Genomic DNA, 210,966 nt, shown 5'->3' on the forward strand with positions numbered 1-210,966 from the left:
ACTTTGAAAACAAACTTATGGTTACCAAAAGGGAAACGTGGAGGGGAGGGATAAATTAGGAATTTGGGATTAACATACACGCACTACTATATATAAAATAGATAACCAACAAGGACCTACTGTATAGCACAGGGAACTCTACTCAGTATTCTATAATAACCTATATGGGTAAAGAATCTGAAAAAGAATAAATATATGTATAACTGAATCACTTTGCTATACACCTGAAACTAACACAACATTGTAAGTCAACTCTACTCCAATAAAATAAATAAAAAAAAAAAATCAAAGGCCATTAGAACTCTCTTACAATATTCACATTTGGGCCAAGTTAAAAATCTGCCTCAGCCATAAAAAGGAACGAGATTGGGTCATTTGTACAGACGTGGATGGACCTAGAGACTGTCATACTGAGTGAAGTAAGTCAGAAAGAGAAAAACAAATATCATATATTAACGCATATTTGTGGAATCTAGAAAAATGGTACAGACGAACCAGTTTGCAAAGCAGAAATAGAGACAAAGATGTAGAGAACAAACGTATGGACACCAAGGGGGGAAAGGGTGGGTGGGATGAATCGGGAGGTTAGGATTAACATATAAACACTACCATGTATAAAACAGGTAACTAATGAGAACCTGCTGTGTAGCCCAGGGAACTCTACTTCACTTTGCTGTACAGTAGAAACTAACACAACATTGTAAAACCACCATACCCCAATTAAAAAAAAAAAATCTGCCTCCTAGGCTAAACGCATCAAGATCTGTCTTGTGTTTCTCAGGACTTGATCTGCACAGACATCTGCGTAATATGCCAATTTATGTAGATTCTACTGCATGTGAATGTAGGAAACTCCAGACCCACATAATTCAATACAGTAGTCAGCAGCCATATGTGGTTACTGAGCACTTGAAATGTGGCTGGTCTCAAACTGAAATACACTAGATTTTGAAGACTTAGTACAAAAAAAAAAGTAAAATATCTCGCTAATATTGAAATGTTAATATTCTAGATATATTGGATTAAATTTTATATATATTTTACTAATATATGTGTGTGTATATATACATACATACATATATATAAATATATATATATCATATATATATATTTTTTTGGCCACGCCACACAGCTTGCAGGACCTTAGTTCCCTGACCAGGGATTGAACCTGGGCCCCGGCAGTGAAAGCGGCCAGTTCTAACCACTGGACCTCCAGGGAATTCCCCAAATAAAATATATTATTAAGATGAATTTCACCCATCTCTTTTTACTTCTTTTAATGTGGCTATTAGGAACTTTACATATGTGACTTGCATTCTATTTTTATTGGACACTACTGCTCTAGATTATGTAACCCAAAAGCCATGTTCTAATAAAGGATTTAAAGAAATAGACACCTACTTTTCATAATAAACTCCCGTGTTATAAATCAATTAAAAAATAGACTAATTATTTAATTGCTGATCTTGGATACAAATGTAGAGCCATCACAGTCTGCTCCCTGAAGTTCCAAATTAAAACTATAAAGCAGCATCACACTATACCTGCTCAATCATGGATTAACAATGTAGTCATGCATGAATATTTGCATTTTCAAACTCATATACCATTAAAAAATTACAAGTTTTTGAAAATTTGCCAATTCGCTTCTAGTCCATTACTCAAGAGGGTTTCTGTTGTTTGGGTTTTAGTTAGTTTTAGTAAGTAGTATAATAATCGGGCTATTTCTTAAACCAGAAACCAGCTAACAGTATTTTCCATAAAATTAAGGGACCAAAAATGACTGATGTTATGTTCTACTTCTCAGTCTAATCACTGTAGGTAATACTTAATAGCTATTCTATATTAAAAAAAGAATCATTCTAAATTAAAGCCAAAGGGCAGGTAGTATTTTCAAGGAGAACATGGGCAAACAGTCAGTGATTTCCTTACCAGCTGCTTAGCTACAAACCATATTTAACTAACAGGAACCACAGGGCAATCAGACCAATTGCTCTTCATAAGAACTCTAGATCCTCAAGAGATCAAAAGCCAAATTGTCTAGGAAAACCATTGCCCACTGGCTTTGTGGTAATTGTCTTACTGGAAGAAAACTTTTTTTAACAATCTCAATTCCGGTTTTTCAAATTACAAGTTAATCTGAAGGACTCTGCTAAATTCTAACTGAAGTATTTCTTACCTATGGAATAATTCTAAGCCTGACCTAATAACCACTTTCACTGAACTCCAGAACACAGAGAGCGATTTGCACAACAACGTGAGTGCCCAGCACCATTCTGGGTGCAGAGGAGACAAGTCAATTCATTCCATACAGTGGCTGGCTTAGGGCAATACATTCTCTTAATTCTCTCCAGGCGTTTACTCAGTTTAAGGGTCACAGATAGTAAAGGAAAGGTGAGTGTGATCCTGTTTTCTACAACCGAAAAGAAAAGAACAATAAAAATGAAACAGCAAGTCACCAAAGACTTTCTGGACTTTTCAAAACAGGAATTTCTCAACCTCTTGGGGATAACTTACTAAAAAGAAGTCATAAGGCAAATGACTACTGTCTAACGGGGAACTTACTACACAAAAAAGGTCTGTCCAAGTCACAGTTCTCATTTATACACTTCAATCTAAAGAAACGAAGGGATGTGTTGAGAACCACAAGTCAAGACGACTTACAAAAGGCTTCATTACATCATTCCATAAAACATCTTTTTAAATTAACACCTGCTCTTCGCATGCAGGCACCAGTGGATTTACGACAGGGGTGAGTGAGTCAGGGGTGAAAGTGAGAGGGACGAAAAGCAGGTGTATACAATAATCCAGAACAGAAAGCAATCTAAAGATAATTTCTGTTCATCCTTGCAATGAGTCCCAAGATTTTTCTTCGGGTGTTAGCCATACTCTATATTGGAAATACCTGCATTTAAAATAGAACATATTTATTCACACTTGTATATTATCTGTTGCCTACACTAAGCTCCTCTTTGCTGTCAGGAAAGGTCCAGTGACTAAGGCAACCAAAGTATAAAATAACACAGAAATGGTACTAATTTCTACTGAAACCACTCCTCTTAAGAAGACGTTTTTGGGACCTCCCTGGTGGTGCAGTGGTTAAGAATCCGCCTACCAATGCATGGGACACGGGTTTGAGCCCTGGTCCAAGAAGATCCCACATGCTGTGGAGCAACTAAGCCCGTGCACCACAACTACTGAGCCCGTGTGCCACAACTACTGAAGCCTGCGTGCCTAGAGCCCGTGCGCTGTAAAAGAGAAGCCACCACGATGAGAAGCCTGCACACTGCAACAAAGAGTAGTCCCCACTTGCTGCAACTAGAGAAAGCCCGCAAGCTGCAACGAAGAAACAATGTAGCCAAAAATAAAGTAAAATAAAACTAATTAATTAAAAAAAAAAATCTGCGCTTCCACTGCAGGGGGCACGGGTTTGATCCCTGGTCGGGGAACTAAGATCCCACATGCCTCATAGTGTGGCCTAAGGAAAAAAAAAACAGTAATAATGTTCACTGTGGAAGATTTGGAGAAATACAAAAACAAAAGATAAAATCACCCATATTGTATCATCACACTATCTAGAACTACAATTGACATGTTGGACATGTTGATATAATTCCTCTTAATCTATCTCAGGGTACGTATATATTTTTTTTATTTCCTTCTGGAAGTTAGGATCATAGGATTTTTTACAGCTTTCTATTCTCTTTTAACTCTTATTTTATAGTAAACATGTTCTATACAACGGGATTTCTGTTTAAAGCCCAGAGAACAACTGTTTGGTTTCTATTAGTGTTTTCAATATAATCCTGAAAATTCCATTAAGGGTCACAGAATTTATTTATAATTATAAGCTCCAATTTTTTTGTTCTCGCCATACCACATGCCAAAAATAATATGAGGTAGCTGCAAACTCCTTAAAGTAAATTAGGGAGGAGAAAAAAATGAGGAAACACTAAGAGGCAATTAATACTAGACAAAGACACTCAACCTTCATAACATTTTCACTGTTGGATTAAAGGTGTAACGAATGACAGGGAGTCCACATTTAAATATTATAGCTTAACTATTTCACCACTGATAATTACCCTAGACATTAAGACTTTGGAATTTCAAATTTAAAAAGATAATTCGAAATAAGTACACTTGTATACTAAATATGTAATTTCCTTGCTTACAAATCCAAATAGTTCCTTTGTAAAGTTTAAGACTAGATGTTTGCCTTCAATAAAAAGTCTTTGCAGAGATCTAGTTTTGATTTCCTAAAAAGACAAAATATTAACACTTGAGTGCCCAATCTGAACTAACCTCATTGTAATATTCAAATATATTCAATTACAAATAATAGGATTTGCTTTAAAGTCAGAAACAAACACTTCTTTGCAAAAAATGGACATTGAGATATAAGAGAACTTGAATTATAGTTCCCTACTAAGGTGGCAAAATTGAAAAAAGAAAGAAGTACTGGGCTTCCCTGGTGGCACAGTGGTTGAGAATCTGCTAATGCAGGGGACACGGGTTCAAGCCCTGGTCTGGGAAGATCCCACACGCCGCGGAGCAACTAGGCCCGTGAGCCACAACTACTGAGCCTGCGCCGCGTCTGAAGCCTGTGCTCCGCAACAAGAGAGGCCGCGATAGTGAGAGGCCCGCGCACCGCGATGAAGAGTGGCTCCCGCTTGCCACAACTAGAGAAAGCCCTCGCACAGAAACGAAGACCCAACACAGCCAAAAGTAAATAAATAAATAAATAAATAAAATTAAAAAGTGACTGTACCATTTTAAAAAAAAAAGAAAGAAGTACTAAATTACTGGGGAACAGAGCTCGGAGAAGCGAAAGAACAGTTTTAATGATACTCTGGAGCACATTCAACCCCCCAAATTCTACTATCCCTCATTCTTCTTATCTCACTTTAATTCTTGGAAAAGTTCAAGAATCTTGTGCTGAGCACATGATTTTTTCCATTCCAAATCCTGACCTGTGTAAAGTCTTATCACTAGCACTACTTTTGTATAGTTATCTAATTTAAATCCAGAAACACAGAGAATAAAATGTATCAGGTTTACAGTTAAGTGTAAGAGGTGGAGACTACCAGGAATGCTAACAACAAAAAGGAAGGAAAACCTACTGCCTTGATCCATGAAGGATAATCAGGATGTTAAAAACAAAACCAAAAGCACCACCCAAAATATAGTGCTCACTCAGCTACCTCTGAGAAAAAGATTCTGAAAACAATGAATTGTCAAGGCCTCTTATTTCAAATCTAATAGTGTTATGGAATTAACAAACAAAAACAAAAATGGACATATTCTCCAAACTTCATTTGGGATAGGCAGCATATTTGATCACAAATATTTCAGATTAAAAGAACAAGAGCATAACAAACATAATTCCCTCTAAACTGAAAGTAACACAACTAGATGCGCTTTGTGAATTACTGAGTGTGAAGTTCATGGTTAAAGTTGCCTGAGAACAGGTCTGAGCTCCAGATAAAGACCACAAAACAAACCAAATTTGAGCATCACGTGGCCCCCCACTTGTCACACGTCCCCTCTGCCAACCAGACACGCTCCTCTGAAGCGGTGTGGTTTAAAGCCAAGTACCAAGAGACTTGACCTTGGATGGGCCTGGGTGCAAGCCCTCCCTACCATTTATCAGCTGTTTGTTTGGGAGATATTATTTGACTACATAACAGGCTTCTCCTTTAGTAAAATGGGGAAGTAACCCTCTTTTGAAGGATTGTTATATCGGTTTAAAAAAAATAACAATGTACAGCATCCTTCCTATATGTGCTGGGTACACCTCATTGCCGTATTGTTCCTTCCCCTCACGGCATCCCTTTCATCAGCATTTCTTATACTAAATCCATTTTCTCAATGCCCTGGGAAACATAGATTAATTAATTGGATTAGTCCTGTTAAATGATAAAGTCAGCTTTCCCTGCTTACATGCATTTTAATGGGTCTTTGTAACATCCTGAGGGAGGAGTTAGTAATGCTGTGATCTGGTGTGAGTGAAGGGGAGAGAGGGTTGGGTTGGTGCCCTGATCAAGTATCTCCACCCATAGTTCACCTAAGGATAGCTCCAGGTCCTAAAAAGACTAAAGGTGAAAACACCAAGTGATATGCAAATGAATGAAAAAGATGAAAAACAAGAATCTTGGTTTAAGAACAGTCCAAAGAACTAATGGTTATTGCTAATATTTATATAGCACTTACTATGTGCGAGGCACTTTTAAGTACTTGACATATTTATTTATTCATTTCATCTTCACGACAACCCTATGAGATAGACACTATTTTTATACCCATTTTACAGAGGAGGAAAATGAGGCACAGAATTTTAAGTGATTCACCCAAGATCAGACAGGTAGTAAAGGCATGAAGCTGGAATCCTAACCCAAATAAGTCCGTTTTCAGAATTCCTGAACTTAATGCTACAGTGGAAGTTTTCATTGATTTTAAGTAACGCATGAGTAAACCATAATACCAAGCCAGTGTGATCTAACGATATTTTAACAGACATATATAGCATTTGAATGAAAGGATCTATCAGTCCAGCTGTAACTGGCCCACACCTAGTGATATTCTAATTGTATCACAATTTAAATGGTGCATTAAAAAACAAACACATTCAGGGAGGGGCAATCAGGGTGTGAGGAGTCCAAGAACTTGAACGTTTTGCCCAGGAAGAAGACTCGGGGAGCAGGAAGTGAGGTTAGGAGAGAAAACTATAAATTACGGAAGAGTGGCTTTTCAAATACTTGGAGATCTGAAAGGGTAAATCACTCCAGATTCAGGATCTGTTTTCCCACAACATCTACTCCTGGATTCTGCCCTCTGTATGCAGAGGTTCCCCATCCTGGCTGCAGATCAGAATTACAAGGGCAGATTTTTTTTTTTTTTTTTTTTTTGCAGTACGCGGGCCTCTCACTGTTGTGGCCTCTCCCGTTGCGGAGCACAGGCTCCGGACGCACAGGCTCAGCGGCCATGGCTCACGGGCCCAGCCGCTCCGCGGCATGTGGGATCTTCCCGGACTGGGGCACGAACCCGTGTCCCCTGCATCGGCAGGCGGACTCTCAATCACTGCGCCACCAGGGAAGCCCAAGGGCAGATATTTTTTAAAAAGTAAAATAGAGATGCCCGGGAACCAAACCAGATGCCAAATGGGAATATTGCTGAGGGTGGGAACCAGGTTTCAATACTTAAAAGCTCCTCAGACAATGCTAAGGTGTGGCCAGACTGAGAACCTTGGAACAAGAGCAGAATCAGGTCTCACCCAGGATGCACATCACAATCACCTGAGGGGCTCTGAGATGCTGGAGGCTGGTCCTTACTCTACATGTACTGAATAATCATCCCCAAGGATGGGGTCCAGGCAGTTGTAATGAAGCAGAGCCCTGTGGAGACTGCATCAGGGAACTATGGCATGAGATGAGGCTGGAGAAGGCTCTGGTGTAAGCCATAAAAAGAAACAGGAACTCTCGCCCAACGGTAATGGGGAGATCTGTAGAGTTTTAAGCAGACAAGTGACAAGTCTGTAAGCAGATAGCTTAGGGGGTCCCTGCAGAAAGGAAACCAGGAATGGCTTTCGCAACATAAGAGAAGCCATTTTGGCCTAAGCCATTTTGTGATCTACGCCTGGCTGCAATGCTTGCCCTTGAACAGGTCTCAGTAATTAATGATCTTAAGAGAACACAGGAGTGCACAACAAAGAAAAGGTAGTCAAAGAACAGCGAAGTAATAAAGAAGAGTCCTAGTTCCTCCTCAAGAGATATACATGACAATATATCTTTGAGTTCTGCAGGAACTAAGGCCCCCATCCAGGTGAAGGATAGAACAATGATGTTGACCCTCCTGACTTCAATCAACTAAAGCTTGGACTCTGTAGACCTTTGCCCTAATTCTATGCTGAATTCCCCTCTGCCCAAGCCCCTTCATGAATATGCATGTCCCTTAGCTTAAAACTTCCCTGATTTTGCTGTTCCGGGAGACACTGCTTTGGCAAAGATCCTGATGTTCTCCTTACTTGGACCTGAGCACTGTGACTCCGTAACTTGCACTTGTAACCTCTATGCCAGACTGCCTGCCAGCCTGAGGACAGGAAGAGCCTGGGTTTTTGATCACCAGTGTGTCTTCCCTTCACTCCCGCAGCATCCAGCAGGATGCCCAGCTCATAACAGATACTCAAAAAAAATATGGAATGAATAAACCACTGGTATGAATTACAGCTACATTAACCGCACCAGATTCTCCCAGGCAAGGACCCTGTGTCCAGTAAGAAGTATTCTGAGAAGCAGACCAACTCTTTCAGTTTTGCTGTTTGAAAAATTCAAGGATGACCCTTCAGTGACCTTTCAATAAGAGTAAAACCACAGCAACTCTCCCAGTTCAAAAACATACACCAGAGCTTCCCTGGTGGCACAGTAGTTAGGAGTCTGCCTGCCAATGCAGGGGACACAGGTTCGAGCCCTGGTCCAGGAAGATCCCACATGCCATGGAGTAACTAAGCCACAGGCCATGGAGCAACTAAGCCCGTGTGCCACAGCTGCTGAGCCTGTGCTCTACAGCCCGCGAGCCACAGCTACTGAAGCCCACATGCCTAGAGCCCATGCTCCACAAGAGAAGCCACTGCGATAAGAAGCCCGCACACCGCAACAAAGGGTGGCCCCCACTCACTGCAACTAGAGAAAGCCCACGCATAGCAACAAAGACCCAACACAACCAAAAATAAATAAATAAAATAAATTTTTAAAAAATATAAATAAAAATTAAACAAACAAACAAACATACACCAGCTTCACACTGTCCCACCCAAAATCTTTACCCCCGGCTAAGGCTCCCCAACTCCTCAGCCAACTTTGGCCCCTCCAGCTCCTCTCTCCAGCCTCAAGATGACTTTCAAAATGTCAAGTCAACTCATCTCCCCCTCGCCCTCGCCTCCACCCCCACAGACTTTGCTCCTTTCTCAAAGATGCTCTTGCCTAAAATGTTTTTCCCCTTGGTGGCACTATATGTCCCTTTTTTTTTTTTACATCTTTATTAGAGTATAATTGCTTTACAATGGTATGTTACTTTCTGCTTTATAACAAAGTGAATCAGTATATGTCCCTTTCTTGTCTCTGCTGGAGAGGCATTCCCTAACCCTACCCATAGTCCAACCACTGCTTCAACTCAGAATGCCCACAGTACTTAGGTAAGTGGCTCAGGCTTTTTTTTTGTTTTGATTCCATCTCCTCCATCTGACCCTCACATATATCATTCTGATACCAAATTTAAGACACCAAATGAGTATTTCCTTTATAGCTTCCTTTACTCACACATATAAACACCACCTCCACTGCCAAAGTTCCTACTGAACACTCGCCGATGGCTACAATACTGAAAAGTACGGCACCAATACGCAACCGCATCTAGGAAAACAAGATTAGCTCTACCCTGTATGATTGGTTACCTAGAATTTGGAGGTTTTTCTAGAGAGAAGCAAAGCATCCTTCCAACGAGCTTTGAATGCTGAGCAACTCACTCTCACAGGAATCAGAGGCAAGCTACCAACTTTTACAAACAAGAGTTTAGCCTTTGAGAAACAACTGTTAAGTTGAGCCAGCAAACCATCATGTCAAAATTTCCAGGCTTGAAGGCAACAAAGGGAGGAGGAGGGCAAGTTGCTGGGGAAAAAAGCATGTAGGTACTGTTATCTTTGGTCAAAGCCCAAATAAAAGAGTCAAAAAGCATCCATTGATCTAGAATGCTATGTAAGTTAGAAATAAATTCTTTTAAGACAGACAAATAAAGCAGAGAAAGGAAACTTAAATTTCCAAATCTCAGTGTCACAGACCCACAATATAGTTCAACACTTATTGAAGAGAAGGAAGAAATTTTCTTGAATTTATTCAGGTCACTTTCCCTGGAAGAGATATTAAGGTAATCCTGGTCACTTAGCATGGAGCACCGTATAACTGGGGCTGAGAATCCACATCCACGGATCCTGTGTTAGATCCCCTTCCTTCAAAGTAACTATGGTTTGGGGGCAGAACCTCAAATTCAAAGGGCATTTTTGGTGGTTGCCACACACATTAGAATGCCTCCAATTCTCCCATACTACTCCTGTTGGGAGAAGGGGTCTTTGTTCCCTGTCCTTGAATCTAGCTAAACCCACGACTGCTCCAACCAGCAGAAGTACTGATATGCAACTATAAAGGCCTGATTCTCTCAGAAAGCTCATTTTCCAGAACCCAACCAACATCCTCTGAGAAACCCAAGGCCAGAGAGGTCACACAGAGGCAGCTGGTGTACAGTCCCAGCTGAGATCAGCCTTTGATTCATCCCGGGCCAGGCATCAGATATGTGAGTGAAGCAGCCTCCGGATGATAACTGCCCCCAGACGTTCAAGTCTTCCCAGCTGAGGCCTCAGACATTGTGGAGCAAAGGCAAGCCATCCCTGCCGTGCTACCCAAATCCCTGCCCACAGAATCTGTCAGCACAATAAAATGGTTGCTGCTTTACGCTACTAAATTTCAGTTGCTTTATGACACTTGGTGACCAGAACATTTTTACTAACATAGTGATGGAATACCATCTTGATAGAGTCCAACTTCCGTGAGAAAGGAATTTGGAGTTTTAAAGGGAAAGGCTTTGCTGTTAAAACTATTTCACTAGTTAATCTCTTCTTTCCTTTATGTACTCATTGTCTAAATGATTCATCCAGTCTCACTCCTTCAAAATAACATCTGACAATCCCCAAATTTACATCCCCAGCCCTAGCCTTTCCCATGAACTCGAGTCCTCTATCTCACTGCCTACTCAATATCTCCACTTGGGTGTCTAACAAGCATCCCAAATTTAATGTACCCCAAACTAACCCTTTCATTAAAAACCTCTCCCTGGACTTCCCTGGTGGTGCAGTGGTTAAGAATCCACCTGCCAATGCAGGAGACACGGGTTCGATCCCTGGTCCAGGAAGATCCCACATGCCAAGGAGTAACTAAGGCTGTGAGCCACAACTACTGAGCCTGTGCTCTGGAGCCTGCGAGCCACAACTACTGAGCCCGTGAGCCACAACTACTGAATCCTAGAGCCCGTGCTCCACAACAAGAAAAGCCACCACCATGAGAAGCCTGCGCACCACAACAAACAGTAGCCCCCGCTCACCGCAACTAGAGAAAGCCCGCGTGCAGCAAAGAAAACCCAACACAGCCAAAAATAAATAAATAAATTAAAAAAAAAAAAAACCCTCTCCCAGCCAACTTCCCCTCCAATCTTCCCCATTTTAGCAAATGACACCTCCACTCTTGCATGTGCTCACACTAAAAACCTTTAATATAAGCCGACTCCTCTTCCTCCTTCTCTCTGTTTCTCTCCCCCCAACATCCAATCCATTAACAAATCCTGTGGACTCTACCTTCAAAACATATCTAGAGGGCTTCCCTGGTGGCGCAGTGGTTGAGAATCTGCCTGCCAATGCAGGGGACATGGGTTCGAGCCCTGGGCTGGGAAGATCCCACATGCCACGGAGCAACTAGGCCCGTGTGCCACAACTTTTGAGCCTGCGCGTCTGGAGCCTGTGCTCCGCAACAAGAGAGGCTGTGATAGTGAGAGGCCCGCACACCGCGATGAAGAGTGGTCCCCGCTTGCCGCAACTAGAGAAAGCCCTCACACAGAAACAAAGACCCAACACAGCCAAAAAATAAATAAATTAATTAATTAAAAAAACATATCTAGAACGTGAGCAATTCTCACTACCTCCACTGCGGCCATCTTAATCCAAGCCGCCATCAGCTCTTACCTAAACTACTGTACTTAAACTCCTAACTGATCCTTGATGCTCTCACTCCTGTCCCTCTACAGTCTATTCTCCACATTATAGATCTTCTCAAAATATAAGCCAGATCATTTCATTCCTCTGCTCAAAACCCACTCAGAAGAAGATCCAAACTCCCACCATGGTCCACCAGAGAGTCAGTCCATTCTGCCCTGGATGCCTCTCTGACCTCTCCACTGCTCACTCCTTTGCTCACACCTCTCTCTTTTCTGCTTCTGGAACACACCACACCCATTTCTGCCCTAGGCCTTTTGTACCTTCTTCTCTCTCCTGGAAAGCTCTTCCCCTGGACAGCTACCTGGCTCGCTCCCTCACTTTATTCAGGTCTCTGTGCAAATGTCCCTTGACACCACTATCTAAAACAGCACATCTACCCCTGCGGAATTTTTTTCATATACTCATCACCATCTAATATGCCACAGATTTCTTTTTTGTTTCTCTCCTCCACCACCACCTGCTAGGGATGTGAGCTCCATGAGAACAGACTTTCTTCTGTTCACTGCTACTTCCCTAGTACCTAGAGAATGCTCAAATAATTGTTGAATAAATGAATGAAAATTAATAAGTTAAAAAAATCTGTAACATACTTTTAGCACAAAGACTGAAATACCTTAAGCAGCTAACTAACTTCACATAATGGCATAAGCTAGTCTTCCTTAAGCATGATCTAATAGGTACAATAATTCATAAAAATTTTCTATAAGTGACAAAGCAAATATGTAGTTTTCCAACAGAAGAATTTATATGAAAATGTAAGCATCAAAAAAAAAAAAGAAAATGTAAGCATCACAATTTTTTTTTTATTATAAGGCTTTTCCTATCAAGCTAAACTGTTACACAGTAGAGTTGTTACTCCTTAAATCGCAATAATGAGACTTTAGCTCCCTGCCGCCATCTAAAAGGGAACATTACATGACATGAGCCTGTTGGTAGTACTGGAGAACCGAAGAAATTATATAACTAAATACTGACATATAGCCACTGAAATGAGGTATCTCATAAAACATAAAACCACTCGGATGAGTAAGTTTATTTTGAGATATTCCCAAAGTGAAAGGTCTACAACCCAACCTAGAATCAACAGTAAATCTCTTTACACAGGAAATCTATTGCCTGCTTTTCAATGTTGTACCCTCAAGACACTTGGGCTCCAACTCAACAACAAAAAGCATATAGTTGTTGTTATTGTTGTTGTTGTTTAAGAGCTCTTAAAATATATAAAATCCAACCTCTTCACTTCACAGGCATGGAAATAGACCACTGACATGACCATTGGGAACAACATCCAATAATCAGTCTCCTGACTTAGTCTAGTGTTCTTTCCACCACAAAACAGGACAAGGAGTAGGTCAAGCCTTCAATTTTACAACTAGAAAAATACAGCTAGAATGGTAGGGAAAAGTCTGATTACAAAGAGAAAATCTTCTATCCAGGCAGAAAGAAAGGGTCACAGTTGCTATTCTTCTGAAGAATATGTTGGGGTCTGAACAAAAAAGTTTATCACATACTGTGACCTCGGTAGACAAAAATGCACAGAAACAAAATATATCATTTTCTCAGAGGTCTTCTTTTATTTTATTTTCTTCCTCAGTTTTATTGAGCTACAATCGACATATAACGTTGTATTAGTTTTAGGTATACAACACAGTGATTTGAAATATGTGTATATTGTGAAATGCTTACCACAGTAAGTTTAGTTAACATCCATCACTTCACAAAGTTAGTTTTTTTTCTTGTGATGAGAACTTTTAAGATCTACTCTTTCACAACTTTCAAACATACAAGGGAGTTCCCTGGTGCCTAGTGGTTAGGATTCTGGGCTTTCACTGCCGTGGTCCGGGTTCAATCCTTGGTCGGGGAACTGAGATCTCGCATAGCTGTTCAGTGCAGCCAAAATTAAAAACAAATCAAACAAAAATTGAACAAACTAACAAAAACCATACAATACAGTGTGGTTAAGTATGGTCATCATGCTATACACTACATCTCCATCTCAGAGGCTTTCTAGCCAACTTGTGACATTTAGAAGGCCACATGTAGAGGTGTCACTGGTTTACTGAACATTTGAGTGCCTCTTTCCCAGGTGCTTTGCTAAGCCCCAAGGAACACAGAATTGGAGAATTCATAGTCTCTCTGCCAGAATGAGAGGAATGCACAAGTTCAGGGTGTACTCCTGGAACATAACTCCAAAATAACAAGGTGAATGGTGTTCCTGGGACTTGTCCAAACTGGTCCCTCCTGTCAAGGAAGATACAGTTTTGAAAGAAAGGCAGACAAATAACAAGGTAATTACATGGAAATGGAGTGGTGCTATACTTTACAAGGTACACTGGCTTTCCAAGGTACAGTAGTTCTGCAGGAGAGCTGGTAATGCTAGAGAGGAAGGGGTAGCCAGTCCAAGCAGAGGGACCAGCGCATGTGCAAACACAGGGGTGCTCAAGAGGACAAGACACAGATCTTCTGGTTAAACATGACCCACAGGCCTTCTAAAGTGACAGTAAAGCAGGGGCAATGGGTACAAGCCCACAAGGACAAAGAATGGGAAATGAGATGACAGTGGACAAAAGATGTCAGTAAAATTCTGGAATCCAGAAAGCAGAGTGATGGTAACTGTCTAGCACAGCTGAGAAAACTGAACAGTAAGTGTATGCTGTATAACCCTGAAAAAGCTCAAAGCTGGAGGTGGTAGATATGGTTGAAGGGAGGGATAAGAAGTTTGGCTAAAAATAGGAGAATTGGTTGAAAAATCTGTATAAGAAGCATTTAGATCCTCCAGATAACTACCTTTCTCCGAAACCAGCAGAAGACAGAAAGAATACTTTTGAAGAAAACCTCCAACATGAGAGAGAGAGATGAACAAAAGAAAAGAGGAATTCAGGAATCAGAAAATACTAGGCGTATACAAAAATTTCACAAAACTATAAATAGTATCCTCAAAGAGACAAATTATATATGTCTCAGGAATAGGATAAAAATGAAGATGAAAATGGCAACTGAGAAAGGACTCGAAATTGAGAATGACACCCAGAATTTAAAACTAAATAGATGGGTTTAAAGAGCCAAGGAAACCTCCTGGAATATAATCCACAACAAAAAAGATGGAAAATAGAAGCAGAGGGGAAACAAAACACAACTCAGATGATCTGTCCAAAAGATCTAATATCTGACCAAGAGGATTCACAGAAAAAGAGAAGGGGAAAATGGTAAAGTGGGAATTATCAAAGAAATAATAAGAATTTCCCTTTCCAGATTGAAAGGGACCCATCTAGAACCCAATCCAAAGAATGAAAATAAACCCGCATGAAGGCACATTCTGTGAAATTTCAGAACAGTGGGAATGAAGAAGTCATACAAACTTCCAGAGAAAAGAACCAGGTCTCTTGGAGAGGATCAGAAATCAGAACAGCATCAAACTTTCAACACAGGGACTTCCCTGGTGGCGCAGTGGTTAAGAATCCGCCTGCCAATGCAGGGAACTCAGGTTTGAGCCCTGGTCCCGGAAGATTCCACATGCCGTGGAGCAGCCAAGCCCGTGCACCACAACTACTGAGCCTGCATTCTAGAGCCCGCGAGCCACAACTACTGAGCCCATGTGCCACAACTGAAGCCCGTGCGCCTAGAGCCCGTGCTCCATAAGAGAAGCCACTGCAGTGAGAAGCCCGCGCACCACAACAGAGTAGCCCCCACTCGCCGCAACTAGAGAAAGCCCACGCGCAGCAACGAAGACCCAACACAGACAAAAAAAAAAACTTTCAACACAGACACTGAAAGATTCAAAGCCAACTGAGCCAACAATGCCTTCGAAATGATGAACAAATGATTCAGTGCCCACCCAACCGATCATTCAAGTGTGAAGAAAGAATAAAGAGATTTCAGATGCTCAAAAGAAAATTTATTTCCCAGGCACCTTTTCCTGATAGCGTGTTACTAGAATTTGTGGTTCAGCAAATGAAGCAATCAAGCCAGAAAGAGGAAGACACGAGATCTAGGAAAAAGGGAATCTGACATAGGAGAGTAATAAAAAGAGACCCAGGGCTTCCCTGGTGGCGCAGTGGTTGAGAGTCCGCCTGCCGATGCAGGGGACACGGGTTCGTGCCCTGGTCCGGGAAGATCCCACATGCCACAGAGCGGCTGCGCCCATGAGCCATGGCCACTGAGCCTGCGCGTCCAGAGCCTGTTGCTCTGCAACGGGAGAGGCCACAACAGTGAGAGGCCCGCGTACTGCAAAAAAAAAAAAAAAAAAAAAAAAGGAGACCCAGATTGCAGCAGGATGATGGGGTGAGAGGGATGCCAAGAAAATGATGAATAGATTGTCAATGTGCTTAAATATCTGAAGTAAACTGCCAGGCATTTGAGAGAACTGCTGGAACATTTGGGGAAAGTTAGCAATAGGTATTATAAGAAAACTAAATCAATTTTTAAGATAAAAACATTAACTCCAGAAAAAAACAAATATTTGCATGAGAAAGGAAATGTAATCATAGTACACTACTTGGCTTATCAGTGAACAATACTTATTTAGTCAAAATAAAATGCATGATTTAGTGGTTTAACTAAAGTGGTTTAAAGATTATGATGATAAAAAAATTTTAAAAATAAAAATTATGATTTCGTTGTGAGGTATGGGAAGGAAGAGCGGTGGTGAAAGAAAACCTTCACCAATGGTAATAGGAAGTTAAAAGGTGTCTAAGACTTGATATTTCAAAAGTAGTAGCGTATCAGGAGATGGGGAGATAAACTGGGAGACTGGGACTGACATATACACACTACTATATACAAAATAAATAACTAAAAAAAACCTGCTTAGAGTACAGGGAACTCTACTCAACACTCTGTAATGGCCTACATGGGAAAAGAATCTAAAAAAAAGTGGATATATGTACATGTACAACTGAGTCACTTTGCTGTACATCTGAAACACAACATTGTAAATCAACTATACTCCAATAAAATTTTTTTTAAAATAGCAGCATAAGCTTATTATCTAGAAGCATAGAAGTAAATACGCCCCCAAAAAAGCTAAATGCTTTCAAAGCAGCTGTCTCTGGGAAGTAATACTTGGAAATGAGAATGGATGGGACAGAAGACTATTGTTTTCAACATGAGTCTTTCAGTACTCTTCAATTTCTAAATTATTTGTATGCATTACTCTGGATAAAAATTTAAACTGTTTTAAAGTGAAATGCTTAGTACCAAAATAAAATAAAATTGATGCAACATCATTTTATCTTCTCTCAGAAGGAGCCTACTTACTCGAATCACTGACCCATTCATTTGTTCATTCATTAAAAAAAAAAAATACAAAAATCCTTCAGTAGTATAGAGTGGTGAACAGGACAGACAGGTTTCTTCCCTCCTTGAGATGGAGGAAGACAGACAAGTAAATGAGGACGATAATTACCAGTTGTGATAAGAGCAGTAAAGATGTAGGATAGTTAGTTACTGGGGTCATACTTCAGATATGGCATCTGGAAGGATGTAAGCTATTTGTTCTGACTCCTAAAGGAAGAGGGACCTTATTATGTTAAGAATCTCAGATTGGAGTTTCCAGGACCAAAGAGTGTAAATTCAAATCTTAAAATGGACAGGCCTATGCTTAGGAATTCTTTCAGACTTGGCCGACTCCTTACCAAGAGCAAGACCCTGTCTGCTGCCTAGAGGGGCTGTTAAACTAAAAATCTTTAGTAATGGGGATAGGGAAATGCCCCCCACACCCACACCCATCATAGGCGGACTTCTCCCTTCTTTTAGTGCGATTCCGTTTGATCTTTGCCTCTGAAGATTTCCCTAATTTCCTGGAGAGCTCAGTGTATCCAACATTTCTTGGTGTTTTGTAGGGGAGGTTTTCAGGGTATCTAGTCTACCATAGAGCAGGACCAGAAGTCAGGACGAGACAAGTAAAGGAATTTAAGAAAACTTTGGAGGTAGAACCAGCAGCAGGACTTGCTGATGATTTGAAGAGAAGCAGAGGTATGAGAGAAAGGGGGAATTAAGGCTATTCCTAGGTTTTTGGTTTGTACCATGGGCTAGGTGGTGATGCCATTTACTTAGATGGGGAAAGCTGAGTGGGGAGAAGGGCACAAGCTTGTGGTCAGAAAGCTTAAGAGTTATGTTTCTTGGGGGGAGGTTTAAATTAGGAGTATGGGATTAACAGATATACACCACTATATATAAAATAAACAACAAGGATTTACTTTATAGCACAGGGAACCATATTCAATATCTTGTAATAACCTATAATAGTAAAGAATCTGAAAAAATTTATACATATATTTAACTGAATCACTTTGCTGTACACCTGAAACTAACACAATACTGTAAATCAACTACTTCAATTTTTTAATTAATTTATTTTTTTGGCTGCACCACGCGGCATGTGGGATCTTAGTTCCCCAACCAGAGAGCAAACCTGTGCCCCCTGCATTGGAAGCATGAAGTCTGAACCACTGGACCGCTAGGGAAGTCCCCAACTACTTCAATTTTTTAAAAAAGAGTTATGTTTTGGACAAGATAAATAGGAGATAACTACAACTGCCCAAGGGGAAATGTCAATTAAGCATCAGGACACAGGAATTGGGAGCCTGGAGACACCTGGGCTGGAGATACGCCCTTGGTAGTCAGTCAGTCATCAGGATGGAGATGATAAAGTCAAAGTAATGGATAAGATAACCCAAGGAGAGAATATAGAAAAAGAGGAGAAAAGAGAGCCCCAGGCAGAGACCTGAGGCACTTCAACATTAGTGTTCAGGTAGATGAACCAGGAAAGGCAAGCAGGAAAGACCAGCAAGACTGAAGAAAAACCAGGGAAAATGTCACAGAAGCCAAGAGAAGAGAATGTTTTAAGGAAAAAAAAAAAAAGATGCTCAGCTGTGTCCAATACCACTAAAAGGGTGAGCAGGATGGTGACAGAGCAGTATCCCTTCAACTTGGTGACCCTCCAACCCACCATTCTTACTCCTTCCTTCAGTTAGGATCTAGCAATATTGCTCCTTGATATTTACCCAAATGAGCCGAAAACTTATGTCTATACAAAAACCTGCACATGAGTACTTAGAGCAACTTCATTCTTAATTGCCAAAACTTGGAAACAATCAAGATGTCCTTCGATAGGTGAATGGATAAACAAACTGTGGTACATACAGACAATGGAATATTATTCAGCAATAAAAAGAAATGCACTATCAAGCCTTGAAAAGACATGGGGAATCTGAATGAATGTTGCCAAGTGAAAGAAGGCAGTCTGAAATGGCTACATAGTGTATGATTCCAACTGTATGACATTCTGGAAAAGATAAAACTATGCAGATATTAAAAAAGATCAGTGGTTGCCAGGGGTTTGGGGGAGGGATGTATATAGGTGGAGTACGGGGGATCTGTAGGGCAGTGAAACTATTTTGTATGATATTGTAATGGTGGATATATGTCATTATACATTTGTCAAAATTCCTAGAATGCAAACAGAGTGAACTCTAATGTTAATAATAATGTGTCGGGCTTCCTTGGTGGCACAGTGGTTAAGAATCCGCCTGCCAATGCGGACACGAGTTCAAGTCCTGGTCTGGGAAGATCCCACATGCCACGGAGCAACTAAGCCCGTGCACCACAACTACTGAGCCTGTATGCCACAACTACTGAGCCCACGAGCCACAACTACTGAGCCCACGTGCCTAGAGCCCATGCTCTGCAACGAGAAGCCACCACAATGAAAAGCCAGTGCGCTGCAACGAAGAGTAGCCCCCACTCGCTGCAACTAGAGAAAGCCTAAGTGCAGCAACAAAGACACAACACAGCCAAAAATAAAACAAATAAAATAAATATATTTTTTTAAAAAGTTAATGTCTTTGGGCTTCCCTGGTGGCGCAGTTGTTGAGAGTCCGCCTGCCGATGCAGGGGACACAGGTTCGTGCCCTGGTCCAGGAAGATTCCACATGCCGCGGAGCGGCTGGGCCTGTGAGCCATGGCCGCTGAGCCTGCGCATCCGGAGCCTGTGCTCTGCAACGGGAGAGGCCACCACAGTGAGAGGCCCACGTACCGCCAAAAAAAAAAAAGATAAATCTGACCCCATAAAGTTTCAATTATATTTAAGAAGGAAGATAAGCTATCTCCCCAATTAGACAAGCTTTTCTATGAAAGTCTTATCAAAATGAATAATATACTTGGAAAAATAAGTGACCTCATTGTACATTATAATTTTGCATGATGTGAGCGCTCTTCAGAGAACAGCTGATCTTATCCATTAGCATCTACACAAGCAAAGGTTAAGAAAAAGCCTCAATTACTCATGAAATTATAATCTGACAATGTAAGTGAGGTAGTGGACATGGCTTAGAAAGAAAAAGAATAAATACTTATAAAGATAATAATTTAGAATTTAGAAATACTATTCCAGTTTAGGTTGGGGTTTTTAAGTCTTATTTCTGCTGTGTGATCTCTGACAAATAAATTTCTCTTTGAATTAGTAATACAAGCAACTACAAGAAGAAAGGAAAATGAGAGCTTTACTTACATTACATGTACTAAAGTAAAAGACATGTCTGAAATAGAACACTTCTTATAGAATTTAAAGACAATTCTTTACCAGAATTGTCTTTAGAAGTTAATCCAATCCTTCAGAAACTGTCTTAATATGTTCATGGATAATCTATCAATAAAACCAAACTGAACATTAATCTGGTAAAGTGATGCTTTTGATAGTCATAATCTATTTGATTAATATTCAGTTCCATAAATACTAAGAAGAACAAACAGAATAAAAAGAAATCTCCAAAGCATTTTTACTTAGTAGACCACATATCTACCATTTACCTTCATCCTCAAAACAACAATGATTTCTAAACCCTGTGGATATGACTTCACTAATCTGAAGACTTTTATAGCTTATGATTCATTAGGGCAGCATTTCTCAAACCAAGGACCACCTGTATCAGGGCTGCCTGTTAAAAATGACACTAGATCTACTAAACCAGGCTCTAGAACAGAACCATAGAATCTTGTTTTTCAAACAAGTATCCCAGGGGTTCTTATGCTAAAACCTTTAGACCAAGTCTCAAACTTTTTGTTCTCAGGACCCCTTTATATCCTTAAAAATTGGGGAGCCCTAAGAGTTCTTCTCTATGGAGGTATACCAATGTTTACTGTATTACAAATTAAAACTGAGAAATTTTAAATATATTTATTAATTTATTAAAAAAGCAATAAACCTATTACATAAATAACATCTCTACGAAAAATAACCTATTTTCCAAAACAACAACAGCAACAAAATGGAAACTGGCATTGTTAAAGTTCTGGAAATTTCTTTAATGATTTCTCTAATGCTTGGCTTAACAGAAGACAGCTGGATTCTCACAACTCTGTTTTTCTTTCAGTCTGTTGCAGTATGTTGTTCTGGTTGAAGTGTAGAAGAAATTTTGGCTTCATACTAATTGGAAAAGGAGGAGAGTATCTTAATTATCTTTGCAGATAAGTCTGGATATTCTTTAATATTACACCAAAACTTGACAAGTAGTAGTTTCTTTTTTTTTTTTTTTTTTACAGTATGCGGGCCTCTCACTATTGCGACCTCTCCCATTGCGGAGCACAGGCTCCGGACGCACAGGCTCAGCGGCCATGGCTCACGGGCCCAGCCGCTCCGCAACATGCGGGATTCTCCCGGACCGGGGCACGAACCCGTGTCCCCTGCATCGGCAGGCGGACTCTCAACCACTGCGCCACCAGGGAAGCCCGACAAGTAGTAGTTTCTTAAAGGTTAGATGCAATGCAGATTCTGAAACCACAGCAATGAACTCTTCACACTCAGTTACATTAAGATCCATTAGTCTATCTTGCATTCTGAGTAGAATGTTTTCCCATGCATGATTTTGTAATGCCATGCATTAATCATTTGGAAAACACTACTGCAGAGACATGCAGACCTTCCAAATGTCAACACATTTCATTATAAACTATCACAAAATCACATTTGTTATTGTCAAAAAATTAGATTAATTAATACTGGGAAGCCGTCAAAGTCACAGTAGTGGATACAAGTTTTCTCACACTCTAATTTATCATCGAAAGCTTAAACTTTATCATCAGTAACAAATACTGTCAATTGTTTTCCTTGAAGAGAAAGCTTCCCTTCATTCATTTTTGGGAAAATACCTACCAATATCCCCATCAGTCTGTCAATCATTCTTTCAAGTAAAAATGGTGTTTCATGAAAAAAGCAGCTAGTATGAGATCACAACTCAAACAATACCACAGTGCTTTTCTACTGTACTTCTCTATGCAGCAGAAGTGGTTTAGGCATCCCTTCCATTTCATTACAGAATATCACAAAGACATCCTCAAGAGTTGAGAGATAATGAAATTAATATTGTTCACTGTTTGATCACAGACATTCTTAAGGGAAATCAGATTTTTTTTTTCCTGAGAGTGCACTGAGTACAATGGCTACTAGTATAAGTGCAAATGCCAACTACATAAAAAACACAAATAATGCTATGAAAATAGTTTTGATCTCAAAGACCCACCAAGAAAGGCTCTGAGACCCACCGGGGTCTGCGGACCACACTCTGAGAACTGCTCCTACGGACAACTCAAACAGAAGCATCAATGAGCAAACTATCCATGGGAACAATACAAAAACCCCACCACCACTGGCCAAAGGAGCAGCAGGAGCTTACACAAAACAGTGTGTGGTGATTTAAGGATGGAGCCGTTGACATTAATAGAAGCTGGACCTTGGTATCATAGGTATATGAACAGCAAGCTTTAAAAAATATTGGGGGGGGTGGGTAGGGTGTGCAACAATTCCTACCTGCCCAAGTAACAGACACTCACTGGGGTTTCATATTTAATGAGGTAGCTAGGGACTTCCCTGGTGGTCCAGCAGGTAAGACTCCATGCTCGCAGTGCAGGAGGCCTGGGTTCGATCCCTGGGCAGGGAACTAGATCCCGCATGCTGCAACCAAAGACACCTCATGCTGCAACTAAAGATCCCGCACACGGCAACAAAGATCCTGCCTGCCGCAACTAAGAGCCGGCGCAGCCAAATAAATAAATATTAAAAAAAAAATGAGGTAGCTAGACTTCTCCCCAGAATTAAATATACGTTTAAGGAGGGAAATGTGCACTCTGTTCATTGAAAAGCTACATTTCTAAGCAGTATGCATATGATGATTAAAACATTAAAAGTATACAGGTACAGATTTATTCATACGTGCCTCAAGACAAACATGATGATACTTACAACACTGCTTTCTGTCTTTAGATTCTGCAGTCTATGCCTATCATTAGGATATTAAATAAATTATGACATCCATAGCCTAGAAGACTACTATGAAGAATTTTTTTTAAAGCAACAATAAACTGAAATTTCCCCTCCAAGTTCTCCTGAGATCACAATACTGAATATTTCATCCCACCCTAAATCCACACCATGCAGATCTTAAAAACATGAGGCGGATATAAACATATTCACATGGAATATTTTCTAAGATAAACAAAGTGACAAAAAGTAAGATACAAAGTTACGCGTATAATTTGCTACTATCTCTGGAAGGAAAAAGAGAGAGAGAATAACACATTTGCTTGTATAACACTCACAATCACTCTAGAAAGATAAGAAATAGGTAACTAGCTGTCCCTGGGAGAGAGAGTTCAGAGGATAACGTGAAGGGGAGACTTTCCACTTACTGTACTAATTAAAACCCCACCCCCCCAAATAAGAAAACTGAAATCTGGAACTGAAAAACAAAACTGATACATCCTTGCTGCAAATCTGTGGTTAAGACTAGCATTCTTAACCTATCTTTCCTAAGGAAAGAGGAAGCAGGTTCATCTCATTCTCCATTACTTGAGAGATACTCACTGGGTTAAAGCATGGAACTCTCATTGCCAAGCTTAGGGTACCCTGAGGTAGAAGGAAGTCATTGGAATCACACAGCTGTACACCGGGCACTTCTGACCCAGGACACCTCAGATATTTCTGCAGGATTTTTTTTAAATTAATAAGCTTGACTTTTTAGAGCAATTTTAGGTTCAAAGCAAAATTGAGTGGGAAGTACAGAGTTCACCTAACCTCCCTCACCCCCACCCCTACTGACATCCCCTACCACAGCAGTACATTTGAGAAACAGGAATCTTAAATGGCTCCATGAACCTAGGATTCTTCAACGTAGTAATTAGGACCCTCAAGTGTCCCAGCTGCTTCTACTTACAGGCCACTCTTATTTATGTACTCGAATGAAAAGGGACAATAACACGTGGAATTAAGAATAAATACTGAGGGGCTTCCCTGGTGGCTCAGTGGTTGAGAGTCTGCCTGCCGATGTAGGAGACACGGGTTCGTACCCCGGTCCGGGAAGATCCCACATGCTGCGGAGCGGCTAGGCCCGTGAGCCATGGCCGCTGAGCCTGTGCGTCCGGAGCCTGTGCTCCACAACAAGAGAGGCCACAACAGTGAGAGGCCCACGTACCGCAAAAAAAAAAAAAAATCCCCAGAAGAATAAATATTGAGATTTGGCTTCAGAATGCTTTGATTATTCCACCTGACCCTGTGCACAAGAGAGTGACCATCCTAACTACGTTCTATTTTGGTTAATGTTTCAATAAACTTGCTTTCCCTAAACCTACTGATAAAAAGAGGCCCAAAGGCAAAGTCGGTCTGAGATTAAATATTTATTGTGTCTAAACCACAAGTAGAAAGAAATTCGAAGGCCGACGATTTTAATGCTAACTCAATGGATGATTGCACTTTGCTTGGTTTAGAGGAGAGGTAATTACACAGCTAACATCTGGGGTTTGAGGTTTTGAGGACTACATTTGGGTGAACTGGGGGGTGGGGGTGAGGAGAGAACAAAAGGAAAGTCTCCTGATTTTAGACTCTGTCAGGAAAAGCGTTTGCTCAAAAGTAAAAACAAAATTAACATTAGAAAAGAAGCGAAAAACATGCATTTTAAGAAGCTTTCACCTAAGCAGGTGCTCAAGGTCACACTCAAATCCTCCAATTCTCATAACAAGAATGCGAGGTCAGGCTGCCACAAACTAATAAAATCAATCAACAAAGCGGGAAAACAGTCAGTTCACAGCAGACCAGGCAGGGTTTTCCTAAATCGGGCTCACCTTCAATAATCTCAATCAGTCTTCAGAAACGGCTTCTACAAAAACTACCCAAACATCCCCCTAATAATTTGCACTCCTCCTCCACAATAGGGAAGCCATTTATTTACCAGAAGGTTTACTTTCTCTTTCAAACTCTGCTGGCTTCCTCCTGCCCCACATTCGGCCAAGAAACAGCCGGGAGGCCTTTTCTCTCCAGCCTTCTCTGACCCCAAACTGGAGAGCTGGTGCAAGAGAACCCGTTTCATGAAGGTGCTGAATGGCTCTTCGTAAACCACAAGGCTGTTTTGAGTATTTGTTTGCAAAGGAAAGTTACAAGACAGGAAAGCAAAGCTAGACTCCTCCAATGAAAACACACGCGCGCGCGCACACACGCACACACACACACAGAAGTGAAGGACAAATCACTTCCCAGCCTCCTACAGATCATTCACTCTACTTAGGATGCTGCCTCACCCCCCCCAAGCTGCATGCTGTCCCACCGTCCTTGCCTGACTCCCATACCCCTGAAACCTTTCATATTATCTGCACTTTTTGTATCAAGAACTCCAAGGGACTGTTCAAATCCTAAGTGGTCATTAAAATTTAATGTGTTGAATATTACTTCAAATAAATGGGCCACAATCAGAAGACGCAAAGAGACATATGTATGACAAGGGCATCTGTGTAAACAGGAATTTATGGTTTGCCTTGTCTATTCCTTTTACGTGATAGACTTCATTTCCTCCACCACAGTGTAAATCCCCTCATCCCTATTCATTTAGTTTTTTTCCTATTAGGTTAGAATCTCCTGATTACTCCTTCTTTCCTCTGGGTCATTAAAGGTTACTGTGAATCATAACTGGCCTGACTTTATAGTTAGATAGATATTGCAGGTTTTAATAATAGTAATTATTAAGCACTCCAATTTTAGCTATCTCCCAAGCACTGTGCAAAGTACTTCATATACGTTGCTTCAAATCTTGCTCAATCCTCACAAATCCCTTACAACTGGACCTGGCATTTGCATTTTATGGACTGAGAAACTGAAACCTGGAGAAGTTAAAGCAACTGACCCAAGATCTAAGAGGTGCTGGATCTGGGATTAAAGCCCAGGAAGTCTGATCTCATCACCATTCTTTTAACTCTTATTGCAACTGTGGACCATGAAACCCTCAAACTCACTGCCCAAGCATTTCGACACTACAGTAACAGTTACCTTAGGAAAGCTCAAAACATAAGTTCCTTGTTTGATGTAGTTAAAAAGTCAGGGAAAAGTTCAGTGATTAGGGAAGTCATTTATTCATATGGATGGGGGGGGCGTAGCAGAAAGGAAAGCCAGACAATCTAAACCTTATTTTATTTGGGGGGCAGATCTGCCTTCCTTATTATTCTTTTATTAGGCTGTTAAAAAGGAATTTGTGGGGTTTCCCTGGTGGCGCAGTTGTTAAGAATCCACCTGCCAATGCAGGGCACACAGGTTCAAGCCCTGGTCCGGGAAGATCCCACATGCCACGGAGCAACTAAGCCCGCGCGCCACAACTACTGAGCCTGCGCTCTAGAGCCCGTGCTCTGCAACAAGAGAAGGCACTGCAGTGAGCAGCCTGTGCACCACAGAGAACACTAGCCCCTGCTCGCCGCAACTAGAGAAAGTCCACGCACAGCAACAAAGACCCAACGCAGCCAAAAATAAATAAATAAATTTATAAAAAATAAAAGGAATTTGCAATAATATTGTCGAAGATAAATTGGTAAGTAGAAAAAGCTGCAAAAAAGCTGGAGAAACATACACCAAATTAATAAGACATATATATAAAATATACATAGTTTATATTTCTACAAATATAAATTTATTTACAGTAGCATGCATTACTTTCATAAACAGGACAAAACAACTTAATGACATTTGAACCCAATTATTAGCAGAAGAGAAGGGCTAAGAGCCGTAGCTTCCTTTCCCCTCAGTTCTCCTAAATTAAGAACTTCTACCTATAGCTCCCTGAACACACTATGCTGTTTTAAGCCTCTGCACACTCACGTTCCCTCAGCCTTGAATGCAACTATTCACCACTCAGCTTTGTTGGGAGAATTCCTACCGATCCTACAAATCCTACAAAACCATTTTCAGGTGTTCCCATGTGAATACCCCTCTAAGATAAAGCCTTTCTCTCACCCCTAAAAAGAGTTAATCTCCTGGTAATGTGTACCAGGCATTATGCTAAGTATTTTACCTGCATTATCTCCTGGAGTCTTCAACAGCCCTAGGAGATAAGTACTGTTATCCTATCCTTTTACAGATAAGAAAACTGAGGTTCAGATTCTGACTAGGAAGTGGCAGATCCAAGATCCAATCCCAGATGTGTCTGACTCCAGAGCCTGACCTCTGAACCACTGTGCTATCATCTTGCCAACCCTAAGTCCATACTGACGCAGCACATACCCCGGCCTCCCCCGACAACACCACTTCCAGTTCTGTGAAAACAGGGACCATAGTGCATTATCCTTGGCTCCTGCCTAGCACAATAGTTAGCTCTCAATATATAATATGCTTGCTGATCTGAACCGAGTTGTGATAATACTGATATAGGAGAACTGACCATAACAGAAATTTTCTTGCATATGCTATTCCTTTTAAAAACTGGAGACATTTCAAACAACTTACCACCAAAGTACCATCTAGCATTCCTGACAAAAGTGCCCCATAGTAAGCCAAGGTTCCTTGTAACTAATGTGTAACCACAATATAACTTTTTTTCACGATAACCAACAAAGACTGAAGTGTGAAGTAGCCCAGGGGTGTCATCCTGCTGGACCTCACCAAGGCTGCTCCAGGACACCAGGAGTTCTCCAGGATCTGGGGATGTCCTTCAAGTGCTCTTTGGCTGGTTGTTATACATGACCCAAAAGTTATGATAAATTTTTTTAAATATGGAAGACAGAAAATGTGAGTGGACATTTGTAGCCAATTAAAAATCCTCAAAAAGCACTTCTGCACTTGACAACACAAATCCAATAAGTCAGGACCCCTCTTTTTGAGTGCTGGCCCAGTGTATAAGGTCAGCTTCAGTGACAACTCCCCTAGGGCAGAGGCCATATGTACTGACTTACTTTGTACAAGTTAACCAAGGTCAGGCATGGGGTAGGCACTCCATAATTAAACACCAGTATTCAGCCTCAAAAATCTTTAAATTCATTGGTCTTGCATTCAAGACCTCTTATATGCAGGCACTCCTTCTCCCCTACTTACCTTCCTAATCTACCAGGATTTTGTTTGTGTTATATCACCATACCTCCTCACCCCAAATTCTATCTATCTGTCAAATGCCAACCATTATTTGGGCCCCAGATCAAAGCTCTCAGTTAGCAAGAAGACTTCTAGACAACTGCAAGCCTCATAACCAAACCTTCTACTGAAGACCTGTAGCGCTTAGTGAAGCACTGTCCAACAGAACTTTCTACGATAATGGAAATGTTCTATATCTGTGCTATATGTTTTTTAATATATAATAGCTACCTTGTTGGACAGCACAGGCTTAATGTCTCACCACCTCTTTTAGGAAAACGTGTTGCACTACATGGATAAAGCATTTATGAAGCTGCCTCAGTAGACCTCAAGTTCTGTAAACGAGGTGTCTTGTTCCTCATAGCAACTTCCACAAAGTTGTAAAAAGTAAATATTTGTTGATTTGTACATCACCTCTGAGAAAGCCATAAGATTAAAAGGTGCCAGACTCAGCATCTGTAATGATGGCCACCACCTCTGCCCCATCTCACCATCTGAAAGTCAAGATGTGCAGAGGCAGGGAGGAGAAAGCAACTTTCTAGAGACACAAATGACCACTGATCAAGCCACAAGGCACTTTGGTTTATATGACATTTAGGTCATGACTGTCCTTCACCTACAAACTTGCCTAAATAAATATCTCTTTCCATTAGCAAACAGCTAAATTCTGATGGTAAATTATGCACACTATAACGTTAGCTACTTGTGGGGAGGGACAGATTGGGAGTTTGGGATTGACAGGTACACACTGCTATATTTACAACAGATAACCAACAAGGACCTACTGTATAGCACAGGGAATGCTGCTCACTATTCTGTAATAACCTAAATGGGAAAAGAATTTGAAAAACAATAGATACACGTATATGTATAACTGAATCACTTTGCTGTACACCTGAAACTAACACAACACTGTTAATCAACTATGCTCCAATATAAAATATTAAAAAAAAAAGTTACTTCCCAAGTTAGCCATAGCAGTTAGATAGGAAACAAAACAAAACAAAACCTAAAAACCTAAGGAAACCCCATTTGTACATCATTTTTCACCTGTTTATTAAATATCTCCCTTGGAGTCTTACAGACTACTGGTGGTATTTCATTGTCTAGGTATAGGTCAGAATTTCACTGACATCTTTCCCAGCAGGGCCTACAGTCACACTAAATCAAGATCTAATACTTAAGCATAGATAGTCAAAAGCAAACAAAATATACAGAAGGTACAAATTCCACCACTATGACACTCTGCTGCCCCAGGCAAGTGTTTTGTTCCTTTGATCTCAATTTCCTTATCTACAAAACAGAGTTAAGGTTATATGAACTATCTACCCTTTATGGGTCAAGTCATAACTGTGGATATTTCTACATGGCTATTCTTCCCAAAAGAACTACATATAAAAGATTTATGAATTTTCTAGTGGTTCTTTGTGGTGGATATGCTAGCAGATATAGAGATTAATAAGATCAAGTCTCTAACATCTACACTTTTTGTCTTGTTTTGTTTTGAAGATTTCTTTCCTCCATCCCACTGTGCAAATGTCACTGCAAAAATTCTACTAGTACCCCAGTCTGGCACATGTAATAAGGAAATAAATGTGTTGACTCAGGGAATAGATATATTTAATATAAAACAGAAAATTGGTTGAATCAAGTCATAACACAGTCTAAATCCACATATAAAAGATTGAGATAATTTACTGTTCTGATTTATTCAAACCAATGCTGTATCAGCCCAGCCAGCCAAAAAATTACAACCCACACACAGAATAAATATACCCTTTAGATGCACACACAATAAAAACCAGCAGGGACACCTTACATACATTTTTAATACGAGTAAGTGTGTCAGTACCATACATCCACCTGATATAACACAGAGGGATGTGGACTAAACACGGGAAAAACAACTTGGGTGATGGTTTGAATTTTGCTAACTTAAGTGCAACCACACCCCCAAACACAGGTAAAGTTTGCACACATGACTTTGCCAAGGCCAGCCTGTCTTCGTTTCCCTCTCCTCTGCATTTACCCAAGATGTTGGCTCTGAGACAGAAAACTCCCACTCTGGATTGGTTCATTCTGTCCTATGCAATTAAGCAACACCACAATCCAGTAAACGCAAGGGCTCAATTATTCATCTTCTGGCCAAGTTTACCAGGTGTTTATAAAAGAACAATGTCAAGGAGGAAATAGGTTTATTTCCCTCTAGAGCTGGCTTGATGGGGGTTTTATTCTGTTTTTTTAGAAGGGGGAGGAGGGAATCACGACTTTAACCTAGAAAAAGACGGGAGGGAATTTAGAAAGAGTACAAGACTGTCAATTTCCCTACAGGAAACTTGATTCTTATGCAATAATCCTACCCACAACCAACCAGTCCATGAGGCTGTAGGGGGAAGACACCTATTCCTACCTCCTCCAGGGGGGCACAGCTGGCTCCTAAAGGAGCGGGAACAGGGCAAGGCGGAGGAAGTGGCTCAGCCGGGAGCCGCCGGGCCCCGCCGGGGGGCGGGGAGGAGGCGCTTGCCAACCCGCCCCACCAACCTCTGTGGAGATCTCCGCCGGCGTGACAGTCGCTCCTGTGGCCGGAACGTCCCCAGAGCCCCAGGGAGCAGGAAGTTGGGGGGCTGTCCCTCACTCCTGCCCCCCCACCCTAGAGTGCCCTCGCCCCACAGTCCTCCCCCTCCAGCCCATTCTCTCTTTCTCGGCGTCTCCCCTTTCTCCAAAGAACGAAACTTCCTTCCAGCGCACCCTGTCCCTTCAGAGGCCGGCTCCTGTCATCCCGGGGAGCTGTCCCTTCAGAGCTACCCTCCGTTTCTCCTCGTATCCCCTCGACCCACTGAAGTTTCCATCCACTACTCCCCCAAACACCCCAGAGGCTCCCAGCGCTCGCCCCCCGCCCCCGCCCGGGGATGCCCAGGCCTGGAGGCCGTCGGGGGGCAGCCCCACCCTTAATCCCCTTCACCTGCTGCTCGGGCTGAGGCCCGACTGGCCGGGGCTGCGCTTGCGCCGGGGTGCGGGCCGCGGGGTCCCTCAGGCCGCGGAGTCTCGCCTAGCAGATGTGGGGTAAGCGCCGAGCTGGGGTTCTTGTCAAGGATCCGGTTCGGGCTCGCTCCCTCCGCGGCGACGTCAGAACCCCAGCCTCCCCCTACCAGTCTACGCTGCCCCAGCTCCGGAAACCGCTGAATTACAGTCTCTCCAGCCAATCCCCGCCCAACCCCGCCGGGCCGTGACACGCCGCTCATGCATAATTCATGAGACAACCAGTTTTCTCGGCCACCCAGAGGCCCTGGTGAGTGTACTGTACAACCGATACCCCACCCACTGGCCAATAAGAAGAGCCTCTTGGAGAAAGGGCGGAGCCAATAGAAGGCTGGGAACGCCCCTGTTCTGGCTGTTCCGAGGGCTTAATGCTCCTCCCTCCGTAACAGCAGGAGAAGAACCAAGGCCTTGGGCAGAGAGGCCCGGGGGGAGGGAGGGAAGATGACCGGAATGTCCTGCTGAAAACTCAGCTGAGTTCCTGGCAGTGCGTGACGTCAAGACACTTTAAATGGCCCTGATGCGGCTCTCTTCTGCCCGCTCTCCCTCTTCCCGGCCCTTGACACCACGTGGGGGCGAGGTCGGGAGCCACTTACCACGTGGGAATCAGCCAGTTAGACAGTCCCCAGGTATCGCCAGATCCTCTAGGGGCCCAACGCCTGAATTGGGTTTCTGGGGACAGCAAAAAGAACATGGGTGACTCCCGCCTGCTTTGAACTTCAGTTTCTGCGTGAGTCGGGACACACACACCCGGAAACATGACGTGGAAATAGAGTAATTACTAGAGTGCGTGGGGAGAGGGTAGTGGATTTAACCCAGTCCTGCGTTCCGTCTTCGCTTCGAGCATCAAAGGCCAACGGCTCGCACACTGGCCGGTTCAAGGGAATGAGGAGACAGTACAGATGAAGAATGACACATATACACATTGTTTTTATGCGTCTGAGTTGAAATACTTGAAATGGTGTGCCTTTTTCTTTTTCGCCTTATCTACTTCGAATGCAAGTTTTACTGCATTAAAACTAGTAGTTTATAGGAAATGTAGACATTTTACCTTACATAATAGAGGATGTACTTTGCATAATAGTGTGATTTTGTGTGTGTGTGTGTTAAGACTATCAGGGTTTTTAAAAAATAACAGCTATTAGTGTTTGTTTGTGTTTGTTGTGTTTGTTTAGTACAAAGAGGTAGTAAGATGAAATCTAAAAAGGGCCTGTTATCTCACCACCCAAATAAACCCTGATGACAGTTTTTTCAATGAAACTCACACGTTTGTGGTTAGAAAATTCAGACAGTTAAGAAAAGTCAAAAATTAAAACTGAAAATCTCCCCCCTTCCCCCACCAATCCTTCTCCCCAAGGATAGCTATTCTTATTAATTTCTGGTGAGAAAACCAATGACTCCTAACCGTTGGGGGATCATAGATACTTCTGAGAGTTTGCTGGTGACTATGGAGTCTAGTCCCAGAAATATTCACTGCCCTCCACTCAATTCACATGGAACATCTAGCCCTGAATCTATCTGTTCCACCTACAAAAGCTCCCTCCAGCCCAGCCACTGGCCTTTCTCCGTACCGCCAAGGCTGCCCTTGGCATAAAGTCAGCAGTTTCTCTCACTTGAGCCAATGCTTTGATCTGAACTCCCTTTTCCAGTCTCATCCCCTCCATCCCACACACCCGAAGTTCCTACACTGAATTTATCCCCTTCCTCCAAACATGTCGACACCTTCTGTAACTTCATGCCTTTGCAAATCTCCTTGCTTCCACCCGGAATATCTTCTCTTTCCTCATTCCCTACCTGAGAACTCTTACTCATTCTTCAAAGCCGGGTTCCCACATCACCGCCTCCAGGCTTTCTGAGATTCTTCCTAGCAAAATTGATCTCTTCTGCTGGTCTCCTTTAGCAGGTTGTTTCCCCATCCAGTTTGGCATTCTCCACATTGGACTCTAATGAATCCACTTGTTAGCCTACTTCCTGATAAATAAAATTAATGATTAACATTCATAAAACAATCACCACTTTCCAGGAACTGTGCTAAGCTTTTTACATAGATTATCTTGTTTGATCCTCACCAAAACCCTGTGAGGTAGGTACTGTTATAATTCTCATTTTCCACTAGGAAACTATGGCCGAGAAAGTTGAAAGACTGGTCCAGGGTCCCACAGATAGAGACTACAGGCAAACTCAGAATGAGAATCAGGTCTGGCAGCCTCCAAAGCCTGGACTCTTTGCCCACATATGCTTGAAAACATTTCCCCTAAGCTTCTGGTTCCTGGAAGCCGAAACCCTTTCATGCTTGCTTTCGTAATCCCAGCATCCAGCCCAGAACTCACCTAAGCCTGAGTCAATGAAATATTAATAAACTTGTTGAATAATCATATTAGCAACAGCTAACACATGGAGTGTTTACTGTGCACACGTCCCTGCTTCTGAGCATGTATTATGTAACTCATCTATTAACTCATTTAATCCTTAAAATAACTCCATGAAGAGGATACTCTGATTTTACAGATGAAGAAAATGAGGCTTATCCAAGGTTAAGTGACTTACCCAAGAACACAGAGCTGGTAAATGACAGTCAGGGTTCAAATCCAAGAGTGTTTTTTTTTGTTTTGCTTTGTTTTCGCGGTACGCGGGCCTCTCACTGTTGTGGCCTCTCCCGTTGCGGAGCACAGGCTCCAGACGCGCAGGCTCAGCAGCCATGGCTCACGGGCCCAGCCGCTCCGCGGCATGTGGGATCCTCCCGGACCGGGGCACGAACCCGTGTCCCCTGCATTGGCAGGCAGACTCTCAACCACTGCGCCACCAGGGAAGCAGGTTTTTTTTTTTTTTTCCAACTCATTTTTGGCTGTGTTGTGTCTTCGTTGCTGCGTTCGGGCTTCCTCTAGTTGCAGCGAGCGGGGGCTACTCTTCGTTGCGGTGCGCGGGCTTCTCATTGCAGTGGCTTCTCTTGTTGCTGAGCATGGGCTCTAGGCGCACAGGCTTCAGTAATTGTGGCGTACAGGCTTAGTTGCTCCGCGGCACGTGGGATCTTCCCGGACCAGGGCTCAAACCCATGTCACCTGCATTGGCAGGTGGATTCTTAACCACTGCACCACCAGGGAAGTCCCCAAGTGTGTTTCATTGGAGAGCCTGAATAGCTGCTCTTCCTTGACTTCATCTCCAGGCTCAAACTTCCTTTTGGATCCCCAAGGAAGGAAAGGTCTAAAGGAGGGGAAAAGATGATGCCCCCACCCTCTACCCATCAAGTGAATAAAGGCAGAGTGCAGAAGCCCAGCCCATTCAAGCCCATGGTGGTTTATAAACATGTCTGCAAATCATTTGACACTTCTCCCATCTAAAGGTAGACTCTCATTCCACATCAGGAGTGACTCCCTTCTAATAAATAGAATACAATGGATTTGATACTACATGACTTCTGAGGTTAGGTCATAAAAGGCGATACAGTGTCCACCTGACTCTTTCTCTTGGAACACTCACCCTTGGAACTTAGCCACCATGTTGTAAGGAAGCCCAAGCTATATGTAGCGACCTTGTGAAGGTGTTCTGGCCAATAGTCCAGCTAAGGCCTAGCTGACAGCAAGCATCCATTGTGAGTCAGCCAGACTCCAGATGATACCAGCCCCCAGTTTTCAAGCCACCCCGATGGAGGCCAAACAGAGCAGAAATGAGCCATTTTTGCTGAGCCTTACCCAAATTACAAATTCATAAGCAAAATAAATGTTGTCATTGTTTTAAGCCACTAAGTTGTTTGTTTGGTTTTTTCTTTAATTGAGGTAACACTGGTTTATAACAATATATAAGTTTCACGTGTACATTATATTTCTACTTCTATATACCCTATAGCCTACTTACCACAAAAAATTTAGTTTCCATCCATCATCATACAGTTGATCCCCTTTACCCATTTTGCCCTTCCGCTCTGGTAATCACTACTCTGTTCTCTGTATCTGCCTGTTTGTTCTCATTTGGTTTGTTCATTTATTCTGTTTCTTTCTTTGTTTATTGTATTCCACATATGAGGGAAATCATTTAGTATTTGTCTTTCTCTGTCTGACTTATTTCACTTAGCATAATACTCTCCAGGTCCACCCGTGTTGTTGCAAATGGCAAGAATTCATCTTTTTATGGCTGAGTAATATTCCATAGAGTGTGTGTGTGAGTGTATGTGTGTGCATGTGTGTGTGTATACCACATCTTCTTTATCCATTCATCCTTTGATGGGCACTTAGGTTGTTTCCACATCCTGGCTATTGTACATAATGCCACAATTAACATAGTGGTGCATATACCTTTTCAAATTAGTCTTTTTGTATTCTTTGGATAAATACCCAGAAGTGGGATTGCTGGATTATATGTTAGTTCTGTTCTTAATTTTTTGCGGAACCTCCGTACTTTTTCCCATAGTGGCTGCACCAATTTACATTCCCACCAACAGTGTATGAGGGTTCCCTTTTCTCCACATCCTTGCCAACACTTGTTATTTTTTGCCTGTTTGATAATAGCCATGCTAACAGGCATGAGGTGATATTTCATTGTGGTTTTGATTTGCATTTCCCTAATAATTAGTGATGTTGAACATCTTTTCATGTGCCTATTGGCCATCAACAGGTATGTCTTCTTTGGAAAAATGTCTATTCATCTTCTCTGCCCATTTTTATTTTTTTATATGTATATATATATATATAATTTTATTGAGGTGTAGTTGATTTACAGTGTTCTGTGATTCCATAATTCTTTTTTTTATACACCTTTATTGGAGTATAATTGCTTCACAATGCTGTCCTAATTTCTGTTGTACAACAAGGATGTTTTGAATATTAATCCCTTGGATATATCATTTGCAAATATCTTCTCCCATTCTGTAGGTTGTCTTTTCATTTTGTTGATGGTTTCCTTTGCTGTGCAGAAGTTTTTAGTTTGATGTAATCTCATTTGTTTTTCTTTTCTTTTCTTTTTCTTTTTTTGTCCATGCCATGCAGCTTGTGGGATCTTAGTTTGCCAACCAGGGATCGAACCCAGCCTGGCAGTGCAAGTGCCAAGCCCTAACCACTGCACCGCCAGGGAATTCCCTCATTTGCTAATTTTTGCTTTTGTTTCCCTTGCCTGAGGAGTTATATCTAGAAAGATATTGCCAAGACCAATGTCAAAGAGCATACTGCCTATGTGTTCTTCTAGGAGTTTTACAGTTTCAGGTCTTACATTCAAGTCTTTAATCCATTTTGAGTTGATTTTTGTGTATGGTGTGAGACAGTGGTTTAGTTTCATTCTTTTGCATATGGCTGTGCAGTTTTCCCAACATCATCTATTGAAGAGACTGTCCTTTCTCCATTGTATGTCCTTACTCCTTTGTTGAATATTATTTGTCCGTATATGTGTAGATTTATTTCTGGGCTCTCAATTCTATTCCACTGATCTATGTATCTGTTTTACTGCCAGTACCATGCTATTTTTTAAATTAATTATTTATTTAGTTACTATTTATTTATTTGGCTACGCCAGGTTTTAGTTGCAGCACACAGGATCTTCATTTTGGCGTGTAGGATCTTTTAGTTGTGGCATGTGTGATCTTTAGTTGTGGCATGCAAACACTTAGTTGTGGTAGGCGGGATCTAATTCCCTGACCAGGGATCAAACCTGGGCTCCCTGCATTGGGAGCACGGAGTCTTAACCACTGGCCCACCAGGGAAGTCCCCAGTACCATGCTATTTTGATTACTATGGCTTTGTAATATAGTTTGAAATCAGGAAGTGTGATACCTCCAGCTTTGTTATTTTTTTCCTCAGGATTGTTAAGCCACTAAGTTTTAGGATGGTTTATTACACAGCAATAGGTAACTGATAAGTGTCCATTTATCACTTCAGAGAGATTTAGGAACTATAATCTAGATTAGGAACTGAGACTGATGAATTAGCAGTAAAACTCTAATTCAAGAAGGTGGCCTGGGGCTTCCCTGGTGGCGCAGTGGTTAAAAATCCACCTGCCAGGGCTTCCCTGGTGGCGCAGTGGTTGAGAGTCCGCCTGCCGATGCAGGGGACACGGGTTTGTGCCCAGGTCCAGGAAGATCCCACATGCCGCGGAGTGGCTGGGCCCGTGAGCCATGGCCGCTGAGCCTGCGCGTCCGGAGCCTGTGATCCGCAACGGGAAAGGCCACAACAGTGACAGGTCCGCGTACGGCAAAAAAAAAAAAAAAAAAAAAATCCACCTGCCAATGCAGGGGACACAGGTTCGAGCCCTGGTCTGGGAAGATCCCACATGCCATCGAGCAACTAAGCCCGTGCGCCACAACTACTAAGCCTGCACTCTAGAGCCTGCAAGCCACAGCTACTGAGCTCGCATGCCACAACTACTGAAGCCCACGTGCCTAGAGCCTGTGCTCCGCAACAAGAGAAGCCACCACAATGAGAAGATCGCTCACCGCAACGAAGAGTAGCCCCCACTTGCTGCAACTAGAGAAAGCCTGTGCACAGCAACAAAGACCCAATGTAGCCAAAAATACATAAATTAAATTAAATTAAAACAAAAAAGAAGAAGAAGGCCCGGCAAGGAAGAGAAGGTTTAGAGGAGACTCTCAGGGGTGGCAAAGGGGGCAATGGGCAACTTGTGTGGGTGATGAGACCCCCATGGGACTCAGCAACAGAAAGGCTCACACAGGGCTGCCCGACTCACCCTCACTAAAATCACAGGGAAGAGCAGGTCTGTGCAACATGAATTCCTTGGACTCCTACTTTCTGTCTGCAAAAACGCTTCTCAGGCATCATCATGCAAGCAGGTCTCTTCTCTCTTGTCTAAAGAACAGTCTTCCCTACTCACTATTTTTCAAGGCTAAGCGCTTTTCCTATGCTGCTTAAAACATCATTCTTACCATGTCATTTCCATGGGGCTTACGAAAAAGGAGTTCTCCTTTCTCATCCCTTTCAAGGCCCCGCCTATCCCAACAAACTCCCTCCTGCTTACTAAATTCCAGCCAGTCCATTTCCACCTCAGGGCCTTTGCACATGCCCTTCTTGTTCCTTCTCTAGCTCTGGCATGGCTAGTTCCTTCTCACCCTTCTGGTCTCACCTGCTCAGAGAGACCTTGTCTAACTACCTCCACCTAAGGTTACTCCTAGGAACTTCAGTCTCTGTCTCTATGTGCTGTTTCTTGTGGAACTCTTATCAAAATTCTCATTTTATTTATCTGTTTACAGTTTCATTTTTTAAAATTATTTATTTGGTTCCATTGGGTCTTAGTTGTGGCAGGCAGGCTCCTTGGTTGTGGCTCACTGGCTCCTTAGCTGCAGCTCATGAACTCTTAGTTGCAGCATGCATGTGGGATCTAGTTCCTGGACTAGGGATTGAACCTGGGCTGCCTGCATTGAGAGCATGGAATCTTAACCACTGCACCACCAGGGAAGTCCCTGTTAACAGTTTCTTATCTGTCTTCCTCATTATACTGTCAGTTCCAGGAAGATGGATCTTGACTGTTTACTGCTCCCTTATCTCTCCAGTGCAGGGCACATAGTAGGTACTCAATAAACACATGGACTAAATGGAAGTCCTCTTGGTCCCACCCCTCCCCCTCTGAGCTTTATCCGTTCTCCTCTCCCTCCGGACCTTTTCCACTTATTCCCTCTCTCTGTCTCAGAAGATGCTCCTTCTTTCCCATTATGGCCCCCATGTCCTCACCCCCACTTGCTGCACCAAGGTGGCTTCTGCCCTCTCCTCTCCATAGGACAGGGCTCTTAAAGGTCACTAGGGACCTCCTCCTCACCAAAGCTGATGTCTTCTTCTCGGTCATTCATTTTATCTAACTTTGCTGTAGAATCTGGTACTGCCGATCATCCCCCTTCCTCCCTCCTAGACATTCTTTCCTCCCTCAACCATCACAATGGTTAACAGAAGCAATTGCATTAACTGGAAAGCTGATGGAAGCTGAAGTGAGACACACAGAGTTTGAATCCTGGCTCTGACACAGAATAAATAGTGCAACCCTGGGCAATCAGTACCCTCATCTTCAAATCGAGAACCTAATTCTGACCTTGGTAAGTGTGCATTAAAGCGTTCTTGATTGGATGATACTCTCAAATTAAGTGTGCAACATGACAAATAAGAGCCAGGTCATGGCAGCATCCACTGCTCGGCAGCCCACCTACACAGCAGTGTGACCCTGGGCCAGTTGCTTAACCTCTCTGAGCCTCAGTTTCCTCATCAACAGAACAGAGACTATGAGAGCACCTACCTCATAGGTTGTCGTGAAGATTAAAGGAGGTAACCTGCAAAGCGTTCAATACAGTGTTAGCTATGATTATCTTATGCAAAAAAAAAAACAACACTAAAAAAACAAGGGCAGTGTGGGAGAAACTTATTGGAAGAATCTGAGATCTCTCTCAAATTCCAATAAAGACTTGAACAACCACACCTTATAAAGGACAATTCCAGGAACCTCACCAGAAGGAGTTAGTGGAAGTCCCACTAAACTCTGCCCTTCCCTTGTCCTGACTTGGCTTGAGGCTCCTACTGAAATGTTCAGTCTCTAACTATGGCAACAAATGCCTTTGAAGGGTAAGCAAAGGTTCCAAATGTTTTTAATCACTTGTGTTTTTATGCTACCACTTCAAGCATTCTTTTTCATTTGATTCATCTGACTGAGATTAAAAATCCAATTTCCTGGTAAATGTAGGCTCAAAATTCTAAACTGCTGGCAGAGAAGATTGCATTGGCCCAGACAGGCATCCTTTACAAAGCAGCTATGGACAGGGGCAGGGGACCTGGTCACCCAGCAGAGACGAAGCCCTGGAGGGAGGGGGCAGGGGTTTTCCAAGCAGAGGGACATCCAATACACATCTGAATTACGTGAGATCATGTTTATGAAAGTGCCCTGCACCCAGTAAGATGTCCTTCTCCCTCTCCAACCATCCCACAGTCTACTTTGCTGTTCCCCCAGCCCCCTCCATCCTCTAAAGGTGGGCGCTCCTGCTTTAATTCTAAAATCCATACTCAAAAATATTTTAAAAACAAAGATAAATAAATAAAGTAAAATCCATCCTCTTCTCTCCCTAACTCCCTCTCTCCCTTGGCAAACTCATTTATTCCTAGCACTTCAAAGACCACCCCTCTTCTGATAACTCTTTTATGCTGAGTCTTATAAGGTACAGATAAACTACTTTCTCAGGTCCACAGCAACTTCCTCTGTAAAACAACTCCTACTTTTTCTTATCTATAAAACAAGACCTTTGGGGAATTCCCTGGCTGTCCAATGGTTAGGGCTCCATGATTTCACTGCTGAGTGCCTGGGTTCGATCCCTGGTCAGGGAGTTAAGATCCCGCAAGCCACACAGCCAAAAAATAAATTAAAAATAAAACAAAACCTTTTTGGTCTAACATTCCATAATTCTCTTAACCGTTCCTCAATCATGCCTTCAGCATTCCTGCCTCTTTGCCTTTCCACACACTGTTCCCTTTGCTTGGAGGACTTTCCCTGTCCCACATCACTACTTATATTTAATTAACATGTATTGAGTATCTGCTATGTCAATAGATACTTCTTGGGTCCTGCCTGGCTCACAATAAGTCCTCCTTTCCTGGGAATTGCCCCCTTCACTCCCCAATCATATGCTGGAATGGGTCCCTTCAGCCATGTCTGTATTCCATGGTCCTGTCCTCCTGGCCATAGATTATTAAATCTGGGGTGAACACATGTTTACTGGTTTAATCAGATTCTCTATGCCAGGAATTTGGAATTTGAAACTGAGAGACACAGAGCCTGGGAGCCCTTAGAGCTGAGTTGCATTAATGTCAGCACTTTCAAGAGGGCCATCCATCAACTCCCTCTCAGAAGTCCCTGGAGATCCCCTGATTCCTACTCTTCCCAGCCTTGGAGTCCATGGGATAACTTGGCAGCCTTCCCATATAAGGTCCTTTTTGCTCTTTTGGCCAATGTTCTTTTCTTATGCTTTCAACCAAATAACATTAACCAGTGCAATCGTATACGAGACACTGTTAGGCTCTGGTGACACAAAAATCAAGTAAAATACGGTCTCTGCCCTTCAGCAACAAGTATTTGAAATCCTACCCTGTGTTAAGGACTGTAACTCAAAAGCCCCCTTTCTCCTTAAGTTTCCCCATATGCCCCAAGCGGATGAATCTGTCTTCGATGTATTGATGCTGCATTTGTTTTACCTCTCTTACAGTCATCACTTGGAGTTATTTTGAATACCTGCCTCTCCCACTAATTGCAAACTGTTTCAGATCAAGAGCTAGGTATGTCGTCTTTGTAGTCTCTCAGCTCCTAGCACAACATCACAAACAGATCATCGGGAAAGAACACCTGTCGCTTTGTTGGCCCCTTGGCCTCTCTCCTTCCTCTGACAGCAACCCAATTTTCCTTTGGGAAATGAGCCTTCCTCCACTCTCAGTTCCACCTTGCAAGTGGGTTCTAGAAATGGTACATGACCTAGATTTGGTCAGGAGGCACAGTGATTTGAATATGTGACCTATCAGGGCCATATCTGAGATTCTGGAAAGATTTGGAAAGAAACCCTCTTAACTGAGGTTGTTGAGCTGTTAAGCCATAAGCCTGCAGCTATGGATGGTCATCTTTGCCAACACATGTGGAAAATCTGACTGTTGATGAAACAAACACAGCAGAGAAGAGGAGGCAGGAAGAGAGAGAAATTCCTAAAGACATTACATCAGAACTTGCAACCAGACACCCCTGGACCTATCACTGGGAACTTTTTCAATTACATTAATTCCCTCTATGTTTGTTTTCCACTTTGGTTTGTTTGTGTGTTTGTTTGTTTTGTTTTAACATCTTTATTGGAGTATAACTGCTTTACAATGATGCGTTAGTTTCTGCTTCATAACAAAGTGAATCACCTATACATATACATGTATTCCCATATCCCCTCCCTCTTGCGTCTCCCTCCCACCCTCCCTATCCCACCCCTCTAGGTGGTCACAAAGCACAGAGCTGATCTCCCTGTGCTATGCAGCTGCTTCCCACTAGCTATCTATTTTACATTTGGTAGTGTATATATGTCCATGCCACTCTCTCACTTCGTTCCAGCTTACCCTTCCCCGTCCCCGTGTCCTCAAGCCCATTCTCTACATCTGCGTCTTTATTCCTTTCCTGCCCCTAGGTTCTTCAGAACCATTTTTTCTTTTTAGATTCCATATATATGTGTTAGCATATGGTATTTGTTTTTCTCTTTCCGACTTCCTTCACTCTGTACGACAGACTCTAGGTCCACCCACCTCACTACAAATAACTCAATTTCATTTCTTTTTATGGCTGAGTAATATTCCATTGTATATATGTGCCACGTATTCTTTATCTATTCATCTGTCGATGGACACTTAGGTTGCTTCCATGTCCTGGCTATTGTAAATAGAGCTGCAATGAGCATTGTGGTACATAACTCTTTTTGAATTATGGTTTTCTCAGGGTATATGCCCAGTAGTGGGATTGCTGGGTCATATGCTAGTTCTATTTTTAGTTTTTTGAACCTCCATACTGTTCTCCATAGTGGCTGTATCAATTTACATTCCCACCAACAGTGCAAGAGGGTTCTCTTTTCTCCACACCCTCTCCAGTATTGTTTGTAAATTTTTTGATGATGGCCATTCTGACTGGTGTGGGGTGATACCTCATTGTAGTTTTGATTTGCATTTCTCTAATGATTAGTGATGTTGAGCGTCCTTTCATGTGTTTGTTGGCAATGTGTATATCTTCTTTGGAGAAATGTCTATTTAGGTCTTCTGCCCATTTTGGGATTGGGTTTGTTTTTTTGATATTGAGCTGTATGTAAATTTTGGAGATTAATCCTTTGTCAGTTGCTTCATTTGCAAATATTTTCTCCCATTCTGAGGGTTGTATTTATGTCTTGTTTATGTTTTCCTTTGCTGTGCAAAAGCTTTTAAGTTTCATTAGGTCCCATTTGTTTATTTTTGTTTTTATTTCCATTTCTCTAAGAGGTGGGTCAAAAAGGATCTTGCTGTGATTTATGTCATAGAGTGTTCTGTTTATGTTTTCCTCTAAGAGTTTTATAGTGTCTGGCCTTACACTTAGGTCTTTAATCCATTTTGAGTTTATTTTTGTGTATGGTGTTAGGGAGTGTTCTAATTTCATTCTCTTACATGTAGCTGTCCAATTTTCCCAGCACCACTTATTGAAGAGGCTATCTTTTCTCCACTGTATATTCTTGCCTCCTTTATCAAAAATAAGGTGACCAGGGCTTCCCTGGTGGCGCAGTGGTTGAGAGTCCGCCTGCCGATGCAGGGGACACGAGCTCGTGCCCCGGTCCGGGAAGCTCCCACATGCCATGGAGCGGCTGGGCCCGTGAGCCATGGCCGCTGAACCTGCGCGTCCGGAGCCTGTGCTCTGCAACGGGAGAAGCCGCAACAGTGAGAGGCCCGCGTACTGCAAAAAAATAAAAAAAATAAAAAAATAAGGTGACCATATGTACTGTTTGTTTTGTTTCATTTTGTTTTTTCTGCTGAAGCCAGTTTGAGGTGAGTTTATGACACTTGCAATAAAGTCTTATAATTCATTCAACAAATGTTTATTGACATAGAGTTCTATGGAAGCCCTGAGAAGGGAACGGTGGAGCTTGGTGGAGTTTGGCTTGGGTTGGAGTTTGGCTTGGGTGGAGCTGGGAAAGAGGTTGGTTTACGCAGGGACGTGGAAAGAGGGAGGCCATTCCAGAGAGCGGTAACAACCTGAGCCAAGGCCCACAGGCCTCAAAGCGTGTGGTCCATTTCCTTCTTTTCTTTTTCTTTTTTTTTGCCCGTGCCACGCGGCTTATGGGATCTTAGCTCCCCAACCAGGGATTGAACCCAGGCCCTCGGCAGTGAAAGTGTGGAGTCCTAACCACTGGAGGGCCAGGGAAGTAAGTCCCTGTGGTCCGTTTCTGACCAGCAGACTCCTAAAGAGTATATTGAAGAACAAACAGTAAGGCAGGGACCAAACTCTCAAGGGATCCTGTGAGCCATGCCAAGGAGTTTAACCCTTTGGTCAAAGGAAGACATTTAAACCGTAAAGTATGTTTTCATTTAAAAAAATCTATATAAATATCTATGTCTATATTTATATCTGTATCTATCTCTATCTCTAACTAGCAGTAATGTGGGGAATGGATTGGAAAGAGCATCTAAAGTCATTTCAAATACTCCAGGTGAGAGCAAATGAGGTCTGGACCAGTCCAAGATTGGCTGCAGCTGTCTTCTCCTGACCCCAATGGAAAGTTACCTCTTAGGGATAAGGACTTTGGAGGCACCATGTAGAGACCTGATAACTCAATCTGAGGCTGCAGAGGAACGTCCTTAGATCCCAGGTGTGACCTAAGAACGCTGCCTGCCATTATCAGTAAACAAAGGATGTTGCAGCCATCAAGCCACCATATTACAACTGCTCCAACAGTGAGCCCTGAGGGAACTCAGGATAGAAACAAAGAATGCCCGCCGTCCTGCAGTCAACTGCTGCAGTCACCCCCAGTGGTGCACCCTGAGGAGACTCAGGATGAGAAAACTCAGGATACTGGCCCCAATAGCTGAGGTGCATATCAAAGGAATGATTTTAATGAGCCCAGATTTTGCATCTTCCCATAGGCAAAACAGCTCTAATTTCATTAACTTGAGATGCCTGGATTTCTTTAATTAACAATAATCTTTTGATGTTCCAACTACCTGGCCTTTTTGCAAAACTCCTATATATCTTGGCTCTCCCTCTCGCCTCTTTGGAACAGTCTCTCAGTGTTATCTGAGATGCTGTGTCCCAGGCTTGAAGCCCTCAGGATGTCTGCCGAATAAAACATAACTCAACTTTTAGGTTGTGCTTTTTTTTTTTTTTTTTTGGTCAACACAGGTAACATTTGATGGGATCCTTTGAGAGAAAATACCCCTAATTTATTGTCTGATTCTAACCCATGGAAATAGTGTTAATGATGGATGGGCAAGTTCATGACCGGTTGGTAAAAAAGATGCTTCGTGGGAGTGCGACCTTGTAACGTTCATCGGTGGGCAGCTGTTTCTTTAAAGCCTCCTAACTCCCTTCAGTCGCAAGAGAAGAAAAGGAATAATTTCTGATGTGGGGAGAGCTTCTGGGGCTGCGGCCCCACGCTGTGACATAGAACTGCGTAGGGAAGTTACAGCAAAGTAACTTGGCTGGTATTGAAAGTGTGGTGGACCAGTGAGGGGGGTAGCTTGTAGAAACAAAGCGGGAGGGGCCAGGAGCCTTGTTGCTGTGGGTAAGAGAAGTAAACAACGGCTTGCTATCCCAGGGCCCTTCCTCATTTCCCTCAGGCTTATCTCTCCGCTGCTGGGGTGCTGACGTCATTCCCTGCTTCTCACAGCTGCACCTCTACATCCCAGAGGAAGGAGGATCCTTAGTGGGTTTCTCCTGGCTTTCCTGGCTCCCAGGCTCTGAATTTTCAGCCTCAATTTTCATTTCTTTAATTAATTTTTATCAGAGTACAGTATAGTATAATTTCATTTCTTTTTTTAAATTAATTTTTATCAGAGTATAGCTGCTTTACCATGTTGTGTTAGTGGTCATGTTTTTTGGAGGAAGGCCGGCTCTTTCTGGGGGAAACTCGAGACTGCTGCGCCTGCTGCTGGGGGCGGAGGCAGGGGAGTCCAAAGGAAACGTATGGCCCCTGAGGAAGGACTCAGCTTGTTTGAGGTAGCAGCAGGAGGCGGGGATACAGCCCCAGAAATGACATTGTTTTTATTAGGGACACCACTCCCCCAGGTGATTCTGATGCTGGCAGAACCCACATGATGATTTGTGTCCATTGCTCTAGGAAATCCATAACTTGTGGGCAGGTAGGGCAGGCTGCTCATGGGGAAGACAGGCTGTACAGACAATGAAAGAGGTGCCCAGGGACTTCTGGGGTGGTCCAGTGGTAAAGAATCCGCCTTACAATGCAGGCGACGCAGCTTTGATCGCTGCTCAGGGAATTAAGATCCCACATGTCGCAGGGCAACTAAGTCCGCACGCCACAACTACTGAGCCCACGTGCCCTGGAGCCTACACGCTACAACTAGAGAAGACAAAAAACCCGCACGCCACAACTAGAGAGAAGCCCACACACCACAACAACGAGCCCGTGCGCCACAACGAAAAAGATCCTGCATGCCTCGACAAAGATCCTGTGTGCCGCAACTAAGACCCAACACAGCCAAAAATAAATAATAAAATAAATCTTAAAAAAAAAAAAAGTGCTGCCCATCCCAGGGCTGTGGGGAGAATTAAATATGCTGTGTGGTTATGACTGGCATCTATACCATGCACTGGAATCCCTTCTCTCTGACATTCAGGCCTCTGAGTCAGGGCCTCTGACTTTTCCTCTCCCCTAGACTGCCTCCTCTAGGTCTGATTTGGCAGCGTGAATCTGAGGGAAGCTCAGGCTGAGTAGAGTTAACTGGGTGGGTCTGGAGGACTAAAGCTCTGACAGCGAGAAGCGGATCTAGACAGTGCAAGATGATAGACACAGTTAAACAGACTAGAGCCAGGCTGCCTGACTTAGAATCCCAGCTTCACAACTTACCAGCTACGTGGCCTTAGACCAGTCACTGTGTGTGTGTGTGTTTTTCCATTTCTAAATGGGGATGATAACAATACCGCACCCCCACTCCCCACCCAGGTAAGTGAGGCCCGTTTAAACCCAAGGTCCTCTCTCTCTCTCTTTCCCTCCCTGGTTCCCTCCTGTCCTCCTGGAACTCATCCTATGTGACTGCCTTCGGAGAATACAATCCAACACAGATCCTTTTAGAAAAGCAGGTTTATTGGTCGGGCTGCTCACCAGGACACAGCAACACGAGAGGCTCCCCAGAGCCCACAGGAAACTCTATCTGCCCACAACTCAGGCCCCTTCAGCCCATCAGCACCAAGGGACCTCGTCCCACAATCCCCATCCTCCCTCAGCCAATGTGTCTCCAACCATCCAGAAGAAAGAAGGGAACCAACAGGAAAAAAAAAAAAAAAAAGCAAAGCTTTGTATTGTAAAAAAGATGTGTCCCCAGGCTCCCTCCCTCCACCCCTTAAAAACAATTCGCTGCGATTCTATAATGCAGAGCAGAGAAGATAAAGCACAGGAGGTAGGGGGCAAACGAGGGAGCCTTCAGCCCTCCTCTTCCGGCTGTGACTTGGGGGTGAGGGGGTCTGTCCTTGCTTCTGACAAGCCACCGTTACTGGGGAGGAACAGGGGGACTAAAGTGTCCTGAGGAGAACCTGATCAGAAATCAGGCTTTTGGACTGGAAGCAGCACCCCTCTCAACCCAAAGAGTCAGGAGAGGAACCCACAAGGAAGTCCTGGCAAGTTCTGCAGCTTTATTATAACTAGCTCTAGGGAAGGATCTTGAGAAGAAACTGCCAGGAGTGGGCCAAGTCTGGGCTGCTCTACACACAGGAATTCTATACTCTCCTCCCCTCCCCTCCAGCTCTCAGCCTGGTGGCCTGGCCTTTAGCACCTCGTTCTTTTCCCCGTCCGTCTCCCTCCTACCTACCAGCTCTCCGCAGCCTGGTGCTGCCCTCTTCTGGGACCCTAATTTTTTGGGTGTTGAGAAACGGGCTGCCCCTGGAGCACCATGCCCAGTGGAGGCATGGGGTGAGGCTTACCTCTCTCTTCTTTGGATCGCGGATTTCTCACATTGCCCTCCCTTCTTATCCTGAAAATGGTCCTGCTGTCCTCGGAGAACCCCAGTAAGATGGGATTCTTGTGCTGTGTTTCTCACGCTGCTAATGGACATTCTCTTTTCACCCATTTCCACCTTCTACTATTTCCTGTTCTCTTTCAAAGCCATAGCCACGTGCATAAACAGTAAATGCCCCCCGCCCCCGCTCCCCAAGGGCTCTGCCTGGCTCCAGCCTTCCTTATTGGCACCTTTTGCAGATACAGCCTGTGCTAGACCCTCATCCAGGGTCACGGCTCACTCTGCCCTCTCTCCCCCGACACTGCCCCAGATGCTCCCCAAAGCTGCTTTCACATCCTTCCAGTATGGGGTCTCCCATGTGAGCAAGGGGCCTCTTCAAGATTCACTCTTCCCTTTCACGGTAATTTTGGCTTTGAAGCCGCCAGGGATCAGGATGAGAAAGAAGAGCTCAGTGAGCAGGAATGACAGCAGCTGGGTGTGAGTGTTACGGAGAAGTGCGGGGAAGGCAGCCTGCCCAAGGGGGGCCCAATCATGGAAACGACAGCAAGTTCCTCTAGAATCCCCGACTTGGATCCCCAGGACGTGCATCACCGCCCTCTGCATTTCCACCCAGCATATGCCTAAACTGGGGCTGTCCATGGGGCAGGCTGCCTCCCCCTCCCGTCTTAACAGCCGTAAGACTCAGAGGGGTGCTACTTGAGGGGAGGTGTTCTCAATTTAGAAATATCCCAGCCCGTTTGGGGCAGAGAGAGAATGCGAAAGAGAAAGTTCGGAGAGAGAAAGGAATCGGGGCGGGGGCGGGGAGAGGCGGGGCGGCGCGGCCTCCCGGGCACAGCCCCGCGCCCCGCTCAGTCGCTGTCGCTCTTGTCCACCAGCACGGCGTCCGACTCCTCGGTGATCTCCAGCAGCGTGTGCACGTCGGGGCTGCTCCCGCGCAGCAGGTCGGCCGCCTCGCCGCGCTCCGCACCGCCCTCCTCTTCGTCGGCGCCTACCTCCACCATCTCGGTGGCCTTCAGCACCTCTACCTCGCCCTCGCGGATCTTCTTGACGTGGAAGGTAAATGGCGGCACCCTGTAGACCGCCGTCTTGGAGCGCGCGTAGACCACGTGATCGGGCGTGAAGGACTTCCGCAGCTTGTCTCGCGAGGTCTTGAGCTTCTCCCGCCGTTCGGCGGGGACGAGGCGCGTGCCCAGCTTGTTCATGCGCTTCTCCAGAGTGTGCCGCGTCTTCTCCAGGTTCTCCTTGGTCTTGAGGCGGGTCCTCTCCAGGTTCTCGCGGGTGCGCACCTTGGTCTTCTCCATCTTCTCCTTGGAGAAGGCCTTCTTGAAGTCGTCCACGCGCCGCAGGCCGCTGCGCTTGATGCGCTCGGCGCGCGACTCCTCGATGACCTCCTCCACCTCCACCGCCTCGTCTGACGACAGCTCGAGCACCGCCGCGTCGTCCTCGGGCCGCTCGCCCTCGGCCAGCTCGTCGCCTTCCTTCTCGGGCAGCGCCTCCGACTCTTTCAGCGACTTGCCGATGCTCACTTTGGCCGGCAGTTTCACTTCATCCTAAAGGGAGATCAGAGCGAACAGATGAGGGGGCAGAGCCGGAGAACTGGGCGGGGACTTGGGGGGACGCCGGGCGAACCCGGGGCTGGGCGGTGGCACCCGTGATCCTGCGGAGTGCGTGGTACCCGTGAAATCGGCCTGGACTTGCTCGCCGTTGTATCCCCAGCGCCTGGCACAGAGCTGGACACCTCGTGGGCGCTCAAGAAATATGTACTGAATGAATAGTAACTATACAGACAGGGCGAGGAGGGAACCGAGCTTCGGATCGGAGTCTGGCCTATGTTTTCGCACTTCAGTTAAGTATCTCTGCGGCCCTCCAACCGTCTCCTTGAGCCCTGCGACTGCCCATTTTAAACCAGTCCTTACCCTTTGCGTCCCAGGGACCACAACTTAACTTTGGAAATGGGCAGAGCGCCCTCTGGTGCACTGAGCCCCGCACTGCCCAAGCCAGGCCCAAAACCAAAGGGCAGAGTCGGTTTAGGTTGAGGGGTGCGGGTAGGGGGACGAGCTCACAGTCAATCTCAGGCAGCCCCCAAGTAGGGTAACTTGAAGGCAAGTTTACCATAAAGGGAGTGCGTTTCCCAGACTTCGTATCATTTCAGAAGAACCAGTATTAGGGAAGCAGAGCTGTGGCCCTATCTCCCTCCCCCGCCTCATACTGTTTGGCTCCACCAGTGGACATTCTCCACCCTCAGGAAGAAATTGAGGAAAGAGGAGGAAGCTGGCTGGGAGCCAAGGACATGTTTTCTTCCCAACCTGGACGTTTCTTCTGGTTCTGACGTCCCTGCCTTGGAATGGAAGGGAGAGATTGCTTTTCCATTCTTGCTCTTTTCCCCCCCAAACAGGAGCTCAAGGGACCAGGAGTAGGAGGGCAAGAGATCCTGGAGCTCAGAGCCAGTTCTTCCCTCTTGCCCTGGGAACACCTAGCACCAGCACTGCTTTCCATTCCGGGAAGGTTTTCCAAGATCCTGACTCTGGACCAACATTTCAGAATCTCAGGATCACCTCTCACCAGAAGGTAGGGGAGATTGAGCACAGACAGGAAAAGGGGACATAACCCAGAATGTAAACAGGCTCTCCTCTTTGGCCCAGACTCTCTTTAGGGACTTCCTACAAAGGAATGATAGGCAGTACTTTTTCTAAAGGGTTTTCTAAAGATTGTTTCGCAGAATTGTAAGAAAACCCCATCTGAGAAAAATGAGGCAACACGAGCTGACCCGTCCCATGAACACACACACACACGCACGCACATACACGTATACGTTGACTGCTTGGTATCTCTGTACCACCTGCTACAGAAATTCCTTCCCCACCCCCAACCTCTTTCCTCTTCCCTCCCATCCACATCCCCACAGAGTTTCCTGGTTTACATTGAAAACTAGGAACACCTCCTCCCAACTTCCTTCCCTCCCTGTCAATATTATTAGCAGGGACAAAGAGGGAATGCTGGCTCCACCTCTTCTCCCAAACTGGGCACCGGCTCTGCTGGGCACCAAGCCACCTCAACCTCTCGTTACTCAACTACATCTCCCAGCAGGCAAGGTGACCAGGGCTCAGGGCATGCTGGGACTTGTAGTCTCCACCTGCCACAGCTGGCTGGGTACTATCATGGGCATCCTGTGGCAGTCCGTCCATCCTCTGTTTCTTATCACTCATGGAGGCATTGAAGGGGTGTTTTCCTTGCTCTGAGTGTAGGAGGGTCCCAATCTCTCTTAGCAGTCCCTCTGATTCCCAGTTGTACCCTTTGGGTCTCCCTTTTGCAATCACTTCTCCCTGCCTGCTACCCGAGTGCTCTCTCTTACACACCATGTTAGGACTCTCTATCATCTAAACTCCCGGCTACTTCTTCATCCATCTCCACCCAGAATTTACCGGCAGCCCTAGTATCAAAAAATGTCAGCTCTGATCTCTCCTTCACAGCCTCCTAGTCTAAAAACCCACCCACGCTCCCCGACGTTTGAAGGAGAATGCCTCCTTTCACTAAGCTCAGACTATGTGGATGAATTAAGGGAAGGATTAAGCTTGATGGGTGGGAAGTAGTCAGGAAACAGTCCCTGCTGCTGGAAAACAGATCCACGTTGTCTCCCTGCCCCACACCAGCACCCCTGATTCTCCCCTCTGCTCCACTCCAACCCATAAAGGCTGAGCTGGCTGGTTTTCCTGGCCTCTGGCTTCCTAGATAAAGGTCTTTGCCAGCTGAGTTTGAACGTGAACAAGGCTGGGGAGAGAGTTCCAGACTTCTTGTAGCCAATCGTGTCTTCCTAGTGCCTGATGAAAGGTCTCAAATACAACATCAGGGAGCAATCCCAGTGAGGGGAGGTTTATTCCTGGATCTGGGGTTGTCTCCCCCCAGTCCAGAAAGGTACTTGGAAGCCATTCATTGTAGGCTTCCTCCAGAGTGATGGCTTACACCAGAGGAGCTGCCTTCTTGGTGGAAGGTCAGGGGATAGGGGAAGAAACTGTTTGACCTAAGTCCCGGATAATATCCAGTGGATTGGCGCTGGAGAGGATATACCACCATGACTTTAGCTTTTTGCCTCCATTAATGGATTTTGTCTTTTCTCCCCATTTCCAAGCCAGGTTTTCCCTATGACTCACAGCTTTGGAGTGCTGTCTTGGGCCCACCCAGTTGGCCTGTTGCTACAACAACCAGCAACACAATCCCAAAACACCTCCCCCAACCCTGGGCACAGAGGCTGGGCACCCCTGTGCCACCCCTACTTCCCTGGCAGAGCTCCTAAGCTAAAGGAGGGGCCTCAGGGTGGCAAGGAGAGAGAGCTCTGTTTGTTCTGTTTCTACATTTTTATTAAACAAAACCACCAGTCCCAACAGGCTTGGTTTCCAGAGTTACCTTTAATGACCAGGTCTGAACAAAAGCATGCACAGCTTCCCCTGCCCCCCACCAAGCACACACAGCTCCCCAACCCAGGAAAGTGCCAGTCCAGGATGAACTTTAGAGGAGCCCCAGGATGGCTTCCAGCCCCTTCCTCTCCACTCCCTAACCCCATTATATGAACTTAAGATCCTCTGACTTAGGAAGATTTTTATATTATTATAATTTAATTGAGCACCTACTATTTGCCTGGTCCTTGGCCAGGCACTTCACATTTGTCAGGGAGAATGGACAGGTGTCATATGGCTCTGGGTAGAGCCTCTCTTGACTTAGTTCTGTACCCAACCACTGCCTGTGAATGGCCAGAGAAGACATTGCAGAGGTCATTCAGAGACCCAGGATCTGGATCTGCTCAGAGACCATGTTAGAGGAGGGTGCAGATGGGGAGAGGTGAAAGAGAGGGCAGTCTTAAAAACTCAGGACCTCCACTTTAGGTTGCCAGGACAAGGGGGTGAAAGACACTAAAGGTAGAAGGGTCCTTCTTTTCTGCTATAGCGTGATTCTCAACAGGGGGCATGTTGCCCCCAAGTGGGTGGAAATTGGTTCTTGCGGGGGAGGGCACAAATCTTAGATATTGCAATAGTTTGTGGGGCTCCAAAGAGTCCTGATATATAGTATATCTGTAGTGTTAAAATTTCATGGGAAATAGATAAGTAATGAGAACCTGTTGTATAAAATAAATAAAGTAAAAGAAAATTCAAATAAAAAAAAATTTCGTGGGGGAGAGGACAATTAGGGGAAAAAAATGTCTAAAAGGACTCCTTAGGAGAATGATATTAAACAAACAAACAAAAGGGTTGAGAAACACTGTGCCATAGGGAGGCCAGAGCCAATGAAAATGTGCCCCCTTCTGGCCTCCTGATTGGCAGCTTTTGGGTGCCCCACCCAAGGCAGGATCTGGCAAACATAAGGGATCTCTTTGCAAAACACTTTCTAAAAAAAACTGGAAAAAAATAAGCGTCAATGTTTTCCCGAACTGTAGAGAGCGGGTAGAGAGGGCACAGAACAGACCCCAGGCCTGGGCTTCTTGAGGGCCCTCTCCAAAGAGGCTTTGAGCCAAACTGGTCTGTCCCTGAGGAGGAGGCAGAGGGGGAGGGGAGGGGAGGGGGAATCAGAAGTGTGGGCAGTTGCAGGCTATCTCATGCAGGCAGCCGTGGGTGCAGCTCAGGTGTGGTGTCTGGAGCATCGACCGTTAAGACAGAAACCAAGACGTAGGGATGGCCCTTCCCATCACCTCCCACCCCATTGCCTGAACTCCCCATAATGAGAGAGTGTTTTCACAATACCCATCACCCAGTCACAAGGGGCAGTGGCTTGGAAGAGACCAGCCACCCTGGACTGGCCACTGCTAAGCAGTGAGCTGGGGGTGGACTGGGCGTGTGACACCCCATGCCCACGGCCCCATGTGACCCAGGAGACCCTAAGTACCCCCACCGGCTGTTGGCTCCTCTGGGGTGGGCAGAGGCCCAGGCTCTGGGTAATAGGGCAGGGTCCTAGGTGTCTGGTCAAAGGGTGGGAGCTCAGGCACTGTCTCAGGCTTCAGGTCAAAAGGCTCAGTCTCAGGCAGAAGGTCAAAAGGCACGATCTTGGATGTGGCCAGGTCTGAGGGTACATTCAGCTTCTTCTTGGGCTAAGATGAGGAAAAGGGGTTTAAGTGGCGCTTGGGATGGGTGTGGACGGAGTTGGGGGAAGGAAGCCTTGGTTGGCATGCAGAGTTGGGGCTGGTGAGTAGAGGGGAGGGGAGCACACAAGGATTAGGATGGAAAGACACCACAGTTTAAATGCTTCAACAAGAGGGCCCCAGGGCCGAAAGGGGAGGGACAAACCCAGGCCCATGAATTAATAACCACAGTTTAATCAGAACCACCTCCCTGCCTCCCTCTAGAATCTTCCCCAGTCCCATCCTTGGCCTCCTACCTTCTACCCCGACCCTGCTGTGGTCGTGGGATGATGCTGTTGGAGGTTGCAGTGATGGGGGAAAGAAGCTGCTGGGGGCGGGGAAGGAGTTTTCTAAGAGGCCACTTGTTAGACTCCAACTGGGGAGTCTCCAAGGAGTAAAAGAGAAGGCAAACAACTTCACTGTCTTGAGTCAGACGCTGCTGATCCCAGTTATTCCCCAGGGCAGACTGGGCACGGGTGCCGCCCCGGATAAGGAGAGGGAGAGGCATGGGCGAGGGACATCCCGGCTATTTCCCTTTGGCCACATCCCCACCTCCTGCCTCCCTTGCCACCCATCCCCCCCACCCACTTATAGGCCATCAGACACCCAGATGCACAGAGAAATCAGGATCAAAAACAAAGCTATTGATATTTTGGGGAATTCTCTGGCAGTCCAGTGATTAGGGCTCTGCACTTCCATTGCAGGGGGCATGGGTTCGATCCCTGGTTGGAGAATTAAGATCCTGCATGCTGCGCGGTACGGCCAAAAAAACCCCCCCAAAACCAAGCTATTTTTATAACCAGTGGGCCTATGTCCTGAGGCACCCAGCAGCAGCTCCCAACTCTCCCTCCTGAGTGGCTGAGCTGCCACTCTTGCTTTGGACAATCAGGAGAAGTCAGGGGAGAGGGATATTTAGGGGCACTACCAGACTCCAGCGACAACAGTGTTGAGTAAGGCGTGCAGCCACAAATACCCAAAGAAGCAGGTGCCCACCTTCCCTGTAGGATACAGGGAGAAGGCGTGAGTGGCAGGGAGGCTGAGGAGAAAGGAGCCAATGTGGTCCTCTCTTAGCCAGGGGACACCCCTGCTGGCCAGGGAGCTCCACTCCTTATACCCAGCACCCCTCTCCTCCACTGCCATTGGTGACCACACATTGCCTCTGCTTCAGCACCATGAGGCTGAGCAGCTAATGACCACCAACCTTAGCCTCTCAGCTCACGCTGCACGTGCGCGCGCACGCGCACACACGCACACACACACAGCAGCCCCGGTGCCAGGACTGTGCAACTATCTCCCTCAGAGAATGAAGGAGCCAGAACTAGCTTAGGGCTAGCCTCCTCCCTGATTTCTTCTGCACAGCCCGGGAACAGAAGGGGGAGGCCGGGAGCAGAAAGTGTATCAGCAGAAGGGGTACACCTGGGCTCTTGCCCCAGCTTTGACCCCCAATCACTTGAATGACAGTAGGCAAGTGACTTCCCCTCTCTGGGCCTCAGCTTCCTCCACTACAAAATAAAAGAGCTGAAGTTGATTATCTCCAAGGCATCTTCCAGCTCAAAAGGTCTACAGTGACAGAATGATGAAATAGTCACAATGGTATGGTTCAAAATAATAGAACAAACCACCACTCATCTCTGCAGTTGGTTGCCTAGCAACAATATTCCCTTTCCCTATCAGTTGCGCACTCTGTGCTGTCTCCTCCCTTTTTGATTTTGACCTTTACAATAGTCAGACTTTATTTGCTTTAAAAAAAAAAATCAGAGAGAAGAATATGATTTCCTTTGGTCTTAGGAATACGTCTAAGAATATGCTCCCATGCTCCCTGCTTTGGATCCAGTGACCAGGAAAAACAAACCAAAGCTAGCTCTTTGGAGGAAGGGTATGGTAAACACTCTCTCCATTAGGCCACCGGGGTACGGGGTGAGAGGGACCAGAGCCCCAATTTGGGAAGAATTTTGGACAAAAGTGTGGGGTTCTTCTGGAACCAGATAGCCCTGATTTGCTTTGAGTCCAGGAAGGAGCTATAGGTTGGGTTAGGATTTGAGGAGGAGAAGCCAGCAGGCCCTCATTCCAGTCCTGGTATCCTCCCCTTTAATGCCCATGAGCCACCTAAGCCCTTAAATGCTTCCTGGTCCTGTCCTCAAGCACTTGGAGCAGGTCTGATGGGTCCATGGGTAGGACCCGTGCCTCATCAAAACTGCCTCATCAAAACTACTTCAGAAAATGTTTAGCCTCCCTTTCTGGATTCTAGAGGAACTCTAACAATATCCAAATTAGTCGTCGTCTGGGAGAATTGGCTTCTTAATGACCACAGCTCCTCCTGTTGCATGGTGCCCACAGTCGGCCTGATCTTCCCAGCGGTTCTCAGTCCACTACCCCTAGCTACTAGTAGAATTCACTTCTCTCATTCACTAGCTGTTGCCTAATGAGGTGTCACCTGACAGGATGGGATGCCAACTGCTAGTTTTTGTTTGGGAGACAGGAAGGGAAATGCCAAAGAAGGACAGTAATGACTCAGAAGTGGGTTCAAGGTGAGGGCCCTGATATCCTGTGATGGGAAGGGCTGAATTTCGTGTGTGTCTGTGTCTGTGTAGGGAGGTGTCAAATGCAAACATAACCCGTGAAATCATTATGTCTAGCAGGTCCCTGAATCTGGGTGGGGTCACACAAGGGATTCCCTCCTTTATTCCCCAGGAAGAAGGTGTGGGAGGCCAGGTGGCTCGATCCCACAGCTGAGGCCTTCCCACCCTTTCATGCTCCCTCCACCTTACCCCTCCTTGCCACATCACCACCTCCCACATCTGCAGTGGGGAATACCGTACCACTTCCCCTGCTCCCACACTGGAAAACTCACATCATCCCAGGAGGCCTTTTTCCAAATCTCTCTGCCTGGCCACCCAGACATCCTACCCCCTCAGCCTGAGTTTATCGTAAATGTTGCTGCCCCCAATCTTCCCTATTAGGTCTGCCAAGGCCCAGAGCTATTTTTACCTCATTCTCTTCCCAGGCCTGCAGATCTCAGGGAGGAGCAGCCTTCAACTTCCTCCAGAAGCTGAGTACTCCACCCCCTCGCCCCCACCTGGAACATCTGCTCTGCAACTCAGGGAAGATTCCCTGTTGCTGGAATCTTTTCCTTACCTCTGAGCTCCTCTGTGGGTCGGGACCACTTTAGGTATTAGTTATTTCTCCTGTGGTTTGGGGGCTCAGGGTCCCCAGCTTGAGCTATTCCTTCTCCCTCAACTCTCTGTCCCCCACTGACCTTGATGCAGTCAAAGCCACCCTGTGATTAGACCCCCTCCCCACGGCACATACACAATATACAGACACACAATCCGTGCCAACTGCCGAGAGGCAGTAACAGAGACACGCCATTGGCCTCTGCACAGAAGTCTCTCTCCATACCTGTCCTCTCAGAATCTCCATCTTTGACATAAGGAGGTTTACCTCCAGGCTGAGAATTTTCCCAGGTTCTGCGGTCTGGGACATTTCAAGTGAGAAGGGTCACCCATCCAAGCCCTACATGGCTCCTCTCTACCACACCAGGCTCTGGAGAAAAGACAGAGCTGGCTTGCTGCCCCACACCCCTGCCCTGTTCTCCTTGCTTTGATGTACCCCAGCACTAGGCAGTTCTCTTTAAAAGTCACACCACACATACACACACACACACACACACACACACACACACACACACACACACACACACACACACACACACACACACACACACACACACACACACACACACACCCCACACACACCATCCTACTTCCTCGGAGCAGTTAAATTAAGTAGAAACAATTCTGGGCAAATATTTTCTATCAGATAGTGCTATATGGGGGAAGCAAACTGCTTAAAGGCCAAGTACCTCTCAGGAGGAGTCCCTGGGCGCTGGTGGGTTGGGGGAGCGCCACTTCAGCCTCTGTCCCACCACCACCTCCTCAGATAAGTGTCAGCTCACGTATGTCTACTGCCCCCAAACTTGTCCCAGTCTGCATTTCTCTTAGCTCCACCACACTGACCAAGCCAAGGACCTCACCACATCCCTGATGGTCACTCAGAACCCAGCGTACCAGGGCCTCTGGGCAGTCAGTGAAACCACAGCTTCCTGACAGAAGTCCTCTCCCTGGGGGGATGTGGGAAATCTGGCCTTCTTTTCTTTCCATTCCCTTCGGTAGGGGCAGGAAGGGGAAGAGGGGACATAGACTAACCCTTCTACCCCCACGATCTCACCTCCTTGGGTGGGAACATCAACCAGGCCCGCGGGAAGCAGAGAGGAGGCAAGGCTGGGCACATTCCCACGCCATCAAAGATCACGGAGCGCTCGGCTCAGACCCACCCCTAATGGGATTGGAGAGGCAGAGTGGAGAGGAACAGCAATGCTGAGATTCCCAGGTTTACATGGGGTTAGGATACAAAAACTCCATGTTCGTCCAGGCGGGAGGAATGGGGAGAGGTGCAAAGGAAGCAACAAGCTGTCTGGGCGGAGCCTGGGGCGCGCCAACCTCCCGCCGCCTGTCCTCCAGCTCCTCGGCCGCCCCCGCAGGCATGCGGGGTGACTCACCGCGCCCAGATCAAGGGGCCCCGGGTGTGGGGAGCTGTCCCCTCCCCTCCACCAGACCCTCTAGCACTCCTCAGGCCGCGGGCCACCATCCCGCCGGCTGCTTCCAACAGACTGACGGTACATGCACGCCGCGGGCTAGGGTGTCCACAAGGGCCGAAAGTGCCGCGAGGCGGGAGCAGATCGCAGCGAGGGGGCGGCGTGGGCGGCCTAGGCTGATGCGGGGTCCGCGGGGGCGTGCTGGCAGTCGCGTCCCTCGCCTGGCGCAGCCCCCGCGGTGCGTGCCTGAGCCCTGAATCACCCGCTATATCGGGCGGGCAGCGCCGGAGGCCCCAAACACGGGCCGCGCCGCCAGTGTCCGTTTACAGGGGGCCCCAACGGCCGCCAGGCACCGCGGCTGTCCCCAAAACTTCCTCCAAGTAGGAAGACTTTTGACAGAGCCATGTCGGGAGCGATCTGCGAGGGGCAGTGTCCCCGAGTCCAGCCCCCTAACTCGGTTCCGCTACGCGTTTGACACCAGAGGGAGGGGCTGGGTGAGGGAGCGCAGGATGCAGAGCGCGCCCCTCTGCGCTCCAGGAGCCCGCCGCCCATCCCACTCCACCCCAGGAACGCTCGCTGGAAGGAGGGCGGGTCCCCCGAGCCGGGCCAGGCTGGCGGGAGAGCCGCGCCTCGGGTAGGTCCCCCCACCCCAAGCCCCGGGCGGGGGACGGCGGGCCTCTGGGCGGGGTCCGCCCGCCAGCTCACCTGGTAGATCATGACTTTAAAGTTGCGGCGCCGCAGCAGCTCGGCCTCGTTGACCTCCAGCTTCTTGATCTGGCCGGCCTGGCGTTCCAGGCTGCCGCGCACGGTCTTCACGTTGACGCTGACCTTGCGCACCTTCTCTAGCAACTTGCTCACGGTGTTGCTGGTGGTAGCGTGTGCCTTGCCCAGCTTGCTTAACTCCCCCTGTATGCTCTGCACGGCGCCCTCCATCTCCGCTTGCCGCTCCTCCAGCTGGGCTTGGGTCAGCTGGATCTGGTCGACGGCGCCAATGATTTTGTCCAGAAGGCTCAGTACCATCACGCCGTTCACCTGGTCGGATTTGATCAGCTCCTCAGAGCCGGCCCCCGACGGCTCCTCCGCCGCCGGAGCCCCCATGGTGGAGGACCCCTGGTCCCCGGCGTCGGGGTACCCGGGAAGCGGCTGCTCGATGATGTGGAGCTGGGTGTCCTCCATGGCTGCCCGGAGCCGTGCGGGGCCGGCCGGGTGGATCTGGAGCTGAAGCGGGAGACCCGGAGAAGAGGAAGAGCGGGAGGGGGCAGAGCGAGAGAGAGCGGATAGCGGAGGAAATTCGAGCCGCGTCCGTGCGCACCGGGATGGCGGCCAGAACTGTGGGGCGGGGGATCGGTGAGTTGCCCGGCTCCCAGGCCAAATCCCGGAGTCTCGTCCCCCATTGGTTGGCTCGGCCCCAGAAAGGGAGGGACCGGGGCAGAAGGGGAGACCGATGCTAGGGAAGGGGGGGCGACCCAGGGAGACCCAAGAGCCGAGCGCCTCACCCTTCCCAGGATGGTTGGAATAGTTGGAGCGGGAGACTAGGGCCTCCGCTGGTAGCGGAGGCGGCGGGAGCGGGACTGGGGCGGAGGAATGTGAGCTGCGGTAGGAAAACAGGTCCTAGAGTGTTGCTCTACTTTTCCCTCTCGCTCTTTTCGCTCTCCGGCTAACCCACCTCCCCCCTTTTTAAGTTCTAGATTAGGTCGTCAGGTGGGACAGGATATCCTGAAGTTACGTGCAAAATATTGTAGTATTTGCCTGTGTCCAGTTTTTGAGAGGGAAAGGACCCATGGCTTCCACAATCTTTTCGAAGGGGCCTCTAACTACCCACCCCACAAAGTTACCCACCACTGTTCTAAAAGGTTGGGGGTCGTTTGTGGAAGGGAAGGGAGAACTTAAGTTAGAGTCACAGCGGTGGTAAGGGGCCACCAAGCTCCTCTAGGTTCCTCTTAGAATTATTCTAACAGAGGAAGATTAAGATGGGCAATAAAGTAAAAACTAAAGCTTTTTACTCACTAAAAATCACCTTTCCCTGTGTTTCCGCCTGCCCCAGAGCCCTGGCTGACACTCACCTCAGAGAGCAGGATTGGGAGTCATCCATCTCTCTGGAGCCCAGAGACTCGCGCTCAGCAATCTGAGATATCAAAGGCCACCTGCTCACTTGACGGACCAGAAACGGAGGGCAAGTGACTTACCAGGAGGTTACCAGCAGGTTAGCGTTGGCTTGGCACTCAAACCAGGTGTCAGGACTCCTCTCTTGCACTTTCCACCTTAGCAGGCTGTATCTTTCACTGGGTCAGGGAGGAGCAGACGCTCACCCGAATGTGCCGCCAGCCTGTCGGCCTAAGGCTTAACTACAAACATATTTTCAACCATGATGGGTACCGAGGAGCAGGCAGTTCTGAGCAGGATCAAGAAAGGCCCTTAGCTCAGAAGTCCGGGGGAGAGAGAGTGCCAATTCTCCCCCATTTTGCTCTCTCCCACAGCACTGGAGCAGTGAGTTCCCTGAAGCAGCACCAGTCCCCTTTCCCCCAGAAAAGCTGCAAACCTTTTCCCTGGTTAGGAAACCAACCTTGGGTTTCCCCAGCTGGGTAGATGATGGTCTTGGCAAAAGGTCAGTTCTAGTCTGGCATGCGTTATCATTAGGCAGAGCGAAAAACTGCTTGGTGGGGACCCTGGGCCCTATTAATCCAGGCAGAGAAGCCACCAACCCAGAAAGGGGCTGAAGAGCTCACTGCCTGGGATAGCGTGGGATCATCCGGAACAGTCCCAACAGCTATTGAACAAAATATTTCCCCTGACACTTCAATAGCTGTTTCCACAGAAACAGGTGGCTTTCGTATCTGAGATTCAAATAGAATGAACTGGTATATAAAGCACATGTATTTATATAATAGAACTGACAGATTGCCAATTTATTTTAGAATTTGAGAGAAAATGTGTTTTAGCAGTTTAAGTTCCTTCCACTGAGGATTGAAAAGACTTCTAGAGAGGAAGAAGAGTGACAGTAGAGAACCTTACTGGACCTTCATAAGGGTCTTTTTTAAATTGATTAGATTATTTTCATAGGTGACACGTAAGGTACAAATTGCAAATAGCACACAAAGAAATATAGTGAAAAGAAGTTTTCTTTCTATCCCTGCCTGCAGCAAGCTAATTTCTGGCCAAGGAGACAACAGTTGTTATATTTTCTTGTGGAATCTTCTATAGAAAGTCTCTGCACACCATATATATATATATATATATATATATATATATATATCTCAGCACTTTGCTTTCTGTCAGTTACTAATATATCTTGGTGATTGTTCCATATCAGTGCATGCAGAGCTGCCTTGTTTTCCAATGTAGGGATGAATTGATGCTATACTTATTTAACCAGTTCTCTATCAATGGACGTATACACATTACAATTTAAACCTCACTTGGTGCGGGAGGAGTCCTGAAGAGGAATTTTAGTGGTTGATTTGTTCTTGTGGTTGCATGCTTGCTAAAAGGAATCCAGTCCATGCCATCTGATTTTCCCAACAGGAAAGTATTTCTATTCTTCAAAAAGGAATGTCCGTATTTGTGGAGTCTCTGACTCATTTGATGCCTCTTTAACAGAGAAGAATTTCGCAGAAAGAGCCCTACCCTCCCTGTTTGCCTATGTCCAAGAGAAGCATTTGCACCAGGCAAAGTTTCTCTCCTGTTCCTCTTCTTACTAAATGCCAGCTAAATCCGACAGGGGGCGTGCTGAGCCTTGGTGCACCAGCTTTATCAACACCGACACCCAGAACTGGAGCCAAACAATCCTTCCCAGAGGACTCCACTCCATTTCAGTGAAAATAAGCAGTTTCTCTTCATTTGGAATTGTGTTCAGCATGCCATAGCTTGTATTCAGGGTTGATGCTTTGCATTTTCCATTGCTCACTCTATTTGCTGAAAGGCACAGTGTTCCACTGTGTGCTTTCAGCTGGTGAGGCAGGGTCTGTAAAAGGGACAGAGAGATGGAAACAAACAACCCTTTGGCCCAGAAAAAGAACACCAGGATGCAACCCTGTCAGCAGCTGGAATCTCACAGCTCTCTATCGTGTTCCTCTATCCATCCATTTGTTCAGCAAAGTGTGACTATTTACCAGGAGCCAGCTACTGGGCTGGGGACTTCAGTAAAGCCCAGTCCCTCCTGTTGAGAAGCTCATAGCGTAGCATGAGGAGACAGATGCACAAATAGTTTCTGATACAAAGTGGAAGGTGCTCTGGGAAGGTTCCCACTACTTCCTGGGAGAATAGGGAAGGGTTCACAGGGTACAGCCTTCCTCCCCACCCCACCCCCTACCCTTCCTGCAGTGACCTGAGGCGTGAAAGTACAGGCCAGGTGGGTGGGAGAGCAGCCAGGCATTCTCATCTCTTATCGAGGTTCTGCCTTAAATCTTACCAGCTTACACTGAGGGAGCCCCCAACAAGGTGTGAGGGGTGCAGCGTGCAGTATGTTCCATTCAGTTTTGGGTCGTGCTGGAAGAGACCCTAGGGAGACAGTGTGTTTTGTTAACAATAAATGATTGGGATGAATGATGTGTTGTCACATCAGAGAAGCCAACCCGAATGGAAAACCAATCTTCAGCAACTGGCTTACAGCTGCCAAAGACAGCAGAGATGTTTTTCTCCCCAGATTTATATGCACTATTCTTGCTTCTCTGACATATAGGAAAAGTGCCTTTAATATTTATATATTTCTCTTCCTCAAAAATCCCTTCCTTTCTTCTCCTTCAAACATTAATATATAGGGTAGCTTTCCTGAACCAGAAAGCAATGAGAATTATTTATTAAGTGCTAATTTATGCATAGCGTGGTGCTTGAAAACATTCAAAGAACACAGGGAATTTGCTGCAGGGTGAGAATTTTCATCTCAGGGAAGCAGTGAGTCTGGCTGATAAACAAAAAAGTCACGAAAATAAGGGAATGGAAATGCCATCAAATCTCTCTTCCTCCTCTGCCTTCAGCATGCACTGGTCTCTTATCCTAAAAATAAAAAACAAACATAAACCAAAACTACAGTCTTAATTGGTTTTACCTTCCTGCCTTCCCAAGGCTGGGTCCGTCCATTTTCTCCTGTTCAGATTCATTGTTTTCTAGAACTGCTGCTACATATCCCTTACCCTCAATTCAGTCCTTAAATTTCTGCAGTTAAGCCAAAAAGGTGGCTTCCTTTCTACTAAAAGAGCACTTAAAAATCACCAATAAACTCCACATTCTACCAATTATCTCTCCTTTTCCAACGTTACTTGAACTCTCCACAGAATTTAGCACTGCTGACCAGTTTGCCCTTGAGACTCTCCCTCTTGGCCTTTGTGAGGTTGTATTATTTTTATTTACAGTATTTCTCGTCCCGCTTGCTAACATTTTTTTTTTCTTTCTTTCATAGTCTTAAAAAAACCCAGCTTTTGAAACAGCTCAAAAAATAAAAATAAAAACGACAACCACTAGCTTTACTGACATACAGCTCACATACCATACAATTCACCTATGTAAAGTGTACAGTTCAATGGTTTTTAGTACGAAGAGGTGGCAATCATAATCGATTTTAGAACAGTTTCATAACCCCCCAAATAAACAACCTGTCAAATAAAGAACAAATCCAGAGTTAGTAAAGAGAGACTTTATTAGAAAGGATTATTGCAGGGGAAGAAAGGGACTATGGCAGTCAGGGGAGGGGATCTAATGTAATAAAGAGAATGCTGTGACCATAAGATCTGCAGGTGTCTCAAGGGGTAGGCAAAAAGGGGTTTTCTTTTATAGAGAGGAGTAAACAAGGCTAGAAAGAACGAGGATCAGGGAATGGGATGAAAGGGTGGCATGATGAGAGAGCAGAGCAGAGAACGCTTTTCTCTGAAGCCAGCCTATCCTCAGGATGGGTTGTGTGTTGGCTCAGGCTAAGAGTGGGCCAAAGGTCAGGGGCCTGGAAGGAGATAAGTTTAAGCAAAGTTTTGATAATAAGCATTTTGTTCCGAGTCATCCGTGGGGACAAGCAGTGTTTATCAGTACACAATGGTTGCATAAAATCCTATTGTATAGTTATGCTACATGTCTGTATGGACAGTTGGATTGTTTCCTTTTTTTTTTTTTTTGGCTCTTATGAAAAATTCTATGAACATTCATGCTATTTTCTTTTCTATTTTTATTCATAATGCTATTTTCTTTCTTTTAAATTTTATTTTTTTTTTGGCTGCGTTGGGTCTTCATTGCTGCGTTCAGTCTTTCTCTAGTTGCGGTGAGTATGGACTACTCTTCGTTGCGGTGCACAGGCTTCTCATTGCAGTGGCTTCTCTTGCTGCAGAGCATGGGCTGTAGGCATGTGGGCTTCAGTAGTTCTGGCATGAGGGCTCAGTAGTTGTGGCTCACGGGCTTAGTCGCTCCGCGGCATATGCGATCTTTCCAGACCAGGGATCAAACCGTGTCCCCCGCATTGGCAGGTGGATTCTTTTTTTTTAACCTTTTTAAATTATATTTATTTATTTTTGGCTTTGTTGGGTCTTCGTTGCTGCGTGTGGGCCCTCTCTAGTTGCAGAGAGTGAGGACTACTCTTTGTTGCAGTATGCAGGCTTCTCATTCTGGTGGCGTCTCTTGTTGCAGAGCATGGCCTCTAGGTGCGCGGGCTTCAGTAGTTGTGGCTCACGGGCTTTAGAGCGCAGGCTCAGTAGTTGTAGTGCATAGGCTTAGCTGCTCCACGGCATGTGGGATCTTCCCGGACCAGGGCTCGAACCCGTGTCCCCTGCATTGACAGGCAGATTCCTAACCACTGTGCCACCAGCGAAGCCCATGTCATTTCCATTTCTTTGTCTCTAATCTCGTCCCTCCAATTCACCCGGCCTGCACAGCGCTGCCTATTAATCTCCCTAAAAAGTTACTTTGATTGTTGTCTTCCCTCTGCAAAAAAAAAAAAGCCTTATGGGGAATTCCCTGGCAGTCCAGTGGTTAGGAGTTGGACCTTTCACTGCAGGGGCCAGGTTCAATCCCTGGCCGGGAACTAAGAACCCGCAAGCCCTGTGGCATGGCAAAAAACCAATCACCTTCTGTGGCTCCACTCAGTATAGTGGAGATTTATTCGTTTTTGGCTGCCGGATTTTGTACGATTTAATACAAGTGGATTATTATTGTTAATTCGTTCTATTCCTTTACATTAACTTCCTGCTATTCCAGTTTGCCTGATAGACCCTATTCCAAAGACATGCCATGAGCAACATCCCCTTAGACATCTCTTGCATTAGTATTTCTTTCTGTGTCTGTTTGCTCTCTTCAACTAAATTCTTATAGGCTTGGACTTTTCTGAAATCTATGCAGCACCTAGCACATTTTGATATATTCAGAAGGCACTCAGTTTAGAATTATGGCTTGAAATCAGTGAATTATGGAATGTTGGCTCAGTAAGGGATCTCAGTAATACAATGTTCTTTCAGGATCATGAATTACCTTAGGGATCATCTGATTAAATGTTTTTCAGATGAGGAAACTAAGGCCTGAAGGGGTGGGGTACATAAATGGAAACTTGCTTCAATGTGAATCATTTTAGAAAATGAATTAGTAGAGTTTAAATTATGGAATAGTACACAATTTTGAAAAGAAATTCAACTTTATTATTTCCTGCTGTGTATAATTACTCTGATCGCAGAAGTTTTCCTAGTAGAGATTATGCTTAACCCTTCTATGATAAACAAATAGATGGAATTTGAAATTAGAACTATCTGTTTGCGTAACAGCAATACTTAGCACAAATCCTTCTATAAAAAAGTTTTTTTTTTAATTTTTATTTTATATTGGAGTATCACTGATTGACAATGTTGTGTTAGTTTCAGGTGTACAGCGAAGTGATTCAGTTATACAAATATTTACATATATCTGTTCTTTTTCAAATTCTTTTTCCATTTAGGTTATTACACAATATTGAGCAGAGTTCCCTGTGCTATACAGTAGGTCCTTGTTGGTTATCTATTTTAAATATAGCAGTATGTACATGTCAATCTCAAACTCCCAAGCTATCCCTCCCCTCACCCTTCCACCCGGTAACCATAAATTTGTTCTCTAAGTCTGTTTCTGTTTTGTAAACAAGTTCATTTGTATCATTTTTTTTAGATTCTGCATGTAAGTGATATCATATGATATTTGTCTTTCTCTGTCTGACTTACTTCACTTAGTATGATAATCTCCAGGTCCATCCATGTTGTTGCAAATGGCATTATTTCATTCTTTTTACTGGCTGAGTAATATTCCACTGTATATATGTACCACATCTTCTTTATCCATCGTCTCTTGATGGACATTTAGGCTGCTTCCATGTTCTGGCTATTGTAAACAGTGCTGAGATGAACACCGAGGTGCATGTATCCTTTCGAACCATGTTTTTTTTCCAGATATATGCCCAGGAGTGGGATTGCTGGATTATATAGATCTATTTTTAGTTTTTTAAGGAACCTCCATATTATTCTCCATAGTGGCTGTACCAATTTACATTCCCACCAACAGTTTAGGAGGGTTGCCTTTTCTTCACACTCTCTCCAGCATTTATTGTTTGTAGACTTTTATAATTTTATGTTATTATTTTTTTTATTTTTTTGCAGTACGCAGGCCTCTCACTTCTGTGGCCTCTCCCGTTGCGGAGCACAGGCTCCGGATGCGCAGGCTCAGCGGCCATGGCTCACGGGCCCAGCCGCTCCGCGGCACGTGGGATCTTCCCGGACCGGGGCAGGAACCCGTGTCCCCTGCATCGGCAGGCGGACTCTCAACCACTGCGCCACCAGGGAAGCCCGTTTGTAGACTTTTTGATGATGGCCATTCTGACTGGTGCGAGGTGATATCTCTGATTTGCATTTCTCTAATAATTAGCATTGTTAAGCATCTTTTCATGTGCCTCTTGGCCATCTGTATGTCTTCTTTGGAGAAATGTCTATTTAGGTCTTCTGCCCAGGTTTAATTTTTTTAATGCGCCCAGTGTCACCTATAGGCAGAACTGATGGTAATAATGAGTTTCTCCTAAATAACTTGGAAATATAGCTCTCCTTTGAGAGTTTAACAAATTTAATTAATACATAGTATGAGTATCTCCTAGACACTGGAGATAATGACTTGCTCGGGTTCAATCTGAGCTACCAGCAAGTTAAAAGAAAATAAACCTTGGGCTTCCCTGGTGGCGCAGTGGTTGAGGGTCCGCCTGCCGGACCCTCAACCCTCAATTAACAAGAGTCCTCCTCTTTTTTGGATAAGTGAACTGTTTATTATAATTCAGTTTGAACTGGAATAAAGTTTTGCTGTTATCATGGTCAGGGAGGCTTTTTTTTTTTTTTTTTTTTTTTTTTGCGATACGCGGGCCTCTCACTGTTGTGGCCTCTCCCGTTGCGGAGCACAGGCTCCGGACGCGCAGGCTCAGCGGCCATGGCTCACGGGCCCAGCCGCTCCACGGCATGTGGGATCTTCCCGGACCGGGGCAGGAACCCGTGTCCCCTGCATCGGCAGGCGGACTCTCAACCACTGCGCCACCAGGGAAGCCCGTGATTCACAATTTTTAAAGGTTATATTCCATGTATAGTAATTATAAAACATTGGCTAAAATGTTGGAGAGAGTGTGGAGAAAAGGGAACCCTCTTGCACTGTTGGTGGGAATGTAAATTGATACAGCCACTATGGAGAACAGTATGGAGGTTCCTTAAAAATGTAAAAATAGAACTACCATACGACCCAGCAATCCCACTACTGGGCATATACCCTGAGAAAACCATAATTCAAAAAGAGTCATGTACCACAATGTTCATTGCAGCACTATTTACAATAGCCAGGAAGACATGGAAGCAACCTAAGTGTCCATCGACAGAGGAATAGATAAAGAAGATGTGGTACATATATACAATAGAATATTACTCAGCCGTAAAAAGAAACGAAATTGAGTTATTTATAGTGAGGTGGATGGACCTAGAGTCTGTCATACAGAATGAAGTAAGTCAGAAACAGAAAAACAAATACCATATGCTAACACATATATATGAAATCTAAAAAAAAAAAAAAAAAAAGTTTCGGAAGAACCTAGGGTCAGGACAGGAATAAAGACGCAGACATAGAGAATGGACTTGAGGACACAGGGAGGGGGAAGGGTAAGCTGGGACGAAGTGAGAGAGTGGCATGGACATGTATACACTACCAAATGTAAAATAGATAGCTAGTGGGAAGCAGCCACATAGCACAAGGAGACCAGCTTGGTGCTTTGTGACCACCTAGAGGGGTGGGATACGGAGGGTGGGAGGGAGACGCAAGAGGTAGGGGATATGGGGATATATGTATACGTATAGCTGATTCACTTTGTTATACAACAGAAACTAACACAACAATGTAAAACAATTATACTTCAATAAAGATGTTAAAAAAATAAATAATAGGACTTCCCTGGTGGCGCAGTGGTTAAGAATTTGCCTACCAATGCAGGGGACACGGGTCCGAGCCCTGGTCCGGGAAGATCCCACATGCCGCGGAGCAACTAAGGCCGCGGGCCACAGCTAGTGAGCCTGCACTGTAGAGCCTGCAAACCACAACTACTGAGCCCACGAGCCACAGCTACTGAAGCCTGCTCGCCTAGAGCCCATGCTCCGCAATAAGAGAAACCACCGCAATGAGAAGCCCGCGCTCCACAACGAGGAGTAGCCCCCACTCGCCGCAACTAGAGAAAGCCCACACGCAGCAACGAAGACCCAACGCAGCCAAAAAGAAAAAAAAATTTTTAAAAGAAAAGAAACAAAAAACCCCTATTCTGTTGCACACGATAGGGCCCCTCTTCCTTTAAACTTTGCAGTTGGAACAAAGTCTAAATCTATAAAACAAGACACTCTCAATAAGCACAGTAAGTGCTTAGCAGCTGTGCACATTTAGGCAAAACCATTTCATTTGTGGAATCTGGCTCTTTTCCCAGAAAACAATGTTTCCGTTTCACAATGTAACAGAACAGGAAGAGTGTGAACTCCTGTTACATGTAGATCCCTTGTGCTCCACTCAGATTTCCACATTTCCACTGTGGTCTGGTGTGAGAGTCCAGCTGTGCGTTGGTGGAGTGACTCATTTTTCCACCAAGATGCATATTTCTTTGAATCCCAGGGGCCATTGATTGGTGTGAAAGAGCAGTCAGCACAGACTTGGTTCCTGGATCCATCATATGACTTAAGAGATATGATTTAGTTTTTTTGCATGGGCTTAAATTGAAAGAGGCAATTCAACTATTCAGATAATTCATGCTCCAAAACCTTTAGTGTTTACAAGTGGTTATTAAGAGCAGCTACTTGATACCACAAGGAAATATAAAGGAAACAGAGGCAAAATTATGTCCTTTGGGTGTTTAATAATCTCATGAAGGAAACAGATGCATAAGAAGTATAAAGATTTCCAAATGAGTAGATGATATCCAGCACAAGCGTAAGTAAAATATATCCATCAATGTTTAGGAGCCCTAGAATAATAGAGTGATCAAAATGGAAAGAGGCTGTCTGGAAACTTTTTTTCTGTAATTTACCAAAAAAAATTTTTTTTAATTAATTAATTTATTTGTTTATTTTTGGCTGCATTGGGTATTCATTTCTGCACGCAGGCTTTTCTCTAGTTGCGACGAGCGGGGGCTACTCTTCGTTGCGGTGCGCGGGCTTCTCATTGTGGTGGTTTCTCTTGTTGTGGAGCACGGGCTCTAGGCGCACAGGCTTCAGCAGTTGTGGCTCACGGGCTCTAGAGCGCAGGCTCAGTAGTTGTGGCACACAGGCTTAGTTGCTCCGCGGCACGTGGAATCTTCCCTGACCAGGGCTCTAACCCGTGTACCCTGCATTGGCAGGCGGATTCTTAACCACTGCGCCACCAGGGAAGTCCTACAAAATTTTTAAATTATTTAAAATTTACAGAAAAGTTTCTTTTAAGTACAAAAAGATTATTTTTTTCTGAACCATTTGAGAGTAAATTGGCATCCTGATGTTCCATCACCCCCCAAATACTTTAGTGTGAATTTTCTACAAACAAGGACATTCGGATACATAACCACAGTACAACCATCAAAATTAGGAAATTGATATTGATGCATACCACCGTCTGGTTTTCAGCAACCTATCAAATTTCATCATTTGTCCCAGTGGTGTCCTTTATAGCTTAATGATCCAATCTAAGATCACACTTTGAATTTAGTTGTCACATCTCTTTTGTCTCCTTCAGTCACGAGAATAGTTCCTCATTTTCTCTTTGACTTTCATAACATTGATGTTTTTGAAGATTACAGGACAATTATTTTGTACAAGATTATTCAATTTGGGCTTTCTGATTTTTTTTTTTCACGATTGGATTTTGGATTTTACCTTTGGCAGGAATAGCATGAAAGAGAGGCTGTGCTCTTTTCATTGTATCCTATCAGGTGGTACAAAATTTTGATGCCTTTTGCTCGTACCGTTAACTTTGATCAGTTAAGGTGATGTCTTTCAGACTTTTCCAGTATAAAGTTACTCTTTTCTTCTTTGTCATGCGTATTTTGTAGCGTGGTATTTTGAGATTAAGTAAATATTCCATAATCCAATTTCTCAAATAGTACCAACTACCAGAACTCACCCTATATGAAATAGATAGTTTGGATAATTCTATAACTGTAAAGAAATTTATTTTGTAAAAGTCTAAAAAAAAAAAAAAGGTAATATCCAGGTCCATATGGTTTTGGTGGAGACTCTACCAAACATATAAAGAAGAATTAACACCAATTCTACATAATCTTTCCCAGAAAGTAGAAGAGAATCCTTCCCAACCCATTTTATGAGACCAGTATAACGCTGATATAGAAAACCAGACAGGGACTTCCCTGGTGGTCCAGTGGTTAAAAATCCCCCTTCCAATGCAGGGGACGTGAGTTCAATCCCTGGTCGGGGAACTAAGATCCCACATGCCGTGGGGTAGCCAAGCCCGCACGCCACAACTAGAGAGAAACCCACGCTCCACAATGAAGAGTAGCCCCTGGACTTCCCTGGTGGCGCAGTGGTTGAGAATCTGCCTGCTAACGCAGGGGACACGGGTTCGAGCCCTGGTCTGGGAAGATCCCGCATGCCGCGGAGCAACTAGGCCCGTGAGCCACAGCTACTGAGCCTGTGCGTCTGGAGCCTGTGCTCCGCAGCAAGAGAGGCAGCGATAGGGAGAGGCCCGCGCACCGCGATGAAGAGTGGTCCCTGCTTGCCACAACTAGAGAAAGCCCTCGCACAGAAACGAAGACCCAACACAGCCAAAAAAGAAAAAAAAAAAAAAAAAAAAGAGTAGCCCCCGCTCGTCGCAACTAGAGAAAGCCCGCGTGCAGCAATGAAGACCCAACACAGCCAAATAATTAATTAATTAATTAAAAAAACATGAGAGGGGAGTGGCCAAGATGGCAGAGTAGGAAGACCCTGAGTTCACCTCTTCTCATGGGTGGACCAAAATTATAACGATTTACAGAACAACTATTGATGAGAAAGACCAGAAGACTAGTAGAAAAGATCTTCTACAATTAAAGATATAAAGAAAGAATCACAGTGAGACGGGTAGGAGGGGCAGAGACACAGTATAGTCAAGACCCATACACCTGGGTGGGTGACCCACAAATGGGAGGGTAGTTACAATTGCAGAGGTTCTCTCCAAGGAGCAAGGGGTCCAGACCCCACATTGGGCTCCCCAGTTCAGTGTTCCTGCACTGGGAAGATGAGCCCCTGGAACTTTTGGCTTTGAAGACCAACAGGGCTTACTTTTGGAAGAGCCAGAGGACTGTAGGAAATAGAAGTCGCCACTCTTAAAGGGTGCACACAAAATCTCACACCCTCCAAGACACAGGGAAGAAGCAGTAATTTGAAAGGAGCTTGGGTCAGAACCACCTGCTGATCCTGGAGAGCCTCCCAGAGAAGCAGGAGGCATCTGTAACTCACCCCGTGGACATAGACACTGGCGGCAGCCATTTTGGGAACTCATTCTCCCATGAGGACCCCAGTGCTGGTAAGATCCATTTTGGAATCCTCTCTCTAGCTAATTAGCACTAGAACCTCGACCCATCCATCAGTGCGTCCACACCAGTACTGGGACAACTCAGACCAAACAGCTAGCCAGAAGAAGACATACACCCACCCACCAGCAGACCAGCGTCCTTAAGACCCTCTGACCCCCAGATGCCCCAGGACCCAGCCCTGACACCGGTGGGCCGGCACTAGCCCCAGGACCAGCCTCATCCACCAATGAGCAGGCACCAGCCCCAGGACCCCTGGGCCCTGGCCCCACCCACCAGTGGGCCAACACCAACTCTGGGACCCACAGGGCCCTGCAGTCAGAGACCCCAGGACCAGCTCCACACACCAGCAGGCTGACAGTAGCCCAGTACCCCCGGGCTGATGCTCAAAGCTGCTCAAAGAACTCAGGAGGAGGACTTCCCTGATGGTTCAGTGGCTAAGACTCTGAGCTCCCAATGCAGGGGGCACGGGTTTGATCCTGGGTCAGGAGACTAGATCCCACATGCATGCCGTAACTAAGAGTTCACATGCCACAACTAAAGATCCCACACTCAGCAACGAAGATCCCACGTGCTGCAGCTAAGAACTCGCACAGCCAAATAAAACAAAAAGAATTCAGGAGAAGAAAGGATGAACAGAGTGAGAAGTTAGAAATTTTTAACAAAGAGTTAGAAAATATAAAGAAGAACCAACTAGAGATGAAGAAAACAATAACTGAAATTTTAAAAATATGCCAGAAGGAATCAACAGTAGATTAGATGATACAGAGGAATGAATCAGCAAACTGGAAGACAGAGTACTGGAAGTCACTTAAACTGAACAGAAAAAAGAATTTTTAATAAATGAGGGCAGATTAAGAGATCTCTGGGACCATAGCAAGCCTACTAACATTCACATTATAGGGGTCCCAGGAGAAGAGAGAGAAAGGGTCAGAACATATTTGCTCAGCTTACTAATCATCAGGGAAATGCAAAGCAAAAGCACAATGAAATATCATGTCACACCTGTGAGAATGACTATTATCAAAAAGGCAACAGATAACAAGTGTTGGTGAGAATGTGGAGAAAAGAGAACCCTCGTGCACTGCTGGTGGAAATGTAAATGTAAATGCAGCCACCATGGAAAACAGTGTGGAGATTCCTCAAAAAGTTAAAAAATAGGGACTTCCCTGGCTGTCCAGTGGTTAAGACTCCAAGCTTCCACTGCAGGGGGCACAGGATCAATCTCTGGTCAGGGAAATAAGATCCCACATGCCGCGCAGTGCGGCCAAAAAAAAAAAGAAGGACTACCACACAATCCAGCAATTCCTCTCCTGGATATTTATCTGAAAAAAATGAAAACACTAGTTAGCAAAGATCACACCCCCTACGTTCATTGGAGCATTATTCACAATAGCCGAGATATGGAAGTGCCCATCAATAGATGAATGGATAAAGAAGATGTGAGATATATAGATATATATATATGTCAATCATATTTGATATCTCTATATAGATATATATAGATACATAGCTCAGCCATAAAAAAGAACGAAACCTTGCCTATTTGCCACAGCATGGATGGACATAGAGGGTATTATGCTAAGTGAAATAAGTCAGACAGAGAAAGACAAAAACTGTATGATTTCACTGATACGTGGAATCTGAAAAACAAAACAAATGAACAGACATAATATAATGGAAGCAGAGTCACAGATACAGAGAACAAACAGGTGGTTTCCAGAGAGGAGGACGGTATGGGGAGGAAAGAAATCGGTGAAAGAGATTAAGAGGAACAAACTTTCAGTTGCAATATAAATGAGTCACGGCTATGAAATGTAGCGTGGGGAATATAGTCAGTAATGATGTGACATCTTTGTATGGTGACAGATCCTAACTAGACTTATCGTGGTGATGATTTTGAAATATACTAAGCTATCGAACCATTGTGTTGTGTAACAGGAACTAACAGAGTGTTGTAGGTCAGTTATATTTCAAAAACAAACAAACTTATAGAACCACAAAAACCAGTGGTGGGGGGGTGAAAGGAGGGGGAACTGGATGAAGGCAGTCAAAAGTATAAACTTTCAGTTATAGGATAAATAAGTGCTAGGGATGTAATGTACAACAGGATGAATTTAGTTAACACTGCTGTATGCTATATATGAAAAAAAAAAAAAAGATTGATCTTTTTGTGACCTTGAAGGAAACAATTTGCAGAGAAGTGGTGGAATCACTACCAATGCAGGCAGAGAACAGACCAGGTTCATAGTCTGTTCACAGGCAAACACGTGCTCATCCTTTAAGACAACTCAAATTTCATCTCCTCTGTAAAGGTTTTTTTTTTTTTTTTTTTTGCGGTACGCGGGCCTCTCACTGTTGTGGCCTCTCCCGTTGCGGAGCACAGGCTCCGGACGCGCAGGCTCAGCGGCCATGGCTCACGGGCCCAGCCGCTCTGCGGCATGTGGGATCTTCCCGGACCGGGGCACGAACCCGTGTCCCCTGCATCGTCAGGCGGACTCTCAACCACTGCGCCACCAGGGAAGGGAAGCCCTCCTCTGTAAAGGTTTCAAAGCATACTTAGTGATACCTTTATCAGTGCATCCATAGGACTATCTATATATTACTAATAAAATCCGTATTGTATTACAGATTATGAGCTCCTCCAGGTTAGGGCCTTGTCCAATTTCCTATATCTAGGCCTGGGTCATATCAAGCACAAAACCTTGTATTGAATGAAAAAATAGAAGAGAGGCATATAGAAGTTGACTGAAAAGCTCCTAAACTTCACTTACTTCGCAGATTTTACTCAAATGCAGTGTTGTCAATAGCTATTCATATTGCCAGAAAATTTTAAGGGCCCAAAGTATATTTTTTTAAACAGGAATAATTGTTCACTTGTATTCAGAATCTCTAAAACTCTAAGCAAAAAGAAACTTGTAATGGAAATACAGCTCAAGGCAATATCCAACTGAAGGTTCCCTCTTGGATAACTTTCTGCTTCCCCTAAAAAAAATTTCTCCTCTGAAGATGACTCCCTTATACATCCTCCCTACAAATTTCCTGCAGGCTTCCTTCCCCACCATTCTCCCTCCTTGAAAATACCACAAAAGCCTGGTAAGCTGCTTTTATAAAACAAAAACAACTGAAGTGTAAAGCATAGCAATCTCCAGCCTTAAAGAAGTACGTGATTGCAAATAACCTGCACCAGTTTGTCACAAGTTAAGATATTCCACAGTATGGAGGTTCCTTAAAAAAACTAAACATAGAACTACCATACGACCCAGCAATCCCACTACCGGGCATATACCCTGAGAAAACCATAATTCAAAAAGAGTCACGTACCACAGTGTTCATTGCAGTGCTATTTACAATAGCCAGGACATGGAAGCAACCCGTGTCCATCGACAGATGAATGGATAAAGAAGATGTGGCACATATATACAATAGAATATTACTCAGCCATAAAAAGAAACGAAATTGAGTTATTTGTAGTGAGGTGGATGGAACTAGAGACTGTCATACAGAGTGAAGTCAGAAAGAGAAAAATAAATACCGTATGCTAACACTTATATATGGAATCTAAAAAAAAAAGTTCTGAAGAACCTCGGGGCAGGACAGGAATAAAGACGCAGACGTAGAGAATGGACTTGAGGACATGGAGGGGGGAAGGGTAAACTGGGACTAAGTGAGAGAGTGGCATGGACATATATACACTACCAAATGTAAAATAGATAGCTAGTGGGAAGCAGCCACATAGCACAAGGAGACCAGCTTGGTGCTTTGTGACCACCTAGAGGGGTGGGATACAGAGGGTGGGAGGGAGACGCAAGAGGTAGGGGATATGGGGATATATGTATACGTATAGCTGATTCACTTTGTGATGCAGCAGAAACTAACACACCATTGTAAAGCAATTATACTCCAACAAAGATGTTAAAAAAATATAAATAAATGAATAGAAAAGAAATTCCCAGTTTTGCTTTCTTTCTTTCAAAAATATTAAGTGTAGGGGCTTCCTGGTGGGTCAGTGGTTAAAACTCCGCCTGCCAATGCAGGGGACACGGGTTCGAGCCCTGGTCCAGGAAGATCCCACATGCTATGGAGCAACTAAGCCACACGCCATGGAGCAACTAAGCCCGTGTGCCACAGCTACTGAGCCTGCACTCTAGAGCCCACAAGCCACAACTACTGAACCAGCGTGCCACAACTACTGAAGCCCGTGTGCCTAGAGCCCGTGCTCTGCAACAGGAGGAGCCACCGCAATGAAGCCCATGCACCCTAAGGAACAGTAGCCCCCGCTTGCCGCAACTAGAGAAAGCCCACGCGCAGCAACGAAGACCCAACGCAGCCAAAAGTAAATAAATAAATAAATTTATGTATTTTTTAAAATTTCATTTATAAAAAAATATATTAAGTGTATATCGAAGCCATGCACCAAGATAAGCAGTGAGAATACAAAAGTTCAAGGTGAATCTATCCCTTGACCATTAAATCAACCGGATTCAATGAACCTACTGGAATTTTCCCATGTATTTCTTTACTACAGATCTCACCTCCTATCTCCAAGTCACTAGAAACTCAATACAGAAGCATTTGCTAGATTCTCCACTTCAGAAATCTTGAGCTAGTTTCTTGTTTACCTGGGCAAATACTTCAGGTCTAATGTCACAGAGAGGTGTCTCTGCTCTCTGACACTCAATCCTTCCCATCTCCAGTTTTCTCAATTTGATTTCTTTAAGAAGCCTCTTTCCATGGCATTCTTTTTTTTTTTTTTTGACTCGTGAATTTGTTTTTATTTTTATTGGGCTATAGGGGATGGGTTGGGAAATATCTCTGTAATTTATGCCCTACTAGGGAAATGTCCATTCTGATTTTCCTGGGATAGCTTTCGGAGCTTTTTCTTTTTCTTGGAGCTGCTACTCTTACTGGCAGCAGCCTCTTCAGGTCCATTGCTGAGAGGCTCCTCCTTGGAATAGAATTTCCTCTTTTTCTTGGGGACCCTCTTGTTTCCTGACTCTTCAGGGTCACTATCTGGTTCCTCTTTGGGGAAAGATTTCTTCCTCTTGGTAAGACTTCCACTGCCAGCTGTCTCTTCAAGATCGCTACTAACCAGCTCCTCCTTGGAAAAAGATTTCTTTTTTTGGGGTTTGGAGGAGACAGATGGGTCTTCCATTCCATTCTCCAGAGGAGCCTCCTGGGGCTTTTGCTTTTTCTTCTTTTTGGGTCTTTCACTTGTCTCCTCACATTCTTCCGGGGTCCTACTGCTGTTTTCTGAAGACACCAGGGCAATCGCAGCCAGCCTTTTCTTTTCCTTCTTCAAGCGTTTCTTCTCCTGTTTCTCCAGCTTCCTAGTAATCTCAGCAGCCGCTTCCTCTGCCTGAACCATTGCCTCCTTCATGACATCCAGATTCTTTCGTGGAATCTCTCCAGTCTCATAGAAGGACGGCCGCTCCTCAACTTGTTCTCGAAGCTTCTCCCCAAATACACTGGTAGGTACCTCTGAGAAGCAATCAGTTCGTGAGGCAATACTGCATTTGTTTGCCAGGTATCGGGAGATGCGGCCTCTGTTCTTGGAAGCTGCTCAGCCAATGAAGGTAGAGTGGAAAATGAGTCCATATTTTGGGGTGTTGTCTTCAGGGCTCTGGAAAGTTGGTCCCTGTGCTGGGCCCAGGGAATCACTCAGACACCAGGACTGGCCATCCATGGCATTCTTAACTCCCACAAGTTAAGAGGCTTTTTGCCTCGTGTGGGTCACAAGAGTCTTAAGGGTTGCATAAAATGTCACATGCCTTAGTCTCATTCATATCCCCTCGTGGATGTAATCATTACCAGAGCTAAAGGAAGCTGACATTGCCTGAGCTTCAAAGGGAGCCTCAAGATCTATTATGAATGGATTTTTACTTAAAGACTTTTATTTGAAACATTGACAGGCTTTGCAAGTAAAACCACAGTGTTATGTTGAGGAACTCAGAGTGAAACTGCAAAAGTAATTACATGTTTCTGTGGAGACAAACTGCTAATCAGTATTTCAAGAACAATGGTCAAGGTCATGCCGGCTCACCTAAAGGTTGTGCAGGAGAAATCTCTCAACCAACACTCAAATCAGATCTTTGGTAGAATAGTTTAAGAATTAGAGTTCATTTTGATATAAAAGGGAAAAACAAAAAAATTATTTGACGGGACACATATGATCATTACACTGCACTGCTGTCACCTCAATGAATGTAGACAAGCAGAATTAACTTTTATTTATTTATTTTTAATTTTAATTTTTAAAATAAATTTATTTTATTTATTTATTTTTGGCTGTGTTGGGTCTTCGTTGTTGCGTGTGGGCTTTCTCTAGTTGCAGCAAATTGGGGCTACTCTTTGTTGCAGTGCGCGGGCTTCTCATTGCTGTGGAGCACAGGCTCTAGGCACGCGGGCTTCAGTAGTTGTGGCTCGCAGGCTCTAGAGCACAGGCTCAGTAGCTGTGGCACATGGGCTTCGTTGCTCCTCGCCATGTGGGATCTTCCTGGACCAGGGGTCGAACCCATGTCTCCTGCATTGGCAGGCAGATTCTTAACCACTGCGCCACCAGGGAAGCCCAGAATTAACTTTTAAATCAAAATTTTAGCTGCTAACTGCTTGCACTATTATGCAGAGCAAAATTTCCTTCCCCAAATTGGTAAGGGAAGTGTACTGGGTTAAATAGTATTCCCCCCAAATTTATGTCCACCTGGAATAGGTGAATATGTCCTTATTTGGAAACAGTATATTTGCAGATATGGGCAAGTTAAGATGAAGTCGTACTGGATTAAGGTGGGCACTGATCCAATGACTGGTGTCCTTATCAGAAGAGGGAAATGTGGATGCAGATACAGACACACAGAAGGAAAAATGCCATGTGAAGTTGAAGGCGGCCATTGGAGTGATGTATCCCTAAGCCAAAGAATGCCAAGAATTTTGCACAACCACCAGGAGCTAGGTAGAGGGAATGAAGGATTCTTCCCTAGAGCCTTTAGAAATATCATGGCCCTGTGGACACCTTGATTTCAGACTGCTGTCCTCCAGAACTATGAGAGAATACATTTCTGTTGTTTTAGGCTACTCGGTTTGTGGTAATGCATATGGCCGTTCTAGGAAATTAATACAGGAAGCGTATGGCAGAAAAAGACATGAGCAAATATGTTTTTCAAAACACTTGGTTTAACTTTAACACTCCCATCTAGGAATCTAAGTTGGATGAGCAAACATGAGGTGACCTTTCACTGGTGGAAATTTAGACAATTGCTGTGCATTCATTCAAACTAAAAAAGGAAGGAAGAAAAAGGAGGAAAAAACCATTTGTTTTAGTCATGTCACTACAGTGACAATTCTTGTAACTTTTTGAGACTTGGTTAGATCATTGCCTCTGTTCTCTCTTTTGTCTCGGTAATAGAACTGATTTTTGTAACTATTGTTTAGACATTTTCACAGATGCTAAGAAATAGCTCAGTTTAGACACCCAGAATTGTATTAGAGGCTACGCCTCATACGGAATTTCTCACGTCTTCTAGGGCTGTGTGGTAACAACCCGTTTATACTGGATCTTGTTGGACATATGCTGTACTTGTTCAAATTACAGAAAAGCATAAGCACAAGTTATTTCTTCCCTAGAGAAGCATACAGGTAACTCTAGATAAAATCAACATAAATGCCTGATTATTCTGTATCAAAATATTTTAGTCAGTTTTGGGCTAAGTTGATGTATTTGATGACTGTGATGAAGACAACATCTGAATTTAGTTTGATATTAGTACTATCTCTGTTCTGTTAGCCTTTGCCTCCTCCTCTGAACAAACTTCTATTAATCCCTTAATACCCATCGCAAATGTCATGTCTTCTTAAAGCCTCCTGCAAGGCCAAACAGGATTAGTAACTCTTTTCTCTGGGCTTACATAGACTTCTACTTCAATTGCTGCTATATCATGTATGTTATACCACAGTTAGTTGTTTGTCTGTCTCTCCTGATAGACTGTGAGCTCCTTGCTCCTCTTTGCATTTCCAGTTTCTAACATTATGCCTGGTATAAAGTGTGCATTTAATAGATGTTTGCTGAAGGAATGATGGATTTTTGATGACTGAAAGCTATTTATTAAAGTAGCCATCATTGGGGAATTCCCTACTGGTCCAGCGGTAAAGCCTTGGCACTTTCACTGCCGTGGATCTGGGTTCGATCCCTGATTGGGGAACTAAGATCCCGCATGCCACAGGATGAGCCCCACCCCCCAAAAAAGTGCTCATCATTGAAGTTAGAGTATTTTCCTTATAGGAATGTTCCAATGTAGAATAACTTTGGGAACTGTACATGGAATACAAGCATCAGCAGTATTAGTGTACTGAACTTGATGACTCTGTAAAAGTTTTCACTGACTTCACACACAGTTTCTGATTCTAGCTTCTGCTTGGAAACTTTCCCTCATATCTCTGTCACAAGCATACAAGCATCTGTCACGAACTCTGTTCCCCACAGATAATGAAGTCCATAAAACAAAGGGGACAGAAAAAATGCAGGATGTGATCATATTCCTTTTTGTCTGATAGCTGTGTTCTTTTGTTGATAGTAGATTTCTATTAGGAGGTCCCCGTTTCTTTCAGGATCATCTACCCATTCACTATTCATTCAAGAAATGGTGCTTACCATTGAATGAGTAGGCTCAATGCTAGGGGAGAAAAATCAGGTAGAAACTACTGTGTTTGGGGGAATCCCCTGGCAGTCCAGTGGTTAGGACTCTGCTCTTCTACTGCAGGGGGCACGGGTTCGATCCCTGGATGGGGAACTAAGATCCCGCATGCTGAAGGGTACGGCCAAAACAAAACAAAACCAAAAAAACTCAGTGCTCTGTAGTGACCTAAAGGGAAGCAAATCCCAAACAGAGGGGATATATGTATACATATGGCTGATTCACTTTGCTGTACAGCAGAAACTGACACAGCAGTGTAAAGCAACTATACTCCAATTTAAAAAAAAAAAGGAGAACACACTGCCACAAGGACCTCACTACTGACCCTGTACAAACCTTCTAGGCCTCTGTACAAACCTCAGAAGACAGACTTAGGGCAGATTTATTTTTAAGCTTAATATCTATTCTTACTTATTTAAAGTTTTATACTCTCTATACAAATTTTGTTCAAGAGAAAACTCAAGGGCTTCCCTGTGGCACAGTGCTTAAGAATCCACCTGCCAATGCACGCGTTTGGGCCCTGGTCCGGGAAGATCCCACATGCCGCGGAGCAACAAAGCCTGTGTGCCACAACTACTGAGCCTGTGCTCTAGATGTGGCAAGCCACAACTTCTGAGCCCGCGTGCCTAGAGTCTGTGCTCTGCAGTGAGCCCGTGCTCCACAACAAGAGAAGCCACCTCAATGAGAAGCCTGCGCACCGCAATGAAGAGTAGCCCCCGCTCGCCGCAGCTAGAGAAAGCCCACGTGCAGCAACGAAGACCCAACGCAGCCCAAAATAAATAAATAAATTTTAAAAAAAGAGAAAACTCAACACATAATGTTGACCAATTGGACATTCTTAGACAATTATTAGAAGAAAACATTCAACTGAAAGTGAAATTTTTACAAATTATAGAGTGGTTGCTTGATTTTTCACAATATAAATAGTAGAAATTGTTCTCAGAGATATTTTAATATCCAACTTGTGTTAATTTAGCTTGTGTTAAAGTAAACAATGTTAGATAGAAAAAAAAAAGGATGGCTTAAGCTTGGAGCCTGGGTAACTAGGAAAACAATGATGCCATTAGCAGGATTAAGGATCTCAGAGGAAGAGACAGTTTTTATTCAGTGAGAGCTCTAAGTCTTCAAAACTCGTGTCACCACCTCCCTGTAAACTTTTCTGATGTCCTCAGGTCCAATACTGAGATATAGTGTTTTGTATCTCAACAATAATAATGATGATGATGATGGCTAACAGTTTTTAAATGCAGACTGAGTGCCAAGCGTGTACTAAGTTCCTTTTCTTCCTTACAATAAACATATAAGGCAAGTACTATTATTAACTCTATTTTATAGAAGAGGAAACTAGGGCTTAGAGAGTCGTAAAGTGAGAGATGTTAAATGACAGACCAAGATTTGAATTCGGGCTGGACTCAGAGACAGCACTCTTAGCAGAGTCAGAACAGTGCAGTACTCGAGAGCACAAGAAACGGGGCCTAACTGGCTGAGTCCGAATCCTGCTCTGCTATTCATTAGCTGAGTGACTTTTGGCAGATTAGTGTACCTCAATTTCACCATAACATCTGTTAAATGAAGACAATAATAGTGTCTGCCTCCTAGTACTGTTGTGAGGATTAAATGAGTTCATATTTATAAAGCACTTAGAAGAGTGCCTGGCACATGGGAAGTATTAATCTCATCTCACCTTTCTCTCTCTCTCTCTCTCTCTCATAATTGTTGGAACTTTATTTCTCACTGAGCTGTGAGCTCCTCTAGGGTAGGAAGAGTGTCTGTTTCATTTTACTATCTCCAGCACCTAGCACCATTTCTCCGATATAGCAGACTGCCTCAGCAAACGTTTATTGCCTGAATGGCATTATTCAGGCAGCTTGAAATTCCATTTCTGAGCCTTGGAGGAATGAGGTGGGTAGAAAAATAGGTATGTCTTACACATAGACATTTAAGCCTGACAATAGGCAAGACTTCCAAGGAAGAGAGCATGGAGGGAAAAGAAATAGAACACTGGAGAAAGATTGATGGTGGGAAATGAAAGGAGACAGAAAAGGAGCTCCGAGAGAAGATACTTTCAAGGAAGCCGTGAAAAAAGGGAATTCAAGGGCACTGATATGAGTCCAGATGAAAGGCTGTCTTAAAGGTAAGAGTATGAAAATTTGTGGTTAGCGAGCAGCTGACCCTGAGGTTAAAAAGTAACTTTCTTTTAAGTCTCAAAGGAAGGAAATGAGTCATTGTGTAATTGTTTATAAAACTTGGCAGGCTTTCTAATGTGGAACCCTATCAGCCTTGCGGGGAAAGTTGAGAGAACTAGGGAGCAATTAAGCTCACAGGGAAAGGGAGGGCCTGGGGCTCTCCAAGGTGCTACTTCTCAACAAAATCGTAATGAAGTTGTTATATCTTCATTCACAATGTGAGATGAAAAATGCAAATTAAACGTCGGTATTTGCCCTTTATTATTTCCTTTAGGCTGGTAAAGCAAGATTGATGATGTTTTTGCCAGGTAGACATATCTCCGTCATTACATTTGAATCTCAGTAGGGTTCCACCACCCATGAAGTATGAATAACCAGTTTTCTGAGTTTTCCTGATATGGTTCTGGTTATGACAAACAACTTGGGATCCCCACTCTTCCTTAAAAGAAGGGCAAGAAAAGGGAATCGACATCAATAGTTGAGAAAGGCGTTTTTATAAATAATAGGTAGACATCACTTAACGCGTTTTTTAAAACTTATTCTTTTACAAATTTTGAGGAATAGAAAACTTTTAAGTGGTCAAATGGGAGCACAGGAATCCATCAAACAAGATTCGAAATTAACTTTCACAACACCTAGTCTAATAAGGTTCCTGACGAGGTCCGAACGCGGGTTGGGAAAGAATTTCCAGACACAAGGCAGAATGTAAGGAAGATAGAATTTATTAGAGGGAAGGGTCACTGCCAGAACAGCGGCCAACTTCCTAATAGCCTGGGAGAGTCAAGCCCCAACATGTGCTATTGATCAGTTTTTATAGCCAGAAAACAAAAGAAATGGTCCGAGGTGAAAATTCCCTTTACTGATTGGTCGAGGCACATATACCTTCCTTCTTAGGGTGGGAGTGGGACAGGGCATATGCCTTTCATTACTTGGGACAGGGCCCGTTGCCCAGGTAGGCATCGCCCAGGTGGTCTCACAAATTTCGTAACCATCGCAACATGGTGAGGAGGGCGATTAGGAGTCCAGTAGGGGGTGTAACGCTGACACTTTTTCACGCAGGGTCGTTCTTTGTCCTTGAAGCACCATTGTCCTTGAAGCACCACAGTTTCTCCCACTGTTAACTGGAGAAAAATAGAACCTGGACAGTTGCTGGAAGGACTGAAGCAAATACCTTTTTAAAGAGGGGTTCTCTATTCTTAAATGAATGAGCCCCCTGATCAAGGCTCCTCTACAGGATCTAGTACCTTTAGCAAGTCGTTCTCCACTCTAGGGCTCAAATTTTCTCCCCTGCATAATAAGGAAAAAGGGTGTGTGTGTGTGCGCGCGCGCGCAGAGCAGATTGCTCCGCTCGAGCTCCGCTCGAGCTCTCCAGTCATTTCATAATAATTTCTCTCCTTCTTGCTACTTCCCTCGAGGAGGAAAAAGTTGTGAATTAATTCCTCGGGTATGAAAATAAAGCAGGCAGTCTGGCCTCAAGGATACATATTAGTGAGAAAGGATTCTGAAGGGCTCAAGGACTTAAGGCCTAGAGCACCTGCACCGCCCGCCCCACACACCCGCCCTCCTGGGGCCGGCAGCCGAGGCTGCGGGAACAAGATGGCGTCAGCACGCAGGGTCTCGCCCACGCCCCCGCGACTCCGCAATGAGGCCTCCGGCCGAGTCCTCACCCCATTGGCCAACGGCAATGAGGTCATCGTGGGGGAGGAGGCCGGCGGCAGCGCGGGGGCGGGGCTTTGCGGACGCACGCACGTCGAGGTGCTGCTGCCGGGAGCTGAGGAGACTGCGGCGTTGGTCTGCGGCGGTTGCTTTGGCGGCGGCCTTCCTGCGGCCGGAGGTGAGCTGGGGCTGTAGGTACAGCGCGGCAGGGAGCGGCCTCCGAGGGGCACAGTAAACCCTTCTAACGGCCCCCTCGGTTGTCAAAGGAATTAGCAGGGGCTTCAGGTCTCAGAAGAATGGGGGTTCACCCCTCTTCGGGCACCCCTCCTCTGGGCAGAGAAACAAGAGGTTCACTCCCTTTTGGAGGCCCCGATCCCTTACCCCATCTAAGTGGAAGGTGGAGGAACTGAAGGTTATTGGGTAGGCTGAAGAATCGGGGGGCTTCTTAAAGGGGCTCCCCATTTGAGGCTTATCACCTTTTATTCCCCACTCCGGGAGGTAGGTGTGCCTGGGCTCAGAGAATTCCTCCTTCTCACTAGGTAGACAGGAAACGAGGCAGGTGAATTCGAACAGCTCGTTAGGAGGCGAGGACTGGATGACAGTCGTGAGGCAGGGCTCGGGAACACTTTATTCGGACTCCTCTTGCGCAGGAGTACTGTTTCTTCATATTTTTTTTTGCGACCCCCACGCGCCCGAAGTGCTGTGGCCTTTTTAGTTTTCTCTTTGGTTCCAGTGGGATAGAGATGCTCTAGGGAGACTTGTAATCATTAAAGAACAGAAACAGGGAGGCAACTCATTGGAGGCTGTCATTATCGGCAGCCTCTGAACTATGCTGATCTGGCATAATTTTATGTGTTTAGAGGTTGTGGAATCTATTCTTGTTGAGGATAGTGTGGGATCTGTTAACAGCTGTTCTGGATGATTCAGGTGTAGGCAGTCTTAAAGTCAAGCTACATGATCTCTTGCGAAATTCTTGCTTGTATCTGAATGCGTGGTTTTGCTGCCTTGAACGTCAAATGCACAAAGGTTTTGTCATTCAGATTTCTCAAAATGTCTCCCAGGCTTCCGGAAGAATAGCTCTTCCTTTGATGCCAGTTTCACCTATCATTAGGGATGCCCTCATGATACTAAAAATACCTTACATTTTGTTGAGTTTAGATTCTGTACAGCCTGTGCCTTACAATAGCTGATTGAGAATAAATAATTGCAGTTTCAGGACCACTGATAGCGCCAATTGTCTTTCCTACCCGGTAACGGTAAGACCGACTGAAAAGGAAATCTTTATTGGCTTATTCATGCGAAGCTTTAACAGATGGAAGAATGTAGTTAATCTTGAAGGTGGGGATAAGAAACAGAAAGCTGCGGAGGTCCAAAGCTTATTCTCTGTGACTTAAAATTGCTTTGTCATTACCATGTATTCCTGTCATGCTTGACTTGAAATTGAGCTTAATGTGTAAGCTGTTTCTGTGTTTTTCTGTTTTTGTTTTTTAAGTTAATGCTTATGTGTTTAGATTCTTTTGGGAGAAAATGGTGTTTTCCAAGGAGTTTGGAAAGTTAAACCCTTTAAGGTAGCCGTACCTTTAGGGCGGTCCTGGGACTTTGACTGTTAGAAATTAGCAGTAGAGGATAGAAAACTAGATGCAACGGAGACATGCTTTATGACAGGGTAACCGAGGTCTCTTCTGTTTGTTTCCTGACACAGGAAAAAAAAATGTCAGCTGCCTCATAATATTGTGTCCAAGGTATTTAAAGAGCTGTTTCGGATTCCCAGTTTCTGTTTTTAATCTGAATACATTCTTATGTATTGAGATGTCCCAAATTATTGTCATTCAATCCTGACGTCGAGTGCAAAGGAAGTGACTGTTCATCAGACACTCTTTGGGAGAAGATTCAGTAACAGCCGTTGCAATTTCTCCTTTCTGTCTTTCTAAGAAGGATGTCAAAACAGTTGTTAAAGACCTGTCAGCATAGAGTGGAAGAAATGAAATGCAAAACGGAAGAGGCTTCCTGGGGTGTTGTTTGCTCTCAGTCCTCTTGATAATTCCAAGGTCATATAATTTTCTCTTTTCGCCTTAGGTTGGAGAGAAATCCAGGTACTCAGTTGACCGGCCCTTTCTGCTGCCATGGGGGAGCTTTTCCGGAGTGAGGAGATGACCCTGGCCCAGCTTTTTCTACAGTCAGAAGCTGCTTATTGTTGTGTCAGTGAATTAGGAGAACTCGGAAAGGTTCAGTTTCGTGATGTAAGTAGTTATGGGGCTGCTTCTTGATTACCGCTGAACTCTATTTTTCCTGTCATATCATGGCCAATTTGCCTTAAGACGAACGTTTTGCTTTTTATTTTCAAAAATAACATTATAGCACTGGCTTCTATTGGAAGAATGTACATTTCAAGTTGTCTTTGTAGAGATGAGAATGTTTTGTGCCAATCCTTCCATACTTTCACTAGCTACCGCTTTGAGAATAATCTTAAGCATACTCAAGGTAATTGCTTGGGATGCAGGTGGAGGACACCAGACTAACCTGTTCAAGGCTTGCACTTTGCTTTTGGGCTCCTTAACACCCACAGTACAGTATTTTAAAAAAAGTGTCATAGCTCTTCCATACAATAGGACATATTTATTACAAAATCTGAAGCATCCAGTTACAGATATATAGTATATAAGTAAGCGTATACTGAATACCCATTGTTCTGAAGCATTATGCTGGGCACTTGGAGGAGATATCAGAAGAAAATGGGCAGTCTAAGAATATAAAAGAAGTATGACCTATGGGGCTTGCAATCTGAAGGCACAATCTACGCTGCTGAAAGGAGGGGGCAGGTAACAGTTCCTCGTGATGCAGTCTCAAAGCTCCATGTACCTCTCATTTATAACAGTCATCATAGTCGTGATTTTCCATTCATCGGTGCGACTGGCTGATTAAAGGATCTCTCTTCTACTGTGATCTAAACACCAGGAAGACAGAGACATTCGTTATTATATCCTTAGTGCCCACATAAAAGATAATCAATATTTGTTGGAATGAATGGATGGATGAAAGAGGAGTGGTCAGAAAGGGGTGGAATTAATCAGTTTTGGCTTCCTGGAATTGGCAAGCTTTCAGGAAGTTCTCAGTCTGAGCCGAAATTGCACAAATATAATCCAGTGATGTGGTCTTATTCCCTATTCGCTTTGAACTCTTTTATATCAACTCTCTTCAAATGTTCTCCTCCCTGACTCTGGTTCCTTTTCTTACCTTTCTGAAAACTCATTGTTATCTTCCACCAACCACTCTCTTATGTTCCTTACTCCTGCCATAGGTGTCAGTGTTCCCAAAACTCTTTTCTTTGCTCTCTCTGGCTAAGCTTCTCTGTACCCACATCTTCCCTATCACTTTTTTTTTTTTCTTTTGATGATCTCATCTATCCTCAAATCTTCCATCTTTACTCAGCGAGTCCCAAATCTGTGTCTCTGGTCCTGACCTCCCAAACACCATCCCTGAATTAACAACTCTCTAAGATTTCTGTCTAACACTACATTGTAAATTAACTGTACTTCAATTAAAAAGAATAAAATAAAATACTCAGAAGGCCTTTGTCCCCCCATCCCACCTCCCCCCAAAAAAGATTTTTGTCATCTCTGCTTCTCAAGCTTGTTATGTCTAAATCCCGGCACCTTGGCTTTTAACAAACTATTTCTTCATCCTGACTTTCTAAAGATGAGCTAATGCATCAATATTCTTCCAGTTTTCTAGACTTGAAACCTGAATCAAACCTAAGTCATCCTTAATTTGCAATCCTTTGTCTGGTACTATGGTGTCTCCCTACCTAACACCCATTGTGTCTATTCAGTGTTCTTAACTTTTACTTATGTTGTATTTCAGTCATACAAAACATTATAGGGACTAATACAATGAATATTTATTTTAGTTCCAGACCACTACAGTAAAGTGAGTATCTCAATAAAGCTAGTCACACAAATTTTTTGGTTTCCCGGTGCATGTAAAAGTTATGTTGGGAATTCCCTGGTGGTCCAGTGGTTAGGACTCCACGCTTTCACTGCCGAGGGTACAGGTTCAATCCCTGGTCGGGGAACTAAGATTCCCACAAGTTATGTTTATACTGTAGGCTATAGACTAAACTGTAGTGTATTAAGTGTGCAGTAGCATTATGTCTTAAAAAAAATGTACATATATTAATTAAAAAATAGTTTGTTGTTAAAAAATGCTAACCATCATCTGAGTCTTCAGCAAGTCGTAATCTTTTTGCAATCAAAAGATCACTGATCACCATAACAGATGTAATACTGGAAAAGTTTGAAATACTCAGAGAATTACCAAAATGTGCCACAGAGACACGAAGTGAGCAAATGCTGTTGGAATAATGGTGCTGATCAACCTTCCTCAATGCAGGGTTGCCACGAACCTTCAATTTGTAAAATAAAGTGATATCTGCAAAGTGCAATAATGTGAAATACAGTAAAACGAGTTATGCCTGTAACTATGTTTCTACTATCTAATTAAGAGAAACATTCCACAAATAATTGAAAGCTCCTGTGTATCCTTCTTCCCTGCCATTCATGTCTCTCTCCTCCCTCACAAAGGTAATCTCCACAATCTTTGCTTTTATCATTTCCTTGTTGTTTTTTTCCACTTTTGCTGTGTATGTATGTATGTATCACTAAATAATAGTATAATTTTATGTTTTAAAACTATGTATATGGTTTCATGTTGTGTGTATCCTTCAGCAAGGGCTTTTTAAATTTAATGTTTGTAAGATTTAACCACGTTGATACAGATAGTGCTAGTTCATTCCTTTAAATTGCTATATAGTTATTGTAAGAGTATACTGTTTATCATTTTTTCCTTTTGATGAACATTTTGGTTGATTGCAATTCTTTGCTCAACAGTGGTGCAAGGAAGATTCATATATATGTCTTGTGGTATACACGTGTGATAGTTTCTCCAGGGCAGTGGTTCTCAAACTTTTTGGTCTAAGGACCTCTTTAGACTCTTAAAAAATTGAGGACCCCAGAGGGCTTTTATAAGAGTTACAGTTAGCGATATTATTGTACTGGAAATTAAAACTGAGAAATGTTTGAAGTATTTACTTATTAAATCATTTAAAAATTATAATAATAAACCTACTACATGTTATCATAACATTTTTATGAAAAATAGCTATGTTTTCCAAAACAAAAAAATAGTTTCGAGAAGAGGGATATTGCTTTTACACTTTTGAAAATCTTTTAGTGTCTGAATTAGCAGAAAGCTGGATTTTCATTTGCTTCTGCAGTCAGTCTGCTGTGATGTATCTCATGAGCCTCTGGAAAACTTCACTGAAACACTCATGAGAGAATGAGAATGAAAAAGGCAAATGATGTCCTAGTGTTACAAGAAAAGGGTATTGATTCCATGGACCTGCTGCTGCTCCAGGGATTATAACCAGGAGGCGCACTGCTGAGCATCGTGTGCATCCCTAACTGTTAGATGTTATCAGAGTGAACTTCAGAGTGAATGTACCTCTTCATGCTCCCATCGCTGGCAGAAAGAAATTTGCCAGTCTGATGGTTGTGAAGTGGTATCTTGTTGTTTTAATTTGCATTTTCTCGATTAGTACATTTAGTATCTTATTTGTTTATTGGACATAATGGGTTTCATTTTCCATGAATGTCTGTCTATATTATCTGCCTAAAGTTTTTCTATTGGGTTTGCTTGTCTTCTGTATTGACCTGTAGGATTTTTTTTTCAAGTTCTTCATGTACTCTGGAAGCTAATCTTTTTTCTAATCCTCTACTGATAACTTCTTCCAGGCTGTGGCTTATCTTTTCCCTCTGTTTTTGGTATATTTTGTCATATATATAAAGTTTATTTTTCTTTTTTTGTTATCAGTATTTTCTGTTTTCCTAAATTTTTCTTTTTTCATTTATTTTTGGCTGTGTTGAGTCTTTGTTGCTGTGCACAGGCTTTCTATAGTTGTGGCGAGCAGGGGCTACTCTTTGTTGCAGTACGCAGGCTTCTCATTGTGGTGGCTTCTCTTGGTGCAGAGCACAGGCTGTAGACGCATGGGCTTCAGTAGTTGCGGCACGTGGGCTCAGTAGTTGTGGCTCGCGGGCTCTAGAGCGCAGGCTCAGTAGTTGGGGCGCATGGGCTTAGTTGCTCTGTGGCATGTGGGATCTTCCTGGACGAGGGATGGAACCCACATCCCCTGCATTAGCAGGTGGATTCTTAACCACTGCGCCACCAGGGAAGTCCCTCCTAAATTTTTTTTTTTTGCGGTACGCGGGCCTCTCGCTGTTGTGGCCTTTCCCGTTGCGGAGCACAGGCTCCGGATGCGCAGGCTCAGCGGTCATGGCTCACGGGCCCAGCCGCTCCGCGGCATGTGGGATCTTCCCGGACCGGGGCACGAACCCATGTCCCGTGCATCGGCAGGCGGACTCTCAACCACTGCGTCACCAGGGAAGCCCCCTCCTAAATTTTTATCTTGAAAAATTTCAAGCCTAAATACTCTAATGTAGATTCACCAGTTGTTAACATTTTGCTACATTTGATATAATCTTTTTTACTGCACTGTCAGAGAGTGAATTGTTTCTTTCAAATCCTTTTCCTTTTCTTTCTCTTATTTTACTGTATCCATTGGGACCTTTAATAACATAACTTTTTTTTAATTTATTTTTTAATATTTATTTGTTTATTTTGTCTGCGCCAAGTCTCAGTTGTGGCATGCAGTGGGATCTTCCTTGTGGCATGCGGGATTTTTAGTTGTGACATGTAGGCTCATAGTTGCAGCATGCAGCCTTCTTAGTTGCAGCATGCAGACTCTTAGTTGTGGCACATATGCAGGATCCAGTTCCCCGACCAGGGCCCCCTGCATTGGGAGCTCGGAGTCTTATTACCCACTGGACCACCAGAGAAGTCCCAATAACATAACGTGTGGATGAAGAGTAAGAGCAAGCTAATACTGGTTAGGATTGTGTTTAGCTGTATGTAACTGAAAACCCAAATGTTAGGGGTGTACTTTTCTCATGTAACGTGAAGCCCAGCTTCACACTGTCATGAGTGTCCTAAGATCATTCTGTGTTTCTTTTTGGCCATCCTTGAGCATTTGGCCTTTGTCCTTATAGACGACCACCACAGCTCCCAGCATTTCTTCCATATTCTAGACAGGAAGAAAGAAGTGCAAGGAGGAGGGGGAAGTACTTACATACGGAGGAAAACAACTTTCCCAGAAATCCTCAGCAGACTTTGCTAATTTATCATTGGCCAAAATTATGGCATACTGTAGCTGCAGGAGAGTCTGGGAAATGTGGTGGTTTTCTTTTTTTTTCAGCTGAGCAGTTGCTGCCGTAAACAAAATTGGGATTATTGTTAATAAGGAAATAGGGCAAAATGCTTTGTATCTATTACGTATTATGCCTGTCTTGCTTCAAACTTTAAGGGGAATCTTTTAAATATTTTATAATTTAAATAAGACATTCTTAATTTTTTGGAAAATTCTATTAGATTATGCAGATTCCTTTCAACTTCTGATTTTCTGAAGTTACTGTCACAAATGGTTGTGGAATTTTATTTAATGCCTTTCCTTATTGAGGTTGCCATGTTTTTTTCTCCTTTAATCTGTTAATTTGGTGAATTACATAGCCATATTTTTTCCTACTAATTTTTTAACAGCTTTACTGAGATATAATTCACATACCATACAATTTATCCATTTAAAATGTACAATTTAATGACTTTTAGTATATTCACAGAATTGTACAACCATCACCACAATCAATTTTAGAACATTTTCATCACCCCAGTAAGAAACCCTGTAGCCATTAACAGTCCCTCCCCATTTCCTCCCAACCCCACTCCTCACCCCCAGCCCCTGGTAACCACTAATCTTCATTGCTGTTTCTGTGGATTTGCCTATTCTTGGACATTTCATGTGAATGGAGTCATACAATATGTAGTCTTTTGTGTCTGGCTTCTTTCATTTAACGTAATGTTTTCAAGGTTCATCTATATTGTAGCATGTATCTGTACTTTTCTTTCTTATTTGTATCTTTTATTAAGTATGAAAATATGCAGCATATTAAAATGAGTGGTTTCAGTATAAGAAGTGGTTTCAGTATAGAACTAGTTGTTACTTATCTTCTATACAAAAGATATTGCCCTGTTTTTTTTTTTAGCAGTACGTGGGCCTCTCACTGTTGTGGCCTCTCCTGTTGCGGAGCACAGGCTCCGGACGCGCAGGCTCAGCGGCCATGGCTCACGGGCCCAGCCGCTCCGCGGCATGTGGGATCTTCCCGGACCGGGGCGCGAACCCGTGTCCCCTGCATCGGCAGGCGGACTCTCAACCACTGAGCCACCAGGGAAGCCCTGCCCTGGGTTTTAGAGAGACAAGACATGTTTCGTTGCTCGACTTGTTCAAAATCTTCTGTGGCTTATCTGTCCCGTCATTCATTCTTCTCTTTGACATACTTCTTGTCTATTCTTCAGTCCCTTACTGTCTAACATGTAGGATCATAAGGACAATTTACATTTTGTGAATAGATGTCATGTTGAACATTTTACATTATTACTGCAGGCATTGCTACAGCAACCTGAGAAGTAGAACCTCCTTTTGAATAGTGGAACCTACCACTCTCATTTTACAGTTTAGGAACCTGCAGCACAGATGAAAATACCCCAGGGACACACAGATTTGTATCCAGGATTGTCTGATTCCACTGCCTATGTTTTTTTCAATTGAGATATACCAAAAAAGTCACCCTTTTACAGTGTACAGTTCAGTGGTATTTAGTGCATTCATATGGTTGTGTAACTGTCACCACTATCTAATTCCGGAACATTTAATCGCCCCTGCAAAGAAACCCTGTACCCATAGCAGTCACTCCCCATCTCTCCCTCTCCCCAGCCCTTGGCAATCACTTAATCTATCACTGTCTTTCTGGATTTCCCTATTCTGGATGGACATTATATATGAATGGAATCATATGACACATTGCCTTTTGTATCTTGCTTCTTTTGCTTGGCATATTGTTTTCAGGATTCATCCTGTTGTAGCATGTATCAGTACTCACTCCATTTTATGGCTGAATATTTTCCATTGTATGTATATACCACCTTTTGTTTATTCATTCATTAGTTGCTGAACATATTTGAGTTGTTTTCACATTTTGGCTATTGTGAATAAGGTTGCTATATAAACATTCGTGTACAAGTATTTGTTTGAGTGCCTATTTTCACTTCTTTTGGGTATATACCCAGGAGTATGTACCCGGAATTGCTGGGTCATGTGGTAATTCTAACACTTTGAAGAACCTCCACACTGCTTTCCACAGCAGCCACACCACTTTACGTTTCTACCAGCAATGTATGAGGGTTCCAGTTCCTTCACATCCTCACCAGCACTTGTTATTTTCCTTTTTTTTTTTTTTTTAATTATAGCCATCCTAATGGGTGTGAAGTGGTATCTCACAGTGGTTTTTGTTTCTTTGTTTGTTTTTTTGCATTACACGGGCCTCTCACTGTTGTGGCCTCTCCCGTTGCGGAGCACAGGCTCCAGACGTGCAGGCTCAGCGGCCATGGCTCACCAGACCGGGGCACGAACCCGTGTCCCCTGCATCGGCAGGCAGACTCTCAACCACTGCGCCACCAGGGAAGCCCTCACAGTGGTTTTGATTTGCATTTCCCTCATGGCTAATGATGTGGAGCCTTTTTCATATGCTTACAGACCATTTGTGTAGCTTTTTTTAAACGTAAAATCATCCTTGTAAGCCTGGGAAACTTGGTCATGAGGTGTATTCAAAAGAATTTTAGGGTTCAATTTCCTAATAATTTTATTAGGATTTTTTCATTTATATTTATAAATGATATTGGTCTGTAATTGTCCTTTCTCAAACTATTCCTATCTTATTTTGGTATAAAGATTATACTAGCCAATCTCACTTATGGTTGAGGAATGTTCCTTTCATTTGTCTCCTCATTGGAATAGTTTTTCTTAGCTTTGGGCTTATCTAGTCTTTGAAAGAACCTATCTTTAAACCTTCTAGGCCTGGTGTTTCTAGATGAGTATATTTTAACTATTGAAATTTCTATCTGTAGTGAACTTTTTCTATTCTTATGTTTATTTATGCCTTCTCTCAGTCTTATAAAAATTTGGTCCATTTTGTCTTTTTAAATAACCAGCTTTTAAGAAAAAATGATAACAAATAAAATGATAAAGAAGAATAAAAGAAAAAAGTCAGCTTTTGACTTTGTTTTGTTCAGGAACTTTTATTCATTTCTGCTCTTTTTTTAAAATTTTTTAAGTCTTTTTATTGAATTTGTTACAATATTGCTTCTGTTTTATGTTTTTTGGGTTTTTGGCCCAAGGCATGTGGGATTTTAGCTCCCCAACCAGGGATCAAATCTGTACCCCCTGCATTGGAAGGTGGAGTCTTAACCACTGGACCACCAGGGAAGTCCCAATTTCTGCTCTTTGTTGTTTTCTACCTCCTGTTATCTTTTTTTTAACTTCTTGAACACTTGACACATTAATTTTTTACTCTTTTCTATTTGCATCTAAGTCTATAAATTTCCCTTTAAATACCACTTTAACTGCATCCTACAAAGTTTGATCTCTAGCATTTTCTTTATCATTCCATTCTAAATATTTTAAGATATTTCAGGGAATTCCCTGGCAGTCCAGTGATTAGGACTGTGTGCTCTCACTGTCGAGGGCCTGGGTTTGATCCCCGGCCGGGGAATTAAGATCCCGCAAGCCACGTGGCATGGCCACAGGAAAAAAAAAAGAGAGAGAGATTTTCATTATGACTTCTTCTTTGTGCTGTGAATTACTTAGAGCCATTTTAGAATTTCCAAATATGTTAAGTTGTATTTTTGATATGGATTTCTAACTTAATTGCATGATAGAGAAGATTTTATGGTACCAATTCTATACTGAGACTTGCTGTGTGACCTATTTTGTGGTCAGTTTTTTTAAAAGAACTCTTGAAGAGAGAACTATTGGATGCAGTGTTAGAAAATGTGTGTGTGTGTTAGATTAAGCTGATTACGTTGTTCAAATTTTCTCTGTCCTTTTATAATATTTGGTGGACTTGGTGTATCAATAGTTTTAAAATTATATTAAAATTTCTCACTACGTAGACAGATTTGTCAGTTTTTTCTTGTAGTTCTGTTAATGTTTGTTTGAAATATTTTGAGAATGCCTTGCCCACATATTTCAGGACTTCTTACCCAAAGCAGGCCATGGTGTGGCTACAGTTGAACCTTGACTCTTGATTATGAAACCAGTAAAGTTACCATGAGTCTTGTGGCTACTTTCACTTCAGAATGTCTTGTTTATTGAAGTGGAAATTTCTGAATGAGAGGCTGAGTAGTGCCTGCTCAGTGAAAAAAACCAAAGCAAAACAAAAACAAATAAGCACTTTATTAGGGACACACAAGTTTGGAATTGTTTCCTTTTCCTGGGAATTGTTCTTATTATCATTATGTAGTGATTCTCTTAATCTCTAATAATGGTTTTTACCATAGATTCCATCTGTCTAATATTAATGTAATACATAATACCAATAATTTCCTTGCTAGGTTCTCTGTTACCAGTCTCTCTCTCTCTCTCTTACAGTTCATTCTTTTTTAAAACATTTATTTATTTATTTATTTATGGCTGCATTGTGTCTTTTTTTTGAATTTTATTTTATTTATTTTTTATAATTTTATTTATTTATTTTTGGCTGTGTTGGGTCCTCGTTGCTGCGCGTGGGCTCTCCCCAGCTGCAGCGAGCAAGGGCCACTCCTCGCCGCGGTGCGCGGGCCTCCCACTGCGGTGGCCTCTCCTGTTGTGGAGCATGGGCTCTAGGCTTGTGGGCTCAGTAGTTGTAGCACATGGGCTCAGCAGTTGTGGCTCACGGGCTCTAGAGCGCAGGCTCAGTAGTTGTGGAGCATGGGCTCATCCGCTCCGCGGCACATGGGATCCTCCTGGACCAGGGCTTGAACCCGTGTCCCCTGCATTGGCAGGTGGACTCTCCACCACTGCACCACCAGGGAAGCCCTATTTATTTTTTTATACAGTAGGTTCTTATTAGTCATCCATTTTATACACATCAGTGTATACATGTCAATCCCAATCTCCCAATTCATACCACCACCACCACCACTACCCGCCGCTGCTTTTCCCCCTTGGTGTCCATACGTTTGTTCTCTACTTCTGTGTCTCAATTTCTGCCCTGCAAACCGGTTCATCTGTACCATTTTTCTAGGTTCCACATATATGCGTTAATATGTGATATTTGTTTTTCTTTTTCTGACTTACTTCACTCTGTGTGACAGTCTCTAGATTCATCCACGTCTCTACAAATGACCCAATTTTGTTCCTTTTTATGGCTGGGTAATATTCCATTGTATACATGTACCACATCTTCTTTATCCGTTTGTCTGTCGATGGGCATTTAGTTTGTTCCATGACCTGGCTATTGTAAATAGTGCTGCAATGAACATTGGGGTGCATGTGTCTTTTTGAATTATGGTTTTCTCTGGGTTTATGCCCAGTAGTGGGATTGCTGAGTCATATGGTAACTCTAGTTCTAATTCTTCGTTGCTGCGCTCGGCTTTCTCTAGTTGCGGTGAGTGGGGGCTACTCTTCGTTGCTGTGCGTGGGCTTCTCATTGTGGTGGCTTCTCTTGCTGCAGAGCACAGGCTCAAGAGCGCAGGCTCAGTAGTTGTGGCTCATGGGCTTAGTTGCTCCACGGCATGTGGTATCTTCCCGGACCAGGGCTCAAACCCACGTCTCCTGCATTGGCAGGCAGGTTTTTAACCACTGCGCCACCAGGGAAGCCCCCCTCTTCTTCTTTTTTTTTTTTTTTTCCCCTCTTCTTTTTTATGGAGGTAAACTTTATATTCAGTGAAATGCATAGATCTTAGGAGTACAGGTTGATGATTTTGGTAAATTTATATACACTTATAACCACCACCCGACTCAAGGTATAGAATATTTCCAGCAGCCCAGAAAGCTATCTTGTACACACTTCTGGTCAGCCCCAACCCATCATAGGTAACAACTGTTTTGATTTCTACCATCATAGATTAGTTTTGCCTGTTCTTGAACTTCATGTAAATGAATGATACATTACAGACTCTTATGTCTGACTTCTTTCACTCAACCTCGTATTTTTGAGATTTAATCTTATTTTTATATATATATATATATATCTGTAGTTGATTCTTTTTTATTACTGGATAGCATTCTATGGTACGAACATATCACAGTGTCTTTATCCAGTCTCCTGTTGATGGCATTTGGATCATTGCCAGTTTGGGTCGATTATGAATAAAGCTGCTGTAAACATTGTTTTACAAATTTCTGTGGACGTGTTTTCATTCCCGTTAAGCGGGTGCCTAGCAGTACAATGCTCAGTCATGAGGTAGGTGGATATATGTTTAACTGTATAGGAAACTGCCAGCAATATTTTGCTTACTCTTTAATAACGTTTATCACAAAAGTTGTATTGATTGGTTTGTGTCTCTCTTCTGTGGGGCTGATAGCTCTTCAAAGCTAGGGTATCTCCTATTCTTTATATTTATGCCAGTGCCTAATACAGTGTCTGGGACATATTTGGTGCTCCAAAAATGTTGAGTAACTAATTCTTTCTTTGTATTGCTTTTATGGAATTTATCACATGCTCTCTTATTGGTTGTATTCATCTTCTCTATTAGTTTGCAAGCTTCTTAATGAGTAGGAACTTGTTTTATTCTTATTTGCATTTCCCAGAATATCTGCCACATTGCTTTGAAAATTACTTGTGATGTATGATTGAATAAACCAGCCTATCACCTAGAAGGTGAAGACCCTTGGTCAAAAGAACAAGAGAAGTTTGCCTTCTGTCTCTTCTGATTGGGAAGAAGGAGAGAAGGAAAACCAGGCAGAGCTTCTATTATATCCATTGCCCAAATGTGGGAGGTGGTTGTGCTCACTGAGACTTTTGGCCCGGGAAGAACATTTTGTGCCACTGTGCTTTGTCTAATCTGCCTCCATTCCAGGAATATGTTGCAGCAGTGAGGGAGGGGATTTTACTTTTCATTGGTGAGACTGGTCCCAAAGCAGGTTGTGTGGATCAGTAGAAAGTTTTAATTAGTGTCGCATCATACACTGACACTAAATTAGGTTTTCACTTTGCAGGATGTGTTGCTTATGAAAGAGAGGAAATGTAACATTTGAATATTTGGTATTCTGTTCTTATTTTGCAGTTAAATCCAGATGTGAACGTTTTCCAGCGGAAATTTGTGAATGAAGTTAGAAGATGTGAAGAAATGGATCGAAAGCTTCGTATGTGCATTTTGGCCTTGTCTGATGTTCCTCTAGTGAGCCAAATGTCTTAAATTAGAGTCCTCTTAATAAAGGAAGAAAATACGACAGGAGGAAAAGAAAAGAGGATGTAAAGATGAATTTCTTGTGCACGAGTAGACGTGTGGTGTTTGGGCTAGGTGGTGCTTAATAGAAACTTTGTTTGAGATGACAAGGCTGCAAGCTGAAACTGGTTATTTTTTTATGGGAAGGGTTTTATGGCAGTACTACACTGTAGAATTCTGAGAGGTAGAACCCAGAACACCATCAATTTTAGATGTCAGCAGAGCCGCCTTTTAAATTTTTGATTTTATTTTATTTATTTTTCCGGTACACGGGCCTCTCACTGTCACGGCCCCTGCTGCTGCGGAGCACAGGATCCGGATGCGCAGGCCCAGCGGCCATGGCCCACGGGCCCAGCCGCTCCACAGCACGTGGGATCCTCCCGGACCGGGGCCCGAACCCGTGTCCCCTGCATCGGCAGGCGGACTCCCAACCACTGCACCACCAGGGAAGCCCCAGAGCTGCCTTTTAATTTGAGCTATTTATGAGGGAAGAATCTAACACTTATTAAGGTCCTGTTGAGAGTTAGGGTGTTCATATACTTTATTTTGTTCATTCCCCACAGCATTCCTTCAGGATGGGTGATTTAGTACCCATATTTAGTAAATGAAGAAACCAAAGATTAGAGAGGTTAAGTGACTTGCCCAAGAACGTAAGCTGTCATGATGGGATCGGTGTTTGAATCCAGGTTGTCTGTCTTCAAAATCCAAGATCTTGCTACTATACTATGCCAGCTTTCAGTTAGCTGTTAGGTGAATTTAGTCCCTGTGCTAAAAACTAAGTCAGTAGTTATCACCCGACACACTTTTGTCTTCTGGTGTTTTGGGGCCTTATTCTGTGCTTTGTTTTTTTGTATTTTTTAAGTCAAAACTGACCTGTTTTCAAATTTAATGAAACCCATGTAGGCTGGAGTTGTCTCACTAGGGTGCTAAGTTTCAGCTATTCTACTGAATCGCACTCTTGGTAGCTCCTCTCTGCCAACAGTATCTGTGACCAGAACCGTCATACAGTAGAAGTCACAAAGGGTAGAGAGCTGACACAGATGAGGACCAGTTTTAATATCAGAAGAGGGAAAGAAGACAGTAGTGGGATGATAAACCTGTTTGGGGTAGCTATGCTTTAGAGACAGTAGGGTAGGAGGAAGAGGAATGTGGAGAAAAAAGGATTTATACGATCTGCCTTTTTTATGTAAAAGTGTCTTTCTTAGAACGAAGCTCTTTTTAGCCAGGTTTGGGGTCTTATTATTTTTTTCCTCAAGTATTGGCAATTCCAGACATGTGCAGCTAGACATGAATGTTTCCATTCTGTCTTTCTAGGATTTGTTGAGAAAGAGATAAGGAAAGCCAATATCCCAATTATGGACACTGGCGAAAACCCGGAGGTGCCCTTCCCCCGGGACATGATTGACTTAGAGGTAAACAATTCTTCTGAGGAAGCCAGATAAGTTTCTTTCTATTTAAATGCAGAAAGTAATTTCCTGAGTAGTTGGAGAGTAGAATAATTCTTGCTGTCCTTGTCTGTTGATTGCAACAGCATTGTCTATTGATTGCAAGTTTCTTGTGGATGGGACTTAAATGAATTTGCTTTTTTATGGTATAAAAAACACTGTGGTATCTCAAATACTATCACATGCGACTAAATAAATGTTTATTGGCTTATTGAAACTTTATTGGATCAATGTTAATTTATCCAGTAATTTATTAATCTCATAGACTAAATGAATAGCCTTTCATTAACTTTTCAATAATTATTTTATCTATCCCAAGTCCCCTGAGGAATTTAACCAAGTGTACAACAGAATCTATAGACAAAGAAAGACGATTTTAAGCCAAAAAGTTTTCATGAAGAAAATTGCCCTGGTAAAAACACAATACAGTTGTCCTTCAGTATCTGAGGGGGATTGGTTCCAGGCCGTCTCTCGGATACCAAAATCTGCTGATGCTCAAGTCCCTTATATAAAATAGCTGTAGTATTTGCATTAAACCTATGTACATCCTCCCGTATACTTTAAATCATCTCTGGATTACTTATAATACCTAATACAATGTAAATGCTATGTAAGTAGTTGTAAATACAATGTAGATGCTAGGTAAATAGTTGCTTGTGGGCAGCAGATTCAAGTTTTGCTCTTTGGAACTTTCTGGAAAATGTTTTTGCCCAAATATTTTCGAACCATGGTTAGTTGAATCTGCAGGTATGGAACCCAAGGGTATGGAGGGCTGACTGTACTTGCTGTGTTGTTCAAAGATACTTTTGAACCATCTGGGTGGCGAGTGTTCTGTGGGATGGATGAATTCATCTGTCTTTCAGAGCAAGCATTTTGAGCTTCCTTTGAGTAAATTGGTTTTGTTATTGTTGTTGTTGTCTCTGTAGGCCAATTTTGAGAAGATTGAAAATGAACTGAAGGAAATCAACACAAACCAGGAAGCTCTGAAGAGAAATTTCTTGGAACTGACTGAATTAAAATTTATACTTCGCAAAACTCAGCAGTTTTTCGATGAGGTCAGACTATTGTTTCTTTTAATATTTGAGCAGCTGATATTACACCAGCAAAGTGGGCCATATTTTTATTCCAATAATTATTTTAATTTGCTAGTTTGAAAGCAGTACCATTTCTGCACCCTGTTTTATTTGAAGAAATGTCAGATTATGTTCCATTTTTCATGCAGTACACAGCCAGCCATGGTTTTGTATAATTTTGCATTTTCAGCAATTTTTCATCTCAAGATGGGCAAAGGAACCCTAAAATAGTTGTATAAACATAGTTAGATGAAATTTTTACATTTTAAGGTAAGTATATGCTTAAAGTTGAAGCAACAGGAAACAGTTAGTTATACATGAAATTATAACAAAGGTTTAATCTCCAAACCTTTTGTCGTTAAATTTAAATTTTTATCCTCTATGTTTGCTTGTCAACCTTTGAGCACATTTTTAAGTACTCCAGATTGCACATCACACTTAATTTTTCAAGAGCTTTTCTTTATGTTGTTTGGAAAATTGGTAGGATGCCTTTTTGAAATTCCTGGATTTTCATATAAACTCAACTTTATTACCTTGTAGGGAAAAAATGTTAATAAATTCCTGGGTTAAAAATGTAGGTGACTAAGTTGCCAGGTGACAGCTTGCTGAGGTGATCCCATGGAAAGGATTGGAATAAGCCTTTCAGAAGGCTTCCTCCTCCTAATTAAACCTGAGAAGAAGTCTTAGCTTTCAGCCTGGACGTGCTTTTTCTGATGGCCTAAAATATGGGTAACTCTCTTTTCAATAGGTGTCTTTGCCAGCAGATTAACAACATCAGACATTTCAGAGATTGTCCCAGTCACTCTTCAGTGTACCTTCCTATAAGTTCTTTATTTCCTTTGCTCAACAACAACAAAAATTAGCAAAGCTTTTGAAAAATAGAAGGCCCATTTTAGTTAGCATCTTATATGTCCTCAGTTTTACTTGTAATTTCTGTCTTTTGAGGAAAGAATAAGTCTCACTAGCTCTCTAGACTGGAGCAGGGGGTTGCCAACTAGCAACATCAGCCTCACCTGAGAACTTGTCAGAATGCAAATTTTCAGTCCACACGAGACTTTTTCAATCAGAAACTCTGAGAGTGGTGCCCAGCCCAGCAATCTGTTTTCACAAGGTGATTCTGAAGCATGCTAGTGTGAGAACCACGGGGCTAGAGAAAGTCAGCTGAAGATGTGATACATTCCTTAGTAACTAAGGATGTGACTCAGAGAAGCCATGCTAATTAAAAGGATCTGTTGGAGCCAGGGAAAGGAGAAAAGCTCACAGGAATTTAATTGCCCAGTCTTCCTGAGAATCAGGATCTGGCTACATACCAGGAGAGGGTTGGTGTGAATATTCAGTTTGCTCACTGAGTTGAGAATTTTGAGACTGATGGTAACTTCTTTCACCAGTCCCCGATCTCACATTAAAGGGTGTGGGACAGTGTGATTAACTCTTTCCAGGTGTTACAGGTCTTTTGCAACAGGCACGGCCACTTACGCCCAAGGGTTTTGATAAACAAATAATCTGGAATTCCAGTGTACTCACTGTGAAAACATTACTGTGTTTATACTCATTAATTCACAGAGCATTTGAAGAGCACCTGCTGTTTGTAAAGCGTAAGATGGGTAAGACATGGTCCCTATGTTCAAGGAATATGTCACTTACTCATATCAGGAAACATCCCTGAACACAGTGCCTCCCTATGCTCACAGATGTGTGCTTTTCTATACATGTCCAAGCTGCTGCCCACAGATCCAAAGTAAATCTGGCCTCCAGGTCAAAGCTCAGTTACTTTTATCATTACTTGGGACTTAATTCTTTTACCCTCTCCCCTCTTTCTTTCCCTTTTGATATAGCCTTTAGTTTACTGCTGGGATGTTGCTGAGATGTATGAAAATGTTTTTCATAACCTCCTGAGTTTAAGGATTGGGATAGGCTTCCTAGTCTAGTTCATTTTGGTAGAAATTCTGAATAAAGACTGACAAATGGACTCCCTTAATGGAAATAGTTTTTTAAACTGTTAATTTTATAGTTAAAAAATAGTAAAAACAAAATAAGAGGATATATAAAATAAATAACTAATAAGGACCTACTGTATTGCACAGGGAACTCTTCTCAGTACTCTGTAATGACCTATATGGGAAAAGAATCTTAAAAAGAGTGGATATATGTATGTGTATAACTGGTACCCTTTGCTGGTACAGCAGAAACTTAACACTGGTACACTGGTACAGCAGAAACTTAACACAACATTGTAAATCAACTATACTCCAATAAAAATTTTTTAAAAAATAAGAGGAACCACTTGGAAAGATGATATAAGATTTTAAAATTGTAGCTATGGGTTTAGGAATTTTCTTTGTGATTAATAGGTCTAAACATGAAATACTCATCCTGAGAAGGCAGACATGACCTTCACGCCCTATCCATTTTGCATTGTTTTCCCTCTCCTACTTGTGCAAAACGTTTGTTTTTAATCTCTGGAAGTACTTTTGAGCACGAGGCCTTGGCTGTGAGCAGTTCTTCTGTTGCTTTCGTCATCAGTCCCTGTCACTCCCCTGTGAGGAGTCTTCTGGCAAGCACCACTCCTCCTTTTCTCTACTAGTGCCCAGTCAGTGTCTTGCCCGCTCTTACCATTAGCTCTTAGTCTCAGCCAGGTCCCTTTCACTAGCCCCTGCCCTGCTGTGGCCATACAGCAGTCTCAGGCGTCACTGCCATGATAGGAGACAAGGCCTCACAGAGTTAAGCACGTCTGCACATGCGAGTGCACGCTTTACTTAATGCAAGAGATAAGGAAACTTGGGACTCTCAAATCTCAGAGATGTGGAATTTCATGAGACTTTCTTCCATGCCTGAGATTATAATGTTTGCAAGTGGCCTGAAACACTACCAATTTTAAACCCTTCTTTTTAATATAATTGGGTGAATATGATCAGTAATTTACAATAATGAGTTAGCAGAAAATGGCTAAATCAGAAGATGATTCTTTGCATCTCCAGGCATAGGGGTTATGATTGGCCAAGTGTGTAGAAAGGGAGAAGTAAACATATATTGAATATTCTTATGATTTATAATGATTAAAAATTTGATTTAGCCATTTCTTATCCAGAGCATTTAAAATGACTTGTTAATGATTATCCTTTTCTCAGTCTTCTTGCTTATGAAGAACTGTAAGAGCTGGAGAGATTTCTCTGCATCTTTTACCATAAGCACCATAACATATGAGAGCGTAAAGAAGACTGGAAAAGTAATGGTTAATGGCATGCAGATCCCTGCCTTCCTTTCCTTCTGAGTTTTCCATCCATCTGCTTTCTTTACTTTTCTTTCCCATCTGCCATCTCCTTTGGGGCTTGAGTGAGTACCTTAGGTGAAGAAATATAATTTCTTTCTCAATGTAGATGGAAACAGAAGTGTTTGCTCTTGGTAATGTAGCTTGAACTGGATGTGCCGCTTATACTGAAGTGCAGAAATAGAACTACTGAAATTCTGCTACTTCCTTTTTTCAAGGCATGGTTTTAGTATTCTGACTGGGGGAAGGGGTAAATCAGAGGGCATAGCAAGTAATTTAGAAGAACCTTGGCAGTACTTTTATTGGAGAACCCAGATTAGTATTTAGATACTTGATGACATGGTTTTCAATATTGCTTTAAAGGCCCTCAGCTAGTGGTTGTGGACATCTAGTTTCTCATCAGGCACAATTATTTCATTTGACAAATTTTAACTTTCCTCTCTAAGACTTAGGATTCTTAAGTATGAAATAGTGAAATTATTAATTAGAATATTATTGCAAATTTCTATTTAATTTTAATTCTGCTGGGTTTTTTTTTTGTTTTTTTAATTCCCAGAGAATTCTGGATATACTCTTTGGAGTAGTCTAGTTGCTAAACACAACTTGCTGTTCCATCAGTTTTCCCCTTTAGAGCACATATGTTTGCACCGAGTCTGATCTTTATGGTTTACGTAAACCAGGTCTTGTGAACCATGTAGGGAAGTAGACAGGAGGCTTTTGGGTAGTAATCAGTTTCACTGGTTTTTGGCAAGGGACATCCTAAGAGCAAGTTGAAAGGCAGTAGTCACCTGGATCCTCCAAACAAGTTGCCTGTGGCTTGCAGTCAGCTGATCTGATTTTAAGTAGAAACAAAAAGAGCCCCCTAAGCTTCCATTTGAGGGCAAGTGGTAACCTGTGCCCCCATTATCTCATCTTAAGGTTTTCTAAATCTCATGACAGTATTTCTCTGCACTTCTGGTGTACCCAGTGCCTATCCTTCCTTTTTTTTTTTTTTCCTTTTGGTTGTTGAGAGTAGATCCTGCTTCTAGAATTTACTTCCCAAACAATTGCTTTCACTTGTTTAGACTTTCAGACTTATCATCTGGTTTATACTCAGTTCCCCACCCACCACCCTTTGACTTTACATTTATGGTCCTATGACTTTATCAAGAGGGGTTCCCACGTGGCATTTTTCGATAATGGGGTTGACAGAAATAGAATCAAATTGAAATTTAGAGTGAAAATGATAGAGAAAAATTCTCCTGATTTTTTGTTTAGTTTTGCTTTTGAAAAGGAAGATTATTCTGGCTTACTTCTAGTCTTTGGTCAAACACGTAGTGCATGGATATTGAAGTTGGGGAGGTCAGTCAGTGGAGAAGTCAGTTGGCCTTCATTTTTTAGGGTAGCTTCTCCTTCCTGATGAGAGGAAAGGTGGTAAGCTGTATTATGAAGAGAGAGACTAGGAAATGTAGACCTACATCCGAGAAGGTCCTGCTCCTCCGTCATTTTATTGTATAAACTGTCATGGTGGAAATCATTTTAAATCTAAACAATCAAACTAGTCCACATGCTCTATATTGGCTTATTATCTCTTACTTTTTCTTCACTTCACTTGATTTAGATTGTTGGCTTAAGCTATGTTCTCAAGAATCCTTAAACTGTAAAGCGTACGTGAACTTTTTAATATTCCTAGATTCCTGGTCAGAAACTAGGACATTCAGATATGTTTTCACTTTTCCTTCCCTTTATTGATGCAATGGAGGCTCATGCCTGCCCAGCTATTGTGCTTCTTATCCTTTTGGACAAAGAAATACTCTTTAAATCCCATGGTTTGGAGCATTTTTTACAGTGGTCATGCTGAAAGTTCTCATGTTCTGAATTTTTAAGAGCATGGAAAACTTAGAAATCTGGAGATGCCCCTTCTATCTTTCTCCTGTTCAAGACGGTGACAACGCCTTGCTTTCTTCCTTAGAAAGAGAGTCTCCATCTTTTGCATTCTTACCCAGAGAAAATTCTAGCTTGTAGCTGCCTGTAAAGTTGGTGTTGAATGTTTCTGCAGAGTTGCCTTGTTTTTGCTCAAAAGGAAGAAACACTTCAGCTTCTATCCATATGCAAAGGTATTTCTTGGTACTTTCATGGCTCATGCAGGGAAACATAAGAGAAAAAATGGTTTCCACCAAGTAACAGATTTATACAGGTGTTACCATCATTTAATGTTTTTTCCTTTATTCCTTATTTCTAAAACCATTTCCCCAGATGCTTTACTGGGGTAATTCTGCTTCCTTTACCTCTTGTTTCTTTCCTTTGTTTTCTTCCCCTGTTCTTTTTGTCTTCTTTTTGTAGGTATGTCTTCCCTTTTGGTGTTTTTTTTTTTTTTTTATCTTTATTTTCTGAACTTATCTCCTGGTTCCTCGTTCCCTGCATGCCACTAACTATTTTCATTAGATATTAATTGATTTGTGAATTCAGGCTGAATTGCATCATCAGCAGATGGCGGATCCAGACCTGTTGGAAGAATCCTCATCCCTCTTGGAGCCAAGTGAGATGGGAAGAGGCACGCCTTTAAGACTTGGGTATGTACCACTTCAGCCCTCTGTACTCAGTGGGGTCATGTTCATTTTTGCTTTTCAAAAGAGCGGTGTTGCTGGGCATTCACTTGCTTCCAGGATGCCCTCTCTTCTGAGCCCATTGCGAAGTGTTGCTAAGTTGCTTTGCATTCGGTTACTGAGTTGTTCTGTCAACCCTCTGCTGAGTCCAGGAATCAGACTTTGGCAGCCCTTTTTTTTTTTTTTTTTGGCGGTACACGGGCCTCTCACTGTTGTGGCCTCTCCCGTCGCGGAGCACAGGCTCCGGACGCGCAGGCTCAGCGGCCATGGCTCACGAGCCTAGCCGCTCCGCGGCATGTGGGATCTTCCTGGACTGGGGCACGAACCCGCGTGCCCTGCATCGGCAGGCGGACTCTCAACCACTGTGCCACCAGGGAAGCCCCTGGCAGCCCTTTTGACATAACAATGCATATCCTCCTGTTTGGCGTCTTTGCCCCCTGCTCTCACTTTCCTCCCATACCGTGGCGTGGAATTGTTCCCAATCTGGCTCTTCTCCCCACAGCTTCGTGGCTGGTGTGATTAACCGGGAGCGCATCCCTACTTTTGAGCGCATGCTTTGGCGCGTGTGCCGGGGGAATGTGTTCCTGCGGCAGGCTGAAATTGAGAACCCCCTGGAGGATCCTGTGACTGTAAGACAAGGAAATTGCGTCTCATGGAGTAGGTCTTGTAAAGGGAGCTCAGAGCAGTAACTCAGCAGGTGCCACCTGAATCTGACCCTCCCATGGAGGAGCCCTTAGGTTTACTCTGCTTTGATCTATGAATTTGAAGGACTGCTCTTTTCCTCTTTACCTCCATCGCATGTGTACATACAATGTATATGTGACATATACATATATATGTTCAAGCTTTACCCGTGTAGGTATTACTTTGATTAGAAGTGTGTTTTTTCCAGTTATTTTAAACTTTAGCTTTATATGTTTTCTGTTACTTATCTGGGACCAAAAGAAAATTAACTTTCTATGAAAATTAACTTAAAGAAAGACATCTAGTTCCAAGTCTGGTAACATCCATATGTAAAAAGAGGAGAGATTTCCTAAACTGTGATCTTTATAAGCTGATGAAACTTTAATTGGTAAAGTTTTTTGTCTACTTGTTTGTTGGGAGTTTTAGGAACTTAGTTTAAAGATTTATATTGTACAAGATGGGATGATCTTCCCCACCCAATGCTTTGGAAAGTAGGAATAGCTTAGCATCTTGGCATTTGACATAATGGGACAGAGTTCTTAGCATAAACCTACATTTAGAATGGTGAGTCCTAATTTCAGGGATGACAAGCAAAGAAGATTAAATGTTCTGCAAAAAATTTATTTCATTTTGGTATTAGTATTATTTGGAAACCTGGAGTTGGTTTTTATGTTCTCAAGTGTCTTTTGGGTTTCTTAAATTAGTATTCTTTTTTCTACCTAAGAAAAGAGGTTGAATTATAAGGCTTCTCAGAGTCGGTGGGTCATACAACTAGAAATGATCCTGGTAAATGGATCTTCTCCTCGGTACCGAGTAGGAGTGTGGTGACACTTAGGTTACAGTGAGTGTCTCCTTACACTGAGGAGCAGTGTTATAGTCTTACTGAAGGCTGTCCCTGGGTTGTAGAGACATTGTAGTCAGCAATCACACCTAGTGTGGAGCTGTTCTCAGGAATATTCAGCCAAGTTCCTGGGCAACAGAAACATTATTTTATCAACAAATCGAGTAAGGGAGGGTCTGGATATCTACAGCAGAGCAGCTGCACAAAGAATGTGCTCCAGTTTATTCCTAGAGAACTTAGGAATTTCAGACTCTTGAGCCTTACTTTCTTCACTCCTTCACTCTTTTTCCCTCTTTATCCTTCTATAATTTTGTTTGTTTTCCTGTAATAAAAGCTCTATAGGAATAGGAGAAAATACAGGCAACCAGAGACAATCCTGGTTGACACCCACTATAGCTTATTTTCCTGATCTTTCCTTCTAGCCTTTGCCTCATACTTCAGGTATAAACTTGGTATTTGGAATGGATTGCCTTCCTCCCTGCCCCCTAAGGTGTAAATGGGCATGAATCATGAGATTCTGCATCAGCATTCTTCCCAACTACTCAGTCCCTTGTAGTTATTCATTCCCCTTTATCTGGAGTTTCTAAGCATGGGACTAGGCAGGAATGGCTTCCTTCTCTTTCCTCTTCTCTGTACTTATGTCATTTAGGCAATATAAGATTCGTTCAGTTTAAAGTTGAATTGGTAAGTAGGGCTAAATTGTTCTAAGAAGAGAATCATCTTTGTATCCGTGTCAATCTCCTGGTTGAGTTGAAAAACAAGTACAGAAAGATTTTTGTGAATCAGAGATTACAGGGCACATGTTCTTGTAGTGGAGCTTAAGAAATGGATTGAGGGTAATGGTTAAAACACACAGTTGCCATACCCTTAAAAGATTCCAGTTGTTTCTCTGTCACCAAGAAAGTAAGTTTACTTAAGAAGTTTTCTTCTGGATTATAAGTCTGAATTCTTGGTTTTTGGTTTGGGGCCTAGGGAGACTACGTGCACAAGTCTGTGTTCATCATTTTCTTCCAAGGCGATCAGCTGAAAAACAGAGTCAAGAAAATCTGTGAAGGGTAAGAGGAAGGTGCCTCCCCCTAGGGTGCCTTCAAGCCACCTAACTATTATTAAGCCTAGAGAACAGAGAAACACAAAGCCTGTTCGTCCACCTTGACACGGTGAATATATCTTTTAATAATGTTAAGGTTATTTTAAACAATGAGAAATGGCCTAAGTTTATTTTTTTAGACTGTCAAAATCACAATTTCCTTTTCTTAGAAAAAGTAGTTAGGACTCATGATTTATAAATTCTACATTGTTCTGGGACAGTGGGTCTTCATACCTAGCAGTGTACCATAGGCACTGTGCCCTTAAACTCTTCTGAAATTCTGCCCGTGAGATCTTTTTTCCATGACATTTTTCTCCAGCAATGTATAATGTAATTTGTATCACCATTTCTTTTTCTTTCTTTTTTTAATCTAAAGGAATTTAATAGCTACACAGAATGTTAAAACAGTTCAAATGTTGCTGCTCTATCTGTAGGCTCCTTCTCATAAATAATTATTATTAATTAGTGCATCAGTCTGAACGAATCCTGTTTGGGTCCTTCTAGTAAGTTAACATTACTTTCTGAGATTACTTAAATTGGCTACGTTAAGGAATTTCAGTGTTTCTCAGGCTGTTTCTGCACATTCCAGGTTCCGGGCCTCAATCTATCCCTGTCCTGAGACGCCACAGGAGAGGAAGGAGATGGCTTCTGGGGTTAATACCAGGATTGACGATCTCCAAATGGTACACAGAGGCCTGGAGGGAATTTGTTTTTGTGAAATACTACAGTAGAACACCATTCTTCTTCCTTGAAACACGAACAGTTAGTTTGTTAGGCACCTGCAGCAGCCCAGGATACATTTCTTTTTTTTTTTTGCTATTTTTAATTCATTCCTTGAAACTTTTCCCCAGCTCCCATGGGGAATGACTTAAAAATGGCATGAATCATCTTCACATAAGACAGGGATGCTACGCATCTGAAATCGTTATTGCCTAGAGTATTCAGTCCCCCTCCTCATGAGTCTGAGATATTTTTATAGTAAAGTGTGCTTAGTTAGGAAAAAAAATCAAATAACATAGAAGTACACATCAAGTCAATTCTGCCTCACACGCACTGTCTCCAGAGCAGCCACTCTTAACAGCTTGCTGTGGATCCTTCTGGTCACCTTGAATCTGAACCACAGAGTCTAGCCAGTGAGTCCTGGTGTAACTCTTGTACCCAAGAAGACATTTCCCACATCGCAGTGTGTGTGGTTTGCACACACCATGGTTGTCACGGGGTTCTCAGTAGGGAGTCGTGATTTATGCACACATGGAAGGAAAAGGGTGCCCAGTGGGAGCTTTGTTCCCTATTGAAAGGATGTGATGATTGCCCCCTTGAAACGTTAATAAACATACTTAATCCCAAAGGCAGTTCTTTCCAGCAGTGGCAAATTGTCAGAGATGCGTTGTAACTCCCATTTCAGCATCGTTTCTCATCTTTCCCTCCAACCCCCTCTGTACGTGACACGCCGACTTGACCTGTTGCCAGCTCCTTTCAGATACACTTACCTGTTTAAGCAAAGGAAGAGTTTTTTTAGAACTGCTGGTGGGTGATAAGCCATGCTAGTACATTCTGGGTTCTAGGACTGTTCTACCCCCTCCTTATGAGGTAGGCTTGTGGTAGATTTTGAAGAGCATGTGCAATAGTCGTTATAAATGACTAGAATCTGATTTTTAAAACACCAAACTGAAGTAAAATTTTAAAAGGGATTGAATACTAAGGGGTGAGATGTGTGGGCGTGGGCTGGTGGGGAAAGAGAAAAGCAAATAGAACATTGCTTGCAAGTTTATTTAGCATCTTTCCAGAAGTTTAAATAGTGATTGTGAAATTGTCAACAACCACGAAAGAAAGTAGCTTTGTTCCTTTATTCTCAAGTGATACAAGAGTTTCCCTAGCATGCCATGGCTTTTTTTTTTAAAAAAAAAAACCTCTCATGGAAGTTACTTTCTACTGCCCAAGACAGTTTCTCAGGGAGCAGTGACGACTTTTTTCCCAAACTGACTTGAAAAGCTAGCTATGATGGAGACTTGAGCTAAAATGATTAATGTATAGTTTTTTCCTCTTCAAACAAATGTGATTTAAGGCAGATTCTCATGCACAAGTGTGAATGGTGGGGTGCTTGCCCAATCTTGGCTTAGCCCCTCTTCTGCTATAGAAGTCTTAACTATTTGGTGATAAACAAGGTAGTAGAATGTAAAGTGTTCCTGGCCCTTCCTCCCACTCTATTCTTGGCAATGTGATTCCTCCGAGGGAACTCTGTACTGGTTTCCAAAGGATCAGCCTTCTTGGGGGGAAAGGAAGCCTGACAGAAGAATCAAGCCTTATCTGCTCCATGCTGCCCGTGGTATGTGGCGGTGTAAATCCGCTCTAAAGGCCGTGTGTCTCGTCCTCCTGGCAGGCAGCCTCTCTTGGCAGAGGCAGATGCTGGTGTTCAGCGGCGCCTCTGTCCCCCGGTCCCTGAGGCTGGCTGATGTTCAGGGTGTGCTGCCGCTTGCTGTGCTTAAGTAGGGATTTGACAACTCGGTCAGCTCCTGGGCCTGTGATGCTGACTTCTTTGACTCTGAGTTACAGGCTCCACTTGGAAAGTCATTGCTCTTTAGTGAGCCAGATAAAAGCCAGTGACCTACATTGTTCTGCTGTGGATTTTGTGGTCAGATTAAATTTAGAGAGAAAAGCTAAAAACCACTTCCTCAGGTTTCTCTTCAGCTTGAAACTAAATGAATATGAATGTTAGTCATTGGAACTCTAATTTCTTATAATTTGGCCAAAAAAAAAGAGAAAATTCTAGCCAGAGGAAGAAAAAGCCCAGATCCCCACCTGCCCTTCTCAGAAAGCTGTGCCTCTTTGCCTTCATATCCTGAATTCTAAGACTGGTGTTAGAAGGATCCCTGTCTGCTCCTTTCTCTCCCAAAAGGTTCTGAATCAAACGGAGGATCACCGCCAGAGGGTTCTGCAGGCAGCTGCTAAGAACATCCGTGTCTGGTTCATCAAAGTGCGGAAGATGAAGGCCATTTACCACACTTTGAACCTGTGCAATATAGACGTGACCCAGAAGTGCCTGATTGCGGAGGTCTGGTGCCCTGTCACTGACCTTGACTCCATCCAGTTTGCACTCAGAAGGGGCACGGTGAGTCCCCCACAGCTAGCAGTGCAGCCTACAGCTAGGAAGAGAGGATCCCATCCATAGTAACATGAACCAATTACATTTTTATGGCATTTTTAGTCTCAGAGTTCTTTAATATACTCATCTTGTATCCTGACAATACATTTCGTATATGCTTATTTTTCAAATGTAGAAATTGCAGTTGAAAAGAAGATTAAATGATTTGATCATATACCCATGATCCTTCAGGGTAGCTCAAAATCAGAACATCAATTTCCTGACCCACTCTCTCTGTCCGTTAGACTAGTTCCATAATATAACCCTCGCAGTTCCATTTAGTAGTTAATTAGAGCTACTGCCCTATCCAAAGCACTGATTTAGGAGCCAGGAGGTACAGAGATGTAAAAAATAGGCCTTCAGGTATCTATGACTTACTTGAAGAGGCTGATGTGCATACAACACAGTCTGTGCTAAGAGTAGTTTATGTGTGTGGAGGGAAGGAAGGCACTAGCTTTTCCAACTAGGATGATCAGAAAAAGCTTCAAGAAGGTGGCATTTACTCAGGGCTTTGAAGAATTGGTAAGATGTCGACTGGCAACAATGAGAAGAAAACAGTATGGACAAAGGCAGGAAATACAGTGTGACCATGTGTGGTTGGGCCAGAACAGGAATGGTAATGGGTGAGCTGAAGAGCAGGAGGCAAACCTAGGTCAGGGAGACTGGAACCTAATTGTCAAGGGTTGTTTTTTTCTGTTTTGTTTTTTTAATTCATTTATTTATTTATTCATTTATTTTTTGGCTCTGTCGAGTCTTCGTTGCTGCGTGCGGGCTTTTCTCTAGTTGCGGCGAGCGGGGGCTACTCTTTGTTGCAGTGCACGGGCTTCTCATTGCAGTGGCTTCTCTTATTGCAGAGCATGGGCTCTAGGCACGTGGGCTTCAGTACTTGTGGCACACGGGCTTAGTAGTTGTGGCTCGCGGGCTCTAGAGCGCAGGCTCAGTAGTTGTGGCACACAGGCTTAGTTGCTCTGCGGCATGTGGGATCTTCCCGGACCAGGGCTCAAACCTGTGTCCTCTGCATTGGCAGGCGGATTCTTAACCACTGTGCCACCAGGGAAGTCCCATGAAGGGTTTTTAATGCCAGCTTAGTGGGTTTAAATTTTATCCCAGAGGGAGTGGAGAGACATTGGAAGTTATTTAGCAGTGAAAGGACATGATCAAAACGGTTTTAAAAGAGTAATCCAGGGACTTCCCTGGCGGTACAGTGGTTAGGACTCTGTGCTTCCACAGCAGGGGGCCCGGGTTTGCTTCCTGGTCAGGAAACTAAGATCCCATATCCCACATGCCTCGAGGCGTGGCCAAATAAATAGAATAAAATGAGTAATCCATTGATAGCATCTGGGTTGGACTGGGGAGTAGAGAGAGTCTACAAGTAGGGGTTCAGTTAGGAGGTAATTGTAAACACAGAGCAGTAAGTGATAATGACCCCTGCAGTAAAAAGCAAATAATGATGAATTTGTGAGACACTCTGAAGGAGGTATCAATTGGTATATTTGGTATTTTGCAATGTGCAGGAGAAGTACAAGGAGAAAAAATTAAAAATGTTTCTGAGGCATCAAAGCTGGGTGGCTGGTAGAATAATAGTTTCATTGATGGAAGTAAAAGTTCAGCAAGAGAAACTTATTGATCTGAGAAAGATGATAAGTTCAGTTTCAGTCACATTGAGGGGTTGGACAGAAATCCACATGGAAATCTCAAGCAGAAAATGGGATAGGCTCTCAAAAGAAGGGGCAACATGAAAGAGACGGGTTGCATGAGGTTGGAAGGGTGTGAGACCTCCAAGAGAGAAAATAAGGAGCTAATAGTAGAACGTTGGGGGCCCTGCAGTGTTACAGGCAGGGGAGGAAGAGCCAGCAAAGAGACAGGAAAGGCATGGTTGGTAAGCAGAAGAGGTAGCTCTCCAGCGTCAGGGGCTTGCATATAAGAGAAAAGACCTTTGGATCCGGTGATGAGCCAGCCACTTTGGCCAAGTGTGCTCTGCTAGACCACAAGGATTAGGGAGTTAAGAGTAGGTGGCGAAGGAAGAAGGTCAGAGAATAACTTTGCTTCCTCCATAAAAGGAGAAGAGAACAATGACACTTGTAGACAGGCAGATAAGGATGTCTCCAGAGGAGGTACCACATTTTCTTTGGTTACATATTTTAGAATTATTTTTTTTTCATGGTGAGGATAGTTTTCCTGAGACTTCATTTAAATCTTTCATTGTAAATTTTATAGCTAGTTCCAGTTTCCCCAAAGACCGGAAAGCTTGAGATAAAATTTACATAAAAGAAAATACACATATTTTATGTGTACTGTTCGATGAGTTTTGATAAATATATATGCCTGTGTAACCCCCATCACAATTAGGAGGGTGACCTGATTCTGAAATATGTGCTTTATGTTTCCCAGGAACACAGTGGCTCCACCGTGCCCTCCATCCTGAACAGGATGCAGACAAACCAGACTCCCCCAACCTATAACAAAACCAACAAGTTCACATGTGGCTTTCAGAACATAGTGGATGCTTATGGAATTGGAACTTACCGAGAGATAAATCCAGGTAAAAAAGCTTGAATCTTTTCCCTCTTAGAGGTTTTATTCTTTGTTATTTCTCTCAGTGCCTCACTCTGAATGCAATTGAACACAATTGGCTTAAAACTAAAGATGTTGTCAAGGCCTCAGCTGTTGTGTATTTCCTGTGAGGAGGTGCCTGTGTGGATGCAGGGAGTGAGGTTTATCGCTGGGTGGCACCCCTTTGGGAGGTGCTCTTATAGGAGTTTTGTAGGAATGAGCTCCATGGATTGGATCCCTCTCTTGCCCTCGCGGCTGTACAGCGCCTGGCTTTCTCTTGCACACCATTTGCTGGGACTGCTTTAAGCAAAAAGTTTTCTCCAAGGTAATTGATATTTTAAAATAGCTTCCCTGTTCCAGGTTAGACAGAGAAAATATAGCAATTGTTGACCATTTTAGGCACAAGGCAGATTTCTCCTCTGTTCAGAGAGTTAATGATTAAATCCAGAGTCTGAGAGTTCATTTTCAGTGGGAGCCTTCTGCAGGACCTGCTTTACTCCAGGTTCTGGGCTTTCTCCCACTCACCCAGTGGCTTTTTTCAGCTGGTTACTATACAAGGGAGGAAAGCTGGCCTGCCCCAGGCGCAGTGTCCCAGGGGTGAGAGAAAGGAATCAAAGAACAAACCACACTGGTGCACCCTAGAGACAAAACTTTGATTTCTCGTGAGGTTCTTTGTTGAAAATGCGGGCAGTAGCTGGGATGCCACCAGAGCTGCTTTGTGAGGCTGTGCAGATCCTGCCGTGAAAGTTACCCCTGCGAGTCCCTCTGACCAACAGCTTGGGAATAAGTCACCTTATATTGATCTTAGATGATGGAGAGGGATGTGATATGCTCGGAATTGCTGCGGTTTTCTGTACTTGGTCTTTTTTCTTCTTTGGTTTCTTTATAGCTCCATATACCATCATCACTTTCCCTTTCCTGTTTGCTGTGATGTTTGGGGACTTTGGCCACGGCATTTTGATGACCCTTTTTGCTGTATGGATGGTGTTAAGGGAGAGCCGGATCCTCTCCCAGAAGAATGAGAATGAGGTAATGTTTTGTTTGTTTTTGATAGAAACTCAGAAACATAAGATAATTTTATTATTTTCTTGACATATTTCTAATATTTTTCTCATATAATCTTTGGCTGCTTACTATCATTGTCTCTTCATAGGGCAACACATTTATAATAATTTTGTACAGACAGAAGGATAATTCAGTCTTTCCTCTAATATGATTGATGGAAGTGTATTTATTATATTTTTATTTTTTTATTTATTGAGATATAGTTGATTTGCAATATTATATTAGTTTCAGGTGTACAAATAGTGATTCAAAACCTTTATAGATTATACTCCACTTATAATTATTATAAAATATTGGCTCTATTCCTTGTGCTGTACAATATATCCTTGTAGCTTATTTATTTTATACATAATAGTTTATACCTCTTAATCCCCTACCTCTATCGTGTCCCTCCCCACTTACCTCTCCCCACTGGTGACCACTAGTTAATTCAAGAACGAGGTAATGTTTAAGTTACATCTGTGTCGGTCTGAAACTTTATAATTTCTCAAGCATTCATTATGAAAATTATCTGGAAATCTTTGATCCATGAATTTATAGAGAAGTTATAGAGACTATTTAGAGAATAGAGAAGTTATTTTCATTTTAACACTAAAGAGGTCACGTGCTGTGAAAGTAAATTTCTTGTTAGCGTTGTATTTTGGTCTTTACTTCAAGCTCTCTGACCCAGAATGGGGTAAGAGTGGTGTGAGAGGAAGGGTCTAGTACATTATAAATAACACTGTCACGACATTAGCTGCAGCTAATGAGTACATTTCATTGACCTCTTTCTCCTGGCTCCCAGATGTTTAGCACTGTGTTCAGCGGACGGTACATTATTCTGCTGATGGGTGTGTTCTCCATCTACACGGGCCTCATCTACAATGATTGCTTTTCCAAGTCTCTTAATATCTTCGGGTCATCCTGGAGTGTGCGGCCAATGTTTACTTTATACAATTGGACGTAAGTTGCAAAGAAGCTGAAAGTCAAAGCTTATTCCTTTCGTGTTCAGCTCTGGTTTTCCAGACAAGTGGTAAACTAACACTTCTTTAGGAAGTGGTTGACACTGTCTCTATTCCAAAAGAATGTAGTGTCTCCTCTTATTTATGCTGCAGCCTGGGAAGTGCTTTGTGATTTGTTCAGCATTGTTAAGGAACATTGATTCTTTTTGTAAGTTAAAAGCGGGTTCCCCAATTTCTCTATCTGGTCTTGTATGTGTGTTTAATTTTTCTTTTTGTTATTTCTGATCCCTTCTCACTCTCTGATGCTAATCCCTCCTCTTCTACTGAAGAGACAAAATAGCTATAGTATCAAAGGTTTCTTTGGGGATCAGTTTTTGGACCCCAGTAATTTCCCTCTCTTGAATAAAAAATAAATGCAGCTTTTCTCCTAACATGGTAGGGAAGAGACGGTTCGGGGAAACCCTGTCCTCCAGCTGAACCCAGCTGTCCATGGAGTTTTCGGTGGACCATATCCTTTTGGCATCGATCCAGTAAGAGCACTTCTTTTCTATATGTCTGACACCAAATGTTTTAACTGAAACCCAGAAGTGAGAGAATGAAAATGAAGATAAATAGTTATTGGGTTTTAGTTAACATATTTTTAGAAAATTCAGTGTATCTGTCCAGAGCACTTTAAAGCTGCAAGAGATCCAGATGCCTTGGGGAGCCAAGGAATTTTTCCTGTACTCCTTATTTTAGAGGTGGCTAATAATACTGACTCTGGGAAGATTGATTTTCAAGACTCCTTCCCAGTTTATTTTTGTTTAACTTAGTTTGGTTTTTATTTTTAGCAGATGTTTTAACAAAGAAAAATAGCTCTTTTCTATGGATTTTAGATTTCCATTCTTATCTTTACATACTTAGACAAAAACTTATCCCAGAATTTTATTTTTTTTCAAATACTTGGCAAGTAAAGTGTGATCAAGTCTTTTGTGTTATGTGCTTAAACAGGGGAGGCGGGGGCAGGGGAGTGTGTGGAATTTAAGCCTAAACGTTAGATTGTAAGGATTACAAAATTCCAGAGGAAAAGCAGATCATTATGGACCAGAAAGATTAAGTTTCTTGTAAAAAATGGGAATTAATCTGGCCTTTGAAAAATATTTCAGATTGTTATAGGTGAAGAGAAGTGTGTGCAAAAGCATAGACGTAGGGAGATAACAAAGTTAATTATTTTAATTGTTATAGAAATTAATGGTGCTGAAATGCTTACTATAGCTCAGAGACTGTACTGAGCCCTCAGCATGTCAGATTTATGCCCAAACAATTCTATCAGGTAGGTACTGCTATCTGTATTATACAGATGAGGAAACTAAGGCTTGGAGATATTTAATAAGATTTCATATGTGCATTTAACAGATGTTTACTGAATCCCTATTGTCTGCAAGGCATAGTGCCTGCTGGGGGAAACGCGTAATTCTAACACACAGCTCCTGCCCTCAAGTAACTTGGAATCTAATAATAATATTATCTCACATTTAGGTAGTGTTCTGTAGTTACAGAGTTTCTTTTTTCAGACATCTCATTTGGTGCTTACAGGGTAGATACTGAGTTTAAAGTGCCTGTGGGACACCCGGGTATAAAAGTCCATCAGGCAGTTGGAGTTGCAAGACTGGGGCTGCAGAGAGAAACAGCCACAAGTTGTCAGGTTAGAGGTCACCGAGGATGAGCTCTTCATGAGGAGGCCAGTTCAGAAAAAAAGATGCTGGGCTAGATGGTGGAAGATCTGGCTTATCAGGGTACAGAGTTTGCACTTTATTGTAGAGATGACAGTAGGGGTTCTGGGAGGTTTTAGCACAGGGAATGACTGCCTCGGAGTCACGATTTAGGAAACATAATCTGATGGCCAAGTGGAGGCAGAACTGTCAGGAAAATTTTACAGGCATCCAAGCCTTAGGTGACAAAGCATAAGGCAATTAATGTTTAAAAATAGATGGAAGGACAGTACCACTGGGTTTCAGTCAGCAAAATACAGATTGTGGGAGCATCTACAAGATAAACGTCCCAATTTCTTCAACAAATCTTTTGTAATGAATAAAAAAGGAGAGCTGGAGGGAGAACCTATAGAGACTTAAAAGCTTTATCAAGCAATCATTGTTATAGACCTTGTCTGGACCCCACTTTGAATAAATGAATTATTTTAAAAAGTATGGATACAATTGGGGAAATTTGAATACTAATGATTCCAGGGTATTACAGAAACATTGTTAATGCTTTGGGGTATGATAACAGTATTGTGGTCATGTTTTAAAAATGAGTTCTTACCTTTTAGAGATCCATACTGAAATATTTACAAGTAAAATGACATAGTATCTGGACTTTGCCTCAAAATAATGTGGAGGTGGGGAGTGGGTTGGGGATATGATGAACACGATTGACAAGGAGTCAGTAAATAATCGTTGAAGCTGGGCCATAGGCACATGGGAGTTTGTTATGTTATTCTCTCTGCTTATGTATATGTTTAGCATTTTCCGTAATTAAAAAAAAAACAACTATTTTTTAGAATAGGTGAATATTTGAGAACTCTTTGTAATGCCTTTTTGTTTTCTTGGGTTGTGACAGATTTGGAACATTGCTACCAATAAACTGACCTTCCTCAACTCCTTTAAGATGAAGATGTCTGTTATCCTTGGTATCATCCACATGATGTTTGGAGTCAGCCTGAGCCTTTTCAACCATACGTGAGTCACTCTGTTTCATCATAAGAATGCACTTAGTTCAGACAGTGCTTTTGCCTAAAGAAATCATAACACCTCTGAGGAGGGATTAATAACTCAGAACACTGTTCTGTGTTAAAGAAATGCTTTTATAAAAATCTCATTTGTTTGAATGAAGCTTGCTTAATATTAGTCCCTTAACAATGTACAGTCATACTCAAGATCTTTTAAAAAGCCTCGTGTAATTTTCATCAAAACGAGAGTTATGTTCTTTTCCCTTGATGTGTAACTCACATAAACTTATAAACTGTGGTCTCAGAATGTACCAGATTTTCCTATCTCTTCCTCATGAGAGATTGGTAGGGGTGGTATTGGAGCTGTTCACGGTCCAAAAGTTTGGTAGTCATAGTTAATCCTGCTTGTTTCTGTTGCCTCCAGTTCTTCTGGCTTTTGCTTCTTCAAATGATATACATAGAGTTGAGGGAGCATTAGGTAGAAAATCTAGTATACTTGGTATAGGGGTGACCCTGGGTCTGTTCACCTTTAACATTTTTTTCTCTCTTACTTTTTAGCTATTTCAAGAAGCCACTGAATATCTACTTTGGATTTATTCCGGAAATAATCTTCATGACCTCTTTGTTTGGCTACTTGGTTATCCTTATTTTTTACAAGTGGACAGCCTATGATGCTCACACATCTGAGAAAGCACCAAGTCTTCTGATCCATTTCATAAACATGTTCCTCTTTTCCTATGGGGACTCTGGTAATTCGATGCTGTATTCTGGACAGGTGCGTCAACCCAGAGGTAGACCGTCTTAGGTGGTTTTCCTAGGTCAGGAAGCCAGATGTTTCTGTGACCCTGAAAAAGCCTTAGGGACTTCCCTGGTGGTCCAGTGGTTAAGACTTTGCCTTCCAGCGCAGGGGGGTTGTGGGTTCGATGCCTGGTCGGGGAGCTAAGATCTCACATGCCTCACGGCCAAAAAACCAAAACATAAAACAGAAGCAATATTGTAACAAATTCAATAAAGACTTTAAAAATTGTCCACATCAAAAAAAAAAAAAAAAAAAGCCTTAAAAAAAATCCCCATCAGCCCACACATCCAAATCTAAATTCAGCCCATCCTCCTCCTTTGGGAGGGTGAACTGTAACTTCTGTATGCAGAAAGGGTAGAATTTATAACTCTCATCCTATGGGACAGTCCTGGGCTTTGCCACAGCATCTGCTAATTATTTTGAGGTTATTTATTCATAAATCGGCAGGAAAGTACTATTTTAGAGGGAATTTGTGCCGGAGTTGGAAACTGCACATTTGATTAATGTGATGTGCCTTGTCCTTCTTACTTTGCAGAAAGGAATTCAGTGTTTCCTGGTAGTGCTTGCGCTGCTGTGTGTCCCTTGGATGCTGCTGTTTAAACCACTGGTCCTTCGCCATCAATATTTGAGGAGGAAGCATTTGGTGGGTGTATTTCTATGGCTGAAAGTTTACTAGACTTTTTTTTAAGATCAAGGCAATTCCTCATTGGATATAATGAGTTGTGCATAACCTGTATTCTCTTAAAATGCATTTGTGTTGTATCCCAGCTTGAACACTAGACCTGCTGAAATGAAAAAAACCAAGCATGTAATTGCTGCTCAGACATCCAGATTCAGCTTTGAGTAGCCCAGGTAGTGAGAACAAGTCATAAGTTTTTACCTCCTGTTCACGCTTTGCTCATGTTGTGCTCAGCAAAATCCAGGTCTGGGCCTGTCTCGATGCAGCATCAGCCAAAGCAAGGCTGCAAGAGCTGCAGACAGGTGAACCCACTCATGTGGTTTGCCTGGGCAACCACAGGGCTGACACTGATATATTTTCTTTTAAAGTGAGACCGTGATACTTTCACCAACCAAAACATCCGGGGCGGGGAAAGATGTGGTTTAAAGCACATTGACTTTTTTTATTTTTAGAAAACAGCAGACATACTTGTGTTTACTTAATGTATGTATGTGTGCACCTGAATTACACACACACACACACACACACACACACACATACACACACACACACTTAAGATGCCAGATGTCCATTTCTGGCTATGTGATAATGCTTACTTATTATATTGCCTGGTAAAGACCAAAAGATCGTGTTGCATGACTCATGCAGCTGTTAGATTGTTACTCCTGTTGGAGAGCAGCTGAGTTACAAGACCTGCCTTCTCCCTTTTCTGACCATCTTCATCCTTCCATGTGCCCTCATTCGTCTCCCCTTTCACTCCCTCCCTCCTTTGTTTCCTTCTCCCTTCCTCTTTTCTTCCATTCACTACCAGGAAGGGGCAACCTGTGGAGGCCCCAGTCTACCCAACCCCAAGCCAACAGGGACTAGAGGCAGCAGTGGCTGCAACAGTGAGTGAATTAAAACCAACAAACCATCACGTTTTGTTTAAAGAGGTGGCAAACAGTGCAGCAGAATTCTTTTTAATTATATCAAGAGCATGGGACATGTGTGCTCTTGGGAAGTATGTCCTTGTTACTCATTGAGAGGATGACAGAAAAGATTTCCACCTCTTAGGAATAGATTCTGATATCATCTTTACCATTGGTCCACTAAGTTTCCATTCAGTATGTAAGTACAGTCCTGTCTATGGAAGCAGGGCGGTTGTTGTACCCTCTCCAAGCCCCATCATCTTAATCCAAGAGGGCAGCTCTTAGACTCATCCACTTTCATGTCTGTATTTTGTGACCATGTATTGGATGGGTTTTTTTAGCATGGAGTGAGAACATCTCTGTGATTCTTGAATTGATTTCCCTGCACTTTAAAGTTCTGCTTCAGAGTGATGCTTGGACATTTGGTCCATTTTAGCTATAACTTACTCTCTTTCCAGTGGAAGATTATATGTGTCTACTTTTTTGTGAGAGACTCAGAAGCCCTCATGTCCTCAGCTGTTCATTGAGACCTCCACCCTGCCATGTGTCTCGTGTGTACTCTGCATCTGGTGTAATAACCAAAGTCATCTTCTGTTTTGATCTTTCCTTCTTTCAGTACTAACTCGTGATTCGGTAACAGCACTTTGAATGTTAAGCATTTCAATATTTGTCCTTAAAACATCTCTTGACCAAAATCTTATAATGCACTAATATCAAATTAGCCCAATCTATTCTAGGTAATGAATATATAATATTTTTTAAATCTCACCAGTAGTGATTACTCATATACTGTTGTGTTCTAGTAGCATCATACTCCTTTAGATAAAGGAAATATTTAGATGATGACTGTTTCCTTCATTAGGTGTTCCTGATCATTTTAACTCAGAAAATTGCTATAATTATCCTTCTAGGACTACTCTAAAAAGGCTGATATTTTGGATCAGAAGATACTTAAATGTTGCTGCTTAAAATTATTTTCAAATGGGGACTTACTCTCTTCTTTCTAATGAGAGAAAAAAAAAAAACCCTTAAAGCACACACTGTCCACATATTGGCGTTCTTTCCATGTGCTCTTCATTCTGCTAGTCTTAGTTTATTTAAGATGTGATTCTGCTGCATCCGTCTTGATACTTTTAAGTCTGGCATCCTCTTTTATGATAATATCCAAGTTAAAAGTCCCTGGTCTGGAAACCTGCACATTCAGAGGGACTTCTTGGCGCACTGGTTCTTTAGCGGCCAAACATCTGTTTCTGGAGGGCAGCCCGAAGGCATCCGGATGATCATTCTACCACGGGGGTCCTAGATTCCTGACCCCAAGGGCTGAGGACATGAACACTGATCTGTTTTTGTTCTGTTCTCTGTCCTCCTGGTTGTCTGTAAGCAGTGTATCACAATTTAATATTTTCTTTTCTTCTTTCTGCTGCTGTGTGTCTCATCCCCCTTCCTGTAACTCACATCCCCTCTGTTCTGAAGGGACACTTATTCGTGTCTGGCTGGGAGGTTTAACCTGTCTGCCCCTCACTTCATCTGCTGATTGGGGGAAGCTTCAGAAATGGCTTTCTGCTTTAGGCCTTAAAGCCTAAAGCCTGCCTCCTCGACCCTGGGATCCATCCCAAGATACTCTGGAGTCCTCTCATGTCACCAGTGTGGTGCAGAAAGTGCTGCAGAAAGAGCACCTGTGTTGCACCTTTAGTCCACCTTTTGTGGGTTGTCAGGTGTAATATTTGCATGACCTGGAGGTGCCAGGCGCTTCAGTGGCTCCCAGATCTGCCTACACAGCAGAATCACCTGGTGAACTTTAAATTTGTTTCTTAGGGCATTAAGACAGAACAGACAAGTGGAGGAGAACATAAAGATTGCCTGTAATGCCATTGTCCAGACAACCCCCTACTGACATTAAAAACTAAAATCAAAGCAATAGGTGCACTTGTTAGAGATGCAGATAGTACTGACTGTGAAAGCCTCCGCATCCCCAGCCCTTCTCCCCCACCTTCTCCTCCAGAGTATTGTTAACAGGTGGGGAAGTTGGCCTTAAAAATTTTTTCTGCAGATATCAGCATATATCTATCATCTATTGATAGAAATATGTATATGTGTATGTACATATATATTTAAAACACAAATTAGCAGTTGTGTTTTAAATTGTAGCACTCTGCTGCCCCTTGATTAGGTTTTTTAAAATTTAGTGTCCTTAGAGATTGTTTCGTAGTGATACTCTTATAGTTGCCTAGCATTCCATAGAACATTCTGTTGGATGTGCTTAAATCATGTAATCATTCTCTTGTTGATGGCTCTGTTGGTTGTTCCCAGTTCTTTGCTATTCCAAATAACACAGGGAATGTCCTTGTCTTTGTATCTTGATAAAACTTCCCAGGCACAGATGTTCCCAGCAGTGGACTTGCTGTCTCAAAAGGTGCAGGCATTTTTTTGCACGTGCCTTTTCTTCTTTTTTTTTTCACTTGTCATCATTTAATGAATCTCCCACCATGTGGCTTCAAGCTACCAGGACACAAGCCCCACCCACACCCTTAATCTTCTCCTCAGCTCTTCTGCTGAAGAATTTGGCCTTCAGGATGACAGCCTGCTTTGGGAGCTTTCCCTCCCCCAGAACTTTGTAGTAACCCGATCGCACCACATCAGTGATAGGAGCAGCTCCAGTCTTGCTCTTGGCGGCATTTACCCGTGTCTGCTCACTGACCAAGGTCCACAATTTATCAAGGTTGACGCTTGGGCAGAAGCTCTGGTCCCTCTTTAAGTGGTAATGCCTCATACCAACTTTCCCAAAGTATCCTGGGTGATATTTGTCGAAGTTGATCCTGTGGTGATGCATGCCACCAGCATTACCGTGGCCTCCCGGGTGCTTCCGGTGTTTGCCGATGCGGCCGTGGCTGTGGCTCACGTGGCCCCTAAGTTTCCGGGTCTTCCTTATTCTGGATGACATTGTCGGCGGCCGAGACCAAAGAGCTGTACATGCCTTTTCCATTTTGATAGACACTCGAAATGATCATACAGTTTGTACTTGGGGAAATATTTTTTTAAATACAGATTTTCTAGGCCCCATCCCAGACCTACTAAATTTACAATTTCTGGGGGTGGTATCTGAGAATCTCTGCTTAATGAAATGCAACTTTCAAGGTGATTCTGATGCAACTGGTTCTCTGACCACTGCTAGAAGAAGAGAGAGAATCTGCCCAAACCCTGAGGGTTGATGGTCGTATGCTGTGGTCATAGATGCACGCCAGAGGTGAAGCTGCGAGGAGGGACCTTGGGGCAGTTGACCGAAGCTGCGTGCACATTCTTTGTGCTGCTGCTCAGAGGCCATTTTGCAGGAGAGCAGTCTTTGAACTCTTGCCTTGTTTGACTCCCCTGACAGAAACCACATGAAGTGGGTCTTGGAGCTGTTTCTTCAGCTCCTTTTCACTCTATGGCAGGTTAGCACTAAGTGGTATCTGTCAGACTTAACCCCAGTTCTGCCTGGTTTTCGTACCCAAAAAGTCCTTTTGCCTCAGCAAACCCAAACTTTTCCAAATCAGGTTGACTTAGAAATCCTGGTCCTAGGGACCCTGCTGAAAACTGCCTGGGGAGTGAGAGGCATCAAGCAGCCAGTCAGCCTCCGCCCACCTGCCTGTGGAAGAGCTGTGTTGACACTCCAGAATCCTCCATTGAAGGATAGGGTCAGGGTTGTTTTGGTTTGGTTTTGTTTTGTTTTAAGGCAGTATTCTCTAGCTACAAGCTAACGTACATTAAGGTTTTTTTTCTTCTGTGACCTGGGAAGTCCTTTGTTCCTGGGCAGAGACCCGGTGCGTTTCAGGGAGAGGTTGCTGGAGCTCTCGGTCTCCTGTTGAAATCTTAAAAGATTCGGTTGCAGTCACCATGTCATTTGGCTCTCCTCCCTCTTAGAAAGTCTAATCTTTAGTTCCAGAAAAACTTAGGCCATTGAACTCTTTACACATAGAGCTGCGCTTGTCAGGAGACTTTGTTCGTATTAAGCTTTTCACGCAAGCAGGACTCTCAGTCGGCGTTGGCCGAGGCAAGGTTGGTGTCTCTTGGTGCAGCAGGAACTGCCTGTTGCCTCTGATCAGGATGAGGTGCTAAATGTAGTTCGGGCTGGGCCTGGGTGGTGGTAGTTGGGATGGGAACAGTGGCTTGGTTTTACTTAGCTGTTCGATCAGTGGGTTTTGTTTTTGTTCTTAGAATATATGCTTTTCTGAGGTTTGTATGTACTAACCATCGCCCTTCCCCACGTCACAGAATGTCACATTAAAGCCCAGGCAAATTCTACTCTTTCTGTTCATCTGTGTAGGGAACTCTCAACTTTGGTGGGATCAGGGTGGGCAACGGACCGACAGAGGAGGATGCTGAGATTATTCAGCATGACCAGCTCTCCACCCATTCAGAGGACGCAGAGGAGGTAAGATCAGTGGTGCGGGCTTCCTCTCCTCCCACCTCGGGTCAGCCCTAGTCTTGTGTCCCTAAGTGGCCTCACTCCTGTCCGCTCCTTGGAACAATGAAAAGACTAATACTGAGGATCGGCTTGCTTTCTGGACCTCTTAGGGCGCTACAGCTTTTTCCAGTGGCCCCTGCTCTGAACGCCAGGTGTTGCCTGCAGAGCCCGCAGCATTTGTGTTCTGTTGCCCGGCTTCCTGAGTTCCAGGCGGCCCACAGTACCCTGCACGCAGATTTCAGTTATTGACTGCTCCCCTCGGGGCCGAGGCAGAGCCAGCCCCAGCGCCCCAGCTCTTACTGCCAGAAACCCAGGCCACTTACGGCGGCTCCTTCATCCCTTGCCCCTCCCCAGAATGGTTCCCGTTGGAACTTTAATCAGTGGGACTTTTGAATTCCTGTTCCACTAATGTGCTCTTGTTGCAGACATTTTATTGAGCCTTTTAAAAATGTCTTGTCTACTTTTTAGCCAAGTTTAGTCTAGTTTAGCCAAGCTAGACTTTTCCTTAAACCACCATTGGATTTTTTAAAATCCAATCTCCTTGCCTGACCGTTCGTACCACAAAGCCTCTGAGCTGAACTTTTGAACCTCATCTATTCAGTATATTCTTTTTAAAACAAATAGAAAAGGAGTTGAGGACCCAGGGGACTGGACTTTGCAGTCTGACTGACCGCGTCTGCTATGTGTATGACTTTAAAAATAAATTGCAAGGCTTGAGATGCCTTTTAAAAATTAAGTACCAACACTCTTGGTCCTGCTGACTTTGCTCTCCGTTTGTGCTGAGGAGGCTTGCCTCCAATGTCAGACCATTTAACATTCACAGTCCCCACGCCCCCGCCCCCAAGAAGCAATCAGTAGCCTTGTGCTCATGACTTGTGACCTTGTGTGTGGCATGGCTTCCCACTAAGTGTAAATTTGTGTTTTCAAGCCTACCGAGGATGAAGTGGTAAGAAACAAGCTGGCTTTAGCTTCATGTTTATCTGGGGCTTCTCTTCCCGTCCTTGTGATCACTCTGCTGTCCCTGCTGCATCCTGGGGCCACACATGACACCCATGTATTCTGCATCTCACTGGCCATTTCTAACCAGTTTGTGAACCCGTGTTCTGAAAAAGCTCATCTCCATTAACTGCATCTCACGTCAGTCACCTCTGTCTTTGTTTCATTGACTTTGCTGATCTAATGCCTTGAGAATGGCTTTAAAGGAGCTACAAGTAATGTCTGCACTGGCATTCTTGAAGTGACTCCCCTTGGGAGTTAAATCCCATTGGCCCCTGCCTTCCTCTCCTGTGTTGTTATGTATGGTCGCTCTGCCCCGGGAATAACTGTTTCCTCCCTGCTCCTCTGAGTGCTTATGGGAAAGCTCGCCCTTCCTCCCTGTCTGAGATGCAGCCAACCTCTTCCTGCTGCCCTCATCGGCTTGATGATGCTTGGAGTGAGAATGCTGGACGTTCGCTTGGGGTCAGCTTTACCTCCACGTGACCCAGTTGGGAGGTAGACAGTTTTCAAAAGGAGGCTTTGCCTCTCAGATGCATCCCAGAAAAAACAATCCATCTGTGTGAAAGGAGTTCATGTTATACCAGTCACACATAGAGGACAACAGAGAGTAGAAAGAAAGTTGGCTAAATATTCTGGCCACAGCCAGAGAAGAAGGCCTTCTAGCTCAGCAGTAGTTCATTTAGCAATATACACGTTTTGAATTGGGTTTTTAAAATAGGCCTTGCTGCACTGTTTGCATCTTCCCCCCAAATTTCTCTCTAAAATACCCAGACCTGTGAACCTTTCCCTTTCCTGGCTTTCCTGGTCCTCTCTAAGGGGGCAGTGGGATGTGAATGGGAAAAACCTTTGCTGTTCTGTGTGAAAGCAGACAGTTGTCAGTCTTCCAGAAGGCCGGAGAGGCTCCTTTGCTGGCATCTGGGAGCTTCTGCGTTCCTCTGGACCACTCATCTGTGCAGAGCCACAGGCTGAGCCACCTGGAAGGTCCCTGTCAGCATAGTCCTCACGTGTAGCCACGTCCCAGGGGAGTTGACATCCAAACAAGATGGACTGGAATTCAACCTCCCCAGTCTCTGGCCCCCCAGCTCCATCAGAGGTTCAGTTTCCCACAGCGTCCTAAGTAGTGAGGACATTTTATCATCGTTAGGTACATACACAGTCTAGTTCTCTACAGCCAGGTTTAGATAGCTGTCTCAGTTACCTAAATACGTCACAGGTGGAAGCAGCCGTCCCTCTCCCTGGGGCATCAACAGTCCAGCTGCAAACCAGAGCCAGGCTCGTCAGTTGTCTGGGAAATTTTTGAAGGCCGTAACCACTCAGCAGGGGTCAGTGGGACCTCTCCCCACTGTGTCATCTCTCTAGGTACATTCATCCAAGCCATCCATTCATTCACCCTCCATGTGCCAAGCACTCTGTTTAGAGCTGCAGGAACTGAGAGAAGAAAAACAAGTCCTTGCCTTCAAGGAACTCCCAAATTTAGGACACAGTCTGTGATCAAGGTGTGCCCAGGATGCTGTGGGAGCACAGGAAGAGGGCACCTGACAAACACTGGGGTGGGGGAAGGGAAGAGGAGGCCTGGAAGGGCCTCCCTAAGGAGATTATTGCTGAGGTTAGCTTGGTCAAGCCGGCGTCTCTGGAGGGAGAGAGGGAGGGAATGCGGATGCATCAGTGTGTATAGTTATCATAAAGACACAGAGGCTGCGTCATCAAGACACATTTCGGGGATAAACAAGTATTCAGCTTGGCTGGAGCTCGGAGTCAGGAGTTGAGGGACTGGTGAGAAGTGAGGCTAGAGGTTGGCGGACACCAGCCGTAGTAGAGTGTTTGGGTAAGAAGGAGCGTCAGAGGGCAGTGAAGCTGGAAGTGACACAGCGCATGCCATTGCTGAAATACCCTAGTGGCGGGTAGAGGGTGTATTGGGTGGGGGAGGGGCACAGTCTGAGAGGAGTCGGGAAAGAACTGGGAGGCCTGAAGGCATTTGCAGTGGGAGTTGGAAAGGAAGGGACCAGTATGAGCTGAAGGAAGTAAAAGCTGCAGGCCCCAGCGCCTTCATGAATGTAGGCAGTGCGAGTGAGTGAAACGTCAGGCTCGACTTCCAGGTTTGGGTGCCTGGGGCACTAGTAGTGACCCCCTGTTAGACATGGGACGAGGAGTAGAAGTAGGTCTTGGTGGGTCAGAGGAGAGCAATCGATGAGTTTAGTTTGGGTGGCGTCGAGTTTGAAGCACCTGTGCTGCAGCAGGAGGAGATGTGGCACAGCTGGTTGGAAACGGGCAACACGGAAATAGAGGTGTCCATTTGTAAGCCCCTCCCGGCGTGGCCACTGAAGGCCTGCGTGGCAGTGCTACAGGAGAGACGTTAAGGGCTGAGGCAGGAACTCCAGCACTTAAGGAGGAACCAAGAAGGAGGCTGAGAAGGAGCATCCAGAGGTAGGAGGAGAACCAAGAGGAGGTGAGCCTTCTCAACAGGGACCAGGACAGGGCGGTAGTGGCGGACACCGCAGAGGCTCAGGTCACAGGGTGTCTGTGAGACCTCCCGGCTGGGAGGTAAGGGGAGTGCGCGGAGGCGTGCGGAGCCGAGAGGGCGCAGTTGGTGAGGGGCAGGCGCGGTGCGGCAGCGGGGAGGTGGTAGAGAGTTAGACGGGGCGTCTGCGGTGGTTCCGGGTCAGTCGTAGCGGACTCACATGGGGCAGTGACAGACCTCTAAGCGCTTGCCTGGGTTTCTCGCTTAATTCTCACCCCACTTAATATCTCCCCCCACTACGTAGATAAGAAAACTTACCCAAGGTTGCAAAGCAGGAAGTTGGGAATGGAGGAGAGGAAAAAGCTAGAGCAGTGCCTGGAAGGGAAGCTGTTCATGGGAGAAACTCAAGGTGGAATAAAAATGCTGCAAGGGGCTGGTTCTGAGGGAGCCCCGCACTCGCTTCTTTCTCAGAGCTCTTAGTTAAAGCCCTGCGCTCCTTGGAGCTGGGGGCCTGTCCTTCCTCAGAACGTGGGCTTTGGTGCGACGGCGAGCAGTGGTGGCAAAGAGCTCTTAACGGCACGTTGAGGTTCTGGTGACTGTGATTACCCTAGTTTTCAGGGTAACTAGGAGACTTGGAAGAGCCTGTTTCAGAAGAAAAGCCCAGAAGTACTCTGGGTGTAGATAGTCAAAGGTGAGGGAAAATGAGGCAGAAGCCCAGAGATGGCGAGTTGGAGCTGGCCCCTCTCCCCACTGGCCATGCCTGTGAGGCCTGGGCCCTTAGCGCCTTACCAGCCAGCCCTCCTCTCCTGGCCCCATGTGATTTCTCAAGACAGTTCTTTCTGGTATCTTTTGGGGATGAAGTCATGTGAGTCTGCAAAGAAACTGGTGAAAAATAGACTCTGACCTGTGGGCAGGGCAAGCTGGGGAGGCCCACTGGGCAGTGGCCCTGTGCTCCTGGAGTCTGGTCTGGACCATGTGGGGAGGGGCGGGGAGGCCCCAGGGAGGGGAATGGCCCACCTCCTGGCCTTCAGTGGCTGTGGCCCCACCCAGGAGAGTGAGGCCCGGAAGCGTGCCTGCGGCTTCTCTAGCAGCCTGGCTTGGAGCAGCCCTAACAGGGAGCTCCCGGAAGCTCGCTCCAGCCCCTCTGCTTTACGTTGCAGATAATTTCTGATGTTGAGACAAAAACTGGAAGAAAGGGAGCGTGAGGAAAACAGAAGCAACAATACACGTTCTGTTTAGTCTTCATCATGTGTCCAAGTAGGAATTTGTAAAACTTTTGCTAAAACGTCCCTGTGTGATCTTTTCAGAAGTCTCAAAAGTAAAAGGAGGTTATCTTGCCGCCAGTGTGTTGTGAAAATAAGAAGTGGCTGCAGAGATGTAGTCTCCAGGCGGTTTCCAGCCTGGTGGCCTGTCCCCTGACGTACGACCCGGGGAAGAGCCCTTCCTGCCCTCCTGGCTCATTCAGAGGAGGGTGCTCCGCTCTCAGGCACCGTGAGGTGGAGGTCAGCCAGAGCAGGTGCTCCCAGACCGCTCTTACCTCGACAGGCAGCCACTCCGGAGCTGACAGCCTAGTGGGGAGAAAAAGCAGATGTGTTGAGAAGAGTCTCATTAAGATGTAGTTCATTAAAATGTGATGTATTGAGGGGCATGGGGTGTCCCAGTCGGGGGCTCAGCCAGGCAGGATTTCTGGGGACGGCACGGCTGAAATCCCCACCAGGAGTTCAGCACCGGGGGCTCCAGGCCCATGAAGCCGTTCGTGCCAGCGCTCAGAGCCCTGCACACGCCCCTCCCAGCCTTATATCTTCTCTCTGGTTTCCTCCCGTGACAGTTTGATTTTGGGGACACCATGGTCCACCAGGCCATCCACACCATTGAGTACTGCCTGGGCTGCATCTCCAACACCGCCTCCTACCTGCGGCTCTGGGCCCTCAGCCTCGCTCATGCACGTGAGTGTATTTCTCTCAGGTCAAAAACCATGTTTCTCCCCTTCTCCGGGCACTCCCTCAGGTGGGGGCTTAAAGAGAGTGGAAATTATGTAAAGCCTCTGGAATTATTGACTCCTGAATCCAGAGAATGATGTACAGGTGGGAGGATCAGTGCTTTTGCCAGGTTAGCTGGTAAGGTCGCAGAAAGCCGGGGGCAAGGAAGACTGCGATTGAGGGATGGCAGAGCAAAACGCAAGGCCTGCAGCACCCCTGGCCCAGCTGAACCGGATGTCATGTCTCTCCCCGTTCCGCAGAGCTGTCTGAGGTGCTTTGGACCATGGTGATCCACATCGGCCTAAGCGTGAAGAGCTTGGCGGGAAGTTTGGCGCTGTTCTTCATCTTCGCCGCCTTCGCCACCCTGACTGTGGCCATCCTCCTGATCATGGAGGGCCTCTCAGCCTTCCTCCACGCACTGCGGTTACACTGGTGAGGGGCAGCGCGGGGCCGAGGGTGGGGACGTGTCCTTAGCTGCACCGAGGGCAGTTTTACTCCTGTCCAGAATGCAGAGACACTAGGAAGTATCTTTCACATCCTCATACCCGAGGACGTACTTGGTAGTGAGCCTCAGGAAATGTGCACAGAAGAGCACAGCTCACTTCCACAGCTGCCAGGGAGGGTTCTCTGGTGGGTGTTGCCACAGTTGCGCTCCCTGTCGTCAGCCTTCTTCAGTGCTCTTGATTATGGCTTAAAAGGTCTGCTGGGGTTTTTGTTTGCTTGGAGGGTTTTCCGCACTGGCATATAACTCTCTCCTGTCTTCAGAGCAATGAAAGCAGCTCTGGAATAGATTCTACGTCCAGGAAAGTGCTAGAGCACACTGTGCCCTCATTTCGTCCCCCTTATTCTGTCATCGTGCCGGTGTCTTTGGGTAGGACCCCTGGCAGCTTTGTGGGAGTAGGAGGATTCTTGACTCCATAGCACGCTAGCTCAGTACACGGAAGCAGCTTCTTCTGAAGGGCAGGTTTTGGATTTGTTAGTTTTCTTTAATGTCGTTTTTGGCTCTTAATGGCTCTGCATGGAGATAGCTCAGTCCCAGGGAGTGGGAGATCTGGGGTCTGGTCTGGACTGTGACTCCATGACCTCAAAGTAAGGTTGCCAGGTTTAGCAAATAAAATTACAGAGCACTCAGTTACATTTGGATTTCAGATAAACAGGGAATATTTTTTTACTGTATTTCCCGAATGTCCATGGGACATACTTATACTAAAAACTGGGCATCCCATACTTTATCTGGCTACCCTACCTCAAACCCTACATCTTCGCGTCTCCATTTCCCCCTTCACATTATGATTCTCCCTGTCTTTTGTGGTCCAGTGGCTCTGGAAGCTCTAGACCCTCTCCTCAGAGAAACACCCCCCTCAATGTGTGCACACACAGTTTTACCAGTTTAGGGGCTCACAAACTCACTGACCCTACCGTAGGACTCCCTAGACGAGATGATCTGTGGCGTTAATGACCTCAAGGTCAGAAGAGGGCCGTGACTGTCTTCTCTCCATCACTTCTGGAAACCTGAAGAAAACCAAAATCTGAACCTGAGAAACCTCTTCCCCACTCCCTTTATCTTTGATTTTTCTCCTGGCTTGGTTACAGCTGAGCCTGCTCAAAGATTCCGCCGTTTGTTGTTCTAAATTACAGAGGGGAACATGAGGTATGTAAGGGTGAGCCGTGGCCGGGACTTACTCTTCCCTCAAAAGCTCCTTTAGAAGAGTCCGTCCTGCTGCGTCAGTACACAGTGCTTTCTCAGGCCTGGCCCTCTCCTCCTGCCTCCCGTCCCCTCCCCGCCCAGCTGTTGTTTACTGGGAGCCAGGAGGCTGGCCACGCTACCGCTACCGGCTCTCAGCTTATCAGCGCACGCTCGCGCCAGCACACTTCCTACCACTCGGTGCGAGGGGACGTCTGTGCTGCCGCCCTGGGGTGACTCACTTTTTCTTGCCCTCTTGGCTTCCTTTCCTATTCCCTTCCCCGCCTCCTGAGCCCTGGGCTTGAGGGAACAGTTACCGCGCCACCTTGACTCCAGCCCAAGTAGGGAGCCTGTTGCATCCTCCCTGCGTGGGTGGGAGCAGCCAAGGAGCTGGAACAGACCTGTGAGAGCAGTGAGCCAGGCACCACGGAGCACGGGGGGCCGCCTGGGCTCAGGCCTGTTGTCCAGAATGAGCTGAGGCGGTTGGGAGGTCATGCTTTGCTGCCTGCAGGATTACTTCTTCCTCAGGCTCACCTGCGGCCTTCGAGTGAAGGTGTCTTCCCACGTCCTCATGCACGAGCCCAAGGAAGTGACAAGTGGCGAGAGAGCAGGCTTCAGAATCGGGTGACCCGAGTTTAAATTCCAGCTCTGCCGGTGCTGGCTGGGTGACCCTGAGGAAAGCACTTACCTCTCTGAACCTCACTTGCTCTCATGTGAAAAGAGAGGATAATGTCCACGTGACAGGGTTGCTGTGATTAAGTAGGAAATAATGCACAGACCAAGTGACTGCCACGGTGCCCTGGCACACCGTAAACCTGTGTTCAGTTGCAGACGCGGCTGCCCTGCGGAGAGGGCTGTGGCCCCTGTAAAGATCTGCTTCCAGTCCGTTAGAGAGAAGGGAGACCCCAGGGGGATGCACATGATACCGCTTGAATGCCTCGCAGATGCAGTTTGCAAGGAGTAGTCTGGTCAGACATATTGTACTTGCAGGGTGGTGGGTGGTTGCTGTTGTTTGGTAGTGGAAATATTGGGTAGAAGAGAAAAAACAGTGAAAACTCCTTTGTGCAACTTTCAGAATCCCATCACTGGGGGCCTGTTTGGAGCATCTCCCCCACCACCAGAAAGGAGTGAATGAAATTGGTGCTCATGCACCCCCTCCTGGCCTAGTGTGGACATGCCTCGAGGATTCCTGGGTCTTAGTCCAGCAGGACTGCAGGAATTCCGAGTTGAGGCCGTCCTCTTGGGGGGTGGGAACAGCTGGGCCCACTGAAGATGGCTGCAGGGACATTGCTGCAATTTTTCCTGGCGTCCAGCCTGGGCATCTTCATACCTGTCACTTTACCCCTGGTGTTCAGCTGGGGTTTCTTGATTCTGATGCAAGGGCTGCCCCATTACACAAGTTCTGGGTCTCTTTGGTGGGGACAAGAAGAATAACCTGTGATTTGAAAGCAAGGATAAACCACAGGTCTGAGGTTCATGTAGGGTCATGAGGAGGCAGGTGACATCTGGAAACAGCAGTGAGCGGGTTCACGCACCCGCCTGCTAATTCTGTCTCCTCCCGAGTTACGTCTGTCTCTTTTCCTCCCACCAGCTGTGTGTATTGTGCTTGGTCTTCTTGGCTACCATAATGAGATGTCTTTTCTTCCTCAGAAAAGGCAAAGGCAGGGGTATGATTTGTGGTTTTCACTGTGGACACCGGACTGCTATTAGCAGAAAGACCGTCGCCCCATGGCCCGCCTTCACAGCAACCTCATCCCTTCCTAGCTAACGGATTCCACATGAACACTCACAGACTGGGGGCTAAAGGGACAGATTTGGGGACCAGTTTGTTGTAAGGAATTCAGTGGCACCACAGCAGGACCCCGCGGGGTGGCTGCCCAGGAGAACGAGAACACCTGAAGTGTGACCTCATGGCCCCGGCACTGCTTGGAGAGGGACAGAACCATCTTTCTAGAACTGCCTCCCCTCGGTCACATCCCCACAGGCAAGGGAGGAGGCCCAGGCTTTCCCCTTCATTCACTTGAGAAGACGTGGTTTCTGTCGTGGGGCAGGAGCACTCTCTCTCTGGACTCCCAGTTAGTCCTTCCGGGCCACTGGGTTGCCTTTTCCAGGTGCGGGAGCTGGCGGGGGTGACAGAGAACCCCCTCTGACTGCCTGAGGCTCTCCTCACATTTGCTGAATCCTGAGATGCGTTTTAGTGGCCTGGGGCGTGGCGGGGTCCATGGAGGTGCCCCGAGCAGAGCCCCTCAAGAAGGAAGAACTTGCAGGGCAGCCAGTGGGGCCCCGCTGTGCCCCGGCCCAGAGAACTTCGTGTTTATCCTTTCTCAGGAAGCACCCAGCTCCCGGCTGGGAGGGAGGAGAGGGCGGGGAGACCAACAGGGAAACTGCTTTCCAACTTTGCGCCGGGAGGGTGGGGTGAGCACGGCTGAGAAGGGAGGCGAAGTCAGGCTGACGCTGAGATACCCAAGATGTCCCTGGTGGGGGCCACCCTAAGTCACCTCGAGCAGCAGCTGGTGGGCAAGGTGGTGTCAGGTGGTGTGTCCGAGGGACCGCCCATCTGCTCACACAGCAGAACTTATGTGCCCCCGTCCCAGGCGTGTGTCCCCTGATGTAGATGAGGCAGGCAGGGTGATGCCAAGAGAAGGGTGGTGGTCCCTCAGGCGTCTGAGAACGTCTGCACCTTCTCCATTCACCCAGTCTGGAGTTAGAATTGTTTGTGTGATGAGCCAGCCAGAGGTCAGAGTTCCAGATACCTCACAGACCCCAAGGTGAGTTGCCCACCGTCTGGCTGTACGCTGTTGAGCAGAGTGAAATACCATTGCCGTGTGCAGACACAGCGTACCCAGCGTGGAGGATTCAGTCGTCACAGCAGTGGGCAGGAAGCAGGAACCTGCCCCCATCCCCACCGCATTCCCCCAGAGGAGGCCTCAGGAGCTGGGCCCTCTTCTCCAGGTGTTGGGGCTCAGGGCTGAGTCCTGTGACTGACTGCAGTTTGAAATACCCTCTCCTGGATCGCATTTACTCTGAGGGAGGCTTGGCCGAGACACTGACGGGAATCCTCCAGGGGCCGGGAGGCTTTGGGGGCCTTGGTGTGGCCCCCAGAATGTAGGGTCGGGGAGAAGGCTGCCTGTTCTTACGCCCGCACAGAAAATTCTGTTCCCCTCTTCTCCCCAGCGGGTGGAGCTGGCCGCTCTGCAGTCAGCTCCTCAGCCAGCGCCCCAGGGCTGAAGGGGCCTCTGAGGACATCTCGGGGCTACCAGCAGACAGTCCTCTTCCCACTCCCTTTTCACTGATTCCTCCCTTATCTCGGAGGGAGGCCGCCCTGGCTGAAGGCTGAGTGAGGGGCATGAAGGTGGAGAGCGTCTTGGCGCCCTGCTGTGCAGTCACAGTCAAACCGCTGCCTGCGGCCTGCCCCAGGGATCTGGGGCCCCCAGAGTCACACAGCACTGAGTGGAAACTATTCCTCAGGGCAGCTCTCCTTGGCTTTCTTATCCTCTGAATCATGCATTTTTCTGCCCATATTTGGTGGTGATTTGGTTGCTGGGCAGACATCCAGGGCGAAGTCGCAGCCTGGCTCTGCATACAGGCGTGTGCTCCTTCCTGCCCCCTCAGAGTTTGAAGGGCCCAGGGAGACCATCGGGGATGGATGCTGGGCTGCCGGGGAAGGGAGCTAGAGCTGTTTTTCCTTTCAGTCCCCAAGAGAAGAATTCTTTCTTAGATGCTTTTGTAGTTGGAGGATGTTTTTGCCGTTGCTTTGAGAAGACTTCCCCTCCTAACTTCCCCCTTTCCTGGGAATTTCCTCCCCTAAGTCGAAAGCCTCCACCATTCACTAGCAACCCTCCCTTCTCCTTCCTCCCCCAAGAAGAGAAATAAACAAGAAAACAGTGGCGCCTGCCAGGGTTCCTTGCGCTGAGCTGGTGGCTACTCACAAGCTTCCCTTGGAGGTCCGCTGTGGGCCCTGCCAGGAAGGGGGTGTTGGGGGGACTCTTTTTCATCGTTAGAGGCTCAGGCCAGCTGAACGTTTTTTGCACATGGCCCTCTGCAGAGAGTTTTGCATAAACACACTCTCCGCTGAGCAGGACGGAGCAGGAACGGAAGCCAAACCAAGCGCACTGGTGTGCACTCTTGCCGAGGGCAGGCCCTGGGCGTCACGAGTAGGAGGTTGTGTTAGGATTAGGGTTGTGTGTGCCATGAGCAGGCCAAGGTCTGGGCTTTGTGGGCGGCAGGAGGCTCGGGGAGCTTGGGGTTGGGTCATCTTTCTGGCCCAACTGTGGAGTCCCAAAAGGTTTCTGTGGAATGATGAGTCTCCTCTTCTCTTTCTCCAGGGTGGAATTCCAGAATAAATTCTACAGCGGGACGGGTTTCAAGTTCCTACCCTTCTCCTTCGAGCACATCCGAGAAGGGAAGCTTGACGAATAAGCCCCTCAGGGGGGCTGTGCGCCCTCTGCCCTCCCCACTCCCTCCACAGTGATTAGCTGTGCTCCGCTTGCCGTTGGTTGTGATCCCTGGGTATCAGGGCATCTGAGTCATCCCTGCCACCCTTCCCCCAGCCACCTGTGAGTCATTTAGATAGACCCAGCCCTTCCTGGGTCCCCCGCCACCTCCAGCTTTGTGTGTTGTAGTGCAGTGATTTTTCTGGAGAGAAGCGGGCCCGAGCGGTCACTCAAACCCACTCCCACTGGGCACCCTCCTTGCCCTTCCAGCCTCTGTCCAGCCCTTCCTCTGCCCCCTGGTGGTGAAGCCGTTTGTGCATTTACACAGGAGCCCAGAGCGCTAGGAGGGAGCGCCTTCGCTGTCTGCACCCAGACTTTGAGCCCCTGCTCCTGCCACTCTCCTTCCTGGTTGGGGATGGGGTGCTCTTGAACACTCGCCACTCTTGGGTTAGCAGGGGTGGGTCCAGGAAGGTGGTGTTTCTGTCCTCTGCCCATCCCCTCGGGTCTTCAGCGCGCCCGTTAGTCAGGAATTCGGCTGGGCCCAGCTGTGCCAGCGTGCGTGGCTGCTCCCTGGCAGCGCCAAGGGCCCCTGGGCACCCTGCACCACCCTCCTGACCCCCACCCTAAACTCACACCCTTTCCTCCCCCTTCCCAGGATGCCCCTTTAGCACCCAGCATAACACACAGCAGGGTGGACCCAAAGCAGAGGTCCTGGCTGGCTCCTCCGGTGGCTGCTTCTCAGGCCATGAGTGGGCCGCAAGCACGCCCTCGGGGCAGAGGGTCCAAGTCCATGCTCTTTCCTGGTGCAGACCCGGAGACCTTTCCCCACCCCCAATCACGAGTCTTGAGTGCGGAACTGTAGTCATCAGGGCTGGTTCTGCCTGCAGACCTGCCTTGCTCTGCCCACCGGCGCCCCTCCCCACTTCCACACCGACCCCAAGTGGAGCAAGTGGGTCCTGGGCAGGGAAAGTCAATGTCATTTACCATTTGCTGATTGGAGGCAGCTGGCAGGGCCACCAGTGCGTGCAGTTGTGAGAGCTGCGTGGCCCTGCCCTGTCAGGGCTGGTGGGGAGCGCCCCCAAAGGGCCACCGCCCCTGTCGCCCCCACGCCAGGACGTGGATCTTGGCGGCTTTTAATCATGCGTTGGCACAGCAGCCCTGGCTGCCTCAGCTAAATCGATCCCCGTGCCTTCAGTGGGCGAGAGGACCCCCCTCAATTGGTCGGCCCCTTCCCACCCCACCCCTACTCCCTGCTTGTCTGGGAGCTGCTTAGCGCTGCTCACGGGACTCTCCCAGGCTGGGCCGCCCGCCCCAGCTTCACCGCGCAGTAGCCAGTGTGACCCGACCCAGCCCTTGTGCAGAGCCCCCTTCCGTCTGGTCCCTGTGGTTTACATGATGATCTTTGCTCTGTTTACGGCGGGGGTTTGAAGCAGAGTTCTTTATCAGGAACCCTGCCCGAGGCCCTTCTGTTCAGACATTCCTGTGCGGAATAAAGTGTGTTTGACTCTGTCAGGGAGGCTGCTTGTCTGCGTGCCTACAGCCCCTAGCCCCTGCGTCACCCAAGGCTCAGCCCTCCTGAGCCCACCTAGTATCCTTACACCTGCCACTTCCCTCTGCCAGCATTTCTGCTTTTTCCTCTGATCAAAGACCGCAGTTGCAGTGGCCCTGGCCAGGCAGTTAGTTTGTGAAATTCTCACCTTATCTCAGGTTTCCCAAGGGCTTTCCCACTCCCTGAGCCCCACTCCCTGAGCCAAGGCAGCTTTTCAGACACTACCCATGTGGGGGAGGGGACTTGGGGACCCATCTCCGTCCTGCTTTCTGCACCACACGCAAACAGCCAGGGCAAGCAGGGACCTGGCCGTCTGCCCACCCTCCTCTCCCTCTTCTGTGAGCGTGCTCTCCAAGGCTCAGCAGCCTGGCTATTTTGAGCCCTGATTGCCTTTGGCCTTGGTGTAGGCGGAGGCTCAGCGTAGGGTTGGTTCCTGAGGGCAGCTGGAAAATTCGAGGTGCTGAGGCAGGCAGCCCAAGAGCTCAACGGGCTGTCCTGGCAGGCGGGGTGGGCCAGGGCGGGCGCCTTCCCCCTCCTCACTGCCATGTAAGGTGACCACATTCTTTCTCAGCCCTCCCTCTCCATTCCTCCCTCTTGGGGCCTCCAGGGCAGGGGCTGCCCAGGAATGTGAACAGCAGGCTACCAACTGCTGCTCCAGGAGGAGCAGGAACACCCTGTTCATTCCATGCTCCTCAAACCCTCTCCTCCCTGACAGGCCACCTACCCTGGAGCAGCCCTGGGTACAACACCCAGCATCCACTCCTCAAAAAGCTGAGGGTGGACATTCAGGTAAATGAGCCCTTTTAACCTCTTCTCTGTTACTGACTCAGATAACTAGGAATCAATGGACTAGAATTGAGAGTTCAGAAACAAACCCTAACATGTATAGTTGACTGATTTTCCACACAGGGGCCAAGATAATTCACTGGGGAAAAAACAGTCTTCAACAGATGGTGTTAGTACAACCGGGTACCCACATGGAAACAAACAAATATGGACTGCTATCCGCTATATACAAAAATTAACTCAAAATGGATCGTAGACCTAAACATAAGAGAAGTCCTAGAGGAAATCATAGGAGTACATCTTCCTGACCCTGGGTTAGGCAGTGGTTTTTAGATATGACGTCAGAAGCATGAGTGATAAAAAAGAAGATAAAAGATAAGTTGGGTTTTAGCAAAATTAAAAACTTTTGTGCTTCGAAGGACAGGATCAGGACACTCCTCACACTGGAAGAAAATATTTTCAAAGTATGTATCTAATAAGGAACTTGTATCTGGAATATATACAGAACTTTTACAACTCAGTAATGAAGACAAATAGCTCAATTTTTAAAAGGACAAAGGATTTGAACAGGCATTTCTCCAAAGAAAACACGAATAGCCAATAAGTCCATGAAAAGGTACACAGCATCATTAGTCATTAGGAAAATGCAGATCAAAACCACGAGGAGACACCACATCACACCCACTAAGGAGGCAATCATTTTAAAAAGACAATTACAAGTGTAGGGACTTCCCTGGTGGTGCAGTGGTTAAGAATCCACCTGCCAATGCAGGGGACATGGGTTTGAGCCCTGGTCCGGGAAGATCCCACATGCCACAGAGCAACTAAGCCCATGCACCACAACTACTGAGCCTGCGCTCTAGAGCCCACGAGGCACAACTACTGAGCCTGTGTGCAACAGCTACTGAAGCCCGCACACCTAGAGCCCGTGCTCCTCAACAAGAGAAGCCACCACAATGAGAAGCCCATGCACCACAACCCGTGCACAGCAACGAAGACCCAACGCAGCCAAAGATAAATCAAAAAAAAAAAAAAAAAAGATTACAAGTGTTGACAAGGATGTGGAGAAACCGGAACCCCCATCCACTGCTGGGTGGGAATGTAAAATGGTGCTGCAGCTTTGGAAAGCAGCCTGGCAGTTTCTCAAAATGTTAAACGTAGGATTAACTTAGGACCCAGCAATTTGACTTCTAGATATCTACTCAAGAAAAATGAAAAAATGTGCACACAAACTTGTGCACAAGTGTTCGTAGTGGCATTATTCATAATAGCCCTAAATGAAAACAACCCAAATGTTGATCAGCTGATGAATGGGTAAACAAAGGCAGTATATCCATACCATGGGTATTCCACAATAAAAAGGAAGGACGTACTGATACACGCCACAACAAGAATGGACCTCAGACACAAGGCCACATAATGTGTAATTCCATTTATGTGAAACGTCTAGAATGGGCATATCTGTAGAGACAGAAAGCAGATGGGTGGTTGCCTAGGACCAGCTGCCGGATGGGGTTGGGGGCAGGGTTTCTTTTGGGGGATGATGAAATGTAAAATTAGATTATGGTGACAGTTGCACAACTCTGTGGCCATACTAAAAAACTATTGAGTTGTACACTTTAAACTGGTAAACTTTCTGGTATAGATCAATAAAATGGGGCTGGGGAGGGAGGACTAGGACCTGCCCGGGAAGAAATTCCCCCCTAGCCTGGATGAGAAGACCTGGGCCAGTGGGTCACTGGCTAAGCTGAGCTTACAGGATCTAGGGCCTTGGGCTGCCTCCAGCGCAGCCAGCTAAAGATGGGACCAACTGGGAACTGAGCCCTGGAGGGTGTGGGAATTCCCAGGAGCCCTGGGGTGGGGGTGGGGAACAGGATGGCTCCATTGCTCCTATTTTTAAGAGTCTTGGCCTTTACCCTGATACCCTTCTGTGGAACCCCTGGACCCCAGGCATCTGCTTAGTGAATCTGTGCCCCCAACCAGCAAATGCTTCCCATCCTAGAACCAATGTGGAGAGGGTGACTTTGGGCCTGCTCAGTATTATAAAGATAGGGACAATTCCATCACCACCTTCTGAACCGCCACCCCTCCTTTCCTGTCCCTCACTGGGGACCTGGGCAGGACTGTGTCTCTTTCTACCCAGGAGCCCTGGTGGAAAGGGCATTGGAGCTCCCCTCAGATCTGAGCCTGTTTGCCTGCCCTTCCCTCTCCAGCCTACCCAAGGCAAGGCGTAGGCTGCTCCCTGGTGGCCAGACAGGGAAGGACTCATTCCTCCCCCCAGGTAAGATGGGTGGGATCCTAGCAGGGCTGTGACAGGCAGGCAACTGGATTGGCAGGGCAGAGGGACAAAGGATCTGGAGGGATTCTGGGGTGCACAGACAGAGGGGAGGCTGGCAGGAACGAAAGAGATGAGATAGGAGCGGAGAGAAAAAGTAATAAAATGTATCACGTGGTAAAAGGATCAAACAGTACAAAAGGCCCTAATATAAAAGTAAGTCTTTGGCTCCAGCGTCCCAGGACCTTATCCAAAGCGAGCACTATTTACATAGCCTTAAACACACACACACAGACACACACACAAATGGGACATACTTTACCCAGTGATTTGACATCTCTTTTTTTTTTTTAAAGAAGATGTTGGGGGTAGGAGTTTATTAATTAATTTATTTTTGCTGTGTTGGGCCTTCGTTTCTGTGCGAGGGCTTTCTCTAGTTGTGGCAAGCGGGGACCACTCTTCATCGCGGTGCGCGGGCCTCTCACTATCGCGGCCTCTTGTTGCGGAGCACAGGCTCCAGACGCGCAGGCTCAGTAGTTGTGGCTCACGGGCGCAGTTGCTCCGCGGCATGTGGGATCCTCCCAGACCAGGGCTCGAACCCATGTTCCCTGCGTTAGCAGGCAGATTATCAACCACTGCGCCACCAGGGAAGCCCCTGATTTGACATCTTTTTTAATTTTTTTTTTTTTTTTTTTTGGCCGTGCGGCTTGTGAGATCTTAGTTCCCCGACCAGGGATTGAACCCTGGGCCCTCGGCAGAGAAAGCACTGAGTGTTAACCACTGGACCACCAGGGAATTCCCTGACCTCTTTTTAAAAAGCACTTTGCAGAACATTCCAAATCAGCACCAACACATCTTCCTCACTTTTCTATTTTTTTTAGCAAATGCTTGGTATCTCATCCTATTGATGCAACTTAATTTCTTCAACCAGCCCCCCTATTGTCCTCAAAGAGTTCCGAGCTTGATGGGGAAGACGAGAAAGACAGTGTGACACACCTGGAGTAATCGGTGACACTCTTGCCAAGCACCCATGAGCTCAGGCTGTGAATGTGCTACCAACCCCCGGGATGGTGTCCCCAACCTGCTGCCCCCGCCAGCATCCGTCTGCCATTCTGGATGAATCCAGACCCCACAGAGAGGCACCCTGAGCCTGACGGTGGACCTGCAGCCCAATTCCCCCAAGCAATGTGTTCCCTAAGATCCAAATTGCTGGTAAAACAGGTCCTGGGAGGAGGAGAGTCTGACAAATCTCACCTGAAGCTAGAGGTGTTTGGAAGGGGGTGTTGGAGGGAGTGTAGAGAGGCCTGGGGGGCTACAAGCTATAGCTCCATGAGGACCCATCTCTCTGGGCAGGTGTAGGAGCTGTTCTCTGGGAAAAGCTGAGAGCCTTCTGATATTAGGAACTGGGTGGAACAGGGCTGCACCTCCTGAACTAGCTGCTTGCTGAGCTGGGAACAAGGCAGGGGGCACTGCAGCTTGAGTCTGCAGCTGGGGGCAGGGGGCAGAGGGGCAGAGCAAGCTCAGTGGACTCCCATGTTCTCTTTCAGTCCAGGCTCTGGCAACCCTCCTCTGACCCCTTCCCTGTCTCTAAGCAGCTGCACTCAGGCCTGACAACCTGGAAAAATCTACACCTGCCTCCAAAACGACTCAGAATCCCTTTAGAAAGTGCAGTCTTTATCAGAGGGCCCACCACTCCTGGCCATCACACAGCCCCACTCAAACCCTCCCTGCTGGTAAGCAGCCTGAAAAGTTGCATCTCTTGGGGGATAGTGGCAAAAACACTTATCTGAGAGTTAAGAGTTCCTGGTTCTAGTCCCAGACCTGCTGTCTTACTGGTCACTGATCTTTGCAGAGTCACTTCCTATCTCTGGCCCTCAGTTTCCCAGGATGTAAAATGAAGATAACTCCCATCCTGTTCAGCTGCTGCTACCGCTTACAGATCACATGAGAGCCCTGGTCACACCCACTAGACCCCGCCCCATGGCCAGTCCAGGCTCACACGGTGCATCCCTCCTCCAGCTTCCTGACCTTTTAGTTCCTCAGATCTGCTCAGCTCTTTCTTTACCCTTCCTGGGTCTTCATATATGCATTTTTTTCTTCACAGAATGGTATTCCCCTCCCTCTTCTCCTGGACAATCCCAACTTAATTCGGATTAAACGTCACTTCCTTTTGGAAGCCTTTGGCTGGGGACCGTACACAGCATCACAAGTACAGTAGACCCCTGAACAACACGTGTTTGAACTGCCGGGTCCACTTATACAGGAATTTTTTTTCCATAAATACGTGCTACACTACTACATGGTCCGCGGATGCGGTACCCTGGATACAGGAGGGCTGACTGTAAAGTTATATTTTGGCTGCCAGAGGGTCGGCCCTCCTAACACACATGCAAAGTTTAAGGGTCAACTGCATAATGTAAATCTTTGTTTATATAAGTACTTGGTTTGTAGGTCTCCCCGGAAGAGGGGTGGCAGTGCCTGGTACAAAATCAACTTCAAATACTTATTGGGTGGTAGGATGGACGGAAGGAAAGTGATCTGCATGTGAAAGCGCGCTGTATCTGAAGGCATTTGTGAAGGACTACGAGTCACATCCGGCCCCGGACTTTTGAAGTCACCAGGGTCACGCGCTCTTGCACCACGTGTGATCAGAAAACACCCTCAGGAGCTGGTGTGGAACCCGGAAGCTGGTCTCTCAGCCGCCGGCCGGTGCTTTACCTTCAGTTCCGCGTGACCTGAGGCCCTCAGCTGATTGGACGCGGCCGTCACGCCCCTGGTCCCGAGTCCCCATTGGTGCCCGGCGGGCTGAGACCGGTGGACCATGGAGACCGTGGCGGTGGCCGCGGCTCTGGGGTTCCTGCTCCTGACCGCGGCGGGGGGCTCGGCCGGGGACGAGGCCCGGGAGGCGGCGGCCGTGAGGGAGCTGCTGGTCCGGCTTCTGGGACCCGGGCCGGCGGCCGCCTTCTCTGTGTCGGTGGAGCGCGCCCTGGCGGCCGAGTCCGGCCTGGACACCTACCGCCTGAGCGGCGGCGGCGTCGGAGCGCGGGTGCGGGTGCTCGGCTCCACGGGCGTGGCCGCCGCCGCGGGGCTGCACCGCTACCTGCGCGACTTCTGCGGCTGCCACGTGGCCTGGTCGGGCTCTCAGCTGCGCTTGCCGCAGCCGCTGCCCGTGGTGCCGGAGGAACTGACCGAGGCCACGCCCAACAGGTACCGCGGCCGGACCGCGCCCCTCGGCTCCCTTGCAGCTCCCCGCCGCTTCCACCCACCCGGGCGCCAGCCCAAGCTGAAGTCCCCGCCCCTCCTCACCCTCAGCGCCGGGCTGCCAGGAAGCGCTGGCCTTAGGGTCGCACGACCTGGCTTCAGACCCCAGGTCTGATTCTAAAAGCCTTGTATCTTTGAGCAAGTCACTCTGAGCCTCGGCTGGCTCATCTGAAAAATGGAAATAATGTCATCTACCGTGCAGTGGTGCCGCTTTGATTGTGAGGATTTGCACGGTGCGGGGTGTAGAATTTGTGGTGCATAATCGGTGATCGGTAAATGCCATTACTTTCCTCCCCCACCCCTCTCTTCGAAGATGCTTACTGAGGAATGACCCCCAGCCCTGTCACAGGCCTCTGTTCCGGCGTTTGCCCCACTACACCGAGGTGATGCATTCACACAGCTGCCTCCCCATTAGACTGTGGAGAGAGGGATTTCCCCCCCCTTCAGGACAGGGGCCAACTTTGCCATATGGCACTTAAACGCTGTACACAGAGTAGGAATGAAAACGGAATATGCTCTCCCAAATATCTGCGAGGCTAGGGAGCTGAGTGCTGGGCGCAGGTGGGTGGGCACCTTCGGAAGCTCAGGCTCCACCTGGAGTGGATCCTGGAGTGAAGCAGTAGAGCTCACGTCTGGAGCCGCGTCTTTCTGGGTTAGATCTGGGTGGTGTGGAGAGCTGTTCCAGGACCGGGATGCCCTCCAAGTTCTTCCCCAGGCTGTGGACCCTCAGGGGTGAGGGACATTATCTTTGCCCCCAGGGCCACGCCCCAGCTCACGCCCCTGCCTGCAGGTACCGCTATTACCAGAACGTGTGCACACAAAGCTACTCCTTCGTGTGGTGGGACTGGGCCCGTTGGGAGCAGGAGATTGACTGGATGGCGCTGAACGGCATCAACCTGGCGCTGGCCTGGAGCGGCCAGGAGGCCATCTGGCAGCAGGTGCGTGCCCACCATACCCCAGGCATCCCGCCTCCCCCCCGTATCTGGCACACAGAGAATAGGGCTCCAGGACTGTTGCTAGCAGGAGTGATGGCTCCAGCCTCCCAGCTTGCATGGTTGAGACAAACACACAGGAGCACTTACCCAGGGCTGGACCCCAGCACCCTACTGTAAACACTCTAAGAAGCCGGCCTCCCCTCTCTCCCCACCCTCACGTGGGTCAGTCAGCTGCCTCTGTGGATTCTGTCTCATTAGCAGCTCTTGATCTGCCTTGTCTTCTCCATCCTTATCCATGACCCCAGTTCAGGCTCTCATCCCCTCCGCCTGGACCCCAGTCTGCCAGAGCCTCTGAACAGCATCAACCAAAAAATAATGCAGGAGGCTGCAAATAAGAAGAGTTTATTTGGGGTCTTTACTGATTGCAGTTTGGGAGACACGGGCTCGGGTAATCCTGAAAGAGTGTCCTGAGGAAGAAAAAGAGGGGCTAATTTTTTTTTTAAGCCATGAGATTGTTAAAAATTGCCTCGTGAGAATTGTGACTGACTCTGACGTAAGCTGGAAAATATTTGTTCATAAGGAATTGAGAGTTATTTTAGGGTAAGAGTCCAATAAGTATCTTGAATTTCTCGCAGGCTCTTTGGATAACTTGATCAGATCAAAAGGTCAGATTCCATCCAGTCTGAGACGTGAAAAGTTACACTGCCTTAATGGCCTCCTGGCCATGAGAGCTTAGAGAGCTCTCTAAGCAATATTTTCCTTTCAAAGCAAGACTCCTCACTCTCCAAGTTCCACCAGAGTGTCCTTTCCGAATTGCAAAGCTGGTGGAGACCTTCCACTATTAACGCACTCAAGAGCTCCCCATTGCCTTCAGGCTTTGCCCGGCCTGGGAGCTTCCATACCTGAGCCCTGAGCGCTCTGGCTACACCTGGGGCTGCTTAAGCTCCCTGCAGAGCTGCCCTCACCCATCCTTCTAGCCCTCCTTGCTCCATGAAGCCTTCTAAGGCCCCTTCCACATCTTGGGGAGAACCCCTTTGTGCCTCACCTCACCCATGCAACAAGGGTGACATTCGCAAACTCACCTGGTCACGGGTCTGTTTCTCCCCGACTTTGGGCTCCTCGCAGGCAGGGATCGGGTTTTGTCTTAGTAACCGTAGGGTGCAGCCCAGAGAAGAGATGAACGTGCGTATGTTGAGTGAATGGATCAATGAATAGAGATAAATGATTTACACGTGTGGGGCTCTCCCTCCTCCTCAGGTGTATCTGGCCTTGGGCCTGACCCAGACAGAGATCGATGAGTACTTCACTGGTCCCGCCTTCCTGGCCTGGGGGCGCATGGGCAACCTGCACACCTGGAGTGGCCCCCTGCCCCCCTCCTGGCACCTCAAACAGGTTTACCTGCAGGTAAAAGGATGGGGAAGGGAAGGAGCAGAATTGGTGCTGGACAGGTACAGGCCTGGGGTTGGGGGTGGTGTTTGGCCCACCCCGGGGCCCTTAACTGAATGGTGGGGACTCCGTGTGCCCCGAGAGAGTGAGGGCCTCCCGCCTCGGGGGGCCGTGCTCACTGCCGCCCCTCCCGTTCCTCGCAGCATCGGATCCTTGACCGGATGCGCTCGTTTGGCATGATCCCCGTGTTGCCAGCGTTCGCAGGGCATGTCCCCAAGGCTCTCACAAGGTGAGGTCCCCCCTCACCCTCCATTCAGCTCAGAGAGAGAATTTATATTCCCCTGCCAGGCACGAGTCAAAGAAAAATAAGCTCTAGATGTAGGCCTGCGCTTGATTCCTGGCTCTGTTACTGACTAGCCACGTGACCTCGGACAGATGCCGTGACTGCTCTGTGCCTTAGTTTCCTCACTTATAAAATGCATATATGACTTGGCATGGAGTCTTAGCAAACGGCAGCTCTTAGTGATGGCAGGGGTGCACTGGTCTCCTCTGTCCTTCCTGCCCCTCTGTTCCTCTGTGCTACCCACCCATCCTCTCCTGCGGCTGGCAAAATTCTTCAGGGCCCAGCTGAGACCTCCCCTCCTTCAGGAAGCCTTGCAGGGGGGGCCCCCAGCATTGGTTACCACCTCCCTCATGCACATGAGCACCTGGTTCCCACCACTGTCAGCGCTCAGCACGCATGGCCGGCCTCACTGGCCACTCCTTGGCCTCCCCAACTGGACAGCAGGAACTTCATTCGTACATTCAGCCAACGTTTGTCAGGCTATCCAGGGCTGCCCAACCAGGCCCTGTGCTGGGGCCTGGGGATGCAGCCACAAAGGTGCACAGAGGCCCCGCCCCCAGCAGGAGACACGTTGCCAGGGGGATACAATACAGTGATAAGGGCAGGGATATATGTGGGCCCAATTCTCTGTCAAGGTCACTTCTGCTTGGGGAAGGGAGGGTGCAGCAAGGGCTCAGAGCAGAGGTGATGTCATTTGTTTCAGCCAGTGGGAGGGGGAGAGACAGCAAAAGCTTTCCAGACAGGTGAAACTTAAAGGATGTGGAGGAGAAGCCAGATGCATAAGCGGGGAGGGAGGAGGAAAGGGCTCCAGGCACAGGGCACAGTATGTGCAAAGGCACAGAGGCATGAACGACCCAGGAACTGCAGAAGTTAGTGAGGCTGGAGATGACTACTGGTCAGCCTCCAGTAAATGTCTGAACTGTCTCACACACACACACACACACACACACACCCCCAACTAGGGTGTTCCCTCAGGCCAATATCACCCAGATGGGCAGGTGGGGACATTTCAACTGCTCGTACTCCTGCTCCTTCCTCCTGGCTCCGGAAGACCCCCTATTCCCCATGGTGGGGAGCCTCTTCCTGCGGGCGCTGACCAAAGAGTTTGGCACGGATCACATCTATGGGGCCGATACTTTCAACGAGATGCAGCCACCGTCCTCGGAGCCCTCCTACCTGGCTGCAGCCACCGCCGCTGTCTACCAGGCCATGATTGCAGGTTCGGTGCCAGGGGAGGTCAGAAAGGGAAGACCACCCCCCCGAGACCCTCAGGGAGACGGGGGTGGCAGAGATCAGTGGGGGGTGGGAGTCGGGACTGGGAATAATAACAGCTCACTGTGACACACAGCACTTTACAGTTTACCAAGCACTTCTACACACACACATCATCTCATTTAATCACACTGTGGTTGAGAGGTGAGCTCTGGAGCCGGATACCCTGCTCCAACGCAGGCACTGCCACTCTTCCTGCCTGTGAAACTTGCAATGAATCACCTCCCCGCCAGTGCCTCCCAGTGCCTCAGCTGCTTCATCTGCAAAATGGGCTACCTCCTAAGTAGAGTAACGCCTGGCCCAGAGTAAAGTGTCGTTAAGTGCCAGCTATCGAACATATTTTATTTGGTCTCTACCTCCATGCTGAAGTAGGTAACACAGGCCAGAGGTTAGGGGATGCGCCCCAAGCTGGTAGGTGCCCTTCTAGATGCACAAATGTGAACCCAGCTCTCCTTCCTGCCACTTACAGGGGAAGGGCAGAGAGGGGCCAGGTCAGGAATGGCTTGGGGAGGCCTCTGTGTCAGCCAGGAAGGAGCATGTTGGCTCAGGCTTTGCGCAGCAATGCTCCAGGTGTGACCCGGGACGGCAGCATCAGAATCACCCTGGGGCCTGTCAGATGTGCAAATTCTCAGCACCCCCCCTACCTCCTGAATCAGAATGCCTGGGGCTGGGGTCCAGCCCTCTGGGTAATTCTGATGCTCTGTAAAGCTTTATAGCACTACCCTGGCACTCCCAGTGGGAGGAGGAGGAGATGGGAAGGACTTGTGCTGTGAAATGCCCTTCTGGCCGCAGTGGGGCGGGGTGGTGTGGGTTTCAGGGGAAGGAGTGTCCTGTGATAGAGTCATTTAACTTCTCTGGACCTCTGTTTCCTCATCTGTACAATGGGGTGAATGCTCTCCTGCCCCCTCTCCTCTTACCACCCTCTTTTCTGTCCCCACTCCCACCACAGTGGACCCTGACGCCGTATGGCTGCTCCAAGGCTGGCTCTTCCAGCACCAGCCCGAGTTCTGGGGGCCTGCCCAGGTGGGGGCCGTGCTGGGGGCCGTGCCCCGTGGCCGCCTCCTGGTTCTGGACCTGTTTGCTGAGAGCCGGCCCGTGTACGTCCGCACAGCCTCCTTCCAGGGCCAGCCCTTTATCTGGTGCATGCTGCATAACTTCGGGGGCAACCACGGCTTGTTTGGGGCCCTGGAGTCTGTGAACCGAGGCCCCACAGCCGCCCGCCTCTTCCCCAACTCCACCATGGTAGGCACGGGCATGACCCCCGAGGGCATCGGCCAGAACGAGGTGGTCTACGCCCTCATGGCTGAGCTGGGCTGGCGGAAGGGCCCAGTTGCAGATCTGGGGGCCTGGGTGGCGGGCTTTGCAGCCCGGCGGTACGGGGTCTCCCATGGGGACGCAGAGGCAGCGTGGAGGCTGCTTCTCAGGAGTGTCTACAACTGCTCTGGCGAGGGCTGCAGTGGACACAATCGCAGCCCGCTGGTCAGGCGGCCGTCCCTACAGATGGTTACCGACGTCTGGTACAACCGATCGGATGTACTGGAGGCGTGGCGGCTGCTGCTGACAGCCACCCCCGCCCTGGCCTCCAGCCCGGCCTTCTGCTACGACCTGGTGGATGTCACTCGCCAGGCAGTCCAGGAGCTGGTCAGCTTGTACTACGAAGAGGTGAGGACCGCCTATCTGAACAAGGAGCTGGTTCCCCTGATGAGGGCAGGAGGCGTCCTGGCCTATGAGCTCCTGCCCGCGCTGGACAAGGTGCTGGCTAGTGACAGCCACTTCCTGCTGGGCAGCTGGCTGGAGCAGGCCCGGGTGGCTGCCGTCAGTGAGACTGAGGCCCGCTTCTATGAGCAGAACAGCCGCTACCAGCTGACCCTGTGGGGGCCAGAGGGCAACATCCTAGACTACGCCAACAAGCAGCTGGCGGGACTGGTGGCCGACTACTACGCCCCCCGCTGGCGGCTCTTCACGGAGACCCTGGCTAAGAGCCTGGTCCAAGGCATCCCCTTCCAACAGCACCAGTTTGACAAGAATGCCTTCCAGCTGGAACAGACCTTCGTCCTCAGCACAAAGAGGTATCCTAGCCAGCCCCAAGGAGACACAGTGGACCTGGCCAAGAAGCTCTTCCTCAAATATTACCCCCGGTGGGTGGCTGGCGCCTTGTGACAGATTAAGCACCCTTGGGCCATGTTTTCCCCAAATTCCAGGCCTGGGCAGGTTCCCAGGGCCTGGGGCTAGGCAAGCAGCACAGGAGTTCCCCAGGCCTGGGTGAAGGAATTCATGCTGATGGGATCAAGCATGGAAGGTTTGGAGGGAGCCGAGCCGCCTTCCTCCACCATCCCAAATGTGGGATCAAAGTACTGTTTTAATACAACTTAATAAACTGATGAATCACCTGGACGTGTGTGTCAGAATGTCAATGCCATGATGCCCGGGAGGACTCAGGGCTATAGCATGGACACTGGTCAGGTCAGGTCTCCCTGTCCCCTTACCTCAGCTTCCTCGGGTGTTTTGTTTGTTTGTTTCATTTCATCAGTTTTGTTGGTCATATATCCAGAATTCATTATATAAATCTTTCAAAATAACTAGATATTACAAGAATATCTACAATTCAGCTCTGATTGCACAAATACTTGACACAGGAAACCTTTTTTACAAATAATTATTTTTCTTATAAGAATACTTTAGGGCTTCCCTGGTGGCGCAGTGGTTGAGAGTCCGCCTGCCGATGCAGGGGACGCGGGTTCGTGCCCCGGTCCGGGAAGATCCCACATGCCGCAGAGCGGCTGGGCCCGTGAGCCATGGCCGCTGAGCCTGCGCGTCCGGAGCCTGCACTCCGCAGCGGGAGAGGCCACAACAGTGAGAGGCCTGCGTACCACAAAAAAAGAAAAAAACAACAAAAAAGAATACTTTAGTACAACACTGCTATATTTAAAATGAATAACCAACAAGGACCTACCATATAGCACAGGGAACTCTGCTCAATGTTATGTGGCCGCCTGGATGGGAGGGAAGTTTGAGGGAGAATGGATACATGCATATATATGGCTGAGTAGCTTTGCTGTGCATCTGAAACTATCACAACATTGTTAATCAGCTATGCTCCAATATAAAATTAAAAGATTTTTAAAAAGAATACTTTAGCACAGAAAATAAGTCTCTATATATCTTACAGCAAATTTTATGCAGTGTTTTTTACCAATTCATACATCATTTCAGGTTTCCTATCATAGCACGTCCATCACATCCCATAAACCAAACTATAATCTGCTGCTGCTTCTCACTGTCATTTACCACTGAGAGTCACATTGTTAAGAGTTTTTAGGCTTTTTCCTCTAATCTTTCCTGATCTGAAAGAATTCATGTATTCAGGCTAGAAGAGGTAATTTAAACAACATTCCTTCTAAATCTAACTTGTGTTGGGTTAATCGCTGTGCTCGGTGAAGCATCTTTTCACTTTTCTCTTAGGCTAGACTGGCTAGTAGTCCACCCCTGCTGTATCAAGCAGAAGGGATAAAGTCCTAATATTCCTAAACGTTTCTAAACTGCAAAAACAAAACCCTAGAAACAAGAGTTAAATACAAATATTTAGAAAGCTAAAACATTTGCTAATGATGAGAAGTAGAGAATACGTTCAGATTTGAGGTCTCTCCTAGGTTGAAGAAGACATAAAAGAAAGTATAAGGATGTGGCAGTAGTTTTATATTGATAAAATATTGAAAAACTGAAAAAAGGAATCACTTAGGTCAGTGGTGTGGTGTTTCCACAGTGCCAGGAGATACAGGATCTTAGACTCTGTGGCTAGCTGAACTATTTGACATTCTTTGGATGCTGTGACTTTAAAATAGCCTAATAAATACCTTGGTCAGAACAAGTAATCATTTAGGCCAGGGTAACTTTACAGAATACTGACCATGTTTCCCTGAAGAGACAGGACACCTCCCCAGGGGAAACATTTAGTATTCGCTCCATTCCTTCAGTTACTGAGAAGTACGTCCAGTTAGCAAAAGCTTGTCTTACTTTGCAGGTAGCATGCATTAAAAACAAGAGCCTGGCAGCCGTCGAGTTCCTGAGTGCTCAGCTCCAATTATCCAATATTCTTTTTTTAAATTAATTAATTAATTTGTTTGCGGCACGCCGCAAGTGGGGCCTACTCCTTGTTGCAGTGCGCGGGCTTCTCATTGCGGTGGCTTCCCTTGTTGCGGAGCATGGGTTCTAGGCGCACGGGCTTCAGTAGTTGTGGCACGTGGGCTCAGTCATTGTGGCACGCGAGCTCTAGAGCGCAGGCTCAGTAGCTGTGGCTCATGGCCTTAGTTGCTCTGCGGCACGTGGGATCTTCCCGGACCAGGGCTCGAACCTGTGTCCCCTGCATTGGCAGGCGGATTCTTAACCACTGCGCTACCAGGGAAACCCCCCTCAGTTTTAAACTAACCCCTGACCTTTGAACTGAGAACGCCCTTCCAAAACATTTACTTTCACACCCTCAGCAACAAACTTTGGCAACTATAATTGTCCCTGTGGGACAGAGGCTTGCCAGGCAAAGATCTGCCCAGGGCGCTCAGTGCCCACATGGGAGCCCACACCTCCTGTTTGCAAAGCTTCACCCTCCCTCTGACTAGCAACTTAAAGAAGGGGTGTTCTAAGTGGTAGCCTCATCTCTGCCTTGACCTAGAGTAGGTTGAGGAGAGAAGGCTAGGGATCCACAGTAGGTCTCAGCCTTGAGATTGTGCTGCAGACATAACAAGGGGTGGGGACCCACGCAGGCAGGGGCGGGGCGAAGCAGGTGATATCCATCCCAGAGACCAGCGCCCAGCATTCCCGGGGCCTCTCCCTACGCAGCACAGCGCCATGGACCGCACCGTGGTGCTCATCACTGGCTGTTCCTCCGGCATTGGCCTACACCTGGCCCTGCGCCTGGCGTCCGACCCATCCCAGGGCTTCAAAGGTACGTGAGGGGACTGGGGTGGAGAGACCAGCTCCTTCCTGGTCCAAGGGGGCCTAAGTAGGGTTGTAAGCCCGAAATTCAGAGCCTCGTCCTCTCCCTGAACCTCCAGTGTACGCCACGCTGAGGGACCTGATGGCACAGGGCCCACTTTGGGAGGCCGCCCGGTCCCGAGGGTGCCCTCCCGGCTCCCTGGAGATGTTGCAGCTGGATGTGACGGACGCAGATTCCATAGCCGCTGCCCGGGCACGCGTGACCGAGGGCCGCGTGGACGTGCTGGGTGAGTCTCCCTGCAAAACTAGTGCAGGAGCCCTCCTCACCCTGTGTCCAAACCAAGACGTCCCGAGGCCCAGGGAGCACGAGGGGACAGGCGGGGAGGAGGGCCGTGCGTGAGGCGAGCGGAGTTCGGTCTCTCTCCCCGCAGTATGTAACGCAGGCCGGGGCCTGGTGGGGCCGCTGGAGGCACACGAGGAGGGCGCCGTGGGCTCCGTGCTGGATGTGAACCTGACCGGTACCGTGCGGATGCTGCAGGCCTTCCTGCCGGACATGAAGCGGCGACGCTCGGGACGCATATTGGTGACCGGGAGCGTGGGAGGCTTGATGGGTGAGTGGAAGCCGGGGAAGAAGCAGAGGCGCGCAGGAGGCGGGGCTCAACGGGAGAGTCGGGGGTCTAATAAAAGGGGTGGGACCTGGTGAAACTGCCCCGGGCCCCTCCCGCTCCCCGCGGCTCCCCTCCTCGACGCGCCTCAGCAGCCTCCTCTCGCCTCCAAGCTCTTCCCTTCAACGCCGTTTACTGCGCCAGCAAGTTTGCAATCGAGGGTTTGTGCGAGAGTCTGGCGATTCTGCTGCAGCCCTTCGGGGTCCAGTGAGTCACCGCCCCGCCCCCGGGACCCTCTGAACACTGACTTTGGGAACCCCAGCACCCTGTTTTGTTGGAACCGCTCTCAGGCGTTCTCCCTGGCCCCTCCTTAGTGCGGCGCCCGTTTGTTGTGTGCCAGGCCCAGTACTGGGCGTTTGGCACCTGCCCTCTCACGCCACCTGCCGACCTAGCTGGTGAGGCGTCGGTATTGTTAGTGGGAAGCTCAGGCCCAGAGAGGTTCGGTGACTGGCCCAAGGTCACACAGCTGTTAAGGGACCCAGCCAGGGTGGCATAATGACGCCAGAGCCTCTCTCACACACTCTCCAAGGGACGTGGGGGCTCTTTTCCGGCAGTAAACCGCTTTCAAATGCTCGGGTTACCCTAAGCGCCCGCCAGCCGGGCGCAGCCCCCTTCCGGCCCTCCCTCCCGGACTCGCATTCGCCCCCGCCCACCCGCCGCTCTCCCGCCGGCAGCTTGAGTCTCATCGAGTGCGGCCCGGTGCACACCGCCTTCCCCGAGAAGCTGGAGGGCGGCCTGGGCGGGGTGCTGGACCGCGCGGACGCCGAGACCCGCGACCTCTTCTCCCGCTACCTGAGCCACTCCGAGCAGATCTTTCTTGAGGCGGGGCAGGACCCGGAGGACGTGACCGAGGTGAGCGCCGGGCCGGACTGCGGGAGCGGGGGCAGCGCTCCGGTTCCCCAGCCCAGCCCCGGCCAGCGCGCCTCCTCCCGCCGCTGCAGGTCTTCCTCCAGGCGCTGCGCGCCCCGCGCCCGGCCCTGCGCTACTTCACCACCGAGCGCTTCCTGCCCCTGATACAGCTGCGCTTCTCCGACCCCAGCGGCTGCAGTTACGTCGCTGCTGCGCACCAAGCAGTGTTCGGCGACCAGGCCGCCGAGGGCTCAGACGGCGCCGGGGCGGAGGCCGGAGCCGGAGAACCGGGGGCACCTGAGCTCGGAGCTCCTCTTGCCGCCCCGAAATAAAGGCCTGGTTCGCCGCTGCCTCCCGCGCTCTCCTTTGCGGCCCCGGGTTGTGCGGTCTGGGGATGAACAGGGGCTTTTCGCTGCACGGCACCTGTGTGATCACTGGCGCGCGCGGCGGGTGGATGATCAGGAAAGAAGGTGTTAGCCCAGGTTATACCTACGGAAACCGAGGTCCAGAAAGGGAAGGAGCTAGCCCAAGGTCACGCCTCAAGTGCGCCTCAGGGCAGGGAGAGTGGTCCCTGGATTCCCGAGGGGTGTCTGCAGCAGTAGGAGTTAGGCGGACTTGGGTGCGGGGACAGTCGGCTTGTGACTTGGCTCCCACGAGTCCTGGGACTTTAGGCAACGTCCTACCCTCTCCGAGTCCATTCTCTTACCTGCAAAACGGGTATAATACCTATGTCGTGGATTGTGATAAGAATTAATTGAGATAATGCCCAAAAGTGCTGGTATAGAAGTCTTAATAGCAGGCCCTATTATTATTACTACTAGTGGTATTACTATTGTGATTGTGTTCCCATGTGGAAGCCAGATGTGTAAGGAAGAAACAAGGCTAAATGAGCCCAAAGGAGACAGCCCCACTCACCCCTCTCCTTGCCCCCTGCCGTTAAGACAACACTCAGCAGGAGAGATCCCCCCTCGCCCAGAAGACAACACTCAGCAGGAGAGATCCCCCCTCGCCCAGAAGCTGCCTCTCACCAGGAGGTCAAGCCGAAGCTCCAGGTCTGCCCTGTGGTCCGCGTCCTCCTTCCGGAAGCCAGCAAAAGGAGCTGGCATGGCAGCAGCCACTTAAAGGGCCTGCAGGGTTGCAGAGCCAATCGCCCTCTAACCTCCTCTGAGGTTGGGTGCCGGAGGAGGGGTGAAGATAGAGACTAGGTGAGGAGGTTGCAGGCAGAGGAAAGCAGTAGGGGTGCCGCAGGAGGGGCTTAGTAAAGAACATACATTAGCAGACTCATCAGGTTCACAACACTCTGGGTAATGGCACAGGTGCCTCCTTGCGTGGCAGTGATAATGTCCGAAGCCATCCTATTTTGGAGGACAGCTTTCTCATTAGAGACCTAAGGATGGGCTTTGTTGGTTATCATTTAAGGCTTGCTGGATGCAGTTAGTTAGGAAGGGCACCTGTGTGTGCTGTAACCATCCCCCAGGCCGATGGAAGGAAACAAGACAGCGGCCAAATGACTGCAACAGTGGAAAACAGAACGTGCCCACCTGGCCTTGAGGAGAGGGAGGTGGCAGCTTTAGGCACTTGACCTGGTTGTGCATACCATACATGGTGGCTGGGGAGGCAACACTGTCAGTTGTGAGGATGGGGGCGGGGGCGGGGGCGGTGGCCGCGTGGCGGGATATGCCAGACCAGACCTTCACCTTCTCCCCTCTTTTTTTTTTTTTTTTGGCCACGTGGCTTGCGGAACCTTAATTCCTCAACCAGGGATGGAACCCATGCCCTCAGCAGTCCTAACCACTGGACCACCAGGGAATTCCCACCTTCTCCCCTCTTTTAATGGTGCATCTTCCATTCCAAGTGTAGCGTGTTTCAGCAACCAATCCGTCACTGGTTGGGAACTCCGGTGCGTGGCCCAGACTCCTTTGGCAGTTGCTCTGGGCATTGTTTAGAACACATAGGTCATGATGTTACTGCATTAACCAAGTCACCATATTTCAAGGGCAATCAGGTATCCTTGGCAATATGCCATCCCATACAGGCTTTGCATTGGCTGTTTTTTCAATGCACCCAATCTGCTGTATCTACTGAAGGGTCAGTTGCTAGGGCTTGTATCCTGGCTAGGGCATCAGCTTCTGATTGCCAGGGGATGTCAGTGCCTTATGAGCCAGGATGTGGAGGACAGTGAGGACTGCCTCAGACTCTCGCGGATGAACACAAATGTCTTTTCACACATCTTGTACAAGGGCTGATTTCTTTTTTTTTTTTAATTTATTTTTGGCTGCACTGGGTCTTCATTGCTGCGCGTGGGCTTTCTCTAGTTGTGGTGAGCGGGGGCTACTCTTCGTTGTGGTGCACGGGCTTCTCATCGTGGTGGCTTCTCTTGTTGTGGAGCACAGGCTCTAGGCACGCGGGCTTCGGAAGTTGTGGCACACGTGCTCAGTAGTTGTGGCTTGCGGGCTCTAGAGCGCAGGCTCAGTAGTTGTGGCGCACGGGGCTTAGTTGCTCCGCAGCCTGTGGAATCTTCCCGGACCAGGGCTTGAACCTGTGTCCCTTGCATTGGTGGGCGGATTCTTAACCACTGCGCCACCAGGGAAGCCCGAGGGCTGTTTTCTGATCAGCCATCTCTCAGCTTCCCTTTGTCCAAACCATAGGGTTAATCCCTTTAGAACAGCCCAACTGTTCTGAGTTCAGCCCATTGGCTGCTGCAGTTTGTTCCTGTTTCCAGCCAGATGGTGTCAGTGTTGGGCAGAATAGCAACTGCAGTCCCTGTGGGTGGGTTGCCCCGACTAGACCCAACTGTATACCAGGCATCAGCGGGGATCCCTGCCCCCACCCCGCCTCTCTACAGGCTGCAGGGGACACCCCAGGTATAGAGGCAGGGGAATTTGGAGGATCTACATACTCTTCAGGGCCTAGTAGCACTTGAATTTCTAGAGACAGTGGGCTGGCAGGCAGGGTGCCCCTCTGTTGCAAATGGGCCACTTAGTCAACGTGGGGGTTGAGCCATGGCAGAGGTGGGTCCATAGAACATAGTCTCAACCCCGCCCTTGATAGGAAGGGACGTTCTTACCATGATATGCTGTTCTTTCGTGAGAGGCTATAGCTGGTGGGGTGTTCTGTGTACATTGCAAGGAGCTGTTGCTCTATGAGGGGTACACTGGGGTTTCTGTCCCCCCCCAACAGCTGGGACCAAAATCCTAAGGGTGCTCTCCTCTCCTGTTGTCTCTGCCACAGTGTGTTCGGAAGTCACAGACACATCTAACTTAAACGGTTGCCCTGCTTGGGAGGTGCCCAGAGCTGCGATCAGCTTCACTAGTACTTTTTCCATCTCAAAGGCAGCTTGCTGCCCTGATCCCCAGTTCCACGGGCGCCTTCTCTTCATCAGGCGGCATAGGGGATGGAGGCACTGTGCCAGGTGGGGAATAAAAGTCCCCCCAAACCCCAAAATCCCTGCAAAGGCTTGCACCTCTTTCTTTTATATATATTTATTTATTTACTTATTTGTGGCTGCATTGGGTCTTCGTTGCTGCATGGGGGCTTTCTCTAGTTGTGGTGAGCGGGGGCTACTCTTCGTTGCGGTGCGCGGGCTTCTCATTGTGGTGGCTTCTCTTGCTGTGGAGCATGAGCTCTAGGCACGCAGGCTTCAGTAGTTGTGGCACGTGGGCTCAGTAGTTGTGGCTCGCGGGCTCTAGAGCACAGGCTCAGTAGTAGTGGCACACGGGCTTTGTTGTTCCGCAGCATGTGGGATCTTCCCGGACCAGGGCTCGAACCCGTGTCCCCTGCATTGGCAGGCGGACTCTTAACCACAGCGCCACTAGGGAAGTCCCACTTGCACCTCTTTCATATTCTTAGGGGTTGGATAGGCTTGTACTAATCAATCACAGCTTCTGGAACAATGCACGTCTCACCCCACCAAACAACTCCCAGAAACTTTACGGGGGTGCCTGTGCCTTGAATTTTCTGAGGGCTCACCACCCATCCTCGTCCTCACAGATATTCCAGCAAAGTCTGCAGAAGGTCCTGCAGCAGAGGCAAGTCTTCACATGTTAACATCATCTCATCAATGTAATGAGCCCATTTTACTGATGTGGGGAAGGAGAACAGGGACAGGTCTTGGGCTACCATCCCATGACATGTGGTGGGGCTGTGCAGGTGGCCTTGAGGAAGCACTTGAAAGGTCCATTGTTGCTCCTCTCGCATGAAGGCAAATTGATGTTGTGACTCAGTGGCCAGGTGTAGACTGAAAAAAGCATTTGCTAAGTCAGGTAGCGCATGGTACGTTCCTAGGATGGCGGCCAAGGTACTGAAGGCGGTGGCACTGTTGGGCACAGACACATGGATGGGGCTTGTTCAGCTCTCCGTAGTCCACGGTTATCCGCCATGAGCCATCTGGCTTTTTCACCAGCCATACCAGGCTGTTGAACGTACTATGGGCAGAACGTACCATTCCCACTCAGTGCAGTTCTGGGATAGTTTCTTCTATTCCCTTAAGCCCCACCCACCCAGGCAATTTATATTGTTTGACAGTTTCCACCCTTCCCCGGGGGTGGCAGGCTTACCGTTCCCAGTTGGTGTTCCCCTCATCACTGGTCTGATTACTCTAACCCAGAGGCAGATTCGCAGACATAGGTTTGCAGAGCTTGACCTTGTAGGATATCAATGCCCACTATGTTCTCTGGTATTAGTGATAAAAACTCTCATATTCTCTCTAGAAAAATGGTACAGATGAACCGGTCTTCAGGGCAGAAATAGAGACACAGATGTAGAGCACAAACGTATGGACACCAAGGGGGGAAAGTGGCGGGGGTGTGGTGGTGGTGGGATGAATTGGGAGATTGGGATTGACATATATACACTAATATATATAAAATGGATAACTAGTAAGAACCTGCTGTATAAAAAATAAAATAAAATTCAAAAAACAAATCTCATATTCTAGGGGTGTGGAGGGGCAAGGAGAACGCCCAGTTTGCTGTGTGAAAAGGACTTTCCTAACTATAACCATTTGCGCTCTATAATTCAGTGGCGCTGAGGGGGCCAGAAAACTTCTGAGGGTGACCGTGTATTACAGTACATCCGGGGAAATTCCCTGGCGGTCCAGTGGTTAGGACTCGGTGCTTTCACTGCTGTGGCCCGGGTTCAATCCCTGGTCGTGGAACTAATATTCGGCAAGCTGTGCGGCACAGCCAAAAAAAAAAGGAAAGAAGAAAAAGATATTAGAGTACATCCAGCTCCAGTATCCACCAGAGCTGTACTTGTTTTAAAAAATAAATAAATATTTATTTATTTGGCTGCACCGGGTCTTAGTTGTGGTATGCGGGGTCTAGCTCCCTGACCAGGGATCGAACCTGGGCCCCCTGCATTGGGAGCATGGAGTCTTAATCACTGGACCACAGGGAAGTCGCCAGAGCTGTCACCTTCTGTTTATTTCTGGAAGATCAACCAGTAGTGAGCTCCACAGGAGGCCTCCGATTGCCTCCAGTGGGCCTCACCTGGAAGCAGTCTTGGCCTGCATCCTATAACCTGGGCACGTGGGAGGCACCCACCTCAAACAGGAGAATCCCTGAGGCCTCTGCTGGAGCGGGCAGGGCGTCAGGGATGGTAGGGCCGAGTGGGCAGTTCTGAAATGTTATGCAGGTTTTAAGGCTTCCCACAGGCCAACCAACACAGCACTGGATGGCCGATGTATCTTTTCAGTTGCGTTCCCAGCAGCAATGAAGTCAAACCACGTTTGTTTCCGGGTTACTTTTACCAAACCCTTTACAGCCCTTCAGGATAGCCTTTTGGCTTTTTGAGCTCCCTCTCTGTCTTGGGTCTTTCCTGCAGGCCAGTATGTAACTGTTCCTGGGATTTGTTGGTTTCCTCTAGATCAGCAATGGATTGCCCAACATCACAAATGTCTTGTCCCACAACTGGGCTCAGCGTGGATATTACTGTCCCATACCAGGTGATGGGGGCAGTCTGGAGTATCTTGGCTTCCATTCCTGCAGTGAATGTGGCCTGATCAGGCCCTTCAAAGATAGGAGCACAGATGGCCTGTCTCACTCCCAACTCCCTAAGCAGTTGTTGCACCTCCTCTATAGATTTCCAGGGTCCCACATGCCCAGGGAAACCCCTCATATTGGGACAAGCCTCCCTGCAGGTTAGAATAATCCAATCTATAAGGGAGTGAGGACCTCGAGCCGCCAAGTCCTATGCAGATGCTTCAGGAGGGCCGGCTGTGTGGTGACGTTGCTCATTTTCTCTGCCTCCTGCCCAGCCAGGGAAATCATCCCCACACCCCCCAGTTCCATAGCCATACTAACCATGCTTGGATACTTTCCCTGGCCTTTTGCTGGAATTCGGCAGCTGTATCACTAATCTCAGTGGACGTTTATTCTCTCATCGTGAACGTTTCCTGAATGGGGGCTGCCCTGCTGGCTGGGATGGTCATCACCTGGTTTTTGTTTTCTTCTGCACAGGGGTCCTATGGCATGGGGTGTTTCGTGTGTTTTACTGTCAGTCACCACAACACCCCCCCCTTCCCTCTCTTCACTTTCCTGGGGATTCCACCTCTTAGCATCCAGTCGGGCTTTGTCAAGCGTTTGGACCTTAATTTGAGGCAGCTCTCGAGCTCCTAGCTTTGTAAACCGCACAGTAATGTCTCCAACTTATCATCCCACTCCCCCACCCCGCCTGCCAGCCCCGAAGTGAGCAGAACAGTGGACAATGCACGTCCTTCTCTAACCTCAGCTCTTCTTCCAGCTTTTCAACTTGAGTTTCAGCCTCTAGTTAGGCATCAGTGGCCAGCGACCTGCCCACCCTGCAGACATTCATCTCCCGTCTTAGCCACGGTGCACCCGGCACAGTTCCTCAAACAGGCACGTTAGACCAGCCTGCGTTTCCCAAGATTTCCCATGCAGGTGCCTCTTTCCCAAGGCCCATTTCTTCGGTCTCCTGGCAGGCTTGCCAATGTTGATTTGTAAACTGGCCCCATACACAGAGGGCAAAGAGAGACTGAAGAAAGAGACAGCCACTCCAGATTGGTAGGTGGCAGGTTTAATAAGCAAGGGAACTTACATACGAGGCTTGTCCTGGGCAGTGCTAGAAGAGTAGATCTCTGCACCTGCACACCAGAATCTTCAAGTTTCTACAGAGGCCTTAACTGGGTTCAGTCATGTAATTCATCCAGTTGGTCGCAACAACACATTGCCCTCTCAAGTCTGCGTCCTTGAAACAGCTCCCACTGTGGGAGTCGTGGGCAGACTACATTCCAAGGACACGGGAGGGGTGAGCAGCCTCTGACTGCCTGTGTCCAGCTGGCAACTGGTCAACTGGCAGTCACGTCATCCAGATAACCTCCTCCAACAATGTCTAAGTAGGCATGTGAGACTGTGTGTCCAGATGTTTCAGGGAATTTCCTGACCATCTTTGCGATTTGCTTCTTCAACTGGTCCTCTCTTTAAAACCCAACTTAAGATGTGTTTGCAAGAATCCTGGTCTCAAGGCCTTTGTGGCACTAAAACTCTTCCATCCTTGACTCCAGGACCAAATGCAGGTTCTGTGGGGCCAGAGGCTTATACACTTTGGGAGACCTCTTTAGGAATACAAAACCCACAAAATTAAGTATGAAAGTGAGCATTTATTTAGTTTGGGAAAATAAACTACAACACATTACTGTAGTGGAATCCTGGAGATTGGCTTCCCTCCCTTTTTAGATCGTCCTGAATAGTTTACCCGAAATGTTTCCTGATGGCAACCTGGCTTTGTCCTCCCACGGAGATTTCCAGTTCCAGCCTCTCCAGCACTCATTAGCTTCACGGTAAACCCTCGGCACTAAGTCCCACCCCTCTCCCCCCCACCCCCGCCGCCCCCTTTTCTCCCGTCCATAGGGACCATTCTCTGGCGGCTCTACTGAGCTCACACGCAGAGCTCTCCTCCTCCTCCTCCTCTCTCTCCGTAAAAAACTGTCATATCACTGGTTCTGGGTGATGTGGAGAGCACTGCACGGGAGCCACGACACATGGCCTCTGTCCTTACCTCCCCAGATGTCCCTGGAACACACAGGGCGTCAATTTTTCCATCTGTGAAATGGGGGCTTGTACATTGTCCTGTGACCTCCCACATGAAGATCCTCAGACTGGGAGGGTGCCAGGAGGGCTCTGGGGACGCCGAAACCTCATTCAAGTGCTACCCTACGACCCCCCCACCTCCGTCCCCGCGATTTACGCAGGAAAGCCAGGTGTTAGTTCCGCCTTTGCCGCTGTCTCCTGAGGGACATGGCTGAGCCAACCTCTTCTCTCAGAGTCTGAAGGGCACCCGTGTGAAACGGGCTTTCAAGTCCGCCTTGACCTACTCGACCCAGGTCTCGTGAGGTTGGGTTTTGGAAATAACTTTCCGCGTATCTCCCAAACCCCCGAGCTCGGCTCCTTATCAATGCAGGTGCCCCACCCCATAAGAAATCTCGCGAGAATCCCTCTCCGAACCAAAGTTGAGATGTTTGGCCTTTCTCAGGTTCCGTAGCTCGGAGAGTCGCAGCACCGGAACTAATGTTAACTGGTCGCGGCTGGGGAAGCCTTCGCGGTGGTGCAAGCGGAACCAAGGCCCGGAGGTCTCAGTAAGTAGGACCCGAGCCTGAGCGTCCCCTTTTCGTACTCTCCTCCGATTCCTTGAAGATCCTGGTGTCGCTCAGCAAGAGCGCCCAGGATTTCTGGATCCCCAGCCTTATGACTCAGGGGCTCCTGCCGAGTTTTCCCCTCCCGGGATTTCGATGCAATTCAGCGAATTCACCGCTCCGTCTGAGAAATGATAAAACCGAGATTTAGAGCACAGCCCCGAGGCGCCGTTTGCCAGGTCCCGTACCCTCCCCCGGGTTCCTCTCGATCCGCACTGGGAACGCCATCCCTGCTCCAGGTCTCCCTCTCTTGGGTCCGAGTCCTCCTACAGTCTTCGGCCTCAGACACATACCACTCAGTAACCTTCGCCTCGTCTCCCTGACTGTCCGCAGGCCTGGGCAGCATGGCCGTATTCCGGTCGGGCCTCCTGGTGTTGACAACGCCGCTGACCTCCCTGGCCCCTCGCCTGGCCCCCATTCTGACCTCGGCGGCCCGGCTCGTGAATCACACGCTCTATGTACACCTGCAACCGGGCATGTGCCTGGGCGGCCCGGCTCAGCCCCAGGCCAGCCCCGTGCAGGCCACGTTTGAAGTTATCGATTTCATCACGCACCTCTACGCTGGCGCCGACGTCCACAGGCACCTGGACGTTAGAATTCTGCTGACCAATATCCGAACCAAGAGCTTTCTCCCTCCCCTGACCGGCTCAGTCCAGAACCTGGCCCACCCGCCGGAAGTGGTGCTGACCGACTTCCAGACCCTGGATGGAAGCCAGTACAACCCAGCCAAGCAACAGCTCGAGCGTTATGCTACCAGTTGTTACAGCTGTTGTCCGCAACTGTCTTCGGTGCTCCTATACCCCGATTATGGGCCTGGAGTTCTGCCCGTGGGGTCCCTGGACGTCCCCTTACCCTCCACCATCAGCCCAGCCTCCCCCGTGGGCAGGTCTGCCAAGCAGCCAGTGCGTGGCCACCAGCGAGGTGCTGTGGGTGGCACGTTTGACCGCCTGCACAATGCCCACAAGGTGTTGCTCAGCGTCGCGTGTCTCCTGGCTCAGGAGCAGCTTGTGGTGGGAGTAGCAGACAAAGACCTGTTGAAGAGTGAGTGAGAGAGACCGAGTTAGGGCAGTCTTACCCTCCCCACAGGCCGAGATTGAGGAGGGGTGGGGCCATCCGTTACTTCCCACCACTCCCAAATGTCACAGTGCCTGGCACTCAGTTTGCACTGAGGGAATTTTGTTAAATGAATAAATGCAGCTTTCTAGGTGTGTGGTCCAGTCACCATTCAATCAGGATCCCCCAAATGTGTAGCCAAGGAACCTGCACTTTTAAACAAATTCTCCAGGTGATGAATCCTAAAGTTTGAGTCCCAGGGAATAAATGGATGAGTAAGTTGTAGGTAGCAGTGCCACAGGCGGTCAGAGGAGCCTCTCGGAATTGTCTGGCTCTTGGAATTCTCCATCTGACTCTGGTGCCTTCTGGCACTGCTAGTTCTCTGCACACGTGCCAGCCCTTGTAGCTCTATTGTGCTTGCCTGCTGCCTCCTCATAGCTCCCCCGTACAGACCACTGCCCAGCTCCCCTCTGGAGATAGGACGCTCTCCCCTAAACTGGCCCACACTCTTCCTCCCCAGTAAAAAGATCTCACTGTTCTTCTGGGCTCCTTCCCCAGGCAAGTTGCTCCCTGAGCTGCTCCAACCCTACGCAGAACGCGTGGAACATCTGAGTGAGTTCCTGGTGGACATCAAGCCCTCCTTGACTTTTGATATCATCCCCCTGCTGGACCCCTATGGGCCCGCTGGCTCTGACCCCTCTCTGGAGTTCCTGGTGGTCAGCGAGGAGACCTATCGTGGGGGGATGGCCGTCAACCGCTTCCGCCTTGAGAATGTAACCCCTGAGGGAGACTGGCAGAGGGAGTGGATGGGGATGGGGAAGGCCACTGGGGGCTGTTGGAAGTACATGACCCCAGAGGAGGGAAGAGAGGGCTCAAGGTGGTGGGAAGAGGCAAGGAGGAACTTCCCAGCTTGCCCTCCGAGGCAAGCTCTACCTCTGAGTAGGCAGGGGAGGATAAGGCGATAGATTTGTCCTCATCTCACCCCTCCTTCTCTCTCCTCACTCTTCCTTTGCCTCAGGACCTGGAGGAGCTCACTTTGTACCAGATCCAGCTGCTGAAGGACCTAAACCACAAGGAAAACGAAGAGGACAAAGTCAGCTCCTCCAGCTTCCGCCAACAAATGCTGGGAAACCTGCTCCGGCCTCCACATGTAAGCCTAACCCACCTGCCTCCCACCCCTTCCCCTGCATGGGTGGGCTGGGAATGCTGGAGAGGAGAGACTGAAGGGTTCAGCCTCAAACCTGAGTCTGGGGACCCTAGTAACTGTGGGGTTCCCTCTTATCTACCCATAGAAGAGGCCAGAGCTCCCCCCAGGTTTCTACGTGATTGGGCTGACGGGCATCAGTGGCTCTGGGAAGAGCTCAGTAGCTCAGCGGCTGAAGGGCCTGGGGGCATATGTTATCGACAGTGACCACCTGGGCCACCGGGCCTATGCCCCGGGTGGTCCTGCCTACCAGCCTGTTGTGAAAGCCTTTGGAACAGGTAATAACTGGGGAGGGCTGGAGGTGGCCTGAAGTGAGGAGATGGCTGGCCTCCTTGCCCAATCTTCTGTCTCTGTCATCCAGATATTCTCCATAAAGATGGCATTATCAACAGGAAGGTCCTAGGCAGCCGGGTGTTTGGGAACAAGGTAAACACACACCTCTCCAAGGGCTCTGCAGCTGCTGCTAGACCCAGAGGTTGGGACCCAGTGGACCTCTCTGGTCTGGCCCAGAATGCCAGTTTCCACTCAACTGTTCCCAACTGCCTCCTCCCTCGGGCTGGCTCCATCTCATCCGGGGGAGGGTAAACTCTGCCCACCCCTTCCATTCCCTTTCTCAGAAGCAGCTGAAGATACTCACGGACATTATGTGGCCAGTTATCGCAAAGCTGGCCAGAGAGGAAATGGAGCAGGCTATGGCTGAGGGTGAGTGAGCAGCCCAAGGGAACAGCTAAGCAGAAGCTCCCTCGGGAGCGTTCCCACCCTAAATCAGACCATCCACTTTCCCTGGGACTGTGTTTCCTTGGCTCTCTGACTGGTAGCAGGTGGCAAGGTGCTGCTGGCAGTGACTGGGGTCTCCCCACAGGAAAGCAGGTGTGCGTCATTGATGCCGCCATGCTGCTCGAAGCAGGCTGGCAGAACATGGTCCATGAGGTGTGGACCGTTGTCATCCCTGAGACTGAGGTATCTGGATCCCACCCCCCACTCTATCCCCACTGTAGCCCGCATCCTGCTCTAAACCGGTGGGCTGATGAATGCCTTGTCTGCCCAGGCTGTACGACGCATTGTGGAGAGGGACGGTCTGAGTGAGGCTGCGGCCCAAAGCCGGCTGCAGAGCCAGATGAGTGGGCAGCAGCTTGTGGACCAGAGCCACGTGGTGCTGAGCACCTTGTGGGAGCCACACGTCACCCAGCACCAGGTTGGTGCCCAGGGAAAGGCTGGGTTGTGGGGAGGGAGTCTCTGGTGGATGCTTGTATGACCCTGTCCTCTTTTCTTCCCAACATTCTGGCCTGTCCAAAGGTGGAGAAAGCCTGGGCCCTCCTGCAGAAGCGCATCTCCAAGGCACCATCAGGCCCATGACTGACAATGAGTTCTCTGTGGGGCCAAACTGACCCCTGGAGCTGACAAGAGATCCAGTGATGATGGCGAATTGGGGCCTTGAAGCTCACCCTAGCTGGGGCCTAGAGGGCTCTGTGCTAAGCTGGGCGGGGCCTGGCTGGGCCTGCTGGACACAGGAAGCCTACCCAGCTTGCCAGTGTTTGGCCAACACTGAGAATGTGGCTCTTGGGGGAGCAGGCCCCCTAGCGTTGTTCCGTCCTCGCTTTTGCCCACAGGCCTGTGGCACCCGTGGTGGGCTGGAGCCAGGGCAAACACTGAAGCTTGTTGCAGAATTAAAGGTGAACGTTGCTAGGTGCTGCCTGTATGGCGCTTACTTCCTGCTCCAGTGCCTTTGGGTATCTTTGCGACACTTTAGCCACAAGTGCAGGGCCCAGGCCCGAGCTGTAAGCCAGGAATGCAGTGGTTAAGAGCATGGCTTTTGAAGCTAGCCAGACTGAGGCCAGTCTTGGCCCTATCACTGACTAGCTGTGTGCTTTTGGATACGTTTTGGACTTTGTAGTTACCTCAGTTTGCGTAGCTTACAAAGTAGCATGACTTGGCCAACAGGCTCTTTGAAAGCGTCAATTCCACAACTATCCTGCCAGACTTGGGCTGGGCGTTGCAGGAACATCCTACAACAAGCCACGCGGGGCCTCTGGCCTCACAGAGGTTGCACCCCGGAGGGGTCGGACGAGGTGGCCAAGACAAGACTGCAGGTCCGGGAAACTCGTCCCGGTCCTCGGAAGCTGGCTGGCCTCGGCAGTGCGCGTGCGCGCAACTCTCTGCGACACTGCGTACAAGCCTTTTGCGGGGAGCCCGTTTCACCGAATGTGCTTCATGTCGCGGCGGCTGGGACGCCTGCCCTGAGGAAGGGCAGGGACGGGCTGGTAGGACGGCCCCAAGACCGCCGGTATCAGCCCCGACACCAAGCCGGACTCCAGCACTCCACCGGCCGGGGCGGGGGAGGCGTCTTCCGGGTCGCGCATGCGCAGCCTCCTCGCCCCGCCCCCCGCCTCTGGGCCGCGGGTTGGTGGGTTTGGGTCACGTGGGCGCGCATCGCCGCTTCCTCGCCGCAGGGGGCCAGCCCGCGGGCAGGTTTCCGGTTCGGTGGGTCGGAGATGACGGAGCCGGGCGCCTCTCCGGAGGACCCCTGGGTCAAGGCAAGCCCCGTGGGCGCGCACGCCGGCGAGGGGAGGGCGGGTCGGGCTCGTGCACGTAGGGGGTCCGGAAGACGAGGGGACTCCCTGAAGTCCCCAGAGCTACTCCCGCTCTCCGGGCCCCGGGGCTGCAGAGAAGACAGCTCTCACCCCGCGTGTGCCAAGGTGGGAAGACAACTGAGGCGTGTGCGCGCGGGTGTGAGGGGACAGGGTTGGAGGGCTGGGGGTGTGGAGTGGGCGGACGGGGTCCTGCCGAGGGGTGGCGCTCCCGCGGCCTAGCCACTCTTGGCTCTGGGGGAATCCTGCGGCTGCCCGCGCACCCCAGGGTGTGGGTGTGTGTGGTGTGTGTGTGTGTGTGTGTGTGTGTGTGTGTGTGTGTGTGTGTGTGTGTGTGTGTGTGTGTGTACACGCGCGCAGGGGCGGAGGTCTGAACGGGCTTCTCCCTTGCTTGGTGCCGCAGGTCGAGTATGCGTACAGCGACAACAGCCTGGACCCCGGTGAGTGCGTCCCCCACCGTCTGCAGCTGTGGAGGAACACTCCCATTTCAGCCCTATAGATTTAAGTGGCCTTGCTAGCCACACCTGAGCACAGTCCACTGCCCTTGAGCTGAGCGGGCCTGAGCAGCGAGGGAGGAGGAGCTGGAGGACAGGGGCAGGAAGCATCCAAGGGTGACACCTAGTTCCCTATGTCCTGGAGCACGGACGTGATGGAAGTAGTGACAGTTGGTCACTCACCATCATCACGCCCCGATGCCACTTTGTGAGCCAGGAGGTATCACTACAGGCCTGTGGAGCAGAGTAGACACTAGAGACAGGAGCACTGCGAAATGGCACGACAGGAAGTGGGTGGCCCAGTATGGCTGGCTTTTGGGTTGAAGGGGAGAGGTCAGTATTTAAGGCCCAGGAAGCCATTATGCTCCTAGCAGGGCCCCTCCCTCTATCCTACCCCTTAGTGATTGGGGTCTCTCTTTTCCAGGGCTTTTTGTAGAAAGCACCCGCAAGGGGAGTGTAGTGTCCAGAGCTAATAGCATCGGTTCCACCAGTGCCTCTTCTGTCCCCAACACAGGTAGGCAGCAACGTCCTCCCCACTCGGGGGAACCAGATATGCCTTCATTTTAGTATCTTTCCTAGACAGGGCAGCTCCAGCCATCCACGTGGAGGCGCTGGAACCCTAGTGCTAGAAGCAGGGTATTGCCATCTCTCACCTCATCTGGGATATTAGGTTCTTGTATCTATCTGCCATCTCTGGGTACCAGGTTCTTCTTCCCAGCTGGGGAAAAGTGGGCTAGATGGGCCCCACTGGGCCCCAGAATGACCTCTTCCTGCCCCCAACTCTGAGCGTAGATGACGAGGACAGCGATTACCACCAGGAATCCTACAAGGAGTCTTACAAGGACCGGCGGCGGCGAGCACACACTCAGGCTGAGCAGAAGAGGAGGGATGCCATCAAGGTGATTGGGGATGCCTGCACCTCAGCCAGCGCAGGAGGGCGCTGCACACTTCAGATCCACTCTGCCTCGACCCCGTCAGGCAGTCCCAAGCAGGCTTGGGGGCAGCTAGTCTAGGCCCTGGACATGAACTTCTCCCTCCTTCCCACTCCCTTTGAGTGAGTGAGCATGGAACTTGGTATCATGGAAGAAAAACTTTGTGCTCATTTGCCTTAACCCCGGAACCCATGTCCCCTGCTGTCTCCACAGAGAGGCTATGATGACCTGCAGACCATCGTTCCCACCTGTCAGCAGCAGGACTTCTCCATTGGCTCCCAAAAGCTCAGCAAGGCCATCGTTCTGCAGAAGAGTATGGCCAGGAGAGCACTGGAGGGCTTGGAGCCAAGGGGGCTGTGAAGGCTAGCGCCTCAGAGCCGCTTTTGGCCTGGCCCTGGTGGGGTGGTTGTAACAGGAGAGGTGGGGTCTGGGGGGAGGGGAGACACAATCAGCCTGGTCCTTCTGGTTGTGCCCACCCCCTCTTCCCTCCCCCACTCCAGCCATTGACTACATCCAGTTTTTGCACAAGGAGAAGAAAAAGCAGGAGGAGGAGGTATCCACGCTACGCAAGGACGTCATGGCCCTAAAGATCATGAAAGTGTAAGGGGGGTGCTGGGCTGGGGGAACCAGGGCTTCTGGTTCTGAGGGGACTCTGAGGCCCCTTCAGTTCATGCCCTTCCCTTTGTTCAAAGGCCACATCAGATAATATTCTCACTCTCTCATGTGGTAGGCAGGACTCTATCCCAGCTGTAGCAGATACTCTGGAAACGCCTGTGGGATTAATGAAGGGAAGGCTGGAGAGGGTGGGTCACCACTTCTGACCTAGAAGCAGTATCTAGCTGATGTTGAATACCTCCCCAAGGCTCTCTGGGAATCTCCTTCCCAGGGGAGTACGTAGGGTAGCACTATTCTTCTTCCGGGGCCGGTGGAGCTGCTGCAGCCCCTTAGCCCTGGCCTGTTCGCTCTCAGGAACTACGAGCAGATTGTGAAGGCACACCAGGACAACCCCCACGAGGGGGAGGACCAGGTCTCTGACCAGGTGAAGTTCAACGTGTTTCAAGGCATCATGGACTCCCTCTTCCAGTCCTTCAATGCCTCTATCTCCGTGGCAAGCTTCCAGGAGCTGTCGGCCTGTGTCTTCAGCTGGATTGAGGAGCACTGTAAGCCTCAGGTATGGGGCAGCCGTGGACACGGGGCTGGGGGTCTTCCCTCAGGCACAGTGGCCCAAGCTGTTGTTTGTTCAGAGAGACCGGGTAGCAGGTTTTAGGTTTCTTGAGGATATTTCTACAACTTTCAGTATTCTTGTTTCCCCCTTTGCTTTCTAGCCCAGTTTTTCCTGTTAAGGTTTCATTTGGCAAGAAGGATTGGAGCACTCACTAATGCAAGGCCTAGCTCTTGGCCTTTGTTTCACCCACATAGTGGCAAGTAATGGCAGCCTCAGGCATTCCTCCTCGGCCGCCCCGCAAGTAAGCCCCCGCAAGTAAGCCCCGATCACTTGCAGCAGACTTACTTGGGGTTTTTGGAAAGATTCCTGGCCCCCACCCCCAGGCCCACTAAAGTAGCTTTCCATGGGGTTTCTAATTACTATTTGTAATGGAGAGTGTGTTAATGGTTGCACTGAGTCTTCCATTTTTGAGGCCTGGTTGCTTTTTCTGAGGCTTGACTTGTATCTGAGATTCTCACGTTTTTGTTTCCCAACATTTTTTTCAATGTAATTTTTAAAAGTTACACTCCATTTACACTTATTACAAAAAACATTGGCTACATTCCCCATGTTGTACAATACCTCCTTGCAGCCTTACACCCAGTAGTTTGTACCTCCCACTCCCCCACCCCCCACTGGTAACCACTAGTGTGTTCTCTGTATCTGTGAATCTGCTGCTTTTTTGTTATATTGACTAGTTTGTATTTATTTAGATTCCACATATAAGTAATGTTATACACGTATATGTGGAATCTGTCTCTGACTTACTTCACTTAGCATAACGCCCTCCAAGTCCATCCATGCTGCTGCAGATGGCAACATTTCATTTTTCTCTTTGGCCGAGGAGTATTCCATTGTGTGTGCGTGTGTGTGTGTACCACATCTTCTTTATCCATTCATCTTGGTTTTTTGCAGGGTTTTTTTGGTACTTTTAAAAATTTTATTAAAGTACAGTTGATTTACAATGTTGTGTTAATTTCTGCTGTACAGGAAAGTGACTCAGTTATACATACATATAATCTTTTTCATATTCTTTTCCATTATGGTTTCTCACGAGATATTGAATATAGTTCCCTGTGCTCTACAGTGGGACCTTGCTGTTTATGCATCCATCCTATATACAGAAGTTTGCCTCTGCTAATCCCAAACTCCCACTCCTTCCCTTCCCTACCTCCCCCACCCCCGCAGCCTCAAGGCTGTTCTCTGTGTGAGTCTGTTTCTGTTTCGTAGAGATGTTGATTTGTGTCATACTTAGATTCCACATATAAGTGATATCATATGGTATTTGTTTTTCTCTTTCTGATCTACTTTGCTTAGTATGATAATCTCTAGGTCCATCCATGTTGCTTCAGATGGCGTTATTTCATTCTTTTTTTTAAGGCTGAGTAGTATTACATTGTATATATATGCACATTTTCTTTATCCGTTCACCTGTTGATGGATGCTTAGGTTGCTTCCGTATCTTGGCAGTTGTAAATAATGCTGCTGGAACATTGGGTTGCATATCTTCGAATTAGTGTTTGTATTTTTTTTTGGATATATACCTGGGAGTGGAATTGCTGGATCATATGGTAGCTCTATTTTTAGTTTTTTGAGAAACCTCCATACTGTTTTCCACAGTGGCTGTACCAGTTTACATTCCCACCAACAGGGTGCAAGGGTCCCCTTTCCTCCACATTTGTTATTTGTGTTTGATGATCACCATTCTCACAGACGTGAGGTGATATCTCATTGTGGTTTTTTGTTTTTCTGGCTGCGCTGGGTCCATTGCGGCATGCGGGTTCTTCTTCATTGCAGCACATGGGCTCAAGCTCACGGGCTTAGCAGTTATGGCGCTTGGGCTTAGTTGCCCTGTGGCATGTGGGATCTTAGTTCCCCGACCAGATCTTACCCGCGTCCTCTGCATTGGAAGGCGGATTCTTAACCACTGTGCCACCAGGGAAGCTCACCATACTGTTTTGATTACTGTAGCTTTGTAATATAGTCTGGAGCCAGGGAGCATGATACCTCCAGCTCTGTTCTTTCTCAAGATTATTTTGCCTATTCGGGTTCTTTTGTCTTTCCATACAAATTTTAAAATTATTTGTTCTAGTTCTGTGAAAAATGCCATTGGTATTTTGACAGGGACTGCAATGAATCTGTAGATTGCCTCGGGTAGTATGGTCATTGTAACAATATTGATTCTTCCAGTCAAAGAACATGGTATATCTTTCTGTCTGTTTGTGTCATCTTCAATTTCTTTCCGTCAGATTACAAGTCTTTTACCTCCTTAGGTAGGTTTATTTTATTCTTTTTAATGTGATGGTAAATGGGACTGTTTTCTTAATTTTTCTTTGATACTTAAATGCAAGAGATTTCTGTACATTAATTTTATACCCTGCAACTTTACCAAATGCATTGCTGAGCTCTAGTAGTTTTCTGCTGGCATCTTTAGGATTTTCCATGTTTAGTATTGTGTCATCTGCTAACAGTGATATTTTACTTCTTCCTTTCCAATTTGGATTCCTTTTACTTCTTCTCTGATTGCCATGGCTAGGGCTTCCAAAACTATGTTGAATAAAAGTGGTGAAAGTGGGCATCCTTGTCTTGTTTCTGATCTTAGAGGAAATGTTTTCAGCTGAAAGCATGTCCCAACATTTTTATTGTGAAACACTGTAAACATACTGCAGCATTGAGAGAATTTTATAATGAACACTCATATATCCCCCTCCCCCCCCCAAAGTTTACCATTAACGTTTTTTGTATTTGCTTTATCACATAGTAATGCATCTCTCCATCCCTGACTGACTCCTTCCTGTTTTGGGGGCATTTGCAAACTGTAGACATCAGTGCTTCCCAGGTTTTTTGTTTTAACTGTACTCTAAAGAGCACACCTGGTTCAGGCAGGCATCACTGAGCAGCTCTGTGCCCTCCGTGAGCATGATCTCTCTCTTTCTCTGCTGCCCCTACCAGACCCTACGGGAGATTGTGATTGGTGTTCTACATCAATTGAAGAACCAGCTTTACTGACCAGCTCTTGGAACCTGCAGAACAGCCAACAAGAGGCCTTGAGTCTCCTACTTGGCCGTGGAGCCACTGGGCTTATGAGATTGGACTGTGACACTGCACACCAGTCAGCTGCTTTCTCCTCAGTGTTTGGCTCCCCAGCTCCCCCCTCCCCCTCAGCCCCATCTTCAGTGGGGCTGGGGAGGGGGGAAGGTTATTATGAAAGCTTTGATTAATTTATTATACTGACCATAGATCTCAAACCTACCTAGTCTTTCCCCCTCCCCATGGAAGTCCTCGGGATGGGGTCTGCTCTGGGAACCCTAGAAAGCTCCTGGCCTCTCCCTTTGTCTAGGCCTCAGGTTTCTGCTCCCGTTTGGTAACTACCGTTTGCCTGTTCTGGTCTCTCTGGCAACCTTTAGCCTGAGTCTGGCCACTTTGGCAGTAGTTGGATGGGAAGGAAGGAGGAAGGGAAAACGCTCTCACAGCCATGAAGGGTGAAAGGTGGCCTCATGCCTAGGCTAGGGCTGCCTGGTCAGCCCAAGGTGAGGCCAGAGCTTTCTCTGGCCAGCTCAGGGCAGGGCTGCCAGGTTCCTGCCCTTGCCCCCTACTCTGGGTGGTGGAGGGAAGCAACCTCCTCACCTACTCCTGTCCTCTGTGTCCCCACAGGCAGTAGCACTGCACAGCAAAGTCAAATGTGACACAACACTACATATTAAATTTTTTAATTTTTCTAAACACCAACAATGCAATTTTGCTAAAGTTACAATTTTGGAAAACTGGTCTCAAGACCACTCCCAGGCTTTCTGTCAAGTGTATCTGGGTCTCCACCATCTCAGTGCTGCCTGCATTTCTCCCAGGACTTAGGGTGGGGTGAAGGTGGGTAGAGAAGATTTTCTAAAGGTCTCCTGGAGTGTAGAGCCCAGGAGAGTCCTGGGTGAGGCCCTGGGCTCCTTGAATGCTATGCATAGTAGCCTCTCCCTCCCTTGTCCCCCAAGCTCTCTTTTGCCTTCCTCAGGTTTGATATCTGGGAGGTTTGATTATCCAGAGGAAATTAAATATTTTTATATCAAATTATATTACAATAAATATTGCCAAATGCTTTCCTTTTGCATTGTTCCCCATCTAACTAACTGTTAAGTTCAGGCAGTCAAAACGTGGATGACGAAATGAGTGAAACCATCCTCTCTGGGCCACCAGTGCTCCACCCAGTACTTTGGTGTGTGCCCAAAAGCGGACAGCAGCAGGAACAACAAAAAAGCTGACCTAAACAAGGCAGCCAGTCCAGGACATCTGTGTTCCCAGGCCTGCCGGAGGGCCTCAGGGATCTGGGAGCTTGAGGTTGTAATCTTCATCTGTCTCTATCCCAACTTCCTCCTGCGGTGGAGGGGCAGCAAGACAAGTGAATGAGACCTCCCTGGACGCAGGCCCCAGGGGAGCAAGGAAGGGAGAACGCCACTTACAAAAAACTGCTTCTTGCTCTTGGGGTATCCTTCAAGGATTGCATCAGACAGCTCTGTTGCCTGACAAGAAACAAAACCGCCCCCTTTCAGATGGGCAGTACTCGGCTTGCCTGACGGGTCCACGATACCCCCGGTGGCTGCCGCTGTCCAGGGCCCGCCTAGAGTTCCCCCGCACTTACCATCCTCTTGCGCCTCCTCCACTCTTTGCAGTACCTCTGCCTCTCTCTGTACACCTAGACAGGGAAACAGGTTCCTCTGACCCCCTCAGCCCCGCAGCAGCCGCTGGGGTCGACCCTCCTCACTTTGAACCTGCACAGGCAGCCCTGCCTGCTCCCCACCCCCTCCCCACCCACCTGCTCTTTCTCTTCTGGAGTCACGTGGTTGGTGGCCGCTTTGAGGTTCTTCAGTCTCTCTGTGTAGCCGGCACATTCCTTCTTTAACTCCTGGATCTCTTTCTGCATCTCCGCTGTGGTCAGGGCACTAGCTAACTCCTTCAGCTCTAAAACCACATCCCCCGGAGAGGTCACTGGCTACCCTGAGGTAGGGGACCAGGCCTCCACCTTGCTCTGGGCTCTATACACAGGGTCCAGAATGGGTCCCATATTCTGGAAATCCTCACGAGAGATTAAGGCTTACAGAATTGTCGGTTTATTCTAGTTTTCTTTCCTTCCCCATCTACAAATAGTTGAGGGGAATGAGTCTGAGTAGACTGTTAGCTGTAGTCAGTTAAAGCAGCAGAGTAAAGGGAAGTGTGGGAACCGTATACTGGTACTCACAGCAGGGAAGGCAAATGCCTGACTTGCCCACTTGTCTTCAGAAGCCATTAGTTGTTAGACATTGATTGTAAGGTAATGCTTATGACAGCCCAGCAAAGGGATCTTTGCTGCAAGAAGACAACACTGCAGTCAACAAACCCTTCACTTGGTAATTCCTGACCTCGGACTGACCCTGACACTAGGGGTTCCTTCTGGGGGTTGCCCAGTCCTACCAGCCTCCATGTGGCGGCAGCCCTGCTGCAAGCTCTGCACCTTAGCAGTGAGGGCCACGATTTTGGCATCCAGGACTTGGAGGTCAGCATCACTGGCCGTGTCAAATTGTTCCTGCCAGAGACAAAAGGAAAAACAGAAGCAGGCTGATGGGAGAAGCAAGAAGGGAACCCACGTTTGGGAAGGCCACGTTCATACACACTCGCGAACCTGGGCCTGGGAAGATAGTGAGAGGGTACTTTCGAGCAGTCAGTTCAGTACCAGTCCACTCAAAAAGCTGTAAAAGAACAAGTTGAAACCTGATACGCGTCCTCAAGGGGTTTTGAGGTGCAGGATACTGAACAACAGGACAGAAATATCTTTCAGGTTACCGGCAAAACCACTCACTGGGCTGAAGGAGTAAAGGAACATTCTTCTCAAGGTGATGATACCTAATTATGGGTTTCCACAATAGGAAGAATCTGGACAGGTGAAGAGGCATGGTGGGAGGTATTTAGATAAAGGATACCAGTGAAGTCTGAGGAACCTCTCACGTGAGACCAGCAGCTAGAAAAGGCCTGTGCTGGGGCTCAGTGGGGTCTTGTCAGTGGTGATGGGAAGCAGAATGGAAAGGATGGGAATACCAGCCCAGGCAGTTTGGACTCTACATTCAGGTGAGGTAAACCATTAGGGCAGGAGGCAGCAAACTACAGCCTGCAGGCCAAATCCTGCCAAATGCATGTTTTTGAAAAAAACTTATGGAAACGTAGTCACATCCACTTGCTTACATATTGTCCATGGCTGGTTTTGCTCTACGGTGGCAGACTTGAGTACTAGTGACAGTTGTGTAACTGGGACAAGAGACCATCTAACCTGCAAAGCATAAAAATATTAACTGGCCCTTTACAGAAAAAAAAAAAAAATCTGCCAACTTCTTTAAGGGATCGTCAATAGAGCAGTAATATAATGAAATCTATTTTGGGATAATTAGCCTTGATGGTGGATGTTAAATCCTGTGGGGTTACTGAGTAAAGGAAGACGAGAAATGGGGTCTGCCCCAGAACAGCTTCAGTTTTGTGAGGGAGACAAGTGAAAAGACAATTACAATAGAGTGTGCCTCAAAAGAGGTAAGTGCCCGAAGAAGGCAGTTAGCTCATAGCATTCAGGGAAGGTTTCTGGAGGTGATGCCCTGTGTGAAATCCTAAGGGATGAGTAAGAGTTAGCCGGGCAAAGAGAAAGAAGGGACTCAAAAACTCTGAGCAGAGGAAGGACAATGAGCAAAGGCCACAGGAGTAAAACACATCTAAATGGTCTAGTATTGATGAATGGAGAAATAACAGGGACAGGAGAGGCTAGAGGCAGGCTGGGGCCAGGTCTCCAAGTGCCTTTTATCTGTTCTAGGGAGCACTAGAGTTTTCAGTAGGGAAACGGCATGACTAGATTTGTACGTACATAGATTATTCTGGCTGCAATGTTTAAGATATGTTTAAGGAGGCCAGGAGTTAGAAGGATATTGCAGTAGATGAGGAGCACCTAAACTAGAGCAGTGGTGGCAGCTGGAAAAGGAGAGGATGGATTCAAGAAGAGGAAAACAACTGGACTTGATGGCTGACTAGGCATGTGAAATAAGGGAAGTTAAGAATGATTCCCCGGGACTTCCCTGGTGGCGCAGTGGTTAAGAATCTGCCTAACAATGCAGGGGACACAGGTTTGATCCCTGGTCCAGGAAGATCCCACGTGCCACAACTACTGAGCCTACGTGCTGCAACTACTTAAGTCCACGCACCTAGAGCCTGTGCTCCGCAACAAGAGAAGCCACCGCAATGAGAAGCCCACACACCGAAACGAAGAGTAGCCCCCACTCGCCGCAACTAGAGAAAGCCTGCACGCAGCAACGAAGACCCAATGCAGAAATAAATAAACGAATGAATGAATGACTCCAGGAACATCCCTGGTGGTCCAGTGGTTAAGAATCCGCCTTCCCATGGACATATATACACTACCAAATGTAAGGTAGATAGCTAGTGGGAAGCAGCCGCATAGCACAGGGAGATCAGCTCGGTGCTTTGTGACCCCCTGGAGGGGTGGGATAGGGAGGGTAGGAGGGAGGGAGACGCAAGAGGGAAGAGATATGGGAACATATGTATAACTGATTCACTTTGTTATAAGGCAGAAACTAACACACCATTGTAAAGCAATTATACCCCAATAAAGATGTTAAAAAAAAAAGAATAAAATATACTTATTTTCTTCAAAAAAAAAAAAGAATCCGCCTTCCAATGCAGGGGACGGGGGTTCGATCCCTGGTCAGGGAACTAAGATCCCACGTGCGGGTGGGCGGGGGGCAATTAAGCCCCCCCACCGCAACTAAGACGCAATGCAGCCAAAATAAACAAATAATAATAAAAAAGAATGACTCCCCGGTCTCTGGCCTGGGTGAAGAGTGATTCCATTAAGGGAGAAGAATACAAGAGGAGCCAGTTTAGGGGAGAGATGAGGCATTCTACTTTGGCAATATTGATTCTGAACGGCCTGAAAAGCATCCAGGTGAGGGGGGTCTGGGCTGGAGATACAAAGTTAATGTCACATGTGTTTACGGAAGGGGGTGGAGACAGAAGGAAAATAATTTGGAAGACGGTGGTTCTCATCTAGATGATTGGGAATAAGAACTTCCAAGGATAAATGGATCTCGATAGCAACAACTCAGGATCTTCTGTCCTCTATCATATTTCAAGTCTGGAAATCTCGTGAAGTTTGGATGACAGCAAAGGGGGTCCATACTTTGACTTAAAGGCTGGCTGGGACCCTTTTATGGGCCTAAGACCGGTGAATTTCACAGGATGCTTCAATTCTCCCAAAGAGAGTTCATACCAGGGACTGATTCACCTAATGCCGGACTCTCACACACGTGCTAATCTGCACGTTTCCCTCACCTGGTCAGCAAAGTATATTTTCTGCTTGCCGTACATCTTCTCTTTGATCTTGCCTTGTTGGGCCAGCTGGTCCAGCGCCTTCACCACCGCCTGGCAGAGGGGAGGGGGCGGAGAAGTCGGGGGAGTGACTTCGGGCCGGGCTGGGGAATGTCACCAATGAGGCGGGAAGCGCCCGAAGAGCCTTAGGAAGCCCAAGGCTAGAATGGCAGCCTCGGGAGGGGAGGAATCCAGGCTGATTCAAGGGGTCCCAGGGGAGGAATCCCAGGAGAGGGTCCTCACCGCCTTGCCCAGTCCGTGTTCCTGCTGCAGGTTCCCGAACACGTCCTGGGCGCTGTAGGGCCGGTTCTGCTCCTGTAGGTACCTCAGCAGGATCCCGGAGGCTGCGGAGAGAGACGAGGCGGGGAGGGGTTCCCTCAACCGACCCCTGCCCGCCCTTCTCCCAGGTCTCCCGGCGCCCACGGCCCTTACCTCCCGCCACGGCTTCCGCCCGGCCTTTACTCATGTCCTTTACCGCCACAAAACTCCGAAAGCCGGAAGTTGCAGTTGCTCGGGGCAACAGCTCCTTCCGGCGATGAGCCGGGCTGGCCTCAAGTGCTGATTGGCGGAGGGAAGCGTTCGCGAGGGGCGGAGCAGCCCTTCCCGGACACCGTGTTTCAGCTCGGCCGGGAACTCGGGGCCTACGTCTCGCCGGCCGGGTCCCGGTCTCTGCCGGGTAGGCGGGGCGCGCGCTTCGAACCTCTCACTTACTCCTCTCGGAACCAGGGCTGTAGGGAATCACGCGCTGATGTTTCGGGACCCAGTTCTAGCGGCCGCTGAGCACTCGTGACCTTGAATTGGGCTGAGTATTCGAACGGAAAGAAACCTCAGCATCACCTCCCGCTGGGCAAGAGACTTGCTCAAGGTCACAGGGCTAGTTACCTACGGACGTGTCCCCTCCTACAGCCCAAACCTTTCAGTCGGTTTTTCTCATTTTTTGTAAAACGGCAACAAGAGGTGTTTGCAGGAGGGGAGTTATGAAGACAATAGAAGGGGTAAGCGCCCTGAAAAGAATAACGCTGCCTTAATTTGCCCGTTACCGAGCTTCGCACACAGGGGGCGCTCAGCACATGCTGTGGTTGAAGGTAGGGTTGGGAGGCGCTGCTCTTAAGCCACAATGCTTGTAGAAGTTTCCTCTTGGCCGAGACAATCTTAGGGCAACACCTGGCAGGTGCTTTCCACTCCTGCCCACATCGGCCAATGGGACAAAGCCTGAAATAAGTATTTCTAGTTTCTGAGGTCAGCTGAAGGCCAAAGAGCAGCTGTTGAGTTGCAGGTTCAAACAATCCAGAGGGCCATGGTGCTAATGTTTAAAGCTTCTATTACCTAAAATCTCATTAGCCATTGAAACCTGTGCTTGTCTTCACACGTTTAGGGGACAATATTAAGAATTAGAAATGACGGAACTGCAGGCTAGATGCCAGCCGAGAGTGCCGGTTATGCTCACATCCGGGCTCTCCTGGAGAGGGGAAGTAGCCTCCCACCATGGTGATTGTTCCGGCCATCACAGAAGGAAAAACAGGGATGGGCAGGTGGGTCCCTCACACATGGGCTTCCTCTTTTGAGGCTATCACCTCCTCAAATTAATATCATCTCAGATTAACAAGACCTATCAAAGGATAAGGCACCATTCAACATCAGTCTCTTAAAAGATTGTTCTCATACAAGATTTATTCCCCAGCACCCCTCCCTCCCTCATCCCCATCCCAATTCACAGTGGAGGACTAAGGAGATTCAGAGCAGGATCCGCAGGTACAATAAACACCTTCCAAAGATTTTGCTCTCCTTCCTTCCCTCCCTCTTGCCAATTTCCAAGGCCCGAAGCTAAACACACTCATGCAAACACACAAAGTCCCACTCCTTTCCCACACCTGTTTTTTCCACATCAGAGCTCACTTGTAAGACATCTGGGCTCTGGGAAGAGAGAAGGTATCTAAAGTCTGTTTGAGAACACTAAAGTGGGGAGAGGCCGTTATCCTAACCTTCCACAAAGGGAAGTGACTATGAATCAGACACCTAGCTCTTCTCCCTTCTCACCGTTGACTATTTTCACTCCTTGGCCTCTACCTTGTCCATCAACCAAGAGCAAACATGTTAGCACACTCCCACCTGCAGCACGTGAAAATGGGCTCTGTCCAACATCCCTCACCCAGCTACAGGGGTGTTGGGGGAGTGGTCCCTGAGGATCAGCAAAGGGTTAATGCAGAGGGAAAGAGGACAGAAGAGTTCAGCTTGAGCTCTGATTGGGGAGGCACAGGTTTAGAACTAATGACCTTTTAAAATTTTTGTCTCACATGATTTTATTAGGGGCAGTAGAACAGATACCCTTTACTGGGGTCTCTGCTGATTATAGACACATTCTTGCTAACTGGGCTCATCCTTAAAAGAAGCCCTGCCAAACTGGGGAGGAGTTGAAAACAAAATTATTAAAGGAGCTGAACAAGGAGTAAGAATAGCTGGTGCAAGAAGAGCTGGTGGCTCCTGGGATGAATGCCACTGAGCCATCTGTAAAGTGCTACTCTGACATTGCCCATGTGGGATTATTGCTTCTCCAGAGGAGGAGCAGGGGAAGGAACAGGAACATGGAAATGGGTATGGCATGGTATTGCTTTGCTCACTGCTCAGGCTGATGGGCAAATGGAGCCAGGGGTTAGCAGCACCAAAAATAACCAGGCAGCTCCAAAAGATTCAGTGAGACCATGAGATATAGAGGCACTCACCCTCCCAGCCAGCTGACCCCATGGCCCAAAGTAATGTAGAAGAGGCCCACCCCCACCTCATGTTCACATTCTTAAATTTCACAAGCAATATGTTGGAGCACTGGAGGTTAGGCCTCGAGAAATGAGGATGGGCTGGGGCAGAGGGAACAGGCCTGCTCTGCAGAACCAAAGGACAAGCTTGCTTAGAAAAAGGCAAATCAAAGCATGGCTTAGCAAAAGAGGAAGATGACAGTGTAACTCTCCCAGCTGCCTGACTTGGAGCTCTCGGGAGATGATAAAGGGAGGAAGGAAGGAAGGGATCTATCACTGAGGGCTTCTGAGCACCCATACTTAGAAGCACACAGCAGCATCCCCTCAAAAGGGAACCAATACCCCTGACTACTTTGTTCCCCAGAAATACCACCATCCTGATGGAGAGAAGTGTCCCTCAGGGGAGCACATTCTCACTTCAGTGACTTGAGCTCAGAAGTCAGTGTCCAGCTGGTGGCAGAGGAGTGAGTGTCCTCTCTCATCAGGCCTCTGCGCATCTGCCAGGCTACTGAGCATACATATATAACTCGGGGGCTGGGACCTGGGTTCTTCCCTTGCCCCTTCACCTTAAGTGGAATGGGGAGCAAAAAAAACCTAAACCACAATGACCCCCAAGGGGAGTCTCTGCCTCAGTGGCTCCTGGAACTGGCAGGGTCCAGCTGATTCAGCTCCGACTGGTCCAGAAGTTCAAAGTCATCCCCCTCAGCATCAGTGTCCAGGTCTGAACTGGGGGCCCGGAGGACACCTCTTGTGGCTCTCCGGGGAGGTAGGCCAGCAGGGCCTGGCTGGGAGGCCCCTGACAGGGCCAGCTGGATCATGCCCTGGGAGACCAGGCTAGCAAGGTTGCTGGTGAGGTTGGATCCTGCAGGCAGGGCGCCAAGCAAAAGCTCCGGCAGTGCAGCCTCGTCCCGGCTGGCAGGGGGGCCCTGAGGCTCCTCGGCCCCTGGTGGGGAACGGTACATCGAGCTGGGCATCCCGATGCTGGTATCGTCCTCATCATCCAGGCCAGCAGGATCCACGTTAATGGAAGGAAAGTCTGGAAGGTCTCTGGCAAAGGATTCCTCTGGATCACTGTGACCATCTAGGTCTGGGAGAACAGAGGAGTGTCTGAGACATGGCAACTGCTTGGCCTTCCTATGCCCTAGCCCCACCAAGTCATCTCCAAGTAACCAGATGTTTCCACCCTGGATTTCTGGCACCGGCCAGCTTTCCCCCTCCACTTATAGACTGCTGTGACCTCTACTGGCCAGAGAACTCCCCCTTTCTTCCTCTGCTATGTCCCCCATAAGCCGAGAATCTGAGGCTATAAGGGACTGAGGATTTCTAGGAGAGCAGCAGTGCCACCTGGCTGGAGCCATACCCCTAACGCTGCTCTGCCACCTGCTCCACAGCTCAGAAAACAGGAGAAGCGGGGGCAGTATCCCCGCTGCCCGGGAAGCTGAGAGGCAACAGTCAGGGCCAGTATCAACTTGGGTCCAAGGTTCCTCTACCTTCAGAGCCTTCTGTTAGAGGTGTCTGGCCCCGTGAAAGATTGAATGTGCCGTTGTCTGTACAGGAGACCTCAGCATCCGAGTGCTCAGAGTCTGTGATGGCCAATTCCCTGGCAACAGTAGAATCATCCAGCTTAGGAAAAGAAAAGACCAACACGCCTGAAGAGATGGTGCCATTAGAAACGAGCGCAGTTCCCTAGTTACAGCTTCACCAGTGAGCTGGCCCTAAAGGCTACCTTAAGGCCAACAGTGTAACCAGGCATGCATGGGGACTTGAGTCAAAATCTTGACCCCTTTTAGGCTGCTCCCCCAGGGAAAACACGCTTTTTCATCAGTCTTGAGCACAGGAAGGAAAGCAGTCTTGGGTGTCAACCAGCCACTTACTCTTAAGCAAATAATTGATCCAGAGAATACTTTTCACAGGTGGCCAGGAGGACGCACACATTGCCTGACCTAAGGCAAGCCGGGCTGTTTAAAAAACGATCACGCCAGTTGCAGAAGTTCTGCCATGATGGCAGGGGTTAAAAGGAGGCATGGAAGAGGGTGTGCTGGTCACCAGGCTCAAACTGAGATTCTACATACAAAGTCCCAATATAAAACTAGCTTCTCTCCTCACTGCTCTTGGGGCAGTGAGGTCCTTGGAAAAGGGCAAGAAGCTGGGTCCCTGGAGAGCCCACAGGGAGCTTGAAAACCTGGTTACTGTCTAAACATGAGTGCCAGATGGTTAAAAAGGAGCTAAAAAAAAACTGGCCAGCGACGCAGCTCCCACACCCAAGATACCTGAGGACAGAAGGCAGCAAGTTCCTCTTCACTGTCACTGTGGTTGTCCCCAGCACGTTCTGCGTGTAGACCTCTGCGGCGCACTATGTGGAAAGAGCAAAAACGCCTTGACGCCTTCCCTTGAGGGGAAACTCCTGTCCCCTTTGGATTTCAAAGGCATAAAATCAGAACACGAGAATGAACCCCCTAAGCCTACATAACAACGCCTGAGGGAGGAGCTGCTGAGCCTAAGTGGCAAGGTAAGCTGATAACACAGGAGAAAGATCTCTCTTCCAACATCCCTCCCTTTTTGTTCTGGTCAGATGATCAACTACCAGGCTTGTCAACAACTCAGGATCAGCTAGGGACAGACCAGATGTCAATGTGTAAAGCGGACACTGTCACAGAGAAGGCAAAGGGAGATGCCCCACCTGGGCTGAATCAGCCTTTTGAGGACTGGTACTATTCAACTGGCTGCGTTAGGGGGAGCTGGGCCTTGGTGCCCATGTGCAGGGCTCTTAGAAGGCCAGGGTTTAATGAAAACCCAACCTGACCATACCCCAGAAGAGAGGGAAAAGTTCGCACGACTGTCACTCGTGTGTTGGAAGATCCTGGGCTAGTACACTTCTGGCTTCTGAAGCCAGTTTTAAATTACTTTTGGAAGGCAGCTTCCAGTACTGAATGGAGGCCGAGCTTAGGAGTTTGAAAGACCTGCTCTGCCATTTACTAACCGTGAGCTTCAGTTTCCTCAACCAGAAACTCAACCAGAAAAAGATAATACCACCCTCTTCTCAAGGTTGTTATAAACGTTAAATAAGACAATGTATGCAGAGCAGCCAGCACATGGGACGTGCTTCATAAAAAGAGGCTAACACTGGGAATATCTTCACTGTCTGTCTTTTAGTTGACTTGGGAGAACTTTTCTCGTTATTTGTTTAAAATGGGAGCGTCTAGAATTCCAAACGGGAAAAACTAGTAAGCCTGCACAGGTTTCCCTGGAATAGAAGGTCACTTTTACCACCAACCCCCTACACACCAACCACATCCCACTTCTCCGTGTTCAAGGACCTATTATGTCAGACCTACGGGCTTCTCCTTCTCCTCCCCAAATTGTCCAAGTGGAAGGAAGCTTCCCCTTGACACTTACATTGTCTCTCTCTCTGCTTGGACATCATGTAGCCACGGACACTGAAGTCCAGCCGCTGCAGAGCTGGCTTCAGTCGTACATACACTCGATCCCACAGTCGGTGGTACACAGCAAGGGGCCACATCATGACAGTGACAACTGAGAGGAGTGGGAAAGAGTGGCAAAATGGAGAAAGGGCTGCATGAAACAGTCCTGACTGTCCCTCTGCTATCGTGTCCTTGGGGCTTGGACACAATAAATTCTAATTCTGCTGGTCATCTTCACAGATGTGAAGGTTCCGGAGGGCAGAGACTTCTGCAGTCACCTACAGGGCTGTGCATAGCGGAGTACATGCTGACACATCGAGGGCAGGACCAGGCAGTGCTGTCACTTGCACATGGGTGTTGCTGAGCCATAAATAAGGCCAAATGGTAACAATGCCTCAGCAAATACACAACAAATCATGTGAGCTTCGGATATATAATGGCCAGGGCCATCACTGCTCAGTTCTTCCAGTCTCAAGCAGACAGAGTTCATGCCAATATGAAGCAACTAAATTTACAGAACTGTGCTCCAGGGGGAAAAAAAGTGCTCCGGGGTAAACAGAACCTAGTAGAGGATCCCCTAAGTGTTATGTTCTACTGTTATACAATACACTGACTCTAAAAATTCCCTCCTGAAATAGGGACAGACAGTCCTTTATAGCTGGTAACACAATATATGTTAGTGGACCCTCATCAGTTTCTAAAGCTGACTTGGTAAGAAAAGGACTTTATATGTGGGGAGCCTGATACAGGTAAGAAGAAAGATATTTTCATGACACTAAACAGGACATGAAAATATAAAAAGGTCATTTCCTGGAGAACCAAAATATAAAAGTCCTCTCCCTAAACCCAGAGTTAGCTATGGCTGGAAAAGCTATGAGGAGGGTAAGCTTGTGGGGGAGGTATATACCATACTTACGAATTAAGTAGGAGAGCAGGAGCCCAGGGATGTAGCGGCCCAAGACAGCCAAAAAGGTCAGTATCCCACAGCTCAGCAAGCAGAACTGGGGGCGTCAGGAAACAGTAGTAAGCTTCTGCTATACGGCAGGGGACTGGGTTGGGCATGGGGGGCGGCTAAGATGGAGATGTGATAGAAATGATTCTTTATGACCTCTGAGTAAAGCATGGACATGTCAGAATGACATGTACCTAGCTACTGTTGCATCCAGTGGTGATTCTGTTTGGGAGGAAAGGGAGGATGTCCACTTCTATTCAAACTCTTCTCACATGGCTAACCCCACAGGGCCGCACCTTTCATGCTGGCAAACTGGTTTGAATAGGACTCAGCCAAAAGTTCTCTCTGAAAACAAGTGTTGGTGGTGGGCTTTTTAAGTCGAAGTAAAATAAAATAAAAAACTCAACCACCTACCACATGTTTAACGACACAGAATGCACACAAGCAAGCTTTCTTTCCCGTCTTGGGGCAGGAAGATGGCCTAATCTAAGTAGCAAGCACCCAAAGAAGGAATCGTCACGCTCTTGCCTTAGTCTTAGTCAGAAGCCCCTTCCTACAACTTCCCTTGTCTATACAAACACCATGGTCTTCCCTTTCTTGAAGGAGGGTAGGTGGTAAAAGGGCTGTTTCCGTTTAGCATGAACTGAACTGAGAGCCAGAAATGAGAGTGAAAAAGGGAAGAGTCTTACCTTGCCTGGGTTTTGCTTTTTGAAAAGCAAAAGGTTCCTTATGAAAATGGTCCCACTAACCCAGACTTCAGCTATGTGGTAGCAGAGCTCGGGCACGCTGAGCAACCGAGGGTGCACAAAGCCCCAGCTATGGGAGAGAGAAGGGGGAGCTGTGAAAGGAGGGTGTTGAAGGTTCCCCCCGCATCTCACCGTGAAGGCAGCCAATCCTTCCGGTTTAAATAGGGTCTGGGAAGTGGCTAGTCCTAGTTGCTCTGGAGGTGAAGCGTGACTTTCTTCTTGGCTCACCAGGTTGAAACTGGAAATTAAGGACTAGGAGGGCAGACTTGTTCTGACAACTCCACCCTATGAGCAAGCAGCCCAATCCACGTGTGTAAACCTGCCACCAGCTCCAAGGCCCTTTGTGCTTAAAAACATCTTTCCTGGGCTCAGACCATTGCAATTCACTGTGATTGCAACGCAGGGAAAAAAGTAAAGCACAGTCTGATACCACTGCTGCAGAGGCGAGAGGCAGAGGATGTGCCCCTGAGAGAGAAAACAAAGCAAAACCAAAATAAACCATGGCAAAGAAAATTCTTTGGGTCAAATATATGAGATGAATGAATTGAGAAATGAAAGCAGGAGCTGTAAGCCACAAGGGGAATCTTTGGCTTGCTGATGCCAGGAACCACTGTGTTTTCTGACCAGGAACTTGAAACAGCCAGAGGTTACAGAAAACAGTAAATGACCTGGTATAAAAGCCAGGAGACAAATGAAGTAAGCTGCCTCTAAGTTTTCATACTAGAGCTGAATAATGCAGCCAATTCCTTGGTTATGTCAGGTTATGGGGCACTGTAATGCTTCTTTCTCAGAAACATCTTTTGTAAATATCAGAGGACACTAGCCATCTTAACATATTCCTTCCTGAACTTGAGGATTTGTTAAAATGATTATTTGCAACAGACTAGGTTCTCAGCTTATACTTTGTATCTAGAACATGGAGTTAACAACCTATAACCAGAATATTACAACAAGAGAATCAATCAGAGCAACAAAAAGGGATTTAATTAGTGTTCCATACCTCTCATTGTCTAATGCGTCGGGTCTTGGCACTACAATATTAAAACAAACACCAGCATTAGTTGGTAAGGAAAACTTAAACATGAAAATGTTAGGCTGTTGGTCTGATAGCTCAAGTTTTAATGGGTTTGGGGAAAAGGAAACAGTAATAGACAATAAAAAGGAGACACCATGTTATACTGCCAGAGTTAGGGAGCTGCAGACAAGGGAATGATGGCTGATGCCTGCTCTTTTCTCTGGTGGGATGGGGTGGGGATCCAAATGGAGCATTAGGGCCCCTTCTAATTACTACAGTTGAGAGCCAAGGCGCGCATAAAAAAAGGTCCATCCCACCCCTCAAGTGTGTCTGGGTTGCGCGTACGCATCAATGTGTGCCAGGTTACGAAGGCATTATATGACTTCAACTCTAGAAATCTGCCTATTCCCTTTAAAAAGAGACCCATTAACTACAATCAATGATGTAAAGTCTTTTGATATTCACTAGCCATAAGACAGGTGGGTGAACTACCTGATTCCTTGAAGTCTCTCCAAAATAGGATGGGAATGTATTTAAAAGCTGTATACTCTGGTTTGAATATTCTGCCAACACTTCAAAATTACCATGTCTGACCTACATCAATTTTCCTCTCTCTCACTCCCCACCCAAACCAACTGCCCTGCCTGACGTTGCCTACATCTAACTGTAATGCCACTGCTACTCTCCTAGCTTTGAAATCCCAAAGCTGCTGTTATCCCTTACTCTCCTAACCTCTACTTATCAGTTTGACGTGTCTTCCGTCTTCACAGCTCTCCAAGCCATCCATCGTTTGTTTCCACTGATACCTCTCTGACTACTTCTCACACAGATACAGCCAGAGTCTCCCTTCTTCGCCCTCTTCTCTTACCACGTGGTTGGGTAAAATGCTATCAAATTAATCTTTAATATCTTCTCAGCATATAGCTCTAATAAAAGAATTATCAGGGACCACCCACTATCTATAGGATAAAGGTTCTAAGCCTAACTTAAAGGCCCTTATAAAATCTAATCCCAACACACTTTATTTCCTACCACTCCCTTTAATGACCTCTCCACTCCTGTGAAAATGATCAGTTCCCTGCCCTCAGGAGATGCTTTGCAGCTTCTGGTTCCTCAGACTAATCAAGCCTCTGACCCCCATAGAAACCCACTTATCTCTCTACCTGTCCAAATCCTTTGTTTCATTCAAGGCTTGAGCTAGGGCCAAAATACATGACAAACATACTGATCACATACTGCACTGTGACATCTCTGGTGCTGTTCTGTAACTTTTCTTATGTTTACGTATGTATCATCTTGGATAAAAGGAACCATATCTTAGAGGACTTTATCTAAGTCATAATGCCTAACTTAGTGCTTTGCAAATAAACAATTTAAAAGAAATTCCAGAGGCAAATTGATACTGTCTTGGTAATGATGTAGTACCCAGTGAGGAGAATTATTTTTTAACAACTTGAGGACTATTTATTCCTCAGGCCAATTATGAGGGCAAGAATAACTCAGGTGGCGGATACAGATTTCCTAAGCTTAATAAACAATGAGAAGGACAGAACTCAGCTCTAAGGAACTACAGATGGGGCACTAGCCCTTCAAACGTCTCCTAAAGCCAGTAATTCAGACTTCAAAAGATACTCCCAGCTCCACATACTCTCCCCAAACCCCCTAAAACTAAAGGTAAAAATGACAGAAAAGCCATTTCCGGTTCAGATTGTTCTAAATGCTACCAGACTTACCTTTTATTTCAGGCCAGATTTTGCTCTTCCACTGATCTATACACACAATGATCATTGAGCTGAATGCAAGTAAAAACACAAGACGAAGGGATGTCAGGGCAAAGAACCTAAAGAGAAGGAAGAACAGAAGATCATTATCCAATTAAGCTAATTTCAGAAAAGACCGTATGTGCACCACTGGTCCTGTGGTAAACAGACTTAAGTGTTAGTTATACACCTTGGGAAAAATCACTTAAACTTTCTGGACTTCAGCTATTTTACCTGTGGTGCAGAGATAATAATTTGCTTCTGTAAAGGCAGAGGACTAAACCAAATAACCTCTTAAAGCCCATTTCAACTTTCAAGCCTGTGATTCTATTAATATCAAGGAGAAATTCATTCTTTGTTTTTGTTTTTGCCACACAGCACGGCTTGTGGGATCTTAGTTCCCTGACCAGGGATTGAACCTGGGCCCTCATCAGGGAAAAATGCAGAATCCTAACCACTGGACTGCCAGGGAATTCCCGAAATTCATTCTTGTACTGACCAAGTTGTTTTGATGAAAGCAAACATCGTTCTACCAAATTAGACCCTGGTTCAGGGCAACAAACTGACAGACATGCACTAAAGTGCACCTAATTCAATTAGATATCCTTTTACAGAGGAAGGAACTAAGGCTCAAAAAAGTAAAACGAGTTGGTCAAGGTCACACAGAAAGTGAGCACTGAAGCTACATCTAAAAGCCAGTTCTCCAGAATTAACACCAACCCTTCTCAAACTCTTCCCAAAAAATTGAAAAAGAGAGAACACTTCTTGATTCATTTAATGAGGGCAACATTACTGTGGTACCAAAGCCAGACAAAAACACTACAAGAAAACTAAAGTATATTGATACCTATGAATATAGATGCAAAAATCCTCAATAAAATATTCAAAACGCATTCAGCAGCATATTAAAAGGACTACACACCATGACCAATTCCTGGGATTTACTCCAGGAATGCAAGGGTGGTTCAACATACAAAAACTCAACAGTTGTAATGTATCACATTAAGAGAATAAAGGAAGAGCTAGTTCTTATTAGAAGGCATCAACCATAAAGAGATATTTACAAAAAATCTGGGAAATCTGAACACTGACAGTACATCTGAAGATATTAAGGAATTATTGTAATTTTGGGGCTATGATGTTATGCAAGTTATGCTTTTAAAGAGTCCTTATCTTTTAGAAATACATACTAAAATATTTATGAATGAAATGATATCTGGGATTTGTGTCAAAACAATAGTTTGGCAAGGGAAAGGGTGTGAAAGAAGAGGAAACAAGATTGACTATGAGTTGGTAATTGCTGAAGCTGGATGATGAGTACTTGAGATTTATGCTATTCTCTCTACCTCTATATAATTAAAATCTTTCACAATAAAAATTTTTTTTCAAAAAAAGCTAGTTCTTATGAGTCTTTCTATGATCCAACTCTAAAGCCTTTAGGGCAATGCCCTGTACAGTGTCTGCAGTCCAGTGACGTTACCAGACTGTGAGGAAATAAGTATAAAAATTGAAAGTAAGAATTTAGCAATTTGACCAAGTAATTTTGAATCTAAGGGTATATTTGGGCTTGTATTTTGTATGCATTTTAAACATATCTAGTAACTCATTTATACTGTATTTTACAAAAGTATTGCTCAGAAATAGACTGGGGAAAACGACAACACTAGTCCTTCACTGCAGATCGTTTGAGAAACAGTGTTCTAAGATCTTGAAGGAAGCCAAATGCATCACAACAGGCGGTTCAGCAGGCATGGCTCTTAGACTGACTTGAGTTTGTTTCTCTGAACAGCCACTCTGAGTTGATGACCTTGAATAAATTAGCTTGACCTCTTTAAGCCTCAGTTTCCTCATCTATATGTGATGTTAACAATAACAAATCAGGAGACTTTCCTGGTGGTCCAGTGGTAAAGAATCCACCTTCCAATGCAGGTGACACAGGTTTGATCCCTGGTCGGGGAACTAAGATCCCACTTGCCGCGGGGGTGACTAAGCCTGAGCGCCACAACTACTAAGCTCGCGCGCCTCAACTAGAGAGAGAAAAACGCACACGCCACAACTACAGAGAAGCCCACACACTGCAATGAAAGACCCCTCATGCCTCAATGAAGATCCCACATGCCGCAGCTAAGACCCAATGCAGACAAATATTTTTTTAAAAAATAACAAATCATGCAAGATTATTTGTAGGTATTAGAAACAACATACTTAATCACTTATAGAAATATCATAGTTGGGCTTCCCTGGTGGCACAGAGGTTAAGAATCCGCCTGCCAATGCAGGGGACACGGGTTCGAGCCCTGGCCTGGGAAGATCCCACATGCTGCGGAGGAACTAAGCGTGCGCCACCACTACTGAGCCCACGTGCCACAACTACTGAAGCCTGCGCGCCTAGAGCCCATGCTCCGCAACAAGAGAAGCCACGAGAATGAGAAGCCTGCACACCACAAAGAAGAGTAGCCCCCACTCACCGCAACTAAAGAAAGCCCAGGCACAGCAACGAAGACCCAACACAGCCATAAATAAATAAATAAATAAATTTATTTTAAAAAAGGAAAGGAACAGAGAGCTAGAAAAGCAGCAAGAAAACAACTAACAAAATAAAAAAAAGTATCATAGTTGATCTTGCTAAAAAGACAAGAAAATACAAGGCACCTAATATACACCTAATACATGTCCTATTCAGTTTTACAATGTAGAAGTGTCGTTAGCTATCATCACAGCAACTGATCAAACAAGAGTAAGGATGACCAAGAGTTGGTTATAAATGACCTCTTCTCTCCTCAACACATGACCTAATGACATATTCACAGAACACCATACTAAGAGTATAATCCTTACATTAAAAAAAAAAAGCTTTATCTGGATCTATGAATACGTATATGCAAGCAGGAATTGTCAGAGGAACTTTAATTTTGGTCTCTAGACGTTTCTGCACTGTTTTCAATAAACATGAATCTATGTCACATAATTTTTTAGACTATACAAAGAATGAGGGATGGAAGAAACCAAAAACTTAGAAATCCAGTCATCAATGACAACCCTATTCCAATATTTCCACTCCATCACTTGAAGGATACTGTAATTACATATGAGATTACAGAATGAAAGTAGTTTAATAGATTTAAGCCTCTAGAGCTGCCCCAGGCCATTAATCTTCTCTCCAAAGCCAGTTCATCATCCCAACAAACAAGGAAATTTAACAAGGCCAAGGAGAAGGGCTCGAGTGCATCCTGCTCCCCAGTGCTGCTGCTTCCATGTCCCAGCAGCAGGATGTGGCACGACTGTTCTCTCTGGAGTACTTGAAAGGGCTCTCTGGGGAGGCAATCCAGGCTGTCTGCAATCTCTGCTTCCCAAATCATGATTATTAACACAAATATAAATTGGGGTAGGGAAAGGATACTAAGCTCTCCTAAGAAAGGTCAGTTTTCCAAAGATGATGGCAATAAAAATACGGTTTCTCCAAGAGCTGGACTATTTTAGTAACCTGTTAGAGCCCCCACCTATGCTTCAACTCAGTTCAAACATTTATTAATTGCCTATTATATGCTGAGGCCTTGTGGTAAGTAGGCCAATTACAGAAAAGAGTAAAACATGGATCATACCCTCAAGTGTATTTATGTCAGTACGTGTTTGTAATATAGCATGACAAGTTAACGATAACAAAGAGGACATCTAAGCTGGGATTTGAAAGATTAATGGTAAGACAACAGGGCAAAAGGATGCGGGGAAAGAGGACATTCAGTTAGGGAGAAGAGCCAGCTGGAATGACGTATTTAGGGAACTACAAGTAGTATGATAGAACTGGAACTTAAAGAACAGAGGGAGGGGATGAGTATGGGGAGAGAGGCAGAAGTCAGATCATGAAGGGCCTTTCATGACAAAGCGTACTGGATTTTATCCTGCAGATAAAGTTGAATCAGCAAAGAGTTTTACAAAGGGTATATTTTCTGGATCATGAAGGCTGAAACTGTGCGCATCTTCTTGAACCAGATTAATCCTGGTCCATAATTCAATTTTAGAGCCAGATATAAGATAACCTTTCCTTGAACAAGCCAATGCAGAAACTTAAGAGGAAGAAGAGTTTTTCTGTGTGGTGCAAAATAACAATTCTTGGAAAAATAGCTTCTTCCATATAGATAAAATCTTAATTAATGGAAAGACCACCTCAAACCACTAGAGTTACCTCTCCAAGGTAACCAGACAATTAATATCAAATATTATTAATTCCCTTAGGGGGTCTATCAAATATAAAAGAATATGGATAAGTGTGTGCTCCTTTCCTTCAGCCCTCAATACTAAATTCTTAAACAAAAAGGAAATATCAATCTCAGGTGCATGTGTTTGGGATATACTAAAGTCACATTACACTTTTATTTTATGGAGGTTAACTTGGAAGCCTACCTGTAAAAAAACTTCTGCAACTATGTACAAGGACAAGACAAAATTGAAGATAAAGTACTTGTGAGATTGGTATAGGTAAGGAATGAAGAAAAATAAGGGAGGATTCCTCTGGATTAGTTTAGTCCTGCAACGTCTATTCACGCAGGCCAAAAAATTCACATGCAGATATGTGTACAAGTTTGATAAGACAACATGCAAAACATTTTTCAGCAACTATAATCAGCATGAGAACTTTCCAATTTAGCAAAGATAACTACAAATGCAGTCAACTCTGGATATTCACATGTGAATTATTTAATTTGGTTACTGCCCATAGCCCATTACTCCTTCTACCCATTGTAGGCTCACAACAGACTTTTCCTTAATGATATTTATTTTTTCGTATTTCTAAAGGCAAGCATGTTTACAGGAGAAATTTTAGAAAATATAATTACTAATTAAGGAAGAAAATAAAAATAATTAGTACACTATCACCCGTATGAAACAGTCTTGCCAATAAAAAAATAATTTTTTTTTTGAAACTAAATCTGATCAAGACTCTAGATTTAGCTACCAATTTACAGGAAATACACAGAGGAGCACAGGGGAACATGTTACGCCACAGGGATGCAATCAGCAAAATTCAATCTGTAGGACACTTTACAGGACAAACTGGTTTCTTCAACAGATAAATTGCAGAGGAAAAAAGACTGAAAGGGAAGCAACAGAGTAAAAGAGATGCTAAAAACAGAACAATCGGTCACAATATGTGGACTGCATTTGGATGCTAACCCCAAAGAACTGTTGAAAAATCAAAGTGACATTTATGAGAAAATCTGAACACTGACTGGAGCCATTAATTTTTTACACTGACTGGAGCCATTAATTTTTTACATTTTAAAAAAAATCTTTATTTTTCAGGGTCGCATACTGAAATACTTAAGAGATTAAATGACATGACGTCTAGGATTTCCCTCAAAACAAGAAAGGAAGCGGAAAAGAACTGGGGTATGGAAGACACAAAATTGGCCATGAATTGAAAAATTTTAAAGCTGGGTACAATTGTAATACATACTATTATTCTGACTGCTTATATATATGTTTTTAATTTTCCATAGTAAAAAGTTTAAAAAATAACCTATTATCTACACACATACCCTAAAATGGCAACAGAGGTTCTTCATTTAAAAAAATATTCAAATATAAAAACTCCATGGAAGTATATAGAATATCTGGTTTAAAAACCTCCTCCTTCATTTAAAAATACATAGGCATGTTTTCCTTCATCACCAGAAAAGCACCACAACTTGAAAATGATTACATCATACACAGATACAATTAGGTGGTTTTTTTTTTTTTTTTTTGGCTGCACTGGGTCTTCCTTGATGCACGCGGGCTTTCTCTAGTTGTGGTGAGCAGGGGCTACTCTTTGTTGCGGTACGTGGGCTTCTCATTGCAGTGGCTTCTCTTGTGGAGCACGGGCTCTAGGCGCACAGGCTTCAGTAGTTGTGGCACGCAGGCTCAGTAGTTGTGGCTCGTGGGCTCTAGAGCGCAGGCTCAGTAGTTGTGGCACACAGGCTTAGTTGCTCCGCGGCATGGATCTTCCCAGACCAGGGCTCAAACCCCTGTCTCCTACATTGGCAGGAGGATTCTTAACCACTGCGCCACCAGGGAAGCCCCTACAATTAGTTTTCTAAACCTTTCCCTAATTGAACTGAGATGTTTCCAGTTTTTGATGTAATAAAGCTGAACTAATATCACTGAGCATAAATCTTTGACCTTATTTATGATTAGCCACTTTAAATAGAAGTACCAGGTCAAAAAGCATTAACTTTTTTTTTTGTAACAGTATTACTGAGATACAGTTTGCATACCATAAAATGTATCCTTTCAAACTAATTCAATGTTTTTTAGTATATTCAGAGTTGTGTGACTATCACCATTATCTAATTTAGAACATTTTGATCACCCCAAAAAGAAACCCATGCCCATTAGCAATCACTCCCCATTTCTCCCAGCCCCTGAAAAGGTAATAACTTTTTAAGTATCTTAATACATGTTGCTAAATTACTTTCCAGAAAGTCTGTTGAATTTATGTTCCTATCAACCATAAACCAGTTTTTCCATATTGTGCCCGGAATTAAATACTATCATTTTTAAAAACCTAATAGGCAGAAATTAGTAACTCACTGCCACTTATAGTAGAATTTTTATTACTAATACGTAAAAATTTATATATCTATTGATTTATTATTATTTGGTTTTTTTTGTCTTTTTATAAACTGTCCATCCCCTTTATTATGGGCTAAAATCCAATTAATTATCAGTCTAAATAGAATACTCCTTGGAAAAACAATCTGGTGTCCAGAAAAATCATGAGAAATTTCAAAAATAAACAATTTTTCTGAGGTCAAATATACCATGGATCCTCATCATTAGTACAGATAAATTAAAGTTTGTTATAATCATAAACAAAAGAAAGATCCCAAGTCTATTTTCAATCAAAGAAGATACTATTTCTGGGTTCCTTTGTTATTATGGAGTAAGCTTGGCACTTCGAACAAAGCATCCCATCCTATAGGGACAGAAAGCCCACTATTGTACAGCACTTGTGGCTGTCTGCTTAATGAGCCAGTCACTGGTAAATCAGAATGAAAAAAAATTAACCCAACCAATATCATGTAGAGATAGTTGTTGCTTGCACAAAACCAGAAATGAAACCAGCTAGCTGCAAATGACCTACCTTATGTTAATGGACAGAAAACACCCAACCTATAAAAAAATAAATAAAATAAAATTCAAAAAAAAAAAAAAAAAGAAAGCACCCAAACTTATAATCAGAAGAGATAAAAACTGATGGCAAAAGAGAGGCAAAAAAAAAAAGTAAGCCAAGGCATCTCTGGGAGTCTTCCTTGCTATCAAAAGCAACAAGAACCCTCCAAAACTATCATCAGAAACATTTGCTCAATAGATTTCATCTGAAATTTGACGTGTAGATTTTTTTTTTCACAGAACAAATGTTTCTACTTAAATAGGCCCTCCCTTCCATCTCCTATCTCTCACTATTACTTTTTACTCAAATTCTAACTTTTAAAAAATATTTATTTATTTATTTGGCTGCGTCCGGTCTTAGTTGCGGCACACAGGATCTTTAGTTGCTGCATGCGGGATCTTTTAGTTGCAGCATGCGGGCTCTTAGCTGCGGCATGCGGGATGTAGTTCGCTGACCAGGGATCAAATCCAGGCCCCCTGCATTGGGAGCACTGAGTCTTAACCACTGGACCACCAGGGAAGTCCCTCAAATTCTAACCTTTTAGATCAGCATTGTGGTATACCTTTAATCACTTCTCCGGTCATTTTTTTTTTTGGGGGGGATGGGGGGGATTGGTTAACTCAGACTAGTGACTGTAAAAGCAGATCCCAACAGAGATCTTAACAAAAAAACAGCTTGTGGATTGCTCTAAATCAATATTCCTAATTTGAAGACCATCTAGAATCACAGACTGCTAAAAACTGAAAAGGAGCTCAGCAGTCATCTCTAGCCCTCCTTGAACCATATGTACTTCATCGGAGGCGGTGCGAGGGCTTAGAGTTCACACACGTTTCCAGGGCTCCTTTGTCCTCCCCTTATCTTACGAGTCAAACTAAAAAGTTACTGAAACTCTTCTTTTCTGATCCCGTCACGACAGACTCTTGCTGACTCATATTCTTCCCCCAAATCATTCATTTACAGATGGTGCTGAGGCTAATGAAAATATAGGCTATTGATAAGGAAGGCCTGACATTTCTGTTATTACGCTAGAGAAAATAACATATAAGTGACCAGAAGCAATATAGGCTGGAAGATCTCTAATATGATCACTATAATTTTTCTGGAACCTGAAAATAAAAGTGAAAGCCTTGAAATACTATAGGAGCAAGGCATCTACATCTATGCCTATCATTTATGTTGTTTTTTATTAATATGTAAGAGGGCACATTCACAGGTATGGAAAAACCTCAAATGAGAAGACAGAACACTGGAAGTTAAGAGCTACCTACCTGAATTCTGATGATTTGTTTGTATTCCTATCCAGTCTTCTAATACCTCAAAATGTATAAAACACCTCAGTTAATGACATATCATTATTCAAAACAAATAATGAAAGAAAAGTAAAATGTTTCAGATTTGATTTTTCTCTGACCTGAGCTAATGGATCCACCTGTGTTTCTTAAATTGCTTTTTTAAATAAAGTGAGAACAAAGCAGTTACTCTTCAACATTCCTAAGCAAAACGTCAACACCCACATTCAATTTGATGCTACTGGAATGTGAAGTCTAACTTTTATTTTGAACCTCACACTACCTTCCAAGGAAGCTCATTTCCTAAAACAAACAATCCTGTGAATTCCAATGCTAAAACTACCCTAGCCTCTGGGGTCAGTCATTTTGTACCCTTCACAGGTATGAGTCCTCTCCAAGAATGGCATACCCAATTGCTCTTTCATTCTCAAGAGTCACACCCTCATTTTGCTACATCTCTCCCTCAGCTACTTAGAGCCTGATGGGAACGTAACGGGAGTAACTGCATTCTGGATAGACAACAGGCAAGCTACCAGGAAATGCCAGAGATAAAGACCAATCACACAGATGCTTTAAGAGACTCAGAGTAGGTAAAGGGGATCTGAGTGAGATTCTAAACACAGCATATTAGTAAACTTAAGTATATACTATTGGGAGCCAGTAAATTAAAGATAACTAACATTTAAAGATGTGTCTCAGTCAGAGCGGCTCCTTATGTGCAGACCTCAACCCCACATTCTACTTTGAAAATCGCTCTCAGGCAAGGGGGATGTGGAAAGCCCTCTCCTCAAAAATAACAACATACATGCTACTGATCTATCTGCATTAATAAACCCTTGGTCTCTCAGGATTCATTTAAATCCTGATAAAGTTTTTATATATCAGTCACACTCTGACACAAACTGGTTTATGATCAACTTTTTTCCTAGGAGTACAAACCCAATGTAGGAAATGAAGTTCTGACTAAATGGTCTGCGGTTAGAGGTTGGGACAGGGAGGTGACAGGAAAAGAAGAAAAGGTCATTTTGGAAACTGCTCCAGAATGAGGTGCTACAGTTAAGGTTTTTGACAGACAGCCAAGGAGAGAAGTAGATACCTGGGGATCAAGGAAGAAACACTATCAAAAATAAATGAAGGGGCTTCCCTGGTGGCGCAGTGGTTGAGAGTCCGCCTGCCGATGCAGGGGACACGGGTTCGTGCTCCGGTCCGGGAGGAACCCACATGCCACGGAGCGGCTGGGCCCGTGAGCCATGGCCGCTGAGCCTGCGCGTCCGCAGCCTGCGCGTCCGGAGCCTGTGCTCCGTAACGGGAGAGGCCACAACAGTGACAGGCCCGCGTACCGCAAAAGAATAAATATATAAATAAATAAATGAAGAGGGTCAGGGGACACGGGTTCGAGCCCTGGTCCGGGAAGATCCCACATGCCGTGAAGCAACTAAGCCCGTGCGCCACAACTACTGAGCCTGCGCTCTAGAGCCCACGAGCCACAACTACTGAAGCCTGTGCGCCTAGAGCCCATGCCCTGCACCAAGAGAAGCCACCGCAATGAGAAGCCCGCACACCACAATGAAGAGTAGCCCCCGCTCGCCACAACTAGAGAACACCCACACCCAGCAACGAAGACCCATAGCAGCCAAAAATAAATAAATAAATGAAGAAAAAAAAGAACCCTCTTTAAAAAAGTCATGAGGGACACAAAATAATTTAAAAATAAATGAATGAATGAATGAAGAATGCTGTAGGAGAAGTTTATCATCAAGTTTGCTCAAGACTCTAGAAGCAACAACTGCTGTGACACCTCTAACCTGAGTCTCCTTCAAACTGTGAGAGGATTACTGTAATAAGCACCAGTGTGTCTTCCTGTCAATGAACTTGGAATTATTCATTTTGCTCTAGCTCACTGAAAGTCTTCTTTCAGACAAAGAATAATAAATGTTTTGGTTTTAAATCCAAGAATTTCAAGAGGAAATGTATTTTTAGCAAAAACAATTTTGTTTTGGAAACACACACTTTGTTCTGTTTCAGACTTATCCAGAACAGCTTTATTTCACTCAGCTGTAGAAGCCACCCTACACTTCAGTTCCCTTGGAATCTGATCAATACTTCCCTAGTTATTAATAAATCCAAACTCTGCTTGGCACATCTTATGAAGACCTAAGTCCACTTTAGGTGATGACAACTCAGAGAAGCAGCAGTTCCATTTTCACAGAGCATGACACAGACAGATTCTTAAAGCATACTTGTAGCCCCACTTTTCCAGCTCAGGAAAATACACACACTATTAGACACCCTCAATTTCCCTGGCTATAAACCGTGGCTAAGGATGCCTCTCTAACTCCCTGGAACAGGGAAGACTTGCCGTCATACGTGACTTTGAAACGGGTGAAATCTCACTATCACTATTTCATAACTGTTCTTTAAAAGCTTACAATTTTCTTTCAAGTTGCAACTATGGAGGCTCTCACCGACGCTCAGACTTCGCAAACTTCCCGAGTGGGCGAAAGGATATCTATCTAACATGCTAATTCAGATCGCTCAAGTTTGTTTTCTTATCACACCTATGTATACCTTTTCAAGAGCTCACGCCTCACGCATCTACCCCAATAATAATTACTAAAATCCCTGGAGACAGTCTTCAAACCACTGTTGAGCAGACAAGAGAAGGGAGGTGATGGCCTTAACGGGACACAGCTTCCCCTGGCTAAAATGAGGCGCCCTCGCTCACTGCGAGCGGCTCAAGATGTTACTAGAAGCTCCTGCCAGATGTGCGGGGCGAGGGTGCGGGAGCAGATAAAGCACGGGAAACAACTGGAAGGCCCTGGGGAGAACTGCGGTGCTAAAGCCGCAGGCGGGAAGCAGTGGAAGGTGAGGCAAAATTAGGCAGGTACAGGAAGGAGCCAATGCAGCGAAGAAAATAAGGGGGGCGAGAGATAGAGCCTTAGAGAAACCTGACGAATTCGCGCCTCGGAGGGTTTCCGAGGATCCAGTTCTCTCACCAGAAAGCCGCGTTCAGCCCCAGGCACCACAGGGCGCTCCTGGCTGGCCGCTCCCACACCAGGGCTGCCTGCACCCGGCTCAGCAGAGGCTCGTAAGGCCCCAGCACCTCCACCAGGGCCCGCTGCGCCGCCTCAACCTGCTGGTCACGCTCCCAGGAGCCTGACATACTGCGGCGGCCCCTGAAAGTCTGCCCCGAAGCTGGGCCTGGGGCCACGGCCACCCCCTCAGCCTCCGCCATCTCCCCCCGGCAGCCACAACATCCGGGGCCACGGCTCGACAGTCACAATAACACCAACTGCGCAGGTGCAAGATTCGGCGGGAAGGCCGCTTCCCTCCACAGTGCGCCTGCGCATAGGGTCTAACTCCTGTCCACCCAGAGAGAAGAACGCTGCGTCAAAGTACGTCCCCGGCGCCCCAATCAGGAGCCGCGCACGCGCAGTCTGCAAGACTGAAACCAAGTGATTAAGGAAGTGCGGTCGGCAGAACTCAGTTCTCATTGGAGCGAAGAATGTTCGTGGGCGGAGCGAGTTGTTTGGCGCCTGCGTCGTCCGGCTAGCGGGCTAGCGAGCCGCGGCTGGGCTGGCGGGAGCGGCTGCAACGCAGGTGCCTGAGGAGCGATGCCGAGGGAGATCATCACCCTACAATTGGGCCAGTGCGGCAATCAGAGTGAGCGAACCTCCGGCCCCTCCACTAGCCAGGTTCCTTAGGTTCTATGGGATCTCGCTGTGGGATCCTGGACTCCATCGGCCCTTCCCAGAATCGTAGTTCTCCGAAAGGCAGGACATACCTGACCCAGTGTCCAGTTGCCCAACCCCGAGGGGCCGTCCCCTGCTCAGTCGCTGACATACAGCCCTTTCCTCTGACACGGGAGACTCCCGAAGCTTGACTTCCTATCCCTGGACCCAGGCGCTCAGTCCCCGCTCCTAGCTGGAACCTACCCAGACCTAGATATCTTCTTTCTCCCCCGCCCGCCCCTCCCCCCAGTTGGGTTCGAGTTCTGGAAACAGCTGTGCGCCGAGCATGGTATCAGCCCCGAGGGCATCGTGGAGGAGTTCGCCACCGAAGGCACTGACCGCAAGGACGTCTTTTTCTACCAGGTGCCCCCAGCGACTTGGCCAGGGCCGGTAGTGGCCCAGGGGGCCTGAAGGGAAGGGCAGTGGCTTGGTACTGGAAACCCGCTGGGCAGAGGAGCCAGGGCGGCTGGCTTGAAGAGGGAGGGCAGGCAGGAGCCAGAGTTGGGAGGACTGGAGGAGTGGGTGGGCCCGAGCTTATTGGGCCCGATCCTGGACTCTCCTTGACAGGCAGACGATGAGCACTACATCCCCAGGGCGGTGCTGCTGGACCTGGAGCCGCGGGTGATCCATTCCATCCTCAATTCCCCCTATGCCAAGCTCTACAACCCAGAGAACATCTACCTGTCAGAGCATGGAGGAGGAGCTGGCAACAACTGGGCCAGCGGATTCTCCCAGGTCATTTGCTGTTCCCTGGCAGAACAACTCCATTCCCGTGTGGGGACAGGCCCTATGACTTCCTAGAGAGAGATGAACCAGATGGAGGATGTGTGACTGTAGAGAGAGAGACATGGCTGAGGGGAGTTCTAAGCCAACTATGTAATATTGTTAAGAAACTGTACTAGCTAGTGCTGTGTGCCAGGCCATACTAAGTGCTTTACGTATATTAACTTATTTAAACCTCCCAACAACCCTATAGGTAGGTTCTACAGGTCCACAGGCTCTGTGGGTTTCCAGAATTAAAAAAAACCCTCTGAAACCAAAAGATGATTTATAACAACTCATTTAGCAGCAAAACCAAATCTCAATGGAGACAAGTTATTTTATAGTTTCTTTGCAACTTATTGTCACTACTCATAACTTCCATTGCAGAAATATTAATGTATTTGATTAGCACCCCTCAGACCCCCACTGGCATTTTACTTGGTACGTATTATACATTCTATGTTGCCTTCCTAGATCTGAAATACTTGAATTCCAAAACGTAACTGGCCCCAAGAATTTTAGATAAGGAATTGCGGACCTGTATTAGTACCTTCATTATACAGATGAGGAAACTGAGGTATAGATGAAGTAACCTGCCCAGAGTCACCCAGCCAACTAGAACTAGAGCTAATATAGGAACCCAGGCAGTCTGGATGTAGAGGGCCTGCTTGTAACCGCTAGGCTGTACTACCTCTCAGTGCAAATAAAAAGCAGGACCACTGTGCTCCTAAAAAGGACTTTTAGGTGCTATAAGGAGAATCGAGGGTGGCTCTTCTGAGGTCAGAGTCCTTGTCCCTTAGTCCTGTCCCACTCTGACACCCCCCATGTCTGTACAGGGAGAGAAGATCCATGAGGACATTTTTGACATCATAGACCGGGAGGCAGATGGCAGTGACAGTCTAGAGGTGAGTGTCTCAGGAATGCTGGTGGGAGCCGACATGGGGAAGGCTCAGCAACACCCTTTAGAAGCCACCTGTTAGGTACAAGACCTTCCCATGTACCCTTTGCATTGGTCAGAAGCCACAGGGCCTTGCTGGAAACAAGGCAGAATCTCCTAAGCTGCATATGTGTGGCGGGGAGGGAAGTGGAAGAGAGGGCCTGGGAAGATAGGAGTCCAAGAAATTATGAGATGGGTCCAGTTTGAAATCCTGCCACTAGATATGTAGACACTGTCGGCCCCTTCCCCATACAGGGCTTCGTGCTATGTCACTCCATCGCTGGGGGAACAGGCTCTGGCCTGGGCTCCTACCTGTTAGAACGGCTCAACGACAGGTAAGTCTGTGTTTTGAGGGGCTGGGAGGATTTGGTTTCCCAGGTGACTGGGAGGCCCTCCTGGAGCAGGAAAGGGCCCTTCCATTCCCTCCTGTATTGAGGAAAGACAAGGTACAATGACCAAGAACCCAATCACACTCCCAGTGGATGGAAATGGAGTCTAGCATCTCAGCCTTAGATTAAAATTCAAGGAGTATGGCCGGTTTGGAATTAGAACCCTAGGTCCTAAGATGTCTCTCTACCCTTCCCCGCTTTTGGATTACAGACTTCCAAAAGTCAAGTCTCCCTTCTCTGCTGTTCTGTGACCCCACCCAAATGTCCCCACCCTGACAGTCATTGGAAGCCCCGAGTTTACCAAGCCTCCAGTCTGTTGCCCTTGACCATCCTCTCTCAAACACCGCTAGGTACCCCAAAAAGTTGGTGCAGACATACTCGGTGTTTCCCAACCAGGACGAGATGAGCGATGTGGTGGTCCAGCCCTACAACTCACTGCTCACGCTCAAGAGGCTGACCCAGAACGCAGACTGTGTGGTGAGTCCTGGATTCTCCCTTCTCCACTCCCAACCTTCCTATTTTATCATTTTCATGCATTTTTAAATGTCCATTTGGGACCTTCCTGTGCCCCAGTCCTGTTCAAGTCCCTTTTGGATGGGTCTTTCTGGCGCCAAGGAAATTAAGCTTCAGAGCCCAGAATCAGGCAGAGCTCCTGTCCTTTCTGGCCCCATAAATCTGTCACCCTCTTCGGTCCCCCCAGGTGGTGCTGGACAACACAGCCCTGAACCGGATCGCCACAGACCGCCTGCACATCCAGAACCCATCCTTCTCTCAGATCAACCAGCTGGTGAGCCCTCACTCCTAGACTCCTTTGGACTGGAACCCCGCCATCGGGGGAAGGGAGGCCTCCCAGGACAAGGCCCTTGACACAGCACCCCTGTCCCCAGGTGTCCACCATCATGTCGGCCAGCACCACCACCCTGCGCTACCCCGGCTACATGAACAACGACCTCATTGGCCTCATCGCCTCGCTCATTCCCACACCACGGCTCCACTTCCTCATGACCGGCTACACACCCCTCACCACGGACCAGTCGGTAAGAGCAGCCCGCAGGCCCAGCAGGCCCCGACTAGCCTTTCTCTTTTCCTGCTGCACCCGGAGCTGCCCCGTGCAGCCCCCAGAGGCCCTCGCTCAGGGACTGGCACAGGCTGGGCGACCTCCTGGCTGACTTGCTCTCCTCTTCCCTCTGCCTGGGGCTCCCTGCAGGGCCCGGGCTCTACGGGGTCTGCTGATGCTCCTGCACAAGGGCATGAGTTTGCTGAGCTCGGGAGGACTGAGATCCCTGATCCCACAGCAGAGGCTCAGTGTGGACCTGAATCTAAGGACACTCCCCACAGAGGCCAAACTACCCCGCGTCTGACGGGGACGTGTGTTGCCTGCTGCTCTCTGTCCATGCGTTTCTCGACTGTGCCCTGAGTGCTGGCCTGCCCTGTGGCCACTGTCCCCTCAGGTGGCCAGCGTGAGGAAGACCACGGTCCTGGATGTCATGAGGAGGCTCCTGCAGCCCAAGAACGTGATGGTGTCCACGGGCCGGGATCGCCAGACCAACCACTGCTACATCGCCATCCTCAACATCATCCAGGGGGAGGTGGACCCCACCCAGGTAGGTGAGGCCCCTTCGTTCTACCCCCAGAGCCCACAGGGGTAGAGGAGAGGCTACCACCACCACTCCTGTGCCCACCCCAGGTGCACAAGAGCCTGCAGAGGATCCGGGAACGGAAGTTGGCCAACTTCATCCCCTGGGGCCCAGCCAGCATCCAGGTGGCCCTGTCCAGAAAGTCGCCCTACCTGCCTTCTGCCCACAGGGTCAGCGGGCTCATGATGGCCAACCACACCAGCATCTCCTCGGTGAGTCTCACAGTTGGCACATAAGTATTGTCCTGGTTGTGCCGCACCCCTGCTGCCCCTGCTTCTGGCTTTTTTACTGTGGAGATAGCCCAGCCTTGGTTCCCTGGCTCTCTGAGCCATGTTGTTCGCTGAGGTTCTTTGTGACCCCTGCTTTCTGCACACCCCAAGCTCTTCGAGCGGACCTGTCGCCAGTACGACAAGCTGCGGAAGCGGGAGGCCTTCCTGGAGCAGTTCCGCAAGGAGGACATCTTCAAGGAGAACTTTGACGAGCTGGACACATCCAGGGAGATTGTGCAGCAGCTCATCGATGAGTATCATGCAGCCACGCGGCCCGACTACATCTCCTGGGGCACCCAGGAGCAGTGAGTCCTCAGGATGGGGACCCTCATCTGCCTTACTGGTTGGCCCAGGCCCCACCTGCCTGACCACCCCCTCAGAGCACAGATCAGGGACCTCGTACCTCTTTCTTATAAACATACAAGTACATGGCCAGGAGACACATGTACTTCTCCTCTTTTGAGACTATTTATGTTTAATAAAGCACTGGCTATAAATCAAGTCACTGGTCTCTTGGAAGCCCTGGAGAACTGGGGGAGGTGGTGCCTATTCTTTCTCCATCATTCCGACAGGGTCTTCCTCTACCTCCTACACCTTCAACTCTAAGCAAATGGCCTCCCCTAGCTTTTCCTCCTCCCGCCCAGTATTGGAGAATATGGGTGAGGTTGGCCCACCTGAGACGTTCCTTTCCAGGACAAAAAGGTCCACAAATACTGCCTTGCTCTCTATCTGACACTCCACATCCCAGTTCCCTCCCACCCCTCCCTGTATGGTGACCATTCCATCAGGTTCACATTCCCACATCAGAGTGTTCTGTTGGTCGTCACAGCAGCAGGCCTGTGGCCACCACCCTCACCACCAAGCTCCGGACAAGCAATAGAGTCAGCCCAAGTGCCTTTAATCTTTCTGCAGGCAGAGCAGTGACAGAAAGCCAGTCCGGGAGAGCCCTGGTCAGGCAGCTGGAGTCTAGGACAATCAAATCAGGAGACCAAATCCAAAGTCTAGACTGTAAGCAGGGCCAAAATGGGCCCATATCTGGGGCACCATAATTGTGTATTCAGGTGGTCTCCAGTTATTTCAAAGGCCAGAGCCTTCCACTTCTGGTGCAAGATTGCAGGGAAGTAGTCAATACATAGTGGCCTAAATCTTCAGGATCAAAAGGGCAAAGGATTGGGGCTGGCCGGGCTCAGCAAGCAGATGAAGCAGCCCAAGAAAGTTCCTGCAACTCTATGGAGGCTGAAGAGTACACAGGAGCTTTGGGTGAACTAAGACTTTTTTCCTTCTTGCTGCCTGTTAGCCTGGGGACACACTTTTCCTTCCACGAACCAATTTATCTTTCATAAAGCTCTGGACGTGAACAAAGTGAGCAACATACAGGCCAGACCTGCATGAACAAAGGGGACACAGGACTGATGGGCAGAGAACGCACAGTCACAGGCCAGGTCCTGGGCTGCCTGAGGGGTGGCAGGGAGGCCACAAGCCTGTCACCACCACCGTCACAGCACGAGCCTGTCACTTTTGGTTGCCAGGGTCTGTAGGCGACTGACTAGGGAGAGCCAGCCTGGCTGGTGTCAGCCAGCTTCCTCCCTTCATCCAGCAGGGAGGAAGATGACTTCAGGGAAAACCTATGGGCACCGGGTCCCTTCTCAGCTCTACCTCTGACCCCTGCACCACTGGGTACCTTGCCTGGCTCCTGTTCTGACCCTGATGACCAGCCTTTCATCACTTAGGGCATCTGCACGAGTGGCTGGTGCGAGTAGGGGATCATGAGCTGGCAGATGGGGTGAGGCTGCTATACGTGAATAGCAGCTGGTCCCCCTCCAGGCCACAAGCCATCCCAGGGCCCTCATCTGCAAGACCTAGTTAAAGAGTGTGGAGCCCAGGGGGAGGGAACACCTAGGTAGTCCGGAGTAAAGTTGTGTGTGGATATTACTACAGTCACCAACCCAGAGGGGTGAATACCATCCCCGAGAGGGAGAACTGGACGTAACAAAGATGCCTCCTTTTTCGGACCGCTGAGTGTCTAAGCGCAGACAAACACCTCAATGCCAGCTTCAGAGCCAGGCCCCTCCCCCAAGGCTATTTCCAGATCACCCATCACCCCACACCAGGACAGCCCCTCCCTGTTCTTGGCCAGCAGCACACCCCAAAGTATGTCAACCAGAGGGCAGAGAGGAGGCCAGGTGGAAAGGGAGGGA

At 46.6% G+C, this 210,966-nt stretch overlaps 11 protein-coding genes across 22 annotated transcripts; 6 read left to right on the forward strand and 5 right to left on the reverse strand.

Annotated features, from left to right (window-relative positions):
• Positions 1-46,962: 46,962 nt before the first annotated feature.
• On the reverse strand, positions 46,963-59,898 carry CAVIN1 (caveolae associated protein 1). The gene is made up of 2 exons (XM_060136148.1): positions 59,251-59,898; positions 46,963-49,398 (listed from the first exon to the last, which is right to left on the reverse strand). Exons 1-2 carry the CDS (start codon positions 59,719-59,721, stop codon positions 48,697-48,699), a joined length of 1,173 nt encoding a protein of 390 aa, XP_059992131.1. The 5' UTR covers positions 59,722-59,898; the 3' UTR covers positions 46,963-48,696.
• Positions 59,899-77,351: 17,453 nt separating this feature from the next.
• LOC132511919 (nucleolar protein 56-like) lies at positions 77,352-78,075 on the reverse strand. The gene has a single exon (XM_060135734.1). The coding sequence runs from the start codon at positions 77,907-77,909 to the stop codon at positions 77,352-77,354; it is 558 nt and encodes a 185-aa protein (XP_059991717.1). The 5' UTR covers positions 77,910-78,075.
• A 7,029-nt stretch (positions 78,076-85,104) lies between these two features.
• Positions 85,105-146,024, forward strand: ATP6V0A1 (ATPase H+ transporting V0 subunit a1). Of its 5 annotated transcripts, XR_009537822.1 has the most exons (22): positions 85,105-85,236; positions 87,135-87,298; positions 99,267-99,345; positions 100,743-100,840; positions 101,800-101,928; positions 107,663-107,766; positions 108,302-108,428; positions 110,297-110,379; positions 111,001-111,094; positions 113,308-113,520; positions 115,945-116,095; positions 116,996-117,135; positions 117,956-118,113; positions 118,552-118,642; positions 120,711-120,829; positions 121,378-121,594; positions 122,154-122,261; positions 127,509-127,616; positions 132,932-133,049; positions 133,343-133,514; positions 136,417-137,534; positions 139,092-139,564. XR_009537822.1 is itself a non-coding variant. In XM_060136144.1 (21 exons), coding segments are annotated over exons 2-21 (2,427 nt in total). In that variant the 5' UTR covers positions 85,105-85,236; positions 87,135-87,181; the 3' UTR covers positions 145,915-146,024. The 5 variants fall into 5 exon arrangements, 4 of the variants coding, with proteins under 4 accessions (XP_059992127.1, XP_059992124.1, XP_059992126.1 ...); XM_060136144.1 differs by lacking the exons at positions 136,417-137,534; positions 139,092-139,564 and adding an exon at positions 145,914-146,024; XM_060136141.1 differs by lacking the exon at positions 136,417-137,534.
• Positions 125,658-126,146, reverse strand: LOC132512081 (large ribosomal subunit protein uL15-like). The gene has a single exon (XM_060136149.1). It carries the CDS (start codon positions 126,144-126,146, stop codon positions 125,700-125,702), a length of 447 nt encoding a protein of 148 aa, XP_059992132.1. The 3' UTR covers positions 125,658-125,699.
• A 463-nt stretch (positions 146,025-146,487) lies between the features above and the next one.
• NAGLU (N-acetyl-alpha-glucosaminidase) lies at positions 146,488-153,400 on the forward strand. Of its 2 annotated transcripts, XM_060136147.1 has the most exons (7): positions 146,488-147,016; positions 147,861-148,008; positions 149,263-149,409; positions 149,595-149,680; positions 150,697-150,953; positions 151,956-152,668; positions 152,855-153,400. In XM_060136147.1, exons 1-7 carry the CDS (start codon positions 146,631-146,633, stop codon positions 153,164-153,166), a joined length of 2,049 nt encoding a protein of 682 aa, XP_059992130.1. In that variant the 5' UTR covers positions 146,488-146,630; the 3' UTR covers positions 153,167-153,400. The 2 variants fall into 2 exon arrangements, with proteins under 2 accessions (XP_059992130.1, XP_059992129.1); XM_060136146.1 differs by having other exon boundaries at positions 151,956-153,400.
• A 2,444-nt stretch (positions 153,401-155,844) lies between these two features.
• Positions 155,845-157,799, forward strand: HSD17B1 (hydroxysteroid 17-beta dehydrogenase 1). 2 transcript variants are annotated; one of them, XM_060134220.1, is made up of 6 exons: positions 155,845-155,945; positions 156,055-156,222; positions 156,367-156,546; positions 156,714-156,807; positions 157,275-157,452; positions 157,542-157,799. In XM_060134220.1, exons 1-6 carry the CDS (start codon positions 155,849-155,851, stop codon positions 157,779-157,781), a joined length of 957 nt encoding a protein of 318 aa, XP_059990203.1. In that variant the 5' UTR covers positions 155,845-155,848; the 3' UTR covers positions 157,782-157,799. The 2 variants fall into 2 exon arrangements, with proteins under 2 accessions (XP_059990203.1, XP_059990204.1); XM_060134221.1 differs by having other exon boundaries at positions 157,640-157,799.
• Positions 157,800-165,232: 7,433 nt separating this feature from the next.
• Positions 165,233-170,064, forward strand: COASY (Coenzyme A synthase). 3 transcript variants are annotated; one of them, XM_060135928.1, is made up of 10 exons: positions 165,940-166,042; positions 166,433-167,140; positions 167,711-167,925; positions 168,171-168,302; positions 168,445-168,634; positions 168,718-168,782; positions 168,974-169,058; positions 169,219-169,316; positions 169,405-169,551; positions 169,653-170,064. In XM_060135928.1, exons 2-10 carry the CDS (start codon positions 166,444-166,446, stop codon positions 169,710-169,712), a joined length of 1,689 nt encoding a protein of 562 aa, XP_059991911.1. In that variant the 5' UTR covers positions 165,940-166,042; positions 166,433-166,443; the 3' UTR covers positions 169,713-170,064. The 3 variants fall into 3 exon arrangements, 2 of the variants coding, with proteins under 2 accessions (XP_059991911.1, XP_059991912.1); XR_009537797.1 differs by lacking the exons at positions 169,405-169,551; positions 169,653-170,064 and adding an exon at positions 165,233-165,247 and having other exon boundaries at positions 168,718-169,058; positions 169,219-169,281; XM_060135929.1 differs by lacking the exons at positions 168,445-168,634; positions 168,718-168,782.
• An 82-nt stretch (positions 170,065-170,146) lies between these two features.
• MLX (MAX dimerization protein MLX) lies at positions 170,147-177,662 on the forward strand. Its single transcript, XM_060135930.1, is given in 10 exon segments — positions 170,147-170,431; positions 170,434-170,640; positions 170,807-170,890; positions 171,348-171,384; positions 171,863-171,952; positions 172,231-172,337; positions 172,584-172,683; positions 172,871-172,970; positions 173,340-173,541; positions 176,527-177,662. Coding segments are annotated over 10 exon segments (1,134 nt in total). The 5' UTR covers positions 170,147-170,281; the 3' UTR covers positions 176,584-177,662.
• Positions 177,269-183,009, reverse strand: PSMC3IP (PSMC3 interacting protein). Of its 3 annotated transcripts, none has more exons than XM_060135932.1 (8): positions 182,389-183,009; positions 182,200-182,300; positions 181,921-182,010; positions 179,011-179,122; positions 178,376-178,488; positions 178,202-178,255; positions 178,023-178,082; positions 177,269-177,936 (listed from the first exon to the last, which is right to left on the reverse strand). In XM_060135932.1, the coding sequence occupies exons 1-8, from the start codon at positions 182,420-182,422 to the stop codon at positions 177,880-177,882; spliced, it is 621 nt and encodes a 206-aa protein (XP_059991915.1). In that variant the 5' UTR covers positions 182,423-183,009; the 3' UTR covers positions 177,269-177,879. The 3 variants fall into 3 exon arrangements, with proteins under 3 accessions (XP_059991915.1, XP_059991914.1, XP_059991916.1); XM_060135931.1 differs by having other exon boundaries at positions 178,376-178,521; positions 182,389-182,966; XM_060135933.1 differs by having other exon boundaries at positions 178,376-178,434; positions 182,389-182,964.
• A 598-nt stretch (positions 183,010-183,607) lies between these two features.
• RETREG3 (reticulophagy regulator family member 3) lies at positions 183,608-204,358 on the reverse strand. 2 transcript variants are annotated; one of them, XM_060134356.1, is made up of 9 exons: positions 204,040-204,358; positions 192,575-192,681; positions 190,827-190,857; positions 189,770-189,896; positions 189,045-189,129; positions 188,103-188,240; positions 186,977-187,059; positions 186,197-186,329; positions 183,608-185,793 (listed from the first exon to the last, which is right to left on the reverse strand). In XM_060134356.1, exons 1-9 carry the CDS (start codon positions 204,276-204,278, stop codon positions 185,336-185,338), a joined length of 1,401 nt encoding a protein of 466 aa, XP_059990339.1. In that variant the 5' UTR covers positions 204,279-204,358; the 3' UTR covers positions 183,608-185,335. The 2 variants fall into 2 exon arrangements, with proteins under 2 accessions (XP_059990339.1, XP_059990340.1); XM_060134357.1 differs by lacking the exons at positions 189,045-189,129; positions 189,770-189,896; positions 190,827-190,857 and having other exon boundaries at positions 204,040-204,355.
• Positions 204,359-204,548: 190 nt separating this feature from the next.
• Positions 204,549-209,269, forward strand: TUBG1 (tubulin gamma 1). Its single transcript, XM_060135672.1, has 11 exons — positions 204,549-204,706; positions 205,025-205,137; positions 205,342-205,509; positions 206,373-206,441; positions 206,729-206,808; positions 207,213-207,339; positions 207,563-207,649; positions 207,750-207,899; positions 208,314-208,466; positions 208,550-208,711; positions 208,880-209,269. The coding sequence occupies exons 1-11, from the start codon at positions 204,658-204,660 to the stop codon at positions 209,075-209,077; spliced, it is 1,356 nt and encodes a 451-aa protein (XP_059991655.1). The 5' UTR covers positions 204,549-204,657; the 3' UTR covers positions 209,078-209,269.
• The last annotated feature ends 1,697 nt before the right edge of the window (positions 209,270-210,966 follow it).

The sequence above is a fragment of the Lagenorhynchus albirostris genome, chromosome 20, assembly GCF_949774975.1.
Source record: "Lagenorhynchus albirostris chromosome 20, mLagAlb1.1, whole genome shotgun sequence".
NCBI classification, from domain to species: domain Eukaryota; kingdom Metazoa; phylum Chordata; class Mammalia; order Artiodactyla; family Delphinidae; genus Lagenorhynchus; species Lagenorhynchus albirostris.

Excerpts from the sequence above, each read along its gene's own strand:
- CAVIN1 (XM_060136148.1), bottom strand. The coding sequence starts at position 59,721 with ATGGAGGACACCCAGCTCCACATCATCGAGCAGCCGCTTCCCGGGTAC. Across the intron at positions 49,399-59,250 it reads TTAAAGTCATGATCTACCAG|GATGAAGTGAAACTGCCGGC; the intron begins GTGAGCTGGCGG and ends ATCTCCCTTTAG.
- LOC132511919 (XM_060135734.1), bottom strand. The coding sequence starts at position 77,909 with ATGAAGGAGGCAATGGTTCAGGCAGAGGAAGCGGCTGCTGAGATTACT.
- ATP6V0A1 (XM_060136141.1), top strand. The coding sequence starts at position 87,182 with ATGGGGGAGCTTTTCCGGAGTGAGGAGATGACCCTGGCCCAGCTTTTT. Across the intron at positions 110,380-111,000 it reads GTCAAGAAAATCTGTGAAGG|GTTCCGGGCCTCAATCTATC; the intron begins GTAAGAGGAAGG and ends TGCACATTCCAG. Across the intron at positions 120,830-121,377 it reads CTGAGCCTTTTCAACCATAC|CTATTTCAAGAAGCCACTGA; the intron begins GTGAGTCACTCT and ends CTTACTTTTTAG.
- LOC132512081 (XM_060136149.1), bottom strand. The coding sequence starts at position 126,146 with ATGTCATCCAGAATAAGGAAGACCCGGAAACTTAGGGGCCACGTGAGC.
- NAGLU (XM_060136146.1), top strand. The coding sequence starts at position 146,631 with ATGGAGACCGTGGCGGTGGCCGCGGCTCTGGGGTTCCTGCTCCTGACC. Across the intron at positions 148,009-149,262 it reads AGGAGGCCATCTGGCAGCAG|GTGTATCTGGCCTTGGGCCT; the intron begins GTGCGTGCCCAC and ends CCTCCTCCTCAG. Across the intron at positions 149,681-150,696 it reads GTCCCCAAGGCTCTCACAAG|GGTGTTCCCTCAGGCCAATA; the intron begins GTGAGGTCCCCC and ends ACCCCCAACTAG.
- HSD17B1 (XM_060134220.1), top strand. The coding sequence starts at position 155,849 with ATGGACCGCACCGTGGTGCTCATCACTGGCTGTTCCTCCGGCATTGGC. Across the intron at positions 155,946-156,054 it reads CCCATCCCAGGGCTTCAAAG|TGTACGCCACGCTGAGGGAC; the intron begins GTACGTGAGGGG and ends CTGAACCTCCAG. Across the intron at positions 156,223-156,366 it reads GGGCCGCGTGGACGTGCTGG|TATGTAACGCAGGCCGGGGC; the intron begins GTGAGTCTCCCT and ends CTCTCCCCGCAG.
- COASY (XM_060135928.1), top strand. The coding sequence starts at position 166,444 with ATGGCCGTATTCCGGTCGGGCCTCCTGGTGTTGACAACGCCGCTGACC. Across the intron at positions 168,635-168,717 it reads TGTGAAAGCCTTTGGAACAG|ATATTCTCCATAAAGATGGC; the intron begins GTAATAACTGGG and ends TCTGTCATCCAG. Across the intron at positions 168,783-168,973 it reads GCCGGGTGTTTGGGAACAAG|AAGCAGCTGAAGATACTCAC; the intron begins GTAAACACACAC and ends TCCCTTTCTCAG.
- PSMC3IP (XM_060135931.1), bottom strand. The coding sequence starts at position 182,422 with ATGAGTAAAGGCCGGGCGGAAGCCGTGGCGGGAG. Across the intron at positions 182,301-182,388 it reads GGCGGAAGCCGTGGCGGGAG|CCTCCGGGATCCTGCTGAGG; the intron begins GTAAGGGCCGTG and ends CTCTCTCCGCAG. Across the intron at positions 178,522-179,010 it reads CTGCCGCCACATGGAGGCTG|AGCTGAAGGAGTTAGCTAGT; the intron begins GTAGGACTGGGC and ends ATGTGGTTTTAG.
- RETREG3 (XM_060134356.1), bottom strand. The coding sequence starts at position 204,278 with ATGGCGGAGGCTGAGGGGGTGGCCGTGGCCCCAGGCCCAGCTTCGGGG. Across the intron at positions 192,682-204,039 it reads GGGCTGAACGCGGCTTTCTG|GTTCTTTGCCCTGACATCCC; the intron begins GTGAGAGAACTG and ends CCTTCTCTTTAG. Across the intron at positions 189,130-189,769 it reads AAAAGCAAAACCCAGGCAAG|TTCTGCTTGCTGAGCTGTGG; the intron begins GTAAGACTCTTC and ends TGACGCCCCCAG.
- TUBG1 (XM_060135672.1), top strand. The coding sequence starts at position 204,658 with ATGCCGAGGGAGATCATCACCCTACAATTGGGCCAGTGCGGCAATCAG. Across the intron at positions 205,510-206,372 it reads GGGCCAGCGGATTCTCCCAG|GGAGAGAAGATCCATGAGGA; the intron begins GTCATTTGCTGT and ends ATGTCTGTACAG. Across the intron at positions 207,650-207,749 it reads TCTCTCAGATCAACCAGCTG|GTGTCCACCATCATGTCGGC; the intron begins GTGAGCCCTCAC and ends CCCTGTCCCCAG.